Raw genomic sequence first — 231375 nt, 5'->3', positions numbered from 1 at the left:
TACAATTTGCACTCATTCAAATATTAGATTATTTTTTTGTGTCTAATACTTGCTCTTAGAATTAAAGTAAAATGGTTTGAAATATTCCCAGCCATAAATTACACATTTATAGTTATTGCTAAGTCCTTTGCAAGTTTCTAATGCTTCATAATTAATGCAGTACTAGTATAATTGATGCTATTGTACGGTATTGAGGTCAGTTATTATTATGCAAGTTGCAAGTGATTATGGTACCTTCCTCTAACATTGTTGTTCCCTTCTAACAAACTACTACTTTAGTGAGCCAAAATAAAACAACAGATTTATCCGCCGTCGCATTCCGTTTATTGTAAGAAAACATAAAACATCAAAAATTCATAAGATGACAATAAAATGCAAGTTTAATTGATTTAAAATACATAGGGTGTTATACAAAAATATTTGTGTCAATCATAGACACAATATGGAATTCATATTTTCATTACAATGAATGCGACCTATCCTCTAAGATGAAATGATAAAATAATGAAAGATGAAAAAGGGCGCCACCTGTTTCTCTGATGGTGTTATTTGTTTCCCTTCTAATGACAAATGGTTCTTTCTGCTCGATGAGTTTACATTTGCTTATATAAGATACAAGTAATATCTATATTATTATCTTAATATTAATTATCATCAAAACTATGCGAAACTCCCAAAACTTCTTTTTGAACTTTGTTCACAATGCGCGCTTCTCTGTCGCGCCATATTGACAGTAATCCGGTCTCTGGAGGTGGCGGCGGTGGTGGTTTATTTGATAAGGCCTTTAGCCTTGTAGAGGTCGCGCATTAACCCTTTAAGGTAACGAATTTCGCGCTGCAAGTCGGAACACTTGTCGCTGAGTTTCGAGTTCCGCTCACGCATCTGTTGCTCTTCGTTAAGAAGGTCTTCAATTTCAGCCTTCTTCTTCTGACGGTAACGCGTCGCCGCGTTTTTGTTTTGCTCCTTCTTGCGGGAGCGACGGTCGTCAGATGGGCGCGAATATGGTTTGGGTCGGGATGAAGACGACCACTCGTCGTCGGTGCACGAAGACCGCGGTGATGATGGCGGCGACGACTGAGGAGAAACGCTAGCGCTGCCGCCCGAGTGTTGCGGGGAAGCGAGCTGAGCGGCGCGGTGACGGACGAGCTCCTCGACGTCCTCGTACCCGCAGTCGTAGTGCGGCACGGAGTCCGGCACCTGCACGGGCGCGGGCATCACCGGCCACTGTTCTTGTGGTGGCACGAGGGGCAATGCGGGGGCAAACGTAGTGCATTGTGCTTGTTGGGCGTAACTTAGCAGCAGTTGAGTCGCAGGACCGGGGGGACTCTGAGGTGGAGTCAAATGAGTCAGCTCAACGGCTCCATATACCGTTTCAAACTCTCTAAGGAGGTCTTCCGTAGGCTGAGGCGCGGAGTAGGTCGGTGCAATGGGCAGCGACACGGGAATTGGTGGCTCTACGCGCTCCGGAACTTGCGAGATGTTTTCAAAAATGGGAAGCTCCGATTTCTCTTCTAGCCAATTGGAGAAGATGTTCTCTGTAAAGACAAAAAACAAGGTATAAGTTTGCGACTTCTATTAATTACCATATACATACAATATCAAGATAGCTTAGTTAGGAAAATTCCGTTAACGATAAATAAGAATAAATTATGCAGAATAATAAATTATTCTCGTCATAAGCTTTAGTATTGGGACTACAACGTAAGCAAAGATGTAAAGTAGGTATCTGCCCTGAACTAAATAAACACTATCTCATGTTGCACGCAGCGCCAGAACAAGTGACGGGCCATTGTTCAATCATTAATTACTCTATTTATACCTTATTAAATACCAATTATAAAACAAAGGTATTATCATCGACTAACTTTAGGCAGTTGACTACAAAAACTATCACAAAAAGATATCTATATTTAGAAACCTATTGCTCTATCAAAGACATCAATGGAAACATCGAATTTTGATTGTTTTTGCTTCTCGAAACTCGAATAAAATAATGATACCAGGCCAAATTGTTTTGGTCATTAAAATATAGAAGTAGTAGACAAGTATTTATAAAGAATTTAAGCGCAACGAACAAGAGATGGCCGTCCCGGCACCGCAATCAACAATCAATTGGACGTAATTGTACAGATTGGTGTCTCAGACCTTAAGAGGAGAAAAGAACATCAATTTAAAATGTAATTCAAAGTGTCGTATTGTGTTTACCAGACAATTATAGAAGCATTAAGTTAGCGACTAATATCTAGGCAGCAGCTCGGACGCCTGCAACACCCCGACCCCAGATAAACCTGCACAATCAGAGTTCGGTGACTCCTCGCCCTCGATAGCAAATCACTTGATAAGTTCGCTACTCCGATGTCAACATTTTATTTTAAACTTGTTTATGATCAAACCTGCTACCAGCTAAGGAAACGTTAGGAATGTTCCATGTTGAAAAAATCTAAACAACCGATTCGGCCTTGTTATAATAAACTCGTCTCATATCAAGCTCCTTGCCTATAACCGTAGATGTAGCAAACTAGTTTTTTACTCTACATTGTTTTAACGGTAGTTGTTTTTTTGTTTTTATTTACTTTTAGCTTTGGTTTCAGTTTCAATAATGTTCCCCGCGAATAAACAACAAGTAGGACGCATTCAATAAAAAGCAATGACAATTAATCGGACCAAGGCAATAAAAGTAAAAAGTAAACTATATTTTGTCACGTTTACAATACGTGCCAAGATAACTATTTATCCCACATTGGAAAGGTGTATTGGTAGGTCATATCTGTATCAATGTATAAGAATGGAAACAAGTGGTCAATATGTCGCTTTAATTATTGGGCGAGCGAGCAAGCGAGGCCGTCTTGTACGCAAACTGGTTTATCAGTTAAACGTGGCCCAAGTTATCAGTGAACAGCTATTTTTGGATGCAAACTCTTCATCAAGGATTCGCAGAATAAGACAAAGTACGGATTGGTTGCGCTAGGCGACCAAAAGCAAAATAAGCTCTAATAATATGAGCGGCTAAACTCTGGGACGTCATTTATTAGTCCAAACTACTCGGCAGCTGAAATCAGAGCCCGCTGTAACTTGTAATTTGTTCCACAAGCTAAGCTGTATATAGTACGGATAGTATTTATTACGTCGAGAAACATGAATTCCATCCATGGATACCGATATAAATAATAAATAAGTTGCTAAATATGCTGTCGTCTACTTTACAACTCTATATAAAATCAAGCAATCATATTTATGTTACGAATATACTATCAACGTACTATTTTAATTACATTGAATCAATACTATATTGACTTCCTTAGTAGACGTCATCAGCATATTTTTTATGTGTGTACGTCATAATATTTCCGGCAAAATGCTGCTTGAACTGTTTCCATGTTGTTATACAAACAAACAAGTTTGTTGCGCAGTTAACTTATCGGCCCAAATCGAATCGTTAATGTGTCCAGTTACTTAATTGGAATAAACATTAAAACTAAGTGTTGATTACACATACTTTGTAGCAACTTACCACACAAAAATCATTAACGTTTCAATGACAAAACACAAATACACAAAGAACAAAACAAAACTAGAACATTCAAACCTTGAGGTCGCCTTTCCGCCACAGTGACTCTCAATAACAACAAACAACCTCTTCATGCAAATAAAAAATCTGAAACCACCTACCAACATACATATCAGCCAGAGCCATCACGAAGTCCAATTATGATATAGTAACTGCTTTACTATTCCAAACAAGAATGTCCTTTAATGTCCTTACTGCTACAATACAGTTCTAACGATAACTTTAAAACTATTATATGGGCAGTGGTATCCTAAAAACTGGAATCCTCGTGGTATGCAGCAAAGGTCGTCGGAGGGGGTTCAATGGGCAAACCCTGATCTAACGTCTTTTAACAAGTTTTTGTGAATTGAAAACTATCTCTTTGTTCCAGATGCACCGATAATGGCACTTCATTCTAACGGCGTCCAATAATCGCATAGATTGCGGCAGACATATGTTATGATGCGAGCGCGAGCGCTCGAAATGTGCTTCTCCACTCGAATTTATTGTCACGGGTTATAAAACAAGCAACGGTCACCAGCAAACGCGGCGGGGCACAACTTGGTACTGAGCGCGCGCGCACACCCGCACGCCTGACCACCAAACCCGCGCCTTTCCCCACTACTCTCGGCTCACTAACATATAAATATTACATTAATGTGCAACGCTGCGTTCACAGTTTGACTTCACTGCCTAAATCAATATAAATGTACGAATCAAATACAACTGCAACCGGTTCTAGTTTTTGTAAATTTGGAAAAATACGACACCACATCTTAGCCATTGAAATACACTGACTGAATTGAATTACTTGATAGCTCACATTAAATATTTATATAAAAACAGGCTGATGCAACTTTAACAAAAAAATTCTAATCATCTTATCTGATTAAGGTGTTACAACAAATGTATGAATGAAACGCTATAACAGTACTGTCTCCATGCAAGCTCATGTTTAAACAGTGGTTGTTGAGGTGTTGTCTCATAATTTCGACAACATGATGTGTATAGTAGTCGATACTGTATTCTGTGTAATTGATCGAGGCCTCGGCTATGTGTCACAATCAGCAGTGCAACAACCTGCACCCGTCGAGCCTTTCTACGTAAATAACTTAAATATTTCCAGAGGGTCTGCCTAAGGCGTCCATTATTACAAACTATTCCCGTTTCAATATACGTAATACATTTTATATACTTACATATTCAAAAATAAAACAAGTTGTGCGGGAATATCAACCGTCCATTCGCATATTTTGCTAAATATATCTAAGTATATTATATTTGCTGAGCAAATCAAATCAATTACATAATACCGAAGGTTATTTTAACTTTGTAACGAATCAACTTAAATTCTTTAGCAACTCCTGTCAAGTTACTTTATTTCTAATTGTAAAACCACGTTTCGTCAAGTTATTGTTTATATTAATCCTAAGTTATTTATTAGGCATAAACCATATAGAAATTTCATATACCGGGAACGATGTGAATCTTCTTGCTACCGCTGGACAAAAATAACAAAACTATGAAAAAATAAATACTACTATTACGACCCGAGAGTCAAAAGACCCCTTTGTTTGGCATTATTTGGTTTAGAACCACTTGCTTGCTATATATCGTCGAAAATGAATGAGTTGAGATAAATATTATTCATAAAATACTACTAACCCAGGAAGCTTACGCTAACCAATCAAACTTCAAATATGTAGGATGGTATTTGACACGATTGGCTCAATAGACAGAAGGCGTACCTACTATCCAATCGCATATATTTGTGGAACATTATTATTGAACTCCAATTCGCAACAACCAATTAGGAAATGTTACGGTAAGCCATGATTTATCGGATTGGCTGCCACATTTGAACTCGTCATTGCATTATCTGCTTTAATTGCTCATTAGCAGTAGTTGATAAAGACTGAGAGAATCACGCAAACGTGTAGTGCTAGGTAGTGGTTAGAGGCGTGTCACTTCGTGATATCGTGCAAGGGTATCTATTCACAATTTACATAAAATATTTATTTTGATAGCACCCAAAATAATCATATGTACTGTTAAATATAATTAGCCTTGGGCAAAAATGATGCAATAAAAGAATGGTAAACATAGAAAACCTAGAGGTGTGTCCAACATAATCGTGGTGAGACAAACGTACTTACATAAATATACTGACGCCTTATCAAAGGCTGCAAAGGGAACTAACTGCACTTAACATATAGAGTACCTACTATAGACAATTTATATGTAAGGACTTGGTTTTCAATCCCTTTTTCAATGTAAGAGAGGAGTGCATATGCATTTGTATGTTTAGATGTCAAAAAGTAGAGAACTTTAGCAGTTCTCTACTTTTTGACTCCAAACTTTGCAAATATATTTTGGGAAACCTCTCAAAGTATACTACTCAGTGGTGATATTATATATCAATTTAAACACCGGTAGAGATACCTATTGCAGATATCTTACCTACTTTTACGCCTTTGGATTTTTATTTTGAGGTTAAACAAACAGTCATTGTCAACCCATAAATATTCCAAATTTTAACAGTAACTATTTATTATGTACCTACATTCGTCAAACAAGATATTGTATCAGACTATTTACCGCTGTCTAACACAGCTAAATATTGGAGAAACAACAGTACATACACATTAATACGTTTAGAATGATAACATATGTAATTATAGTCACAGTGACACACGTGAGATGATTACGCCAAACAGTGGAATGACTTTCAATTTGTAGACAGGTTATCTGCTAAATTCGATCATGATTATTCTGTTGGAAATCCCTAAAATTATCCTACAATGACTAATGCACGAATACTCAAACGCTACTCAATTTTAAGACGCTGTCTAATGTAGTTCTGTCACTATCAATTCTTTATAAAATCACAGAGATAGCACGATATTTAAGTACAACTTAAAATTGAATAGCGTTTGTGTATTCGGGCGTAAGACGGATACATAACATTTTAAATCTCACTTCGGAACCTCATAGATTAAGTGCATAGACCTTTTGTCGGTGCCCTGTAGGCTTCTCTTACTACGTCGTCCAATTCACGCCCTCGTTGCGACTGGTTTCATCTAATCAATGTTAAGCCATATTCCAACAACATCCCTAAACAATTGACATTTTAACCCACTTCATAGAACACAAATAATGCATTCGAAACACTAGCCAAAAAGATTTCAAAATGTGCCAATTATTGTGAAGAATAAAGCAAATTATACAAGACCATATCGTTATCATTTTAGACATTGGACTTATAAATGACCCTACAACACGAGATGACATTACAAAACTACACATGACCAGTTATAAAGATTTATATAAAAGATACATATACAAGAATAATAAGGAACTCCATATTGACCATACATACAGTGAGTTCCGAGAAGATAATGGGAAAATGGATCTTGGTGATGACTTAGTAGGAATGATCGCTACTGCGTCATCAACCGAAACCAGAGAGAATACTTCAAGTCCCTTAAAAAACAGAAACTACCAGAAATCACAACAAGACTTTGTAAAGTAAGGAATTAATAAACTTCAATGAGTCTTGAGGACAATTTATAAAAAGCTTATCTTTCATTCACGCTTATAATCACAATCATCAATGCTCTAAAATTTAGTGCTACTGACGTAAATAAAAACCGATAAATATTTGACTATATAATTGAACTGCTACAAAAGTCTGAAGATGCAATAAAAGAAGTAGTCAGTAGAGAAACAAAATGAAGACGCATGAATTACTCAAAGGTCTAAAAGTCTTGTAGCGAATATGTATCTAAATCGCATTTAGACGCTATCTCAATCAGAAATATTTGTGCATGTTCACTGTTATTCACATTCCATGGATGGAACAGAGAGAATAGAGAATAAGATTATAATAGGTATCTAGCAAAAAGAACACATCCCGTGCTTATTCCATAGTTTATGTAAACTTAATGAACTGTGAGGTCCAGTTCATCCGATCGACACTGATAATTGCTGGATATATCGGTAACTCAACATAAACATTTAGTGAAGACCTGAAGTAAACAGGATAGAAAAGGAATAATTTACAACAAATACTGTAAATGATGAATTACCTTGTTTGCAGTTGTCTAGCTGCTGCAGGAGATCGTTGGCAAGCTCAGCGGGACTGGGCTTGATCTCCGGCGGAGATGGAGGGTACAGGCTGGTGGACACGTCGTCCTGAAGGTGGTAGCTGTCATACTCGGTCTTGGGAGTAGCGCTTGGGAAGGTTTTAAGCAAATCTGTTGACAAAGAAACACCATGCTATAGTATATTCAACAAAAATATACTAATGAAAATTGGAATGTAACGACAAAATTTTTGAGCGTTAATTAATAAGTAATTATTTTTTTATTCTCAGCTTAAATACATTTTGCTTCGTTGTTAAACTGTTGCGCAATTAAATTAAAGTTGTTTACATTTAATAATCTTTAAATTTTGATATCATTTTATTCAAGAACATTTTTTGTGAATAAGACAGATTATATTACATCTAGTTTTAATTAAAATTATTCAATACACTAATTTTGATTTTATTCACTTTTAACAAAATAAAAATGTAAAAATGTATGGTGTGTATGAATGCAATTTCTTACTTTGCAGCAGCGACAACTGGAATTCCCTACACAGGTCACACATTCCGTTACTTTTATAACAACACATTTTTGCACAATTGATTGATTAAGATTAAACACTAAACAAAACTGATTTAATCCCGAATAATTAATTAAAATTATTGGAGCAATGCGACTGAACAAGTCGAAGAAGCTTCAAGGTAAGTAGCTTAGATAAGTAATGTACAAAATACAGCGTGAAGAGAGAAGACGTCAATATATATATGAATGGTATCTGTCGCACGATATTACGTCAAAGTAACGCCCAGATGTCGTGATGCTTTAAATCTCCAGTGATAATGTCATAACAATAATTTCTGTTATTATAAAAACATCTTTACATTGTTCATTTTATGCCTTATTTTTTTAAGATTGTGCCGATATAACATTAGGGTCAAGTTAGATCGTTCATTCATTAGGAATTTTATTCCATTCCATTATTTAAATTTGAATGATTTTCGTACGAAGATATTGACCAAGCACTTAAATCACCGATATTGCGTTTTAACAATTTAATCTTTAAACCCTTAACAATCCAACTAATATAAAGATTAGACTTTCAACTTTTAGTTTATGTTTTAGATTAAAGCTTTCGGTACTAAGCTTAATTCTGTTGATAAATTTTGAGATTAACAGGTAATACTAAACCTGTGGATATATTTCAAGAAACACGTGACCAAAATTCCATTCAGAAATGTATTTTAATTTTTTTACTATATGACCCTAACGCCAGTTATAAGAACTTGTTACGAGCTTGAGATTATTGTGACCAAAATTTGTAACAGAAAAGTATTATTATTAATAGGATTTTTTTATGTATGTGTCCAGTTATCGCTAGTGCTGGGAAACGGGGAATCCTAATTACAAAGTATAGTAATGCATAAGTGTTCATAAGAGAAGTGGAAAGAAGTTGAGCGTCTTGCTCATTGTAAAATGAGCTTGGCTTGAACTTTTAAGTATTTTTGATTAACGAGGTATATGTATAATTATTGCATTTGCTTAAAAGCAATAATTGCTTTTGCCATGAGCGAAAACAGAGAACAAAACATGTATGACATGTACGACACCTAAATGCTTTAAGTTTAAGTAAGTTCAGTTCATACTAAGCTTAAAGCTCCACTTATAGGCTTTGCATTTTGCGTTTACTTTCAAAAACACCATTCACCAGTGAATGATGTAATGAAATATGTATTGATCTCTTTTTAATAAGTATCTTATAATATTTTAAATTTTTCATAGCTTAATTCTCTCCATTAATAAATAAATTAACTTTATACTCTTGCTATGTATCAAGATAGATTTCATTATATAAAGTGAATACAGCCCATTATAGTAAACAATATAAGAAAATCTATTTACAGGAAAATAAAATAAATGATACTAAAATAGCCACGCCTTAAGTCCGTAATATTCCGTATGCAGTACAAGACAAACAACATGTTATAAAATTAAATGTCAAAACATATTTTCATTGGAAACAAGATAAATAATGGTAAGTAGCGAACAGGCGATATGCAATTGAAAACATGAGCAGAGGCCAGTAACTCAAGACAAATATGTTTTTAGAAGATTCTTGATGACGTTGTTCTTATCTCCCAAACTACAGTCACTAACCAAGCAAGTGATTATCAAGACACACCCACGTTCTTAACATAGTAACCAGTAAAGTTCCTTTCGTTGATGAGTTGGAACCATTTGGAAATCACGTTTTATCTATGTACAGTTATTATTTCGTCAAGGGTAACAAACAAGAGGACAACTTGTACATACATGTTAATTGTCTATTGTAAATATCTTAATTAAATTAAATAATAATCAAATACGTTTTTCATTTTAATAGATGTTTATAATTACTTTCTAGATTTTGGTAGCGTGATTACTGAACACGTATTTACCAAATTGTATTTGTCAGGAACACACACCCCTTTTAAGAGAGACAATATTTATTTATTTAATATCTATCATTACAAGTATGTTGTACTCATACAAACAAGCAAATTCATATCATTATGGTGAAATCTTCCATGGTAAAGAAGTCAAAATCGTACTAAATAAAACTGACTAGTTTCTGCCTTGCCAGTGAGCCAAGCTAAACTTTTCACACATAATTACATACCCATTGAACCAAGTACAGTGGATGCTGAAATAGTGCTCTATTTTTTACAAGTGAACTCTACCACCGTAGAGAACGTTCGCAAACGCAACGTGTTTGTGGACGTTTTTAAGATTATAAAAAAACGTGTCAACTATAAAGTTTTTTTACTTCATCAGTGATCATGGCGTTTGCAACAGTGCCTAAATATCGGGAACTCACAAAAACTAATAAACATGGTAAATATCCCGTTTTAAGTTACAATGATATTGTGTCAACTATTTTTAATCTACAAGGTTTATATTCCTGGAAAACTAAACTTTGTCGTTCTAAAGTATCTACTGATTGGTCGTTTTGTTCAAAATCCAAGTGTTATTGATAGTATGGTGTTGATAGTGATGATTAGTAATGTCATATGTAATCAACATTTAACATTACTGCTCTTCTTTTAAAGTTCTTTTAAAGATTATAAGCTGGATAAGCTACGAATTGAGTTTTCATTAATAAAGTTAGTCAGCACCTTTGCCATTGCTAGTAGATTATAATTTGTATGCATTTTTGTACATTTTAATCTTTATCGCATTAAAGTTTCCATTTTGCTGAAAGCGGGTCATTACAAAGGGTGTGAACAGAGTCGCGTGTAACAACTAGAACCTAATAAATGTATATTTACCGTGACTGGAATATTATATTAATCGTATTGACCTAACGCATTATCATTGTGCATGAGGTGAGTTCGTGGGGGTGCTGTCGCGTCAGGAATAAACCACATTAATTATACGAGTTGTGTCAAACGGTCACGCGAGATAATTATGGATACTGATAACAATGGCGCGAATTATGATAAGGCGTCTAAACTCCAGGATGTTACGTCTGCCGCCCAAGGGAGATTCAATTATATAACGCTAAGAAACGCCCACGTGGATCGAACCTTCTAGAAATGGTAAATTATAAAAATGTATAAAATCAACAATGATACAGTTAAAATACAAATTTCGTGATTGACGGAGCAGTAAACATGAAAGTTCATAAAAGACACTTTCTTTTTCTGAATCTATCTAGGCAATCTTTCAAATACCTGGGATAGTGGGATATTTCAGATTCTATAATAAATAACTATGTCATGTTTCATAACATTGAAGTAAAAGTCTGCAGACCAAAATTGCAAGCTGTGGTCTGCCGTGATTTAACGTACCAATGAAATTCTCCTGATAATTTTACCACGTTTTAAATCTCAAACACCCAAACGTGCCATGCCATTTCAGATAATCAGTAATGCTATTTCGCATTATCAATTTACGTAATGTTAATTAATTTAACCGAAATTAACCACAAGTGATAAAAAATAGACTTGAAAGACTCATCTAACACGAGTAGGTAATAATACTGATCTTATATTTTAAACCAAATATAACACATTTATTAAAACAAATCTTGATAAGAGCAATTATACTTATCGGACCGTACAAAAATTCCATTTAAGACAGTTAATGCTGACGTCTTCGGAGAACAAAATAGTTCAATAGATTACCGAGAGCATACATTATCAGAGAGTGCCAAATAAGGTCATCGATTAAACGCGTGTTCTGTACAACACGCTCGACTTGGTCACACCAATCTACTACGTGACGAGAGTTGTTTGTCATAAACCATCGGTTATGTTATTGCCTCGCCTTTCTTTCTATGTCTCCATATATAAAATAATAACATAATAATAATTCTTCTTAACCACTTGTGTTTCTATAGAAATGGGATAAAGGATAAACGAGCAAACCCTAAGAGACGGTTTAACTAATCAGCCAGGAATACCAAAGAGCAAATACAGAGTATATAGTTACACTCCTCTCGGTGTTGCGGACCCACGCACTAGTAACAATATCATAATGAGGAATGGCGTTAAAAACCATGCAACCAATTTAATCTTGGATTTAATGGCACGAGTCAAGAAACGATGAAAAGACTGTGTGAGAAGTACCTAATATAAAAGTAATTATGTATTTTTAAGGGGGAAAACCATCAAATGGCTCGTTCCATCCTGTGTGAGGTGAGAGGGAGTGTCAGACTCTTACTAACAAAAACCTCCTCGTTCGAACTCGTGCTTCGGTAACTTTTACATACATCCGCAACCCATTACCCATGTGATGACATCTAATAGGGGAAAATGGAAGAATAATATGCCGATTGATTAGTATGCCAACTTGGACTAAAAACAGCAAAAAGAATTGTAAACCAACTGACTGTCCAACATCAATTAAAATAATAGCGTGATGTAATAATAGAAAAGTTTATTTCTGGATTGGTGATTATTATCAGTTGCTGTCAGACGATATGTGGAACTTTTAATGTTTTATAAATAGTTTGGAATATTATTTACATTTGATACATTAAATAATTATTATATAACACTGTCACTATGCGAAAGATTTTATCATTTTATATCTTTTGTTTTTCTTATTTTTTATGTATATTATAAACTCAACGAACTTTATCAATAAAAGGCACTAAGATGACTTATTAAGAATATCTTAACAACTCTCCAATGTATCTCAAAGTCAAAGTCAAAGTCAAAATTATTTATTTCAATTAGACCAGGAAGGCACTTTTGAACGTCAAAGCAAATATAATAATATTAATAACGTCAGTCTGTCGGTCAGTCCTCTAGTGAAGCTATTTGCTCGTTCCAAAGTGTAGATTCCTATGGAGAAGAACGAGCAAGAAACTCCATAGGTTACTCTTTTCCAATCAGATTCACAATACAATTCATGGTTACATTGTTTCGATTGCTTCAACTATGTGAGAACAATGTAAAACTAATATTTAGTCAAAGTGATAGAAAAAGAAAATAACCCTGAGGACAACAATCTTAATGCAGTCTGGAGCTGACCAGTCCCAGTTGACAGCGCCCGTTCACGAACATGACACGTACACCAGCACCGCCCAACTCAACCATGTTGCAGGGAATCGAGCGATCCAATGCCCGTGCCACCGCCAATGAGACCTTTGAGTGAGCATGACAACTCCAAGCTGACACAAGTGCATTCTACTAGTCTAATACAGTTTTAGCTAATTACAGGGCTCTCACATTTACAATGATTGTATCTAATTTAACAGAACAAATTGAAATAACATGGTTTTATTATTACATTATTGGAATTACTTTATTTTTTCGTTACCCTGTGGAGCTGGACCAGCCTGCCTCCAAGCATTTTTATCCTCTATATAATCATTCAATTTGTAGTATGCTAATCTACACATCGTTTTTTTAATACATAATTTAAATTGTCTTTCATTTAGGTGTTTTATTTCCTCTGGAATTTTGTTATAACATTTAACACCGAATCCCATGAACGACTTACTTATTTTTGACAATCTAAAGAATGGCTGGCTCAATCTATCCTTATGTCTAGTTTCATAATTGTGTCTGTCAGACACTTTGTCAAACAAGTTTAGATTTTTCCTAACATACATAATGTTTTCATAGATAAATTGACATGGAACGGTCATAATATTGATCTCCCTAAACTTTTCCCTGAGAGATTCGCGACGACCAAGATTGTAGATAGCTCTGACGGCGCGCTTTTGTAAAATAAAAATAGACTCAATGTCAGCAGCCTGTCCCAACAGTAAAATGCCGTACGACATGATGCTATGGAAGTAACTGAAGTACACTAGTCTTGCCGTGTCTATGTCGGTTAACTGTCGGATTTTCCAGACAGCATAAGCTGCAGAGCTTAATCGTCCCGCTAGAGATGTAATGTGAGGACCCCATTGCAATTTGTCGTCTACGGTGATTCCCAGGAAAGTAGTCTCTTTTACAAATTCTAATTTTTCACGATTCAATAATATGTCACATTTATTACTTTTAACATTTGGCAAAACAAATCTAATACATTTTGTCTTTTTATCGTTTAAGACTAAGTTATTGACTGTAAACCAATTCTGAACCTTCATTAGAGCATCATTTACGTCGTCATAATTATTTGTTCGTCTGTTTATTTTAAAAACTAGTGATGTGTCATCAGCAAATAATACCATTTGAGGTTCATTTTTGAATAAATGGGGCAAGTCATTTATATATGCCAAAAATAGGAATGGACCTAGTATTGATCCCTGAGGTACACCCATAGATACGCTAGCCCCATGTGAGTTTACTTTGTTTATTTGAACTTTAAGTTGCCTATCCTGAAGGTATGACTTTAATAGATTTAGCGATACCCCTCGAATGCCGTAGTGTTCTAGCTTCAGCAACAAAGTCCCATGCTCAACACAGTCAAATGCCTTCGAAAGTATTATATTCCGATAGCGTCCTGAGCTTCTTCCCACGAGGCGAAAATCCGTTTAATCAGAGCTACCCCCGCGTCAGTAGTAGAGCGTCCTTTGGTAAACCCGTATTGTTGATCATGAAAGATAGAATTCATGTTAAAGTGACGCAGCATCTGAGTAAGTATCAGTTTTTCAAATACTTTACTGAGTACTGGTAAAATAGAGACCGGCCTATAGTTATTGGGTTCTGCACTATCACCGGATTTAAATAATGGAACTACTTTACTATGTTTCATTAAATTTGGAAAAACTCCTTGATCTACACTTTTGTTAAAAATTAAAGCTAGATGAGGCGCTATAGTCTCTATAAAAGACCTACATATCCTAACCGACATTCCTCAGAGATCTTCAGTCGACTTAACTTTAATATCTTTAAATGCTTTGATGACTGCTTGTGGGTTTGTGTATTGAAATCGGAAATCAGAAGTGCATTCTTTAACATTACTTTTAAGAAGCTCGATAGAAAGAGATGGAGACGATTTCAATGCTTCCGTAGTTTTTAGCGGAATATTTTTAAGGAAACTCTCGAATTCCTATGCATCTTTAGATTTGCACTGATGCGTCCGTTTTCAGTATTTAAATTAAATTCAACATTACGTGGTTTATTTCTACCTGTCTCGTTATTAATTATATACCAGGTAGTTTTTGTTTTCCGCGGTCTTAATTTTACTGCTAATATGAAGTGCTTTAGCATGCTTACAAACCGATTTAAATATTTTTGAGTACCTGGAGACATGACTGTGGAAAGCCTCACTACTATTTTCATGTTAAAAAAATACCTGTTTAAAATACTTATATAGAATAATAAATAAATACTTAAATAAATACTTATATAGAATTATATAGAATTAAATATAATAATTCTAATTAAATACTTATATAATAATTATAATAATTCTAAATAAATACTTATATAGAATTATATAGAATATATATTATATAGAATAAATAGTAGATAATAATAACTTTGTATAACAATGCGGCGCAACACCCACAGTCAAACCGCTAAACCGGTTTTGTGGGAAATTGTCATAAATATAATGCTGTATTTCTTTTATATAAATAAATAAATAAATAAATAATAAATGGTTTCATGCCGTAAAGTTCAAACAACTTTTCCCTACTTATACGAATACCTGGTGTAGCCCATTCACAAAAAACAAACTTACATTGAATGTGTTTACGTTTTAAAGGGAACAATTTATCATACTGTGTTTTAATAATGGATAATAAGTTGTCATAAATCTCACTTGGGTATTCACTAGCATGTATTTGGTTCTGTTAGGGACATAGGAAAAGCAAAATATGTTTTGCTATTCCTTTATCTATTCATATCTATTACTAGTATGCTAGTCATTTCTGTTTTATATTTTAAGAATTAGTAGACCAAACGTGGTCAGAAAAACCATGCTGTCCTCATGAAGTTAGAGTTAAATTTTAGACCAAGTGTCCTATTTTTTTCGTCAAACCAAAATTGTATATCGTTTTTAAAAATCAACATTGAATACGTGACATGTAACGTGATACTAAAGTTCAAGAATAACATAGCGTGATTGATAAAAAATATGTGATAAATCCCAAATCTCGTGTAGGTGGGGCCTGCAATAGGTAAATGGTAACAGCTCATTGGTTAATTTTTACCTAGTTATTTTTTATTACTAATCATTGAGAAGTATTTTGTAACTTCTAATGAATAACATTATTTGCGGATAACATAAGCTAAGAATGAAATGTTTCAAATAACCAATACACAAGCAAACACATTTTATAAACTCAAAACAAGATAGTCTGTTTTCTTCGTGATAAAAATGCTAACCTCATTTCTTTAATTTGTATAGTCCTTAATTCAAAGTTCAGTAGCGTGAAATTGGAGAAGCCCATGTGCAGCAGCGAGCAAAAAATTCATATTACGAACTATGTAACCTTACTACATGATTCAACACATACTTTAGTAGAAAACTGCTACCTAGGCAATATGGCGTTGTGTAAGGCAAGCAAATTATGTAATGAATGGCAAGCGAATCACGCATCTAGAAAGACCGTACAAGTTATTTCCAGAACGTAATAGTACCTAATTTTCTGCAATTGTTTTATAAATCGACATTATCTTGACAATAGCCTGAATTAGATCTGGTATAGTAACAGACCGTGACACACTGCTGCTGAGTGGGATTCAAACCTTCAATTATATGAACTTATATCTAAGAAGAAAGTTTTTACCGTGTCACTACAATTACTAGTATTTAATGCATTTTTATTTTTAAGAATGTAATTTAAATTACATGTTAATAATTTCTTGATGTACAAAATAATAATATATGTCTCTACCTACCTAGTTTCCGCGTCAAAACATGTATGATTACAAAGGTGATGTTATGAAAATATTATTCCACAGTAACTATCCAGATTTATAATAATCTATTCATAGAAATGATTTACTGTAGGTCAGGGAAGTCAGTGTATGTAGAACTATTACGTGATTCCGTTACTATAATATCCAATATCTATCGATAATACTCTGTTTATCACAATATTAAATTTAAGTATGGGAGAGCCATGCTTCGGCGAATGGTGAAATGTGATACAATGGACTCACAGAAAACCGACGTGAAACAATGCTTGCGTTGGAGGCTGGAGGCCCAAATATCCTAATACTTCCCCAATTTTCCTAATACCAGATTCCACCACAACAACCCTTAAATTCTTAACCCTCAGAAAGCCAATTGTAGCTCCTGGTGTTTCGGGTGTCCATGAGCGGCGTCGATTGCTTACCATCAGATATCCGTCTGCTCGTTTACCGGCTTATAACAAAAAAGCAATATCTATAGATAAACATGTATATTTTAATTTCAATTGCTATGCACAAGTGTATGTTTATAAGTTCTGTGAAAAACCGCATTGCCAATGTTTAAATACAAGTGTAGTTGCTCTTACTTCATTATCAGGCGCATCAATTTACATAAAGCAAAGTCCGTAGGGCGAACAATGGCTGAACTCCTAAACTAGTATAACGTCTAACTGACATATTATCATTAAAAAACTAAACCAATAGTCGTTAATTTTTCTTAAGCTTTTCCTTTTTTATATTAGGGGTTGTCTGCTAATAAAATTGACCAATGTTTAAAACAAATAGTATAACTGAAGACCTAGGTACTGAACAATTTAGTTAAAAAGATACAATAAAAAATAAGGCATTATTTCTTTCTTTTAATAAATTTTCGTATTTCCGATTTCGACATAGATAGTAGCAGCAAAATGTTACAAACTGTCCATATATTCTTACTACTGTACTTATTATTTGAATATTTTATCGAAAATTATATTATCTTCTGCGACTGCAGCAAAAAATGGGTAATAAACTAAAAACTAAAAAACTAAACTCCTGCTACATTCACAGGTCAATTAACAACTTTTTATGGTATAAGCCGCTAGACTAGCTGACGGATCACTTTTGATAGTAAGCAATCGCCGCCGCACATGGACACCCAAATCACCAGAGGAGTTACAAGTGCTTTAACGGCGTTTTTGGGGGTTAGGATTGTTAGGGAATTGGGGATCGGGAAGGGAGGTAATTGGGCCTCTTAACTTCCCTTTAATTTCGTAATGTGGTAGAAGTTTGACCAGTTTACGCTGCACGTAGTCACGAGGAGACTGAAACTAACTCTGTGAACAATCATTGTAGTATATTCATGTATGTTATGTAGCTATAATAAAAATTAAACAAAAGTCTGGCTTAAGTCTTGATCTGTGAACAGGAAAACGATACAAAGAACAACCAACTTAAAATACGTCAACAAGCAATCTCTTTAATTTTCCTCTTCGAAGAAATGACTGGTAAACAACAATAAATAGCGTTAAAAATGACGTCAAAAGTTTTAAAACACGTATTTATAATGTAATTAACTATATACTAGTCAACAATGCATCACTCAATAAATAGGGAAAATACTTAAGATGCATTAAAAACGGTTGTGTTGACCACAATTTCATGACTTAAGAGGAAAATTGCAATAATTGATTAATCTACATCGATTTTCTTAGTAAATTCATTTTGTACAAGTCGTGTATTACGAAATACAGTAACAATATATATGCATAACACTATGGTTAAGCTTTGTGACTACTATATGTTTATATTCAACTAGTTAAGGTTAGGGTATTTCTTTCAATCGAACTCGAAAATAGTTGAAGAAGCTTCGAAAATATTTCTAGAAATGGATGAAAACGAAAGGTTCACGTCGGTTTCGAAGCCGTAAAATGTGAATATTACTAAAATACACTATTCTTAGACCGATACCAAAAATAGAACGCAGATCGATACCAGTGGCTCTACCTGTACAGTAATGAGTTCGTTTATAAAGAAAATATTTTGCTAGTTTTTATTTTAGCTCACGTTTTCTCTTCATAGTTCTGCCAATTTCGTTGATAAAAATGTGAAGTGTGGCAAATTGCGCCTCAATTATACATAGTTGATATATGGCTTTATGACTTTACCACTACAGCACGTTATAGTCAAGAAGCAAATCATAAAAACGACTCTTAGTGAATATATATATTATAGTTTTTAGAATTCTTTTTCTTTTTTTAAACTTTGACAACACTATAATTGTCTTCTGTGTCGTAGGTGCGTTTACAAATATACAAGTTCACATACACATGACACCCAGACTCGAACCAACAATTTGTGGACGACAAAAGAGTTGCTTCGTGCGGCAATCAAACCCGCTACCGGTAAACTATGGCAACTTTACCGGGCCCTTGGCAACTTTACCATACTATAGGTATTCGGTATAAACTCATTTATCTAAAAATCTACCCACTAGAATTCTGTTTTGTAATAGAAGTATTTTTTAGACATTAAAAGGAAATATTTACTATATTTTGCGTAGACGTAAGACTGCTATTATGCCAGTAATGGCCGTCACAATGTATGCGTGAAAATGAGCTAAAAGTTAGTTGTTCCTAAATTGTGCTTACAGAGCCTTAACTATTTGTCACAGGTGAGTGAAATTTTGATCTTGTATGTATATTATAGTTGGGATTACTGTTGTAATATCAGCAATTGCTTTTTCTTTAATTTATTGATAAATAATCGCTTCGGTAATGTTGACACAGGTTAGGTAAAGTTGCCACGGCCTGCTTTGTGGCAACTTTACCTACAGTTAGGGTTGGCAATAAATGTTTTTTTCTTGTTTGTGTGTATGTAACCATTTTCGAATACCTAAATTTCACAGCATAATAGTGAATATCCTGGATGATAAGATATAATGTATTTAATAATACCTTTTGTTTTACAGCCAAAATGGCTCCCATGAAACAAAACCGCAGAAAACTCGGAGCTAGACACTATAAAAATTATACGGAAGTGATGTTATAATTAGCTATGGAGATAGTGAAGTCATAAAATTAAAAAGTCAAGGATTAAACATTATTTTGTAGCCTTTTTTACAATTTTAAACATAAATACTTAAAATTTTAGATCTTAATTTAGTTTAAAAGGGATTAATATTTATGTTAGAAATTTGTGCGTTTTTTTACTTTAGGTTTAAGGTTTATTAATTTTTTTTTAAATATACATGTCATAAAAAAGTTTCCCCTTTTTTGACAACCCCGAGCGTAACAAATTATTTGTATGTAAATTACGATGAAACCCGTGGCAACTTTCCCTAATGTCTGTGTAGCCGTTATCTTTATAGATTTCCTCATATTGTTTGCATTATAATACGAAGAGGTCCTAGATGAAGCCCTCTGTACCTCCACAACTCTTTAATATGCAATACACGATGAATACGGCGCGTAGGTAAAGTTGCCAAAAATTTGGTATCTTTACCCATGTTGTTTTTTCTTTACTACGGCTAAAATAAGTGTTTGTATTTAATGACGATTACGGTAAAGTGAGCCAGATAGACTATAATTCTAAATATATAGTTTTGGTTTCTATGCGTCTTATGGTTAAAAATATATTTCGTGTTTTGTTCTAAAATATGGTAAAGTTGCCATGTTTTACGGTACAAGTTGCGCGGCAGCCGTTTGCCCAGCACCAACCGTGCAGTCATTGAATTGAACATATTCTAAGGATACATTATCTTCTTATAATAAAAACTTTCTTGAAATTTCTTCTTCATTAATTTAATAATGCGATTATAAATTGACTCGTGTATCTCTAGCTAAACCATGAAAACAAGATAAAGAAACGTTATTCATTCTTCGTTGTTTTTTGTTATCAGCATGAGAAGACAACAAACTTTAACTTTCGAACTGGTTATTAGCTATCTAGTTTAAGCCAGTTTAAAAGATCATAAACATTTAGGTACCGTAAAACATGGCAACTTTACCATATTTTAGAACAAAACACGAAATATATTTTTAACCATAAGACGCATAGAAACCAGAACTATATATTTAGAATTTTAGTCTATCTGGCTCACTTTACTGTAATCGTCATTATATACAAACACTTATTTTAGCCGTAGTAAAGAAAAAACAACATGGGTAAAGATACCAAATTTTTGGCAACTTTACCTACGCGCCGTATTCATCGTGTATTGCATATTAAAGAGTTGTTGAGGTACAGAGGGCTTCATCTAGGACCTCTTCGTATTATAATGCAAACAATATGAGGAAATCTATAAAGATAACGGCTACACAGACATTAGGGAAAGTTGCCACGGGTTTCATCGTAATTTACATACAAATAATTTGTTACGCTCGGGGTTGTCAAAAAAGGAGGAACTTTTTTATGACATGTATATTTAAAAAAAAAATTAATAAACCTTAAACCTAAAGTAAAAAAACGCACAAATTTCTAACATAAATATTATTCCCTTTTAAACTAAATTAAGTTCTAAAATTTTAAGTATTTATGTTTAAAATTGTAAAAAAGGCTACAAAATAATGTTTAATCCTTGACTTTTTAATTTTATGACTTCACTATCTCCATAGCTAATTATAACATCACTTCCGTATAATTTTTATAGTGTCTAGCTCCGAGTTTTCTGCGGTTTTGTTTCATGGGAGCCATTTTGGCTGTAAAACAAGAGGTATTATTAAATACATTATATCTTATCATCCAGGATATTCACTATTATGCTGTGAAATTTAGGTATTCGAAAATGGTTACATACACACAAACAAGAAAAAAACATTTATTGCCAACCCTAACTGTAGGTAAAGTTGCCACAAAGCAGGCCGTGGCAACTTTACCTAACCTGTGTCAACATTACCGAAGCGATTATTTATCAATAAATTAAAGAAAAAGCAATTGCTGACATTACAACAGTAATCCCAACTATATTATACATACAAGATCAAAATTTCACTCACCTGTGACAAATAGTTAAGGCTCTGTGAGCACAATTTAGGAACTACTAACTTTTAGCTCATTTTCACGCATACATTGTGACGGCCATTACTGGCATAATAGCAGTCTTACGTCTACGCAAAATATAGTAAATATTTCCTTATAATGTCTAAAAAATACTACTATTACAAAACAGAATTCTAGTGGGTAGATTTTTAGATAAATGAGTTTATACCGAATACCTATAGTATGGTAAAGTTGCCAAGGGCCCGGTAAAGTTGCCATAGTTTACCGGTATATTTTTGAGTATTTTGTTGATTGCTTCAATAATGATATTACGTAATTAATTATTTTGATCAACAGTCAATAACTATGACCATTCTGATGTTCTTTTTTTTAGCATTGTTATGTACATACTATTTTACTAAGTGACTTTTAAGTCCAAGTAGGTGTAGTCTTCACTACTTTTCTTGTGCTAACTACATACTTGGCGCTATTGCAAGGTAAGGTCTTGTTCACCCAATCACTTTCATCTGGGCATCAGCTAATAGTCTATCTATTGGACTAGATTTTGTGTTATATTAGCGATCCTGGTGGTAAACTCAAACCCTCATAATAGAGGTATCTGGTTTATAATATACGTACCGTAGTCATTGTTGTTAAAAAGTTGTTCGATGTCAGCATCGAGCAGAATGAAGCACTCTTCAGTAGAGAGAAGGGCGCCGGCCGAAGCCGGCAACTGATCCCAGGAATTCGCACTCATTGTGGGAGCGTTGCAAACTCTGGAATTTTACACATTCATGTCTTAGTAAAACATCATACAAAAGGTATGTGATCAAAGAATTATTTTGTGGCACTTGCAACTGATTCTGGATAATTAGTGTGTAAATTAACCAAAATTATAAAAGTTTACTATGAAAGAATCGTTTATATTTGTGGGAAAACCCTAACTGGTAGATTAGACAAAAAATTCAATTTAATGTATGCCATAACTGGTTGTAACCTGAATCTTAATAATTTTGTTCTTGAAAAACGGTACTCACCACAGGTTTAAAACTGAGTGCAAGGAGATCAGTGTCCAAGGGTGATAATGGTGGTTGTTGTTGACGAAGGACAAAGCTGTCCGGTGAGGGCGCCATGGTGGCACTGAAAAATAAATACACATACAATTAATTTTAAGTTTTATTAGAAAAGTGTTCTGCTACATAGACTACTTTGAAAAATAAGACTTAAACAATTCTAAGAAAAAAATAATACAATAAATTATAAGACTGCGAAAGAAATTCTACTAGCAGGAGTGGGTAGATATCGTTATCGGTCAACGATATCATTCTTACCTTCCCAAAGTGTAAGTGTGTATTGAAAGTTGTGTTAGACTTTACCCCATTACAAGTCAAGTTATTTCAGGCAGGTCAGGCAACACAAAGCATTTATCAAGAAGTACCATCACACCATTGTACGTATTTGTAAAACAGATGTAAATATTTTGGTGTTTCTGATCTAATTTTAGCCATATTGTTTGTACAAAACGCAGTCTGCAATACAATGTTTGGCAACTTATATGCAAACCTTTGTTTGTATAATAGATAACATGTTAAGATTATATTCATTTTTCCTATATTGATAAAGGCAGCAGCGAAAAATATTTTCATATCTATTTTATATCACCTGCGTCGTCGCGTCACTGCTAATCGATAAATTTACTAAAATACTCATCTATCATTGTTTGTACTTTCGAATGTGCCATTTTGTTTGAAGAATAGAGAGTGATAAATGCATTGTTTGTATAATGATAATTCTGAGTTATTTTCAAAGAATTAATAACTGTGCCTGAAACTAAATTCAATGATGCATTTGATACTCTATCTCTCATATCAGTGAATGCCCCATGCCCCCCTCGAATGGAAAGCGTGACCCGAACCTTATCTGTACCGTTGTAGACTAACGTAATGATTCTGCTTATTCATTTATAGTACTAATTTTCCTCTATAATTACAGTTTCATACTGTAATGAGACACATGCGATAATAATGCCGATGACATCATGCAAAATGATTTTTGCGTTCAAGCAATTTTTACCTTAAAGCTGACTGCAAAAATGTTAAAAGGCTATATAGGTTGTGTTGTACCTTGGACGGCCTTGAAATTGTGCGTATAAAACACAATTCTAGAAGACCGTATTGTTTTTTATCAATCACTCGGCTCAAGAGTGATGAGTAACACCAGCTAAGTTTTTTGCTTGTATATCGTGTTTTCTAATGAATGCATGCATTGTATAAGGAAGTTGTGAGTCGGTCAATACTAAACCCGTTACATAGATACTTTTTGCTTAAACTTTAGGTACTACTCGAAGAATGTGTCTGATATAATATCATGGCTTGTATAATATTGATCATTTAAAACTAAATACATAATCGTAGAAACGAATACTGTGCTCATTCATATGAGTTTAACGTCATGAGATATGCATTATCGTTACGGTCGATGCTAAAAAAATAACCCGTTATCTTATCAAACATAAATCTAACTCGAGTCCATGTCGTCAAGGGATCATGACCGACCAAATGGAGTTTCAATATCCGGGTTGTACAAACTAAATATAAATATTTAAAAGTCGTGATTCGTAATTTGTTCACATCCAACAAAAATGCAGTTTCGAAGTATCGACAAAGTTTTGTCAATTCTGTCTATCGCCTTTGCGAGTAAAGCCGCAAAGTTATCAGATAATTTATGAATGAGATTTTTCTTATTACAGGCATTATTACAATGATAACGAAACAAAATATGTACAATGTGTAGTAAGAGTCCAAATACATAGTACTATACGAAATTACGTCGCAACGCAACAACCTATACATGTATAATAACTACGTAGAGCAATGGAAACCATTGACGTCATCCGCGAACACGAGGGTACTTCATGTTTTACATTGACTCTTATGGCCATGCAGTTAGATGTGAAAATTGATTGTACAATATCCAACATAGAACTAAAGCACGTACTACCACCCTACTATGTCCCAACAGTAGATTGCATTGACTTTCAACATGAACAAGACATGATTGCGCAAACTTATGAAATGCTAGCTCGTAGCTAGGTGACTGTCTGAACCAAAAATAAACTTTACGCCATAAACACAATAGGTACCGTATTAAACATATTATTGAATGTCTCATTTCGCCATTAATTATTTATGAGTTCTTTTTAAAACTGATAGCTGATTGAGTTTATTGCCACCAAGTGATTGATTATTTTTCTTATTTTTTAAGTGACCTCATCAATTAACGAATTCTGAAGTTATGCAGTTTTTGTCAATTCTTTAGAAAACCCATATAAATAATACTTCTTTTATATACACCATGAGCAACATAACACTAATTAAGTTATGATAAACCACCACTGTAATTTGTTTCGTAATTCCCACAACACCAGACAATGCCAATAATAATGGCAGTCCTCACTGTCTGATGAATTGTAAGAAAAATGTCTGAAGTAGCAGTCTAAACTGTTTATAAAAATATATATAAAATACATAAAAAAAAAATAATTTCCCATATCAAAAGCTATCACCAACAGAAAATTATATTAACAAACAGTGCCTTCAAAGGCTTTGTTTCTATTTATTCATAGCTAATACAATAATGCCAATGTACTCAAATAAATAACAGACATTTATTATGTCTGTAATGTATGAAAAGGAAAGATAACTGGGTTTTTTTTTTCATATAAAATATAAATTCGAAATAAACAATGATAGTCAGGTCAAATCAATGATAATTGAATTGTTATAAATATCTGGGATACTATACACCAAATATAAAGATAATAAACACAATAATTGGGGGAATAATACTTCCTATTCTTATGTAACTTTATTCATTATTGAATGATTTAGACAAATCTTTTTATCAGTATTATTTTGTCTGCAAGAATAAGTTTAAGCTTATCTCGAATGCTGATTATAAAAGTGATACATTCAAATAATTGAAATGTTGACATGTTATTCTGCTGTCACCAAATTTAAAAAGTAAATATTGTAACATCCAATTACTCCTGTAAGCTCACTACCGACAATCTGACTCATTTTAGCAGAGTATCAAAATTACAAGTCATTACAGTTCAGCATTATTATGATATACTGAAAATATCTTAATCAACAAGATACGCGCGAAAAACATAACCCTTCCTTGGCAGTCCGGTATAATTAAATATGATGTATGATAAGCTACATTGTTTACTGAACCAATTATTATATTTTTTACTTATTTATGTAGGTTTTCTTGCATATAATATAATAAAATTAAAACCAGTATGAAATCAATCAGTAGATAACAAGTAAAGAATCAACAATTTTGATGATACAACACATAAACAAATGAAGAATGTCTTACTAACTTTGAAAACTTTTCATAAATTATTTATGTCATTTTATATGAGCAAATAGTTATACTGTTTATTGTTTGAAGAAAGCAATTACTTTGTCTCAGTATTGTAACAATCTTTTTAATAAGCAGTAATGGTTTGAAATAAGGTAAATTCATTTATTCCAATTAAACCATAAATACTTAGGTACTTTTGAAACATCAACAAATAAAGAAATAAATAATAGTATGTCAGTCTGTCTGTCAGTGAAGCTAGGTGCTTGTTCTAAAGTGTAGCTTCGAATGGAGAAGAATGAGCAACAAATTCCATTTGTTTCTCTTTTAAAGTAATAAAGTAAAGAAATTAAAATTAATCATTAATCATAATAAAATAAATAAACAATACCTAACTAATTTAATCTTCGGGACTTTACCACATTACCACGGACAATAACAATGAGTAATGTATGCACCCATTTATGAAGATATTGGTTGTTCCTTTATGACTAAATTGATATAAATACCACAAGGAACATGCTACATCTCAAACTTAAGTACAGTCTATTCCATACAACTTTTACAAGTGTAAAAGTTAACTGTTGAATTCATTTGTTAAAAAATTGTTTGTCAACAAATCACTGTTAACCTAGCACTTGTCACATGGTGATTATAAACATCAATGATCACTGCCAAGTAAAAAGCACCACATTGTTCATTGCTTAGAGAACATGATTGCTTGAGCCTGATTTAAATATAGGTTTTTGATATGTATTTTCTCTTTCATTTTCATTGGCCTGATCAATAACAACATGAGACAGCAAAACTTCAGTTGTAACTAATTGAAATATCTTTTTACTAAATGAAAAAGTTATAAATACATATTACTAAGAAAACATTTTTCAACAGTTTGCGCAATACAGGTCTTTGCAATTTAAGAAAATGTAAGATAAGGATTGAAACAAATGATCACTGTGAAATTTATGTAGACTGTAATGTTGTGAACTTATTCTATTCATGCATATGCGACAATTTAAGCTGATTGTGAAGTCAGAGCGTCGCTTATTCTAAGGAATGTCGTAATAATAGATCTCCCGCGCAACTTAGTATCGGTGAAAGCTGACTCGATCACTCAACTAAACAAAGTGTGTCAATGAAAGAAGTTACAAACACTTGTTATAAACAAACAGGTTTATTTACTGTCAAATATTGAACTTTAGTACCTTAGTTGCACCTCTAGAATAATGTTAATTGAATGGAATGCAACAGTATGGCAAAATAGGAACCTCATTGTAATACTAAAATTAAGTATATTAAAAAACTTGTACTTACAACATTTTTATATTTCGTGTGAAGGCACACGCAGGTGTGCAAACTTTAGGCACTAGTAACCCATCTTGAACGCAATTATAGCAGAGGGAAAACAATTAAACACGTCTACTAGTCTTGAGCCATTGATGAGTAATAGAGAAAGAGGGGCAAAGAGGTTCAGCGGGAGGAGGCGAGTAAGCCTCAGAGTTGCCAATCAAAAAACTATTTTACTTTAGGCAGTGGCGCCCTCTCAGTACTTTCCTAAAATGACGCAATAGAAGCTTTTCATTGCACAATTTTCAGAGACCCCACGCTACAAAAACATTTTTGAAATGTGATTTCAAATACTTAATTCATGAACAAATAATTCCTAAAAAAAAATCCAACCTATTGAAGTATATTACTAGATGAATCTTATAGTACTTCAATTCTCAATTTATTTTTCGTATAGCTGGGAATTAGCATTATTAGAGATTCAGATTCTCACGCAAATTAAATCTTTTTGAAAAATTACAGTCAATAATTAATTAATTACACTATGGCGGGAGATTATTTGCCTTTAAAAACTTAAATTGATTTCAACCTAGTACCTAACAAATAACAGAAAAAAAAAATATTCAGAACCAAAATACAATTTATTCTCAATATAAATAAACAAATTATGAAAATTTCATGCTATAACATTCCAGATTTGCCAAGTTTATCAAGGCAACAGTCATTGAGTCACAAAAGTTTGGCACACAGACCAGCCTGGTGCGCTGGCCATTTTCCCCTGGAAAAAAAAAAATTAAGGGTCAATCCAATTGCTTGCAACTCTATATATTTTATTTTTTTAAGTTATATACTGTACCTTCATATAGATCAGTAGCAAATTCAGGACAATTGCCGCAGAAGTAAATAGCTGGACAGTTGTAAATAATAAAGGGATCTGTGTCCGTACAAGGTGTGCATGGTATTGTGTCTGGACATGTTGGTGCTATGTTCCTCCACAGCAAGGTCTTCTTCATTACTTCCAGAGTGTTGTCAAGCTTACTATATCTCATAATATCTTTTATTGGTTCACCTGATGTACCCAAACATGTGAAACCTAGAAAAAAATACATTTTAGTTTATGTTAAAAAATATAGTATTTACTTATCTATTATATAAAAATAAGTTGGGTTTTTCTTCCTGACGCTATAACTCCAGAACGCACGAACCGATTTCCACGGTTTTGCATTCGTTGTAAAGGGCTCGGGCTCCGTGAGGAAAAATTTAAGAGAAAAGCAGGAAAAATCATTGGTGGCGAAACGCATTTCGCCGGGTTTGCTAGTTGCTTATAAATCTTATAATGCTCACCTCCAATATCACATTCATAAGGATTAGTCACCCGATTGAAGGATTTGTACTCAATAGCTTTAGGGAATAAACCTGAAAAAATAGGTTTGTATATTATTTCTTTTCAATACATAGATTAAATAAAAAAAAATAAATAGAATGAACTAACAATAATGGAAAGGTTTTTGTGGCAACATTATTCCAGTTGGATCCTTGCTACTAGGCATAAGATCTAGAGGTGCAACTGCACTTAGAGTGGCTGCTAAAGAGTCCATTAATTCCACTGCAGCAATGAAATCCGATTCATTTTCAGTACCTTCATTTGTCTGGCTTGCTAGTACTCCACCTGGAACCATTTCAATATTAATCACATACAATTCTATTAAATTGAAGTATAGATAATTACACTTGTGAGTTTATTAAAAGTTATGAAACAGAATCATGACATTATATCATAAAAATTTAATACATTGGGCTAATATTTATAACATCACATCATACCTTGTATCCCTGAAGAGTTAGGCAGAGGTTTACAATACGGCATGTAATGCCACTATACAATGTAATTTCACCCATATTTTCACCAGTTGTGTTACAAGTCCCATGTAATAGGGGGTGAGTGTATTGCTATATACTGGGCTTGTATTTGCAGTAATTCTTACAATATGTAAAAGTATTTAACAAAGGACTCACCTGCAACAATAACTCTGACAATTTTTGAAACTTCTTCTTGGTATTCAGATGTACCAGATAATCCAGACAACCATTCCATCAGCAGATGCAAAGAGAACATGTGTTCAGCTGTCTTTGATGTGTTTAAACCGGATATTAAAACTACATATCTGTAAAGAGAATAAATTGGTATAGGAAGGGAGAAAAAGTAGTTGTAACTGAAGTAATTTAAATAAAACTGTTTATACTTGTCTGAACTCAATTTTGGTAATGGTTTTTGTATACCACATCCAGCCCAGCAAACATCTTGGACTGTGAATATTCCATCTTCATCCTCAGATCCTGAAACAATGATTTATATGCTCTGAAATGAAACTTTAGAAGAATACACTTTATCTGATATGAAGAAACTTAAAGAAAGAATATAATAAAATAGATGATAACTTTTAACCAAGACATGATGAAATTTACATTAAAACCATACCTAACAAAGCACAGACTACTCCAGTCACAACGCTATGGACATCAATGCACTCGCCAACCAGTTTTATTCTTTGCAGCTCATCTTCCAACACTAAACTATCACTATCATGTACAAAGTGCGTTCTGAAACAAAAAATAATTTATAAATCGTATTCTAATTTTAAATTTCAATGTAACTAGATATTTTTTCACAAAACTAACCTAGGAGCTTGAGGTATAATCTCCAACTGATCAGACAATTCCTTCAGAATGCTAGGCTTCAGTTCTTGAAACTTAAAAAGCGTCCCAATTATAACACATGTTGTACCCTTATCTCTAAGTTCGCATAACTTCAATATTTTATGGCGATCCGACCACTTCTTACGAACTATTGGAGTTAAGATATTTCTATAAGTATTCAGTCTAGCTGAATATATGTGGGCATACTGCTTCGAAAAGTCTCTAGCAACTTCCTGAAACCGTTTAGAACAATCCGTATAGTCTACTTCTTGCCTTTCCAGTTCACAAGCTTGAAAAGTATTCTCAGCTTTACTAGATTCCGCTTTAAATAACATGATAACAAATTATTTCTCAGACGACGTGTAGACTAGCACTTTAAATCACTTATTCTTAATTTTATTACTACAATTGTACACTTTTAATTGATTTATAATTACTAAAACATTTAAATTCAATCAATGTTTTCGTTTCGTTTTGGCGGTTTCTTTTCTTTCATATTATGACAATGACAATTCAAAGACTTTGACATTAGTCAGATGATCAATATTGCCATTATAATATCAAAGTACAGTTTATGTTAGAGATTTTAGAAAAATAATTATGATGTCCAAAGTATTTAATAATTTATCAAAAATAACATTTTAGTATCTGTAGTAAAGAAAAAAAAAATAATTGTTTTTAAATGTATATTTGATCACATAACGTGTTGATTTATAAAAAAAAGCAACGACACTCGGAAAAACTGAATTCGGAAAAATGGCGGGAGTTCAAAAAGTTAGATTAAATAATTTGAACATTAACTTAAAAAACGCGTTGATTATCGGTATTATTATTGCTAAGAATAGTCCGCGTACAGTGGGATCGAAAAAGAAAAATAATGAATCTAGAGGAGTTACATCTTTCACTGTACGAGATTCAGAGGTAGACACGATCAATGTCGATGTTTGGGGATCTGAATATTTTGTTTTAACTTTTTACGAAAGATTTTTAGTTGGTGACGTCGGTGAGTCAAAAAGTACATCCTAATAACATAGTAGGTAGCAGTTTAGCACTGTTTATTTAGCTAGGCTTACATTTAAATATTTATTTTACAGTTGAAATCACATCACCTAAAATATGCGTTAAAACTGGTGACAATGAAGCATACAGGCCACAGGTAAGTCCAATCTGTTTCATTTTTTATATTAATTGTATCTAAACATAATTATTCTATCTAAATAGCTACCAAACTTTTTATATAGGTGACTTCACCGTTCTACTTGAGCTTAAACGAAGGCATGTCAGATGTTAGCATCCACAGCGGAGACGCGTTTAGCATGTTCTTGCCGCTCCTCCATATACCAACTAAACAATGTTCTGGATACTACGGACTTGCTGAAGTGCTGAAACTGGCAGGTTAGTTTTTAACTTGTTAAACATGCATGTAGTATTGCGGGTTCGATGACCATGACCATGAACTCCTCTGCATTTGCTATCTATTCAGGAAAATTACTAGAAAATGCAAAGTGAATGACATCTAAGTAATAAGACGTAATAAGTTTTATTGATATGACTAAACAATAGAGATAGCTTAAGTACCTAGGTACATCCAAGATAATTATCACAATGTAAAATTAGTTAAATTAATTATTAATGAACTGGATGAATACAGTAAAATAAACACAACTGTCTTAATTTTTTTTAAACAAGCTGATCAGTTTTGTTTAAGGATAATGATACGTAAGCAACGGACCTACCTAATTAGGTACTTTGAAAACCGTTACAGATTCCTCCAACAATGTTTATGTGGATTTGCTGGTAGTTGTGAAAACCGTAAAACCTGCAAAATCTATAAAGACTAAAACTGGTAGGTAACCCAGTCTATTGACAATAATATTTTTTGTAAATTAATAATAATAATTACGATATTTCATTTTTGAAGGTGTAGACATGTCGGTGCGAGGGGTGGAGATAATAGACAACACGACGCCAGCTTCCATTACCTTGGATATTTTTGACATCGATACTATACAAAGGTCTATAAATTAATATCTACAATGCACACTTTATTAACATTTCAATAAAGATAGTAACCTACTTAATTAGGTTATATTCAAGAAAGTTATAACATTGTCATAATCTGCATAACACAAATAATGCTATCTTGAGTCTAATTACAAATTAAAAGTCGTTGAACCAACTATAAATAGATATTTACCTCCTTATGTAACGCAGTAATTCTTCTTCAAAGCTGGCAATTTTAAAAAAGAAAAACTTTCTTCCTTAGAGCTGATGAATGGCGTCCTCTAGAAAGCGTGCTGTTCATAGCGGATGCTCGAGTGTCTTGGCGGTCTAGGGCAGTCAGCGTGCAAGTCTGTGCCAAAACTGTGATCACCCATCAACCCCATACAGCAGACGCAGAAGCCCTTAGGCTGCACATACGAAACCAGTCTACGGCGCGTGAGTCACTACTCTAACTTTAGCGATTATCTGAGACTATTCTATTTTCGTTTTTTTGTTTTTATCTTTACGATAAGCCCCGCTTGTTTCAGTAAACAAAAATGATTACATGATACTGTAATATTTATTCAGAATTTCACATGTCTGTAACGGAAGATAAACATAATCTTGTAGGTAGGTAGGTTACCTACAATAATATTTACATGTGAGTGCCAGCCAAAATTAGTGTATACTTACGACTTGTTTTTTGTTTTCTTTCTCAAAGAGGTTTATCAAGGAGTCCGAGGACGTTTAGGTTATTGAGAGTTTCAATTGAAGATCAATTGGTATAAATTGATGCGCAATATTATTTCAGTCCATAGCAGTTTTATTGCTTTTAATAAGTGAACTGCCTCGTTAATAATAGCTGGTCGCCAACAAGTGGGTTCATTCTTCAGGTTGAACAATGAACCATGTTTCGAATGGAAGTAACTAGGTACCTACATACTTTCAACATTAAACAAATACAACGTCACACATAAGTACCGCATTTGCTTTATGACTTGCAATTTTTAAATTTTAAATCTGGAAGAGCCCCATGTAATATGGGGTTACCTACATAATAATATATGTAGGCTGTTAACGTAACTAGTAAACAGTAGAGTTAAATGGTTATTGACATTTAGTAGGTGTCCATCTATAGTAAGTACACCTACAATTCTACAAGTAACCGGTTATTATATCAGTTGGTAGATACTCGTACTAATCGTTACACACATGTACTGCAAAATTCCACTTGTGTTTAGCTAGTATCGGGATAACCGATACTAGCTAAACACATATACTGCACTGATATGATAATATCAGTTAGGTCTATATCACTGTACCTATGTGAATGTGCATTGTGCGTGATGTTACATCATCTGCCCAGACTAGGCACTAATCAATAACCGTAACATTCTTATCATCATATAATGTTCAGATATTATTAAACCGAAGTAAGTGGTAAGAATAGAAGTATATTTTATTTATCTATCTATACCAAACCATAACATAAATATCGCCTTTTTAAGACCTGTAACCGCTTGTACTTCTAATTAGTACCTATAAGTATTTTTTTATCGTCAATTTATAATTCAAACTAGTATCAACGTTTACTTGTCTAGGTGGTGGTGAAGCAGCGGCTTGGGCAGCGTGGAGTGGTGAACGATCATGCGCAGCGTCTGTGGCACAAATACGCGACCGCGTCGCAGGCGCAGCGCCCTTCTGTGCATCACTTCACGCACTACTCACACACCTGGATTTAGATGAACTTGACAACTTGTATGCTACAAATTATCATCATAATTTTGATTTGCATTTTAAGCGATGAAAATTTCATAACGTTGTTTTGTAGGGATAATAATCCTGAAGAAAGTATTCGGGTGCGTTTCGCTGATCATACTGGAGAGTTAACTGCCCGACTTCCTGTCAATGTTCTTGAGGACACTTTGGGATATACAGTAAGTAAAGAAGCTGTCTAGAGCAAGTTATACATGTAGCTGTAGTCTAATAAACATTTTTGCAGACGCCCTTTTTGGATTGGGAACAATGAGTGGGAGGACGACACTTTGAAAATGACGGTGCAATTATGAAATACTACCTACGTCCACAACGCACTCGAGATATCGCTGCTGTAAAATGTTTCGGAAAATCAGTCCAAAAAGTAGATAAATAAAAGTATCTACGTATTACAGATACAGCAGTTGAAGGCCATGTCATCAGAAAATAGATCAGCAGTACGTTGGGCGATTCTTCTGGAACAATGCACCGTGAAGCTTGGAGCTTCACCACCTCGCCTCATAGTCCTCTCACTAAGACGAGCTACACAAGCTGATCCAATACCACTTTATTAAACTATTTATTACAGGAAGACTTCTTTAATTATCGTTATTAAAATTAATTAAGAATAAACTAGCTTGTCCATTGTTTTAATTTTCCCCTTTTCGCGCTGAAGTACTTAAGAAGCTATAGACCGCCATTTGCAATTTAAAGCAAAACCCGCACATAAAAGCCGTCTAAGTCTATAACCCCTTATCTTTATTTATTTTACATATCGTACGATGTAATGCATAAGTATAAATAGTTTATTAAAAGATAGTAGAAAAGACCACACAGTTGTTTATCGCCGTAGTAACCTCGAGAGTTTATCGATTTAACGAAGACCACCAAGCCTGAGCTTTCAGCGTTGTTTAGTCTCTCTAAGCGTTATCATGGAAAAGCCGGAAAAAGTAGAACTGGTGTATGAATACAAAAAACGGAGAAAAGAATTTGGAAGACAAACGTTATTTGAGGATCATGGGCCTGAAATGATAGTCAGCATACCAAACAATCCGGCACAATACCCAGATTACATTCTTAGAAACCCGGTGCATTGTGCTATCCAAAATACAGGGACTATGTCTGAACATTGGGTCAATTCTGTAAGGTAAGTAAGCGTAAAATAGTAAGCTATAAAATATTAAATACGTAACGTTTCTTGACCCTATAGAATGCCATAAAATTACCCTTGTCGATCATAATTATAATCTGAGAAATCTTTGTCAACATAATTTAGAGCAGAATACACAAGTTCTGGTGTGAGCCACGTTGAGGGTGGGTGGCCTAAAGACATCAATATGAATGATCCTGAAGCAACACAAAGATATCGGAGGAAAATCGAGAAGGATGATGCTTATATTCATGCAGTCATGCACTTAGGTCATGTAAGTGTTAACGCAGAGAATCAAAATAAATGTAGGAATATCATATTATGCTGAAATAAATTTTGTTCCACAGAGTATGGAACACAATATTCTTCAAAATAATGCTGTAGACATGTACGAGACGTATAACACAGAGCTACCAGCTATACCACCAGTAGAGAACAGTGGTTGCCATACAGTCAATGTGTATCGTGAACCGGACGGCAGGCGTCCGATCCGGTCATTGTCATGGCAAGCAGACGGAGGTGCCAAACTAGCAGTAGCTCATGCAGATATCGAGCTCACGAGGAATTCAAGGAACCCACAATACTCTTACATTTGGGACATTGGTATTTATTTAAGGATTAAATAATATATAACATTACATATGTATGATTAAGCTAAGAGAGGGGAAAGAATTTCACATTCGTTTGTATTTGTAGAGAATGCCAATGCACCTGAGCTGGTAATAAAACCACCCCAACCATTGCTGGATCTAATATACAATCCCCGAGATCCGCATCTTATAATTGGAGGAATGATGAATGGACAGGTTGGTACAAAGCCTTAGTAGATGCATATAAGCAAGTGAAACGTTTGCATTTACACTTTTCGGTTTGTAGGTTGGGTGGTGGGATACAAGGAAAGGAGGAGATCCCGCTGGAGTTTGCCCACCTCACGTTGCCCATCGCGATATAGCTCGAAATGTTCTCTTTATAAATTCTAAAATTGGAGCAGAATTTTTCTCGTCATCACCAGATGGTGTTGTCAAATGGCAAGTATTAAGTAAATAAGTAGATACAAATCAAGCAATAGAACGAATAGATTACATCAATGATTCGGTTTTCAGGTGGGATACACGAAATATGAGTGAGCCTACAGATTCAATGATTATAGATATCGTAAAAGCAGTGACTGATACCCCGTCCATTGATAACGCCATTGGAATATCAGCACTTGAATATGAGCCAACGATACCAACGCGGTAAACATGGAAATACACGATGATATAATATTTATAAAAAAAAATTGTAACACGTAATAATGAAATAGTCTTATGTAATTTTTCTAGGTTCATGGTTGGGACAGAAACTGGTTTAGTTATTGGAGGTAACCGAAAAGGGAAAAATGCTGTAGAAAAGCTTCCTACTAAGGTCGGTTTCGGAGAGATTTGTTTTATAAATCTTTATGCGTTTTATTCTCATTTTGTTCTTTTTTGTTTAGTACGAAGCACACTTTGGTCCCGTATACGCCTTACAAAGGAACCCAACATTCGTGAAGAATTTCCTAACAGTTGGAGATTGGACTGCTCGCGTGTGGAGCGAAGATTGTCGTGAATCTGCTATCCTGTGGACATATTCACATCGCACTAAACTCACTGATGGTGCATGGAATCCTATCAGGTGCGAATATTACCTCATTAGTATCTACTTACTAGACAAAAAAATAAGTGTGTACCTTTTCATAACTCTCATTTTGCAGGTTTTCATTGATGCTGGTCACACAATGGGACGGATGCCTTTCTTGTTGGGATTTGTTAAGAAGGAGAAGTGCCCCGTTGGTAACAGCACAGCTTTGTGACGAACCTTTACTTCGTCTGCGACCACACGAAGGAGTACGTAATTTTATATACTAGAATAAAAAATGCACGCAGGTGCTTATAAATCTGACATTAATTTTTTTTTTTCCAGGGCTTACTAGTAGCTTGTGGAAGTAGTAAAGGAACCGTATACTTAGCTGAATTATCAGAAAATCTTGGTACAGCAGACAAAAACGATAAACAACTATTAACACACGTAAGAAATACCAAACAAGGGTTTCATAAATATATTTCATCGGATTAGCTATTGTTATTTAAAAGTTAATTTTCCTCAGGTTTTAGATCGTGAAAACAAAAGAGAACGAATATTAGAAGCTCGGATGCGTGAGCTGCGATTAAAAATGCGCCAAGGAGGTAACGCGAACGAACCGGCGGTGGAAACCGATCCTTCGATGAACGACAGAGACCTAGAGGAGGCCACCGCTGAGTATATGCAGACTATCAACGACTTACAAGCACAGCAGAAAACGGAGGGAACTTAAAAATCTGAATTATATAATATCACGCCCTTTTTTCTCTGAAAGGATTGACCGAGCATGCTGTAATTGAATAAAACACGACATACTGAAACACAGTTTTATTAAGTAACTTAGTTAAGACATTTAACCCCTACATACATACTTGTCAGTCACAAAATTAGCTTCATTCGACTTGTTGAATACTTTCAATTTTTGGAACATAGACTTAAAAAATCTAGTAAAGTTTTAATAAAAAATAATAATTTATCACACTAAATGCCTTTTTAATCAGGTCTTTGTAACTCCCTTGTATCCATTCAACTATTACGAAAAAATAAACTTAAAATCTACTAGTTTGATCTTTTGTTAAGTAGGTAATAAAGAGTTTGAGAAACAACACTCCTTACAAATGGGGTAAAGTTGTTCAAAAATACTTTTATGTACTGTAAATACAGATGTAATAAAATAATTACTATATGTAATCTAGACAGTTACCACCGGGTCGATTTATATAGAATCGACGCTTAAAGGATTCATAGTTTTCTTTGTTGAATTATAATAATAAATTGTTTGAGGAAGCAAACTCTCTTCTGTAATTATTCAGACACTTGCATTATGTTACAAAAAATAATCTTTCAGTAGCGAAACTTACACAATACAATTTAAGGTTACAAATTTGTTCTTGATTATTGCATTACATACCCAAATACATCTATAATTACAATCACTACACAAACTATAGATATTTGATATGCAAAGAACTTTTAAAATGCCTGTCATTTAAGTTTTCTTATCATTAGTTATTATTTTGTTGAATGCAATAAAGTACCATTTATTTTCTATGTTAGCGCCGACGCCGCTCGTAGTACGTTCGAAGACATCGGTGTGTTTTTGCAGTACATGATGTATTGTAGCTTGAGAGACCTGTGGGAAGAGGGCGCGGACATACGATACTACGTAGTCCAAGCTGGCCCCTTGTGGATGTACCTGGACAAATATTATTTGATATAATTCGATTGGATTTAAATCAAAATATTTCATCTCCATTGACCAAATAAAGTTGTTAAATTACTTGCGTTACTAAAACATCTTTAAATATCACATTATGATAATAACTAATAAGATAAACATTAAAATTGCTCACTTGTAAGAAAGCCGACATTACGCCAATTAGCTTGGCTTCTCCGCAGCCTGGTTCGACGGTTTCCTTGGAGTGCCCTGATGACGGTATATCCTCAGGCAATGGCGGGGGTGGCGGTGGAGGTGGTTTTACTATCGGCGATGGCAGTGGCGGCTACAAGTTGAGTAGATAGTATTTTTTTTACAATATGTAAAAATTACACGAATGTGTGATAAAGTAATTTGATAACTGATTCTTCATGGATAGAGAATCTAATAAATCGATAAAAAAATATTATTCTATCTATAACATTTAGTTTAGTAAATCAAGAACGAGCCAGAATGCTATCATTCTGGCTCTTAGTCCCTAGATAGGTTTTGTATCACAAAAATTGTTGCTTACATTTTTGTCCAGTGCAACTTGCAAAGCTTGTCGTGCAATAAACTGCGCCTTGAATTTCTCCATCTCCTTCATAGTGTCAGACTTTACGACGTCAATTTCATTTTTATATGCTTCCAATTGAAATTGTAGACTTTCATTTTCACGCTATAACAAAACGCATTACATTGGTATATTATTTTACAGAATTTAATATATTACATTAATCTATAACGCAATTTTATGACAGAAGAAATACTTACTTTTAATTGTTGCAATTCCTCACTTTCTGAGGCCCGACTTAAGCCATTGAAATCGCCATCGCGATCGTCGCCAAACTTTTCAAGAAATTCTTCTTTCAGTGTACTAAACTCCTGAAATATTTATATTTGTATAGCGAAAAATGTGTAAATAGACAGGTAATAACAACTAAACGTTGTATTTACACAAGTGAATGTTTAGAAACTATATAGCTACATCACAGAGGTTGCATGGCGGCATATTGTTATCCTGAAACACATTACATCTTCTTCTCTTTACCTGTTTCCGCTGTCTTCCTGGTCACCTAGAATTTTCGCCATTCATTACACTATTGAACCAGCGCCAGTTAGTTCTAATAAAATTTATACTTACTGCGTTTAAATTATAACATGTCTAAGGTTTACAATATTATAATGAACAGCAGGATTACCACGAACAATTGCGTTAAACATATTTACTAGACAGTCTCATTGTGTCCTAACATATCAACAATTGCTGGAGAAGTACCTGCGTCATTTTCTGCCACGTCTCAATGTTCTTTCTCTGCGGTTTTGTGAAGTGATCCCATACACGTTGATGAGACGCTGCGGCAAACACTTTCGCCACCTGTTCGACTGAGGTTCACAAAATTATGTTAAGAGATCCGCCTTTGGTCTCGCGACCAAAACATACCGTCGTAATTCTCGATCGATCAGTCGTCCCTTAGTCAGCGTACATATTCGTAGCAGCATTACGTCTACCTATCACATGCGAGAGTGACGAGACAGTTGACTATGTTGCACGCGCAGCACCTCGCGTTACAGAGATGTGTCTTGCTCTTGTGATATTTCATTACACAAGTACCCAATATGTTTTGACAATTAATTTTATCCTAATCTGAATACTATATTTAGAAAGTAACATCATTTTAAATGCAGGAACAAGATAAAATTAAATTGTCATAACATCATTCACTTACAAAAGCACCCATTTTTCTGTCTGATATGTTTTATACTTATGGCTGGAGGTCATCAGGCGTGGTCGTCTGGAGGCGATCCATTTGTTATTGACTACTCCGTACGAAGATATTAGAGAGTGACCATGTCAAAATATTTATAGAAATTATTTGAGATACCACACTCCAAAGTTGCTTTAATTCTTGAAAATCTAAAGCATCTTACAAGTGTAGATTTTATAAAAGTATATTTTATGTTTCAAAGGATGTTCAAAACATAAAATAAAAAAATATGCATTAAACTTCTACATCAATGTTTTCATCCCAGAAAACATTATGACCATCTTACCTTAAATATATTAATATCTTAAATAATGCTGAATTAGTCAGAAAAGAAAGACGACTTAAGACTGATTTCACACTTTCACCAGACTTGGTGATTGAGAAAACTTTGATATAGAGTACACTCCAACTTACGTTGTTCAATCACACTTGCTATATGGTTCTTGACACGATCCTTGCAATTCTGTAATTCTTCTTCAGCCTGCATTTTCTCATTAAATAATCTGCGTATATGTGTATTTGTTGCTTGAATCATTGTGTAAAATTGATTAGCATTTTTCTTGGAGCATTCTCCTCGCTCTAGCCAGGCAAGTAATGTCTGTGAATAATAATATTGAAGTTAGTAAGAGATTAAATTATTGAAAGTTAAGATGAAACAAAATTTACAGGAAATATGCAAATAGATTTTGGTTACTTACTGGTAAAGTCATAGCAAATTGTTCTTCATTTTTAAGTTTTTCTGCTAGCTGCACCATAGAAGCATTAGTATAAGGTTGTACCCTACTTGGTGGTGATGGCGATCTTCTCCTTAGATCCACAAATGGATTTATGTTACGAGTTACAATTTCTTGCTGAACATTCATCTGCTGCATCTGTACTTGCTGTGCTCGTAAAGCTTGTCTCTGTCGCCGCTCAAAATCATTCTGATCATCACGACTCTGCAATATACAGATAAATTGTAAAATAATATACTGGGACTCAGTAATACACAGTATTAATAGATATGGCTCCACATGTGTAAAAAAAAACCTGATGAATTATTTATCTATGTTAAGGTTACATCTGCAGAGCTTGAAACATAGAAAATAAATACATCTGGTTTAATGAGTTCTTTTTTTCGTTCTAAAATAAATATGTAAAATAATTTCAAAAGACTCACCAATGCATAGTCCACATGTAACCAACCAGATGTAGCATTTGAACTTTCATCATCATCATCATCTTCATTCATATCATCATTGTCATTTATATTTATCAGTTTAATATGATATCCGGATATCATCATTGCCTGATCTACACATTCCTCTCTATCAAAACGTATGTGACAAAAATTTTTCTTTGACAATCTCAAAGTATGGATCCTACCATAAGATTCAAAAATTTCTCTCACAATATTTTCTCTGATTTTATCTGGTAACCCACCAACAAATATAGTTCGGCAGCCAGGAGGTTTACCTCGACGGGGAGGTTGAGGAGTGCCTGAGTCAGGAGGAGTAAGCCTTGCATGTTTAAATATTAATTCTTTCTTTGACTGCATAGAAGGTACATCTCCACTCATATTAGAAAACATTCCCATCATGCTGGGATCCATCATCATTCCACCCATCATGCTCATTTCCATAGGTGGAGCAGGTGCAGGTGCCATAGGTGGACCTCCTATTCCTGACATGTCCATAGATGGTGGTGGCCCCATATCCATGCCAGGACCTTGCATAATTTCCATTCCTGAGCCAGGCATCATGCCTCCACCCATAAGTGGCCCGGGTAACATCATATTGGGGTACATTCCACTAGCCATCATCATGTTAGCTAGAACAATAAATATTATTTTTTAAAAAAGGTACAAATACTTCTTAATTATTAATTATCTTCTTATAACTAATTAATATGTTAAAACTGATATGCCAGCCATAAATACACTCAAAAAATAGTTTCAATTATCCAAAATAGAAAGAAAAAAATCAATTATATAAATTAAATTAAAATAATTTAATTGATATAATTGTTTGAATGAAGTAAAAATTAAGCTTCAGTCCTTTGATAAGTTGGCCTGTAATACCAATATTATGTGCTTATTAAAACACTGAAGTTTTATTGTAATGGAATCAGGGGCCTTAGTCTGCTATTACAATTGTGTCAGAATGGTTGATCATTGAGCAATTGTAATAGCAGACTAAGGCCCCAGATATATTGTTAGTGATATATAATTAGTACCTTGAGGAAACATATTGGTCATCATCATAGGATTCATGACATTGGGCATGTTATCCATTGATTTAGCAGAATCTTGAGTTTTGTTATCGCGTCGCCGACCGACATTGTCGGCCCTATGAGGCGACCTGGATCTATCTGTTCTGTTGTTAGCTGAATAGAAAAACAATTGTGAATGTTTGTGTAAGATAAAGAACTATCGGTTTTACACTAAGTATACCAGCAAAAGCACAATATAGGCACCACAGTATAAAATTAAAATAATATTGTAAACATAACAGGTAATTTATACTGAATTTAATATTTCTAATAAACATAAGTGTACAAACCTATCATCATGAAAAGCTTCCCCTCCTTAAAAATGAGATAATGCCTCTTGTCTCACAAAACCCCTACGTTTGACAATGTTGCGGTTCAGGAATTTATAGTTAAAACACTGCAGCCAAAATGCATACAATATATTGCGTCGTAGGCTTGTAGAAATCAGTAATTAATATAAAATATTTCTTAAAAAAACCGTAATCACAACACAGAATTGCTGACTGCTGTAGTTTAGCTGAAGTTTTTTGCTTGAATGAATGACCATGAATGACCATAGAGCAACGCGGGCCTCGTACCGAACGAGCAGTGTTGTCAACCCTAATTTTAGAAAATTAGTAGAATATGTGACGAAAATCGGTAGAAGTTGGTAGATTCAAAGATTAAAAATAGGTAGATTACACACCAGACACCTTAATTTAACAAGATTGTTTAGTTATTTAAAATACATACATACATATCGTCACGCCTTTAATACCCGAAGGGGTAGGCAGAAGGTGCACATTATGGCACGGAATGCCACTGTGTACACCCACATTTCACAATTTATGTTGTAAGTTCCATGTGATAGGTGGTGAGCCTATTGCCATATAACTCCGTGCTACCACTGAGAAAAGCCGAAAAAAACCCAGTAATAATTCGCCCGACCCGGGAATCGAACCCGAGACCCCTTGCCCGGCAGTCGCACTTGCAACCACTCGGCCAACGAGGTAGTCATAAAAAATACATAAATAATAATAATTTTATTTATTGTTTGTGCTTAAGCATATCCTTATTAAAGTTTTGAATGATTACTACACCAAATTCATTCGTTAATTTACCACTACTACTGGAGTCAAGATTTATTTTATTTGTTTATTGTAACGTTTTAAAAACTACCAGACGTAGACAGTGAAATCAATTCTCTGTCTACGCTACCAGATAATCACTCAGATAGTCGAGTCGAAGTCCATCACTTACTTTACTCTGTAGTCTATGCATCATCACACTGACAAGTGACAACCATGTGACAACAACAATCAACAGACGGCTTGTCATAGTTGTCATTTGATTATCCAGACCGCGAATGTTATTGTTTTTGAAATGAACTAGGATTTACTTGTTATCAAGAAATCACCATGTTTGTGTTAGCTGAAATGAAGGATGTGATCAGAATAACTCCAGAACATTTTCATCAAAGTTTAACGGAATCAATCACAACTTTACTCAATAGGAAGCTAGCTAATAAAGTAAGTATTCATTCCTAACCTCTTCTTTAGTTTGTGTTATTTTTACTATATTGCTAACAATACTAGAACTATGTAATCAAACATCGTTATTAGAATAACATATTGACTGTTTACTAAGGCCACCCTTCTATATTTAATTTGAGTTTTATAACCTTACATTATTTTGATTTTAAACTAAACTCATGTTATTTTTCAGGTAGTGTTAAATGTAGGATTATGCATAGCTTTGTACGATATCATAGATATTGGAAACTCGTACATATTTCCTGGGGATGGTTCATCCCATACAGAAGTAAAATTTAGATTCATTGTGTTCCGACCTGTGGTTGAAGAAATACTCATCGGGAAGATAAAAAATTGTAGCAGGGAAGGTGTACATGGTAAAGTTTAATTTTAATATTTAACTTTCTAAAGTTTGCTGTTATCAGAGTATTTGCTCTGGAGGTTAAATAAAAAGCTGTCCATAAATGTTGTCAATTTGCATTTCAGTCACTCTTGGATTTTTTGATGACATAGTAATACCTGTGAATGCTCTACAACACCCATCTAGATTTGATGAAACAGATCAAGCTTGGGTGTGGGAATACCCAAAAGAAGATGGAGAAAAACATGATTTATTTATGGACTCAGGTAATTATAATTATATTTATATAATTAATATAATTAACAGCCTTGTATTACAAGATGTTATTTGCAAAATGTTTACACATGTTTTATTGTTGTATAACTACTTGTATCATTCTATGTATATAAATATAATAGAGTATTAAACCTTGCTTACTTTGGTCCATAGGAAAACAAATAGTTTCTCTAAAGGACCACCCCACATGTTCTATTGATTGACATCTCAACATAACTGACCAGTGTATTTTATGCTACTTGTATTTATTTTATTTTTAAAACTTTGCCCCACGCTAGGATTTTCTCCTGTGTCGTGGGTGCGTATACAAACATAAAAGTTCACATACACATGACACCCAGACCCGAAACAACAATTTGTGGATTACACAAAGAGTTGCTCCGTGCGGGAATCGGACCCGCTACCCGTTGCGTGGCAGCCAGTTGCCCAGCCACCGCACCAACCGTGCAGTCAAGTATGAATTGAATGTGTACTAATGTAATATTATTTCTTCTACAGGAGAGTCAATAAGGTTTCGGGTTACGAGTGAAACCTTTGAAGAAAGTCTACCCACCGGACCTCCAGGCACTGAATGCACAATACAGACAGTGGCTCCTTACAGAATAGTAGGTGGTATAAATGAACCAGGGCTAGGTCTACTTACTTGGTGGGAAGCACCAGAACAAGATGACGGAGATGAAAATGAAGAAGAAAATGGTGAATAAATGTACATAATAATTACAAAACCATAATGTTTTCATTATTTAGTTATTTAAGTGAAATGTGATAATTATTTTAAAAAAAAACACTGTAATGTAATGCAACAAATATATTTTTTTTAACATTTTTTTATGCTCAATCAGAAAATACAACAATATAATAATATAAATACGATAATACATTTAATTATCCTTAAACATTAAGATTATAATTTACGATATTTCTCTTAACACTATAACAAGGGCAAACAATAACAGCCGAACATCACAAATATTTTTGCGCACATTTACTATTAGCATCTAAAGTAACCCAAAATAGGTACATATTATAAATAATAAAGATTACCTAATTCATACTATAACACTATTTGTTCATGGCGTCATCACAGACACAAAACAAACTGCTGGCTGCATAACAAATCAGGAGTTCATTTAATATCAAGAAAGCTTTAGTTTACACTTATGTTTTCATGTACATTGATATTAGTCCATGTAAACCTGAGCCAGCCGCCATAAACTGGACCCAACAAGACTCCGTGCGACCAATAAAGCAGTCTGTACACTTTATCATAAAATAAAATGTTTAAAATTCATTTGAAATGAGATATAGTTAAATTGATAAAAAGTCGTCCTGCACTTTATAAGGACAATAGATTCCTTGATAAAAGATCTTAATAGTTAAAGTTAAAATCTCCACACTACTATTTTGTAACACTATGTAATTATGAGGATCATAACAAGAAATCCATCTGTTGCTTGGATAAAATTAAATTATTTCATTTTTTATTATAAGTATTCCCTGTTGGAATGCAAAGGAGTTCAATAATAATATATTTTGATTGACTGGTGATCTTCAAATTACATATGTCCCGATTTCATAGTGTGGCCTAAACCCGTTTGCCGTTTCCTGATTTTTGGATAAAACGAGATATAAACTATGTCTAGATAACCGCAAATAAATAAAACTTCAGATATTCCTACAACAATCGCTGCATCATGCAGCCGTATGGTTGTTGTAAACCTAAGAATTTGGATGAAGCTTACATCTAAATTCAGTTTTTTACTTAATGAGATCATATAATAGAAACCATTAGCCAAAATGCATCTAAATATACATAAATGATAAACTAAACAACTACAAATCTAAATGGACAATAGTAGTGTCTTTACAAATAATAAAATTATTAACAACTTATTATTTGGTCATCTTCAGCACCAGAAAAATTCATACCAATATTTAAAAAGCACCTAATTATAGATAAAATAAATTATAATTTAATTTGAGACGTTTTTCTAGTAACTTATGAGTCTGTGACACTATCACAATAATTATACTTTGTTGAGATCTGAAATCTCAAAGTATAATTGGATATTTATTTATACTTGTATAAGTACATAATGGTAAAATGTAGGATTATAATATATCAGTTTTGGCATATCCATGGTCGTGTTTCAAGCAGTAGGAAAGCAAATGAAGTGTTGGAGACTCCTAATAAAAATAATACTCTACACTTCATGTGCTTTAGACACCTCGCACACTAGACGACCACGACTGGTCGTGGTTGTAGCCGCTATCTTAGTGAATTGGAGTCTTGAAACGACGGTCAAGTAAGCATACTTCACGTATGTTGGTCACTAGTTATTGCCCAGTGTGCAATCAGTTCATAATTACAACCAAACGCGCTATGTTCAAATGTTTATATGGTTTTAGTTATTTATCTTGTCGTTGAGGACGGTTTGTTGTCGGGGCCGTCTAATGCATGAGATGCCTTTAGATATTAATACTTAATAATCAGATGATTACTTGAACGTGTACAACAGAGGTGAATTAGAGAAATGATGGGCGTTATTCACGTGTGATATGAGTCGTCCGTCGAGTAAATGTCTGCCGTATTGCACTGCTTCGTGTTCATCTTTCGCTAATCCGCAGTTTATAAGCCAGCGCACCAGACATGAGCCTCTGAATACACCACGGTATGTGCGCATACGCCATCTGTGAAAATTACATCACGTCATTTATCCAAACTAATCCGAAGAAATTATTACAATTTGATGCTATAACAACAGAAAGCCTCAGTATATTTTTGCTCCATGTATAAGTCCTTGTAGTTTTCGGTAGTTATTGTAGTTTTTTTTTTAAGATAAAACACTTTTATATTATTTAATGTTCAATAATATTTACCTAGTATCTTTAGCAATAGCCTCTTTGCAGCGATCAAGGTGGTGTGTGATGAACTGATCACAAACATGTTTGGTTTCAAAGCTTAGGTCTTCTATGGATGGCAAAACCACTGTGTCTCCTCCATACCTGAATTAAAACAAAACATTCAATATACATCACTATCATTATCATGTATTAAAAAATTAAAATTCATTTGAAGTTAAATACAAGAATAAAGTCAACATTTTGTACAATTTTATAACTTATTTAAGTATATATGCAAATTTTGATCTTTGATTTCTATTTAAATAAGTTTCATATAAAATAGGAAGTTTATTTACCATTTAGTCTTCAAGAATCGAACAGTAGGTATCAGTATTTCTTCCGGATCGAGTCCAAACAGTATGAACATGACCAGTGCCTGTCCATAGTTGGCCACTATGTCCAGAAACTCTATCTCCACGAACACTCCACTCTCATCCTTCAACATCATGCGCCAAGTCGTGTAGGTAATGCCCTAGAGTAAAAGACGAATTAGGTTATTTTATTTCTTTTTAACATCTAAAGAGGATAGTTATTGTATTTAAATGGACTACTACATGAAAACAACTGTATAAAAGCTGTCAGCACAAATTAGACAACGAAACTTGGCGAGAAACTTAATCTTAATATATCGATGGCAGAATATTTTACTGAGCTATACAATCACAATTTTTTTAAACGTTGCTCCACACTAGGATTTTCTCCTGTCTCATGGGTACGTGTACAAACACATGACATCCAGACCCGAAACAACAATTTGTGGATTACACAAAGAGTCTCCGTGCGAGCGAACCTGCTAGCAGCCGGTTAGCCACCGCGCCAACCGTGCAGTCATAAAAAAGTATGGCAGAATATTTGGAAAGGCCTAGTAGAATAGCTGATGATAATGAGGATATACTCACAATAAACATGCTAAGACTGTACACAATAATGAGCACAGTGTGTTTGAGTAGTTGTCCGCCGCGGCCGCGTGTCTGCTCGGGCGGCAGTAGGCCCAGTGCGCCGGCCGCCCGTTCCAGCTCGTTCAGGTACTGACACGCTCCCGGCTCCGTGCAGCGGTGCTTCTGAGACGGTGGACACGCACAGTCCCTGGGAATAAAAACGAATGATACTTTCTGTGCGGTGATGATAGAGTAGAGCACAAGTGTGCTCAATACTCTTCCCGCACGCGTTGTAAGAGCCACGTCAACAGCGCTCTCTGATAAGTCTGAACCTTTTAAACTAATCTCCAACCCGTCTGTTTTGTTCTGTCAGGCGTGGAGAGACGCCACGAAACGCCTTTTATGTAGAATCACAAGAAATACAAAAACTTTTTAAAGCTAATTTAACCCAAGTTTCTTTCTTCCATTAACCTAACCCCAAAGGCCATATTATAACATAAAGCTACGATTAACTAAAAATAACGGTTTACTCATATAAATATACTGAGAAAAGCTCTACTAGTTTCGAATCACAGAGGGACTCTTTCTTATGAGCAGCGTGTATTGTACGTGTAGTGTGTCACGAGTTATTATTGGTCCTCTCTTTATCTGTCCACTTACTTGGCATCAGCAATATCTTCAATGTCGCGTGAAGCAGTCAATCCGTTCTCGCAGTTAGGGTCGTCGGAACAGCATCCCGACTTGCCTGGACTGTGCGGCGACGGAGACGATGTAATGGTTCCGTAGCAACCTGGAAATATTGTCTTCATTTTTATATGTCACAAAAATGTTTTCTATCTATGTATCTTTCTATGTAGATATAGAGAAGGTCTTTGTTTAGCAAAGGCTGTCCTGTGAACTTGACTGCACGGTCGGCAGTGCTTATATGCAATAGTAATTTACTACTAATACAAACCAGATCTGGTTTAATGGTGCAGAATATTTAGAACTGTATTGTAATGTAACAAATAAATATATTTGCCATTACAATACAATACAGTTTCGTGTCGTGGGTTTCATTCCCGTATGGAAAAAATATTTGTGTGAACAACAAATTATTGTTCAGGACCTTTAACAACACAGGAGAAAACTTAGCGTGTAATATATTAAAAAGATAAAGAAAATAGTTACCATTGCTATTGTTGGCAATAGATTGTGTTTGCGAACTTGGTTCTGCATTATCAATCAGACTGGTGGACTCCTCACGAGGACTGGAGTTGGTGGCTATGTCGGCGGAGAGCGACGCAAACTGTGCGCTGCGACGTCTGAATCTTATGTACAGGATTAGGCAGCCGATGGTCACTGTGATAAATAAATAATTATGTTTAGTTTTGAGCACGGTTTCGTATTAAACTACCAGACAAGAGTGTATAAGGTTTCAACACCATCGATATATTTTATAACGTCGTAACTTTTTTTTAAATAGAACCTAATCAGCCTTTTAAAGAATATCAATTAATTATTTATTGCTCGATAAAAGGATGCAGGCAACTACCGCAGACTTGATAATTTAGAAATTTTCTCCACAATACCTGGTAACCTTAACACGACCTTGGCACATAGCACTCCATTACAGTTTTAACAGAAATCTACTACGAAGTACGAACTTACAATACAGATATCGTGTTTGAAAATGAAGAGGATGTTAAGAAGCAGGGAACATTTTACTAAGTTGTGTATATTACCGTTAAAACATAAATAAATATGTATGTATGAGACGTGTTTGAATTTATACAAACTTTAACATACCTATACTACTAGGTAACAAGACGTACTGCAAACCTCTCTAACCTCTTTATGCTGTGCCCTACCGGGTCCATATTATTTCAAATATATTATTTTAACTTTATAATGTATTATACCACCTGTATCTAACATATGGGGTGCAAATAAAGAATTGAGTCTTGAGTCCTCTAGACGTGTTAACACATACCTGTAATACAGAACACAAGTAAACAGAGTCGTATCGCATCAGTGGCCTTGCAGTCCAAGTCGCCGGTACCCTTGGTCGCCAGTAGCACCACGACCATCACCACAGGCGCGCCCCATGCCACAAAACCTAACACCGGCCAAAGTGTCACCACGAAACATGGTCCACGGCTCTGAAACAATGACACATAATTAATTAATGATTTATTATTTACAGTTATTAATTGCAGTAACGATTACGACGGTTAATGTAAATATAACTTTTTCCTTCATAGGAGAGATATCAGATCAGATGTTTAAAGATGATATAATTAATCGATTGATTTGTATTACGCGCGTTATCTTTATGGGTTTGTACTTAAGACTTTTGTAGATCTTTTTAACGTTGCCCCACACTAGGATTTACACCTGTGTCGTGGGTGCGTTTACAAACATACAATTTTACATGCACCCAAAACTGAAACAACAATTTTAGATCACACAAAAAGTTGCTCCGTGCGGAAATCGAACCCGCTACACGGTCCACGGCAGCCAGTTGCACAGCCACTGCGTCAATCGTACAGTTAAAGTAGTCTTAGTTTAGACAAACTTACATACTTTAAGTTTAGCCCTATAAGAATAATATAAGTAGCCACAAGTCTAATTACATATACCTGTCTCCTAATATACTGTAAACTTTGGCCAAAAGTATTGAGCACCTTACAAATTTCGCTCGATCACGGTAAGTACAGAAAACTGATCTACTGTTGAAGTAATTGTTTGTCGGCTATCTACACATTTAAAAACAATGATTTATGCCGTAGCTAGGAATGCACCTAGGTGTAATAAAATGTGATTTTTACAATGTTTGTATTTACATCAGTTCGCTACCACCTCCGTTTTGACAACATCCCGTGATCCAGGTTTTTTGTATTTTATCTCAAAGTTATAAGTTTAGTTGTAATATGCCAAAACGAAACGAACTTTCTTCAGAAATTTGGAGGTACCTTATGCATGAATAAATCACAAGTAGAGATTTCCAAAACTGTGAAGTGTTCGCGCGATCCTTGCAATTTGTTATTCAGCGATTCTATGCTACCCGATATCAAAATATCCAAAAACAGGGCGCAAACGCATCACCACAGACCGTCAGGATTTCAGTTACAGAGAGTCGTTAAAAAATAAGAAAAAATGATCTTCAGAGCTCGCTGCTCCAGAACAAAATAGTATCAATTTCTGTCGAACTACTTGTAGAAGGCTTCAGGAAGCTGATCCGAAAGGTTGTGACGCTATAAGAAACCATTATCCCGACAAAAACAAAAAAAAACTCGGTATAAATACTTACAATCGAACTTTCACCATTGCAGAGTGGTCAATATGTGTGGTCAGACGAATCTAACTTTTAACTATATTTAATGCCCTAATAAAATAATATAAAATGGTTTAAAATCCAACCGCTTAGATGAAGTTCTTTTGTTTTCCGGAAGTCAATATTTTTCTCTTTATTGCAGATTTTTGGTACCCCTGTTGTGACCTCTGTACGTACGGATGGGCGAAGATTTTAAGCCAGAGTGTGTGGTACCAACCGTAAAACATGGTAGCGGTAGCATAATGGTCTGGGGTTGCATACCGATTCTGATTGGCGAATTGTAGTGAAAGGGCCGCAATATCTTCTAAGTAATAAATTTACTTATTGCGTATTCATTACGAAACTTTTCGGCAACAGGAACATGGATAATGTTTTCCAGCAGGATTTTGAATCTACTATGGCATGATTCCCGGAAAATAACGTAGAGCTTTTGACTGGCCTGCCTAGTCGCCAATAAAGTACCTATTTATGGGAGTAAAGCGCAGAGGTAGAATACACAATTAACAACAGAAGTTTGAAACTATGCCTAGAATAGAACGCGATTATCTAAAGACTGAAAAATCTTGTTAGCTCTATACCAAAAAAAATCTGCCGTAATGAGGCAAAGATGGACTTACAAAATATTCATTTTCAATTAATAAATAGTAAAATAAACATATAAAAAACATTTTGTTTTGTTTCATTTGATATTTCGCATAAAACTCAAAGATCAAGGGTGCTCAATACTTTTGGCCAAGGCTGTATAGAAGATGCCTATCTCCTATCTACTGCAATTTCCACTTTTCCTTACTTACAACTATCGTAGTACAACTGTACAAGGTCGAAGTAATAAGCTTATCCGATCAACACGTACTTATATCTAACAATAGATCGTAGCTTTTAATGATATTACATATCTAAATGGCTTATCCGTTACAGATAGGTTGGTACTACTAATATTGATCCGTATAGAAATCCGGCCAATCTGGAAGTCATCATAGGACTCTGTCCTATGTTATGTATGTACGTTATTATCAAAATTATAATAGGTAGGCCATGTAGAATTAATTTTGTTTTTAAGTTCAATGTAAATAAATGATAAAATATGATTATTACATTCAGTAACTTATATTTTGTGACTAATATATTCATGACGATGATAATAATTTTCTCTATTTCAGAAATTCAGATTCGTGTATTGTCTGACCATCTATCCTTTATATTAGTTGCCAAATCTAATAATATGTGTACCTCTGCCTGTTTACTTTTTTAAGTTGTATTTATGTAAGTAAATAAGCATTTAATAGTAAACGTACCTGTAACATTAGAAGCCCAACAGAGAGCATAGAGGTCCACAGTAGACAGGAGTACATGCTGAATATTCGCAGAGCTTGCTGCACGCTAGCATGCCACGACGGCGTGTAGTTCGTGAGGGGCCCGCCCCATACTACACTGATAGCCAAAAGTAGCTGCAACATAAATAAAAACGTAAGTATTTTACACATATATTATTTACATTGATATGATCGTAGAGAAAAATATCGAAACGATCTCGGAGGATAGGTACCGTAAATGTTTTTGTATTTTTTCTCAGATCAATTCTGACCTCATTAAAATTTGAATTTGAGATATTTAAAAGACCTATTTGTTTAATAAAGACTATTAAGTGACGGGAAGAGTGAGTAGAACAATACTAATAACATGATTAAAGTTTCCTATTCGAAGGCAGAAAATCAAAACGAAAATATTAAAATCACACAACAGGATACATTCCTTCCTACACGACAATTTAATATTTTGACAACAGGGCTCATTTTGGATGGGGAAACAACGATCATATTAGAGTTCACAAATATTCGATACAAGGAAAAGTCACAGGAAATTCCCCTAACCAGAGCATTTAAGTAACGACAAAAATAGAAAACAAATCGTACCTGCGACACGATCAAGCACAGGGTCAGTCGATGCGGCATTCGTTTATATTTCTTCGTCACGATGAACACAAACAGTATCCAAAGTGATGCGATTAATGATACTATGGAAAGGTCGAAGCCAAACTTCTTCAGTTGCTCTGCAAAGTCCTTGTTAATAGCTATCATTTGTGCGGACATGAACATCATGGGCGCTGACAGGAATGTGCATATCACCATTGAGGATGCCATCTGAAACAATTGCATGCTACCTCAGTAGAACATTCTAGAACCTAAGAAGTAGAGAAATGTAGAAAACGTAGGGAGCTATAAAGGGAAAGTATATTAACCCTGATTTAATTTCATTTATACTGTGTGCCCGCGACTTCGTCCGCGTGGAATAGTTATTTTAGGCATTATATTTATTTTTGCAAACAACTTTCTCAGCTTCATAAATTATAGCTGTTACCCACGGTTAATTTGTGCATTGAAAATTCGTGATAGCATTGGATTATGATTATAAGGAACAATCCACACTCATTTCTATACTATATGTGTTTCCACACCGGTAACCGCCACCCCGGTTTGTGTTTCAGATATAAAATTCCTAGGGTACTTTTTAGATGGGCTCGCTACATACGCGTTATAGCAGTGGTAAGTCCCCTCTTTAAAGAGTGGCTTGAGAGGCGTCACGGCGTCCTAACCTAATTGACGCAGGTACTTACCGAACACGGAAGTTTTTCGTTGGTACCTGTTTCGAATTACGGCGGGAGGAAACACCCGGGCGTTTCGTCTGGGTGTCGTCATTGAGGACCGCCCGGAAGATATGGTGGAGCATACAGTTTGCATTGCATTGCTGAGCATCGCCATGTCCTTAGGGATGTGAATGGCGACCTCTCACGTCCGGCTCTAGTTCAGGCCAAGGAGCGAGGGGGAAAGGGACGCCGTCTCCCCTTCTGCGAAGCAGTCATCCTAGCTAAGGAAAGGCGGAGTCGTGAACGATCCTCTTCACGCCCCAGCCGCCGCAGAACATTCCGGGCGTCGAGGATCGCGTGACGATCCCCGGCCACCGTAAGCGCGGGTCTGCGGACGGCGAGTAAGAGTAGCTCGTCGCCCGATCAAAACCAGACCCGTCGTACCGTGCGTCGCGTTCTGTGGTCAATGTTAAAAAATGATTTACTTCGTTAGTAAGACTATAATTTTTTTGAGTATAGTTACACCAGGCTCCGCGTCGTTCGCAAACAATGCCTCTCCTCCTGGCAGCGTATGTTTCGCACATCATGCGGCGCGGGTGAATTTTATATCGGAGTTATTTTAAAATTGTAATATCTTCTAAGATGTTTATTGAAGTTTAGTGATGTCAAAGACAATTTTGTTCACAATAAATACTCTTAATGAACAACACATTTATTTCGATAAAGATTAATATTTTTTCGTTAATACAACTCTTAACAAATAATGCATTAATTTCGAGCCAGTTTGATTACCATAAAAACGATTCTAGTAAGTTAATCCTAAAAGATAGACATATACTGCCGCGGACTTTTTTTAGATCATTTTAAGAGGAATAATTCTTTCATACATATAATTTTCGTATCTTGAACCATTTTCGCAGCGCACGCAACGGAAGCCCTCAAGAATTAATAATTTCCCCCGTTTTGTCCACATTTTCCTTTATTTCTTCGCTCCTTATGGTTATAGCGTGATGTTTTATAGCCTAAAACCTTCCTCGATAAATGGACTATCCAACACAAAAAGAATTATTCAAATCGGAAGTAGTTCCGGAGATTAGCGCGTTCAAACAAACAAACAAACAATCAAACAATCAAACAATCAAACAAACTCTTCAGCTTTATAATATTAGTCTATTCGATACTCCTGTCTATTCGATACACACACATATCTATGTGTGTGTGTATCGAATAGACAGGAAACTAATTTAAACCATCATCCATCCATCCTTTTTGTATAGAAAACAATCAAATAATTTTATTATTTCAATAGACATTTAAATAAATTAATAATAATGTATTCAATGAGTTATAAATAAATGGTGATAATTATGTATTCGTTATGTTATTACATATTTAAGAATTAATTAAGTTATAAAAGAAACAAATTATGCAGTTATTGAGATATTACGAGCGTCTGTGAATGAACTTAAAATTATTTTTATATCAACATGAACTTAAGTATTATTATGTAATGAAGTTCTACAAAACCTACTTATTATTCACAGCATAACGGTTGAACGGGTTTGTTTAGTGACACAGATAGGAAACCACGTGGAAACCTTGTCAAGATAACAATATCTTACAATTAGTCACGTCTAAGATAAATTCAATAAGCTTTCCCCAATCCGAAAATAATCATATCAAGTACTAACAGATCTAATCGAATGGTTAATCGATTAAGCTATACTCAAGCTGATACACGTACACGTGATTAGACAAGGCATTACGCACGCGATCGATTAAAAATGTACTACTATAATTGAAAAGTAAGGAAACTTACCAAGTCGATTTCTAGTTGGTATAGGTTCGAGAATACGAACACTGCGGGCGCGGTCGGTATTGTTCCATATAGGAACGCGTAAGTAGAGAGTGATAGAGTTTCAGATTCGTTGGCACCAGCGTTCAAGGCGCTTACACTTTCCCTCATAACCACTGGCAGGACGATTCTGTAACGAAATTGATAATTAAAGTCAAAGTCAACATTATTTATTTGAAATAGACCAGGAAGGCACTTTTGAACGTCAAAGCAAAAATAATAATATTAAAAATGTCTGTCTGTCGGTCAGTCTTCTAGTGAAGCTATTTAGTGTGTTCCGTTCTAAAGTGTAAATTCCTATGGTGAAAAACGAGCAAGAAATTCCATAAGGTTACTGTTTTTCAATATTATTCAAGTTTATTCACAATACAATTCTTGGTTACATTGTTTTATCATGTCTCTAATGATGGCAAAAGATGGGGAAAATTGGAGCCAAAACGTTCTGACATCATATCATCGTCATCTTGAAATCTATTTTAGGAATAAATATTTTAACCTGTGACTTACGTATTACGGAACTTTTATACATAACAATTAAATATTAATAATAGTTAAATAAGCTTCTTTATGTATTTAATATGGATTAGTGTAGAATTCCAAAAGATCATATTTCATAAATGATTCTGACATTTTCAAATTGCATTATAAATATTGTAATCAGTATGCTGGCGCCAGTATAGTTGCATACCTACAGTTATAAATAGGTATTATATATCTACACTTAAACTAATTTATAAAGAGGCAAGAATTGATAGTTTATTTGCTCTTTCCCTAAAAAAGCTCCGAAACTAACTACTGACCCTATTTGAAAATCTTTTATACTTTTAGACAACTTACTCTTCAGGAAGTTATCTAGTATAGGCTACATTTTAATCACATAATATATCCATAGCATCTACACATGAAAATTATATACTACACATCACCTACTCTAGACAAATTATATATAATTCCAGGCGAGCAAAGCCATAGAAGTAAAGCTAACTTAAATAATAAAATGTTGATAGGCGAGTATGATAATTAATTATTATTAGATATCACCTAAATCTATTAATAAGACATACAACTTTGAAACTACTTAAAAAATAATTGCCTACTTACGGCACCTAAAAAAATTATGTATGCATGATTTATGTACCTACATAATAGATATAAATTCATTGCAAAAATTATGACCTTGACCGAGAAACTTGTCCTTGGCAATCAATTGGTGCTAATATTATGAAGATGTAGAAATGGAAGTGAAGAAAGGATGGATAGGTTGTGTGAAAAATGATATAAAAGAGAAATAAGTTTGTAAAAACAGTCTGGTAGTGGAGAATGGAAAACGAAAAACACTAAGTAATTTGTGACATAAAGTAGTCTTCGAAACTAATTATCCACTTTAGACGATTTTTAACTAGAAACCTACGGTTGTACTTAATTATAAATTAATATCCACCTAAGAGATTCCTACAGTATAATAAATCAATTCTGACTGCACGGTTGGTGCGGTGGCTGGGCAACTGGCTGCCGCGCAACGGGTAGCGGGTTCGATTCCCGCACGGAGCAACTCTTTGTGTGATCCACAAATTGTTGTTTCGGGTCTGGGTGTCATGTGTATGTGAACTTGTATGTTTGTAAACGCACCCACGACACAGGAGAAAATCCTAGTGTGGGGCAACTTTTTAAAAAAAAAAAACGAAAACGAATTTATATCACAATTTAAGCTGTAAAGCGTTGGCTACTTATTTATGAAAATAACCACCCACATTAAATAATAATGCGACGTTACGCTTTTTATCCCCGAAGGGGTAGACACAGGAGCACATTACGGCACGAAATGCGGCCAACACCACCACTAACCACCCACTATGTTCACCCATTACCATAGCATATCGTTTTTATTAAATTCCGCTTATAACGCGCAGCTTAGATAAAATAATCTATCATTAGAGAGTGTAGATATTTCATTAATCTCTTATCTAAACGGCGGAAATGGCTACCTGATTATAGAACTATTTAACAGAAAAAAATAGTTATTCTATTTTATTTGAACCTAATCAAAATAATAATTAACGACGCCACACGAAATAGGGTCTAAGATTCATTTATTCATCTTTGAATGAGCCCAAATGTATCAAGTTAACTATTAGCTTTATTAGTCGAATATTTGAAGCAGTATCACAGGCAGACACATAATAAACACATTAAAATGATGAATCATTATTTAAGAGTTAGTTGCACTGGTTATAAAAGGTTTATCATCATACATTGTATTTATAAGTACCTATTCAGTTTAATTTTAATGTTATACCTCCTACATAATAATGAATTAATGTAACATTTAAACAAGATTGGTTTGTTTATCTTGTTTGTCTCGTCAACCAGTTTTAAAGAGGGGCTATAAAGACTTTTTTTTTGTTTGTTTATTTATTCAGCATATGGCTAATCATGCTGTGATGGCATGATCAATATACCAGTCAGTTTATCTAAAACTTTTCCATTATTGCCTAATTGCCAATTCACAGTTGAAACTACAGATTGTAGAATGTTTGACTTTTAGTGTGTAGGTTCACTAGTCCCCTAATGATTGTAGTGGAATCATACTGGAAGAATTTCCGAAAGGAATTTCGGGAATTTAGTTCCCATTTCCTATGGGATATATAATATCCTGTTCTTAGCTAAAAGGGATCATAATTTATACTTACAATTTAACCATAATCAGAACACATGGCAACAGGAGGGCAGGTCCTCTCAGTCTGTGAATCTGTCCCACCATGCGTAGCCCTAGCAAGAACAGAGCAGTTGCAGCAAATGATTGGCCAAATACCTGGAATAAATTGACATTGTCACTATACAACACAAGACTGAGCTGAAATACTGTGAAATTGTGATATAGATGGAAATTCATAAGTCTCATTTATAAAAGAAGGAAATAAAACAGAAAAGCTTATTTAAAGGATAACTACAATGTCAACTTACCTCCAAAAGTCCTTCAATGTAAATGGAGAGTTGGTGTTTAAATGCAGCATTACCAAAAATACCCAGCACTGTCATCACTACTACAGGATTGAAAGCTATGCCTTTAGCAATCTGCTTCAACAATTTCCTACTACAAATACACCATGTTGATTCACCTTCTATAATTATGGCTGGTGTCTGTTCTCTTTGCTTATTTATCTCCATTAACACAAAAGCAATGGGATTCAAAATTGCCAGTGAAATTGGCGCCATCAAGTACAAGTAGAGAGCATATTCCGGATGACTTTTTTGGTATAATGCATTTACTGAAAAGAAAAATTTTATGTGAAATACATCCAAAATCAATTATGTTATTTAGCTTCAATGGTCTAGGGGTCGCAAACGGCGATTTGCCGCGCGTACTGAAGCAATTATTTCGGGTTCCAAAACTCAGTAGGAAAACAGTTTTATAAGTTTTTGATTTTAGAATTTTTCCACATATAATATAAAATAGTCTAGACCCTATTACATAATATTATTATTTAAAAGTGCAAGTTGCTCTGCCTATCTTTTATTGAATAGACAAAAGATTAATATTATGAGAAAAGTGTTTGGTATAAGATATTAGTAACCAGTTAGTGGACAGTTTTACTACATAAAGTCTATTTATAATATTGTGCAATCTAAATATGTTAATGACTACTTGTTTTAATTAACCTTGACATTCAGAATTTATAGATATTGTTTAGACATATTAACATAACATTTACTAGAGCCTCTTTTATTGAATTAATTATTATATGTTTTCGGTTTACTCGTGTAACTGTTTGATGAGGAACCTTTTTTATTGGCTGAATATTTACCTTATGCCAATATAATTTTGAGATGATTGCTTTACAGCAAACACTGATAATTATGATATAAAAAATATGGATGCAAATAAAAATACTTACTGATAGGATATCCCAAAGCAAAATCATTGCTTTGTGTGCAAAATATAGCAAATATTCCTGCTCTTCCCAAATTCAAGGGTTTAGAGACCAGCATAGTAACAATCATTACAGCAAAGAATACTAAGCCCTTTGCAAGTAATATTGCACCAAGGAAGGTCCAATTAACTGTACTGAAGTCCAATTGGGCAAGGGACAGAAATATTAGAGATGGCAATGCAAATGTGCCCACAAATGTGGCAATGCCCTTTGATTCTGTTGCTGACACTACATTAAGACGTCCAGCTATGTACCTAAAATGTGAATAAATTTAAATAAATTGTCTGCAATAAAATATATATTAGGTGTCAATAATTGACAATGTTTATGCTGGTTGTTAAGGAAAAATAATATCTTAGTATGTATTCTAATAAGTTTAATTGCATCCATAATAATTTTAAGCAAACATATTATATCATATGTCAGAGCCTTTATCCAATTACATGCATGACTAAACTTAAATTACCTATAGTAAGCTCTTAGTTTAAGTGGTTTTAAAAATAATTGAAACATAAAACAATATAATGATTGATATTGATGTATAGAAAGTTGTAATAAATTATTTAACTAAATATATACCGGGAAAATATTGCGTAAAAATATTTAATTTCTTACAAGTAGAAGAAAAGTTTACATTAGTATTCTTATAGAAAAATAAAGGCATTTTCAATTACATTATTTTTTTATTGCTAATACAAATATAGTTATTGAAAATACAAACGTAAATATTTTACTACAGGATAAAAATGTTAAAAATCTTACCCGCATAAAATGATAGTAAAACACTGGAATAATGCTGGATACAAATTATCAGTAGCGTCCTCAAATTCAACAAGTACAACTTGATCCATAGTGGCGATTCTTCAGTATTACTTGCAATAATCAAATTAAATGTGTATATAGTGTTAACAAGTCACTATTTATTTTTTTCTTATTATCTTAAACATTTGGATAATTCTTGATAATGTACATCTCTTCTAACAATTCTCAATAAATCAAAATATTTAATATAATGTTGAATTTAATAGATATAAGGATATTTATAGAGACAGTAGCTTAAACGTTGAGAAAATTTTGCATTTTTGCGTATTACTGACTTTTGTACGTACACTTGGTCATCGCGGTTCAATAATCAACGAAATACGAAAATGACATTAGATTGATAGATTTTAGATTCTCTTAGATGACATTTATAATTTGACGGTTCACGAAACTGGACCATAGACTATACTTATTATACACTACAGATACACTTTTAGAAATACACTAGAGTTGCACTATATAGTATTGTAAGGGAACGTCGTCGGTTTGACGTTTGTCGAACTGTCAAATTCAATTGACAGGATAAGACGAGCGTCACTTCCGCCCACTTCCGCTCCAGACCGCACCGCGACCGGTGCATGATATCGCTTTTGAATCATATCTCTTTATTGTTATCCTTTGTAGCCAGAAATTGGTAATATCAAGCATTGTATTTGTGTTAGTAATATTAAAACTATTTAGTAAGTTGTAGAGGTGGTTTCATTCTCCTTACATCAGAAGTGGGATTCCTACCTATTGCATATCCACGTGCAGTCTTTAATTATCAATTTCTGGCTTCTTGATTCGTGGCGTAACTAGTGACGGATTACTGTGTAATTGCGTGTAACAATGGGCAAACGTGATCGTTCACGCAGTGGATCTCACATATCCCGTGGAGATCCGTGTTCGAGGAGTCGACACTCAAAACGGCGTCGGCATCGTAACCGTCTCGCGCGCAGCCCGCGAACTCTGAGTAATTCAGTGCTACGTAACTCCTTTCATACAATTCTTAATTCTTATGAGGCTAAACGCGTCAGAGGATAGATCTTCGTTAGGTACGTCGTCTAATATCGAAGTACCACCATCAAATTGTGATTCGACAGAAAAAGTCGTTGAGGCAATTCATTCTTTAAAATATGGCGGAACACGTGATTTTTACGTCTCAAATTCGACCCGAATATACACAACGTTGATGCCTGGTTTGATGAGGTAGACCGAGCTCAAATTCTTAATAAGTGGAATGATGCTGAATGTTTGTCACGTATCGGTCACTGTCTTAAAGGCGACACGAAATCTTGGTTAGACGAGTGGGTTACCTACTACGGATCGGTCCTGGAGTAACTTCAAACAAGATTTTAAATCATTGAATCATTGTGTGCGAGATTGACGTAGCGAACATGTTATACGAGGTCATGAGTACCAATTCTGATAGTTTTGTTACGTATGCTGAGTACGTAAGACGATCATTATTACGATTACAAATTGTTAAAGGTTTAAGTGACGAACTAATTAGCGCGATCGTTATACGTGGGGTCAATGACCCTAACTTAAAAGCTGCAGCTACAAATAAAAATCTGAAACCGTGTTAGTTAACTATTTTTCTACTTTTGTAAAACCAGTCGGGAGTAAAAATGGAGGTCGTGAAATCGAGACTGTTCACTCTAAAGAGGCTGTAAAATCACATTACTTATTACAGACCTGCTCAAAATCCTACACTTAAATGTTAGCCTAAAGATGAACCTATTATCTTTGAAACTGATTTAAATACGAAGGCACATACTGATGCTAGTAGTTATGGTTACGGTACTTAAAATCGTTCATAATTATAATTGTCACATCGGTGCATATAAAACTATTGGATTGATCCCAAATCACTTAAGGAACCATGTCTTAATGCCTTTGTGATAAAGTATATGGCATATTGTTTAGCTTGCATGGCTAGTAAGTGGATTCTTTAAGCACCATTACAACCCATTACTTCATGGCAAAAGCCAGAAGTTGCTTTCATACCTAAATTAAGTTGCTTCATACCGATGTCCTGGGTCCTCTACTGGAATATTAGCTATGAGCATGTTCTTGTTCTGGTTGATGCTTTTTGTAATTGCTGTCTTATTTACCTACTGTACAGACAGTATTCTTATGAGCTACAGAAAGCATTTATAAATGCTATCTCCTTGTATTGCACTCTGCATCTTATAGATGCTGATTGTGGTTGCATGTTAGAATCAGCAAACTTTGTAAAATGGGGTAATGATTTAGGATGCTCCATTCACTACATAACTCTTGAGATGTATCATGCCAATGGTCTAGTGGAGCGGTGTTTGTACTCTTTTCAATATGTTAAGGGTTGAGACCTATAACAGGAAGAATAAGTGGTCTGAAGAGCTGTGGCATTTGCAAAATGTCACCAATCAGGAAACTACAGCGTCTCCACTCAACTTTTTGATTGGCATTGGAGTGTGACACAGTATGCTGAGCACCTCATGTTTTCCAAAAGGAAGACCTTGCTATTGTCATAACCAGATCCTGGAATGCACGGACCTTATAGGGTCACAAGAATCTTGAAGAATGACCGAAATGAGTTGAAACTTGTTGCTGTGGCTTTTGGAAAGGTAACTTTGCTGTGTTGCAGTTCATAGTGCCCTGGAATGGCAAATGGACTCCTTTGGGTGTGCTGCTTTCTTTGCATGTGAGTACTTGCTGAATGGCTAACCATAGCTAGTTTTGTTGAATAACTAGGCCTTGTGTTATGTCTAGTCTTGCTTAAAACCTAGACCTTGTGTTGTGTCTGGTTTTGTTGAATTACTAGACTTTATGTGTTATGTCTAGTTGGATAACTAGACATTGTGTGCCATGTTTAACCTTGCTTGAAGTCTAGACCTTGTGTATTATGTCTAGTTGGATAACTAGACACATTGTGTGCCATGTTTAACCTTGCTTGAAGTCTAGACATTGTGTATTATGTCTCAAGTGCTCAAAAGAGCCCCTGAAAGTGGTTAATAACACTTGTGTTGGGGTTGTCTCGCTCCTCCCCAGTTTTGATACAGTATCGAGACATTAAAAAAAAAAAATAAAATCATAATTACTACAAATTACATGCATAACTATATAACATTACAATCAATAGTTATTATAATAATCAATTTAGAATAAAAAAAAAAACAAGATATACAAATTTAAAATCAACATTACAAATAATCAAATTAAAAATTCAAATTAAATAATAAAGAATTATACAATTGAAATAAATTAAATCAATAATAAAGAAAAAAATAAGCTCATAAGCAATCAAAGATATCATAAAAATAGGTCAGATGTCTAGTTGGATAACTAGCCCTTGTGTGTTTATGTCTAGTTGGATAACTAGCCCTTATGTATTATGTCTAGTTGGATAACTAACCTTTGTGTATTATGTCTAGTTGGATGTCTAGACCTTATGTGTTATGTCTTGTTGTATATCTCGCACTTGTGTATTATGTCTTGTTAAATAACTTGACTTTGTGTGTTATGTCTTGTTGAATAACTTGACCTTGTGTATTATGTCTTGTTAAATAACTTTGTGTGTTATGTCTTGTTGAATAACTTGACCTTGTGTATTATGTCTTGTTAAATAACTTGACTTTGTGTGTTATGCCTTGTTGAATAACTTGACCCTGTGTATTTTGCCTTGTTGAATAACTTGACCTTGTGTATTATGCCTTGCTAAATAATTTGACTTTGTGTATTATGCCTTGTTGAATAACTTGACCTTGTGTGTTGTCTTGTTGAATAATTTGACCTTGTGTGTTATGTCTAGCCTTGCTTGCGACCTAGACCTTATGTTGCTTTGTATATGACTAATTATTATTGCAATAGATCATTTATTATCTCAACAGGACTGGAAATCTTGATATTTCTTTTCAACAGGACTGGAAATCTTAATATTTCTTTTCAACAGGACTGGAAATCTTTATATTTCTTTTCAACAGGACTGGAAATCTTAATATTCCTTTTCAACAGGACTGGAAATCTTAATATTTCTTTTCAACAGGACTGGAAATCTTAATATTCCTTTTCAACAGGACTGGAAATCTTAATATTTCTTTTCAACAGGACTGGAAATCTTAATATTTCTTTTCAACAATAGCTTGGGATGTGTTTTTATTCGTGCAGATCCTTCCGATGACAGAGGTGCTGAGCACTCCAGTCTTCGACGGTGAAGAAGTTGGTGCAACAACGCCTGTCGAGGACGCCAGTGTGTCAGGAGAGGCCGTGTAAGGGAACGTCGTCGGTTTGACGTTTGTCGAACTGTCAAATTCAATTGACAGGATAAGACGAGCGTCACTTCCGCCCACTTCCGCTCCAGACCGCACCGCGACCGGTGCATGATATCGCTTTTGAATCGTATCTCTTTATTGTTATCCTTTGTAGCCAGAAATTGGTAATATCAAGCATTGTATTTGTGTTAGTAATATTAAAACTATTTAGTAAGTTGTAGAGGTGGTTTCATTCTCCTTACAGTATAGACATAGTAGAATGAGTAAATACCCATACTGTACTAAATTCTTTTACTTTAGTATTGTTCTGTTCTACTGTACACGTTCTGTATAGTTACAGCTGGGTTGGCTGGCCAGTGAAAGCTAACTCCAGATGGCGGCAGGATAGATATATGGTAAATGTATAAAATCATAAGGCAAATACAAATGAAATTAAAATATTTAATCGGTTGGCTTCTGGCGCACCACGACACATGGGTTGTGGTCGGCATTATTAATAGTCCATTGAAATGTTATATTGAGTTTTACATTTGTTAAAGGATATTTTTGAGATAGATAGTTATGTTTGGGGGTTCAATAGAAGCTTAACCTCAAGTTTGTGGGGTCGCTACCTATCTAATGACCAGCTTATTATGGTCTCATCTGTATAATATTTCCGTTAACAGTCAGTTTATACTGGTTTTGTTACTAATTAATGAAAGAGAATACAGATAAGGAATTACATTTACGAGATTTACAAGGACACCGCCCAAACCTGTAAAATTCTTTGTAGATGCGGTTTGTTGCTCTTTTAAACGGGAATATCTTTGGATCAATAACTTAGCATTAGTGTTCCAATTGGCGGAGGAGATCTAACAGACGAACTCAAAAATGTGATGATTCTTTATTTGGAAAGTTCATAATTTCTTTTTTGGTTAATATTTCGCTCATTCTACCTATTCGCTCTTCTATTCGTTAGACAATATAATAATATTATAATGTTATAGATCAAGTAGCCACATAGTTTCAGATTGGAATTATATGACAAAATCTTTAATTTTAGTCTCCTCAATGTCCTAACAATGATGTTTCAAAAATGTAATTACCACTTAAAGTGTTTGTGTTGATGTTCCACTCCTAGAAAAATATGATTTGATTATTTAAATATCAGAAAAAAGGAAGAAATTAAACTTGTACTTAATGATGACGAGAAGGATAGCTGTATGTAAACAGGTTTTTTTTAAGTTATATTCTAAGAAATTATTTCGACATAATCTCTAACTGTATGTAAATTAAATTTTCCCGACCACTTATATCTCTCAACCAAAACTGGCGAATTTTCTTATGGGATATGATAAACTACAAATTTATAGCAGTTTAGTACAACACAGCGCGTCATTCTATTTGTTCAAAATTCCATTCAAGTATTTCCATAATGTACATAGGTGTTAGAAAATACAATATTTAGTTACAATTATGGACCCTGTCGGGCACAGCAAAAATACAAATATTCGTAGGAGAGAAGAAGGGCGTTTAGTATTAATTTAATATCGTCTTATAGTTTACGCAACGAAAATATCCTATGTTATACGGCGATCAATGCTATCTAGCACCACTTTAAACTCATTAGTTACCTAGTAAAATCCTACCGGAAATCCTTCGAATTTGGTAGAATATACAATTTCCAACTGGTAATACTATTTTGGCCCAGGTTCCGTTTCCGGTCGGCGGCCATTATCGAGTTGTTCGTTCGCCGGGTCTGAGAAAGGTCGCTAGTGAATGAATAAAAAATAAAAATTTCAAATTCTCTCTAAACGAGAGGTCAGTATCTTGTGTAAATTATATTTAGGTTGCTAATTTCATATTTGTTGTATTTTACTTAAAATCTGTGAATATCATCACCTTGTTCCAGATACCCACTCAAGCGATCACCACCTCATAAGATCAGAGTTAGAATCCAAAAGCAGCATCATGCAGTACAACGGATTCCACAACCAGCACCCGATGTAAGTATTAGCCTTACTATTACAGCTAAACCCCTATTTAAAAAATTCGCACATTATTGATCGGCTGTACCCATACCTATCATGGGCGGCCATTTTGTGAAGTGCATTCATTCTGCTCAGCTGATAATGAACGCAACCCACATGAAAAATCAATAGTCTCGTTTTCCAGAAATATCGACTATTCTTCTAGATTTTACCTTATTTGAATGTTAAAATGTATTTTTAGCAAACGCTTTCATCTGATTGACAAACTTATGTATTCTCATTTCTCATACGTTGAGTACTTAGAGCTAGTCAATTTCGCGTTGTTCACGAGGCGTTGTGTCGAAATAAATTCTTATGACGTGATTGTGAACCTAATACATTTATTTCGTCAAAGACTGAAATATATTTGAATAAAATCTTAAAATCAACATTCTTATTGGTACCTTTATGACCGTGTATTGGATTGGAATATTATTTCAAGGCCGAACTATATAAGTAGGTATAATTTCACTCTACCTGTGTACGTAATGTTAGTCTACCTACTTATCAAAGAAATAATTAGATATCCAAATGGATCTGGTTGAGTTAGCAAACTACCATTATTCAACATTTTATCAATAAACAAATAAACAACACAATCTTATTGGAAATACAATGTTTGATGAACACAGGTACATTCTCATTGTATTGTTTGGACTTAGAAAATATAATTATGATGTGTACTTTCACTTAGCAGGTAGATAGGAGGGGGTGGGATGGATAGGTTTATAGTATTTTTACTAAAGCTATGTAGAACTATTATTTTGTTATTTTTGTTTGATTTTAAATTTAATAAATGTGGTACCGGGATCTTGCATATTTAGGCACTTCGTCGGTTAGACTACACATTATGGATCACAACACTACTATTTTATTTCTAATTTTATTAAACAAACAACAATAATAAATTACCATCACTTTATAGAATCCAGAGGTACTTTAGTACTACCCATTCCCTCTTATGTAACAGGCACTTGGAAGTGGGTGTGTCCTATTGTACACTGACACTGTTTCATTCTACATGCAAAATTTTATTCTTCTGTCCAACAATAAAATAAAGCTTCTTGCTACTAATATAATATCAAGGATATTATTCAATTCAATTCAATATCAAATATATTGTGAATGTTTGAATGTTTGAATTGTATGTTACCCAATGAATGTTCAAATACTGGCTGAACCTGAAATATTACTGTATGCAAATTTGATAATCCTGCTTGTAGGTAATATAATAATATAATATAGGTATAATAAATAAATAATTAAACCATTATAAAATCAGGATAACTTAGTAACACCAGACCCAAAAAAGTGTATCTTGAATTAATAGTTAAAAGGAAGGAGACAGCTCCTTCTTTTTGGATGCAAGTACCACTGGTCTAATACGTCATATCATAAATTAATATTGTGGTCAAATACAGAAATAGAGGGTGTGGTCAATAAGTTTTGACTTAATTTTTCAAATGTCAATGTGTAACATTTACTATTGGCTATTGAATTTAAGAACCTTGAGTAACCTTTGTGAAATATCTGAAACAATAATATATTGATCAGATTATTGTCACAAATATTGATCAACCAGTTGTTATACTTATAGCACAACTGCAACTTAAATCTTTGAACTGCTTAACAGGAGTGATTATAATTCAATTTTAAATAGATTCATTGGTATACATATACATGGTATATGTGTTAAGAACCATTTCTGGTGTTGATTTCACTAATTGAGATGGAAATTAACTTAGGTTCTTAAAACACATATTTAATAACTTTCAGTTTCAGGCCTCGACCAGACCGGAATGAACAATTCGGTAAAGTACCGTTTTTTAATGGAATGGATTTTGGAGGGCCTAAAAATTTTGGACCTAGGAACATGGGAAACAAACCCAATTTTCGGCCCAGAAATGACTTTAATGGAATGAGAAATGAATACCACAAAAATGAAAATGGTGGCAACCAAGGTGATTTTGGCGGTCCAAAAGACTTTAACAAGATGAAGAACAATTATAACAACCAACCTTTAAAGAAAAATGATTATGATGCCGATAAAGCTGCAGGTGGAAATATGCAGTTTTATGCCAATGGAAAAAATGATTTTGGAGGACCAAAACAAGGTTTTCCCAAAAATAACTTTGGCCCTAAAAATTTCAACAATCAAAATGGTCAGCAAAGCTTTGGACCTAAGAAGGTTTTCAATCCCAACAACATGAATCAACAAATGGGTGATTTCAACAAGCAAAGGGGCAAGAAAACTAAGCACCCTGGAGACAGCTTGGTGAAACCTATGTGGGATTTATCACAACTTGAGCCAATTCAGAAGGATTTCTATAAGCCTCATGCCAATGTAGAAGGTCGTTCAGATGATGATGTTCAAAAGTTCCGCGTTTCTAAGGAAATCACTGTTAGTGGTAACAACATTCCACGCCCTAATCAAATTTTTGATGAAGGTAACTTCCCCGATCATATATTGAACACAATCAAGGAACAAGGCTGGGCTGAACCCACTGGTATACAAGCTCAAGGTTGGCCAATTGCTTTGTCTGGCCGTGATATGGTCGGCATTGCTTCAACTGGATCTGGTAAAACACTTGCATACATGCTACCTGCTGCTGTTCATATTGTGCATCAACAACGTATTCAGCGCGGTGATGGCCCTATTGCTCTTATTCTTGCCCCTACCAGGGAATTAGCTCAGCAAATTCAATCTGTTGCTCAAAGTTACAGTGCACAGGGTTGCATTAGAAACACATGCTTATTTGGAGGATCGCCAAAGGGGCCCCAAGCTAGAGATTTGGAAAGAGGAGTTGAAATAGTAATTGCTACACCTGGCCGATTGATCGATTTCTTGGAACGTGGTACAACTAACTTGCGTCGATGCACTTATTTAGTTCTGGATGAAGCCGACAGAATGCTCGACATGGGTTTTGAACCGCAAATTCGTAAAATTATTGAGCAGATTCGTCCAGATCGTCAAGTCTTGATGTGGTCAGCTACATGGCCCAAAGAAATACAAGCTCTTGCTGAAGATTTCCTTAACGATTATGTCAAAGTAAACATTGGTTCATTGAATCTGTCTGCTAACAATAATATCAAGCAAATAATTGAAGTTTGTGAAGAGCATGAAAAAGAAATGAAATTGACCAACTTGCTAAAAGAGATTTCTCAAGAAAGAGAAAACAAAGTCATTGTTTTTGTTGAAACTAAGAAGAAGGTATAGTTTCTTTTTATTTTTCATATTACATATTTTATTAACATTCATGAGAAGACTTTTTGCTAAGTACATAATATCATTGCAGGTGGACGATATTGCCCGTGCTGTACGTCGCAAGGGACATAATGCTCTGGCAATACATGGGGATAAATCTCAAATAGAGCGTGATGCAGTATTGACCGAATTCAGAAATGGTGCAACTAGTATACTCATTGCCACAGATGTTGCAGCACGTGGTCTTGATGTTGAGGATGTTAAATTTGTCATCAACTTTGACTACCCGAATTCTTCAGAAGATTATATTCACAGGATTGGTAAGCCATTTCATTTCATCCCTCCACTAATTTATTCTGAGTCTAGTGATATTATTTTCATCGTAATTTTTTACTAACATTGAAATTCGATCATTACTCACCAAACAAAATTGTTCAATAAATTTCAGGTCGCACTGGGCGTTGCCAACAATCTGGTACAGCATACACTTACTTCACTCCTGGAGATGCCCGTCAAGCTCGCGGTTTACTTGCAGTATTGCGTGAAACTGGCCAGAACCCGCCACCTAAATTGAGCGAAATGGCTCGCAGTAACAATAATAACTCTGGTGAGTTAGCATACAAAAACTGATTATTGCATTAGAACAAATGGAAACATTTGAACATTTGTTTATTAAATCATTCATTTAATAAGGGTTAAAGATAATTTCTTTATTTTCGAATATTTATCATCAGGTCGCAATCGCTGGCAACAACGTAAAGAGAACAACAGTGGTGCGAGTTCGCCTCGCCAACAGCAGAATAACCAGTGGAGCAACAAGATGGCTAATACAAACCCAGAAGATAACCAGAATTCCTACCAAAACCGTGGTGGCAACCCACAAGCTCCTCGATTCTCAAACCAAAACCAAGGCAATCAAGGCTACAGACAGAATAACTACCAACAAAAACAAGTTCCCTTCCCAAGCCCTAATGTATTTGAATCTATGGGCAACTACCAAGGTGGTTACAATAATGGCTACCAGAATGGATACAATGGCCAAAACGGATATGGTCAACAACGCCCATATAACAGTGAGTATTAAATTAATATATTTATTTTCTATATTGTTGTATTAAAGATACTTTTCTTTTTATCAATCATTTCCAAGATTAATTGAATATGTTAATAAATTTTAAGCAGACATGCGCAATGGCGGACAACAGTACCGCAATAACAACGCTGGTAACAAGACCAATGGCACAGGCTCGTCGTATGGATCGCCGCCTCCCCACTTTGCTACACCACAGCACTACCCCCAGATGCATCCTCATCATCAGGAGATGCTAGGTATGCAATGATTCACTAACTGTTTAATTCGGATAATTTTAGTTTTTTTTTATAACTCTTATAAATTGTGAAGAAATTTAGCTTTATTTAATGTTAAGATTTTTATACAACAGGTGGCAAATTTTACGGTGGAGGCGTTGGAGGTGGCGGACCTTGCGGTTATCAAGCTGCAGTGGGTGTAAGCGGACCTTACGCGCACCTGCCTCCGGGCCCATTGCTCTATGCAGCTCCAGTGCAGCAGTAATTGATTTTTGACGACACACCGCCTCTTATAAGCTCTACCTAAAAACTACCGGATTTAAGTCGTACGCCAGTTTAAGGCGATAATAGCATTATCGACATAATAGTTACATTGATGTTCAATATAGATTTCCCATAAAGCTCTCTTGTTGTCCTAGTTCTGGTACTTGAGCTATATATGTGTCAATAATCTTAATATCTTAGCGGGGTGTTGATTCTTTGATGTCAATAATATTTTAATTTCATCTTTTTTAGATCTGAATGAAGGCTTACAAAATTATTTTAACTTCTATGTGTGGACAATATTATACATCCTTACCATATACAAGTTAATAATTGCATTGTCGACTAGATTACCTTAGAGCATATAAAATTTGTCTTAACAGCAACAAAAACTATTTGTGAATTCTCTTTCAGATCCATTTGAATTAAAGTTAATAAATGTGTGTTAGGTTTATAAGATTATTCTCTGTTGGTTGGATGAGCGACCTGATAAATAAACAACTGAAAACTTTCAGAAAATTATCAAAAACAGTAAATAGACAGTTGGGATGAATTAAACTTGTGACTTTTTAGAAGCACTTGTTACATTTTTGTGGAACATTACAGTACAGCAGTCGCTGATACACCAACAGAGAATTTATTTTTTCCAAAATATGATTGTGTAGTGGAACTTAATGAAAAAAAAAGGTGTTCCACATTAGATTTTAATCATTATAATATTTGTTAGAGTAGTTGGTGTGGGTACCCACTCGTGTAATCCCGGGTGCCTTTCGTTTTCTTTAAAGTGTCTGTATGATGTACGAAATGCACGAAACATATAGAAGATGTTTGAAAAATTAGGGGGAAGGTTTTTAAAATGCCAGAAAATTATCTGAAATATTTTGTATAAATTATTTTTACTATAAACGATTGAATCCAGTTGATATTGGGACAATTTAGTATTAGAAAATTAAATACTTAAAAACGCGTTATTAAATGCTTTTGATATACTTCATAGTAACAATCTGTATTGCCAGATAAAATTGTGAATATTTTTCTTATGTAAAGTGATGTCAATGACATTTCAGTCACTGATTTCAATGTTATTTTTTTATTAAAGATTAGATCTTTATAATCTTGAATATTATGCCTAGGGATACTAATTAGTCAGCGTCAATTTGATCTAAGACAAAGTTGGGCTTTGAATAAAAAACTCATTTTACCATTCACAAAAATGTAGAAGTGTGTAAATAACATGCATTTAACTTAGAAAGATAGTATTTTGTGCGTGATAAATAATCAACCACAATGTTTACTTTCATAGCCAAATAAGTGATTTGTTCTTATTTTTGATTATTTTTATCTCATCGTTTCAGATAAGTCGTCTAGTTACTTACTGGATTTCTTTGTACGTACACGGGTTCTAAAGACTATCAATAAGAAGGTCAATAGGTACAAATTATACTGAACGATTATCGTATGTATTGTTTAGACGCCCGTTACTGTCCAAAGATTTGGAAAAATCTGTGATATTTCATTACTATATAACCTGTCGTTGCGTTGGTCAATTGTAATGCATAAGAACACTTCCAAAAGTCTGGAATGTGTTTCCTAGACAAAAATATATATTTTTTGACTATTTGAACGAATTTCATGAGAATGTTTGTGACAACAAAGCTTGCAAGACGTTCACAAATATATAATAATTATAATAGGTGTAAGATTTAATAATTTATTGTTATTCAATTTAGTTTTCCGTTTACCTTTAGGTGACGAAAATGAACCAGTTCAATGGGACGTAAAAGTTATTATCTTTAGTAAGAACCCCCGTTTTTTAACGATACATCTCAGAGATACGATGTAATAGCAACGGGTCTAATAAACGGATATAAGGGGTGAACAACGTGTTTGTAAGATTCGCATTCGTGACGAGTTAAATGCGGACTTGCTTTGTTATTTGTGTACATTTTAAGAGGATGTATGTGCGTAATTTCGTCTCAAAGATGATAATTATCTTAATGCTAGCTGGCCTGGGAAGTCGTCGTTAGTTTATTATTATTTTTTTTTACTATTTATTAATCAGATTGTGTCTGAAGTAGGTCATTGGTGGCGGTAGGACGGCCATGCTAGTTATGCGTGCGTAAATTAGACTGGCCATCGTGTGTCGTGTCCGGAATGGTCGCGTATCGCAGGTAGCTCCTGTATTATGTACAAAGTACTACACCCACCTCTACTAAACAACTGTGATAATAACACTAAGTAGCGTAGCAGGCGATTTATATACTAGTTACGTCCAGAGAAGGGATGACATCATATCTGACATATTGTATTGTGATAATATTTATATCAAGGCGTGTGCTCACCGCGTTTTGACAAAATGTTTTCTCTAAACAAGACTGATTATTTCTTATTAATAAATATTTTATACATGTTCCACTTTGACTGAATGAATTAAGATGTCTGTATTTATATTGGTAGTATTTTCTTCTCTTGCTGTGTGTTTTCTCAAAAAATTGAGTATTCACTATGTTGGATATGTGTCACAATGCCTTTCTATGCGGTCACCGAATTGATATAAATTTGAATTGAAGTAAATTTGATGTTCATTTCGTTTTTGTTCATTGATTTCTAGTTTTCTTTATTGTGATGGAAAATGTTGTTGACAAATTATGTGGCAGCGGCAGTATAAGCACTAACTGTAGAGTATATTATTTGTTGTTAATTTGCAAAATTTTATTGATCCAACAGAGATATCTCGTAGGCAATCGTACTTTTATGCTTTACTATTTAAGGATTTAGTTTCGAAAATTGAGCGTTGGTGAAAAATATACATAGATTTTTAAGTATGTGGCAATGCAGATCTTCATAAATATTGATTATATTATCACGAGCGACATATTTATCCAATTTATAAAATATTATGGAGAGGTACTCCTTATATAAAACTGTCCCAAAGGGAAGTCTTCTGAATGTTTCTAAGAAGTGCATTTCTTCTATGTAATACAGTATTAAATTCAGAATAATAAATGTATGATTATTAAGTGTATTTTAATTTATTATTGCGACGAATGTTCCCTTTATAATTATGAACATATGTTCAAATTAAACATTTCTATCCCAAAATATGTATATAAAAACATGCTAAACAAACCAACATACTAGGTACTATAAATACTCCACCCACTTTTATAAACCGACTTTAAACGCAATGAAAAATATACCTGAAAAAAATGTTTTTTTTGATAGCCCGAAATATTGTGTTCCTCGCTTGTCTTTTTTACCAACCAGATATATTGGAGAAATAAAACATTTCTTGTATATTCTAAAAGTTTTGAGATTCGCTATATGACCGCATCCCCCGTGTTTGTAACTGAAGTATGAGTACAACCCAGATCAGCTCTAAAATTGCAGAATAATTACGAAAAAATAATGGTATAATAGGTACACATTTCAAGGTGGCCTAGCTTTCGAGATTCGTACCAATTGGGAGCTAGGGAGATCAGTGTCCCTAGCTCAAACTAGATTAGCCTGACTAACTCTGAAACTACTGAACTGGTCATCAAGCTTTAGCTTTAGGGCTTTAGGTTCTAAAGTTTAGCAACAGATCTACCGTAAAACAGGGTAAGTAGAAATATTCTTAATTGGAAAGGTGAATAGATGGTGACAATTTTTTTTTTATTCATCCCTCCAATTTTACTTTGTCATTACAATCCATGATGGTGGTGGTGTTAATATCAAGAATGCCGTCTTAAAAATCGCTTATTCCAAACTTAATCTCGGGTCCCGGACTAACAAGTATTTACTTCATAACTAAATCCCCATTAAATAATAGCTCGTACTATTTTATTAATAAGAGGATAACAGTTAGCGCTGCGGTACACATAGCGGCCTCTGTTGGGGAATAAGGACCTCTTCTCTGAAGTAAGTATTCTGAAATATATACTTATTCTCTTCTAGTTAATCCAAAATACCTAAGTATATTTGGATTCTCCCGGAGGGATATAGCGTGAGGTCAGTTGCGAAATATAATTCTCAACTGAATAAGTATTATTTATTTCACTTTTATCCTAAAAATGTGTTTTACATTTTTAGGATTTTTTTTACTAAATATCTAAGTACGTTATTTATTTTTTGATGATAAAAGTGGAGTGAATGTATTCAGGCTATTACTTTTCTTTGGGAATGTTGTTTGTTATCATTAGTAAAAATAATAACTACTGTCACGTACTAAGCTGTCTTTTTGTAATTAAATATCACCTATGGTATATTATGTCATACCCAAGTATCTATTTGGAACTGAGAAAAATACAATAGTAGAAATAAATGAAAAGTGTTTAGTAAAGTATTATTGTACAAGTACATACTAATGATACATTTTGGTACACCAATATTTATCATATACGTCAAAAATATCATCATTTAAATTAATAAGAAGACTAATAACAATAATATCCGTCCTTGTATGTACTGTGTAAGCGGAGTTAATATAAGCTCCATCTATCAATCATCACATAGAACGAAAAATATGCCATAATACCAATAATATTGCAGAGATTCAAACTTCAATTTGGAAGACAGCCGGAAATCATACATTTGATCTTCATATTGGTCACAAGATGGCGTAATGTCCAACTTCGTAATAGTCAGTCATGCTGGATTTTGGGTTGAATGGCTGATAGTAATAATTTTAAGTGGTTGTTTTTTTAGGAAATTTGTAACAAAACCTTTAAGAGTGTAATTGTGGTGTTCCGTGCATGTTTCTGACTTGACAGATTTAGTGAAAACAATTGATATCGCTGGACGTCGATTAATTTGGGTGATTGTGTTGAAAACTGTAACAAATATTATAATCGAGGTCAAAATTTTGCAATGGCTGAAATTGTAGTGGTAAGTTTAGTCATAGTGTTGCTATCTTTGCCCTGAAAGTTTGTATAAATGTACATTTAGAATGTTTTTACATTTGCATCAAATAGCTTTATTCAGCTTTTCTGGAAATTACTTCCAATGCTACATAACCCAACTTTTATCGTATGTAGATAGCTAGACTAGACGACCTTGAATCTAATCTTGTCAAGTCAATGTCGTTTGTTTATCAATAATTTCGTTCATTTTATTTGACGTTGGTATACTACCTCTGATTTAATTCAAAAATCTTCAAAACAAATTGTTATCCTGACACTGATATATTGGTAAGCACCTAAGACTAAAATTATTGTTTAATACATTCCTGTCTAAATATTATTTTTATTTTATTGCTTATTGAGGTGCCTATTTGTTTGATTATAATTATGTATATTTTTAATCAATTGACACCTTTGATAATGTGTAAGAAAACCTTACCTTAACCTCAAAACACAAACATGGCTAAAAATTAAAATCAGATAAGATTACAGGTTTATTTTAGGACACGTGACGTACCTACCTACGTGATATAAAGGCTATCTAGGTAATATGGTAGGCATAGACATGTAATATTAAAATTTTACTTGGACCTATATTACTTTTTTAATACACATTAGGTATGTATACTTCTTTATATCCTGGAAATAGATCACTTCCAATAGCTCCAACTGGCCGTATCTGATAGTCTTTGGTGGAGGTTTAAGTCCAGCAGTGGACGTTTTGGACTGATATGATGATACTGACCTGTACCAAATTACCAATTCTTGATATTTACCAAGACCTGTAAAAAAATCACGGCGCGCGGCATTCAGGGCATCAAGTAGGTACGTCTCTCAAATACCTCGGATCAAGAAATGACTAATAAGTTACCAATATTCTGATATGAAACCTTACTAGTTAGTGCATGTCGGCGTCTTTCACAGATCTACACTACTGCCACAACAATCGACCACCCTTAAGCTTTGTGGTGATATCTAATCAAAGTCAAAACATTAAATTAATTCTTAACTCTGAAGAAACCTACGGCTTTCAGTAAGATTTCGAATGCTTGATCAATTGCTGATTATGACAGTGATATAAGAGCTAAATTGATTGATAGTATTAACTTATATACTGTCGTCGTCGTTGTGCCCCCCTGCCGCCGAAGCTAGACGACCGCTACTCCATAATCGTCCCACCCTGATCCTTGCTCACGCCGCGCGCCGCCGCGCCGGCCCAAATTAATCGAGCATGTATTCCACCTACCTAACTATATGCCTTATAAAAAAGTAAGATCTAGGGTCTCCAGTCTTTTTAGTAGTAGTACAGGTATTCTCAGTCGTACTATTCTCCCTTCTACTGAAGGTCGTATCTAATCTGGTGTACCTACGTGACGTATGGACAGCCTCGTGGTAATTCCGATCTCCTTGAGAATAGAGACGTTAGGAACGACGAGCGGTTCAAGGAATACGTAGCATGCGTCTGCAGCACCACATTTCAAAGGCGAAATTTTGTTTTCTTAGTTTTTCTAAGGGTCCAGGATTCAGCGTCATAAAAGAAAATGGGAAATACGCCATAAGATCTAGTGTATCCAGTCTTTTATGTAGTAGTACAGGTACACCTGTTATTTATTGGTGTACTAAGTACTGCTGTGTCTACACATGATTTTAGTTGAGTACATTTCTGTTTCGGTTAAGCAGCGTGTGTTCTTATTGGACCACTTACGACAAAAATTATCATCACCATCTCCTCTTTTACATAAAAGGGTTAGTTGCTTGATGGTACCTAAATAGTCTTTTAGTCAACTCTTGCTTGTTCTTAAGACACCTGTGGGAAGAGAAGGGGTAGTGACAAATGTCTCCTTTTGTGCCGTCATCCGTCACACACTCACAAACGGCATAACTCAAATTAAGTACGAAAGATAAATTGGCCAGCTGTGTGTACAGTGTCTAGTAAAGTATCCGAAAACTTGCAACATGAAACGTTAAGTACTGTACTTAGTTTAAATAGGTTGTTTTTGTTCCTACTATTGTTAAATATGTATAAATATTAGTTAATATTGTTTCTTTTCTAACCAGGAACAATTACACGGGCAGATGGCGACCAAGGGCGCCAGCAACTAGGTTAAGGCGTCATACGAACGTCGCCAGGCCGTTATTGCGGAACGAGGTAAGTAAGAAACACAACCTTTTATGGTATCGTAACTTGCTTGTCTTATAAAGAATGCGCGGTAAACATTGATTCATGCTATTACGGAATGCAGGTGAAATTCTATGTGATGCGTCACTCTTGTTTTGGCTTCTTATTTATGAACGTTCCGCCTTTTGAATTCCAGTTGTTCTAGATAGTTGTTTTGACTGTCCATTATATTTAAAATAGCGATTGGATTTTGTTAAACTTAAGATCAGATTCAATAAACGTTGGCCTACATGTATCCCTGATAACTGTTTACTACCAAAATGCAAGATGATCTGTTGTTTATTCACGAACTAATACCTACGTTTGAAATAGCCAAAACAACGAAATTATAACGGACACTGGTGTAAAGTGAAACCACCTGGTACAAGTTGTTACAAGTAACCTTCACCAGTCAGTAGACATGTTTACAAACAACGCAACGTGACCGCGCCTGCGTGAATGTCACGTCTCGTCTCCGTCATATGCAATCATGGTTGAACCAGCAAACCATAAAATGTTACTATTTACATTATGCAGGAAGGTATTTTCTTCCAATAATTGAGAAAATTGATAATAAAGAAAAATGGAACGGATCTTTATAATTCCTTCCTAGATGTCCTAGTTTAAAATAGGCATGTGGGCTTCCTTACTGAATTGAGAAATACCTAGAAGGTTAAATTAGTGATGCTGCCAATCGTCTTGTGAACAAGTAAGGAAAACATTGCGATTCAGCCAGTATGTTAACATTGTTGTTGTTTGTGATCCTCACGTTCATACATAATGTCATTCATATAGGTCAACTGTTCAGTGTTAACCGCCCACGCAACTTTCATCGATCCGTTTCCAAGAAAAACAAATATAGAAATGGAATAGGTATCTTGTAAAAACATTGACAAATGTGTGTGTGTAACCTTTTTAGTTTTGGTTAATTCTTTTATCTTTGTCATAAAAACATTCATCAAAGAAATTCTCTCAATGTAATAGAAAACAGTTTTTGTTCTGTAGACACGATTTATAGATCATAGTTTGCCTTCTTTTATACAACGGTTGTTTGTTTTGCGAACTTTCTAAGTTATATAACGGTAATATTTTGCGTTTGTTTTGAAACAGAACTGTGTCGTAACGGTAACAGATCCTGTTTACAAACAACACTTACAATAACAAGCCCCAGTACCTCAGCACCTGGTATTCCACCACCATTTTCCGAAATGAAGCCACGTAAACTCACTTTAATAATTAACAAACCGAGACTTTCCCCCGGCAAGCCACAAATGTGAAACTTGAAAACAAAATTGCGAAAAACAGGTATTGGGCAATAAATCTTGTTTTGCAGATACAAGTGTAATTTTTACGTAATGTACCTAAATCAGTAGGGTTGGACTTGTGTAAATATTATAATACTTTCTTTTTGGGAAATTAGTGATAATTTTGCTCTACATATTAATGAAAGCATGCCGTAGCGGTTAAACTGAAGTGTAATTTGTCTTAAATCTAAAAGTTGATAAGAAAAGACATAAGTAAGCCAGCCACTATAAAGAACGTCGCGTGTAAACATGAGAAGAGCAAATAAACATTAAACAACCGCAACCGTCTGGATTGTGAGTGTGACATCCGCAACAGAAGTGGAATGCGAGCGCATTGCGCAACTTGTTTTGACGGCGTGGCAGCGGGCCACTGCGCGAGCGCAGCGAAACCTTCATTGCTTCATACAGATTACTTACAGATACCTATTACTTGCTTTCCAGTCAAGTGTCAAACGGGACAGGTTACGGGCTTATTTGTCGGCAGTCGCATGACGGGTGACCATTTACCGTTATGTTGGATTGTGTTTACAAATTAAAAGCTATTTCATTACGAGTCTCCGTTCTCTAGAAAGAAAATTCCCCAATTCGTTCATTCGTTATTTATAAAACTACTTATTGCAGTTTTCTAGTCTTGAATCATCATTTCTATTTTTGCTTATAAACTATTCGAACTTTAGTGAAGGATAACATCATAAATTATTTTCTACCGTTATGGTCATTGTGGTTCTCGTTAATTTATTAGTTGAACCTAACAATTTTCATTATGTAAACAACAATTAGTTTCATTAAAATATACTAAATATGTACAAGATGCGATGCAATAAATCTGACAGTCATTGTTTATTCAATATTTATCCTGTTGTTTTTGTAGCCACATTCGGTTTTACAAGTTCTATTCTAACGTCAATTAAATACGAGCAACATTGGACTTCCGTAGATAATAATTAACACAAAACGTCTACTTATACGATACCACGATATCTACCTGCATACCCACGTCCGAGAATTATCGCGCAAATATTTGTAATCAATATCAATATCATTCATCAATATCGAAAAAAATGCCATAATTGTTGATTTGTCATTAATAATATTGTAATCTTGGTTTAGTAAATTCCAATATAGTTATGATAATTCGCAAGTAAGTTCTATATTTGTAGTTATATATTTAGTTGTACGTAACCAGCTGGTCGGATCCGGCTGCGTGGAGTCTGCGCTCGCGCCGCTCGTGTCGACAGCCTTGCTAGAGGCGATGTTTTTGCAAACCTATTGCAACAACGAGGCTACGATTGACTCTCTCTTTCTTGTCCTCTTGCAAACCGCGTGGTATTTAAACACTATTGAAAGTAAGCTGTATCGTATCACTTAATCGCTTTGCAAACCATTTCTTAATGCCGACCTAGTCACATTTACTGTATTGTAGTTAATTGTAGTCCATTACCTACTAACATTAAGGTTCTAAGCATTTTTTAAATGCCTCCTTAGTCGATGATATTTCTTAAATCATTTATATTAATGATAATAAATAAAATCATCAGTAATATGCCAAAATAATTATCAAATAGATAAAAATAACGTATTGTAAATGAATTATAATTATTATTACAAGGCATGTAACGTAATTAGTCGACAAAATATACATACACGTTTTATCTTATGTAAAATCAAAGTAAACATCTGTACATACATTAGCGAATTTAATGAAAACGTTGACATCGAGTTCGCATGTCGGTTAATTACACTTGGCTGTCATACATATTTATTAACGTTTGTCAATAAAGTGTTATTCGAAATATATAATTAACATATAGTCCATTGAAATGTTACATGAGCTTTACATTTTTTAGAGGACGCAATTTTATTTTTTGATCATGTAGGGGGGGTCAATAGAAGCTTAACTTGAAGTTTGTGGGGTCGCCACCCTTGTCCCCCGGCCGCCATCTTGGAAAAAGGGATGGAAACACTTTTTTTGCTATATCTCGGAAACTATGCATCGTAATAAAATTTTTAAAATCATAATTTGTAGAAAATTATTTTGCCTACAAATATGTTTATATACCTTTTTGCCCTAAATTAACAATTAAAGAAGTTATAAGTAAAAAAGTGAATTTTTTTTAATAAAATTTTCTCTTTTGCTCTATAACTTTTTTAAACACTTTATAAATAAATGGCTTCAGACCAATCTTGTAGAATATTTTTCGAGAAAATTTTTTCCCTACAACTGTTTTCAATTTCATTCATTAGAAACTCAGTTACAGCGCTCCGAAGTTAACCGGGTTCGTCAAATTAGTCCAGTCAAACAAGCTTAAATTAGGTAAGAATCTCGGAATGCGAGATGACCAGCTGTAATTTTGTAAATACTTGTATATTGATCCCCTAAAACTTGTCTCCAAACCATGGTATATATGGTAGGGTGTAAGCAACTCTTAAAATTCAGGGTCAAAGGTCCCAAAAATCGTTTTTTTGCGGTTTTTTGGAAATATCTCATTTCCTATGGGTTTTTGGTATTTGTATTCATTATCAATATTGTAGAATACAAAATTCTCTACAACTTTTGTCTAAATTTTTTTTATATGGTGAACCGTTGTCGAGTTAGAGGGCGGAGAACGCACGGTCAATTTTCCACTTTGGAAGCGTCTATCTTTCAAACAATTGAATTTGACGAAAAATGGTTTGAGAAACTATAACGTCTTTTTTAATGTCCTATCCATAACCAACCATCACGGATAGGTTAGCTGAAAAAAAAATGTCTGATGTGATGCAGTGACCGCGCGTTCTCCGCCCTCTATCTCGAAAACGGTTCACCGTATAAAAAAAAACTTAGTCAAATTTGTAGAGAATTTTGTATTCTACAATATTAATAATGAATACAAATACCAAAAACCCATAGGAAATGAGATATTTCCAAAAAACCGCAAAAAAAACGATTTTTGGGACCTTTGACCCTGAATTTTAAGAGTTGCTTACACCCTACCATATATACCATGGTTTTGAGACAAGTTTTAGGGGGTCAATATACAAGTATATACAAACTTACAGCTAGGTCATCTCGCATTCCGAGATTCTTACCTAATTTAAGCTTGTTTGACTGGACTAATTTGACTTCTAATTTGAATGAAATTGAAAACAGTTGTAGCTCGAAAAATATTCTACAAGATTAAGGATTAAGAAGAAGGTCTGAAGCCATTTATTTATAAAGTGTTTAAAAAAGTTATAGAGCAAAAGAGAAAATTTTATTAAAAAAAAATCACTTTTTTACTTATAACTTCTTTAATTGTTAATTTAGGGCAAAAAGGTATATAAACATATTTGTAGGCAAAATAATTTTCTACAAATTATGATTTTAAAATTTTTATTACGATGCATGTTTCCGATCTTTTTCCAAGATGGCGGCCGGGGGACGTGGCGACTTCAAGTTAAGCTGAATGATCAAAAAATAAAATTGCGTCCTCTAAAAATGCATTATTCGGCCCTCAAATTGTAACATTTCAATGGACTAATAGTACTATGCGTACAGGATGTCTCTACTGTGAAAATTTCAACAATGAAAACTGCACAGTCATGTTTTCAGTGGCGCCTGACGCTATAGCGTAAATAAATGACGTTTCTTTTGAAGTGACTTGACGCAGTATACACGCTTCTAATTTATAATGTGTAGCCCATGTCACGCTCAACATTTAGATATTAATGGACTTTCCTAGTTGATGTCATCTTATCACGTCGCTTCTGAAGTCGACAAAGTTTGAGTCATCTGTCTACCAGGGAAGTGACTCTTAGGTTTTTTGTCTCGTATCCTTTGTGATGAATAATATGTGTTTTGGTAGCAGATGTTTTAGATTCTGTTAATTTTGGTCATTCCGTGTACAAAGGAAGTAATGTCGAGATACCGAGAAATTCCTGAATCCATTTCGATGAAAATTCGTAATAACACCGAAGCAGTATCTACACATGTATCTATTTCTCATCTTGTCTCTCCTAATCCAAGTTTGGATAATCAAACTTTTTATATTCATAACATCATTTTTTTGTTCTATCACGTGGTCTATACGGATTCATTAAAAAAGGATTTCGTTCAACCAAACCGGGAAAAGTAGGTACGCACTAACAAAAGGGAAGCTCCATTTTCCATTATTCGAGTTTTTTCAAAGAAAAGCTTTCCTTAGAATTTCATCCGTGATGTGTATACGAATATTTTTCATTGTTGTGACGCAAGTACTTTATTGAACCATGGCCGGTGTCTCTGTTGTGTACAAATGCTAGATGTATTTATGCAGCAGCTAACTAGACCATATTAGAGATATTTCTCAAAGTTGAGAACACAAAACAAACTTTGAAAAATCCTCACAAGATTATCTATGTCAGATATTTATTGTAAGTATATGTTTGTTGTTTTGTTCGACACATAATATCAGAGTACGGGTTTTTGTGAGCGGTTGCAGTGTTGTTAGAGTCACACGACCACGGCAAGGTCGCCACTCGCCACCTCCACACTGCCGCTGTTTCTCCTACAGTCCGTTGTAACATCACTTTACGTAACATTGAAATGTGCACAGCTGTTAAAAACAAAACGCTCACGTTTTTAACACTGTTTACTTACATTTTATTTTCTTATTTCTTAAGTAACAATAAGTTTCTCAAACTGAGTAATTTGTTTGCTAGTGCTCACAACCATTTGTTTATGTTCAACTTGCCCTTTAGACAAGGCCTTAGCAATAACTTACTGGTTGACAAGTCATTAACTGTTTCTAAATTACTACTCATTAGTATTTTGTAATCATGTTATAATAAGACATAATATGGACATAAATATACTACAAAACTTCCTTAGTTTTAAAGGTAAAATTAAATCTTCAGACAGAAATCTTGTTAGATCTGATATAAAACGCGTCTGAATCGCTCGGCAGTGGCCAACTGGTTACATATCTCAAATCCACCACAACTTGTGTCAATCAAGTCAACCTACACTGGGTTCTTTCGAAATTGTGTCACAGTTGGCTGGTGGGGCTTCACCGCTCCACGCAGCCGCCGAGTGCTCCACTACGTCGCCTCACACCGCCTCGCCGGCGCTCACAACTGGGCTAAGGTCGCGACTGTGCATTTTTCATGTTACCTGTATACGAGTACACGGCATTGTTACATTCTAAATCCATTCATATACCGACAGAACAAGTTTTGTACTTAAAAATCCAGTTTAGAGAGTTGTCACACATGATTACGTAATTCATAGAGTCGATTTCGAAATAGAACTTAAATCGTACATTCCATTCTAATACATAACACACATAATGTTTCTCTCATGTACTAATAAACATGATTTCACGAGCATTCAAGAGCCTTTAATGTCCGTAAACAAATGAACTAATCTAGGAAAATTGATTAAATGCCCATATTTTGATTAATTAATTGAAATAAACTTTGTTTTGATCGTTTGATGTTATGATTTAATTTTACAAAATGGTTGGGTAGTCAAACTCGAATCGTGAATCAAAACAGTAAACGGTAGCGTAATAACTTAAATAAATATTATGTGTTTGAAGGCGGATAAAGTAGATGATGACATTATGTCCATTGAGGAATGCGAATGATTTAGGACAGGGGTAAAAAACTAAATAAAGCTACATCTAAAAATGCTTTCATGTTAGAGCACGATGCGATGCGGCTGCGCTGTGCTGCGACTGCGTTACAAAACTGGGTCAGCGAGTAAAACAAGCCACGTTTGATACGGGCTTGTATTATGATGCCCATCCTACTGGCGCCACCGGCCGGTGCAACCTACCGGCCCCCACAGCATACTGGACTATTTTGAAAATAGGGCAGTAAACATGAAGCAATAAAATGCAAAGCTGTATTGGAAATTTTGAATTACTTTAAACATTTGTCATTCAAAATTCGCTATGCATTGAGATTGCAATATTTTGATAGGAAATATTCACCGGACGTTCAAATATAAGAATTAAGTAGAGGAGGCTCATAAATACAATGGATTAATCGGGTGTAATGGTCGGGACGGGCGCGCCGCACCTCCCGTATGAATCATGCCGTACCTTGCGCCCAGCCAGCAGACGCAGCCGGAATGTAGGTCACCTGCTCGCGATGGTTTGTTTGGGTCGGTGGGTCCCCCAAATTAGAATCTGTTAATAATACGACAACCTTTGCGTATAGCGTCTCGCACGTCACGTTATACATCACTCTATTTTTACCAGTCGTTTAAACATTATCAGCTTGCAGTGCCAGTGGCATCTCGACGACATTAAATACTTCTACTTGAGAGTTAATTCAAAATAGCTTCCTCCATAGTTCCTACTACATGATTTCTAATGACAATTACTGTTTGCAATTGCATTGCAAAAATATTTTGCTGCATTCTTCTCGGTATAATTCTTTATTTGCAAATGCATTATCCGCACATCGGATTTTCCTGTAAATCTTGGTACAAGGAAAACAAACATCAAAACCGTAACGACTTATGATTTCCAGTAAGATAATAAGGAAAGACCGTTCTAAAGTGAGCATAACACCGAGTTCTGTTTGTATAAGGTGTCAGTACTCACATCGACGTGTGTGCGAAGTGCGTATTCTGAGAACGATTTCTATTTCTTCAATATTGTCATGCTAGTGTGCCACTTCGGAGTAACTTGCAAAATTCTACTGTGACTATCGATTTTAGAGTCTTCGTTGTTGGCAGTTAGGCAAAATGCAAGTTCCGCGCCGTAATTTTGCTGCATCCGCTGGCCTGGTGGTAAATAGGTCAGTCGCCCACGCTGCCGCAGCGCCCGTTTGTTTGGGTCCCCTTTATTGATCAGGCTTCTTGGTACCCCAAGCTGTGCGCACGCAGACCACCCCAGCTTGAGCATAAACTTGCCAATATGCAGTCTTTGCTTCAGTGTCCAAGTTACGTAATACATTATCAGGTTTTGTATAAAACACATCCTTAATGTGTTACAGGCGTAAAAGATGGATACTTTAATTTTCAGCCAAAGCTTATTTCCAAAGAGAAAAAGCAATGGAATTCAATTGCATTCTACTATCGAATAAATAATACAGGGTATGTTGTGAGTTATTAAGGACGTATCGGGGCGGAACCGACACGGAAGGTCAGATGGGAGACAGACACACACACCCCCGACTATATTTTTTATGTTCGGTTGGCATGACAACGACACATCGAGAAGAGCCCCGCCAGACGGGGTCGGTCACGAGTTTTTAAGTCTACGAATTATGTAATGAATTATATTTTGCTTGTACTGGGAACGTTTTAACTAATTCAATAGGCTAAGTAGACGTTCAGCCAAATATAATAATCATGGTAGTTAATTCGCAAAGATGTATAGTTAAGTAAATTATGAATATAGCCAGGTTTCAGTAAATAAATATATTTTCTATATAAATATTGGTAGGAAGGGGAAATAATTATATAAAATGTGAATAAACTATAAAACCTGAATAGTTAAGTAAATATTTTGTTACGACTGCTGCCGTCACCGTCAGTAAAACCACGTGCGGGTTGCTACCCACAGCCACGCCACGCCATGGTTAAAACCACGTGGGGATTTTGTAGTTATTAAGTATATTTGCTAACAAGGAATGAGGATAGCACCTACTAATTAATCATGCTGTATATTTGTGTCACTAAGCTGTCAATTCTGCGACGCGTAGTGCTAAATGTATTTCGGTGGGTGAAGAAATTTATATTTGGTATAGTGTAACTAATGACAGACGTATAACATAAATGGACTATGAGATTTAATTGTTAGGAGTTTTGTAGTGTAAGAAATGTATAAGAACGAAATATTAAATATTTAAATTCTACCAAACAGATTATTGTTAATTTGATATTTGAAAGTTTGCGGAGGAAGTGGAGCGTTTCAAACAAACGTGGCGTCCCCACGTGGTTCGCTGTGACATGTAAATTGACATGGTTGTAAACGGAGCTGACCTGTCCCTTGGCAAGTAGGCCATGGCTGGAGCTACGTCGCTAACAAACGTGATTGCACTCATTAAAACAACCAATGTCGAAATTATAATGGTTAATGATTTCCCATAAACCTTTGTGATGTGATGGCATTCTAAAAATGTGTAGGTACTTATTATTTGTATAGTCAATGTCAAATACAATGAACAAAATTACAAAAACACTTCTTTTCAAGGTATTTAAAGGCTGTTTAAAGTTTATCGAACACTAGCTACTTCCGCGCGGTTTCACCCGCTCTGCTTGGCTCCTTTAGGTCATAGCGTGATGTTTTATAGCCTATAGCCTTCCTTGATAAATGCACTACCCAACACAAAAAGAATTATTCAAATCGGACCAGTAGTTCCGGAGATTAGCGCTTTCAAACAAACAAACTCTTCAGCTTTATATCGGGTGTCCCAACAAGAACGCAAGATTTAAATTTGGCGGCATTCGAAGTGTCATTGTTTGACATTTGAACAAGTGTTATTGTTTGTTAGTATAAGGTACGAGGTTACTAAAAATGGAGCGCTACACGATTGAAAATGAGGCAGGTCAAGCGCAAACAGTCAATGATGGTGTTCGGTATCGTAAAATGATAACCAGTTTTTTCGTACCTCGAATTGAAGAAATGGATTTGGAGGGCATGTGGTTTCAACAAGATGGCGCCACATGTCATACAGCCAGAGAAACAATTGAATTGCTGCATCAGTCATGTTTTCGAGACCAGAATTGGCCGCCTAGATCATGTGATTTATCAACATTACACTTTTTTCTTTTGGGTTTCTTAAAGTCGATGGTTTATGCGAATAAGCCGACGACGACTCAAGCCTTAAAAGGAAATTGGACGCTGTATTAATGAAATACCGCAGCATTTATGCAAAACAGTCAATGAAAATTTCGTCAAAAGATCGCGTATGTACCGCAAAGTAGCGGCGGCCATCTGCCCGATGTATTGTTCCATATATAACCTCATCCTCTCTACTTTACGATATTATAAAGTTTTCACGATTTTTTTAAAAATATCTGCGTTTTATTTAAAATTTAAATCTTGCGTTCTTGTTGGGACACCCTATAATATTAGTATAGATTTTATAAGTTGTTAGTTTCTGTTTTACAGTATAGACCAAAGTTGACGTTGAAAGATTTTTTTTACAGGACAAATGCATATTTAGCTTGTGTGTATAATCTTGCTAATATTATAAATGCGAATGTTGGTCGAGTTTGTGTGCTTCTGTGTATGTTTGTTACTCAATCACGTCAAAATGGCTGAAGGGATCGCGATGGAAATTTGGAACAGGGGTAGATTATGTTTTGGAATAACACATAGGACATTTTGTTATCCCATGGGTCCGCGAGTGAAGCCGCCGACAGAAGCTAGTTATGTATAAATTACAGAATATTTCCTTACAGTTATTTTCTTTCCTAATCTCCGAACATTCTAGCTTTTATTCAAACTACTAAACGAACAATGACAAACTTTTATGTTTTGACTCAAACGTCCCCGAAAACTACACAAAAGGTTAATTTATTAAAAAGAAATAAGAAGACAGTCGTGAGATTAAAGCGTGGAAATGCAAGGTTTCTTCGGGTAACAAGTACTTACCACGTGGCTCGCATCCACGTGGGTCGATTGATCGATGGGCCCGTAGTAGCCTTGTACCTTGCTCAAATAATGAGGTTACTTTATATATTCATTAATTTACTTATTTTTTTCTTTTCAGTATAAATCTGAGTCTAATACTAATTACTACTTACCTTCGGACCTAGCTACAAATAGGTAATGTGTGGGTCTCTGACATTTAAACTTAAGTACATGACCGGCTCCAACTTTTGTACAAAAACCGTATGACGTCTATGCCTTTTCAGAAGAAAAAGTTTCATGGCCGAATCTTTGTTTAATTAATTTAACAAAATAGCAGATCATATCGTCTAGCAAGTTTAACCCCGCGCCTGCGCCAGCGTAGCCCCGTTTCCGCGCCACCCCCATTCTAGAGTTCGATCGCGTTACGTAGACGGTACGTGAAACGTAATCGTAAGTAGGTCGCTGGCTGGCAGTGCGCGCGCAGGCTGCCGTGGCCCGCGCCCGCCCCCGCGCTGCCACTACGACGTCACTATTGATCGCGCACGTGGCGCCGTAAGTGACGTAGAGCCTGGCGCGTCCGATAGTACACCCTTCCCCTGTCTGCCCCCGTCGCCGTACCTTGCCGGGGCCGGGGTGGCTGGCATCCTCTGACGCTCGCGATACAGCCCACCCCACTTCCACTGCATACTGCAATTACTATGTCATGAACCGATTTACAGTCAACGATGACCACAAATACCGCAATTTTATTTGAACTTGCTGGTTTTTTATGACGGTTTTAGAAATGAGGAAAATTTGCGATTTCGGTATCCAAGTTGCCGCTTGTACCTACTACTACCTATTGCCTACTTAGTAATTTGTATTTTGTGGTTGCACTAAACAAAAACTTTACGACTTAAAAACATTTCCGTCTCAATTATATCGAATTTAATATTAACTACATCACTCGTCATTTTATGAGTTACAATATCGTAGCTTGTTTGTGTATAAATAATGTACCATGTATCAGATTGTATCGATCTGTTATTGTAAATGATTACTTTAGTTACCTGGAACTGATAAAGTAGCATCAGATCGAAGTGCGATTTCTAGTTACTTATAGTTAGCACAATCTCGTGACGTCACCGTACTTCTATTCTTGTTCCATAGAAGTGCTCTATGACCCAACATGATTTATTTTATTTGTTTTCCCTGTGTCACTCAACCGTATCAGCATAATATTTAGATAAAGCAAGATAAGGTAATTAAAGTTCCTGTTTGTTTACTTTCACGTGGCTCAATGTGCTGTTGTGGGGTTTCCACAATCAGTGGAAAACGTTGTACGAACATAATTATGCCGTTACGGCCATCTACAATGTTTGTCCACGTGCCACAAACCGTGTTATTTTTACACATTTTTGGTGTCATTTCAAAGGAGTGTTCATAAGCTTTACTTTATACTGTTTTTGCTGTACAAGATAGCGATTATTTTGTTTATTGTATTCAAGTAGAAGTCGGTGACGGTACCCACGATCAAAATAAAAGTAAGCATGTGCAGCTGATTGACATATTGATGTTTACAGAACACCATAAATGTTACCAATTCGTGGCGGAAACAATTTCATACACGTGTTTTACTGTTTGAAAACCGTTCAAAGCTTGAATGAAATCTAAACGGTGCCGAGAGTGTGCCGTATATCGATTTGAAACTGTGTCCTGTATATGTGAGGAACAATACAAACCGCATAGTGGGCTAATCTTATATTTAACGAGAGTAGTAGAGCTCGTAGCACAATGGAGCTAGCCTGTGTGTGTTCACAATTTGCATGTGCGTAAGAGCCGGCTTAGGTGCGCCCTACATAACGCCCTTCACTTTACAACAGAATGCATTTAGCATTGTTTACTTACGTAACACTGCACTTATAGAGCTGCAAGGAAATCGTTATAATCCTCTTACTAAGACACTTGGTTCTCTTATAGTATAGGTACTTATTGTATACAACTAGGCAGATTTCTACGCTCTTATGCCATGTTGTGTAATATTCGATGTAAGACGGGCACGTAAATACTTGAGTAGTTCCTAAATAGGAAACTCTGTAGCATTTATTGATATCTTATCAATCGCAAAGTCGTTCTAATCAAGGGGAGCATTCTATTTATACATGCATCTAATTATTAATTATATTATCTCATAATGATACTTACAATATACGATGTAGGTAATGTAGTAGGTTACATGATAAGAAATTAACTATAAACAATTCATTGGATCATATAGAGGTTGAAGTGAACTCAGTTTTGAAAGCAACCGCAGTCTGAAACTGGTTGGCGCCAATTGTAACTAAATACACTAGATCAACACAATACATTATGTGTGACGCAGACGTTTTTGTGCTAGAGAAAAAATAGATGAACACCGTAAGGTAATTTCGTCATTTTGTCTTTACCTCATTACAAACAACTCATAAAAACTTGGATGTTATTCTATTTTTGTCGAATGACGTACTGCAGTACGTCATACCTGAAACGTGGAGAGATAAAGCAACAAACAAGACAGCAATGAAGGAGATCTTGGAATCGAGGTTTAATGTGTTCGTTGGTCACAAAATAACAGGAAAGATAATTATAATTATACGTCTACATCAACAACTAACATTTTGGGACAAAAAGAACAAATATTATTTACGATGCGATACAAAGACTGTTATTTACTCAGACTAGTGTTATTCCGGTGTCGTGGGTTCGTGTGCAGACATAAGTTTCATAATAATTACAAATTGTGTACAGTTTCCTTATTTGTTGCATGTAGGTTGTGGCCAAAACATGTTTGTGAAGATTGTTTATAACGGCGACGACTCCACCTGCTTTTTCAAGACTAACTTACTTTATAAATATGCTTGCAAGTGTTGCTGAAATTATGGAAATAATGATGGACAAAAACGGTTGAGTTTAGTATCGTCATACACCTGTTTATCTGCCCAACATAATCTCTTGTTCCTATTTAAAATGTCCCAAAAGGTAGCAGTGATGATTTGATCTATTCTTAACCCAGGGCCACTCTCCTGAATCTGAAACAGAAAATTCTGGTAAAACAACCAAGTAAGAAAAACTGTTTTTTTTTTTTATAATTTGGTCTAAACATTTAGTTCAAAAGTTTCTTTGATTGATTACATTTTTACAATTATGAAAGTTACCTACATTAACTGAATTACAAGAAAGCGTAAGTATATGACCCTCTGTGAGCATACTTGTGCAATATTTGTACACTGATAAAAGTCGATTTAGATAAATATTTTGAAAGGGTAGTAATGACAAGGTTCAGTAAACTACAACGCGTCTAAATATTGACTTTTTGGTGTTATAGAATTCAACGACTACACATATTTGGTTAAGTGAATGTAGATTGTAGAAAATAGCGTCACAATCAATTACTACAAACGTACGGCAATAAACTTTAATCAATAAATGTAAAACGTGACGTTACGTACGTAAAAGAAATCTATATACACGTATATGTAAGAACGCGAATCCATTAAAATGTTCGGTGAGTGAAGGGTTGCGCAATGTTTTCATTAGAACCTGAAACTGAAAAGGTACAACCTGGCTGACGCTCGGCTCACGGTGCACGACGCGAGTCTCGCGTCACGCGGGAAATAACGCACTTTGAACGCTTGTATAACTTTTATGATTGCTTTTAAGGCTATATAAATGGTGACGTCAGCAATATGCTAAATTGTCCCATGGCAAAATGACCGTGTTTACTCAACAATAAAACCTGAACAATGAGAATAAAACACATTGAGCAACGTTGCTGTAATGATGTCCCTGGCGTTACCTGCCATGTTTCAGCAGAGACTATTTATAACTTTATTGATGTACGGTAACTGCGCAGTTTGTGTCTATTAGCCTTGCTTTTTATTGGTGAAATCATACAAGACCATTTATAGATAGGGTATACTGAGTAAAATGCACTTTCAGGAAATATTAAGCAGAAATAATGTTATCCCTGAGGGCGTAGGTTGAGTTGAACTTTAACACCCACTCTCGTTCTCCCACTACATCGTATTTCTGATGTTGTGAAACGTCAGTACAACACAATTTGTTTTAAAACCAAATAGAAGCCAATTTCAGGCCGTGTGTCACGCTTTCCCGATTTTCCGGAACGATCTTGTGTTTGAAACCTTTGACCTTTTCACTTATTCAGTTGTTACACAGTATTTTGATATAGTACGTAGAAATGTACATGGCGTTTGCTTTGGTCTGGCAAATAAAACTCACACTCATTACTTGACGAGGTCGGGTTTGGTAAATGTATTTGGACTTGGATTTCATAACATTGCATCAGTTCTATATGGGTCAGGCTACGCTGCAGCGGAAAGGCCGAAGGTCGTGGTGCACTGCAGCTGCGGGGCGTGGGTGTGTTCCGCAAGGGTTGGGAGGCAGGCAGGTAGGTAGGCGCCAAGAGTAGGCGACCTGGAGGGGGAGCGTACACGCCAACATTACATAACTCCACAGCTGTAGCTAGTTTACTTGCCGAGTTCCGTTAATACCGAAGGTTGCTGCGCATAAGGTCGTCCGTCTGGGTCACGACGCAAGCCGCGCCGCGCCGTATTTACGACTATATTTTCTAGGTAATAGCAACCTTCTACTTCCACCGCTGTTCTAATCAACTATTTTTAGATTTTATACTATTGAAAGACAAGTTGTAACCTTATTAAGTATTTTAAAGAAGGAAACTATTGCTTATATAACATTACACTTTGTAATTCCATAAAACTGATATTTCCTGTAAACATAACAAACCTTTAAATGCTGTGGACGTGCCGTAGTAATAGTATCCGCTATCTCTAGTTCGTATCTACGACGTATCTCACTATCTGTTATTTCAGAGTGCATTTTTATCGATTTATCGTAAACAATATTTATGTTACATTTCATTGGCATAAGTACTTGTTATTTCATTTACTGTTTTTAAGCATCATTCTAATATAGAGCCACATTAACCCCCAAAATGTAAAATACACGTCATAACAAAAAATAAAATTAATTCGTGGTTAACAGTGGAAAGAAAAACTGAAAAAGAAATCAAGTAAATATTAATTGTATCCAAGTCTTATATGAACCAATTAGTCCACCAATTACTCGTAATTTGTAACTTGAGGTTGTATGAAATAATAACATATGTAGAGAAAAACGCTGTACCTATTCATTAAATTTCAGTGTAGATAGGTCAGTTATTAATATTTATAACCGACCTTGTTTCTAGAAATACTAAAATAACAAGCCTTAAACTTAAACTGACCATACATACATAATTATGTCCCAGTTTCATCAAGTAAAATATTTTAATTCGTTGGAAAGAAACCAGTTTTCCTAATTTCCCAGAAGTTATCTAAACTTACATAGCTTCTAAAATATGTTATTATAATAACACATACAAGTTTTTTTATTGTAAGTAATCTGTAATTTTTGTCTGCTTTTGTTTCTTCATTTTATTGTAAAAACAGACTCACACACTATTGTGTATAGAAGACATAGCTATGGTCAAATTATCATTTTCAATATTGCTGTGGACAAATCGTGATAATAATTGACCGAATCGAATGACCAACGCCAAATTCCTTCGCGAGACATGAGTTAGATTCTCCATTTTCTAATCTGCAGATTATTGCACCTTTCTCCTCAATTGTAAATGCTTTGCGACGTTGAGATGACATTTTTCCACAATAACAAACGAAAAAACAATGCGTAACCTTCAACTGTCAATTACTCACTGAGATTCAAAACAAAAACTAGGCACGTGCCGAACGTCGTCGGGAATTAACGAACATTATTGAAGGTAAAGAATCGTGCCGGTCATTATAACCGGACATAATTTATTAAAAATGGGTCATATAAAGCGGCATGTCACTGTATCATTATATCCGACTTTTTTCAGAATCATAGAAAACCAAACTTCGTCATGCAATTATCGTAATATTGTTTAAAATACATGTACCTTCTTGCCTAGTATATTATCAATATACCTATCAATCTTATCGGCATATCGATAACATCTTGAACATATACGTACATAACAATATATTATACATTTTCGAATATATTTCTGAATTGTTGTGGTTGTAGGATTTCCCCGCTAAGCTGTGCGTCATCACTGTAGCGCACTGAACATAGAATAATGTAGGCACCAAGTGGCTATGTTTGTTATTTTTAGCTTCATCGTCTAGGTAAATTTATTTAAAAACCGTGTAAAAACCTAGTTAAATAGGTGCACTAGTGTTGTTAGTTATTGTTATCATTAGCTCTATACAATAAATAGGAAAAGCCGAAATTTTCTTAGCTTTGTTTGAGTTAGCTTCGAAAATGAAAGCAAATGTATGACGTGGTTGGCGCCGCCCGCCGTCTTCGTCGGCGCCGGCGCCGCGGCGCAGGCTCGGGCGCCACACTCTTGCGATAACCAATCAGATTGAAAAGCTATGACAGCAAAAACAAGGTAACTCATCTTACTGGGCTTACATATACCGGGATAAGTATAAATAAGTTATGCATGACAAATGATGGAAACATGAGGCAAGGCGTCTAGAATATAAACTTAACAGTTTTGTTCTTATTATTCATAATTCTGTGGTTTGTTTATTTCTTCTGTTCACATTACTTGTATAAAATATGGTTTACAATATTAACGTTAAAGTTCTGAACTTAAGATGCAGAATACTGGGGACATTTTACATCTCTTTACTGGCTCAATATTGTATTATCCCTATTATGTCAGTCAATAATGAAATAATTTTAATGAATTTTAGCAATTTTAATGGAAATACGTACATACAAAAGTAACCAAAACAAGTTAAAAAAAAACCACAAATGGTTTACCTGTTTTGATACAAACTGATGCCTGCGTCAGTCGACCACATATGAGTTTGTTTATGAATATAAACAAAATTCCCTTTTACTAAATACCCTTGAATTACAGCCCACGTGTACACACAACCCCTTTGTGAAATGTTTGTGCCTATTAATAGAGAAGCCACAAAAGGCAACCTTGTAATGCAGCACCAGTATTTACAAACAAAAGATTGATGTTCCTGTTATTTAAAAAATAAGAATATAATGTCTAAAGGTCTGAAACGTGGTACTTTTAATATGATACTTTATATTTAAAAGTGTTACTGGCGAATTGTTATGAAAACTTACTATTTACTTGTTTTCCTTTAGGTAAGACTAATTCAAACGTATACACTAGCAAGTGCTAGTGGTTACACAATTTGAAATACATGGGAAAAAGTTTCCTCTTTTTTATATCGCGATGTTTTTTTTCCTAAGAGCCTGTTTCACCACCTTCTTATAAGTGCCCGATAAACTTATGTGACAGATAGTGCATACAAATTACATTCTTAATTCAAAATGATCTGATACATAACGGCTATCCAGACATTGTGAAACAAGTCCTAAATTTTGGTGCTATTCTTCTTGACACGAATCCAATGAAATGACTTAAGCCAAACGATAGCGAAATAATATTTGTGTCGCTTATAAGTAGCCTCTTTAAATAACACGTAAGTTTGAACAGTTATCTATCGATATCATTCGTGTTGTAAGTTAATTGTTTAGTCATCAAGGCATTTTTTCGCAGAACTTGTTAAGGATGGTAAATAAATAAAGTTTTTCCTGTATTGACTCGATTATATAAGTGTTAGTTGTTAAAAATTTTAATGATTCTATAAATATAATGCAATGTCGTATTAAACTTGGGTATTTTGAGAGACTAAAAAAGCTACAGTTTCCTTAAAGCATGAGCTCAGTTTGGTTTTTTGCTTCACGTATGATTAAATTTGCGCAGTCTCTTATAATAAGAGCTCGTAATGATGTAGTTAACATGTTCACAAACAGATTATTCTCATAATATCAGTAATACATGGTATGTGTCATGTGTATATTCTAGTAACTAATGACAAATTAATATACAATTACGGTTATGTGGGGAAATATTAACATTTACAAAACATACTCGGTACGGATTCCACTAAAGTGTAGGGCGCGTGAATCGCACTCAAGCAAGAGTGACGCAAGTTGTTTTTCTAACTTCACTTAGTCACTACTTTATAAAGTATTTCGCAAGAAAAGGTGCCGTGTCCCCGTTTCAGTTTGTAAACAAACATCGTCGCGGTTCCGTAGGTTGTTCATGATGACTTAAAATTATTTCTGCATTTATTCAATAATATATTTAGCGAGTGTACGGACATCAATGAAGTTTATATTGATTTTTCAATATGTCTGTGAAACCTTTGTTAGTATTCAACATGTTCCAGAAGAATTCGGTAAGTTACGAAATCCCTTTTATGCCTATGTAATTTTTAAAATAAGTACATATTTGCTTAAATAAATTATACAGATACATATTAATAATTTTTGAAATTGCTAAGTTGGTGTTTATGTGTAACACATAATTTCTTCATAATCTCACTCTAACAGTACAAAATCTCACATTCTACTTAATAAATACATAAATGTCTATGGACCACTTATGTTACTTTAACTGCTGGTCATTTTATGTTCTATTTTTTTCTTTTCGGATGCTCTTAAATCGTTTGTGATTGCATGTTACTTTATCTGCTACTGGGAACGCTGAAAAGCATCGGAATAATTAATTAAAATAAGGAAAGTAACATTATTTATTAATCTGAAGTATAATTTCAAAATATAAACTTGTAAACATTACCTGTGTATGCAATTTAATTACGTAATACCTAAAATACCCTATATAGGTTATGTATTAAAGAAAAATAGTTTTTTTCCTGCAATACAATGACTTCATTGTTTTTCTTTTTAAAAATACTACAATGAGTATTTTTTGATACTCTTTCTGTTTCTTAATTGTAAAACAGGATGTTTTGTCGTCGCTAATCTCTATCGACAATCGTGTTCGGTTATCTGTCATAAACAATGGCGCTTTCGCATGCCTACACGTATGTACATTGTACGGCGTATGAGTATGCGTACTACAATACGGCATGCGAAGTACTATATTGTACTTCTTTTTGTACACAACACTTCATTTCAATGCAATTGAAGATTGTGTGATTATATTATGACTTTGCCCCATTCCACCTGTAGCCTGTTTCTTTTTAACACGAGGTAAGGTGCGTTTAGGGTGCAAACTTCCTTAAAGATAGAAGTAACAAAATTAAAGAAAACACTCGAATGGAGACAAAATATATCTCAAAATGATCTTGAAATCAGCCCTATTCGTTTACAAGCTCTATAATACTATGTACATGTGAATACTTTCACAAACAATAAATTTTACCTCAAGAATTTCGTTTCAAACAACAACCACTCTTAAATCAGTTTATTAATTCTCGTTCAGGACCTACGGTACCAGACAAACAGGCAGGTAAAATTATAAAATGTCATTTTTGTTGTCGGGTATTTGTAACTAGCAATTAACTCGTGTCCAAGAAATACAGCAAACCGTGGGCGTGTATTGTCAAACCTAGTGAATGTCATTTGGAATGTGTCTAAATGGTAGGTTATTCTGAGAAACTGACATTCAAACCGAATCCGGTTAAGACTCGGTGTAAACCTTGTTGGGGTAAATAAAGGTCAGGAGTAAAAGGATATATTTTACCAAGTGTTCTACGAGCTCATATTTGAGATATTGAGAGACACTTTGATAAAGTAAAATGAATTTAAAGATTTGATCCCTATATGCGAAGTCGTGACGTGACTTATTTATCAATAATGTCCATAATTATAAATGGAACCAGCTATTTTGTTTGTAATGTAATAGTAATGATTACCTACATACATTATTGCTAATAATATAACATCAATAGAGGAGAAAATGTTATTTTTAAATTGATAATTTTGTTTACATGTATATTTCTATGGGGTTTTTCACAGTCATTAGCTTTGTTTTTTCCTCTAATGACTATTTCATGGGTTCAATACATATAGCATTATCCTTTTCATACATTTTCATATGTATTTACCGCATACCTAAAATGGTGTTTGTTGTTTATCGAAATCAGTACAAAAAGTTAGGTACCTACTATGTCGGCAATGTTTTTAAAGAACTGGTTACAAATAATAACTATGTATTTAATTTCAAAAGTATAGTGGTATCTACCGGATTTTTCGATTACCAGATGGCGCTTATTTAGCAAGAGGCCAGTTTGTCCAGTCACTGTAGCTGTCAACAATTGAATGATCAATGGAGTGACACTGGCTAATTCTCTATAGGACGAAAATATGAGCGGTTCGCACTAGCTTCATCTGCTGAGCAAAGAAGCAGTAGCCCCTTTGTGTTAATAAAGATTCTATGTACACACGTATGTTAGGTACTTACAATAAGTTATCATTGTACCGGCATTGTTTATGGATTTATTTCGTATCACTAAAACGGAAATTCCCTTGCGTATATACCGACGATCTTATTATATACACCACTACATTATACACATACCAGATTTTCCTTGTATATAAAACATATAACTTGAATTAAGTTTAAGTAAAACTCTAGTTTCCTTATAAGTTTCGTCGAAGACACCTATTTATTGTTTATATTAGGTATTAGGAGTTTGTTGGCACTTGAATAAGGAAAAAAATTCAACAATGTCATATCATTTCTATAAAATTAAGCGGAAACTGTAAGCTTATTCTAGCGGTAACCGTTTAGAGTAAAGAGACTTAGTCGAAGTATACAAAATATGTAAGTAACAATGATTCTCACCGAAATTTCAAATTATACAGACGTCTAGACAAGACTTTTAGATTATACATCTATAGTATTGTCTAGACGGGCCATGACCCTTTTAATATGAAAGTACTTGAACGTAAAGGTAGACGAATTTCATGAGCGTACTATGAAATTTACTGGGCGGGGCTTGGCGACTGGTGCTGTGACCCCCGGGATTTACCCGGACCAGACGATAACTTTGAAGAAGGGTTCAATCAATTGGATTAAGTAAGTCCCCTGCAAACACTGTTTTCTTATATTGACTTAACACTGCGCTGGTATCACATTTCTGTAAATGTTTACAAGTGTGATTTAAACACACTTGGCATTCGATGTGTGGTGACTACATTTGACGAAGTGGTTTCTAATTTAACTCTTGTAGTTTCAACTTAATTATATGATCACTCTTAAACAAAACAGAATTGTCCGTCTGTCTGCAAAGCTTTGTCCCATATAAATACAATTTAGAACAATAAACAGCAATAACAATGGTTTTATTGCCAGTTTGTCATTGCTTTTCTAAACTCACAGGAAAATAACTAAAGTAATTAAAATATCTGCGCGCCAAAGGTTACGTCTAGAGGAGACAGACTTGTGTGTCTAATCTTTTAACTAATTGACTTCATATACAACTCGAAATTTACTGCTAGAAGAATAAAAACTATATATTCATAATTACTACGTTTGTCTGGTACACATCAAGGTGAAAATGTCTGTTCAAAGTTAAATGTCATGTGACGTTTTCAATCATCAATTACGTATACCTACTTGAGCAAATTAGCAACGAAAATTCGTATTTTCCTCATGACTATTGTTAAATTTGTTATTTATTGTCGTCATTGTAACAGTGCCTACTTAAATGCGGGTCTAACAAACAATTTTATGATTTGTTGATACGTGAACATGTTAGTGATTAAATTTTATTTTGTTTATCAAAACTAAATTGTATCTTATAAAGGTCAATATCAAAATTCAAAAAATATTAATGATAATTTTATTAAAATCTCGAAAGCCTTGTTGGTTGATTACCCGGTAGTACTTCGGGGTACTTTATTTTTCCTAAAAATATTCGCGGTATCACGAAGATTGGTAAAAATGGATGCTACATTAAATATTTTCAGCTCTGCCTAAACATTGCCATTGCCCATTGCTCAGTCCTAAATATAATAAGCTTTAAATTGAAGTTGTGGTGACCATACTACAGCCGAAATTCGTAGTGCGTAGTTTGCAGCGCATCGCTCGTAGCAAGTAGCTTGTAGGACGTTTGAGCTTTTTCGTCTTATAAACTTTTAGGCATACATACTATTAGGTATACTACGCGCTACAAACCTAGCGTTACGTATTACACGCTACGCACCACACGCTAGATACTACGCGCTACGATGTATCCGCTACGAAAGACCCACCACGAGAATGGCACTAGCACTACGCATTACGTACTACGAGCTACGCACTGCATGCTACGTGCTACGCGATAAGGTCTACGCGCTACGAACTTTTCACCGCAATTTAAGTGTAAAATTGGGTCTTGTAGATTTAAGGCTGTTTACCTATAGGATTAGGAACTTGGTACTGCATACCTTATAGTAGTGCAAACTATAGGCTCGTCTCGATAACATTTTATTTGTGGTATTTAAGTATTAATTTGTAATACAATATGTAAACCGGCTTCTATATTATAATTACTGGACTACGAAGCAGCATCATTAATCTTATATTATTTTTAACTGAACTCTACCCGACTGAACAACAACTTTTAATTATTGTACCTATTTAACGTAATAAATACATATACCTCTAATGATTATCTACTTAAACTTACGTACCATGATTGTTCTGTACTTGGTACTTAAACTATTGAGAAACAAAAGCAGTAATGACAATTCTCAACAATTATTTCGTATTTCTGTCTGAGAATAACATGTTGTTGTGCATTTAGCGTTATCTGCGTTCTGTTCGCGTAAACATCAGTTAAAGTGTAGGTAGAGCTCGTGTCATTAAGCAGTCACATTGCCATGGCTGGATCACGCGATGTTTTGACTCTCGTGAAGGACATGGGACGTGAGAACTCACTCTTTTGTGTGCCTTATTGCTGAAATAATGAATCGTTCTGACGACCCATCCGACCTTGTTTGTTTATACTTATATAAAGGAAAGTAAATAAGTCATTTTCCACGAAAATGTTTGGTGTGGACATTTGTTAATATTACTAAGACGTGAACATGATGAATTGATGTCGCCTATGCACTAGGACATGGCAAGGTGGCCTTTCAATCTGCAGTGAAAACGATTATTTATTTTCTCGAATATCTTCAAAACAGCACTGTATCTCTTTTTCACTATTTTTAATTTACACAAGACATTGATTAATGTTGAGTGTCGTGGTCGGTCTACTATTTATTTTGTACGTGCTACTCGGTATATTTTCGCGTAAATTCCAAAGTGCATGTATATATTTTTTTAATTACACCAAACTGTTTTTATGCTCTCGTCTATATCTTACTATAATTATATTCTTGTTTTCCAATGTTTAAGATTTGTTTTGAAGAACATAACAGAGAAACATTAAAATAACAACATTAGAAGAGATGCAAATTTTGAAATACCTACGTTGTTTATCGACATCGAGTTCACTAAAACACCTAATTAAATTCTAATGTTTATTAAAAAATTCAATTCACTGAACTGGTTTTGATTAACGATCACAGAACCACGCCGTGAACGTGACACTAACGATTTTGTCTCATATAATATATTTCAACAAAATTGTTTGTATATTGAAATAAAATCCATCGAATGAAAGTGTTGTGGTTATACATAATACAAGTCGCTTCCGGGGCTGTATGTGCGCGGGCGCATGGCGTTTGAACACAGAGCGAGTTGGGCGCGGGCGCTACATCATGCGTGGGAACCGCGTAGGCACCATAAAATTCCCACGTCCTATTGTCTCTGATCGGCTCACGGCCCAACCTTTGACACATCATATTCGACCTAAAAACCCGCAGACAGGTTCACTGGTTGAAGCAGTATTATTGTTCCAATGAACACATTACACGGAGCTATGATGATGAAAGTCTCTGTTTTAATTACATTTATTTCAACACGCGTAAATTATTGCTTATTGTAACATTCTAAATAATAATCACGATCACGTTCTGTTGTTTATGAAATGAATATCGTATTTGATATTTGATGATAAGATAAAAAATACAGAAAGGTACGCAAAAATACCACCTAAGCAGTTCGAGTACTTACAAAATGTATGTGTTATCGTGTGCTGTGTTATGTAATTATTGTTTTAATATGTGTAGCGAAGACAATACGGTTTGCGTCGGCGCCGTCAAGGTCGGGGTCGTTGAACCTATTTACGTCTTTCAGCAAGAGGCGCCGGCCGTCGCGCCGCGCGCCACCCCGCACGTGGAAATAAACTGTCATTATAACACCCTACGATAAATAGATTACTTACCGCGATAACTAGGCACCATGTTGACTTTATAAAACAATTCTAATTAAACGTTTTGTACAAGCACTTCGTACTTAAACATGCAGAGAAACCATAACTGGTTTAGGGACAGCAGAGGATTAGTAAAGAAAATTGCTTTGATATTATAACGAGTCCATTATTTTATTTTCCTTTAATACATCAAATGAACCGAACTGTTTATGACAGTGAAAGGTTTTATTTATCAATCTGATAAGCAATCTTTATGCAAATACGCATCGGCCACGCGACTAACAAATGTGCGATGAAATTGTTTTGTATCAAGTTGGCATACTAATTTATACGTATTATTTTGTCATGCTTGGGGTCTTATAATGAACGCGTATTTCTTATTGTTATAGTTGCAAAACTAACTACCAATACAAAAGCGCGGACTATCAATATTTGTTATATCTCTGACGTCTTTCACTCGGCGCGCCGCGCCGTGTTTGTTCGAGCGGGCCTCACTGTTCAGCTTGTGTGGCCTCTTTGCTCTCATTCTTTCATTGTTTACCGTCAATCAAAATATCATTTATTACTACGACCGACTTTATTCAACACTGTCACTGCTATTATATTTGCCAATGTTTGTAACGACCTCCGTCCGTTACCTAAGTAATTCGTATTAGAGAACTGTATAAGATAGCAATGAACTTAACTGTATTTTGTCTTTCATTTGACATTTCCCGTAATCATTTTAAATGTAAACACCGTGGGTATTGCGTACCCACGTTGAGACCTGAGCGCTACCTACACTGTTCATGCCCACTTGAACAAATGTCGCAACCTTTGTAGTTCTTAGTTGGCCCGCTACATTACATACAACGGATTTAGTTACTCTTGCGTGGGTTTTCTCACGACGTTTCCCTTCATAGTTTCATAGTGTCGATAAATTTAAACGTATACGTAATTATTTACTGTTACATAATACCGTACAAATTTATATCAATGAAAGTTATTGTGTCAATTGTTTGTGGACAATGTTATGTATGCTTAAGAGCCTAGAGAAGGAAACGAGCTTCATTCAGAAATGGAGCAACAAACGATGAAGAGAAGAGTTGTGGAATTTCCTATGAATCAAGTATCAAAAGTGTTGGATAGAGCAAAACGTAGACATTTGATATTCATCTTTTAATTATGCATCACCCAACAATTAACCAAAATACACAATATTTTTGCTTAAGTAATGCAGAAGAACGAGTAGCCACAGCTGTCGGTGTCGGCAGCGGCGCCGGCGCCCGCGCGCGGCGGCCGCATTGGCTGAAACGTCAAACGAACGTCTAATTTTCATTTCTAAATAAATCTATAGCTGTGCCAAATCATCAACAACAATGATTCCAATCTTCTTTCTCCTGGCCTATGCCCAACTAGGTTGGGGTCATTTTACTAGAAACTACTGCCATCTACCATTCACACCCTTAATGGAGTAATAGATACCGTAATGTCCCAGAGAGCCTAATTAGTGCTAGTTAATACTACCTACATTTTCTAACTACGCAAGCTACTTGCAAAACATGCGTAGGAAAATAGCCATTCCTCAGTAAAAATTTTCCTTCAAGAGATTGATCTCTATAATTTCATTTAATCATCTTCTATAGGTTTTATTCGCCGCTGCAATTGTTCACATACGTTGAGAAATATATATAGTTATTTGCAGATTTAAATACCAACTGATGACGGTTACAATAAGTTGGTTTGATCAGAACACGTTCTCAGTAGAACGTATACCTACGCGCATATTTGCGCAGACCTTGGACCAACTCACCATGCCATGCCGGTGACTGACCGTCGCCTCGCCGGTTACTGACACCCATCGCAAAAACTCCACGCCAAATATCATGGATATTATCATGCTTATGTGAAAACAACAGACTCGTGGCGATGTTTGGACCCTTGGACCTCGTGTTGCCTCATAAACGCTAATTGATTTGTTCATAAAGTATTGCTACAAAGCCACAGTAACTTCTACCTAATACACAACCTAATAGAAGTCCTTTAGTGTATACTGCCTATTTTTATTATTGGAGAAATTCATTATTTCGTGACAAAATCGAAAGTTATCCTTATTTTTTATTCTCACATAAGATAAGGATTTGTTATAATTTAGTAATATCCTAAGACATTTTTATTATTTTAGAAGCTCTTCAGTATATTTAAATATAGTTCTGTCCGTTTAATAAAACATCTCATTGCAAACGTTAGCCGTTTCAATTGCATCAATAGCAGGAAGTCGTACAAATAACAAAGACCACATCATCTTCCCGTTTGTTCTATTCCATGAGTTCTAATTCAAGATATCTCGTAACGTTTCCAGCTAGCAGAGATAAACGAAATCAATATAATTTATAGAATGTAAATGTTTTGTCCAAAATAATGTAATCGTATTGTGTTGATGTGTATTTATTTGTGTCTGTGGTGCAAGCGGCCGAGTATTTCCGGTGTAGTGTGTTGTGTGATGTGTTTGTGTCAGAGCGGAGTCCAGCGGAATATTCTCGGAGCTGTTTGCCGCGAGCGATGCCCCGTGTTTACTGTTTACAATCATTGTACCCTGCACACGCACATACCGTATATAACATAATATAGCCCCTATTTACTTTGTATATGACTGCAACTGTAAACAAGACAGTTTCATTGGATCCGGCTTTCATTATATTTCATTGTACTCTGCTCCATTGTAAAGATGTTTCATCTAAATGTTTTCTGATCTGTTATAATAACAGACACATTAAGTAGTTATTTCATAACAAGCATTCCCATATCACGTTGTCTGTTTTATAAAAATTGTTGACCTCTAGATATAAAACAGTGTGAGCGTGAGTAAAATCGTGGGCTATGTTTACAAACACGACCCTCAGATAAATAGGTTATCAGGCGTTCACGTTGAATTTCTGTTTTATTAACTGGATGAATGAATACTCGTATATCGGAAAAGGATCAAAATGTTGGATTCGCTTTTGCAAGAATGACGATATTGTTTACCATGGGCGGAATTCGAAGAATGAAACACTATATACACTGGCTTGTGCTATTAATAGTGGATGATGAGCTACGTGATGGATGGATGACGCGGCCTCGCCGACGACGCCGCCGCCGCGTCGGTGCAGCTTGGCGTGGCGCCCGCGCCGACCACGTCCCGCCCCAAGTAGCTTGTGACTTGTAGATCACGAGGAGGCGAGGGCGCCATATTCTACTACTTACGTATCGCTGGACACATCTGTATTTTATATGCTTACAACAATTACGTTACACATCAGCTTGCCTTATCACGAGTTGACGCTGACGTAGCTACGTTTCACGTACCAGTGATGTAATTTTGTACTGATCGTGTGATACATACCTACTGAATGAATGCCATATTTATACATTTTCGTACAACGATACAGGTAGTTTTGTTCGGCGTAGCTTGATAGAACCTGTATAGCAACCAAACAAATAGGTTCTATTTTTTCAATACCTTTAGCTTCTAAAAGCATTTTGATTAAGTAACAAATATTTTCAAATAATAAGAACGTAAAAAAACGTGTTGATAAAGTTTGTATATTACGAGTTGTCACGCTTTCAAGCCCTGATTGAATGCTGATCTATAAATTGTCACGACTAATGAGATATTACCAGTTTTTTAGGTTACTGGCGTCACGGATTTTTTTTGTCACTACTGACAAAACAATAAAAATATTATTTATAATAGGGTCGGGTTAAAAACAGCGTATGAGTGTCACAAGGCAACCGATTTGGTTGCGCGGTGCCTGCGCCTACGCATGTAGTGATTCATTCGTTTGGCCGCGCAACGGTAAACATTACCCTAATTACTGTACACTAGTGCAATGCGAACTAACCTAGCTGTAACTGAAGAATGTCAGCGTGATCAGCTGCGTAACGGTGACATACCTCGCAGCCGCCAAAATTGCCTAAAGCCCTGAAAAGTGTCGACAGAATCTAAACAACAACAACTAACTAGGCATTTTGTTTGCGACCATTACAACAGTATGATTAACTTTATGCATTATTATGCATATGAATCAACCAGCCAGCTAGATAGGCTAACATTCAAAATAATATATTCAATACGTAATTAGCAGGATATTAAAATGCGTAACTTCCAATGAATGACGTAGGTATAAAATTGATAAAATACTTATCATTAAATTGGGTTTTGTTTATTTCGGGGACCTACCTCGAATAAATAATAGTACTGACAACGAACTTCGAATACTTGGAAGTATTTTTCCTTTAGTTTATGTATGTAGGTATGTGTCTTTATATATCCATAAGGTTTTGCCTAATAGGTATTAGGTTATTTAATAATAGAAGCGTGGGTAAAACCTATTAAATAACAATCAAAACGGTGGTTTTTGTACGGGTAAATGTACTTGAAACACAAAAGAAACTTTCCATGTTTCTGCTACCGCATTCAACGTTCGTAATGTAAACAAGTACATATAGGAAAATATAAATAAAAATAACCTTGTATTACTAGACAAAAGTACCATACCATTTATGTTCAGTATTTTGCAACGCCAATGCGGATGCGTGCGATACGGCCTTGTGTACAATTTAGAATCGTGCAATGTCGTAGTAAATAAACAAAACAAATATGATAGTTTGTAGTTTAGCGGGTTGCCATGACTTTATTATTGTTTTAAGATTCATTGAAATGGTTAAGTTAAAGGCCATTTCACTATAAATTAAAAGTCCTCCTTTTATGTTTGTCAATGCGGGAACGACTATATTTTTTATTTACGGTGTAATTGAGATTGACCCATATTTGATGTTCATATATTTCTTTTAGCATTAAAATTAATCACCAATGTCGCAATGTCAATATATCATTGTTACATGTATACTGATATCTAGCAATAATTTATACTGTATTTACATACACATAAGTACATAGTACACCAGCATTAAGTAATCTATTACGTGTGCATAACCATCGGCATTGTCATTAATAAACTCGCACTAAGGATTACTCATACGCACGTCAATCTGAACAATTGATGTCGTAATCATAACTCTCCTTTTTAATTATACAATAAAAATAAAGGAATGTTATTATCAGCGAGCCAATCACTATAAATCGAACTAATAACAAAGACTGTTAAAATAAATAATACATAACAAGTTCGCGAAGTACGCAGGTATTTCACACAATGACGCGATCGGCCATCGTCAAGCCTTGTTTGAAACAATTCAACCGGTGATACAAACATGCAAGGGTCGCATACTATTTATGTACGGTTTGGGATGAGTTACCGGAAATGCCTAACAGCTTGTTCTGCAGAGATCAATTTTGGCAATATTCGTATAAATATTATCATGCGCATGAGTAGAGCGCATATTGCGTATCGTCCTTGTAGCGGCGGTCGGGATCGTATAGTATTAGCTGTTGCATCTGCAACTAGATAATGTTGTGTTTACTACATTGGTTTATATTGGCGTGGTCTTGGGTGTTGCTTGTTTGCGTTTATTTCTGCGTGCGCTTCGGTGTCGAGTCCGCTTTTAGCCGCAACATGAGCCGCGAGCGTGCAGACGCCGCCGCCGCCATGTCGATGCATCGCGCCAACAATAGGACGAACTTACTGTCTACTATATTTTTTTCAATTCCTGTTGATACACCACACAGAAGACTTCTTTGATACAGTTTATGTGTAGATAGATATAAAATTCTTCCAGGCACCTTGCCAGCGCGGTCATTGATCACGGATAACGACCTGATATTTGATACATTTATTTACTGTCAATAGAATTGCGTAGTTCAGTCAGAGCAGCACACAAAGGCAAGCTAAACGTCTTTCTTAGAGGTATTTTAAGCACTTTAGTTGCATTCACTATACTAATATGTATTATTTTAGTGGGAAGGCGGACTCAATGAAAATGTATAAATAAACCACACAGACGCTCGCTGCCCTGCTGAGCTCTTTTTCATTCTTCGATATGTGACGTCACACCAAATATTTATTGGTGTCAAAATTACAACTCAATACACGCAAACATAAAATATGTCATGAAATGTGAAATGAACATCCATACAGTTGTGGTCGGTGATTCAAGGAAAAATTCTAATTTGCACAGAATCTCGTACTTATCATCATATTTACATTTCTTTTATTTAGTCTTTATCTACAATATAAATGCTAATTTCCTAATGAATACCAGCAACAGATCCTTCAAACCAATTCATCCGTCTTGAGGGCGGAAGTTAAAATCTCCGAAGACGTGTCACCTGTCAACATTCGATCGAAGACTAGGAAACACCAAAGTCAAGTCAGTAACATTAACTGAAAATATAAAATTTATTAAAACTGAATGCGATTCTGAAAGTTCAACGAAAGAAACTTTCTGTAATCGAGTTATTATAATAAAGCATGCAGCAGAGTTGATTGAAAGTCTCCCTTCACTTCCACGTGCAATTGTTGCACTTCGTCATCGTGCTTGATTTCATTTTATATTGCGATAATGGAATATTTCATTCCTTTTCCGTGCTCACTATTATTTTTTCTTGTAACTGATAAGCGGTTAATGTACTAAGTTCAGTATAGCGTATAGTATAAACCACGTGTAAGCGCGTCGCACGCACCATTTTATATAGCTTTATTTATCTACATGTACAATAGCTAAGGAACATAGAGACGTTATGTAACAAAAGATTAGGTTTATAGCCTTAGTGGAGCTGTGAATAATCGATAAAGTATACTAGATGGTATGTACGTGCAAATATCTTGCACTCTTATCGGCATACACGTGCTTTCAGTTTACTATGCTACAATACTACTTGCACTATTGTGAAAAGCGACGTAGCTGTTAGTAATTTGCTTGACAGCCGATAACTTGTGAACACGTTTCATTTATGGATTCAGAGTTTTTCTCTACCTGACCACTGACTTTTTTGTGACTAGGTTGAAGTCATCGTGGAAGACGACTGTTTATGTCCATACTCGTGTTTGGCTAAATACGAAGCTAAATAAATTCGTCTTTATTCTCTTAAGAACAATAATAAGCGTTTAAAGTCATCTGAATTTTGTATTGATTTCACAGACTTGCGATATTCAGGTCTTTGATTCACTTCATTGACTGTTAAGGTATTCGTAACAACAACTACCGGAATGTCTTTGCTAGCTTTTCTAATTCGACGTAAATCAATACACAATACGAAATACACAGCTTTGAACTTGCTTCACGGGGTATTTTTATTTACATGATTTATACAATCGCAGCTTATTGGGATTATTGTTTAGGCAATTGCCCTAACAGTGCCCACTACCCGCATGCACTCTATTGTTTCGTTAGGAGCGTGAGAATAGAATAATGCGCCCTTATGTTTGTTTACAAATAGGGACTATCAAATACTATAAATATGAATCGATGTCGCCAGTATTCGGCGTACATGTTACGCTGTGTTGTAGAACGTACGTTACATGGAGTGAAAGTACTACGTTCGTTAGTAGAGAGAGAACGCCGCAAATTTATATTTAAATACATATAAATGTCTTAAGATACGGCCGGATATGTACTCTCGAGCCTGGGTTCACCCAAGGTGAGCAGACGGCGAGGCGGCGAGACGCTCGCCGACCTCTACGCTCGACTTACTGGTTTCTAAATTAAATCATGTCTTTGATTGTCACTATGGAAATTCAATACTGTCTGGCTAACACAATGGACATAAAGAACGGTATTACTAAGGATGTATTGTACCACAGCGCGTATCTTCATAAAACCAGTCGGAAATGAATACATTCAAATATAAAAAGGTTCCGCACCATTGCAGTGTTGTAAATGTACTTGATATAGCTTGCTTAGCTGCTAATAAAGATTTTATCTTGCAACGAATGGAATGTAAGAGTATTAATGAAAAATTAAAGTGTGTTTTGAGTAACAAAATTGTCTATGTAGCATATGCATTTGTTCTGCGAACCACTGTTGGTAATTGTACAGAGAAGAAATAATATGATCATTGTGACTAATGCTGGAGACAGTTATTGGTCTATTACTCAATAAGTTTATTGCTCTTCCTCTAACTTATATTACTCATACGAAGAACGTATTAAAAATTTATTGAGGACCTCGTCGAACACATAAATGGCGTATGAAACAAATAGCTAGTTAGTAGCCAGTATAGTTCAAAAACTTCAAATAATCACTTAAATTATTTTTTTTCCTACATTGCAAAATTTTATATTTAAATAATAGGTCAGTAAAAACTGTAGCATGTTACGCAAAATATTCATCAAGATTTCCATTGCCTGTTTCCTACATAACAGAATGAATATTAAAGGACCGATTTCACAATCATCAGATAACTTTTATTCATCGAATATTATTGACGTCTTGCAATTTTAGATGGAAAAATTGACAAAAACTCAAAATTATTCCTTCGATAAAGTTTCAAATAGAAAAAACAATAATCATTATCATAAGTCCATTTTCATCCAGCGAAGAGCATAACACACACACATTCAATATCACGCCAATTAGTCGATCTTGAACTATAAAACAATATAAAATTATTTACCGCAGGTTATTTTGCGGTTGTGAAATACCCATGATAACTATTAAATACTACTCAGTTTTAATAGTTTTAAATCAACGTCGATATATTTTACCAATTTAAATAAAAAGGTACAAAAAGAAAACTTAATTCCATATAAAATGATTAACCAAAAACGAGGTCTAGACAACACGTGTTGCGTACACTGAGTACTATGTACTACGTAGTCCCTTACAATATCAGCGGTCGTGCTCTCGTCTCGAACTCGCGTCTAGGACACGACGGCAGGGGAAGGACGAAATTAAAGTATTTAGTGAGCCCGCCGGAGGGTTGGCTGGGTAAGGGCGGCGCGACTATGACCGGGACAGGCTGGGTGAATGTACGCTTGAAACAAGCGCCATGCTACGCTCCCACTCCCCGCTAATACACGCACATTATACGTGTTTTATACTTAGTGCACGATTTAATAAACATTTCTCCGACACATATGTATTATTGCATACATCCACTAGTTTTTTATTAACTGTAAACATGTACAGAAATAGACGTATTCCCTATACGGTTTTTTATACATTAATATTTTCTAAGTAATTTCTTTTTTGTGTTTTTTTCAAGTAACAAGTTCACATAGTTCATGCCATTTTAACCTCTCTCCCTAAAATGTTCTAAGAAGCATTCGTTTTAGAAGTCACCAGTGAACAAAATAAGTACTATAGACAACAAAATGCTGCTTGAGATACCATTTTTAAGTATGAGAGTACCAGATGACAAAAGAACCAAGAACAACAAAGAGGGTCTACTAAAATGTAGGCAAGAGATTATTCTATTTTAAGCCGCCTGTATCGGACCGACCCGTTAGATGAGTGGTCCATAATAAAAACCCAGATTACTCATCTGTATACAATACATATGTACATGGCATCTGTGATACATAATCAGTACGTACCTGGTACCTACAATTACATTGAAATTCAATAGTTGCGCAGCTGTATTACATAGTACAATACAAATTGAATAGCTACGGATAAGACGTCGTGACAGCTTCCTAGTTTGGAGACCTATTCACATACCCTATCTTTGCTATCTATGTTAGGAATGAATGAGGCTTAATTTTTGATACCAACACACTGTCGTAACCACTATGTCCGCAGTGATTTCATTTGCAGTTGAAACATCAACATTGCCAATTTTGATGTTGAAGTGAAGTAGTTTTAATTTTGTATATTTTGTGTATAGAAACGGTAGACAGGTGTACTTCTTCGACTTTTTTATAGGTTTTCCACTAAGTCAAATGTTTTCTGAAATGACATACCTATACCAATATCACCATAAATATATAATTTTAGTAAGATGACGTTTTAAACAAGAATATTAGACATCTGCTGGGACTTCATGAAAACCCTGATTTCCTCATCATACTGCGACTGCGACATATACATAATTCAGGATACCATAGTTGCGACACTCCAGGGACAAGTTAAGTATTATTGTTAGGTCGTGAATGGGCGCAGACAATAGGATCCGCAAGCTTGCGCCGGCGCTGCCTCCGTGCGGGCAGTGACTCATGCCGAGACCACCCACGCCTTGCAATAGTGACATTCTAGGTATTTCTCATACTAAGTGTGCCATAACAAACATTAGTTAGTAAACAGTTAAATACAGTTTAAAATGTCTGTAACTTAAAAATCACAATTAAATTGCGTAGGAAACTCCCATACCTGGAAATCTGAATCATACCTTTTTTGTTGTCTATCACTCTGACTGATGACTACCTATTTAATGTGTACTACATACGGGTTAAAGAAAACAATGTTACTCATGTTCTACAATACGTTACAAGAAGCTATTTTGAGATGTAAACCACTTCTCCCAATAATCTCAAAACTATTAAGTCCAGATGAAAAGCTTTTAGCATTGCTTTTACCAGCGCATGTAAGTGGATTAAGAGTAGTGGTGAGAATGGTATGCGTGGAATGCAACTTCGTCTCGCACACAGTGCAACTGCGACGAACGACCATGGCTGAGGTGCGCCATGCGTGGCTTCGGTCGACCGTTTCCCGCCGGCTTCGCGACTTGCAACCGAATATTAAAATCACATTGACTTGTGTTTACATTATCTTTAGTTGATTATTCAGATCGGACCTATCTTAGGCAACGTTGAAATAGTAGTATTAATATTTGTAAATAAAAATATTTAATTGTAACGATTTATATACTCGTACATTTAAATTCAAAGCGATTGTTGGTGTTGGTAAAATATTTGTAAACTAGCTTTTGCCCGCGACTTCGTTCGCGTGGAATAGTGACTTCCGGCAAATTTTTGGTTTTAACCACATAGTCCCCGATCTCGCGGGATCTCTTCAAAAATGAGATGTGGAAGATATTCCAGGGAACTCTTCAAAAATCAACATAATGAGCTCTGCGTTTGAATTTAATAGATGTATACTCACTTAGGGCATTGAAAAAATAGTTTAAAAACGGACTTAAACTAACTTAAAACTAAAGAAAGCTACGAATTACGAATTTATAACAATTAAAAAAGAAACTATATTACAACCTATCCTCTATGCTATAATAACCAAGCTTAAACTAAATAATTTAAAAGAAACGACTTAAATCTAATCTAATTAATTTATAAATTAGACTTACAATTTTATTAAAAAAACTAACTACAGTAACTACTAATAATCGATATCAAACTAAACCTACGTTAAATAGTTGGAAAACCCAACAAATAAACTTATTAATTGACAAATACAACGAAACCAATTTAGAATATACGAAACAGCAGGACCACTACAGACAAATAATCATACGACTGATAATACACTTTTTCTACGATAGTACCGAAGCGCTCGGCCGATACCCAACCAAATGAATGTAACTAAACCATAGCGCGATCTATTTCGATCCCAACGCCATCTATCGAGGATAAAGACAACTTGGATTATTTATTTATACTCCGTTCGGGCATTTTCTTTGTACTAAAAGTTTAATTATATTAATATTATTTTTTTCATACCTTTTTACTATTTATTTACTTTTTTATGAATTAAAACAATAACATGAACCGAAGTCGTGTAACGATCGATATAGAATTATCTATACTCCGTTAGAGCATTTTCTTTGTACTAAATGTTTTATTATATTGATATTATTTTTTTCATACCTTTTTACTATTTATTTACTTTTTTTCGATAAATTAAAACAATAACATGAACCGAAGTCGTGTAACGATCGACATAGAATTATTTATAAATAATTTATTTCTTATTTTTATTTTTTGATTTTTGAAATAAAAATATATCTATGTCCTTTCTAAGGTTCTAAACTATATCTGTACCAAATTTCAACCAAATCCGTCAAATAGTTGCGGAGATTAATGGTATAAGCATAGAATGTTCGACGTGATTAAGTAATTTAACATAACTTTTTTATTTATGAACCGATTGACATAAAACAAACACTAAATGTAAATTTAAGCATCCCACAATATATTCGTGAAAACCGCATCCAACTCGGATCAGCCGTTTCTGAGATTAGCGCGCACAGACGAACAGACAAACAGACAAACAGACAAACAGACAAACAGACAAAAAAAGTTAATTACATTTTTGGGTTCGACATCGATTAACAATAACCCCTGCTATTTTTTTTATTTTTATTTTCAATGTACAGACAGCACTTTTCTACGATTTTATTATATGTATAGATTAGTCCATTAAGGAAAAATAATATTTTTATACATATGCAAGCATGAAAAATCTAGACTGAGGTTGATAGAATTTAGTAACTGCGAAATATATAAATACATTGTGTAACAACATCAATACGTAGAAAATTTGTTATACATGCTTTGAACCCAGTCGGGTCATGGACCTCCAAAAATAATGCGCAGTTGATAGAGTTTTTCTTTGTTTCAAGGCTGTACTAGTTTTTTCCAACTTCCTTAATGATATATTTGACAACATTTACGTGAGAACTAACTCATGCTATTTTCTCACAAGGTGGTGCGCCACCTTGTGGAAAAGCTATAACGGAATCTTCGTTATCGAAGATCTTCGCAGTGTATACGACATAGGTAATTTAATAATTTGGGAAAATTAGATATCTATCTAACTTGTCGATCTATTTAATCAATTCACAATCAATATTACGACAGCATTTTCCCGGAAATGAAAATCCGTTAAAAATCAAAACATCTTCATTTGATGTGTAGTATAACTTTTTGCCATTTACTTCTGGGTTCAACGGCCAGACAGTTCGGATCGTTGATTTTTTCGCTTGAGCGCTTGCCTGTATTCACCAATTTTGAGCTATTTTATTATTTACTTATTTTCGTTCACATTCAATATTTTTCCATTTTCGCCATATATTGAGGATACACGCAGTCACCTTGCAATTTGAAACGCAACGGTCATCGGCAGGCTAGTCGGCTGAGTAAAGTTGAATGTATCGGCAGGCATCTCATCCTTCGTGGAATTTGCACCCACACATTCTAACGCAGAACTGCATATTACGATGCCGCCCTCGCCTCGCCCGCCGCTTTTATTCTTGTTTTTTTCATATTGCTGTACTTTTCCAAGAAGGATCTGGGATCCTACAAAAATGTAGGTGCTTTGCACCAAATTTTATTTATTATTGGGATTGTTCGAATACAAACAAGCACGTTTGTCTAAATTATTTTACTTATTCGCTAGAAATTTCTATAAATTCCAAACTATGCTGACTGAAGTTATGAATAACAGAAGGATTTTTTGTTCGTAAAATCTAAAATTAATAAAAAGAACCTATGCATGTATTGTTACTCTACCTATACATATATGTCAAGCAATGCATAGCATCAGTAGTAATAGATCAACAAAATGTGGCTACACACCAAAATCAAATCGTAGTAACGTTAACGTAAGCGTGGCCTCTGTTTGTGTTTGTTGAGCACGTGGTGGCCGCCATCTTGGGGGACACGCTTTTGGCGCGAAAGTTTGTATACCTATTTATCTGGTAATAAACATGCTGTCTAATAAATATGAGTAACTCCTTATTTATTTATAAGTGTTATTGGCAGGTTCATGTTAGGTATATGAAAAACGGATAGAGCTTTCGAATGAGATAAGTAGATAAATGCGTTCTACGCATGTGGCTGCAAGTACTGTCCTGGTTTTATTCAAATTATTCCCTATTCAATTATTTATAGATTCTAACAAAGGTCATGAGGTAAATAAGTAGGTATTCATTCAAATAAGAATTCTGTTTATTTCCTTAAACGGATGTATTGGCGCCAAAATGTGGCGTGGTACTTCCACATTAATGGCTGCCGTTCATTGCGCTCGCTTGGGTGTATTGGCCGCTGCTCACCACGCGCATCCTGCCTACTACGTTTACTGCGTCCCTCTCGCACTTACTTCTTATATTTGTATACAAAAGAGACGCCCACTTCACGTGCAGCAATTTTTGTTCCACAGAAGGACGCGCTTTGAGATCAATGCACTTTCCGAGGACAGCGAGCCCGTTTTTATTAATCGTTAACGTTGGGCTACTTTCCGACGTAATAAGGATCTTAAGATGTGGCCCTAAGAGTTAGTTTGGCAGTTTCAAGAACTTGGAACTAGAGGTCGATGTCTAGACGCGCGGGAAGTGATTAAAGTATGTGGAATTGTGAGTGGAAGACATTCCGCTTGTATAGGGTTGTTCGTCGCTAATGTAAAATAAGTTATTATACAGTTTCTGTTTTTAAAGAGAAACTATGTTTGGAACATTTAGGTCTTTAAAACCTAGAGATATGTATCTGTGTAAAAAATATTTATCATACTCAGCGAAATGCTCAACCCTAGAAAATTATGCGTGTGCGGTGCTGCTGCTGCTAGCAAGGCTACTTTTAACACGCTTTTTGCTTTGCAATTATTTAGTCTTAGTAGTGTAGGTCCTAAATTATTTTTAGCTCAGATAGACTAAAATACCAGAGCTCGGGCTTCATTTATTTGTATATTTTTAGTTTATTTTATGCAAAGGACTTCGACGTTGTTATAATTCAAAACTACGATGTTTATTTATATACGTTCTAAGTCTGTATGGGTTGTCTGGCTATCTTTACCATAATATACTTATTCGGTTTTAGACAACAGATTTGGAAACGAGTTTTTATTTTGTTTATAATTATAGAATTTATGAATTGTCATAAATATATTATGTAGTCAGAGAAGAAGAGAAGACCTCCTTTTTAATAAAACTTAAAATAATTATCACAGTTTTATTGTAATACTGTGATAAATCTAATCCATCATTTAATGATGCTTGTTTAATACCTACATAGTGCAGATAAATACATATAATCTGTTATATTCTATATATATTTAAATAATTTATCCAAATTCAAACGTCCCAGTAGGACCGTATAGTCACCTAGCTATTCATTAACTTATTTTTAAAATTGAAATCGTTTACCGTGTTGAAGTGTTTACAAAAATACAAGGGCAATTTATTGTCGTGATTTGATAACCTTTTATTCGTAGAACAAGACGATGTTATGATCGTTTAACTGATGATATGAATGTTTGAATGATTTATTCTTTTAGGTGTAGAATATTTATTGTCAAAGCATTGATTACATGATTACATCATAAACTAAGATTGCAGATAAGAATTATTACACAATTTTATTTAACCATGTTAGTACTAATTACAGCATGAGCAAAACAATAAACAATATCAATTAAATAATACTAAACTACTAATCAACACAAACTAATTAAGCAGGAATAAACAACCAATAAAAGCTTTTAAGTAATTATTAAAATAATATATTACATAACAGTCAAGAAGTAGTGCAATAGCTACTACATATTTTTACAAAACACTTGGTTGGTTGCACAAAACATGTTCATGTGTTTTGGAAGTGCATGTGATAAACATAATGTTATCTTGACACAAATTCTTGTACTTTGACCCGCTCTACTATCTGTAACCGCAACTAAATTGTTTGTTGTGCGTTAATTGTTTTCCGATGAGACAACACATGCTCTGTCCATTTATGTTATCGATATTGTTCGCAGCTAGCGGGGACTGGGGACGCACTGCATACCATGCAGATGACGACGTCGTCATTAATGCATTATAAGGAATTCATTCATCGGCATGCCCTCAATTATCTTTATTGTAACGTAACTCATTGTGAATAACATAATGAACTAAATACTTTTCTGATACATACTTAATTAAGCTTTCAAATGAACCATGAACAGGAAAGAAGCCTTTTAATAGTAAAGGAAGCTTCATATAGATGTCGGGCATCAGATTACACAACTTTATCGGAGTGTTCCAAAAAAACAAACGAGCAGTGTAACAACAAAATTTAAATTTATCTATACACTTGTTTGTGACAAACGAATCTATTTGTTTACCTACTAAACCTACCTACTACTAATATATCAGGAATAGATTTGGAAATAAAATAAAAGTGTACCGAAAATAAACCAAACAATTAATTTTGTTTAAATAAATATTTACATACCTAGTTAATATTAGTAATAACGTTAAAATGGTTTATATACCGTGTTAGTCAGTGGTTAGGTAAAAATAAAGAGTATATTGCGAGCTCACCTTACCCGCGGGGCCACAATTTGAAGGTTATCAGGAAAATAAAAGCTACGGTTAAGGCCCTTGAATTAATTCGTCGGTCATCGAACTTATCACGCCCGTGTGTCGCGAAAATAATTAATAAGAGTACTTTGAAATAGGTATCTATTGTGAATTTGCAAATCTTCAATTGTGTTTGGTATACTTGCGTATTTATTATTTCAATTGAATTGGAATATTTTCTATTTAAATATCTACTTATCATTCTGTTTTGGGTATTATTGTTTAGAAAACAAATCTATTTACAACTTGGAAGAATTATTTTGTTTTAAAATTGTATTAAGATTATTTTAGAACGTATCCCGTGTTATGTTTACATAGTATATTAGACAGATATATATATTTGCCATAAGACCGTTGAAGATTTAAATATTTAATATGCGAGGGGCACTCGAGCAGGTGGTTCGAGAGCGGCGGATATTACTTCCAATGGAGGGTCAAAGGACCACTCAAGGCCGCAGCCACGACATTTCGGAACGTCGATAACCTTCGCTAGGCGCCTTTGTAATTTGTTTTGCCAGTACATACTTCCATTCCATACAAAATATCCTCAGTAGTCACCTACACCGTGTTTAGTACCTGTCGAGCCATGATTCAGACGCGGCTATGGGTCAGCCATATTTACGCGGAAGTCTTAAAGGATGTTGTTGTGCATTCATTATAATTTACAGTAATAGTTGCTCATAAATACGTACGTACTCGCACAATAGTACGTAAATCATTGTTACATGTGTAAGAAATCAGTATTTTATTAGAGTGCAATGACATGCACTTACACGTACGTGCTACAAATGCATACAATACATATAAATAACATATTGGAATAGCTAAATAACGTGCAACAGTGTCGTACGACCTTGTCGTATTTGCACGTGTTTCCAATAAAATGTGTAAGACTCCTATTGCCATGGAAGTAATTATATTTACATTTTGCATGGGGGTTTAATGTACAAATAAAATGAACTGAAGGAAGAAAAAAGACGATGGAAGATTTTAGTTTAATTTGTAGCTTTTACATGATCCTCATAAAATCCAATCTGTACTGATATACAAAATAAAGCTATTTTTTCTAGGGTTCATTTACCAATTGAAATAGAAAACAATACTTCCTTGAGCAGAACATGGGTTGTGAATCCACGTGGCAGTGGCAGTCATATCTTGTTTTTTACTTAGCCGTAGTATTCTGCATAAAATGCAGATTTCAATATTTTGAATCAAATGCTTTGTTTTGTAAATTATTTATTATTCGCTGATAAATCTTATCTGTGCATGATTTCGCGCATGGGTTATCAATTGTTATCGTTGTATTATCGATACACCTACACCAAAATTGTTTGAGGTATGAACCGAGTGAAACGTACTCGTCCCTCTTTTATCAAATAGTGTTCTACGTTTATCATGTTTGTTATTTACACCCTTGTTAAATATCTACAAACGGTAGATTATACTTTAATGAATATTGAACATCATCACGGTCGATTAAATGTGTATAGGTGTATAATAATAAGTAATTTATAATGTTTATTACTATGAGGCGCACCGTGGGGTTTACCGGTATCGTATAACACTACAGATATAGAAAGGTGTCTAAAATTAGCTTTAGCCACTTCAAATAATATTTCAAAAAGTATCTACGTATAGAGAAACCAATAGGTGCACAAACAATATGTTTTTTCTGCTCCATATGGATACCGTATCACATAAAAACAGTGCCAGGTGGTGGGTTCAATGGTCGATGCAGCTTTTATTTTGTTTTGAAACGTAGCTTCATCGGGGCCCCGTCAGGGGTTGCAACTGCGTATACGACAAACAGAAAAAAGAAAACAACTTCTATCCACCTGGCGTTTCTTATATGCATTAACTTGAATCGAAAAAAAATCTATGTTTGGAAGTCGAAAATTGTTCGTTTCTGTTGCCTCGACGAGACTATTATTCACAACACCTGCCGCCACATGTAATATTATTTACGTTGTTATTTCTACACATAAAAATATTACATTCTTACGTAGGTATGTTGATATTTATAAAACGTCAGCATTTCATACACGCGCTGCACACAGTGTCCCCCAAATACGTATGAATAGGTTAGCTAAGCGTAAACAAGAAAAGTTTATACCTGTTTAAGTGTTTACCGCTTATAATTGTTTTCTAACTTAGATTTTTTTTTGTATATTGTTAGCAACAGCGATTATTTACATTCATAGACGCGTTTTGGATATTTTTAGAACACGTGCATGACATGGCCTGGCATCATCTTTGTTTTTCTGAATAACACAGTATACACATTTTCTATCCAGGTTATTTACTATATCGTTAATTCCATGAAATATGGGTGACCTTTCTAAATGACGTTAGTACAACAGAAGAAAAAACAGATTAAACGATAAAACTGAACAATATTGTTGAACACTCTAAGTTTATACTTTATGAATGCAAGGGATGACAATCAAAATGCACATGTTTGTGTGCCCGCCAGTAAGCACGAGCTTCGTGCACGTGCCGGCAACATCTGCTGTGGCTCACTCAACCTATCAACGTAACATTAAATTAAAAAAACCTCCTTTAGCTGTCCTACTCTTTTGAAATTATATTTCAATGGCATACGTTTTTAAGGATCCATTATAAATAATGTGGACATGTATTTATTTGTAAAGTGATTTGAGACAAAATCTAGGTACTTAATCGAACATTTTATTACATGTTACCTAACTAATAGAAATAATGTTAAATCGTAAATGTGTAGGGTAATAGAACAATAGTTTAAATGATTGTTATTGCTGTTAAAATAAATTATTATCGTTCTAATCTCGTATCGTATCGTATCTTTGAAAAGACCGATCACAGAAACAAGGTGCAATAATCGTCAAATAAAATACAGGTAGACCTAATTAAATCTAAATGACTATGTCATAATATAGTTATGTTATTCTATTTTATATAAATTAAGGATCGCATTTCTATATATACAGATATATGAATGAAATTATATTTTAATGTTATTTTAGACAGTGGCTGGTAGATCTGATACCAAACAGTAACAGTTGAGAAGCGCAGATGCATAACAGTGCGTAGCGTCCTCTTTTTTGTGCATAGCAGTCACCATCACTATACAGCTGCATTCAACTTTATATTGATTTGTTCCTACTTCCCATTCACGTTGTTGTCCGCCCCTACATCTAAATGAGTTGATAATAGTACCTATTACAAAATTTATTGGATCAATTTCTAATATGTGTTTATTAGGTACTATTAAATTAATATATACTTATAAACCTACATATTTAGGCGATTATAATTAGGTCTTAAATTGTTAAATAAATAATCACACCGTTCGTTCTTTAAGACTTTGCTACATGTGGTTGATTTTTCAGTGTAGGAGGTATGAGTGTAGGGTGACATGCCACGCTTCGTCCTTCTCACATAGATTGAACTCGGAGGGTGGAGTGGGTTGCAAAAGGGAATGGGGTTTCACAACCGCGCGCTGCCGCCGCCGCCGTGCCGCACCTCCCCCCAAACGTATACATGCCAACCGATGCGATTATTCTGTCTAGCGGCGAGAGAGAGACATAGTCAATGCTCTGTTCGCGTCAGGTCGCTTCGTTGCATTCCAGTATAAGTTGTCAGTCCGCAACGCGCCGTTTGACCGAACGGACGTACGCGCGCGCTTACAATATCGGAAAATTATCGTTGTTTATTTATTTATCTTGAATTGCATATCTTAAATTTTTTTGTGCGTCAAAATTTAATTTAATTTATTAAAAGTGACCGAATATTTACGGAAGAACAATAATCAATCTTAATGAACTGTGATCGTGTTTTTGGCCGTTTCAAACAATAACAAAAACGGTAGAAAACAAAGTGTGAGGACAAGCGAAATGAGCGGATTGACCAACAGAGTTAAAAGAGGATCGAGAGGTAGTGCAACTCTTCTCGAAGCAGCTAACAGGATTTTGCGATTACTTGGCGTGAGCTCCACGAAGCGCGGGAAACAGCCCTCGCCCAAATCTAAGGTAAGGTCATTGACTGTCTGAAGCTCGTGTTTATGTGTACCCCCGTGTCGGTTTGTTTATACCCAGTAATGTTGAATAACGATTGAATCGTTAGGTTAAAGTCAAGTTTTAGATTGTGGTAAAGTGAAAGTATTAAGTATTTTTTGTGTACTGCGTATTTAGTTTTTATGATTTAGGTACATTAAAATATATAGTTTGGAGAGTTTTTTTAATTGAAACGGGTTGTTAAAAATATTTAAAAGTATTATACTTAAATGAATAAGTTTTGAAAATTTTTCTTAATTCGGATATAAATTTTATGCCGCGAATAGGCAAAAAAACGAAGACGTGGCAATGTCGTACAATCAATAGGCAGGTAATTGTTAGTAAACTTTCGCTGTGTAAAGCAGTGATTGCACACTTTCGCCCTGTTTTTTTGTATGTAAAAATGTCAATGGATGACTTCGTGCACCGTTCGCAAGGCGAGCGTGCGTCTCTTCTCGTGTGATACAAACAAACATAGTCGAGTGGCGGGCGCGGCCACAGCACCGCACTTGTTTGTTCACGCGTCGCCGGCGTGACCACCTTGTTTACCATTGCGAACTCCTCACGATCTCCGCATTCAACAGACCGTTACGGCTGCAATCATTCAACTATCGTAAACACAAACGTATCCTTCAGATACTGGGTACACGCAGATTGTTCAGTTAACGCTGCCGCGCAATATGCATGATTTGCACGACCTTTAACAATAACGCACTAGTGGTGCGCTCACGTGGGTAGGTGTTATAGCCAAAAATATTTGCATTAGATATCTTCAGCAGTTCATATAATTTTCCAGTTTGTCATGTAATAATTAATTTATTTATGATCAAATTTGATGTAAGTAAGATTATTTGGTACAGTAGATATTGTAGTACTTTGATAATTATTTCAAGATTTCCTCAACCAAATCAAAACAATATGTTATCGTTCTTACTGCTCAATAACATGACAAGACAGTTTTGCAAAATCAGGTAACTGTAAATTAATTTAAGATTTATTTTACTCATCGCCCTTTACCCAAATATTGTTATCTAGATAAAATTGACACGCCAACGCCATCGCCACAATGTTTGTCGTACGTCATCACTGATGTTGTGGCGTAATACTTTGCGGAGGAGGTTATGTACACCCACATTCTTTATCTTTTCTGATAATTTTGTAGGGCTTGTGCTGTGTGGAAAAATACAGGTTGCAATGGAAAGTAACCTACTTTTATCCCAAAACATCAGCAACAGAATATGATCCTTATTTAAGCTCCGAGACCGACTGCGTCGGCCCGTGGTGTTTGACTAGCTTATTATCCGAATCGGTGTTACTATTATCTACCTTAAATTAGTATAAAATCCAACACCCAAAGAATTAGTATAAAATCAACCTTTGTTTACGATTGTAAACAAAGGTAGGAATCGCATCATACATAAGTACTTAATAATAATTAGAGGTCGTTCTGAGTGCGACGAAGGATGTCGTCTGTTGTTATATGTTGTTCGACACAGGTTGTTTACACTACGTGATTAATGATCATGCAGTGAGAATTCCTTATTTATGTTTCGTTTTTCGTTATATTAATAAAATTAGCTCTTAATTACTAGCTAACTGAATTAAACAAACACGTGGATGCTGACTAAATGTTAGTTAACTCTAAAACGGATGTAGATTGTAGGAAGAGCAAACAAAAGTGCCAAGTTAAATGCACTGCATCCGTCTCTACCCGATTAAATTGTCGAATAATATGTGAGCCAGCCGTAGTTGGCATGTTTATTTTATTTCTACACAAAATAAATTAACTACAACTGCATTATTTGTTATGTTCGTACAAATCTCAATATTACGTAAAGTCATATGGGTTATGTCGCAAACGGCAATGCAATGGTGTAAAGGAACATTGAGTGGTGGGGATCTAGGTCGGGTATGAAGTCGGTGTTAGTAGACGGTGGAATCCGTTGGTGTGGGAATGCGAGTGTAAGTACCGTTGTGACGGTGGTCTACACCGCCGCCGCCGCACCGTCCCAACGCAGTGCCCCAGCTGCGGAATGCGAGACCCATTTGCGGCGCTTACAACAGAGCTTAATTGTTAGTGACTCATTTCCTAACCGAATTTTCAACCATAAGCAGAGTTGCTCACTGTATATTCATGTAACTTTGATTAAAATAAATAAAAAAACAAGATTTGCTACTTATTATATAGGTTGATAAGCTTTGTTTTCATTTGACTAAGGTTTTATTCAATGATAATAATTTTTCTCCCTATTTAACTTGTATTATAATATAGTATCTAATCTCGGAGACAGGTAAACTCTTAAGTAACGTACGTAATTAGCAGTGCTGTGACCTAGTGGCAATTATAGTTTGTAACTCGTCGCCTTTCCCCCCTAGTATTGGATTTTTCCACTAGTAAATTCACATCTCGGAAATAGAGGCTATCGCCCACAAAGACTTTCACTGAAAGCAATGTCGGCGAGACAATTTTGCAAATGCCAAAAGAATGTCTTAACCTAAAAAACAAAATGTACAGTGGAAATTGAAGAATGGACATTCCCGCAAAGTAACTGTTATATTATAGTTACTTTCATTTGCCGCTTTTCATTAAGTTTGCTTTTGGCTAATATACCGTTAAACACGAACTCGCGGTATTCTGCAGCGTTGCTAGAAAGAGACAAAATTGCGAATGCAGCAGCTATCTCTATCACCACTCACGTTGAATGGAAGCGTCATTTTTTGTTCGACGACGGCCCCGTAAAAAATGAACAAAAACTCGAGCTACGAACTCGAAAAATTGGATCATCGAACTGTAGGCGAGGCCAGTGAACGTGGCAGGCGGAACATTTTGACTATTTAAATCCTCGATGCTGAAATCTTACATTTTATATATTAAATATTTAGAATATTATTTAAAATAATTAAATTAAACTAAAAAAAGCTACTTTAAACTTAAAATAAATTATGGCTAAAAAAGGTCACCGTTTTAGGACCTCCATGCAAATAAAAACAAAAATATCATTTATGTTGACGTTCCATTGACAAACTGTTGTAAACACGTTATGATGAGTTTTAAGTAATATTTCCCAATTTTTATACCGCTTAGTTTTAAGCATTGTTTACGTATTTAGCGGTCACCTAAATTTAAAGAAACCGGCACTGCAGACGGCGCGTTGCCCCCTGGCCCCCACCGCGCATGACGTACCCACCACCGCCGCCGCCGTCGCCGCCGCTGCTGCCAGCCGATAAACAAGTGCACGCTTTCGAAGCGCGACGACGCGACGTCGCATTTCTCTCACGACGTTCCACTAGACAGAGTCTGTGATCAAGTCCCTACAGTTCCGTGAAATAAGTCTTAATGTTATTTTACTCAGTGCGTGTTTTCATTATTACAGATTAACGGCCGAGCGTCTAGTGAGTTACGGGCCCCAATTGCTGCGGCCGAAATCATAGTGGAGACGCCTATCAAGATGCAAGCAGCGCCTGCGCCTGCACCGACAACGCCGGCGGCGCCTGCATCTGCTGCGCCCTCGGCACCAGCATCTTCGCCAGCTGCCAGTCAGGCACAAAAGCCCACCAAACGAACCGCTAAAGATTACATTTTTGGAAAACTTATTGGCGAGGGTTGTTATAGTACAGTTTTTCTTGCAAAGGATATTCACAGTGGAAAAGAATATGCAAGTATGTATAAATATATTGTTAGATCATACATTGAATTGGGTATAGTAAAAGTTATAGGACAATAATAACTTTTTTATTTTTTTCACAGTTAAAGTATGCGAAAAGCTTCACATCATCCGAAAGAAGAAAAGGGAATACATTAGACGTGAGAAAGATGCTCTGAACATGCTGTTTAACGTACCTCATGGTTTTGTAAAACTGTACTGCACATTTCAAGATGAAGAAAGGCTATATTTTGTTTTGTCTTTTGCAAAAAATGGCGAATTGTTGTCGTACATAAATCAAGTTGGCTCTTTTGAGCTCAATGTAGCTAAATTTTATGCGGCTGAATTATTGATGGCTTTAGAGAAAATGCACGCCAAGGGTATAATTCACCGCGATTTAAAGCCAGAAAATATATTATTAGATGAAAATATGCACTTGCAAATTGCTGATTTTGGTACAGCCAAAATTCTCGAACCGGAAGAGATTCGTGCATCAGCGAATAATGCGGATGACACGCAAAATGAACGCTCTAGAAAAATTAGTTTCGTCGGAACACCGCAGTATGTTAGTCCAGAATTATTACACGACGGTGTTGACACACGTGCCTCAGATTTGTGGGCGTTGGGATGCATTATTTACCAGATGATTTCGGGTTTGCCTCCATTTCGAGCGGCTACAGAATTTCTTACGTTCCAAAAAATTCTTAAGATGGATTTCGAGTTCCCAGAGGGTTTTCCTGCAGATGCCAAAGATCTTGTAGAAAAGCTCTTAGTACTAGATCATTCTAAGAGACTTGGCGCTACTGACAAAGGTGAAACTTATGACAGTATTCGCAACCATCCATTTTTCGCTGGAATTGACTGGGATAATGTGTGGGATCAGACGCCACCAACTATTAGCCCATATTTACCCGGCGGTTCATTTGAAGAGGAATATAATGTGCCAGATCATCTTGAACCCGGCCTGGGCAATAAACAACTTGTAAGACTGTGGGAATTCGACTTATCTACCTCTAAAGGTAATTGTCTACATTTTACTATATTCTTAATAATCGTCTCTCATTAGCAACTGCATAATTTATTTTAGTAGAAGTTTAAAATAATAGATGTTAGTAGGTTGTCTATGTATCCGATGTGGACAATTACAAAGTCTCGGGCGAGTGCAGTGAAGCGACGAGTAAGAGGCAACTGGTGCGTCCATGACCTGAATTCTTGGCAAATTTATACGCTTCTCGTTTCATAACTAAACCGAGTCCAATAACGTTTTATTTTATGATTATTTCCAAATAAGCGAACTTTTTCATATGAATAAAATTGTTCATAAGCAGACTATTGTACAGATGATCGTAATATGATCCTTGCACTCATTGCACGAGTAACAAGTACGTCATCGCATTCACTGCTGTACACATTCAGAACGGACGTCCTCAGTCAGTATATGGTTTACGGTTTTATAGTTGGTATGACGTCAACTTTCCGGCACGTCGCCGTCGTCCCGGAGTGGCACATTCTCAACCGCTTATGCCATGACATGAATGACTCGCTCGTTACGCCCTACGTATTTTATTAACGTTGACCTTATAATCAGCTGTGTGTGTGCATGCAGCTGTTTTTATAAAATATCTCGATTTGATACAATTTTTCGCTGATAAAATTATTATTAAATCACACATTTTTATTTTCAGGAATCTTGAACATTAGTCCAGAAGAAAAACGCCGTCGTCTCGAAGTACAATCTCGGGAGAGCAAATGGCATCAGTTTGTCGATGGAGAGTTGATTTTGAAGCAAGGCTTGGTCGACAAGCGGAAGGGTCTATTTCCACGACGTCGCATGCTGCTGTTAACCACAGGGCCGCGGCTATTTTATGTAGATCCGGCCAATATGGTGCTTAAGGGTGAGATCCCTTGGTCACCTCAATTGCGGGTTGAAGCCAAAAACTTCAGAATATTTTTAGTTCACACGGTGAGTAATAACATTGCTTGCATAACAACTTATTAATATTATGACAGTTATCATATTTTGCGGAATTATTTATTTATAGAGAGCTATAACATAGTATTTTTTTATTTTCAGCCGAACCGTACATATTACTTGGAAGACCCCGATTCATATGCTTTGGAGTGGGCAAGCGTAATCGACGAAGTACGCATCGGTACATACGGACGGGATACGACTTAAGCGACGGCGCGGCCGCAGCTCCGAGTCGCGTCCGCGCCGCCGCCGCGGCCCCCCGGGCCTCGAGCCCGCTCCTCGTACCTCACACGGCGAGTTCACACTTCTAGGTTACTTCTAGCCTTGATTTAGAGCATGGCAAATTCCAAGCCGAAAGCTTTCGCGTCGATGATCGACCTCGTGCTGAGTCCTAAGTTATGCATAGGCCGGTGCGGGGCCTCGCCTCGTGACGCCCGCCGTCGCCGCTGTCACCGCCGCGGAGCGTGCCGTGAGCCACCGGCGGCGCTACATATGTTCAAAAAGCGCACGAAGCAATACAGCCGGGCGCTCCGCACGCCGGACGGTTACGAGACGACAACCGATCGACTACAGCTCGATCACTGTGGATACTGAATGACTGATTCCTATTAATAATAATATCCCGACTATCTTAAATTATTCTAATTTAAGTTCCTTATTTAATTGTGGAATACCGACGATGATGTGTAAATATGTCTTAAATTATTATTGCGATTGCTTAGTAATATTTAATTGTGGGGCAATGTAACAAATGTAAGTTTTATTGTATACAGGCCTCTTGTAAGATTGGACTTGTTATTCACCACCTGCGTGTTCACAAAGCCATTCCGGTTGGTAACTAGGCAATTTATAGCTAAATTTAATATTTATTTTATGTTTAATAATTTGCCAACGGAATGTGACTGCTGTACAGTTATAACCGTAGAAATGTATGATTATTATGTTTCTATATTCTACTTCAACTAAGTCTATCAGTGACAATTGGTATAGTAAGAATTAGCAAAGTTGTATATTTTAAATGGAAGTACCGATTGTCAGATGCTGGTTGCTGTAGAAATAGAAGCAGCTAGATGAATGAAGAGTAGCCTCTTCACTAATTAATAGAGAGTTTCGGCACAAACAATCACAACACTGTGATTGGTTGCCTTACTTTCAGAACTCTGTTTGAGTATAATACATTAAGCTCTGAAATGGCATACAAGACTTGGTTTCAATGCTTTTTATGTGCAAGTTACTTGTGCTCTTTAATTCTATCTAACATAGCAAAGGTATACGGAAAATGTCACCAAAGGTGACAATTATGCTATTTCATTGCTTGGTAATTAATTGTCTAAAATATATTAATTTTGTTAATTGCAGTCTAATTAGGATATTGGGATTGCTTAATGGATAGTGACTAGTGCAAATTTGTTTCTTAATGTTTTGTGTTGTTATAAACAGTGATTGTATTATGGCCATAGCTAATGTTCAATGTCATGGCACTTTGAGTTCTAAAGTTGTATTTAAATTGTAATGATTACTTATATCATTTAATCATTTTATAATAGCAGGTATTATAATTAAAATGCCTAAAACTTGCCTGTAATATTTAACATTAGGGCTTAATGGGATTTAATCCATAGTTCAATATGAGACCCTCATTAGCAAAATGTAGAGGATTAAGATTTCACTAAGTAGCATGAAGGACTGTTTTATTAATTTCATAGTGTATCATGGGAAATGATATACTGTATTATAAATTGGTCAGCATAAATTGGACTTCTCCATGACATTGTTATAATTAAAATTAAAACCTGCATTTAAAATTTAATAACTGTTAACTATTGTAATTATATTTTACAACATTTGTATTGCATAAATTCCATAAAGTAACAATATAAGAAATTGAAATAAATTGAAGTTGATTTTTAATAAAACAATTGTTTTTCTTTCAATACACTATTTGTGTGCCATTCAGAGACCTCCAAACTAAATACCAATTAGGTACCTATTTAGCAGCAACAGAATTTTCAATAATTCAATAGCAATGGGCAGCTTGACATCCATGTTTTTTCTTATTAATTCTCCACAGTCTCTTGACCTGTGCTTGTCATAAGTTATTTTAACATCCATGATTATAGGTACTTATATAATAGTAACAACGAAGTAGTGAGAATACTTATGGAAGACATTTTGTAGAGATTTTTAGCACCAAAGCAGCCAAAGCTAATATTTACAATTTCATAAAATATAGAAAAATACATAGAGGTAGTTACTGAGTTTACTGCCGAAGAGAATTATGGGCACCTCTATTATAAGAAAATTTAGTTCAATATGTTATTCAGATTAAAAATTTAATAAATAGGTACAAAATATAAAATCTAATTTAGTGCCAAGCTCGGTAGTGGAAACAGTAAGTGTAGGTAATTAACTAAATGTAAACTATTTTTGCACAACTTTACTAAAATGAGATTAAAAATAAAAACCGTGCATCTCTTCAGACTAAACCTAATCTGTTAGTTAATTAAAGTTGCTTTTAAAACAACTGTATTTTAATTAATGAATTAGATATCTGAGACCAGAACTGTAAAATCAGTATAGATAAATTACCTATGTACTTACTTTACTAATTTCAGAGGATGCTCCGGTTCAAAGAGTGGGAACGGGGTAATTTTTAGTCAGTAAGAGTGTGGCACTCTCTCGCCTCACTTAAGGCTGGAGAACTACTTGGATGATTTTCCCCCCTAAAAAAAGAAGTTGCCACTGAATCGCCCTTAATTTGTTTCTGGCTAGGGACTTATGTTGTTGTTACATGAATTCATCAAAATTTGTTTCAAATTTGAATGTCTTGGTAGGTAGTTGGTAGGTACCGTTGTTGTGTAGTGTAATATTCTTTATAGATTGTTGTTCGTAATAAAACTATAGTGATAGAACGTACCTAATTACTATAAGCAGGTATGTAAAAGTAACTTACCATTCTGTATCAATGCTCAAATAAGTATAGCCAATATAGGAGGTAGATAATATTGTTGTTTCGAAGTTCATTGTTTATAGTATGAAAACAATTATCATGTAGGTAATTTCATGAAGAAATCCAAGTAAAGAAAACAGTAGAGCCTCAGAGCACCGAGTGCGCTCTCGTTTCGATTATTTTAAACGTAAAGCAATACTAGGGTTACCGGTGTGAACTCTTAATTGAACGAAATAACATCAAAACAAATTAAGTAAAACAGCAAAACAACTGATTTTCATTCGAACATAGAACCACCACTATTATTACTTTTACAGCGAGTACATACAGCGCCATCTATGTTGTATCTAATGACATGTTTTTTGTAGTTCTTCAGTCATCTTTCATACTTCATAATAATCTCCAACAGAGGTCGCTATTTTTTTATTGGAGTCACCATTTTTCCCCCATCTCTATTTTCCGTTTGTGGTCAGAATTAGAAGCAAGGGCGTAGACTTGAAAAAAGGAAGAAGGAAGGTGGGATCATGGTTGTTAAAAAAATCTACATGCAAGGACGTTTTCTGTAAGATTATTTTTTCTATGGCAATACGTATAGCTTAAAGTCATGCCACATTGATTGTCATAGTTGTCATCCTCAATTGGCAGATTGAAAAATGTCATAATAATATAACCTAACCTACAAAATTATAAATCTGATACGATTCTTTTAATTTTTATTTTAATAAATAGATTACACATACTTTACTACTACACTACAAAATGGCCTCGACTGTTATAAAGTATGTTGGAAGAACAACTGATTTTAAAGGAAAAACCCTTTGGGAAATTGTTGGCAGTTTGAAAAACCAAGGTGTTGGGAGAATCATTGTGCGATCAGTTTTCGAAAGATATCCAGAACCTAGTTTTATGAAGATCGTTAAAGTTGAAACTTGTCCTGATGAGGTGAGTTATGAGTTATATTTTGTAATATTTTCATTTCATATAGCGAGTTATATTCATCGGGTAACAAATTGTTTCGTGTCTTACACATTATTCGTTGAACCTATTAGTCTCCGGCTCATGAGTATTAAATTTTCCAGGAACGACGTAGAGTAAGAATATGGGTCGAGAAAACATTTAGAGGTCGCAAAATGCCGAATTTGACAGAAATATATCGTACATCATACAAACCTGATTACAAACTTGTACCTAAGAATGAGGAGGCCCAATTGCTGGCTAGTGTTAAGGAAGTACACCACTTCCCCGAGGTGATTCTACCGAGAAATATTGAGATGCCGCCACTGATGAAGAAGTTTATTATCAAGGATCATGAAAAGAAAGGACTGGAGGTGTGTAAAACTAATTTTATTACTATATCTTAGTGTGTTAAAATCTGTGAGTAGATCGACAGACAGATTTTTTCACTGCCAACAAAAAAACTGTTAAACAACATATTGATTCCAATCAGAATATATTAATCAGAAAATGTCCTCATCACTAACCTCCTTATTAGAGTCATTATTCAAGTAGGTACATCTTGGGGACATGGCAGTGCCCCCACCAAGTCAAGCATAATATTGTCATGATACTTATTAAACTTTATTTATATAATAATTTGGGTCTTATTTGATTTTGAGTTTAGAATAATCACTTTTTGCTTATTGTACTTTAAAAATATTTTGCTATTACATTGTAGGTATAACATAATAATATATTTTGTAATAATTTTCAGGTGATGACAGACTTCACAATGCCAATTACCTACAACTACAGTCCGAACAGAGTCAAGAGGATAGCTAAACCTGATGAAAAGCCAACTGTACAGTTTTCTATGGGCCTTGGTACGCCTGCCAGCCCATCACTCTATGAGGGAGTGCCACTAAGTTAAAGAAAACGAGAAACTAATATTACATATGTATTTTAAGATAGATATTATAGAACAATAAAGTAGTTGATAACAAATGTGCACATTTGCAAACTATTTTATTTATTTTTCTTTGTTAAATTGAGTCTAACAACATTCATAAATTATGATCATTACATAGCTGGTGAAAAGTGGATGCTTCATTGTAATATGCACCTCTGCCTTCCCTTTTAGGGATTGAAAGCTTGATGGTATGGAATGCATTATAATATTATAATTAACTAAAAAATTGCTATAGAATCTAGGAAAGCAGGTCTAGGCTAAGGGTTGTAATTAATAATTAATTATCAACTCTTTGTGTGCAGGAACACGGATCCACATGAGACAATGTGTTTTCTATTTTTATCTCATATACAAGAGTTGGTTTTCGAAAAAGTTAATGATATACACAGTTCACAATAATTTGCTATTCATTTATTATTGGACCATTAAATGCAGAAAGATTTCCACTAGAAATGTGTTAAAAAGGAGGAACCTTTTATCTACTAGAAATCTTAAGTGGGATTTTAGCTTATCATTTTTTCATGTGAGCTGCTGAAGCAAATGCCTTGGCCAAGAAAGGATTGAACTCCATGTCGGGAATTTGACGTTCCACTTCGAGTTTCTGAAAAATAAAAAAAAAACCATTACTTATTTTACTCACATACATTAAATATCTTATGCATCTTATCTCAGCTTTTTAATATATGTAGCTGTTTTTTATAGTTGGTTGGGTAGAATGTAAAATTCGCAAATTGTCTAGCAGTAACTAGAATCGCATGGAAATCGAGAAGTGGATGACCATGACGTGAAATATTTTTATGCAGTGCCGGCGTAAGGGCCACTGATACCCTGGGCGAAAATATTGTGGCGCCTCCTTGAGGGAAGCAATATCAAGTGTTAGTTTTTTGCGGATCCCATCGGCGGCGGCATCGGCGCCCCCCAGAATTTGTCACCCTGGGCCATCGGCCCATCACGCCCCCCCCTAACGCCGGCACTGTTTTCATGGTCATCATGAACGGGTGGTGTTCATGATGACCATGACGTGAAAATATTTCCTGTGATGAAGACAATCATTTTAGTCTTTTTAGTTTCAATCCACTTATAAAATTATACACACATACGTACAATGTACAAATACCTATAGATATAAAATACTGAGGAACAAACCTTCCAAAATTCGCGCATTTCTTGCACTTCCTCTTGTCTTTGTATGAAGTATTGACGCACAGTTTTTTGTATGAGAGTAGCAGCATACTCCTCTGGCCATAACCAAGACTTCGGGTAATAAGGACGTGGACTGGAAGCATCACAGTGAGCTAGTTAAGTTAGTACGTTTTTAAGCTACAATAGGTATCCCAAATCCCTTATACAGTAGTAGGTACCAATTATTGCAAACAATGTATCTTTCAAATTACGAGTTTGAATCGTATCGCATTTGGACTGTTTTGTTTATATTTAGAAATAAAAATATAATCTTACTTCTCCTTAAGAGCCTTTCTAACCCACGGCATGTTGAATAAATGAAAATTGACGATCTTTCGTCCCGGGTAGCGGGGGTTATTGTTCCAGAGCACCTGTGTGTAATAAAATGATAGCATAAAATAGTAGGTCATATAACATCAAGTCTTTTATTCATAGACATGTAGATGGCAAGGTAAGATGCCTGATTTGGTGAGTGCTTCGTTACAAACGGCGTCAGATTTGGCATTAATTAATAATTTTTGAAGACTTCCGCGGCTGCTAATCCTCTCTGGGCATCACCAGTCGTGTACTATACTCACGTATGTCAAACCATGGGACGTTAAATCACAGTTAAACCATTCTACCTGGACGACGTGGTCTATTCCGTTGAAGAAACATTTGTCTCTAGTAAACGCCTGCCAGATCTTAGCTTTATTCAGAGTCTCCACTAAGGCAGGTATGAGTTGCACAAATACTTCATTTTTAATGTAATCAGTTTCAGTTCCTGAAAATATAACTGCATTCACACCTTGGATACAGGAGTACCTACCTAGCGTCCTCAAATACGATCTCTATAATTATCTTTACTTCTTTCTTATTCACGGATGCTCATCGATGGTACCTTCTTACCTACCTACCTAATAACTGGAATACCTAATACTAATACCAGGAAGTGCCAGACTTTTACAGACTAAAAACCATCCCGTTCCAACTCCTGCTTCGAGCCGAGGCTGATGTATGGGAACTTCACCTCTACCCCTGGCCGGGCACTGTCTGTAGTGGTGGTTTTGAGTACATTTCTCTACGTAAGTAGGTACTAAAAGCATGTAACATATCGGGACATATTGTCAGAAGTAGGTACTTATTTGCAAACTTACTAAGGAACGGTGATTTCGGCACAGGTACTAATTTACTTTGGTTAAATTCATCCAATTCATTGTGCCATTTGTTACTTTCGTCGATGATATCATTCCAGTTCGCTCTCGGCTTTCTCTTAATCAGTATTGGGAAATCAACTTCGGAACAAGGGAGGCTGTCTGGTAGTGTGAACGCTGCTGTATCATTGGATTCAGCGATACCCTTTAAGTCTTTTAATTTGGCCTTTCGGTCCGAACCTTTACCGGCCATTTTAATTTGAACCAAATGGATTATTAATACGTATTAAATTTATTTTATTACAACTTCGACTTTTGTCTCAGTGAATAATATTCATTCGATATAATATTTGACGTATATAGTTGACAATAATTGAGACAGATCGAATGCTCCCCTATACTTTTTACATACTTACTCTTTGATCGAATGCTAAAAAGTTTATTCGTACGTAATACTAACCTAACCAGACACAGCTAAATTCTGTGATTCGAGGTTTTCGATTCAGGTTGAATAAATAAAAGGTGTACAAGTTATAATTCATATCTATGTTTATTACACAACAGCAAATACAAATATCTGCATACGCAATTACTCGGATGCTCTGGATATTACCATCCAAAGCTTATAAGTAATAAATATTAAATAAGTACATCTAAACCCTAAAAATAAATATCAGATACTTTTATGTCCAATAAATTAATTGTAGATGTTTTTAAATTCAGACATTTATGATTAATAGGGAGAGAATTTCCCAGTGATCTGTGAGATCCAGTCTAAGTAGTGAGCAACTTTAACGTAGACACCAGGTACTCCAGGTTGGCCGCAGCCGATACCCCACGAGACGACACCTACGATCTGCCAGGTACCGCTGCGCTCACAGACCAGGGGGCCGCCACCGTCACCCTTGCACGCATCTTTTCCTTCCTCACCACCGGCGCATGTGAAGCCAGGGTTTAGTTCGTAATTGTAACCCAAACGCGTTTGCCTCAACTGTTGTTGGCATTGGCCGTGGGAAAGAATGGGCACATCAACTTCCTTCAGAATGTTCTGGTACTTTCCGTAATCTCCGAAAGCATCTTTACCCCAACCGGTAGTCCAGCACCTCTGTCCAGAATAGTCGGTGTACTTGTCAGGCAAGCAAGCGGGACTGATGTGAGGATATTTAGTCCATTCGACTGGATGGTCCATCTTTAAGATAGCGAGGTCGTTGTCCAAAGTGCCGGCGTAGTAAAGAGGATGTACGTGGACAGCCACGATGTCTCTTTCAATGTATGGATAGAATTCGACGTCACGATTCACGTCCCACTCTCCAAGACGCACTCTTAGCTCGAAACCTTTGTAACTGAAAAGGATATTTAATATTAAACATCTTTTAATTGAAAACATTACATGAAGTTGTATATTTTTCATTGGGTTTAAAATATGATTGTATCCGGTTAATGAAAAGTACTTACGATTTAACACAGTGAGCAGCCGTCAAAATATGAAGACCGTCAATAAGTGTTCCACCGCAGACATATACAGATTCCTTAGGGTCCTTCTTCAGGATGGCTGTTTGCCATGGGTATTCTCCGAATTCACTTTCACCATCGACGTAAGCGGGAGTTTTGATTCTGCCATTGATTCCTTGAGAGTGTCTGATACCGCACTGTCCTTTGTTAGCAGCCTGTGGTTGCAGAGGACGACGACAGCAAACCTGGTTTGGTCTGCACTGCTGCACTGAAGGACGACCGAAATATCCTTGACGCTACGATAAAAAAAGTTTGGTTAGAAATGTATTGTGGTACATCAACAATTTGTATTAATGAATTTCGTAGAGGTAGTTGTGCAAAGGGAATTTAAGAAAAGTGCATAAATTACCTCTTCTATAATTACGGACATATTTCCTACATCGATTTCTCTCTTCCTTCTCGTTTCAGGAAATCGGATTGTTTGGTATCCCCGATTTGCCCGAGGAGGCGTTGAAGGAAGGTCAAGGGAGCGGGAATAGGAGGATCTATTTATAGGAGTAGCCTGACCAGAATCTTTAGCATCTTTTACTAATCTATCATTATTGTGAAGGCTTCTGTAATCAGGGTAAACCTCACCGCCGTATGTATCACCATCATCTTCGTAATCGTGATAACCCTCTGAAGGGAACCTATTACTATGGTAATTATACGGTTTATAATCTGTATAATGTGGGGAATAGACGGGAGGACCATTGTGCACGTGTGGTGGAGGTCCATAATTGGGAGGAGGGTGTGGGTGATGAGAGAAATAATTATATTGTGGCGGATAGGCTGGTCCTGAGTTTATGGGGTATGCAGGGAATGGTTGATGTACATGATAATGGTGATGTTTATTCAGTAAGTATTGCTTTTTTTCATCAAATATTTGCGTCAATGCCCTTAGTTTACTGTGGCTAGGTGTCACGTGAAAATGTACTAGAGGTTTGTAAATTTTTTCACCTTCAGCGGTTTTGGTAACTTGAAGAGAGAATAGAGGATTGACTACGGCTAGTCCCAAATTAATACCGCCGGCCATTATGGCAGAACTGAAAGGATGAAGGTGCGGATTGTGAGGATGGAAGTTAGAACCATGGGGTCCCTGGGGCAAGGCAAAAGAGACACCAAACGTGGGCTCCACATGTTTTTGGTCATGACCGGTATGCTCGTTGTAGCCAGGATATCGGCGCTGTAGTAATATTTTTGTATATCAATAAATTATACTATTATGAAATGTTAGATTATACTATGTCAGTGCCCATGTTTAGTATATCTTTTGTTAACTGTTACAATTAAGTTTGTCATTAAATATCATATCTTAAACTAAATGTAACAGTGTTATCTCAGGTTCCAATATGATGAATGTAACCGGGAGAATGGTTTTTAGGAATATGAGTGCTAAGAAAAGGAAGAGGAAAGGTATAATCAAATGTTACGATGAATCTAGGACAAAGGTTCCCTTGGTATGAATGACCTCATAATATAAATGAAAACATTAAAATGATTTTGTGCTTACCGGTTCAGCCTCTTTCGTGGCTTCAGATGGAGTTTCTTCTTTGGTTTCTCGTTTGCTTAACTTCTTGGTTTCAGTAGCGTTGGCAGTGGATTCAGCTGTTGCAGCGGCGATAGCAGTTTTGTTCAGATTGTCTAATTGCTCCTCAGTTAATGCAGAAATGTCACTACCTTTGTTGCGAGGGTCAATCGGTAAGTACAGGTCATCCCTGCGGCCGATTACTTCCTGGCTTGGGCATTGGTCATAGTTTACACAAACACAGTCAAAGTTTTGTGCTTTGGCTTCGTGGTAGTTCTCGGCATAACCATTGCTTTGTCCGAAAGTTGATGGACCTTGATTATAAAGATTGTTTTGCGAACCCACATGCAACTCTTTTTTGTAAAATTCGTTGCTCTGAGAGGCGTAATTACCTAATCCGTTTCCATACTTTTGATCTTCGAATGCGTTGTTATTAAATTGATTCGGCAAGCCTTGGGTTAAAATGTTGCCATTATGACCAACTTTGTTAGATTGGTGGCCATATTGAGATCCGTAAATTGTGTCAGATTCATAAATTGGCTTGGTATCTAAATTGAATCCACCAGACATGGGTTTAAATCCACCAGATGTTATGCTGCTGTAGTCACCACCAGCTGATATAATATCAGAAGAATGTAATCCAAAAGATTGGGATCCAAGAGATTGGGATCCAAGAGATTGAGATCCAAAAGATTGGGATCCAAGAGATTGAGATCCAAGAGATTGTGCATTCAGTTGACCAACAGATCCTACAGGGACTGCCACTGGTTTAATAATCACTTTGGGTTCCTTATTGTCTTCGTGTACGTAGTGGTGATGGATGTGTTGCTGAACTACGGTGTCTGTCTTTGTGTCTGAATGAGACGGATGTTTGTTGTAAGCTGGTTTGGCATTTTCAAAAGCATATGGACCTTGGGCCGCATAGATGGGTGATTTGGTAACGAAGTTTGATTCGTGAGCGTTGTAACTGTTTTGTGAGAATTGGAAGTTGCCTCCTGCTACGCCATACTTTTCAGAGAAACCAGGTCGGACATTACCGCCATAGCCGATTCTCTTAGGTGGAATTTTCTGAGGTCGTGGACGGTAAGTCATAGGCTGAGGTGGACCATACGCTCTTGGTGGGCCTCGGACTGGAATCGATGCAATCGGTTTTCCAACGGGTTTAATATCGACGGGTTGAGCGTAAATAACTTCTTCCGGTGACAGGTATGTACGTTTTTCCTGGCTATCTTCGTCTTCACACTGAAACGATTAAAATATTATATAAGTAAAGGAAAAAATATTTATTGATACCAAAGCTTTTAGTTTGATAACATGATTTAGATACATACTTGTATGAGACCCAGGGTGCACAATCTGCCTTTGATTAGGTTTCTAGCTTCAGCGTCGTCTCCTGCGTCCAGTGCTTCCTTGATCGTGGGGTCACTGTAGACATCATCAAAGCCGCCCAGGCTCCTTCCTTGCTTTCTGCTCACCAATTCGTCAACAATGTCATCAAGTACTGTGCTGTTAGATTCAAGGTTTTTGTCTTGAGCTTCGGGTAACTGTTCTCCTTGTAACAAGGTCGAAGCATTCTGTTGGGGTTCGTCGGTGGGTTTGGAGTCTTCCTTTCCACCCCATGACCACTCTGCAGTGGTACTGGCGATTATTATTGGTAGTAATATGAAAGTAATCGTTGACCACCGCATGATCTGTAACAAAATTAAAGTAAATGCTGATGTCATTTGATCCTTATTTTGTAAAGCATGTCATTGTTTCGAAACTGCGAACGGAGAATCACTTTTACTTTCGCAGACAGTTTGTTATGTAAGGCTACATAACGTCAGCGCCGTGTTGTGGCTGCGCGGTCATTGGAAGGCGTGGGGCCGCGAAAGCACTCTCACACAAAGTATACGACTTTAAACATGTACATTACTCTCATGTTTGTTCACATCACCGTAGTAAATTGATTCAAATGCGATGTTTTCTTGAGAATTAATATGAAGATGTCAATTATTGTAAATGATTAAGTCAAATGTTAAGCACATAGGTATTCTGATACGTTATTGAGGTCAGCTTTTGTCTTTTGTTATGAAAGAAAGTCGATATTGGTGTCAGTGTCGTGGTGTCGTCCAAAACTGGCACAAGCAGTTCGTTGGCAAGCCGCGCGTGTCTCGACCGATGCGTCACAAATTCGGTAACCGTCGATAATAATTATGTAACTTCCGATTATTTCATCTTGTTTGTTTTATGCAATAACTTACTGCAATCATGAGAATATTCGCATTTTTTGTTTTTCGCACATTTTTAGTTTACGCGGTTAGTAGAGCGCATATTATGACAAATGTAAAAATAAATGCGTTTTGAAAGGCACGCGATCTTATGTAGACGTTTGAAAGTAATTGTTGCGTACAATTACTGCTGTCCTAAGTATGAGTTGTTGATGGGATTAAACTATTATGTAAGTAGAGTAAAATAATTTTTTTGAAATTGGCACCTTAAAAATTTTTTGAACACTTTTAAGCATTTTTTACCGTTGACAAATTATATTACTTCCTTACCGGATAAATATTAAATGATTAGCGGAATTGTGGTATATGGTAAGTGTGGCACGGTTCTGTTATTATGCAATGTTTTACATATTCCTGATGTTGTGGTTGAGACCGGCGCGGGCGCACAAGAGACCGGAAAGTGAAAGTTTACGCGAGGATCATTTACTTGGGAAACTGCCTACTTCCCATTGTATGCAAAGTTTTATAATTAGAACAATGCTATGTTTATTTACTCTTTTCTAGACGCGCCACTGATTTTATCACAATAGTCGGTGTTGACTTTTACGTGCATGAAACAATTAATTATCTTGAAGAAAAAAATAAACACACGTTCGTATTAAATCACGATTACACATCAAATGATAGTTATGATGATTAAAGTAATAGTATTATATTTACAATTTCTGCGCAATGAATGCGTATACACGATGCGGTAGTTGCTTTCCTCCGTCGGATATTGAAAGAGAAAATTCTACAACGAGTTTGTTATTGTGCCGCTAAACGTCAGTTTAGTTTCCTTCACCGCAAATCCTGTGACGTAACTGATAAACACGAACTCAAAACACTGGGAACTTACTTTTAAAGTGGTTCACTCCTTGTATCACTAAAACTTATTAATGTTTAAATATTCACTTGTTTACCGGCGCACTGTCTGCGTCCGAATGACTGCCACTTCTACTACGACGACGCTTTATACTTCGACCAACGCAAAGATGCACGCGGGCTGATTTTGTAAGACGATCGACGCAGCCTCCTACCACGGTACCCCGGAGAGCCGAGCGACCGACCAAACTTGGGTACATCTGATCGATAAACGGCTGTCGCAAAGATATCTGGGTAGAGGTCATGACGTCTGCTATAGCATTGATCGACCCTTAGTTCATTCATGTTCCGAGTAGATGTTTGGCAATATGGGGTTTTTGAGGCCGTCTTAGCGGATCTGTATTGTAAACGTTGGCGAACAGACATTAAGTTACTGATGTCATACATTTGATACATGCTGTGAATGTTTACGTGTGTGTGTGTCAATTATGACCCAATAAAAATTACTTCGTTCTATTGCCAACTGAAGTTAATAGGTTGAATTTAGTTTGACAAGGATTTATGATTGTTATTGTTCACTTACTATTTGATGTACAATAGTTAGGATGAGTCGCTCCTTTATCTTTGTTCTTAATATTCTGGACTTGGAGTTACGCCAACATTCAAATATACATACTTATTTGTAGATAATATCGCATAAGATTATAACATAAAACTTTAAACTAGATGTTTTTTATGGGATGGTTTCAAACATGAGATTTTTTGATGGAGGAAAGGTCACCTGATGGTAAGTAATCAACACTGCCTATATACACCCCAACCCTAGAGGAATAACAAATGCATTGCCGGTCTTTAAATTAGATAATCTTAAAATAATAACCTTATCTTTGTATTTATAGATACATATACAGCAAATGATAAAATACTCACACCACTCTTAATTTTAAGACTCTCTTTAAAATGTTTGTTACAAATACTTTGTTAAATGATAGAGATAGCGGATGTTACTTAACTTTAAATATGACTTAAAGTAGAGTAACAATTCAGTATTCAGACGTAATTCTCTTAATTAATACCGTATTTAAAGTCATGTGCTCAATAAAAGTAGAGTTTATAGACAGAAGAAAATGCACATCCTTTTTTTCTGTTAGCTATAGAGGAGAAATGCACATAAAACTAACTTCAATTTAAAACTCACACGAGCACATTGACTTGACAATTTGAATATTCGATATAAACAACATTTGATTGCCTCACAAGTATATGTATTGTGTCGTTATATAACTAGACATAAGCCACCCACACTGCATGGTTGGAGCTCACCCTTCCATAACAAGATAATGAGCCACTTTCTCAGGACCAAAGTTTTCTAATAAGGCTCGATGACCCAGTAACTGATTACTCCAAGTTTCATTACATTATTGCCCAAAAATACATTTAAATGTTAACTAGATTGCTAAAATGTCATTGTGTTTAGAGATTTTGACTAGCTCTTGCAGTTTTGTTCATTGTGGTATAAACATACACCACGGATGTTATATACTCATAGTAACAATTGTTGTAATGTAACAAGTACAAAATATGTTCATGTATATGAACATAGGTATTATATGTTTATATCGTATGTTTAACGGTTTTAATGAATTTTGTTCTATCAATCTAGCCCTTTCATTTTATATCCTTAGAGGATTTTTTGTGGATTGATTATTATTTTTTATAAAAAACGTTGGCCACTAGGATTTTCTCCTGTGTCATTGGTGCGTTTACAAACATACAAGTTTACATACACATGATAACCAGACCCGAAAAACAATTTGTGGATCACAGAAGGAGTTGCTTCATGCGGAAACCGAACCCGCAACACGCTGCGCGGCAGCCGACAGGCGTGCAGTCGAAGTTATTTACTTCCCAACTTCAATGAACCTTTGTATTCTTGTTTTGTTCCGTAGTTAAGAAAAGACCGTAAATATCCATCACGATTATAGTATAAAAAAGTATTAGTCACCGATTAATGTATTTACTTTATCTGTAACTAAATTTTTCATAAAGAAAATACCGCGCGCGTTAAATTTTGCAGCAGAAAATAACGTCAGTACAAAAGACATCAACGCGCTGCAGATTATATCACCAATATTTTTTAGCAATTATTCTGAATGTAAATTACTTATATTATCTTCTAATATTCCAGAGCTGCGGACTACCTAGCGGGTTTACCGAGGCTCCGGCTCGAAAAGCAGGAGTAGGAACGGGGTGGTTTTTAATCAGTAAGAGACTGAAACTCCCTCTCACCGATATAAAAAATCCGAAGAAAAATGTACATTGTGACGAGTCTCTTTAAAAGAAGATCCCGCTAAGATTATTATTGAAGAAAAATGTTAATTTGGACATACACATCACTTTGAGTATGTTTATGTCATTAAAATGCATCATTTGGTTACATAACATAACGACCGAGTTAATGTGACAATTGCCACCTATTGTACTTAAACTGTTATGTAATACATAGGAGTAAATACATTTATATTCATAACACGACGATTGAAGTACTAATCCGTAGTTTGAAATACTTACTATGTATGTAATAATTAACTTAATACAAATTAACTGTTTCTTCCGAGTAAAAGTAAATACTTAATTATATGTTGTGTATGTATGAAGCATGATATGTTGAAGAAATATTTGTTCCGTGTGTTTGTTCCATACAGTTATTATTAGAAATGCTCCACTTTATATAGAATTAAAATATCTCGTACAATTGTGATTAGCTACTGAGGGAAAGAGGGGAAGAGTTACCACCATCCTTTATCGGTAACTTAATTGCCATTTCCTTTTTTTGTTGTTGTATATTTTTTTTATTTCCCAAAGTTTATTATACCTACACTAGGTTAAGCCTCACTGTCGAATTGGGAAAATCCTATCATGGAAGTGTAGGAAGATTTTTATAATAAATAAATCTCCAAGCCGCTAAACGTGTCCTCTTAACAGAGGATCTTTATTCTGATGATCTCTGGGACGCGCCAGACTTCAGTGTTCCGATGTTTTCATGGTTGTATCTACTGTAGATCCTGGCTCACAGGAGTTGCAGCGGCATGGGAGGTTGTAGCGGGCTTGTCCCAAAAAAGAGGATCTTTATTCAATAGTACGTATTCTTGTTAACGTTGACACTGATGATTCATATCAATAGTATGACTGTAACTGCAACCAGTTTTACTAGTCTCAGTTTACAAATAAAACCAATAAAAAAACTAAACACTGAATGAAAGATTCTAGACATTTTTTATGACTCGTTACCTCGTGCTAATTATAAACAGGATTTGATTTTTTCAACATTGCGCATTTGTGCACCAATGGCTTGCACAAGACGGGCTTTCCAGCGCTGAACGAGCCGGACCTGCGCCGGCGCAATGCACGCTGACGCTACTAAACATTTGCGCAAGAGTTCGGTGAACCATTTCTATGACTCGAATGCTCTACTGAATGAACTTGCGTATGTTTTGTTGCCAAATAATATGTATTCGTTGGTACTTAAGCTGTTTGGGATGCTGAAGTGTATCGTGATATGTCATCTGCATTCGAAAGTAGACCGATGTGTTGACGGTACCAAGACTTGACATTTAATTTTGTTCCTTGTAATGTTACTTCATATTATTGTATTGCGTTTTGTCAATATGAGGTCTTTTATTGGTGTGTTATGTTTTGGAGTGAGATGTAATCGGAATTTTATCCGTAAAACACATTGTAAACAAAAACGAATTTCAAATTTTATTCTCAAAAAACGGTTACATAAATAAATTATAATATTTCTATGAAATGATAATATTATAATAATCATTTACATATTTCGCTTCAATGGAACATTTCAAGGTTAACTGTCGAGTTAAATATTTTTGTTACTTTTTTCCTTTTGGTCGATTGTTTGAATCAATCATAAATGATGTAAGAGCGTTTGTCCTTGACACGATACATATGAGGACAAGAAGAGCGATCGTCTGAAGGATTATGAAATGAGGTAGCTATGACTCAGTGGCGTTATGTAAGTGTCTATGTGTTTTTGTTTGTGTGTGAGAAATGAGCAGAAGCAATATGGTGTGGTTTGGCAGTTTGTGCCCACGAATTGGTTGACAAAACTTTAAAGTTAGTTTACGGGTAGTTTTAGACAATATCATTTTGACACAGATTATAATCATATAATATACCGTTATAAATAAAACACAATTTAAAGTAATACCCATGTTCACCATACCATGTTCAACTCACTAGTTGCAATATGAGTTCCAGTCCATGGACGTCTTTTTCTAATGATAACTCTAAGACCCGTGACGTTACTTTTTAGCACATACAAAAAATGAGCTAGCTTCCACTCCTATACTTTGATTCGTGACGACTTAATAAAATAATAGGTGTCTAATATTTTTTCATTACCTAACTAAGTTTTATACCAACAATTTAAGTATTTACTAAACACGTAACTAACTGACACAGTTAGACACCAATTAAATATGTTTTACGATTTAGTGCAACGAATTGATCAAAATTTGGAATAATATTACGTAAGACTTGTTTCTTGTTAAATGGTAAACATTAAATTTCAACTTTGTTTACGTGTCGATAAAGGTAAAATTGTTAAAAATGAATATATTTGTAACTAGCAATTACTGTTTGATTTGTTAGCTGGCATATCAGGTACATGTATTCGTATTGGACTGAGGTCAGTAGCTTCGAAATTGTTTGTCTAATTCTTAATATATTATGATGTTATATAAAAGAGGAAGCATCTCCGGTTTGTATGTGTTTTATCAATCACATGAATTACAAACATTTAATTTATAATCGTCAATGAATAAAAATATATTCCTATTAAAGCATCCTATACAGAGAATATAACATGTTTAAAAAATATATTCATGATGAAAAACCTTTGTATTTACGCTAGTATCTATATAATAATAATACCCATATAAAGGAGAGGGCTATATATGAATATAATTAATCACACAATGACTCATTCATTTCACGCAATCGCATTTAAATATGAATGAACGAAGAAAGAAATGCTGCTAGCTCTCGTAATGACGTATGTCGTATGTACTTGTACATACATAAAATAAAAAAGTATATCGAAAACGAGTATGTACTCGTACCAATCAATCACAGAGCTTGTAAACAAATCACTCAGTTGCCTAAGAGGACAATGACCTTACGACGTCATAATTTTACTTATACAAACTTATTAGTACAGCTGCAAGTGGCGCTGTTGTCGTTTTCAATCCGCTCCATTTCTTCGAATGTCTTATTAGTTCCTAATTTATCCACTTGCAAAGATAAGTTGGTTTACGATGCGGCATCACAGGAAAAGCTTTTCACTGAGAAAGTCACTCTTATTACTTTGAAAATAAGGATGTTTTTGAGGTGTTTGTTCATTAGTCAAGTTATGTTTACAACAGTCCTAAAGTACAAGATGTTTACATTTTTTGCCGCATCTCCGGAGTAATTGGCTTACTGTTACGTAAGAGAGATCAATGACTTTGTGTTTTGGTTGTTGCGTCTTCCTCTAGGTACTTGTTATTTGCGTCTCAGAATTCTTTTTTTTGATCTTATCTGTGTCTCGAGGCGGTATTTGCGAGAAAGACGATTATGATTGTAATTAAGAAACTTCACCAACATCTTTAAAATGTTTAGTGTCCATATTTTATGTAGTACGAATTTTCATGCTTCACAGGTAGTGCATTTATTTCTTTATACAAACTTTCTTGCATATTATGCTAGTAACACTTTTGCAACGTTTATAAGTTACACATAAAATTTATTGATAAAAAACTGGGTCGCCAGTATTACACTTGCAATGAAAACTTCCTTTATAGACTCTGATTACATATTAAAACGAAAACATCTAGTTATTACGAGGTTTACTTGAAAACTGCATTCTAATACATACATGGTTTTCCCGAGCTATTATTTTAAGTAGCCAATCAAGTTAGACAGTTTATTATCATGAAATATTCAAAGTTTTTCGTACATTACTGGGAACTCGATTTGTAAGACACGGGTTTTCCGAATTGCGCTTCGGTATTGCAACGTGCCTCGCACAAGGCCAAGACAGTTTTATTACGACGAACAGAGCGTCAATAGAGTCGCTATATTCAATTAATTTTTTGGATATAAACATTACCATTTAACGTGGCAATGCGGCCAGTCTTCTCGGAATTTGGGGAACGTTCCCCAGTGACAGTGATGCGGACGAGTACTTCGACGGCTAAAGGAGAGATTTTTCTTAAATTATTTTTTTATTTAGGCTGATCATGTTTTTGTCATAGTTCTTATTATTATTTAGTCTAAACTACGTATGTTATGTTATAATATTAAAATACCAGAATATCTTTGTATAAAAAACAAATTGAATCATATCTATCGTGTAATCGTAATTCGTTTTTAACTATGTAATGTACGTATAGGTTATCACATAATGTTGAACAATGCAGTTGTTATATAACACTTTATAATACCAACTGCATGCGCTGAATTGATTGTGTAATTTATTAAGCAATAGTTGTTCCTTAAGCTGCTATGTCACTCACGCTTTTGTTGTAACCCAAATGACATACAGCACGAACATTATTGTAACTAGAGGTCTAATAGGTATCAGTAGTCCGTTTGGGTCAAAGAGTGTACTAAAGTCTGTAACAATATTACACAACCTTGTATGTTTTTTTTTATGTACTATAAATGTATTTAATAAAGTACAGCGTCTTGTACTTTTTAATTATAACTCTTTAAAATTGTGTACATACTTATTTTATTTAAGACACTGTTGAAAAACTAAACAATTTAGTCCTATTTTTTAAATTGAATCTGAAATATTCATAATATGTTTTAAAATGTTTAAGTTTTTTTTTCATTGAACATAATTTCAATAGCTTGAAAAGAACAATAAAATAAAGTATAATTGTAACACGGCTCTAAGATATCTCTGTGCAAATTAAATCGATGACCCAGATTGCGATTGCGCCTGTGGCCACGTAATACTGGGCTTCCCTAAGGTTCCCTCAAGGACTCCCATTCAACTGCACGCACCTGGTCACCGGCGGGTTTTTTGAGGTTTGATTGAGGATACTAATTAATAATTGCATATTTGATAGACAATCGTTAAGCTTTGAATAAGTGTTTGTAATAAATTAAAATATTTATGGACTGTTTTGGCTGTTGCTCACATTTATACACGACTGTATTTAATATTTTTTGCATACGACTAACGTGTCTCTTTTTCTCAAATGGTCATGCATAACTGTAACAATCAGTGTTTGCACGTTAACCAGTTATATTATAAGTCCCAATATTATGAAAATAGACCACTCTTTTCTTTTTGGATACAGCTCCAGAAAGGAATCCCTAATCTACATTACTTAGTAAAAAAATATGTTAGCATATTAAATTAGAGCACACGGTTTCCAACAAAGTATTTGGTGTCAAAATAAATAGATTTTATGCTTCCTGCTATGAGGTTTGGATCTTTTATCTCATTATCGATATTTCAGTTAAAAGTAAGATTAAACTAGTACGACACAATTGTAACATTTATAATTATATAACGCTCATTAGAGAAAATGCCAATCTAATAGGTCGACTGGTTTATTTATTAGTATTGTTTTTATACCAATTACAACCCGCATTGACCAAGCGTGGTGATTAATGCTCAAACCTTCTTCATGGGAGAAGAGGTCTTTGGTCAGCAGTAGCCACTAATAAGCTGTTGTGTGTGATGTTATGTGTATACTAATTAGAATAACTTATACGAAATAAAGGAATTACAAAGCTAGAAGAAGAAAAGCACAAAAATTAGATCACAATAAAATAGGTATAACAAAAACAACTATACGCAATAACATAAAGTTGCAAGTGTAGTTAAATTAAACCAAATATAAGATGAAAATTAGTTGCAGTACCCTTAGTACGAATTAGCGTTCGGCGCTCTGATTGGCCGCCTCGAATAAACCAACCAATCAGAGTGCCAAACACACTCTTGTTTCGATTACTTTAAAAGTTACGCAAACTCATACTGAGGGTACTGATAACTGTTACATAAATATCTACGACAGTCGTTATTCAACCGCAAAACTAAATGAGAAAAGAATTATTTAAAAAGATGATATTAATAAAATTTATTTTGATCAATATTTTAATGTAAAAGCTATGTTATTCAATCCTCTTGCATACATAATGATGACGTCATGTTAAGCTTTTCAGAGAGAGAGTTTGTCATATCTTTACACAATGCCTTAAATATGGCGTCTGATGTGTTGATTAAAATATCTTTAGCATTCTCTGTGTTATTCCCACGATAATTCAGATTACATAGCGATAAATTACTATTATGGTAAAATGTACATGTTTTCTCAAAGAAAATGTGCGAAACAATTGAAGTTATAGCGCTATTAGAATATTTGTTTTAATTTTAGAAAACGCTTCTGTTATGGTGGTTGATTCCTGTCGATTCAAGCGTGACTGACGAGCAAGTCTCGGTTTTGATACCTGGGTTTGGCAAAGATATTTTTTTTTTCGGTTTTCCATAAACGTCCACTATAACAGGAGTTTGGCATTGTGTATATCAAATTGACATTGTGTAAATCTTATCCCACAATACATTGGCATTTTTGAAAAAGCATGCCATTATGTTTTTATTTTTGTGTAGCTTAAACACTTAAATACCGTACAGCGCCATCTATACTGAACATATAGAGTCGTGAAGCGAACAGTGCTACGGCCGAGCGAAGGTTGTACGTGCGGCAAGTTAAATGTAACTTGAATATCTATGAGACACATTCACTTTGGTCGAAGTCACGATCTGTTTAGTTCGTGCTGTTTACAGTAGATGTCACTGTTTAAAACATATTGTCTTAAAAATCATTTAAAATTAATATTTAGTAAAAACAGTACGGTAGTAAAGTAAATAAATCTGTTATAAACTGGGAGAAGGGATTCGTTTGCCTGCTATTAAAAGGGTTATTGAGGTGTTTACTGTTTATGAAATTCGCAGTAGGAGCATAGAATTTGGAATGGCGCCCGATGCTTGTCCTTTATTACACAAGACTCACATAACATATCACAGGTAAAAATTACATAGTGTGGATTAAAAAGGGAGAATACCGAAAACAAATTGAAGTCACCATATGATTAAAAATAACACACGTGATTTTTTATACAATAGAGAACAAGTAACTGGTAAACATTAAATATTTTATCGTAATACATAGTACGAGGAAACTTTGAACATAAAGTGCTTTGACTTACATGAAAAGATAAAGTCCACACTGTAATGTCCTTCATTGTTACATCGAATTGAACCTTTTCCGTGGTCAGTTCTTCGAAATAGGAATATAGGCGTATAAGGATTTTTTTTACCGTGTCGTTGACTGCCTTATTGGTCGAGTGACAGCAATTTATTTAGGCTACCAATCAAGAGGTGTTTGGTTCTATATTCAGGGTGAGCTAAGTATTATTGGAGTATTATTTAATTTTTGAAAATATCAATGGAGGCTGGAATCCCGTCCAATGTATGACTAATATAGGATCGTCCAATAATATAATGGGATTTAGGTTTGGTCAGATGGTGCTAGACTTGCCAGAGATTTGTGTTTTGCTCTCAAAAATATATATTTAACGGTATAATTTTGTGTGGGAGAGCCATGCTTCGACACGAATGGGCCGGCTCGACCAGAGTAATATCACGACCTCACAGAAAACCGACGTGAACAACAGCTGCGTTGTGTTTCGTTACGTGGGGTTACCGGAGGCTCAAATACCCCTCTTTCCAATCTTCCCAATCCCCGGTTCCCCAACAACCCTTAAATTCCTAAGCCGCCAAAGGCAACGCGTGTGCGGCGGTGATTGCTTACCATCAGGTGAAACGCGTGCTCGTTTACCGGCTTATTTAAAAAAAAACATTATTCATGTTTACTGCACATTTCAGGTTGTCAGGTGTATATTTAATGAATATTTCTAATAATGCAAAAACTGAAACTGCATTCGCTTCAGTATAACCAGACGAGGTCGTCTTCGGTTTCAGTTAAAATAAACTTTATTTTGTTAGAATTTTTTGTCCGTTTTAACTTTCATTATGTAAGGAGATATGGGGCAAATGTGAGCGCAATATTTCAAGGTTCTTCACACGCTTAGATTATATAGATGGGACTTATCTGTCAGTTTGTACGTTTTTACAATATTTTTTATAAACATCACAAATTGAATGCGTAAAATATTCATGAATTAGTTCCACTATTCCATTAGTCAATTACAACCATTTTAAATATGTGAACAGAAGTAGATTAATTTTTTATTGCTTACGGTCATAAATAAAGTAAATTCCTTATTTATTTTATTTGCATAAAGCCTAATTAATATTGAGAACTAGAACTACGTGTTTGTGTACCATTGTATCATTCAATCACTACGTCCAACTGCCAATAGCTCGCTAATTGCGGATACAAAGCGGATATTGGTTGCCCTTGAAGTAATAAATATTTCTAGATCAACAACGTGTTTGTAATGATGTTTTTGCGATTATCGAATATATCCTCATTAAATGTCAATATCGCACTCGAGCCTACACTAGGCGTAACTGTATCAATTGCGACCTTTTGAAGTAGCAACTGATTTAGGCGACAACCGACAAGGACAGTGAGTTTTATATTCCTAGACGCCCAAATAGCAAACTATGCTCATACGTAGATTATAATCATACGTATAAATAGCGGGACGATTTTTAGTTTGTCATCAGTCTACCGACATCGGTACGAAGTGATCGTCCTCATTCGGATCCCGACACAGACCTCGTTCACGATGAGATCGTTGGTGGTGTTGTTCGCTCTTGTAGCTGTTGCCGTGGCCGCTCCCAGCGCGGAGAAGAGATCAGTGGAGCACGTGGTGGCGTACTCCGTGCCCGCTGCGGTGTCGTACTCCGTGCCCGCTGCGGTGTCGCACCAGTCTCGGGTGGACGTGCGCACGTCCCCTGCCGTGGTGGCCCCAGTGGAGGTTGCTGCTGTCGCCGCTGAGCCCGTGGTTGCTGCACGCACTGTGGTCGCTCCTGCCGTGTACACTGGCGCCTCAGCTGTGTCCCACCAGTCCCGTGTTGACGTGCACCATTCACCAGCTGTCGTCACCAGCTACGCCGCGCCAGTGGTCGCTGAGCAAGTCGTCGCCCCCGCTGTTGTGGAAGCTCGCTCCGTGTACGCTCCCGTAGCTACCGTGTACTCTGGCGCGTCCGCTGTGTCCCACCAGTCCCGTGTGGACGTTAAGTCCTCCCCAGCTGTAGTGACCCAGCACGTAGTGCCCGCTGCCGCTGTAGTCGAAGCTCGCTCCGTCTACGCTCCTTCTGTGTACGCTTCTTACTGGTAAACGACAAGAGTGATAGGATCCAATGACATTGATAGGTAATAAGTTTTGTAAAGTCAATTGAAACGTATGTATTTTTGTGAATAAAATAATTTATATTTTTATACATTTACGTGTTTTTGTTACCTTATTGCACACGGATATTATTTGTTTGAAACTGATCTCAATAACACATGTGCGTGAAAACTTCGCCTACACTGTAACTACACATGCAAGTTCCTGTTTAGATACAAATTATATGCAAATTATTAAAACATACATAAATTATTCTGGTAATGGTTACCGTGTAATGCATATGGTATGTATGTTTCTTTATCTACCACAAAAACACTTTTATTTGAAATAAATCGGGAATTCTATCAACAACACAAAAGTATACTCCCTTTACATTGAACGGTAACTAAATTGGTGGATTTTATTTGTTACTGCTTTTGTTATACACAAATGGAATACAATACAATATTGAGTTTACTTCTGAAATCAATGTTTCGTGCGACAAAAATAATTTTATTTTGGTGATATTTCCGAGACACAGGTATCCATGTTGTTATAAGTATACAAAAAAATGTGGCAGTAACGAATTCAGAAAACTGTATTTTCTATTCTTCGCTGTATTTTCTATTCTTCAAGAAGGGAGAGATACTACATGTAATAGTTGTTTGATTTATTTATTTGTAAAAAAATATATAGAAATAGTAGTTAATCGTAAAACCCCTACAACACATAACATAGGAAAGAAAACCATAAAGTTTGTTTATTGTTTTTGTTTACTAATCATATCTTCAGGAAATGTTTGTATGAGGCCTTTACGCATGTATAAGTAGGTATTATATTATTATGTTATGTTACATTATGTATGTTTGTATGTGTACACTACATGTACTGCGGATGCTAGGAAGTTGATGTTTGTTTGTAGGCGGCCACTATATGTGGCTTATGGTATAATACAACAAACACATAAGTAAGAGAATGTTTGCTACTGAGATAACATATACGTCAGTTAGTTGGTGTCTTTGTATGTTTAATAGCTTGTAATCAATTTCAAGACTTTTGCTTTTGTAACTGAGTCGAAATATTCAATTTTACTTATCCTGATCCGGAAATCGAACTCTTACAACTGCTTAGCAGTCGCACTTACGACGACATAGGAAAAGTTTATAATGTGGGACATCTTTTTGAGATTTATAAAACCGTGTATCCAAATCCAGCATACATCGTTTAGGACTTAACGCAAGATTTTAAATATGGTATTTAATTATTTATTTAGTGTTACCAACATAAACACATAAATATTGCACATTGAAAATAACAGTTACATACAAAGTAGCTTAGGCGTATCTGTATTTACAAATATAGGTAACCACAACATGCATAATTATTATAATTTATTTTATATTTGCATTTCGTGGGTCTAGCTATATATGTAGATCTATCCCTAAAAAGCCAGATGGGGTCCAGTAGTGCTGATGCCTAATCCGGAGTTGCGGACTACCTAGCGGGCTTACCGGGTCTCTGACTTAAAAAAAAACTCACAAAGCATTTTAAAAGACCATTGACCTATCATTGATATGTGTTGTCACTAAATTCCAGTAATACTATGTGTCCTAAAAAACTTTACGATACAATTTTATATAATATAGTACCGTACTTATTTATACGGGTAGATAACCGTATCAAACAATATCTACGTTAGACAATATCATTGTGTCTGAACATTTTCAGTCCGCGGCTCATGAAGTCATGACCTCTTGGCATTTTAATGAAAATGTCACATGTATGTAAAATGAACTCTGTATCACTTGTGTAACTTTACATTCATAATTTTTCTCATCTTATATACACGTAATACCACAGTACAGTGTACAGCCACTTTTCACAATTTGTGTTATAATTCCCATGTAAATAGGAGGTGCGCCTATTGCTATACACTGGGTACAATTCCAGATTCAGTGTTATTACTGAACAAATTTCCAAAAAAAAAACGAAAAAAATACAAGTAATACTAAGCCCGGATCAGGAATCGAACCCGACACTTCTTGCCCGGCAGTCGCTCTTGTGATCACTCGACATAATTTTTCATATACTTAGAAGATAAACGTTTAAACGTTAACAAATTTTGAAAAACTTGAAAAGAGTATTTATTTTTCTCTGGTTCTATTAGTACCATCAATAGGGATAATGACTTGGTATGAAAAATAAAAATCTAATTAATCAAGTAGGTAATAATTTTTTATTTTTAATTTTTTCATATAAGATACTAAGAATAAACTAATCAAAGTTTAGAAGTGAGATCAAATTCGATATATCTTCGAAAGTATTTGTTTCCGTAAGAAAAAATACGTGTCTAATATTCAAATTATCTACAAAACGGACATTAAAATAAAAATTAGTCCATCTACCCGATTAATCAAAGGAGTGTGTGTAGCCTGCATCTTACGTTATTAAATCAGAGTTCAAAATTGTCAATTGAATGTTATGTTATTTAATCACAACAATATACATAACACAGACAAGCGCTGCTTCGGTATTTCCAAAGGTTAGCGTAAAGAAAATGTATGCATCAACCTTTGCTTTCTTTGTGTATATGTACCTGGAAACTGCTTTGCTCTTTTCAATGACATTATATGTATTTATTTTTTAATACAGCATCATAGAATCTTTAATTTATGTTGAAAGGTGAGGTAGAGGCACATAATATTTACTAATAATGATCAACAACAATTTAAGTAAGCAATTTTGTCTTTTATGAGTAACAAGTAATTAGTATATTAGTAACGAGTTTATTTACTCCGCGTAGAAGCAGAATTTCTAATTATAGGATGTCTAGTCGTAAATTAGATAAAAGTTATTACTATATGTATACCTAGACAATTTATTGAATATCAGTCTTTAAAGTATATGCATGTGTATGTATTACTCATATAATTTTATGTCTTATAGCTTTTGCCCGCGACTTCGTTCGCGTGGAATAGTGACTTCCGGCAAAGGTTTGGTTTCGTAACCAAATAGTTCCCGATCTCGCGGGATCTCTTCAAAAATGAATGTGGAAAATTCCAGGGAACATTCAAAAATCAACATAATGAGTCTCTATCGTTTAATTTAATAGAGTGTATACTCACTTAGGGCATTGAAAAAATACGTTATAAAAACACGACTTAAACTAACTTAAAACTAAAGAAAGCTACGAATTACGAATTTATAACAATTAAAAAAGAAACTACATTACAACCTATCCTCGCTATGCTATAATAACCAAGCTTAAACTAAATAATTTAAAAGAAACGACTTAAATCTAATCAATTAAAAAAAAATTAGACTTACAATTTTATTATAAAACTAACTACAGTAACTACTAATAATCGATATCAAACTAAACCTACGTTAAATAGTTTAACCATAAAAGACCAGGAAAACCCAACAAATAAACTTATTAATTGACATGTACAACGAAACCAATTTAGAATATACGAAACAGCAGGACCACTACAGACAAATAATCATACGATATAATAAATTTTTTACGATAGTACCGAAGCGCTGGCCGATACCCAACCAAATGAATGTAACTCCAGAATTGCACGATAGCGCGATCTATTTCGATCCCGGTCTATCGAGGATAAAGACAACTTGGATTATTTATTTATACTCCGTTCGGGCATTTTCTTTGTACTAAAAGTTTAATTATATTGATATTATTTTTTTCAGACCTTTTTACTATTTATTTATTTTTTCGAAAAAATTAAAACAATAACATGAACCGAAGTCGTGTAACGATCGACATTAGAATTATCGTAACGGGTGAGCTCCGTTAGAGCATTTTCTTTGTACTAAATGTCTTATTATATTGATAAGTTATTTTTTTCATACCTTTTTACTATTTAACTTTTTTCGATAAATTAAAACAATAACATGAACCGAAGTCGTGCAACGATCGACATAGAATTATTTATAAATAATTTATTTCTTATTTTTATTTTTTGATTTTTGAAATAAAAAATATATCTATGTCCTTTCTCAAGGTTCTAAACTATATCTGTACCAAATTTCAACCAAATCCGTCATTAGTTGCGGAATTAATGATATCTTGCATAGAATGTTCTACGTGATTCTTTAATTTAACATAACTTTTTTCCTGATTTATGAACCGAGACATGCAACAAACACTAAATGTAAATTTAAGCATCCCACAATATATTCGTGAAAACCGCATCCAACTCGGATCAGCCGTTTCTGAGATTAGCGCGCACAGACGAACAGACAAATTTGACAAACAGACAAACAGACAAAGCAGACAAACAGACAAACAGACAAACAGACGAAACGGAGTTAATTACATTTTGCTGGGTTCGACATCGACATAACAATAACCCCTGCTAAGTTTTTTATTTTGTATTTTCAATGTACAGACAGCACTTTTCTACGATTTTATTATATGTATAGATATATTACTAGCGGACCCGACAGACGTTGTCCTGTCAAAATTAAAAATTAATTAAAAAAACATTGTCCAGCGGACAAAATTGTGAATCTAAACCATTCTCAGATCCCCTTGAATACACACAAAAAATTTCATCAAAATCGGTCCAGTCGTTTAAGAGAAGTTCAGTGACATACACACTTACAGAAGAATTATATATATAAAGATAATTAGTTTTCTAAGTTGTTTTTATACAGCACTCCAGTTCTTAATAAGCATTTTATAGTTTGTAATTTATTGCATCGTACCGTGTGTGCGAAATTTGTATTAATTAGCTTCAGAATTGACGATAGCGAACAAATTGTATTCCGGTCGTGATCTGAATAAAATTGAAACAAGCATCGCGTGTGAATATTTCTAATTATACCCTCACACTTGTTTCGTAGTTTGTTTTTCATTTGCATAACCATATAACTAAGTTTGTGTTTTTATTTTTTAGTAAATAATTATGTCCAAACAAAATTAGACTTATGAAATATGAAATTAAGATCTAATTTAGCCCACTTTGAAGTTAAAGTTAACTCGTGAAATGCGATGAGCTAAGACTAAGGGGCTTTTGCCCAGCAGTGGACGTCTTCCGACTGTTGATAATGATGATGATGTGTAAGTTGCATGCTCTGGAGTTTAACTGGTCGATAAGCAAGTCGGCTCAAGTTTGATATAAGAGTCTCTAACTGTTCCTAAACGTTAGAAAAACATACTTAGACTTAAATATAAACAATAGTAGGTTAGTATTGCAGGGCGTGACATAGATCCACGATTTCGGATTAGGTACTGAGCTCAGTGAAAGACAATACAATATAATTATTATGTAACGCTGTTATCACACCGGTAGCTTGTTGTGAAATATGAACCCTTCCGATAATTATGTAAATACAATAACTAATATCTTGTATCCGTATGACGTCTACGATTTTTGTTTTATCCATAACCCAAGAGCACACAGGCGGCTGCCGTGTCGGAAGTGTAATTAAGTACTACGCAAAAGCTGCCTTATTGCAAGGCTGATTACTTTCATAATGACACTTGACATTGCTATCCATACCTAATGTACTTTAAGATCTGAGAAATTATGAACTGTGTATGTACCCAGCCTATAATTTGACCGCTCGGACTATAAAAGAGTCCAATAGTAAGTGAAAAGTATCAGTCAGCCGTTACACGGTTTGAAGTGATCTTGTGTATCGTCGAATCTCACAACACAGACCACGTTAAAATGAATACGCTGGTGGTGTTCTTTGCTCTATGTGCGGTAGCATGCGGCTCCGTGGTGCCTCTGGCACAGCCCGTGCACCACTCCGCGGTCGTGCTGGACCCGCACGGTCGCCCGCTCGACACCGCCGAGGTGATCAACGCCCGCGCCCTCCACCTGCAAGCTAAGGCCCTGGATGGACACTACGCTCCCCTCGCGCACGCTGCCGTCGTGCCCGTCGCCCACTCCGTGGTAGCCGCCCCCGCTGTGGTCGCCGCTCCCGCCGCCGTGTCCCACCAGTCCCGTGTGGATGTACACAGCAGCCCCGCCATCGTCAGCCACGCCATTGCTGCTCCAGTGTTGGCCCACAGCGTCTACTCCGCTCCCCTGCTGGCCCACTCCGCTCTCGGCTACGCCGGTCACGGACACTACCTGAAGAAGCGCTCCCTGGGACACCTCGCCTACGCCGCTCCCGTCGTCGCCCACGTAGCTCCCTCCGCGGTGTCGCACCAGTCCCGCGTGGACGTCGTCTCCAGCCCCGCTGTGGTGTCTCACGCCGTCGCTCCCGTAGTGTCCCACGCCTACGCCGCACCCGTGGTGGCTCACGCTGCCCCCGTTGTCGCCGTAGCCCCCGCTGCCGTGTCCCACCAGTCCCGTGTTGATGTGCGCACCAGCCCCGCTGTTGTGTCTCACGCTGTCGCTCCCCTCGTCGCCGCCGCTCCCGTCTACGCCTCTGCCTACGGCGCTCACGGATACGCTGCGTACGGCACTCACTCTGTGTACGGTGCCCATGCTGGACTCGCCCACCTTTTGAAGAAGCGATCTCTTGCTCACATCGTGGCTCCCGTCGTGCACGCCGTGCCATCTGCTGTGTCCCACCAGTCTCGCGTTGACGTGATCTCCAAGCCCGCTGTGGTATCTACCTACGTTCAAGCCGCCCCCGCTGTATACGCTGCTCCCGCTGCCGTGTACGCCGCACCTGCTGTGTCCCACTTCGCCCCGATCGCCCACTCTGCCATCTGGACTGCTCCCCATCATCTGAGCGCCGCACATTGGTAAAGCAAACTGAGACTCGACGAAAACGAATATAATTTTCGTTTTAATACTTATTTATTAAAATGAATAGACGAATAAAACAATAATAATAATATTTCTTGTCTTTTATTTTCTGCCAAAATTGATTAAAAGTAATTAGGTCATGACAACGAACAACTTTGAGAAATATTTTTCTAAAATTGATTCAAAGTATTTGTGATTCTTTATCACTATGAACATGATTCTTGAATCAATTTGTAATTTGTACGAAAATCTATTTTCATTGTTACCTCGAGGTACTATGAGTATGCGTCACATGAGGCTACCGAACCGCTCTGAATTCACCGCCATGGTAATTAGATTATGGAGGGTATGACGTTGTGGCTTGGTACTTAAGGTCATGTGGGCATGTACGTCATTAATGTATATTGATAATTATATTCAGTATGTTCCAAAGGTGTACTGGGCTATTGTCAAGTGCTTTGTAATTACTGTCTGTTAGATGTATTTAATACTCATATCCAGAGTTTAGGTATACCAATCTTTTAAAATGTACATGAGATAAAATGTCCAAAACGTCATGCGTGCATCTATAACTTTATTTTTGCGAATATTTTTTTTTTATTTCTATATTTCTTTGAAAAAACGTTGCCCCACACTTTTTGTACATAGTTTATGTACGAATACATTGGTACTTAAGGTCATTTTAATTATGGTTAATATTTATTATTTTTTCATTAATTATGCACTATGGCCATGGGTTAGGAAGTCTATTAAGCTTTTCTTTATTAAGGTTGTGAAATATGAGTGACTGAATATTCACATAAATCAATTGAGAAATCCAACAGCAGAGTAAGATCCCATAGATTAAATAGTCGATTTCCGAATGCCATTTGTTTGCTGGTATATTTAGCTTGCTACTGCATATTTTAATGTAAATTGTAGTATTTCGAGATCGTTCTTCCGTCGTCCTCTCAAATGTACCAAACGCAATATAAAATAATTATAGTGAGTTAGTAGCTATGTAGTTAAAGCGACAGTCACAAGGACATGGTAAGAACTTTAACTGTTTGTATCGCAAGGTTAGGATTGGCGAATATATATAATTCAGTACATAAAGTACTCCATTAGACGCATTCCGAGAACCACTATCGCTTAGCTATTGAAGCTTCATTGACAGGAGTTATGGAATGCACTTTTTGGTAACTACTGGAGTATTTAGAAAGGAACGAACTAAATAGGTATGCGATGCGGCATAGTTTTGACTGTTCTCAATTTATCGAACCTCTCTCTCTCTCTCTGGTCGTTCCCTCATGACTGAGAATCGTGATCATCCTGGTATCATTCTGGGTCGTACGAATTGTCTCCTCCTCTATCTACGTATTGTTATATGTAAAGAAACGTGTATATGTAAAGAGCGAGATTACGTTTTAAATATATTATGTATATATGTATGTATGTTTGGAGTGTTTTTAATGGGTAATGTGCGATTACCATAAAAATACCCTAGAAACAGTGCCATTACTAAAGTCAGGAGAAAGAATAAATATCCCGTTTCAAGTTCCAAGTCAGTGTTAGTGACTATGTCAGTTTAAAAACTTATAGAATAAATGTTGTTTGTTCATGTTCATAAACATAATTTTAATTTCGCTAATAGACAGAACATGTCTATCAGGCGAAATTATTTTTTTCGTAAGCAGGTTGCCCAATGAACTGTGTCAGAGTAAGGAATTAAACCGTGCGACAAAAAGCTTTGTTAAAATTACCTTCTCACAGTTATATGCTGCGTGTTAATCTTGTTCGGTGTAATGAAGCCTTCACTTGTTTTAAAATAATTGATCAATTACCTATTATAACCGTGGCGTAATAGAGATTGTTACTAGATGCATCAAACAAAACGGCATTCCTAGATTTCAAAAGATTTAAAAATTTGAAGGTACTTGAAAGCAATTATTATTGTTCAAAATATTATTACTCAATTGAGGGAACTCATTGTAACAATTAAAGACGCAGTTTTATACGAAATTCTTTCATATTTAAATTTGACATTAATATTAAAATTTGATAAAAATGTTTGGTTTTCAGTCCCATCTTGGAGTAAAGTGTGAAATAATAAGTAAACATGTATTGTTTATAATGTTTATTTTATAAATATTTTTTTTATTATTTTTACATCATCTTAGGTGATAATCTTAGGTGTTCGTCAGTTTCGCTGTTTACCAGGCGTGGCCGTGGACAAGGGGAGCAGAGTGGAGGAGTCCATGTGCGTTAGCACCGTACGCAGCGTATCCGTGAGCGCCGTAGGCGGAGGCGTAGACGGGAGCGGCGGCGACGAGGGGAGCGACAGCGTGAGACACAACAGCGGGGCTGGTGCGCACATCAACACGGGACTGGTGGGACACGGCAGCGGGGGCTACGGCGACAACGGGGGCAGCGTGAGCCACCACGGGGGCGGCGTAGGCGTGGGACACTACGGGAGCGACGGCGTGAGACACCACAGCGGGGCTGGAGACGACGTCCACGCGGGACTGGTGCGACACCGCGGAGGGAGCTACGTGGGCGACGACGGGAGCGGCGTAGGCGAGGTGTCCCAGGGAGCGCTTCTTCAGGTAGTGTCCGTGACCGGCGTAGCCGAGAGCGGAGTGGGCCAGCAGGGGAGCGGAGTAGACACCGTGGGCTACTACGGGAGCAGCGACGGCGTGGCTCACGATGGCGGGGCTGGTGCGCACATCCACACGGGACTGGTGGGACACGGCGGCGGGAGCGGCGACCACAGCGGGAGCGGCTACCACGGAGTGGGCAACAGGCACGACGGCAGCGTGCGCGAGGGGAGCGTAGTGTCCATCCAGGGCCTTAGCCTGCAGGTGGAGGGCGCGGGCGTTGATCACCTCGGCGGTGTCGAGCGGGCGGCCGTGCGGGTCCAGCACGACGGCGGGGTGATGAGGAGGCTGCGCCAGCGGCACCAGGGAGCCGCACGCCACGGCGCACACAGCGAATAACACCACCATCGATTTCATTGTGAACGTGGTCTGTGTTTTTTCTGACGAATAGATCACTTCAAACCGCAGACGGTCGACTGATAATTTTGACCAGCGCACTCGTGTATTTATACTGACCGGATATAAGTTAAAGGTAAAGCAATTTCAGACGTAACATATTCGTTGCTACATTGTTTAACTAGCTTTGCATTGACCTCGGAGAATGTGTGGCGGTCAAACGAAATACGTCGGAAGAAGTGTGCGTGTATCTAATCATAAAACAATCAATAAACATGTTAGATATAGCTACTAATGAAATATTATGTCAAGAAAACTAATTTTTCTATACTTAAATTAGGGATATTGTACACAGTGACTGTACAAGGATGACCTACATACAAGTATCAGATGCTTGTGTTATGTTTTAAATAATATAATAAATAGTATATTGAATAGGTGGTACGTTTCCAATGCTGAGTGTGTTGACAATAAATCCAGTCTAAGCCTAAACTTGATGATGTACTAAGGTATTTTTATGGACGCAAAAACTTCATACCATCGCTACCTGACATTGATAGCTACACACTTTAATATTCAAAAGTTATTGAGGCGATATAAATGATATAGTAATATTTTATAGTGTGGGAGATCCATGCCTCGGCATAAATGGGCCGGCTCAACCGGAGTGATACCATGACCTCACAGAAAACTGACGTGAAGCAATGCTTGCGTTGTGTTTCGTTGTGTGAGTGAGGTTACTGGAGGCCCAATTAACCCCCTTCCCAGTCCCCGATAACCCCCAAAATGCCGGTAACGCACTTGTACCGCCTTTGGTGTTTCGGGTGTTGATGGGCGATGCTTACCACCAGGTGATCCGTCGGCTCGTTTACCGGCTTAAACTATAAAAAAACACGAGACATTCCTGAAAACGACATCGAAAATTCAAATACATAACATGTATAACTTATGTCTGACATAGGAATCAAATATAGGACCTTGGTCTCAACTAATAAGGTAGTAGAAACAGTAACACTTCCCATTTCTTATGAATGCGGATACTTAGTAGGCTTTTTGCTTTTCTTGTTTGACTGGTCACCGTGATTTGACAATAACGTGAGGTACATATGAAAGAGGTTTTAGTGCACTTTCATGCTTAGTCTAGGAACTCGGTTAATAGAAACAAATTGCATATTGCACATTTTGATTAAGTAAATAAATTAAATTGGGCCACATTCTAAAACTTAAATTAAACGTTAATTGTGTCCATTTTCTGAAATATACAATAGTTTATACGAGTAATATAACTAGTAATAAACTTAATTGATTACCTAATCTAATTAAATTATAATTAATTAATCTAATTAATTATCTTATTATTGCACTAATATTAATAATTGGTTATAGACAGACTGCCTCGGTGGTCGCAAGTGCGACTGCCGGACACTGCCGGACAAGGGGTCTCGGGTTCGATTCCTAGATCGAGCAAAGTATTACTGGGGTTTTTTCGAAAAAAATCTCAGTAGTAGCACGGAGTCTGGAATTGTATCCAGTATATAGCAGTAGGCTCACCCCCTATTACATGGGACTTATAACACAAATGGTGAAAAGTGGGTGTACATTGTATAGCTGCATTACCTGTCGTAATGAGCACCCCTTCGGGAATAAAAGGCGTGATGTTGTTGATGGTTATAAATACAATATGTAGTGCGTAGCATAGACAGGCATCCTGCTAAGTGGACTGACGACATTGTCAGAGTTGGAAGCAGTTATTACATGCGGTCCCCAAGCTATCTGGCAAGGGTGGGTACTCGTATTATGACAAATACCCTCTTAAAAACTTTATGGCAAACACTCTCTTAATACTTGGACGTATTCCAGCTAATATTAATTCTGAAGACTAGATGCAAGTGCCGGGGCATACTCTTTCACAACTTTTACAAATGCAGTCTGAGTTTGAGTGAGCAGTGAAAATTGTTGTGATGGTAATAAGGATGATGATGCATTATCCGCTGTTGTTTCCTAAACTGAGATGGAAATTATTTTTTTTATTCATTTTTTTTTTGTTGGGGTTTTTATCCTTACTTGGATATGACAACCCCATTGTGTCCATCATTAGAATGAGATGGGAAATTGTAGGTACGTGTTATCATTCACATGCTTTTCACCAGTGCAATTATGAGTCTCATTGTGAAATTGTAGGGAATAAGTCTATTGTTAGATATTAGATACAAATTAGTTTCAGTTGGAATATATTGGAGGTTCACTTTGAATAAGCTTATCCTAGTTGAAAGACTCATTCATAGGAATACCTAAAAATTATTAATAACAATTTATCATGTTTAATAGTTGATTAAACTTTACTGGACCCTGGTATGAAACCTAAGAACTCTTACCCTGTAGTCGCCATAATACTAAAGTAAATAATATCCATATACAAATAACCTCTGGTATGAGCTAACTTGGGTGATAGGATACTTTTTATACCACCATGATCCCAGCGTATTCCCGTGCCCTGCCAGTGCAGGAACTATTTATTGGTAATTAGGGGTGAGCCACCTACTCTATAAAGGACCTGGTTTCAGAATGACTTATTATTTAGATATTTAGGGATTGTTCGATCCATCAATACTTGACCTGCGGATTAATCCTGATATCTCACGTTTAGCAGTTACGCTTGAGGCTACTGGACTAACGAATCAGTTAGCTTGTAATAAGCTCTATTAATAAATACCATTGCGGTTTTTGGCATAACTTTACATAATTATATACACGTGAAGTGTCACCTCTTCATCCTATCAGCGAAAACACGTTCATTGCTGAACATTGACCGCCTTAATGGCTTCCACCTCCTATTACACCTTATGTTATAAACAGAATGATATCATAAGACGAAAATGCATTTGGATATTAAATGTCCTATATCCTGAAACTCGTACCAATAAGAAAATAAAAGCATTTAAAACGGTTTAAGAAAAGTGCTTTTTACTGTCACTATTTAGGTAATTAAGTTTCGGGTAGAATCATTTACAAATAACACTTATGTATATAGTCTTCACTCATAAATAATTTAGTTCTTAAATCATTACAAGTTATTCAAATATGGTGTTGCTATTTTTAGATTCTCTATATTGCATGTTTAGATTATTCAAACATTTTCGGGGATCAAACAAGTACACATCGAATGTTATAATAACGCTTGAAACACAATGTAATGAAAGACTGAAATAGGTATGTTTACGTACATATTTATTTTATAAATATTTTTTTATTATTTTTACATCATCTTAGGTGATAATCTTAGGTGTTCGTCAGTTTCGCTGTTTACCAGGCGTGGCCGTGGACAAGGGGAGCAGAGTGGAGGAGTCCATGTGCGTTAGCACCGTACGCGGCGTATCCGTGAGCGCCGTAGGCAGAGGCGTAGACGGGAGCGGCGGCGACGAGGGGAGCGACAGCGTGAGACACAACAGCGGGGCTGGTGCGCACATCAACACGGGACTGGTGGGACACGGCAGCGGGGGCTACGGCGACAACGGGGGCAGCGTGAGCCACCACGGGGGCGGCGTAGGCGTGGGACACTACGGGAGCGACGGCGTGAGACACCACAGCGGGGCTGGAGACGACGTCCACGCGGGACTGGTGCGACACCGCGGAGGGAGCTACGTGGGCGACGACGGGAGCGGCGTAGGCGAGGTGTCCCAGGGAGCGCTTCTTCAGGTAGTGTCCGTGACCGGCGTAGCCGAGAGCGGAGTGGGCCAGCAGGGGAGCGGAGTAGACACCGTGGGCTACAACGGGGGCAGCGACGGCGTGGCTCACGATGGCGGGGCTGGTGCGCACATCCACACGGGACTGGTGGGACACGGCGGCGGGAGCGGCGACCACAGCGGGAGCGGCTACCACGGAGTGGGCAACAGGCACGACGGCAGCGTGCGCGAGGGGAGCGTAGTGTCCATCCAGGGCCTTAGCCTGCAGGTGGAGGGCGCGGGCGTTGATCACCTCGGCGGTGTCGAGCGGGCGGCCGTGTGGGTCCAGCACGACGGCGGGGTGATGAGGAGGCTGCGCCAGCGGCACCAGGGAGCCGCACGCCACGGCGCACACAGCGAATAACACCACCATCGATTTCATTGTGAACGTGGTCTGTGTTTTTTCTGACGAACTAGATCACTTCAAACCGCAGACGGTCGACTGATAAATTCGATTCGCATTCTACTATATTTATACCGTCCGGATATAATTAATGGGTAGGGTAATTTCAGGCGCAAGTATATTCGTTTGTAACATAGATAGAACAATGTCAGCTGTCAATAATGACCTCGGTGCGTGTGTGGCGGTCAAACATTACATAGCAAAAGAATTTCGTGGTCGGAGTATGTAGTGCGCAACGGTGTCAGCGAAATGTATGACGCTCTACATACATACATTCAAGAAAATTGCAAACGGATCTTCCTTTGTTTTAATTAATAATTAAACAGTTTATGAAAGCCACCCAACCTTCATTTGACTCTTTCTGATTGCAACATTAGGAAAGTGCCTTGACTTTAATTTAATACCTACTAATCTAGTATTACTTAGCCAATGTAGCTTTTGCTTGACCTAAAAGATTTAACTTAGTGGGTAAGTGCTATTATTACAAAAGCTGCATCTTGGTGTTATTTGAAAGGATTAAGTGCTAGATATTGGATATTGAGAAATCATTCTTAATATCATGAGCATTAGGTTGAAATTCTATTAACGATGTTACGAAGCTCAGTTAGTGCGCTTGCGCTTCGAGCTGCGGACAATGAAAGGTTCGCGCGCCCAGTCAAGCGTAGTAGTGTCCAAGAACACGAGGAATTACTCGATTACTAATACATATAGTTCCGTGTTGTGCTCGTACAGTACATACGACCAAAACAGTTGCAACTTTTGCTTTAAGAGTGACGAAAATATATTAATTCGTGATCATTCTACAAAAAGTAGTCATTATTTTTTTCAAAATTGTTATTCTTACGTAGGCATACATTTCATATGGCTACTTGCTCTGATCCGGAGCTATGAACAACGTAACAGGGAACCGAGGCTCTAGCTCAAAGCAGGAGAAGGAACCTGGTGGTTTTTAGTCAGTAAGAGTCTGACACTCCCTCTCGCCTCGCCCAAGGCGGAAGAAGTTATTGGTTGATTACCCCACTTCAAAACACAAAAATGTGGCCTCTTGGTAGATTGCAACAATGACACACATCACAGCTATTAAGTAGCTATTAAAGAAATTGTTCACGTTGAGCAGGTAAAATATTAAAAATATTAAAAAGATACTTTCATTTATTAAAATTTCAAAGACTGTCCATAACAGATTATCCTTGAAAAGGAGAATTTGTTACGTTAATCATAAGAAAAGCAAATACGGAATTTCTTCATTCAAGTTGCTTATAAGCGCACTATAATTCGTCGAAGTGACTTTAACTATAAAATGGAGCGTAAACGGACATACCCACTATATAGATACGTTCGATAAAGGATATTAAGGAATTCTAATTAATTATTCTAAAAAAATATTGCGTCAGTTATTTTTATGATTGTGTTCGTTGAAAAATTTGCGGAAACATTGTGTCTTACTGAGATAATAGTATAAGTCTCATATATTATTATGTACGCATTTTAGTGTACATTGTATACGACATACGTTTACACGTGTGGTTCAAATTATTCCTCATACATAACGTAATATTGAGTTTCGTCCTTCAGTTTCACTTAATCAAATAGTTTTCAAATAGTATCTCGTAAAAAATGTGGTTATAAAAGAATATTCTTATTATTGTGAAATCGGTTCATAAGAATTGTGAATGTAGCTAAGTGAGGTTTTTAAGTCTCGGTTAATGCTTCGCCTTAATAGAATTAGATCTAAAATATAAAATTTTAACTTGTCAGTGTTAGTGAACATCTTTGTATGCAACGTCACGCCTTTTATCCCCGAAGGGGTAGACAGCACATTACGCCACGTAATGTCGCTCAATGTATGTACAATGTACATTCACGTTTTACTATTTCGGTTTTAAGGTCCCAAGTAAGAGGGGGTGAATTTATTACTACATACTAGGCACTATTCCAGACTCCGTGCTACTACTGAGACATTTTCGGACCTTTTTAGACCGGGAATCCAACTCGAGACTCCTTGTCCGGCAGTCGCATTTGCGACCACTTGAACAACGAGGCATTTTTTCTAAGGTGGACTAAATTTGTATATACCATGGTTAATATAAATGAGTATTAGGGAAGGGATTCCCTAAATCCCTGCGGGTACGGTGAAGCAAAATTTATGCGATATTTTGAGCAAAAAATGAAAATAACTTTTTTCTTGTGTTTTAATGAAATTTTTAAATTCCTTAGATCGTAGGTACTTTTTCCTCTTTAAATATTTATTAGATGTATGTTGTACTGGGTTAATAAACGTATCGCGTTTTGGTGTTGGAAATTAAGACAATAGGAACTAATTAGTAACCTTGGAACAATCAATAGGTACGATTAGTTTAAATAACAATTATCAGTTATTCAGTAACACTTATTGATGGAGTGTTAACTAATGACTTGACATAACAAATTAATGGTGAATGGGCCTGTCAGTCTGTTAATTTAGGTAATGTAACATTTTATAAAACCTAATGCTGAAACTTTATGATTGAGTGCATTGAATCAAAACAAATGTAACGTCCCAAGACATGAGACAATGACGTTAATATTTAATAAGGAATACGAAGTAGTTTTAAACAGTTTTAAATATGTATCATCCAAAGGTCTCTTCTCTACATCTCCAAAAGGTTAGACTGACAGAAACTGCCTGCGGCATAAGTCCACCTATTATGCGTTGTGTGCATGACGCATTTTAAATAAATAGATTTTATAACCATAACCTGGATTTTAACTTCTGTGTCGAGCGAGTGTAGAGTAGAGTACAAATATACTATATGACATATATATGACACCCAGATCCGAAGCAACAATTTGTAGATCACACGAAGAGTTGCTCCGTGCGGGAATCGAACCCGCTACTCGTTGCACGACCGCGTCGACTATGCAGTCATAAATAAATAAGTCACTGTTAAGTGGTCACACATTTACTTAGGCCAATTTTTAAATGTGTATGATAAATAAGAAGCTGAAGATGACGTACGTATAAGCAGATCGCGTCTCCAATATAACTTGTTTGTTTACCTTTATTTATATTTGTACACGAAAACGGTTTATTTGTAACTTTGAACTCGGAAGTATATTTTGGTCACAAATCCCTTTGGATTTCTTTACTCATTTCAGAGGAAACCTGGTTCTGGATTTACGTGTGTACAACGATTTGTTGTTTTGTGTCACTTGTCGTTTTGATCCCACTAGAATACTTTTATAATAATAATAGATTTTTGTTTATACGAGTATTCTCCTTTAGATTATTTTTAGATATATGTCACAAATAGTGCAACTTGTGTTACAATATTTTATTTAGGTTACTTTAATGTAAAATGTTATCACTCGGCGCTGGCCAGCCAGATCCTTTGTTTGAACTTGGCTTGACACGCTGCCACGTTTCTAGATTTTGTCAAACGTGGTCTATTTGCAAGTTCAACCGATTGCCTCGTACATCTTAATATAATCTTAAGAATTTTGCACTTAGTGTCTCCTTTATTATCATCTTAATCTTTGTCCACATCCAGGATTCCCTACAGGGCATACAAGGTCATCAACCCAACAGGATACCGGTTTGATCCAGTTTAAAACGTTGTCAAACTGTCACAGCTAGCTAAGTAATTAAAGTGTCGACTTTAGCTTTTAAGTTAATATTTCGTTTCCGCCGGGTGTGTTGCTACCTTTTCTTCAGGTCAATGACATCAAAATGGGTCCTTTCCTTCCTATTTGAGCAAGATCGGATAAGCTGGAAGGTAAGTTATCTTAGCTGGGACTAAGACATAGCTCGTGTGATTTATTGATCAGTTAACGTAATTTATGCAGCGGAAGAGTTATTAAGGATTGACTCGTTGTTCTGTGAAGCATGGGATACTGAGTACGATATTGGTGATTTTTGACTGCTTTGTGGATGTTGTATGTTAACTGGAGCAGTAGCAGAAAGTGCTGTATGTATGTAGTAAAAATGAGCCTTCTTCAGAGACAAATAAGGATTTTTTTTGTAAATTTGACGCGTGTTTATGCAGGCCCAATTCAGAATAAGAGAACTTAAAGCGAGAGTTTGAAATGTTTTTAATAATCACAACAAGGGAATTTTCATAACTGTATTTAACTTATAATAGTTATATTGTTATGTAGACAGTTTCCCATGAATCATGTGAATTATTCATATATTTGTAAATAGGTATGTCAGATAAACTCGATTTATGGTAATAATATTTAGATTCGAGGTGGCCAACAGTGCTGTCCGACCCAAACAGTGTTCGTACTTAGCTGGTATTTACCGGCTCGTTTACCAACAATGCGGAAGTTTAAATAAGTACAAATACACCTACAAACTACTATGGAATATTTATAATGACTTTTTATTTCTTTCTAGTTCTTTAGCAAAGTTACAAGTAATATCTATCAAGTAGTATCTTTGCAATTCTTTTTAAACGTTTGCAAACTGCTTTATACATGGTATTGTTATTAAATAACCTTTTATCTTTAAAGAATAATGTAATTATTTTTGTAGCCTGCAGAAGATTCTATGCATTAAATGAATACAAACTTTTCGCCAAGCATGAGGGGAAGTATTGGACTCATTTTAACAAAAATTTGCTATTCCATTCCAAAATTGACATTCCAAGAAGCAACGTATTAATTTTATATTGTTTAGTAAACTCGCCCACTGTATCGGTGAAAAACTTAGGCAATAACTTGTTTTAGTATTGTTTCAAAATAACTGGAATCAATAAGGAAAGGCCAGAAATGGAATTGTATTGCAGCTGTTTTGTGTTTTCCTCTCAAACTTGAGTTTCTGCACGAAGTTACACGTGTCAGCAGTGACTATCGGAGGCTGGTGGCGGCTGGTGGATATATATATTTTTTAACTTGATTGTCAGCATTTGACCAATATCTCAATGTCATTCCAAATAATTATACTATGTATTTTATAAGTTAGTCTTTTTGCGTCTCAACGGTATTTTTCCGAAGTACAAAGAATTCCAAACGATATCTTTCTATCTCAAGTCGAGGAATTGATTAAAATGGAGTGTTTCAAGGAAAATCTTCGGGAAATCGCTAAAAGCGTGTTATTGTATAAATGTTTTTGTAGATAATTAAACTTTGTGGTAGAATAAAAATGAGGATTTCCTATGAAAGGGATCGTACAATGTTTGTGTTTTGTTTTCAAATTTACGCGTAAAAGTTACGTTGTTATTAAAATTGGAACATTAATAGTAAGTATTCAGAGGAATTTTCTGTGATTATATTGTTTTATTCAATAAAATTCTCAGAATATGGATAATGACGGGATATGAAAATTAAAAATCTATTTAGTCCGTCAGTTTGGTAATGAAAAAAATATAAGACATATATTTTTTTATTTTGTTATATATTATGATAACAATACTTAGATAAAACAAATCAAAGTTTAAGAGTGGGAGCAAATACGTCATTTCTACTTATAAAATGTACCTAGAAATGATGTCACGCGATATTTCAAATCAATATATCTTCGAAATTATTTCGTAAGAAAATAAAAAATACGTGTCTAATGTTTTAAAATTAGTCATCTATCCTAATCACATGTACATTATGACTATATTTTTTACAGGGGAGAGGACAAAATATGAGCATAGCATTAATTTTGACTAGTCGGACAAACATATTTTATACTTGCATAAACCAAAATTGCGTAACATATTTTACTGGTTCACCCACGAATTCCATTTTTAATATTTTTTAATGAAGTGGTAATCATGTCAGTGTGATAAAAATATATTTGATTGCACGTAAGTATTCATAAATCTTAGTTTCAATGTGCCGCCACATTATTGGCTCTCGTCTGGGATATGATTGTCTTATTACTATTTTTCGAGACTAATATTATATGTCTGAATGTATGTTTGTACATATATCTCCACTGTTTGAATGAATTTCGTTCTCTTAAAATACGCATATTTTTATATCATACTGTAAGTTTGTGTGCAAGTCACATCTGTTTTGAAATAAGTGGAGATGAAAAGTACAATATTGTACTGATATCAAAGAGTTTTTAAGACTTAGTTGACACAAAGGTGATATAGTACGAAGGGATTTAGTTTTTCGAAATTTTAATAGTAGGTACCTAGTTTGAAGCCTATATTTTAGGCTATGTAGATAAAATCAAAAGGCTCATGTCAAAGAACTTAGAATGTTAGTATCCCAATAATATTTGTTAAACTTCCGAAAATCCTAGAGGAAATAAAAAGAGGAGATATTACTTTTTATGCGGAAAACATTCACAATACACACTTTTTACTCGACCGTGGACCGACTTCTGATTCTTATTAAAATTGACTACCAAAAAGTAGATAATGGTAGTGCACTATATTTATATAAGTGCACTAAATTGCTATACCATTATGTGTTTGAATTTTATATAAGGCTAATCTCACTTGATATTCCAGTAGCGTAAATACGAGCGTCATTCTTAAAGTAAAAACTGTCGCAAAAAATATATTAAGCATCGGTATTTATAGATTAAGGATGTAAAGCAAAATGTTGATCGATTTAGTTTTTCTTAAAGGATGTAGGTAATGTTTTTATTAAACTTTTTAATTCTAGCTAGTTGTCAACAAGTGGGTGTCACGCGGTCAGTTCCGGATTTTAAAACATTGAGCTGTATCTTTATATTAGTGAGCAACTAATCACTATTGCAATATAATATTATAATTGCAATACACTAAAAATACTAATGGAAAACGGACATTCTATGTACAAGACTTTCGGACCCGGAGCTGTGGACTGCCTAGCGGGTTACGGGACTCCGGCTCGAAAAGCAGGAGTACAAACGGGGTGGTTTTTAGTTAGTAAGAGTCTGAAACTCCCTCTCGCCTCGTCTAAGGCGAGAGAAGTCATTGGATGATTTACCCCCTCAAAAAAGTTCAAGACTTTAAATAAATATAAATCACACTTATTTTTGTCTAATCTTCAGACTTTAAAGGTTTTACTAGAAATGCTAAGAGCTACATTGCCGCTAGCTTTTTATACGAAAAAGGTTCTATTTCACTTATTTGACCTTAGTCTGGCGGCAAATTAGAGCGTTATATGTATTAATCATCGCTGATATCTGATTCGGCCTTGATAAAATGGCTCTCAATACCTAGCACCAAAATGAGTTTTAAAATACTGACAATTGATTTAGAATGGGCCTGCTCTTTTCCCCAATGGACCAGCTCGACCAAAGTGATACCACGGCCTTACAGAAAACCGACGTGGAACAAAGCTTGCGTTGAGTTTCGTTCCCTTTAAAATCCTTGATTCTCCAATAATCCTTAAATTCCTAACCCCCAAAATGCCGGCAACGTACTTGTAACGCCTTTGGTATTTAGACAACCATACAAAATATAAAAAAAACAAAGTCTTTCGCCATTTTTGTTGATTTTTGTTTTATCGTACTTCATTTTAATTTCAAGGATCAATATTATAGTATATTTTATTACAGACAATTTCTTGGGTAGTAAAAATATCTACAGACTATTTTGTCATCTGCGAATGGTATACACAAACGTGATCTTAAATCTACTTATATGGGTGTCCTATTCTAAGTACAAACAGTTATCTCACACACAAAAGAATATTACCGTTGTAATAGACCGTACGTGAGTGATATTTTATTATTCTATGTACTTTACGTAACAATAGTGCACGAAGTCCCTTTCAAGATTACTAGAAGTTGGGTAAGAAACTAAGGATCGTTTATGGGGTGATATTAAATCTAGTAAAATTTGCTTTTAAACCGCAATAACGTCCGCGCAGGACATTAATTTTAGTTCGTTTTTTTGTTCCACTTTCCAAACCATGCCGTATGTGTTTAGTACTATAATTAGATATGTTTTGTAGGAATTTAATTAATACGTAGTTTAAAAAAAAAGGAAAACGTATGCATAAAGTTATATAAGTAGTGCAAGAAAGACACAAACGTACAGCCGAAATTAATAACCAATATTAGTAGAATTAAGAAATTAAAAAAGTTTTAAAATGCTTTTGGAAAAATTTAGTGTGGTCATTAATTTAACCTCATCTATTGTATGCAACGTCACGTCTTTTATCCCCGAAGGGGTAGGCAGAGGTGCACATTATGGCACATAATGCCACTATACAATGTACACCTACTTTTCACCATTTGTGTTATAAGTCCCATGTAATAGGTGGTGAGCCTATTGAACTACTCACTCTTGTACTACTTCGATTAATTCCGAAGCTTTCGTTAATAATGCAACTTAAAGAATTAAATTTCATAACCTCGTCTTATGCAATTTGGTAACCAACTGATTGAATAGATTGCTTATCAGCTACTTTAGTTTTAATTGCTTTTAGTCAATGTGTTAGAAATAATAATGCTGTTTAATTTGATTGCCAAATGCGGTAGTCTCGGAGGCTCTAAAGTTTAAATGGTGATAGATTTAATTATATGGGTAGGTACTGAGTGGACGGTTGGTAGGTAAGGAACTTAAAATTAGCATAGACAAGATTGTTAAATTGTTCGTAGTGTCGATAGTTACGTATGTATTTATATTTATTGTGACGAATTTGAAATTACACAACTTTTATATTAACTATAATCAGGGTTTACTCACGTAAATTAATGGAGAAAAGATTTACTACTACTACAGTAGGCTGCGTGATGTCGCTGCTTCTGCGTACGTGAGTAAACTGTGATTTTAGTTAATTTAGTATGTCTCACGATAGTTATTATAAAAACTTTTATATTAGTAGTAGATTTTAAGTTTTTATACACCTAGGAATATAATTCCAGACATCTTCCACAGTCGCACTTGTAACCAACGAGACATTTTATTAATCGTTTAGTATCTAATTAATAGGTTTTAACATGATGATTTTCATAAATATATGTGCCTTTATCTTATGTATATGTCCTCACTAAAGTTATTGACAACTTTCTTACATCTTAATAAACACCTTCGTTTATTATAAACAATTACATGGACTCATATATGTATGAGATTAATAAATGTCACTAAAAACAAAATAAGAATGAAAAGTGAAAGTAATTGGTTGAAATAAATAACATGGCCTACCATATTTGATGTGGAAGGTATTGGTATTACAATTATGAAGGAATGGTATTAATAAAGTTAAGAATATTTATTGAATGTCAGCGAGTGACGTGTTTCTGTAGGTACCAGCCACGGTGACTGCCCGGTGAAATATCAGATACAGAGTGGTTTGATTCTGTGCTACTTCATACAAAAAGTTTTTACGGAACAGAGAAGTAAAGTTCCGCATGTAAACTTAATATATGCGATGTAGGATTTATGACGTCATCCGTTGATTTGCGCGTCGATCGTCTATGTGGTACTTCTGTCATATGTCGCCACAAGTTCAGTAATGGTATGCATAAATTGACGTATTCAAAGTACTTGTTATTTAATTATTATTTTTTGTATGCTTAGATTGTGGTTTACCGACTAATATTTCTTATACTGGAAAATAGAGTAACCTATGGAGTTTCTTGCTTGCTCTTCTACATAGTAATCTTACCTTGGAACTAGCTTCACTAGAGAGTTCTCTAGTTGGTCAACTGACCGACAGACAGACACTTTATTTAAATATTGTAATATTTGCTTTGATGTTCCAAAGTGCCTTACCGGTTTATTTTAAATAAATAATTTTGACTTTGACTTTATTTTCTATTTTTATATTTCTGACAAATTAAAGTAGCTAACGAAATATTTGTATGAAGTCTCACCGATCCGTTTATTCTACAGCGACATTAATCATTGTCTACGGGCACATTTTAGAGGTAGTTGCGTATTATTATGTACTCAGTTTTTTAATGCAATGTTGAAAGTAGGACTATTATCTCTTATTACGGTCGCAATACTGGGCTCGAATCGCTTCTGTTTTACAAATTAGTGCATTGTGCAGTTTGGCACTGTTTTTCGAGCTTGATGCGTGACTTTAGTAAGGTATAAAAAGTACATAATAGTTAGGTATATCAAGTTTTTCTTAAGTATAGTAAACCTATAATTATACCCTGTGCGGTGATTGTTTTTATATAAGTATTGTATATCGAATGGATACGGCAAAGTAATTATTTATTAGTTTAAAAAAAAAAACACATTCCCGAACATTAGAAGTTTCTCCTGTGTCGTGGGTGCGTTTATAAACAAACAAGTTCACATACACATGGCACCCAGGTCTGAAACAACAATTTTTGGATTACACAAAGAGTTGCTCTGTGTCAGAATCGAACCACCACCGCACCAACCGAGCAATAATACGGATATTCGGAATATTTTTGGTGAAATTTCTTTACTGTTTATTTCTTAAGGAAATTACGTCATTAGATAATGTGATGTTTATGAAATACGTTTGATTGATACAATGACGCACAATTTCTCTATTATTATTCAATCAAATTGGTAATGATGTTTGTGTTGTGATAAACTATTTTCCAATGTCCATAACATATTAATATTGTATAAGGAGGCCAAAGTTGACTGTTTATTTCAGGTTGTGAGTTTTGTATAAAAATATGAAAGTAACATAATGTGTAACGATTTTTTGTTTTACAAATTATAATAGATATACAAGAATAGAATCAGGCGTTACTTTGCGGAAATCTATGCTACACTAACAATACAATATTTTTTTAGTTTTTATTCCGCTTGTAAATGTATTTTCAGCATGCAATACGCAATTAAATGCTCACGCAGCAGAGGTGCAACACAAAACCAAATTATAACGAAAAATTCACCGTTAATCAAGAGATTTTTCAAGAGATAAAGAGAAAGGGTTCGCTTACTGGGATTAGAAAAAAAAAACAGTATTAATTATTTCAAGGAATTAAATGCAACTTGTTGTGATGACTAGCATTCGTTTATGAAACGAATAATATCTAAAACATTCACTAAAAGTTGATTGGTATAACGATATACCTTCTATTAGTTAATATCTTAAAATAAATGCGGAACTAGTCATAAAATATATCTAGATCACGCCGCAATATAATTTATTATATCACTGTTTCTAATAAACAATAGAATTTGTAGGTATCGCGAATCTATTAACAATCTGGTTTAGTCATTTAGCTGATACTTACGGCAATAAGGTGAGCTAGATTTATGATTAGGAACTAATAACTGACCAGGTAAACTTAATTTAAAAATGATTTTGTAATTCTATTGTACGCTTGATGGAGATTTAATTAAGTATTATGCAGTCCCTTGCATGTCTTTAACTGACTTCCTAAAAAGAAGGTGGTTCCCAATTCGGCCGGTATATTTTTTTCTATGTATGTACACTGATTACGTCGAAGTTTCTATAATAAGTATTATTGACTTTAAAACTGTAACTAATCGTAGGACAAGGGCACGGGCTCGAGTTCGTGAAAAACAAAACTATTTTAATGTATATCTATATAAAAAAGATAATAAGTTTTGTGGTGTTCAGGTCATAATCTTTTTCTGGTTGTACGAGAGTGATTGTATCAGATCATGAGAAGATAATTACAACTTACACTCGTATTCTATTATATGTATTCCATCACGTACTTTGGCTTGCATCAAGATTTATACGTGGCCAAAATCACAGGGCCATCAGAAACAAAGAATCATGTCTTAATAGCGATAAACATGTAACATTAAGTTTTATTGTCCTACTCGAAGAGAATAGAAGCAGTGGACGCGACGTGGGCGCGTACTGCACAATAGTTAGGTATACCTTTGTGGTAAACTGGAGCGATCTGATAAGTCCACGTCGCCATTTTCATTCGAACAATACGTTATACCGCTCACGTTTGCATAAAGGCGTCCCGCTGTTACACCGAAGTGTAGCATAAAGCAATCCCCCGTATAAGGCAAACATTCAATGTTCGATGTTGATATCAAGCGCAATTTATCGCCATAGCGCGTCGGCGCCTGCAGATAAAGAAGCGATAACAGCTTCTTATAAATTCTCTTGTAATAAAGCTGTTTTATTAATATGTGAGCGGTAGACGCTTTGAGTAGCCCTCTTTTTGAAAAGTTCAAGGTTATTTTTATGGCTGATTTCGATCTTGCGTGGTAGTGGTGAAATATTTGTCTACTTTTTTATCTAATTGTGTTAGTTATGTAACCAAAACGTAAATTTTGAAGGTTTCTTAATAAAACTCGGTTACAAGTAAATTGCGAATAAGTAATTTTATAATGTCGACGTATCAGGTTATTTCTGGCATCACTAGATTTTTTAGTTTTTCAGGATGGTATAAAAGTATTAAATACAAAAGAACGAACTGTGCAAGTCCATTTGTTGACAAAATGTTACACTCCCGTGTCATAGGAGGCCGCTAGTGATATTTCCTAAAGGGAAACAGTTTATACAAAGGCCGGTGAGACGTGACGCGTATACACGTCATGACAACTTACTTATTACGGCCACATTAACTATATTTAACTTTTACTAAGACACGATTTTACACTTATACACTAAGACTAAATAAGTAGATTTTAGGTAACTTTGATAAGGATTTATAAGCTAAAATAAAAGCAGATGTTTATTATTCATAATTATAAAAGTAATTTTGTATGGTACGGTCTCATGTCTTAAATTACTAAAGAGCTAATGATGAGCGAACATTAAAAATACCTATGTAGGTACCTGGAAACTTCACTTATGCAGATAACGCAACGAAGCCTTTATTTCAGTTATGAACGAGTAAATAAAGTACTTATTGTTATTTATCAGCCCATTAAGTGTTTGAGTTAAACATTTCAATTGTTATAAACTATTTTTAACTTAATTGAAATATAATAAACAAAGGTATAAGTTTCCTGATTTAAATTTAATCATATTGCACATTAACCGCAAACTGTATTTCTTGACATTTTTATGTGCTACAGTTAGTCGCGTTGGCAACTTTACTAGATCAAGGCGATCAACGACAACACAGGTAGTAAAGGCAACAACACAATGGACAATTCATGCAACTGCGACCTGCAGCAACAGTACATATTACAATTGAAGTAAAATTACTTGACGTTTAGTCGACTTTATTTTCAATGTGGCTATTTTGACTGCACGGTTGTCACAGGCTGGGCAATCGGCTGCCGCGCAAGGCGTAGTGGGTTCGATTTCCGTACGAAGCAACTCTTTGTATGACCCTCAAATTGTTGTTTCGTCTAGGTGTGACATGTTGAGTATGATTGTAAACGCACCCACGACACAGGAGAAAATCTTAGTGTGTGGCAACGTTTAAAAAATAAATGTATTGAGACTAATTTTTCGCCGATTAATTTTTTCCCACTGTTGTATCGATATTTTTCGTTTTCGTGGCTCCATAGAGTTACAATGACTGTGTCTGTTAGTTTGAAGACGTTAACGTTCATAATCCATATAAAATTTTGACACTAATCGAATTTCAGACTATCCAGGACAATTGATAATATCAAAATCGAAATATCTCTCAATCCTATTATGTTATTGATGGAACCAAAAATTTCTATCTTAATAAGATTGTAATTAATGAAGCATTTTAGAGAACTACTAGACACCAAGATATTCCGAGCAAGCTATATAATTTTGGGACTAGCGAAAAAGTGGTTTAGGATATTAAAATTTTAAAAAGTTTATGTTTAAAATATTTAACATCTATCTAATACTAAAGCCTAGTTTTGCAAAGTAAAATAAACTATTCTATTCTAAATAGTAAATACGATGCAACTTTCGATTGAAAAAAGTCGCAAATATTTAAAATGAACAGTTTAAACAGGCCCTTACAGCATAAGCCAACATGAACTCGCCTACCCCCGCAAAACGAGTCCAGCTCTCGAACTTTACGATTCGATTGTTGTCACTACTAAATTATTTGTGATCGAGTGCTTTGGACATCGAATGTTTGACTAAGTAAATCATTTAAATGCTATTTAACTCGCAATCGTATTTGCTAAGTAGATGTGAGGTGATTGCATATTCTAGGGATCGAATTTTTATTATATTTTTAAGGTGTGAACTATTAGCTTGCCTCATATGTCGAAGGAAACTTCAGTGGCGTGCTATTGAAGTAGCGTATGTGCAGCTGTGGACAGAAACCGGCAGATTTTTTTTTTTTACTTATTGGTTAGCGTTTGGCCACTAACTCGCTTGATGATGATTGAAAGCAATATAATACATATTAATCAATTATCAGAGGTGCTTTTAGTTCCATAGGCTGTGGTCAATTGCCGCCTAACTGTGAGCTTCATAAATAATTCTAATACTAAGAAAGCACACTATAACCTTATGATAATTATATCGGAAAATAATTTAGTTCATACTAAATATGAGGTCAGCGTATAAGAAAATTGTCCTTCAGTCCTGTCTTGTCATTGAACTGGTAATGAGCCAGTACGAAGTTCACAGACAGTTACACTATGATGATAATCTGCTACCTATCATAATGATTAGATAATAGTAGCACAATAGTTCGTTATGTACAAACTGAGGGCAGGATCGAGTGTGTTCCCAGAAATCTTCGGATAATCAAAACACAGGTCGTTACATCACATATTATGGATCTTTGGTCAATACGAGCAATCGCGAAATGGTTGTTTATCTTCGGGATTCCGTGGAAATGCTTTGAGGGCGTTATTGTGCGATTATGCTATTATGTACATTATTATTGTCTTTAATGGAGGGGCAAAGGACTCATTTTCAAGTGTACTAAGGCTGGAACAGTTACCATTACTGTGAAATTAAAGCAATATTTTTTTTTAAGGTATCAATGTCACAGGGTTTTTCTGTGTTACTATTATTTGAGTGTGTGTGTGTCTATGTACGAGTAAATGAGCAGAATATTTATGTAAAATTGTATGTATTAATTCAACGTTGATTGGATTTGTAATTGATTTTAATACTGATCAATGTCCTGTAATTAAGATGAAGTAAGGTTGTGATTCAATCATTACTGTAATATCTGAATTTTTAATATTTTTTACTAACTCTTTGTTATACTTTCAGCCTTATGATTATCCATAAAGATAATAGTCAGTGTTTGATCTTCGAGGAAGCCTATTTGCTGATGACAAGAATCTCTGAGTTACTTCAAATTCAACCAACAGAATTCGACCTTAGAAGGTCGAGTTGCTTAATACTTATATTCGACTTGGATATAATGATATAAATCTGTAGATTATACACATATTGCTAACAGGTATACCTATGGTCGTACGTTACCAGATTTTATTTTAGACCACTTTTTGTTTCCTAGATGAGAGCGCGATCAATGCAGCGGACGATACAGTTCGTACAGGTGCAAAATTTAATCATCAGTCTGTATTCCAAATAGTTATTTATTTAAACAAACATGTCGCTTCTCAACTCAAAAGCGGCCGACATTGTAATTAATAAGTCACGAAATTATAGTGTTTGTTTGTACAACAAAGTGGGTTAAATCTATGCTAATTATGTAAGATAGTTGTTAGAAGAATGGCTCCCAGTCATGGCGACGTGGAATGCTATTCGTTTACCGAAGGCCTTGCTTCGGTTTATTCAATGTTGATTTTTTTTTAGCGTACACTGTAATTATAAACACTGATTGGATAATAACTACATGCGCAGTTAGGTACATGTTGGTCAATGATACAGCAGTTTTATATATATTCTCTGGGAATTTTTGATTGGGGTTAATAAAAATAAGAAAAGAAGAAGGAAAAGATAAAAATAATATCGACCAAAAAAAATGAACCAGAATTTTGAACATGTAGCAAGCATGACTAGTTATGTTTAGGAGTTCTATGTAATAGGCGACCCAAAATTACAATTCGCATATTTTACTGAAAATGGACTGGAAACCCGAATATCTTTACATTCATGAAGTTAGTATTCCAGTAAGAAAGATACACAAACTAATAAAACGTGTACCAAAAGGTCTGTTAAGCCTCTCTCGGGGGCAATCATCGATCCATAGAGTAGCATTTACACAGATAGTTCAGGGTTGAACGTCTCACAAACTGTGGATTTGTTTACTAATAAATAATAACTTGTAGAAGACGCCTCAGGCAGAAGACTGAGTTAACAATTGTTAACAAACATAACATAACTTTGGTGTTATGTAGTAATTAGATAATACCAACAATAAATAATTCCTAGATATTGTATAAACAAACAGTTTACTCGACATTGCTCCATATTATGTAGTTTCAAACTAAATACATGTTGTATTATGTAAATTTGATCTACGTTAGATCATATGACGCCATTCGCCTGATCGACACGGATCTTTCTTTGTCTTACGTTGGATCATGTAATATGCTATTCAGTTCTTTTAGTTTTAGTTGGGTTTCTGTTCTCTTCTCACCCCCTATTATATGGGATTTCTAACACAAATGGTGAAAAGTGAGTGTACATTGTATAGCGGCATTACGTGTTGTAATGAGCACCTCTGCCTACCCCTTCGGGAATAAAAGACGTAACGTTGCTTAGTTTTAGTTGGTATATAAAATATGGGTTTCTCATATTCGCTTATGTCACTACGACTACACTACGCTTCGATCAACAATACCAACTAGATATCGGGTCGGCGCAAAAATACGTCTCGATAAATAACAGCTCACTTGAGACGTGAGCTCTTATTTTGTTTAGTTCACTTGTAACACGGCCAATGTAAACACGTTTCACAATGCCGCAATGTGTATTCAAGAGTTGCAAAAATAATGCCCGCAAAAGCAATTCATCAGCCGGGGTGTCTTACTTTCGGTAAGAACATATAAATTAAGTTATATTATAATTTTTAAACTAACAAATAATATTTAATTATGAACAAAATTACCGATTTTAAATCACCGCTACAAACGTTTGGCCAAGATCGGCCAATACGTGGCCAAACGTTTGTGTAACAGAACAGTAGACGCATGGAGTAGATTTATGTTGTAGGTAATAATTTAAAATAATTTGTTACTAGAACCTTTAAATAGGTTAATGCTACTTTTGTGTCTGTTTTTTGAACTCTCATTAGATAGTTACTTATTTCTATTTTTTTTAGTTTTCCTAGCAATCCGTTTACGTGTGCAGAATGGGTCTCGATTGTCGCCAGAGAAAGAGAAGATAACTTTTATAAGCCAGCTAAGAATTCGGTCATATGTTCAGATCACTTTGATAAATCGGATATATCCGGAAATACTAACCGCCGTCGATTGGTTAAAACAGCAGTGCCTAACATAACAACATACATAATTTTAACTAAACTTTTACGTTCATATTATAAATTCTTTTAGTGTTGAACGCGACTCCATACCTCCTGTAGTAATATTCGACAAAGCAAACTGACACGAAACAAAACGCTGTAGCTCACAAGGCCGTGACCGGAAATCGTACTTTATTTGTTGCTCCTTAAAGTTGGTTTTACACTTAATGTTATTTGACTTATGTCTTTTCATTTCTAAGTGACTGAATAGGTTTATTGCTTTTGTTACGAAAGATAGTAAGTGTAAGATAATATTTTGAAAATTTGTGACTTTATTACTAGGTGCGATGGTTGAAATTAGGTTAGACTTAAAACTGTTTTAAAACTTTTCTCTTAGTACGTTAAAAACAAATGCAGCTATATAGGTATAAATTCACGCGGACACCATTTGGCTTTGATTTTGTACGTGACCCGTTATCTAGTTGGTATTGTTGATCGAAGACACTACGACACTATAGCCTTACTGTGAATGCTAATGCTAATGTGCTATTTACTTCGAACTTGCCTCAAGAAATCCTACGCTTACCGCAGCACAAGCCAAGCAAGATCTTGCTTTCCGCATAATTTGATAAATCAGTTCCGAGATAGTAGTTCCTATTAATATTCTCTTACAATTGCACAGAGGCTGGTTGCAGGATATACATATTTACCAGTACCTAGAGGTAGTGGTATTCATTTTCATTGGAGGTGAGGTCGTTGAACTTTGTTCTCTTTTGGCAGTTTTAATCGAGGCAATGGTCCCGAACGTTTGTCTGTTCCGGAGTATAACTAATTAAAATTTCGCAGTACGTTGGATTCTTAAAGCAGTGTTACGAGAGAAGCGGAGGCGAATGATAGCGGTCTTCAAGAGAGTTTTGTTTTCTATAGAGGCTATAGCTATAGTTAGGTTTTTATCATTTTTTTTTTATTGCTTTTATCTGACATAATTCTGTTATTTCCTGGACAGGAGTACTGAACTATTAGTATGAGTGTCATCATCATCATCATCAGCCGAGAGACGTCCACTGCTGAACAAAGGCCTCGCCCTTGGTCCTCCACGTAGAACGACAAGCCGCCACCTGCATCCACTGGCTCCCCGCCACTCTGACGATGTCGTCGGTCCACCTAGTGGGAGGTCTGCCCACGCTGCGTCTTCCGGTCCGCGGTCGCCACTCAGTCACCTTCCTGGCCCAGCGGCCATCAGTCCTCCGAGCGACGTGGCCTGCCCATTGCCACTTCAGCCTGCATATTTTGAGAGCTATGTCTGTAACTCTTGTTCTTTGGCGAATTTCCATATTTCGGATTTTGTCGCGCAAAGATACTCCGAGCATAGCTCTCTCCATCGCGCGCTGGGCGACTCTGAGCCTTTCTAAAAGGCCAGCAGTTAGGGACCATGTCTCGGTACCGTACGTCATCACTGGCAACACACACTGGTTGTACATCCTGGTCTTCAGACACTGCGGGATTTTTGACGAGAAGACTTCATGCAACTTCCCAAATGCTGCCCATCCGAGTTGGATTCTTCGAGCGACCTCTTTCTCGAAGTTGGACCTACCTAGCTGGATGATCTGACCCAGGTATGTGTAGTGGTCTACAACTTCGAGTATATCGTTCCCAACGACAACCGGTATAGGTGCAACATGGACATTTGACATGATTTTCGTCTTGTCCATGTTCATTTTAAGGCCCACCTGTTGGGAAACGGTATTGAGGTCGCTGAGCATGGTGTTCAGCTCTTCCAGCGACTCTGCCATTACGACTATGTCATCGGCGAAACGGAGATGAGTGATGTATTCGCCATTAATGTTGATGCCGCGTCCGCTCCAGTCCAAGAGCTTAAAAACGTCCTCCAGTGCGTTCGTGAACAGTTTCGGAGATATAACGTCTCCCTGTCTCACGCCCTTCCGCAACTGGATTGGCCTCGTAGTCTCTTCCTGGAGTCGGATGCGCATGGTGGCGTTGTTATACAAACACTTCAAAACCTCGATGTATCTATAGTCGATGTGGCACCGCTGGAGAGACTGCAGCACCGCCCAGGTTTCGATTGAATCGAAGGCTTTCTCATAGTCCACAAACGCCAAGCATAGTGGCAAGTTATATTCCTCGGTCTTCTGTATAACCTGCCGCAGCGTATGAATGTGGTCTATGGTACTGAAACCTTTTCGGAATCCGGCTTGTTCGGGAGGCTGGAAGTCATCAAGCCTGCGTTCGAGACGGTTCGTGATGACCCTCGAAAACAGCTTATACACATGGCTCAGAAGTGAGATAGGTCTGTAGTTCTTTAGCAGACAGTTGTCGCCTTTTTTAAAGAACAGAACCACCACACTCCGTTGCCATGCTGCCGGCGTGGTTCCCTCGAGTATGACGGAATTGAATAGCTTCTGGAGGACTAAAAGTATCGGTTTTCCACCCGCTCGCAGAAGTTCCGACGTGATTCCGTCATCGCCCGGCGCCTTGTTGTTTTTAAGCTGTTTGAGAGCCATCCTAATCTCGTACAGGCTGATGTCTGGGATATCCTCAGTGTAGTGCCGCGTCAGTTTAGCTCTTGGGTCCCGAGCTGTACCGACGATGGGTTGCCGTGTTGAGGTGTATAACTGTCCGTAAAACCTCTCGAGCTCTCCGAGGATCTCGGACTTCGACGAGATGACGCTGCCATCCTCGGTCTTCAGCCTCGTCATTTGGCTTTGCCCAACAGACGAATTCTTTGCGAAGACTTTTGAGCCCTTGTTTCGCTCAATTAAGTCTCTGACTCTTGCGGCGTTATAGGCCCGCAGGTCACGTCGCATGTATTTCGAGATTCGTCTATTGAGCTTGCCGTATTCAGACATATCGTCTGAAGACTGCAGCCTCATCTCGCTACGATCCTTAAGAAGTTTTAAGGTTCCGTCGGAGAGCTTTTGGGGCCTGTTTCGGCGGGGGTCTTGAAGAAGTCTGACCCCACTGCTCGGACAGTTTCCACCAACCCATTATTTATCTCGTCCACGTTTCCACAATCAGCTAGACACTGGAAGCGATTTTGCAGTTGGAGTTGGAACTGCTCGGGGTCTTGGATCTGGGCACGTCCAGGGCGGAGCGTGGACTTCACCAGGCGTGACCGCTCTAGTTTTACATTGATGTTCAGTGTGCCCCTGACAATACGGTGATCGCTACCGGTTTTCACCTTCGCTATCACAGAGACATCACTGAATATACGTCTTTCGGTCGCCATGATGAAGTCGATCTCATTTTTGGTAGAACCATCAGGGCTTATCCATGTCCACTTCTTGGCCGGTCGCTTCTGGAAGAAGGAGTTCATCAAATAGAGTCTCTCCCTCTCCATAAAGTCGACCAGCCGCTGGCCCCGATGGTTTCGCTGCCCATATCCCAATGGCCCTATTCTCAACTCATCGCTATTCCGTGTGCCCACCTTTGCATTGAAATCCCCCATCACAACGGTGAAGTGTGTTTCGGAGGAGTGTATGGCTTTTGAAATTTCCTCATACAGAGCCTCTACTTCGTCGTCACAATGTGTCGAGGTCGGCGCATATACCTGTATGACCTTCAGCGAATACCGGTTAGATATTCTGAGTATAAGGTACGCTACCCTGTTCGACACACTGTCGACCTCACACACGTTGTTGACGAGAGACTTGCGGACGAGAAATCCGACACCACCCTGGGATTTACTGTCTCCTTCCCGGAAGAAGAGCAAGTTGCCGGAATCTAGGATTATCGTATCCTGACCCTCTCTTCGGATTTCAGATAGTCCCAAGATGTCCCACCGCATTTTGCTCAATTCTTCCTCCAGCTCGACAATCTTCTCATCAGTCCGCAGTGTGCGGATGTTGTGCGTTGCCAGGGCCAAAGTTCGTCGGGGGTGGTAGCGCTTTCTCTGCCGGGGATTCTTAGCACCCCCTGCTCCGCCGTTACCTGATCCGCTACCTAGATCAGGAATAGCGGAGCTGCCGGGGACTGGGGGCCGTGTAATTTTGTTGTCGCTCATAGTGAAAGGGGGGGGGTTGCCATAATCCCCACGCTTGGCAGGCGGCTTGGGGATCGCAGTTAGGTCACCGATAAATTTTGAGAATGCTGCTGCCCATTCCTCGGTGGCTGGTCGCAGTTTTAGGACGTACCCGGGTCCAGTATGAGTGTAGTTTGTAGTAAATGTAAGCGTCAAACTGGACGATTGAAGTACAAGTAATTGAACCCATCCATCAAGTGGTTTCTTATGTAAAACATCTCACTTTTGGCTGATATTTTCAAGAGGAAAAATGTCAGTTAGGTTCACTATTATACGTTATTTTCGGTCGATACAATGACTTCTTTTTCCATCCGCCCCAATCAGACGTAAATAGAAATAGACACAAAATAACAACAAACTATGATAAGATCAAAGTTATTAATAAGGTACCTACCTATTAGTTAAGTAATAAACTGATGTAATATGACTTTCCATTACATCAGCTGCCCCACCCTTACTTCCCGCCTCGGCACTATCAAGGTACCAAGTTCTAAGTCTATGTTATGTATCTAACCTTAGTTAAACTTAACTTGAATAGTTTATATTTCAAGGAATTTAGTTTAACATGAAACCAGATAGGGATCATAAAAGTTTCGGTAATTTTCCCCCAATATTCTAATTTCAACACTAACATATAGTGAATTTCTAATTGTAAACTTTTAGTTTCTAATAAAGAGTTCGAAATCGCCATCCCGTATTAAGCAAGAGAGGTGATTAATGCTCAAACCTTCTCCATGTGAAAAGACGCCTTTGGTCAGCAGTGGCCACTTATAGATGTTGATAATGCCGCTACCTTGCCTTCGTTCAGACATCATACTGGTACCAAGAATTTTGGAATGCGCACATTCAAACAATACGCAAAGGAAACGCGAATTTAGACCCCATAGTCTAAAGAAAAAAAATGTTTACAAACCAAAAGGTACATAAACATCTTAATATTTACTTCAAATAATATCATATATTTACTTCAAGTAAGAATCTCAAAGAAGTAAGTTTATATTATAGGCCTTCTGCGATCCCATGATTGGTATTAACACATAAATATAATTATAAATAATCGCGCCCGCTTAATCAATGGAGATGCAGGCGTATAAGCGTCGGTAACGGTAAAACAAGTACTTTATATTAATTAAAACTACGGCCGAGTTGTCATCTGTCGAAACGGAATATAAGATCTTACCTTACCTTCCGAACTTTACGAAGTTTTATGAAGTTGTTATCAACTTTAATCATATAGAAATCCTATAGAAATGAAGACAGAAGATATAAGTATGATTATTGTAAACACAAACTGAATGATAGGAAAATATAAGAAGTTGAACTTTTTTCAGACGCCTTTTCGTTGAGAATTTTCACAACGAAAACTGACAAAATGTTAAAACTTTGATCCAGAGCTACATACGGTTTACCTAGCGGGTTATCGGGGCTCCAGCTTGACAAGCAGGAGTAGGAACAGAGTGGTTTTTAGGCATTAAGAGTCTGACACTCTCTTTCGCTTCGCCCAATACGGGAGAAGTCATTGAATTATATTCCAACCTAAAAAAGGGTCAAACTCTAATACTTATAACCCTAATGACAAACAGCTAGACTTAGATATAAAACAAAACAAATGTAGTATATTGTACATATACATTACACCTCAAACAAAAAAAGAAACACGTTTCATAATTTCTTTCATTGAAATCATCCTTGATTTCAATTTCGTTTGAAAACAAGGCCAAGATCCAAGGTCACGCTATAGGGGCAAAAACATGAACGAAACTCGTTACTCATGTGTGTATGTGTAACATAGTCCGTGTGTGTGTATGTGAGGTGTACGTAAGAGCTGCGCATGGGCATACAACCGGTTCGTACGTCACACTCTCGTGACTGCACGCGATGTCAAGTTCATGTGTTCATTGCTTGAAGATGAATATGCATTGTTTATAAATAACTGTTCTTTTGATATTCTTAGGAGATGTTTATATGAGTAGTGGGGTCATGGCCAGTGGATGCTAATCTTACAAATGTTTTTAGGATCCGATCTATGTATTAGATATTGTGTGCTGTACTACTAAATATAGAAATATTTTTTTATTTTATTTAAGCCGTGATCGTCCCACTGTAGGGCAAAGGCCTCCCTCCTACCACTGCTCTGTCTCTCAAATTCTTCTGCTTCTTGAAAATTGAAGAGGAATTATTAGAGAGAAAGTTGCATACTTAGAACTTTGTCTGCCCCAGTTGAGCTATGACAGGTTAGTTTTTGTAGGTTCACCTATAGGAAGGTTACTGCCAAATAATGAGACGAAATTAATTAATCTTCCGAAAGTGTATAGAAAATCCTTTCCATAAAATTAATAATCACAGCACTTAAATGCTTAGAAAACTACAATAGTTTAAGTGTATAAAAGAATCCTGACATTGATGTGCCCTGTATTTGTTTATTTATTAATTTTCTTTACAAATACTGTGTGCGATGAAAGGGCTGTAATTTGGGGCGAGTTGGGGAGCGTTGAACGATACAGTTTTAAAATTCACCTTTAAAAACATTTTTTGTGCTTAATTTGTTCTTTATAATCGTCCGCTGACTTGGTTTAGGGCTGTCTACTGCCAGTAACCTACATGTAGGCTACAGGTGTGTATAGACCGAGGGACAGCGGTCTCTGTTCTCTGGTGAACCTTAACCTTTTCTACTGCGATCCCTAATCCACTAAGATCGTGGAGATTATGAGAAACCCCCGCTAATGTAATGGGGACTCATAGACATATCCAGTAGTGGTCTGTCGTGGGTTGTTGATTTGATTATGAAGAAATTTATGAAGACGAAAGCTTAGCGTCATGTTGCGTAGTTTGCTTGTCGAAAAATGAAAATACATCTTATATGACAAAATGGTCTTATAAACCAATTACATTAGAAAATTTAACAGTTGTTGTTTCATAATAAAATGTCAAAGCCTAATAAAAGGTTTACATAAAATGAAATAAGTTCCATATTTTAGCAGCCCTTAAAACGCCAGATGCCGTTTTAATGATTTGGCAAACTCTAATGGGTGTTTCATTAGATGAAAAGGTGTCTGTTTTTATCAACATTTTCGGTCATTGACACTTTAGAACATTAACATTGTAAACTACTAAACAAAGAGTATCACAGTTAAAGTTTACTTATTTATTTATTTATTAGGACAACCAGTAGTTGTTACATTAGGACTTATATCTAAACACTTACATAATAATAAATTTAAATGCACAACATTTTAAGGTGTCACAACATGCACTGTAGGACAACATAATGGTGACACTGTTCTCAGTTAATAGGAAAAAAAAATTAAAAATAAAATACAATTTGAAAATAAAATAAAATAAAACACATTCAAACAAAACAATATTAACATACCCGCAAAATTATACATGGTTAAGATAACTAAGAATAAATAACACAAATGATACAAATGAACCAAAAACCAAATTCAACAAAAAATACAAGAAAAAATTATGAAAAAAAAAGGAATTAATTTAAGAATTTTAAATTATTCCTAAATAAAGATTTGCACACATATATAGAAATGAAATTTATAAATAAAATAATATAAAAATTAAAATTAAATTAAATAACAATTATATGTCAGCTGTAAGACCAGTATGATCAGTGCGATAAAAAACAATTATATATCAGCTGTATGACCAGTATGATCACCATGATCGCTCAATAATCCCACAACAGTCTTTCTAAAATTCGGTAGTGTGTCAGCATTCATTTGTTTGAAGAAAGGCGATTTTTTATAACAGGTACTCTGTGTCAGTTTAAACTTAACATACGTTAACCGTCACGTTGGTCACTGGTGACTAACGTTTAGCGGAGGATTTGCCTTCAACAGTTTTCTTTCGGTAGCTTTAATGAGAAATTAGATCTCAGTATTTTCCGTTCAATGGGTAATGGGTACCATTTAATGATAAACAAACACGGTAGTGTTTGAAAACAATAGTGGATTTAACAAACTATGTTTGTCTTTATTGTACCTAATTGTTATATTGACAATAATGTTCAATCTTTACGTACCATCTTCTCTTTTCATTAGAGGGACGCTTCATTGCGTTTCTTGTTTGTACCTAGTAGATTCCACTGAGCATCCATTGGACATTCATAATCGTGTTTTTGTATGTAGTCGATACAAATTATTTAATGGTAGGTAATTTACTTACGTGAGTACCGATACAATGTAAATTATATTCCATTTCCATTCCTCATAATAACTTCAGATTTTCCTCCGATTCGCAAAATTAGTTTCGTAGTCGTAAATCTCATAGTCAAAGTTGTTCGTTTATGAAGCAAATTATATTTTACACGAAATATTTTACATTTAAATTAAAATGAGCCTACAAATTAAAGTAAGAAGTCATTGACACATTGCCATCATAATTATTCGCTTTACTCACAGAACCAAAAATGTTATTTATGATGTTACGAAGACACGAGTTAATTGAGATCATCTATTACGTGCGCGTACATAATTATTATTACGCAGTACAAGGGGGGTAATTTAGAATTTTTGCACATCGACGCGGGTAATCACTTCAAGTGAACGGCCCTTTATCAATGTTCAAGGTGAACAGGGAAGTAATGTGACTCTGAAGTCATTTTCAAATGTATTCTGATTTGCTTAGAGTTGAAATTAGCATTATCTGTAAAACCGCATTGGACATTGCTTTTGGCGCCTGCACCGCCCCATGGTCCTTTTCTATCCACCGGCGACCTACAGCCAACGCCTAGCTGCATATTTGCTGACGTCACAAAGGTATCTGGAATAGGTACGCCTACGAAATTGATTGGTATATAAGCTAAAGTTAAGAGGGTAAGAATAACAGTTGCTCTCTGTTTAGAAAACAACACAGACCACAATGTACAAGCTGGTGGTGTTGTCCTGCGTGCTGGCCCTGGCGGCCGCCAAACCCAGTGGTCTCGGCCCGCTCGGTCTCGGATTCGGTCATCTCGGTTTGGGCCTGGGAGCTCCTTGGGGACTGGGCGCTCACTTGGCTGGCCCCGTGGTGGCGCCCGTTGCTGCGCCTGTGTTAGCTGCGCCTGTTGCTCACGCTCCCGCCGTCGGTGTCGCCGGTCCTGCAGTGGTTGCCGCGCCTCTTGGTGGTGCTGCCCACAACTACAGAGGACCCGTATCGCTAGCACCTGGCCAGCCCGCCAGCATTTTGGCTCAAGATGGCAGGCCTCTTGATACCCTGAGTGTGAACGCCGACCGCGCCGTACACTACACCGCCAGGGCTGTCGACCACGCTAATGCAGCGCACGGTCACCTATTAGGCAAGCGTTCAGCTCCGTTCCTTGGCGCGGCGTGGTCGCATGCGGCCCGCATCGACGTGCCCGCCCTAGCACCTGCGCACCTTGCCGTTCCCGCAGCTGCACACCTCGGCTGGCGTGCACCAGTCGCTCCTCTGGCTCTGGGTCATTTGGGCCATGCCGGAGCGTGGGGACATCATTGGTGAAATACTGTGTAAAAAGTTTAGTATATTCGACAATATATCTGCCTATAGTTTATAAAGAGAGTTACCCGGAAAAAGTTCTTTTTTTTCATCCGCTACACCTATACCTTACACATGCAATACGGTTTATAAAACAGTTACTGTTTATTCAGACTGATCTAATGATACAATATTATAAGTACTTAATATAGTGTGTATAATATTAGCATAAAAAATAAGTAATAAGTAATATAGGATTAGGTTGTAACCTATTCTTATACCACGGAAGATTTAACAGGTTGCCGGGGCTCCGGCTCGAAGAGCAGGAGTGGGATCGGGATGGTTTTTAGTCAGTAAGGGTCTGACCTCTACCTCACCCTGGGCGGAAGAAGTCATTGGATTTGAGAGATTGAAAAATAACCCATTGTTATAGCTACGTTCTACTTTTAGTGTGCAAAAGCACACCAAAGCAAAGATGCTAGCGTGATATTTTTGGCGTAATTTTTAGCACCTAAATGAAAATAGATACTTATTTCGTTCGTTTCGTTCGTACATACAATTATTTCAGGCGATTATTCTTTTGAAATATTTTACTTGTATTGGCGGAGTACTTTCTAAGTTAAAAGTTGTTCTAAGATGTGCAATAACCGAAGAAGCGAAAAGCTGTGGTACTATTGTGGAGCGCATCTCAGGCTGGCTGGATACCACTGTTGTGGTCGGAAATGAATTAAGGCGGTGATGATAATAATCTTCTCTCTCCTCGTGAGGACTGCGAGCTATTTTTTATAGCAATACCAATTTTTTTCTCTAATTTCTGTAATATAATAATCTTACTCTATCAACTTTTTCTGCTTTAGAATATGAAGATGAGTAAAGAATACTAGACTAGTCGTCGTGTTATGGTTTCTGGTAAAATACATACAACGAGTTTACATGTTGTCTTTTGAAACAAGGTTTAACTTTAGCCTATTTACTTGTTACATGTTACGTAGTGTACGTACAATACAGGAAGTTTAAGTTTTTATTAAGCATACGTTTCGGCGTTGATAAATGGCATACATTATCTTTGTGCAGTGCTTGACGTAATTAATCGTTACGACAAATGTCACACACTTCAAGATAGTTCGGCTTATTTACTTTGTTCGTCGGAGAAAAGTGGTCTTTTCATGGTCAACGATGCATTCCACTGACGCCTATCAAGTAATCTTATCACACTAGTATATAAAGCGTCTGTCACGCCACAAGTGCATCAGTGCATCTGAGCTCAGATACAACACAGACCTCTCCACATACAACATGCTGAAGCTGGTGGTGTTGTCTTGCTTGGTGGCGGCCGCAGCAGCCGGCGCGCTCTTGCCGTACGCGGCGCCCCTCGCCTACACGGCGCCCCTCGCCTACTCCGCACCCTTCGCCTACTCAGCGCCCATACTGGCCCCCTACGCCCCCAACTACCGCGGCCCTCTGTCCCTGGCGCCCGGCCAGCCCGCCAACATCCTCGGAGCCGACGGCAGGCCCCTCGACACCTTGGACGTGAACCTGGACCGCTCCGCGCACTACACCGCCAAGGCTTTGGACAACGCCGGCCTCCACATCTTGAAGAAGCGCTCCGCTCCCCTGATCGCGCCCATCAGCCGTGTGGCGGTCGCTGCTCCCCTGGTCCACAGCTACGCCGCTCCCTTGGCTTACTCCGCGCCCGTCTACAGCTCCCGCCTGGCTGTGGCTCCCATCAGCTACGCCGCCCCCTACGCTCAATACTGGAAATGAAGAACTTAGTCCACTGATCAATTATAAATAAACCGACTACCAATTAAATTATTTCGTTTTTATTGATTTCAAAAAGCTACAGGTAAGTTTATTATTTTACTGGCATACTCTGTGCCTATTATCATATCGCACTTGACTTAAGCAGCCGCCCATATCACTCAATCTACTCGATATTTTGATACATAATACTGTTTAATTATATGACAAACGATTTAGAACTGTTTGTGTGAAAACGATTTAATTGAGAACTAAATTACCTGACAGGAAGATTTGAATTAAGTGCTTGTGTGAAAACAATTTAATTGAGAACTAAATTACCTAAGAATCCCTTACTTAGGAAAATTTGAATCCTACGGAGACGGAGGGAGATTCTTGAATCCTAAGGCCTGTATAGACAGGCCAGGACTATTTGACTATGTTCAATGTCAAATATGTCCAAATACTCAAACGCTCCTCAATTTTAAGACGTTCTCCAGACTAGTTCTGTCGCTATCAATTCTTTATAAAATGACAGAGATAGCACGATATTTAAGTACAACCTAAAATTGAGTAGCTTTTCAGTATTCGAGCGATAGTTACTAAAATTGATAAATCAATTAATTGACTATAGACATCCTAATACCTGTACTACACTTCAATCATTGAAATTCAAATGGTTATTATTTATCAATTGCTACATTATGGCGTAGGCTGACTACTAATTACCTTCTACAATTGTAAATTTTCTTGCTTAAGCTAATTAGGGTTCAATGGATTGATAGATTTACTGATGATACATACGTAATACATAATACATACGTAATAACATAGATATTGGTTTTCACTTTAAAAAGAACTTCGTGGTTAATACTTATAAATACGCATTCATAACTTCAACATAATGTTACATACCATTATTACATAATATCCTCGAATCTTCAAAGGCACAAGCAAATATACACTTAAATGTAACACCCACTGTTCGGGACTCGGGAAAATACCCAATAGTGCTATGAGAGATCCAGGAATTTCAGCAGTCACGCTTGTGGTAACCAACGATGTAGCTGCGATAAGGGATCTAATTAAGGATTAAAATATATAAATCAGGAACGAATGACGAAAGATGAGTCATCGAGGTAAAATCGACCTAAGTGATCATGGAAAGATTAAAATAACATAGCCCCATGTTATATTTCAATAATGGCATTGTCACGTGCAAACTATCGTTTTCTTTTGTTCTTCTCTAATTATTTCTTCTGATTTATTTCGTTACGGGATCCAAGACAGTTATCCATGTCTCTAGTAGCGCCAGACTTCAGTGTTCCGGTGGTTTCATGGGTGTATCTTCAGTAGATCCTGGCTTACAGGACTTGCAACGGTTGGGGGATGTAGAGGGCTTGTCCCTCAAAAAAAGGCATTGTCTTACCAGGGTGCGTATGCCAATATTCAAACATGTATGCACATTATGGACATAAATTACAAATATTTTTATAATGTGTATTCATAAGAAATCATTGAATTTGATGACGTCTGATTTTTCAAACCCTGCCTAGTCAGTCGAGTGGTCGCAGTCGAGGCTGCCGAGGATTCCTTTCTAAGAGTGATGCCAAATAGTGCGGAATAAAAATTTTAAGTGCTTCTAGTTTAAAAGTAGTTCAAATTGATTCTTGATTCAAAGACTGAATGTTGAACAGTTTACTGAATTTCATTGTATTGTATTCCTTGATATAATAAACAAAAAAGCTCATACATAAAATATGGAAAATTTTCTTTAATCTGGCTTCCCTTCGAGGTCTCGTGTGATGTAAATGACAGTGTCTGGGCAGTATTACGTGTCGCGTGTCTGTGTCGTTAGGTGCGAACAAACAATATTTATTTCAATACGCAACATGTCTCTCGATTACGTGTAGCTGACATCTGATAGCTGAAGGTCTGCCGGTACCCTGTCAATTAAACAACTGAAGTAAATTATATTTACTTCTTATGACAATGTTTTTTGTATTTTTGTGTTGTCAAAGGATCTAGAATGTAATACAGTACGGTATATTGTAAGTTCAGTTTGATTAAGACAAAGGTTGACAAATATGTATTATGTCTCTACAATCACCAATTGAAGTCAAAATATTTCAGAAATTATTTTGTCTTAAATCCTAAGGACCCAAATAAGCTACTTGTAATAATATTAAAATCATTATCGGTTTTTGGAGTTCAATAAAAAGTACGTAAATAATTATTCGGTAGTCGGTTTATTTACAATTGATCAGTGGACTGTCGTAAGTTCTTCATTTCCAGTAGTGAGCAACGGGGGCAGCAGCGTAGCTGATGGGAGCCACAGCCAGGCGGGAGCTGTAGACGGGCGCGGAGTAAGCCAAGGGAGCGGTGTAGCTGTGGACCAGGGGAGCAGCGACCGCCACGCGGCTGATGGGCGCGATCAGGGGAGCGGAGCGCTTCTTCAAGATGTGGAGGCCGGCGTGGTCCAGAGCCTTGGCAGTGAAGTGCGCGGAGCGGTCCAGGTTCACGTCCAAGGTGTCTAGTGGCCTGCCATCAGCAGCGAGGATGTTGGCGGGCTGGCCAGGTGCCAGGGACAGGGGGCCACGGTAGTTGGAACCGTAGGGGGCCACCACTGGCGCCGCGTACGCGAAGGGCGCCGAGTAGGCGAGGGGCGCCGTGTAGGCGAGGGGCGCCGCGTACGGCAAGAGCGCGCCGGCTGCTGCGGCCGCCACCAAGCAAGACAACACCACCAGCTTCAGCATGTTGTATGTGGAGAGGTCTGTGTTGTATCTGAGCTCAGATGCACTGATGCACTTGTGGCCTGACAGACGCTTTATATACTAGTGTGATAAGATTACTTGATGGGCGATACCGAAGTGGCCATGAAAAGACTACTTTTCTTTTAAGAAAACAAAGTTCATACGGACCATTTGATATATTAAAAGTATCAGTTCCTGTCGTGTTTGTAGAGCATTAGTACCTATTAATAAAATACGTGTAGGTAGGAAAAACCGAACATATCAATAATTTAATGTGTTTCTGTGAGTAATTTATAGTTTAACTAGCGGACCCGATAGACGTTGTCCTGTCTACACGTCTTTAATTTGAAAATTTTAAATTTTATTAATAAGCTAAAACATTCTGGACCATTTTGATGAAAATTATTATTCAAATGTTATGACAATATCTAACGTCATTAATATTTGACACTGCGATGGTAGCGCCGTCTGTCGTATCCAATGTAAAACATTCCAAAATCAACAACTACTAATTAATTAAAAATGAATTAAAAAAACATTGTCCAGCGGACAAAATTGTGAATCTAAACCATTCTCAGATCCCCTTGAACACACACAAAAAAATTCATCAAAATCGGTCCAGTCGTTTAAGAGAAGTTCAGTGACATACACACGTACAGAAGAATTATATATATAAAGATATAGACATAATATACTTCAGATTTACTGGTTTTCCATTTTGAAGTGGGTGGTACTACTGGTTTTTTTCAGAATATATGATGCGATGTGCTCAATCTCTCGCATCTTTCATGAGTTTAGTTTAACTGCACTACCTATCTCATAAGTTGGTTCTACTGATAAGCTACTTGTTCTCATTTTTATTTACGCACAGGTATTTATTTATATTCTCATATATAAATTATTTATTTATTTTAAGTAGGTATAAATATCAGTAGGTACATCGCGTTCTACCCTTCTCCATGTTTTTCCTTACTGCCTATCCATCCAAGGGTAGTTCGTAAAAGATCGCTTTTTAGTCAATTATTATTTACTAGCTACTTTCGCGCGGTTTCACCCGCTCTGCTTGGCTGCCATTGGTCATAGCGTGATGTTATATAACCTATGGCCTTCTTCGATTTATGCACTATACAACAAAAGGAATTATTCAAATCGGACCAGTGGTTCCGGAGATTAGCGCGTTCAAACAAACAAACAAACAAACAAACTCTTCAGCTTTATAATATTAGTATAGATTCAGCCCATTTTTTTAAGGGTGGAAAGTCGTCCAAATACTTCTCTAAAAACCACCCGTTCCTACTCCTACTTTCCTGCTATGATATATATCCTGATGTCCGCAGCTCAGGATGTACTATCAATTTCTGAATGTTTGTTTTGGTGTATTTGACTCCTATTTGATATAGCGTGATATTATGTAGCCTTCGTCGATAAATAGACTATTCAATACAAAAGGACGACTGGTAGAGCAAGTGGTCCTATTTCTCTGTAATATCACACGAGTCTGCAATAGGGTAGTTTCTTTAATTAAAAATAAATTAATTCAGCCATTGAATACAATAAAATATTTAAAAAGAACGACACTTTCGTTGATTGGTTTGTCAATGTATTTATTTTCGTATCTTTTTCTCGCAAATTTTCTAGTAATAAGTACATATGCTATTTGACGCAAAAATATTATGACGAAGTCACAACTCATAACTGGCGATCCATAATTTTTTTTATTAGTTGGACACTAGCCTATTGCTGCCAGTAGCAGAAGGCTCGATTATCATCACAAGACTTATAACGTTACTGGTGAAAACAGGGATACTTACATAAACATGTCAGCCTACCCATTTGAGTATAAAATGTGCTTGGTATATATTAAAGGAAAATTGCTGACTCTTTCTGATATAACTTAATAATGTTCTAAATGGTTCAGGTATTTCTCCTTTTCTCCAGTTGTAATATGAGTCCCGTGTAATAGGGAATAACCCTATTGCAATATACGGAATACGATATTAAATTTCGTGTCATTACTTTAAGTTAAATTATCAAGAAAACTTTACCCAATCTAGGAATCGAACCCAGAACCATCTGCTAGGCAGTCGCACTTGCGACCACTCGACCAACATGGCAGTCTATTTGTCTATCTGTCGGAGAATTTAATATAAACTGTATAAAAGTCAATCCCTTTACTTGTTCATTAGGGAAGTGTGTCCTCTAGATACGTTATCATTAATATTTATTTGCCGCGAATGATAGACTGCCGTATAATTTGCAATGTCGACAAGTATGTTAATACTATACAATCATTATTCTGTCATGTAATTACTTATTGTTATGTTACAAATAATATAATTTGTCAATGTTTAAATTAATAATGTGATAAACCATCTTACAGTGCTTTTTGATAGCAAAAAATTATTGTAGCCTGTCATCTGCAGTACTAGATTTTTTGTATAATTTCGACACATTGAAGCTATATTATTCGTATTTTGAAGAACTCCTCTTTAAATACTAGTTAGTGTTAAGATTAGATAGGCCCTGAATTTCATCACGATTTTCGATTCTGAATTTTCATAACTTGTTTACGTTATAAATGCATTAATTAGAATAAAACTTAGTACATATTTACTTAAGTCGATTCAGCCTTACAAATTCAGACTCAGAAATAAAAATCACAATAATTATGGTCAATTTACGTCTCTGTTCATAGATCTCTATTTCGAAATGTAAACGGCACATTTGGTAATTATTAATTTCAAAAAGGAGGCAGGTCGAAAAGCAACACACATTTAAGGAATAAAATGAAATATTAAAACAAAATATTAAATTCGGTAGTCGGTTTATTTATAGTTTGTCAGTGCAAAGTTCTTCATTTCCAGTATTGAGCGTAGGGGGCGGCGTAGCTGATGGGAGCCACAGCCAGGCGGGAGCTGTAGATGGGCGCGGAGTAAGCCAAGGGAGCAGCGTAGCTGTGGACCAGGGGAGCAGCGACCGCCACGCGGCTGATGGGCGCGATCAGGGGAGCGGAGCGCTTCTTCAAGATGTGGAGGCCGGCGTTGTCCAAAGCCTTGGCGGTGTAGTGCGCGGAGCGGTCCAGGTTCACGTCCAAGGTGTCGAGCGGCCTGCCGTCGGCTCCGAGGATGTTGGCGGGCTGGCCGGGCGCCAGGGACAGAGGGCCGCGGTAGTTAGGGGCGTAGGGGGCCAGTATGGGCGCTGAGTAGGCGAAGGGCGCGGAGTAGGCGAGGGGCGCCGTGTAGGCGAGGGGCGCCGCGTACGGTAAGAGCGCGCCGGCTGCTGCGGCCGCCACCAAGCAAGACAACACCACCAGCTTCAGCATGTTGTATGTGGAGAGGTCTGTGTTGTATCTGAGCTCAGATGCACTGATGCATTCGTACAGTAGTGATCTCCTTATATATTAGTGTAATGAAACTAGTGACATTACAGGCGTTGCCGGAACACATCGTCGACCCTGAGCGAACCACTTTTATAAAGTTCAGTCGATCGTTCTTTGTATGTTTGTAAACAATGATTTAATTAAGTGGTCATGTGTGGATTTATTATTATTGTAGGCATGGCTGGAGTGGACGTCAGCGCCAGATATTGTAAACTTCATAATTATGCATATTGCAATTGCCTACATGGCTGAACACAGTCGCGGTACGACATCTCATTGTCATGCGTCTATTATTAAAGCACTCACATTTTTGATAAAATGTTTTGGCTGTGAATACCACGTGAGATTATTATTGCCTTTTCTATATTAAGTTTTATACTAAGTATTCTTATTAGCAGCACTCTATGGAGTTTAGTGTAACTAATTATAATTTTAAATACCAAAAAGTCCGAACATAGAAAAAATATTTACATACAACAATCAAGTATCTATTACCTAGTTTTAAATCACAATTTAGATCAAGACATGATACAAGGATTTCAACTAGATTGATCATTCAAGTCAGTGATCTATATTTAATTATAATCTACTTACCTATTTTAGATCTATCCATTACTAAAATAGGGGACAGTAATACAGTGACGACATATAAACAACGAATGTCGTGTGCCTAGCGACTAAATATTCGCTTGTACAAGGACTTACTATTGATTTTAGAATCAGTTTGTTAGTGTGAAATTCTCAGTATGGCTGGAATTTGATAACAGTTTTACATAGTAATATGAATAGATAAACATAACAATTGTCCTAGTTGGTCGAATCTTTTGAATGGGAGTATTTATAGTCGTATTTTGTCAAACGCTGTCGCATTGAAAAATGTTGATTTTGGTCAGCCAATACAAGGATCGAAGAGTCTGCATTTCTTAGGGGTTACCCAGGTTTTGGCTCGAAAAGCAGGAGTAGGATGGTTTAGTCAGTTAGATCTGACACTCTATCTCGCCTAGCCCAAGGCGAGAGTAGTCATTAGATGATTTTCCCACATAAAAATGTATATTAAGGATCGAGAAAAGTAAGTACATATTAAAAAATCTTTATGGTAAACTAAGCCGTGGACATTCACAACATCAGAGGAGTTGCAAGTGGATTGGCCCACAGATTTTCTATGTAATATGCACTATGATTTTCTATAGTTACTATTTAATACATAGTTAATACAGGAAAAAATGAAACCAAAATAGTTTAGACAGTGGAGCAATATGAAAAAGAAAGATTGAGGATAAGACGACATTGCAGGCGGAAAAGTAGAGAAACAATCAAGCATACGTTCTTACACTATACGTTAGAACGTATGTTTACAAACACATTCATACTTCTGCACGTAAACTCTGATTGCATCATAGCACACAATATAAAAAAGATATCCTATTCTATTTTAAAAATATACTTTAGTCTATTCTCTACTTTCACCTTCTATTTATAGAATTCAGAGTCACCCTTTAAATTACCCTCTCGAAGTCGTCAGGTATTTTCCTTACAGGAAAATGGACAGCCACGTGGTCGTAAGTGTGGCTACCTAGCACGAGGTACAACCACCATGTCGGGAGAAGAAATGACGTCATCGATTTTTAGTAAAAACTTCTTAGTTACAGTATGCTGTTTTAAAGATTAAAATGGTATAGTTGCGAACCTCTCTGCCTACAATTTAAACATAAGCCTTGTTATTGAAGTATAATATAAAATGTAAATTGACCCTAATGGAATAATATAAGAAACTGTCATGGTAACAGTGGAGCTATTATTTACACAAAATTCTCGGTAAAATGTTTTATTGTAGGGACACAATTGAAGGAAGACGGTTTTATCAAAATTATTGTATTAAACAAGTAGGGCAGTGTCTACTGATACGTCATACGTATGAGAATAACGTATTGTATGCTAATGAGCTTAAATACATTATTCAAATAATTTTCACGTAGATATAATCTTAGAGCGTCACGGGGGTAGTAACAGGGACCCGGCGACAGACGACCACCTAAATAAATGGCGTGGCAATGAAAGTTCCAAACAAAAGAATATTTTGAAACTTTCATCGTTTTCACATGAAATCTTTTTGTCACCACGTTTATTATGTACTCCATATTTCCAGAAAGGCAAAAGTACTAAGAACAAAATATGGATTTTAAAATTGCTGCTAGGAGTAGACTAAGAAGACATTATGTCGTGAAGCACAAGTAAGTACCTATGTAGTAGAAAAGTAATTGAAATTATCTGTATTGAATGAAATACTTGATTGAAGAGATACTTTATCGGCTAGTTTACATATGGCGCGGCTCGTATCGGGCTGGTATTTTGCGTACGGGAGCGTTGACTGAACTGTCTCAATTACTTTGTCGGCTCGTTGGCATATGTATTGCAACAAAAGCATTAAGACGATGATGAACTGGCCAGTCGGGACTGTAGACGACCTCGTGGTTTTTAAATATCAGCTTCCTGAACGGCCGACATGCACCGGTTTGCAAAACGAGATCGCCCTTAGCTTTAGTGTAGGATACTTTCTATAAATACGAAGCGACACATTGGCAAGGCATCAGTCGTTCATCCGAGCAACAATACAATACAGACCAAGATGTTCAAGTTGGTGGTATTGTGCGCTTTCTTCGCCGCCGCGGTCGCTGAGCCCGGTGCTCTAATTGCTGCGCCCATCACGCAGTACACAACGTACTTGGCTCCCGCTGCGACTACCATCGCGAAACAGGACAGCACTGTGATCCATCCCTCGCCGCTCTTCTACCAGGCTCCTCTGGCGTACACCCATTTCATCAAGAAACGATCTGCCCAGTTCCCTCTGACGTACGCCTCGCCTGCTGCATACTACCCTGCTAACTACTACGCTGCCACCACGTACAACGCGCCGCTCCTACACGGTGCCACAATCCTGCCAGCGCCCATCGCGTCAGTGCCTGCAGTGCCTGCCGTACATCTGATCAAGAAGAGGTCAGCACCTTTGTTCCCTACGACTTACTACACGCCCACCACCTACGCCGCTCACACTCCTCTTATTGCATCCACCTATACCGCGACTGCCCCAGTTCTCGCTCATGCTCCAGTGATCTCTCAGCCCCTTGCCTACGCCCATCTGATCAAGAAGCGGTCAGCTGGTCTGTTGAACACTTACATCGCCCCTGCTGCGTACTCCCATCAGTCCCGAGTTGACCTCCAAACATCTCACATCCCCTACTCTTCCTTTGCCTACTCCGCGCCCATTGCCTACTCTACTCCTCTTGCTGTATCCCACCTGTACAAGTAAGCCTTTGCTCAACGGAACAGCTGTAAAATCCTTCACTAAAGGAGACTTCAAATTCAAAATTGTCATTAATCTGAAATAGTTCCATGAATGTACATAATATTGATGACTGATTAATAAACTCTGGATTTTTTAAATACCCGTTTTATTTATAAACTAGTTACGCATCCTCCTCTGTATCTATATGGCATGTTTCAAGATTATGCACCACACACAAGCCAATAAATTCACCGTGAAGTGGAATGTAAAGCATTCAGGCCATTAAACTGTTTTACCATATAAGGAACATTGTTATGTGGTAAAGTAGTGGTGTCGTGTGTCACTTGTACTCGTACGTTTCTCGATGTTTAATGATTTAATGAGTAATAAATAAACTAATGAGCATTTAGATATGGTTGTATAAATTAGTAAATAAGTAACTAATTCATATTTCGACGAATGGAAGTTTCCAATGCCAATGTTTGGACAACTTACACCTCAGAATAATATTTAGGACCACACTATTACGTTTGTGGTAATAATACGGAGAAAAGCAAGTAAAAGCGATGTAATTTCCTGAAATGAAGAGAAGCCTACGTCACATTCGTTTAGAGTTTGAAGCTCACGTTTATACAACCCTTAGGAAGCAGAAGTAATGCACCCTTCCAAGTCACGTGTGTTACCGGCGTGTTCTATTGTATACATTTCCTTAACTATATAGGAACAAAGGCGTTTTTTGCCAAGCCATACAATAAACCTTTCCAATCGTATTGAAATACATCAAAGAACCAAACCTCGCTAGTATTTGTTTAATGGTTGTTATTCGTTGAGATTTGTTTATGAAATATTCGTCATATTTTTATGTTTTAATTCTCTTCAGTGTACACATTTTACTTTTTAATTCTTAATTTTTATTTTCACATATCACATTTCAAATTTATTTTTAATTTTTACTATATTGAAACACATTAAGTGGTACATAGAATAAAAAACCAAGTAACATGTGTAAATTTCAAATGAAACTGCATTATTTTATTGTTTAAAAAAATGGAGTATGAAAGTAAAGGGGTGAAAATTAGTACTTACACTAAAACATAACAACCCATAGGATAGCATCTTTATTACTTCACAATATAAATTAACTTATATCTAAGCATATTTGGAAATACATAAATCAAATATTACATTCATACAATGACAAATCTCTGTCACAAGTCTTACTTGCTATTTGTGTAGCCGTCCCGTAGTACAACGTATCAATTCTTAAAGGCATTTTACTTTCCACAAGTTATATATCCATAAAGTAAAACATTATCATCGCTAAATATTTTTTACATTAAATTTGCATAAAAATACCAGTCTTAGATCTCATTTGAATCTAATTAATTTAATACAGCTTCTTCTGTGACATCTTCTATTGGTGGATCATTGGTAGTGCTTACTACTTTACTGTTGTCATCGTAAGCTACTATGATGATCTTATCTGACGCGGGCTGCTTATCTCCTTGATTTAATTTTTCTTGTTCAGGAATTTCTGTTACTATCACATTGTTGTTTTCATCACTTGTTGCTACCGCATTCACAAATTCATAATTCTCTGCATTATTCTCTTGTGCTTTATCTATCGATATGGGATGTTCAAGCGCCCTTGCCAACGGAAGATTGTGAAAAAAGCTTAACGCCACTGGTGTTAATATTGTATCTGCTGTGAATACTGGCGTTATCACTGCCTCACGCACTTTGTTCTCAAGTTGTTGGTTAGCATATACAGTTGCTGCCGGACTATATATCAACGGTCCAGCCACGAAACCTGGACTGTGCTTGATGTCTATCCTGGATTGATGGGACACCGCACTCGGTGCCGCGTATATCAAAGGCACTAAATCTCCGTACACTTCACACAGTACACCCACAAATAACAGTAACCTAATCATTTTGTTACTTGAACTTAACCTGGAGTGTTTACTAGAGGCAGATGAGACGTTATTTTATAGCCACATAACGGTTGTTGTTACGTAGTGCGCAAGCGCAACGGGTTCAAGTTCTCGGCCACAGCTATTGGACGGGTCGTTGCGTCACTGACGCTGCGGCCCCGGGGCACTGGCCGGATTCAGATGCAATATACAAACGTCACTCATTAACATTTTTGATTGATGCGCTATATTACTTAAATTAATGCGTGAATCATAGTTGTTATTTATTCATAGTACTGCACGCATTTATTTCCGAAGTTAATTCAGGGTCTATTGTAAGAAATGCGATAACATTTATAAACACGTAGTTTGTCTATTGTGTTTATAAAAAGTAATTTGGTTTAGGTATTTGTATTCTTATAAACTGGCGAATTCCAAGTTTTTTGTGACAACAATCACAACATTGAATAGAATGACAAAAGGTATTAATAGTTTGAATCCTGTCACTCTGAATCAGCATTTGGGGTATAAGAAGGTAGATTTTCAGTTGGGAAATCAGTCAGCTCTTGCAGTTCAATCAGATTTGTGATCGAGAAATAAGTTGAAGATGTTCCGGGCTGTAGTGTTGTTAGCTTCATTGGCTTTGTGCCATGGCCATGCAGTGCCAGTAGTGGCTCACCACGCCGCAGTGGTGGCACCAGTAGTCGCAGCACCTGTGGTGGCTGGCTATGCTGGTCATGGTTATGGCGGACATGGATTTGGAGGATACGGCTACGGCGGACTGGGCTACGGAGGGCTTGGTCATGCTGGACTAGGTCACGCTGGCATTGGCCACGCTGGATTTGGTCATGCTGGACTTGGACATGCTGGAATTGGACACGCTGGACTTGGCTTGGGCGGTCTTGGTCATGGCGGTCTTGGTCATGGTGGTCTTGGTCATGGCGGTCTTGGACACGGTGGTGATCTTGGCCACGGAGGACTTGGTCATGGCGGTCTTGGTCACGGCGATCTTGGTCACGGAGGACTTGGCCATCACGTTCACAAGCGGTCTCCTCATGTCGTCGCTCCAGTAGCTCATGTGGCTCATGTGGCTCACGTTGCTCCCGTGGCCCACGTCGCCCACGTGGCACCCGTGGCGGTGTCTCATCAGTCTCGACTGGATGTGCACTCTTCACCAGCTGTTGTTACTACTGCAGTAGTGCAGCCCGTCGTAGCCAAAGTGGTAGCTGCTGCCCCACTGCACTTCGGTGGTGGATTTGGCGGTGGTCTAGGCGGTGGTCTAGGAGGTGGGCTCTATGGACATGGAGACGGCCATGGTTATGGCCATGGTTTCGGCCACGGCTACGGCGACGGTCACGGTCACGGTTTTGGCCACTACTAGTCACGATCTTGCTTGATGTTAATAAATTGTATCATAACTGAATGTATGGATAGTAGTGTATAGTAAATAATTTGCAAATAAAGATGTGATAATTATATTGTATTTTTATTGACATTTAATGACTTTCCTGAGAGTTTCCTTAATATCATGAAAGTTCTAGGTTAAAGACTATCTAAAACTTATTCAAAAGATTAACTGCCACACTCAGACACATTTAATGATTACTTAAATTATTCCTTAATAACGATTTTGTTTGGAAAACAATTGCTAAGGACTGGGTTAGTAACCATTAAATGACTCTGAGTGCGGCGGTAAGATTTTTTACTAATGCTGTGTTAAGGAAAATGCATTATTTACACATGTAGTCAACGATTGAAACTTTCTGGTAATAAGCTTGTACTGCATGTAACAAGTATAATTCCTTGGTCATAAATATTATATTAAACACACAAAAGCATAGTAGTTCACAACAAAAAGTGAATGTAGGAAATAATAAAATTAAATTAATAAAGAAATAATGTATTTAGGCTAGTATTACTCACTACCAGGAACTCAGTAACCCAGGTTGAATAATAATTTATAAATCTAATTCGCCTGAAGGACAGTTAAAATTTGTTTATGTCTTACACCAAAGCAATAGCCTTAAAACTTAATTGGGGTTATTTTTTACAGCTGTTATAAACACTAGAGATACTTGTATTAAACGCATAAATTATTATGTAAACGTGATCGTTGTCGATTTTCATACTTCCGTGCATATGTTTTTAACACAATTCATTAAAATAAGGCAGTTTTTATCAGTCGATACATTCTTATTTGCTATGAGTGCGAATAGAAACTTATCATATTGTTGGTATGATAATATTAAAAATGATTATGAATGTTCATATTTGCTTCTAATAGTATTTTTTGAGCGAATTTATTTTACAAAATTTGTATTTTATAAAGTACTTAGTGAAATTATTTGGGAACGGACTATAATCCGATGTTGTTATAATCCTTCGCACGAGCCGACCCTGTTCTCTTCAAGTAAATTGAGATTTGTTTAATATAATATTCGCAAGGAGTATGACGTCTAAGAAAATACAGTGTTCGTTGGAAGTATAACGTAGGTATAGTGTACAGGTATAAAATAAAAATGATATAGTGTATAATAATCAATCGTTTAATTCGGCAGTGATAAATTCATTACAAGTTGGTTTTGTACAATTTTAGACAGGTTTGATTTATTTAGTAGGGGTGGACGCTGAGGGCCTTGGGGTATACAGCGGAGTAGGACAGGGGGGCAGAGTATGCAGACACCACAGGGGAGTATCCGGAATAAGCGGAGACAACGGGAGTGGAGTAGGCGGAGACTACAGCGGGGCTGGAGTAAGCAGACACCACGGGGCTGGAGTAAGCCACGGGGGACACGACCGAGCTGTAGGCAACGGGAGCAACTGCGACGGACCGCTTCTTCAGGTGGTGGTAGCCAGACAGAGCCTTGGCTGTGTAGTGGGCGGCACGAGCGGCAACTACTTCAGGGGTGTCGAGGGGAACTCCGTTGACGGCATCCAGGACGACAGCGGGGGAGTGAGGAGCTTGAGCGAGGGCGACGGGGGCCACGGCGTGAGCACCATATACAGCGGGTACAGAGTAGACAGATGGGGCAGAGTAGACAGCGGGGGCGACGACACCGACGGCAGGGGAGCCGTGCACCACGCTGGAGCTGTACTGCGACACCGAGCTGGATGCCGGGACCACGGCGCTGTAGGCGACGGGCGCCACAAGGCCGGGTTTGGCGGCAGCCATGGCCGCGACGGAGAGCAACACCACCAGCTTGTACATGTTGAAGTGGTCTGTGTTGTTATCGAACTGAAGAAGTTGGATCAACTGATGTCTAACACGCTGTGACGGATCCTTTTATACGAAGCGTTGAGCAAGTACTCATTACCAAAACATGTGCTGCCCCAACAACCTTCAAAACTACTATCTATACTTTGATATTTAAGCCATCTAATAATTTTATTCTAGCTAGCGAAGATTTTTTGTCATGTGTGATTAGGTTCCGGAATCGATTTACGGACAGTGACAAACTGACAACTGTCGCATGACATCCAAGGTGTGCATTACATTAAAGACAATTGATTGTCGAGTTCCTTGTGTTTAACTATGTGGGTGATGTTATAGTCGTCGTTAGTCATTATATGTAACTTATCATTATTTGAATCTTTCATTATTTTTATTTTTAACTTATTAATCGATATAATATGTGTATGTGTATCTTATGGGTTTGAAATGCCTGGAATAAAGAATATTTAATTTAATTTAATAAACAGGCCAATTTTATTAGTAGTCGGTTCAAACCAAAATTATTTGCTGGTTGGTATAAGAAACAAATATTCATAACCAAGATATTATTGTACTACTCCTGAGCGTGAGTATTATGTAATTTCCAAGTCCCTTAAAAAGTATTATCAAATTACGTGTTTGAGTAATCACTCTTAAAATTATGCTACACTCATCTTTGTTTACATTTACACCGATCAATCTTGGTGATATTGTCATCACAGTTTCAACGTAAAGATCGCGAAAAATCCAGAAGAAAAAAGTTCGTTACTTATATAACAAGAATATGTACGCGAAAATAATAGATTCTATGTATATCATCTAATAATATTAGGTATAGTACTCCTGTCTAAACATTTCAAAACAAAAACAGCTTAGGTCTTAGATTTAATTCTTATATGGTCTGTTGAATGTGTCACGCTTTCTTATCTAAGTGGTACACTCGAAGCACGAGTGATAGCATCAACAAGTTGGCATTATGCACACAAATGTCAGTACCGCGGCACGCAATACTAATTTAATAACTAGTTAAACCGACAAACTTGACATTTAGTGTTGTCCTTAGATACATATATTTTGCATATTGTTTAGGTTTTGTATTAGGTTTGGATAGAGCCATTATTTTGAGCATGTAATTGAACTGTGAGTTAATATTTCAAGTTTCTTTTGATCTATACTATAGGATCCAATGGTTTAGTTAGGCGAGTAGTCAGGTAGATTTTTCAACGCGGTTTTTGGTTCACCTCCTGTTTCAAAGTATTATTAGAATTTTGATATCTGAAAAATGGAATTATAGAAATTGAGTCCCACAGCACAAACACTTACTTTGACTACAGGGTTGGTGCGGTGGCTGGGTAACCGAATGCAGCGCAACGTGTAGCGGGTTCGATTCTCGCACGGAGCAACTCTTTGTGTGATCCACAAATTGTTGTTTCGGGTCTGGGTGTCAGGTATATGTGAACTTGTGTGTTTATAAACGCAACCATGACGCAGGAGAAAATAAAAGTGAGGGGCCACGTTTTTTTAAATAAAAAAAAAAAACATCTCCTATTATTTCATTTTTCTATACTTGCGATTCCACAAGTACTGAAGTACTCCATTGATAGCTCCCTGAAGATATTGTCGTGATGTTATATTATTACCGTAACATAATATTTTGCTCAACTTATTGAGATGATTGATCCTCTTAACTTGAACGTCTTCATAGCAATCGATGTAATCTTATTAGCAATCTCTTGCACGCGCGTACAATACAAAGCTAAAATAAAGACAACGTATAGCAAGCAGCTACTGTGTTTTTTTTTATGGGGTGGAAAATCATCTAATGACTTCTCCCACCTTGGGTGAGGCGAGAGGGAGTGCCAGAATTTTACTGACTAAACACCACCCCGTTCCTACTTTTCAAGCCCCGGCAATCCCGCTAGGCAGTCCACAGCTCTGGAAGCATTAACTGACTAACAAAATATTATCTAAAAGTTTCAAAAAGTTGTATTTTTGGTTTCGTACAAACAATCAGGCATTGACTAAATCTATTTATTGACTGATTGATACACGTAAAAATCATGAATAGTATGTATTAAATAAAGAAAGATTGGATTAGATAAACCTCCTGGCGTCTGTATACATAGAGTGTATGGAGTTTATTGCTCGTTGTTCCTCATTCGGATGTACAATTTGAAACGACCACCTAGCTTCACTGTCGGACAGACCGATAGACTATTCATTCGTTGACGTTTCAAAAGTACCTGATAATGATTTAGTTGAAATAAATGCTTTGACTTTTGACTATAATTTTAGTGACCCCTTGGTTCTTCTAAATAAGATAACAATTTGTAGCTGCATGATTTCTCAAACAAACTGTCGATCAAATTAAAAGTTGTAAAATAATAGTCTGCAAGTAAAGTTATACACGTGTTTTAGTTTTGTAGAGGAAAATTGAAAATATTCTAGTAAAAAAGCAATTAAAATAAGATTGCTTTTTACTAAAGAAAGTTTCCACAGAACGATCAAAAGTCATCAAAGAGCACGTTTGAAAAATCTTGCGCAATTCCGATTCGCAAACGTGACGTAGGAGAGCAATGGAAAACAATTGGAAATGGTTCACGTGTCAATATTTAAAAAGTTTCTTTTAAACGCATAGACGTATTGGAAAGAGAACTAAACAATTCAATAAGTTTTTTTGAAATGTCGATAAATGTAATAAAATAATAATGAGATATCAAGAAGTGCTGTTGATAGAACCATTCCACATTACTTTGTTAAAATTGTTTTTGCGGAAGCTGCTGTTTAGTGAACGAGTAGTAATTAAAAACGTAATAGTAAATTGTAAGTACGTCACATTTCCTATTCATATAATTTCGCGTCAGGCCCAAAAAGAGATAGTGGGACGAATTCGACATCTATGACAAGGATTGGCCGCAAAAAGCTTTACACAGAGAGGAGTGGAAGGAGGGTAAGGAGACCTTTGTCTCGCAGTGGGACGATCATGGCTGAAAATAAAATAAAATAATAATTTCCAGGAACAAGAAGATTCGTAGAAAGAAATAAATTTCTGATGAATAAAGGAAACTTCGAAATGTGTATTGAATTTTGTTAGTAGACCGTACAAGTTCGTAGTAAACTTTGTTTAATTTTGTAGGCCTCCAAATATCCTTGATAAGTTCGCGAGGTTTCCCGATTATTGTTATTAAAGATACATATTTAGCCTTCTATTTAAGTAAGCTTGACGTAGCCAATCATTCAATCAATCGTTTGTGTTAAATACTATGTTGGCAGCTGAGACTGATTTCTTAATTCGATTTAAAACTAATAATAACTTAGTATACTAGGTTAGGTTAGTTAGGTTGATAGAGATAAAAGAAAATAATATGTATTTTTTTAGGTATTTTATTTACAAGTCATTATATCGTTCGTCATTCGCCAAATCTGAACCGAGGAATAAATTCCCCGTTATCGTGGTAGCGCTCACCAGGGGTGCACGCTGTAGGCCTTGGTGATCAAAGGAGTTGAGATAGCGATGGGCGCGGAGTACGCCAGGGGAGCGTGCACGACGGGGGCAGCAGCGTAGGTGGAGATCACGGGAGAAGCCAAGTGGGACAGCACGGGTGCGGCGATCAGAGGAGCAGAGCGCTTCTTGATGAGGTGGGCACCAGCCAGAGCCTTAGCTTCAAAGTGCTCAGCACGGGCAGCGATCACTTCAGGGGTGTCCAGGGGCACAGCAGGTGCAGCGATGGCAGCGGAGAATGCGGGAGCGAAAGTCTTCACGAAGGTAGGCGCTTTGTAGGCGAGGGCAAGAGGAGCGCTGTAGGCCACGGGCGCTGATACCACCGTGCTGGTGATTGCGGGCGACGTCTTGATGTCAATGCGAGACTGGCTGGAGACGGCAGCAGGTGCGATGGGAGCGGGGAGGATAGTTGGAGGAGAAATTACTGCAGGCTCGGAGATGACAGTGCGGGCAATTGGCTCGATCGATGTGGTCACCACTGCTGGGGAAGACTTGATGTCAAGGCGCGATTGGCTGGATACGGCTGCGGGTGCGGAGTACAGGGCCGGTGCTGAGTAGTAGGCAGGCGCTGCGTAGGCCAAAGGAGTGGAGATGATTGGTGACGTGATGAGTCCTGAGGGCTTGCCAGCGACGAGCGCCACCACAGATAAGAACACCACCAGCGAATTCATCGTGGTCTGTGTATATTCAGATGCGAACGACAAGGGAATAAGATGTGACTGATGCTTTCTTTTGGTTTGCGAATGTATTTATACTGCCTGCGATGTACTAAAAGCACTGAAATGAAAGTCAAGTTCGACAAGTTTCGTGACAGTACACGCAATAAGTTCACTTTATTACAATATTTTGTTATTTTTTTACATTGTAGGGCTAAAATGTTGAACAGAATTCTCGGACACGCAACGCAAACTCCTTTAACATCTAACATGTAAGTTTGTACTGTACATACATCTAACGTCGTAGGCGACGCTTATAGAATTAATGAGTGTATGAATAAATCTTCATATCAGGTTAAAATAATTTAGGAGATTTCGACAGTAGATAGAATCTGAAATAAGAAGTATATGTTATTGATTCATTAAATCTAAGTTTTAATAGTCCCCTTTTTCGGATGAAAAATTGAAAACATTGTAAATGCAAAATGCAAAACATTTGCTCGGTAGATGGAGATGGAGCACCTAGCTTTACTGATAGACAGACTGACGGAGATTTCAATTTGACGTTTTAAAAGTGCCTAATTTAGGATAATTGAAATAAATGCTTTGACTTTGCTGCATTAAAAAAACTATTAAAATGTTTGATAGCATACAAAAATATTAATATTCTATATCAACTTCGTGTGTAGTACGAGGCATCATTAACTTGTCGACTTCTCCTACTAATTACCTACCTCTGTATTTCTCTACCAGTACATCAGGTAGCATTTACTTATTATCATCCTTCGATAAAAGGAAATATCGCTTCATTGTGACTTATTGCGGATAAAATACAATGTTGAGACCGAATGAAAAGATTAAATTCAATTACAGCTTATCTGAGACGATTTATCTACTTTTGTGTGTTATAAACAATCTTGGTCATTATACGAGTACGTAAGTTACTAGTATTTGGTGCACTGTCAATCGTATTTATTGTATACTTATTTATAATGAATCTTAGTATGTGAAGGATCTATAAGCTAGATTGAATGGATTTTGGGTCTGATTCCCGGGTCATGTAAAGTATTACACACCCAAAACGTCACGTCTTCAATGCTGCTATACAATGTACACCCACTTTTCATCATTTGTGCCATAAGTCCCATGTAATAGGAGGTGAGCCTATTGCCATATACTGGCCACAATTCCGGACTCTGTGCTACTACTGAGTTTTTTGAAAAAAAGCGCAGTAGTACTTGTGCCCGACCCGGGAATCGAACCCGAGACCTCTTGTCCAGTAGTTGCACTTGCGACCACTCGACCAACGAGGCAGTCAAAAAAAGTATTGCAAAGTATTATTGAGCTGTTATTGGATTTTGGCAATTTCTTCATCCTCTATGTTATGGGATTCATAAAATAACTGATCAAAAGTAGACATTATAAATATGCAACTCTTCGGAGATGAACAATACATAAATTTCTAATCGGGAATTTTCATACATTAATTAAACCATTCAAATAAAGATCGTAAAGTTACTTGTCTTAAGTCTTAAATTAGGTATAAAGTAAAAAAGAGGAAATCGATACAAAATAATGCTATTTCGGTCTACAAAACATAAAAAAGTAGTGCAGTAAATGTGAACCTGCAGCGAGATATGGTAAGTACGAGTTTGTTGGTGTGAGTGACATAAAAACTTCGAGTTTATTTTTTGCAGTGGTGCGGCCGGTAAACAAAATGTTAAGGTTTGATCGACCTTGGACGCGCTTTCATGCTTATTCTGACCAACTGGGCGTTGTCTTGACTTGTATTCACATAGAGCTGTTAGTACGAATGACTTTGGCAGTTAGTAGTTACAACGTAAGTAGAAGATTCATGATCTTATAACTAAATCTTTGTACTTGTGTTCAAAAATTATAACCGTGAACGGTTAATTTACATAAACTTTTCGAAGCTCAAAGCATTTAAAAGTAATTAATGAAAAATAATCTAACTCTAATTGTCCATTTTTGTTTTCAGTAACTAGAAAACATTACTCTTCCTCGCACTTATTGAATTATTGTTTAAGTAGAATTGTTTTAAACCCTATATTCGTAATATGCCAATAAGATAGAAATGTTATCAAAAACGCGCGTCAACTCGACTCGTATCCAATACCTGATGCTTTTAATCGTTTGTTACCTAAATAACAAGTACCGTAGTATCACTGTTTTTAATTCATAATCACACTTAACAACAGCTCTATTGATATACGTTCCACAGTGTTAACTGGCTGACATTACGCATGAAGTGGCATGCGGAATCTGACGCGCCATATACGGCAACCGTATCTACTGCCCGAGCCCAAAGTACTCGCTCCATACAATTATAAGAAGGCATTCAGTTATCTCGACTGCCTCATTGGTCAAAAGTGTCACCTGCGTCAAGCTTGTGTGATAAAACTCTACGTTTTTATTTATTTTTCATATAAATTAAAGAATACTGGATTATTCATATGGCCACCAAAAGCCATTAAAGTTTAAACTTGTCTTGTATGATAATGCAGTTTTCTTAGTTCATATTTGATATCAAAGTTAAAAGAGAGGAATATCCCAGCAAGGGAAAACATTGTACCGTAATACTCATACATAAAATTAACTATTACATAAAAATAATCAACAGTTTCAACAGTTCTTCTCGTTCCTTTCGAGGTGTTCATGGCTTGATTAGACAAAAGCTTTAATTTTTTTTTATTCGTTACGACTATAATATTAGATTAGAATTTCTGGTTTTTTATCTACTACATTGACATTTATTACGTAGTTTAGTAATTGATAAAAAAACACATATTTGGTGAAACTAAAACTAGCACCTTATAGTGCACAAAAAATAAGTGACCTTTTCATTGACAAATAAGTACTGATTAAAATAGTCTGTACGCAAACATTGCCAGACTAAAGTTTTAATCGGACCGGTTATTCTCGATATCGGCTCCTTTGTATCGACTGCGCCAGCGTATGATTAGTGGTTGACAAGATTGGAACCAATTTAATAGAGACTGACTTAATCGATCGTTGTAAAAAATATTAATAGAATTAGTTGTTTATATAACAAGTACTAGAACTATTTTTGATTCTACTATTTTTATTTTTAGTCTGAATAAGTGCTTGAGCTTATCTGGCTTAATATATTTTGGTATATTAATGAACGTTAATAGAAATAGAAAAAGACAAAAATATAAAAATTTACTGCACTTTTAATAAAATTCCAAACATGGCACAACTTTCCAACTCGTGTCAGAGCTAGATTTTTGCTCCAATCAAACATGACGAATGATCTTATGTTCTATTTACTAATAAATATATAAGAGTAGATGTTGACTGTTGCACTATCCGGGAATAGGCCTGGATGGTCTGGCCTGGGTGTAGTTGGCCTTAACTGTGTGTTCACCAGCCGTGGGCATAGGCGGGAGCGGCCACGATCGGCGCGTGCGCAGCTACGATGGGAGCGTGGGCAGCTACTAATGCAGGGGACGCCACCTGGAAGTATATGGAAATTATAATTAAAGATCTGTAACACAACATCAACATTTTTCGATTTTTATACAAACCGTTGGTAGATACTTATTGTATCTGAAATTATTGTATGACGATATGTAGAGAATATTGCGCATATTAATAAATATGTACTTCTCAAATACGATGGCTTCAACTCAACGAACTGGTTTAATCTAGTCAATATCTCTTCATCGTAGACATAACGATAAAATAATTTATGCAGTTTAAAAGACATCAACGCGCTCAAATATATGCTGGATGAAAATAAATGTATAAAAGGTTAAGTTAGATTAGAATATTAAAGGAAATAAGATCTCTTTTCCTTAAAGTAACAACTAACACTACTAATACTAACTTGACAGTAACAGTTAGCAAATAACATAGTAAAATAAATTAGACTCGCGTAGTGATTAGCAGAGTATTGTGTAAGCGTATATACTTACCATTATATTTACTAATGCATATAGTTTGTTTTTATATACATATATTGCTTACCTTAACAGTGTTAGCGTAAGAAGTAGCTACAGGTACGGCGGCCTTAACTACGGGAGCGCTGTAGATGGGCGCGCTGACGATACCGTGGCCCCAGCCAGCGGCGATGGGAGCCGCAGCGATGGGCGCAGCGTAGCCTCCGTAGTAGCCGGGAGCGGCGGCGGCAACGGCCAGCAGAGCGGAGAAGACGACCTGGAAATTATAGTAATAGCTCAGTTAATAATGAGATGAGCGAAAAGTAAGTAATATATACTCTTTAAGGACTCCTGCTACTGCATCCGCACTCGTACTTGCTTGATAACGATTGCCTAGTCATTCGGAGAATAAACAACGTGACTTTGTGTTTGTATATTAAATACTAGCTTTTGCCCGCGACTTCGTTCGCGTGGAATAGTGACTTCCGGCAAATTTTTGGTTTTAACCACATAGTTCCCGATCTCGCGGGATCTCTTCAAAAATGAGATGTGGAAGATATTCCAGGGAACTCTTCAAAAATCAACATAATGAGCTCTGCGTTTGAATTTAATAGATGTATACTCACTTAGGGCATTGAAAAAATAGTTTAAAAACGGACTTAAACTAACTTAAAACTAAAGAAAGCTACGAATTACGAATTTATAACAATTAAAAAAGAAACTATATTACAACCTATCCTCTATGCTATAATAACCAAGCTTAAACTAAATAATTTAAAAGAAACGACTTAAATCTAATCTATCTAATTAATTAATAAATTTGACTTACAATTTTATTAAAAAAACTAACTACAGTAACTACTAATAATCGATATCAAACTAAACCTACGTTAAATAGTTTAACCAAAAAACCAGGAAAACCCAACAAATAAACTTATTAATTGACAAATACAACGAAACCAATTTAGAATATACGAAACAGCAGGACCACTACAGACAAATAATCATACGACTGATAATACACTTTTTCTACGATAGTACCGAAGCGCTCGGCCGATACCCAACCAAATGAATGTAACGAAACCATAGCGCGATCTATTTCGATCCCAACGCCATCTATCGAGGATAAAGACAACTTGGATTATTTATTTATACTCCGTTCGGGCATTTTCTTTGTACTAAAAGTTTAATTATATTGATATTATTTTTTTCATACCTTTTTACTATTTATTTACTTTTTTCGATGAATTAAAACAATAACATGAACCGAAGTCGTGTAACGATCGACATAGAATTATCTATACTCCGTTAGAGCATTTTCTTTGTACTAAATGTTTTATTATGCATACCTTTTTACTATTTATTTACTTTTTTTCGATAAATTAAAACAATAACATGAACCGAAGTCGTGTAACGATCGACATAGAATTATTTATAAATAATTTATTTCTTATTTTTATTTTTTGATTTTTGAAATAAAAATATATCTATGTCCTTTCTAAGGTTCTAAACTATATCTGTACCAAATTTCAACCAAATCCGTCAAATAGTTGCGGAGATTAATGGTATAAGCATAGAATGTTCGACGTGATTCTTTAATTTGACATAACTTTTTTATTTATGAACCGATTGACATGAAACAAACACTAAATGTAAATTTAAGCATCCCACAATATATTCGTGAAAACCGCATCCAACTCGGATCAGCCGTTTCTGAGATTAGCGCGCACAGACGAACAGACAAACAGACAAACAGACAAACAGACAAACAGACAAACAGACAAAAAAAAAGTTAATTACATTTTTGGGTTCGACATCGACATAACAATAACCCCTGCTATTTTTTTTATTTTTATTTTCAATGTACAGACAGCACTTTTCTACGATTTTATTATATGTATAGATAGTTAAAGAATGGCAGTTGCAAAACTATAATTGGACTAATGTCTAGCTAAATATTTCAATATGTCTCTACCTCGATATACGGCACATAACTCTGTACAAATTATATTAAATAATAATTTATTCTACAATTACACCGATACCTTATTGTAATCAAATTAGAAATAGCTATGCGTTCACAATAGATTACGTTGCGGCTACAATGAAACAATTCACATCGAGCAAAAATGTAGTAGAAACAGTTACAACAACGAAAGATAATTGTTTCCTTTGAGAACTTGGTAAAGGGAGCTGAAGCCAAACTGAATAGGCCCAATAGCCTGAATGGGCTGAACAAAGATCACGTGGTAACACGTAATGAGGGCCCATTGTCCAGTCTATTGTGGCCCTCTCACGCGCCTCGCATATGCTCAGCAGAAACAATTCCCCGATTATAATATTCTTATATAACCTCATTTATTATTGTTCTCCTTTATTATTAATTGTTTAATAGTTCCACTGCCTGTCGGGGAAAATGTTAATAAGAGAAAAAGAAAAGAAAAAAAACATCGTGAAATTGAAGCTACTCAAAAACAATTAAAGACTACTTTATATTCATAAACTAGTAAAAATCGAAAGGAAGCATTACAGTACAAAATTTTCAATAATACCGCCTACATAAATAACTTTTTCAAATTTGGCTGGCACAATATTCAACAACCTTGAAAACATAACACCATACAAAACCATTAAACTAATTCCAAGCACTAATATCGCTCTAAGTGTGCGAAGGGCATGAGTAGGAGGACACATTGATGGCATATCTAGATCACGAGCGATCTAGACCGGTCGTCATAATTACTACCATTGACTATTAGTTCTTGACATCGATATGAGTGATGTAATACAGCTGTATGCCATACAACGCCCAATGCTATTTTTAGGCTAGTCCTCGCAAGATAGTAGCTACAGGTACGGCATCTCCCACCCTGGGTTAAGTAAGAAGGAGTATCAGACTTTAATCGAATAATACCTACCCTGTTCTAAGTCCCGCTAACATGCCAATGCTGTTAATCTTATGGAAACGTTCTTTGATGACAGTGATATGGATAAATTCTTTGACACATAAACTATTTATTTTTTACATAGAAAGTTCTCCCAACGTGCATTACGTGCCGTAATGTGCACCTCTGCCTACCCCTTCGGGGATAAAAGGCGTGATGTTGCGTATTGTCCTACAATAGGACTTTCTTCTGTGTCGTGGGTGTGTTTACGAAGATACAAATACGTATAAACACATCACATAGAAACCTTGTGTGCCCTTATCCTTTTTTATTGTAATTTACTTTTAGTATGTAGATTTATTTATTGTAACTAGTAGAACTGAATTAATATCTTTTTGCATATTTTTAATGAATAAAGTACAGCTGGACAGGAAATAATTCTCTTTAATTGTTAGACCGTGATATAAAACATTTAGGAACAAATTTTGCTCAAGGAAATATAATAATTTGCAAATGTAGTTAACATATCGTGTGAACAATGCGTATTGAATTGGGCGAATCGAATTTTGTGGTTGTTATTTCTTTTGTTAATATATTTTTTCTGTCTTTGTATTAAAATTAGTTCCTAAATTTCAATTTATAATTTAAGACATATTTCCGCTTTAATTTGTAAGTATATTGTTTTTTTAATTTACATATAGTTGGAAACAAATTAGATTTCTAAGATCTAGGTACTTATTATTAATAAATAAAATTGCAAAGAGTAAAAACGCCACAGCCATCCAAAAATATGTTATCTAATTTTGTCAAAAATTACATGAAACTAATTAAAGCAATCTAAAGCAGAAACTAGAACAATAAAAGACAATCATAGCTAAATTGCATGCACATCATTATATTAAATCAAAACATGTAACAAATTAACAAGTTAATATTACAAACAAGCAATTATCACGCAGTTTCTCAGCGGATGGGACAAAAAATTAAATTAATTTAATTTATAAAATACATCAGCGTGATCCACAAACCTATTATTATGATCCTATCATTTTATACGAGTACCTACTCGATTAACGATATCAGAACGCATATTCAAAGAAGTATCCTAATAAATCGAGTCCACACAATAATTAAATAACGTCATACGTAAATCATATAAAGATAACATACACCCGCCCATTATAAACGACTTTAATTGGACAACCAGTTTAAAAAAGTACAAATAAATATAAGACTTAATACTACTCAATTTGAGTGTAATTTTCGATAGTATAAAGTTTTTGCGCACAGGTTCTTAGGTATAATTTAATCCATCAGTTTATGATAGGAATAAATTTTGTCATGGTCGTTTTTGGAAGGAACATTGACATAATATTGTATTGAGCTGAGCTATTTGCACTGATTAACGAATTTGTAAGTAAAAAGTGTGGCGGTGGAAGTACCGGGTGGCAACTGAACCGACCTCGCCCGGTCGTTGGCGTTGCAGAGAATGTCAGCCAACAAAAAAATGGCAAAAACTATAAAAGCTGGCTGATTCATGGACACTGGACGTGTTTGGAGGACAATTCAAGTACATAGGTATATCCTAGCGACAGGATACTTATGTATTTTCCGAGTTAATTAACGTTTTGTTTCTGGGCTTCTACTGAATCTATCTACTGACTGAATCATTTCAGATTAGACTTTAAAATGCGTTTTTAGATTGAATTGGTGCATCCTCACTATCGTTTTGTTTGATTTTACCGAATCGATGATAATTGTTAGCCCTATCTATGTAAACAGAAAATCTATGAAAAAATCTTTATATCAGGGATAAGATAAGGGGTGCAAAGGGTGTGTGAATTGATTTGATAAAAACTCAAGTCTTACCAGCTTGTACATTTTGAAGGGATGGGGGTTTTCCGTAGTAGTGAAGAAGGAGGATGTAGGAGCGAATGTGACTAAGGGCCCGTTAACTGTTGCTTATATACCTCATAGACACATGGCTCGGCCAAATCCGTCTAACCCTACCCATAGCCTGGGCCTAGGTCATTCGTAGCTTACAACATAAAGTACAGACCGCAGAAAAGGGATCTATTAATTTCATTTAAAAACCAAATTTAAAACAACACAAAAAACATTAGTATGTACATCAATTTTTCGCCATTAAAGTTACACCTTAATTGTTAAAAGTCTTAGTACTTACCTAAATATTTCAGTAGACCTAACTGGATTAGGTATTTCGTAACGACCCTTTCAAATTAGTACTGGACAGTTACTTCCAGTCTGGTTTCATTATTATAACTGAACTTATTAGTAACATTGTCTGAATATTACGTCATCACAAAATAAATCAGATGCGAAACAGAGAATTGGTAACTAAATACGAAAGATTAGGTACTTTTCAAAATGAAAAAAGGATATGTCTAGGTATGGTTTTCATTGTAAGCTAATAATATGTATTTAAAAGCGTGTTTAAATATTATGGTATAGTATTAATTTTCAAATTGTGTAAGAGTTATAAATTTCAATTAAGTATCATTTGGATCGGCTGCCAATTGGATTTATGATTGTATTTATTTGTCGAGTGTAACAGAATTGAAAAGTTTAATAGTGATTTACGACCACATTTTATGGTTTTAGGTTTTATTAACATGTTACACGTTTGATTTAAAATTGATTGAGTAGTTATTTGATTTAGTTTTGACTATTTCTAGAAAAACCTTCAGGAAAGTTCTTTGATATTGAAATTGAAGTCAGTCAAACTTATTTATAGCTCTTAAGTATAGATAAAAATACTTATCATTACTTATTCGAAAGGATAAAGCTTAGTTCTATGCCATAATCTAAAGGAACTCAATGAGACAATGGAACGCCAATTCCTACGATTTTTACACACCTCTTTCGCTTCATCGACATTGTATTATAAATGCAAGAGGCATGCCTTAAAACTTTTATAGATATGCTTTTTTGTTACAGATCTGGTATTCCGAGAATTTCCTGTAGGTACTTTATACTTAGTTTGAAATCAATATCAGTAATGACGACAGTTCGCCATCTTACCCATTGTGAGTTTCTATGAACGTGACTTTTTAAGGTTTCACACTTGAAAACTAAAGCTGAATTCTAGGAAATTTAAATATAGATCTATTTACAAACGGAAAATAGAAGTGTTACTAGTTACTAGGAAAGGTATATCTGTCGTAGTTCACAGTCAGTTCTAGATAGGACTTCTATAAATTGAGTTCTAGATTGCTTTTCCATGGAAGTCTAACACTATTTTTACCTAACATTGCTTAGTCTAACATTGCATCGAGGTAAACGAGTAGATGGATCGCCTGATGGTAAGCGATTAGCGCTACCCATGGATACCCATAACACTAAAGAAGTTACAAGATGCGTTGTTGGCCTTTTCCCGTCTGTTGGAAAAAAGGCCTTTAATTGGAAGTAGTCCTAATCGTTATCTTTATTGCATATAGTAACAAAACAAACTTATTTAACAACAAGATCTTAACTAAAAATCACGGTTTACTCACATACATTAATGGAGAAAAGCTCTACTAGTTTTGAGTCACAGAAGGAATCTTCTTCATTAGCAACGTACGTTCTTCGTCCGACGTCTTTTCTCCATTAATTTACGTGAGTAAACCGTGATTTTTAGTTAATTTCGTATGTCTCACGATAGTTATTATAAAATTATTCAGCGATCTGTGTAAAAACACCATTAAAAATGATCACTTTAGTTGGTTCAAGTTAAATAAAGTATAAGTTAAATGTTATGGTTAAAATCTATCGATCTAACGGTACTTCGAACACTTGGTAGTTCAGTTAGATGTATTTTTAATTTGAAACGTACGTTATGTTCATACACTAGCAACGGTATAAGTAGTTTTGATACTCATTCATACTCGTATTTTCTTTGTTATTTTGTTTCTTTTTTATAATTTCACAATTAATTGTGGTTGGTTTCTTGAAAGCAATTGGTGTGTATGAAGTTTCGATTGATATTATTATGATGACTAGCTTTTCCACGCGGCTTCCATTTAAGAGGTTGGGGGAAGGTTTACAAAAAACTACTACAAATAGTAGTTTTCGAGTAACGCTCGAAAATGATCGACTAATGCCCGAAAGAGATCATGTACGCTCGAACCCGATCGATATCGCTCAATTGTTTTGAGGATGTTCGATTGTTTTTGAGGACACTTGATCATTTTGAGTAACGCTCGAAAGTGACCGGGTACGCTTGATTGTTTTAGACGACGATCGATTTATTTTTCGAGTAATGCTCGAAAATAATTAAAGACGAAGGTTGTAAGTGACAATCAAAGTATCAAGTTGTGTAGAGCGTACTACAAACTTAGTTAATATAGGTTGACTAAAATTTATTTGTCCATACATGAAAATTGCCTACTCGCTTGTTGAGCAAAGGAGGGCAGGGCGTTTTCAATGACACTGTTATATGGTCGGTCAGCTGACTCGTTATCATTTCATATCACCATGACAACGCTTAATTATCTCTTACAAGTATAGATAGTGTCAATTACCGCTGCCTACATGAGTTTCAAGTTAGGTTTTCGTTTTACTTGGGTTTAGTTGCAGTAATGAATTGTAAATCATATTTATGAATAACTTATGGTGTTTAGGGTAACAATAAACTACGTTATTAATGTCAGGTAAATTTTAGTTGTATAAATTTTCATCTATCATTTAGACTACTACTTACTAGATCAAACTTAAATGGACTCATGAAATAATATTTTTCAAAGACAAACCTAAGAACGTCCGTTTTTGTATTGTTCCGGAGTTGCGGACTACCTAGCGGGTTACCGGGGTTCCGATTCGAAAAGCAGGAGTAGGATGGGAGTGCTTTTTAGTCAATAAGAGTCTGACACTACTCGCCTCGTACAAGGCGGAAGAGATATTGGATGGTTTTCACCTCTTCAATTGAATGTCATCTATTGAATTGTGTTCTAGTTAACAGAGACTAATTTACAAAACAGAATATTTAAATAATAGATACGCTTCACCAAATAAAGAGAATATGTCGTTCATCAAACAGTTTATCAATTTGAGAAGCCTTTAATTATAAGATAACACATTTAAATTATACTTATCCGTATCATACTAATTAATTATATACTTTAAGAAATATTACAAGAACGTGTTGTTTATGTTAAAAACTAATAAAATATGATAGGAAGCTATAAAGGCTTGCCTACTTAGTTAATAACAGTTTGATATAATTATATATGTTAATTTTATTGCCCTCATATACTTAGGTTAAATAAATAAAAATAAACAAGGAAATGATGGTTAATTATAATAGAGATGTTTTCATTCAGCAACCTGCATTGAGGAAGCGTGGTGATTAAGATTCAAATTGAATTGGCTGTTGATGACGATGAAGACGATTCAGCAAAAATAATTCGTAATACAAAATAATGCTGGTCTATTGAACATGTAATTCTTAGTTCGATACCCATTTGGGGAAAGTCAATATAGATTTAAGTTTTTTACTGTATAATCCTTATATGTTACAAATTAAAACTACTAATTTGATCTGCCAATTATGGAATTGAAAAGTGTAATGTCATATCCATGTATGTATTTTGTTTGTCGCATTAACATAATATTAACTAATAAACAAGATACCATGACGCATTTAGACTGGTTAAATTTAATGCAGATAATTTACAAGTCCATATGAATTGTTACTCGCCTAGCTAGATAAATTAAGAGCTGCCTAAAACGAAAACAGGATTAGCGGGTTTTGTGAAGCGGAACTTTGAGCTATGAAAGGCAATACTGCATTTCAGACCCATTGAATTGGGTAGGAGTATAAATTGACGTTGTTGGGAATAGACTCAATTTAGTTAACTGCACTGTTAATAGACTGCCTCCAACGTGTAGCGAGTTTGATTCCCGCACGCAGCAACTGTTTGTGTGATCTACAGATTGTTGTTTCGGGTCTGGATGTCACGTGTATGTGAACTTGTAGGTTTGTTAATGCATCCACGTCACAGTGGAAAATCTTAGAGCGGGGAAAAAAAACCAGCAAATAGTGGATATTCTTAATTGGTAAAAATTGTCACATTACGCATGTATGTTCCTTCTATCTACTCTTTTGGTTTTGGAGTTAAAAAGCGTGGTGTCTTAATCTAGAAGATAAATAGGGTACATCTGTTATTGTATCTTAATACTAATATAAAATACAAACAAACATATCAAATGTAGCAGCCAGATAATTTATAGCTAACCCTGAGTTTTTTATCTAATAAATAAACAACATTTCGTAAAAACCGTGTCACTAGAGCTTTAATATCTACGTGAAGTCGCGATAATTGAAGACCTTACATACCGACTGCACATTTCTGACACTAGATCTGTTAACATTCTATGTCTGAGTTTGAATGATATTTTAATCCTCTTCATACAGGATGTCGAATCTTTTGATGTGTGACAGACTTCGATTGTCGTAAGGGCAAATATACGGGATTACAAGTTAAGCTGACTTGGATAGTTTAAAGTGTGGGAGAGCTATGCTTAAGTGTGGGGGAACCATGCTTAGGCACGAATGGGCCGGCTTGACCGGAGTGATACCACGGCCTCACAGAAAACCGACATGAAACAACGCTTGCGTTATGTTTCGTTGTGTGAGTGTGGTTACCGGAGGCCCAATTACCCTCCTTCCCAATCCCCAATTCCCCAACAACCTTAAATTCCTAACCTCCAAAAGGTCGGCAACGAAACACCAGAGGCGTTATAAGTGGTAACGCCTCTGGTGTTTCGGGTGTCTATGGGCGGCGGCGATTGCTTACCATCAGGTGATTCGTCAGCTCGTTTACCGGCTTATACAATAAAATACTATGGATACCCTATTCAAAGCCTTACATAAAACTTAAAAACGGTAAAATAATCCATCCTCTTTAGGTGTACTACTTTACATAGTATTAATGATATCATTCATTTGCGAAGAGGTAAAACAAGTTAGTTACAATAATGAATAAACTGAAGGATCAAGGTGGATCATTATTCAATTTGAATTGAAATAAAGACTTCATGCTAGAACAGTGCCAAAAATAGACCTAGTATAATAAGATGACTTTGAAAAGTTTTTGAATAGGCACACATGTGTATTAAGTGCATTTTCGAGTGAAGCGAATTGATATACTAGTTTCGCCTTGCAAGTCGTTTAAGATTTCATTGTAAGAGTATCGCGATTGTAACGTTAATTTGTATCAAGAATTAAGTATAAACAAATGCTCTGCCTTATATAGAATACAAGCTGTTGCCCGCGACTTTGCCCGCGTAGAACTTCTGGCAGAATTTGTGATTTTTTTAGTTAAAATGTTTTTCCAAAAAAAGGAGCCTCACTTACTTCTTAGTACATCAACTATCTGACAGTAAAAAGTCCTAAAGTCCCGTCAAAATCGATCGAGCCAATTCAAAGATTACCTGGTACAAACAGACAGACAAAAAATAAAAAAATATGTGTTTTGGGTGTATATACGCATACGCATGCAGTAAACAACGGCTATTTCTATACTATAATAGACAGTCCAATTTTATTCATTAGTCTAGATTACCTTTTGTCTCCAAAACTGGTATTTTTAGACAAAACAACAACATCAACAGACAAAAGTATGTGGATAAACTGAAAGTAATTTAGGAAAAACAAATGTTAATTGTTTTTATATGAAACTAAATATGAGTATGTTATGTTACTTATTTATTTTCGTATCTAACTTTAAAAGCGAAATATGAACGGAATGAACCAACAACATTACTATACTCAAGCTTAGTCCACATATATTTTTACAACGAGTTATTAAAGAACTGCACTTATTTACTATGTGCCACAATTGGTGTCTCAGCCTTGTAACTGTTGTAATTGAATCATATGACACATACGAGTACAACTGACTGTTATACAACTATAACGATATGAATAACATACTTAGAAATCTGTTATTACATTTAATTGCATTTTTTTTGTTAAAGCCCATACTTGAATTTAAACCTGTTGACACGTGTGATTGTGTATGATTTGTAACTTAGATATAATATTAGATAGGTATCTAGGTATACTTGATAAATATATAGGTAGATAAAAATTATAGGTTAAAAATTGTAGCTAATGTAATTAAATATCCTCGCTGGGTGTGACAGCTAGGTTTCCGATTTTATTCCAGGTATACTAAAGTATCCGGAGCTGGGTTACCGGAGTTCCGGCTCCGAGCAGGAATAGGAGCGGGGCGGTTTTTAGTCAGTAAGAGACTTAAACTCTCTCGCTTTAGCCAAGGCGGGAAAAGCGATTGGATGATTTTTCCACTAAAAAAAAGATGGTAAAGGTAAAACAAAGTTTTTTTTTAAGTTTTACAATTTTTAGTAACAGAGCAGATTCTAGAAATGGGCTAAATATATGATAATAGGCTTCTATAAAAGAATTGAAGTAAATACTGTATTGTATATACGCGTTTCTGCTTACCTCTTTGGAAATTAAAAGGTGTAACATATATATGTTTTGTTTGAGAAACCCTAAACGTAGGGATTCATTACAGAACTCAACGTTAAACCGACATTAGACTAAACAAAACAAGAATACATTTCTTGTAATTCAACGAAAATACTTTTTTCTTATAATTAGTTCCTACGTGATAATTATTTCTGTTTCGCGTCTAATTATAGAATCGCTCACTATTTAGGATCGTTTCGTCACAACAAGTTTGTTTTGTTATTCTGTTCTTGGAAGTTAAGAACAAAAGTCTCACCTCCAATGTATAAATAGATAGTTTTTTTTTTCTACTATGGCCACATATTTATCCGTTGAAAATGATTTGTCACAAAGTATATTTTTATGCATATGCCTGATACTAATTAATCGATCATCAATAATTAGAAATTATAAGCCCATGTTTCCTCACGATGTTTTCCTTCACCATTTGTCAGTGATGTCTAAATAATCTTAGAACTCGGAAAAAATCGAAAATATTTATATTGGTACTTGCCGTTGGTAAGTTTCGAACCCGCATTCTCATGCGTCAGAAGCTTGCATCTATAACCTTCGGGCTACCACGACACTCTAATAGTAGGAATGGGACCTAATTAACCAATATTATTAATCAGAATAAGAATCAACTATGTGAAAAAGTATGAAATCACTTAAATATCTAACCTAAGAATTAGTCTAATTTAACAATTATGAACTAAAACCTACTAAAACACGCCTCCGGCTGTAAACCATATCATTTAGTTAATATTAAGACCATTTATTAACGTGGTAAGTGGGTTTCAAGTAAACTG

General features: G+C 36.0%; 23 protein-coding genes and 1 long non-coding RNA gene across 37 annotated transcripts; 12 read left to right on the top strand and 12 right to left on the bottom strand.

Annotated features, from left to right (window-relative positions):
* Positions 1-301: 301 nt before the first annotated feature.
* Positions 302-27771, bottom strand: LOC118273850 (activating transcription factor of chaperone). 2 transcript variants are annotated; one of them, XM_035591019.2, is made up of 5 exons: positions 27582-27771; positions 22934-23036; positions 22536-22672; positions 7636-7803; positions 302-1535 (listed from the first exon to the last, which is right to left on the bottom strand). In XM_035591019.2, the coding sequence occupies exons 3-5, from the start codon at positions 22651-22653 to the stop codon at positions 769-771; spliced, it is 1053 nt and encodes a 350-aa protein (XP_035446912.1). In that variant the 5' UTR covers positions 22654-22672; positions 22934-23036; positions 27582-27771; the 3' UTR covers positions 302-768. The 2 variants fall into 2 exon arrangements, with proteins under 2 accessions (XP_035446912.1, XP_035446913.1); XM_035591020.2 differs by lacking the exons at positions 22536-22672; positions 22934-23036; positions 27582-27771 and adding an exon at positions 8158-8307.
* Positions 27772-28176: 405 nt separating this feature from the next.
* LOC118272821 (DNA polymerase delta subunit 2) lies at positions 28177-30760 on the bottom strand. Its single transcript, XM_050693327.1, has 8 exons — positions 30234-30760; positions 30034-30155; positions 29798-29891; positions 29571-29719; positions 29047-29223; positions 28899-28970; positions 28411-28647; positions 28177-28332 (listed from the first exon to the last, which is right to left on the bottom strand). The coding sequence occupies exons 1-8, from the start codon at positions 30584-30586 to the stop codon at positions 28220-28222; spliced, it is 1317 nt and encodes a 438-aa protein (XP_050549284.1). The 5' UTR covers positions 30587-30760; the 3' UTR covers positions 28177-28219.
* Positions 30761-30977: 217 nt separating this feature from the next.
* On the top strand, positions 30978-34625 carry LOC118273849 (meiosis-specific with OB domain-containing protein). Its single transcript, XM_050693328.1, has 9 exons — positions 30978-31254; positions 31346-31407; positions 31493-31646; positions 32017-32097; positions 32173-32266; positions 32518-32690; positions 33836-33992; positions 34066-34171; positions 34406-34625. Exons 1-9 carry the CDS (start codon positions 31008-31010, stop codon positions 34562-34564), a joined length of 1233 nt encoding a protein of 410 aa, XP_050549285.1. The 5' UTR covers positions 30978-31007; the 3' UTR covers positions 34565-34625.
* Positions 34626-34706: 81 nt separating this feature from the next.
* On the top strand, positions 34707-37499 carry LOC118273845 (dynein axonemal intermediate chain 2). Its single transcript, XM_035591009.2, has 11 exons — positions 34707-35136; positions 35266-35413; positions 35487-35742; positions 35836-35945; positions 36016-36167; positions 36243-36377; positions 36465-36546; positions 36617-36795; positions 36875-37007; positions 37084-37188; positions 37268-37499. Exons 1-11 carry the CDS (start codon positions 34922-34924, stop codon positions 37472-37474), a joined length of 1722 nt encoding a protein of 573 aa, XP_035446902.2. The 5' UTR covers positions 34707-34921; the 3' UTR covers positions 37475-37499.
* Positions 37500-37554: 55 nt separating this feature from the next.
* LOC118273843 (ecto-NOX disulfide-thiol exchanger 2) lies at positions 37555-43008 on the bottom strand. The gene is made up of 10 exons (XM_035591007.2): positions 42747-43008; positions 42421-42570; positions 41366-42015; positions 40905-41144; positions 40621-40804; positions 39717-39823; positions 39212-39322; positions 38973-39116; positions 38595-38744; positions 37555-38437 (listed from the first exon to the last, which is right to left on the bottom strand). Exons 1-10 carry the CDS (start codon positions 42754-42756, stop codon positions 38231-38233), a joined length of 1953 nt encoding a protein of 650 aa, XP_035446900.2. The 5' UTR covers positions 42757-43008; the 3' UTR covers positions 37555-38230.
* Positions 43009-43752: 744 nt separating this feature from the next.
* Positions 43753-45430, top strand: LOC118272578 (DNA-directed RNA polymerase III subunit RPC8). The gene is made up of 4 exons (XM_035589170.2): positions 43753-43964; positions 44161-44344; positions 44454-44594; positions 45103-45430. The coding sequence occupies exons 1-4, from the start codon at positions 43854-43856 to the stop codon at positions 45306-45308; spliced, it is 642 nt and encodes a 213-aa protein (XP_035445063.1). The 5' UTR covers positions 43753-43853; the 3' UTR covers positions 45309-45430.
* On the bottom strand, positions 45398-61249 carry LOC118273841 (integral membrane protein GPR155). The gene is made up of 14 exons (XM_035591000.2): positions 60836-61249; positions 60038-60327; positions 59106-59410; positions 58832-58953; positions 56106-56271; positions 53616-53843; positions 52998-53150; positions 50359-50527; positions 49557-49727; positions 49047-49176; positions 48408-48594; positions 47805-47980; positions 47485-47610; positions 45398-47295 (listed from the first exon to the last, which is right to left on the bottom strand). The coding sequence occupies exons 1-14, from the start codon at positions 60922-60924 to the stop codon at positions 47103-47105; spliced, it is 2505 nt and encodes an 834-aa protein (XP_035446893.1). The 5' UTR covers positions 60925-61249; the 3' UTR covers positions 45398-47102.
* Positions 61250-61354: 105 nt separating this feature from the next.
* Positions 61355-65350, top strand: LOC118273871 (uncharacterized). The gene is made up of 2 exons (XR_004783439.2): positions 61355-63486; positions 65027-65350. It is a non-coding gene; the product is annotated as an uncharacterized LOC118273871 (long non-coding RNA).
* A 1424-nt stretch (positions 65351-66774) lies between these two features.
* On the top strand, positions 66775-74936 carry LOC118273842 (uncharacterized). 8 transcript variants are annotated; one of them, XM_035591002.2, is made up of 8 exons: positions 66775-66930; positions 67022-67115; positions 68916-70350; positions 70436-70664; positions 70793-70951; positions 71079-71417; positions 71527-71673; positions 71772-74936. In XM_035591002.2, the coding sequence occupies exons 2-8, from the start codon at positions 67081-67083 to the stop codon at positions 71915-71917; spliced, it is 2490 nt and encodes an 829-aa protein (XP_035446895.1). In that variant the 5' UTR covers positions 66775-66930; positions 67022-67080; the 3' UTR covers positions 71918-74936. The 8 variants fall into 8 exon arrangements, with proteins under 8 accessions (XP_035446895.1, XP_035446894.1, XP_050549364.1 ...); XM_035591001.2 differs by having other exon boundaries at positions 71524-71673; XM_050693407.1 differs by having other exon boundaries at positions 66776-66930; positions 68922-70350; positions 71787-74936.
* A 1606-nt stretch (positions 74937-76542) lies between these two features.
* LOC118272397 (3-phosphoinositide-dependent protein kinase 1) lies at positions 76543-131675 on the top strand. 5 transcript variants are annotated; one of them, XM_035588880.2, is made up of 6 exons: positions 76543-76782; positions 78855-78945; positions 127515-127800; positions 127889-128803; positions 129470-129747; positions 129859-131675. In XM_035588880.2, exons 3-6 carry the CDS (start codon positions 127590-127592, stop codon positions 129961-129963), a joined length of 1509 nt encoding a protein of 502 aa, XP_035444773.1. In that variant the 5' UTR covers positions 76543-76782; positions 78855-78945; positions 127515-127589; the 3' UTR covers positions 129964-131675. The 5 variants fall into 5 exon arrangements, with proteins under 5 accessions (XP_035444773.1, XP_035444775.1, XP_035444772.1 ...); XM_035588882.2 differs by lacking the exon at positions 76543-76782 and adding an exon at positions 77026-77084; XM_035588879.2 differs by lacking the exons at positions 76543-76782; positions 78855-78945 and adding an exon at positions 97894-98088.
* A 1663-nt stretch (positions 131676-133338) lies between these two features.
* LOC118272703 (uncharacterized) lies at positions 133339-134655 on the top strand. Its single transcript, XM_035589347.2, has 3 exons — positions 133339-133648; positions 133786-134034; positions 134418-134655. Exons 1-3 carry the CDS (start codon positions 133466-133468, stop codon positions 134571-134573), a joined length of 588 nt encoding a protein of 195 aa, XP_035445240.2. The 5' UTR covers positions 133339-133465; the 3' UTR covers positions 134574-134655.
* On the bottom strand, positions 134584-137302 carry LOC118273857 (IQ domain-containing protein K-like). Its single transcript, XM_035591027.2, has 5 exons — positions 136931-137302; positions 136418-136557; positions 136071-136165; positions 135759-135888; positions 134584-135213 (listed from the first exon to the last, which is right to left on the bottom strand). The coding sequence occupies exons 1-5, from the start codon at positions 137178-137180 to the stop codon at positions 135124-135126; spliced, it is 705 nt and encodes a 234-aa protein (XP_035446920.1). The 5' UTR covers positions 137181-137302; the 3' UTR covers positions 134584-135123.
* A 156-nt stretch (positions 137303-137458) lies between these two features.
* On the bottom strand, positions 137459-143193 carry LOC118273840 (uncharacterized). Of its 2 annotated transcripts, XM_050708021.1 has the most exons (6): positions 143055-143193; positions 141278-141637; positions 139932-141188; positions 138789-139604; positions 138383-138675; positions 137459-138270 (listed from the first exon to the last, which is right to left on the bottom strand). In XM_050708021.1, the coding sequence occupies exons 2-6, from the start codon at positions 141632-141634 to the stop codon at positions 137661-137663; spliced, it is 3333 nt and encodes a 1110-aa protein (XP_050563978.1). In that variant the 5' UTR covers positions 141635-141637; positions 143055-143193; the 3' UTR covers positions 137459-137660. The 2 variants fall into 2 exon arrangements, with proteins under 2 accessions (XP_050563978.1, XP_035446891.2); XM_035590998.2 differs by lacking the exon at positions 138789-139604.
* Positions 143194-153770: 10577 nt separating this feature from the next.
* LOC118273851 (calphotin-like) lies at positions 153771-161224 on the top strand. The gene is made up of 2 exons (XM_035591021.2): positions 153771-154405; positions 160006-161224. The coding sequence occupies exons 1-2, from the start codon at positions 153854-153856 to the stop codon at positions 161131-161133; spliced, it is 1680 nt and encodes a 559-aa protein (XP_035446914.2). The 5' UTR covers positions 153771-153853; the 3' UTR covers positions 161134-161224.
* Positions 161225-163234: 2010 nt separating this feature from the next.
* On the bottom strand, positions 163235-164255 carry LOC118273854 (cuticle protein 16.5-like). Its single transcript, XM_035591023.2, has one exon. It carries the CDS (start codon positions 164124-164126, stop codon positions 163326-163328), a length of 801 nt encoding a protein of 266 aa, XP_035446916.2. The 5' UTR covers positions 164127-164255; the 3' UTR covers positions 163235-163325.
* Positions 164256-167312: 3057 nt separating this feature from the next.
* On the bottom strand, positions 167313-168290 carry LOC118273855 (cuticle protein 16.5-like). Its single transcript, XM_035591024.2, has one exon. The coding sequence runs from the start codon at positions 168207-168209 to the stop codon at positions 167409-167411; it is 801 nt and encodes a 266-aa protein (XP_035446917.1). The 5' UTR covers positions 168210-168290; the 3' UTR covers positions 167313-167408.
* A 25939-nt stretch (positions 168291-194229) lies between these two features.
* Positions 194230-194946, top strand: LOC118272370 (cuticle protein 16.5). The gene has a single exon (XM_035588816.2). It carries the CDS (start codon positions 194276-194278, stop codon positions 194870-194872), a length of 597 nt encoding a protein of 198 aa, XP_035444709.1. The 5' UTR covers positions 194230-194275; the 3' UTR covers positions 194873-194946.
* A 1141-nt stretch (positions 194947-196087) lies between these two features.
* On the top strand, positions 196088-196660 carry LOC118272373 (cuticle protein 21-like). The gene has a single exon (XM_035588818.2). The coding sequence runs from the start codon at positions 196145-196147 to the stop codon at positions 196610-196612; it is 468 nt and encodes a 155-aa protein (XP_035444711.2). The 5' UTR covers positions 196088-196144; the 3' UTR covers positions 196613-196660.
* A 2158-nt stretch (positions 196661-198818) lies between these two features.
* Positions 198819-202731, bottom strand: LOC118273870 (uncharacterized). Its single transcript, XM_035591041.2, has 2 exons — positions 202334-202731; positions 198819-199242 (listed from the first exon to the last, which is right to left on the bottom strand). Exons 1-2 carry the CDS (start codon positions 202661-202663, stop codon positions 198874-198876), a joined length of 699 nt encoding a protein of 232 aa, XP_035446934.2. The 5' UTR covers positions 202664-202731; the 3' UTR covers positions 198819-198873.
* Positions 202732-205291: 2560 nt separating this feature from the next.
* On the top strand, positions 205292-206161 carry LOC118272368 (uncharacterized). The gene has a single exon (XM_035588814.2). The coding sequence runs from the start codon at positions 205347-205349 to the stop codon at positions 206025-206027; it is 681 nt and encodes a 226-aa protein (XP_035444707.1). The 5' UTR covers positions 205292-205346; the 3' UTR covers positions 206028-206161.
* Positions 206162-208418: 2257 nt separating this feature from the next.
* Positions 208419-209392, top strand: LOC118273856 (cuticle protein 65-like). Its single transcript, XM_035591026.2, has one exon. The coding sequence runs from the start codon at positions 208524-208526 to the stop codon at positions 209295-209297; it is 774 nt and encodes a 257-aa protein (XP_035446919.2). The 5' UTR covers positions 208419-208523; the 3' UTR covers positions 209298-209392.
* Positions 209393-210441: 1049 nt separating this feature from the next.
* LOC118274334 (cuticle protein LPCP-23) lies at positions 210442-211246 on the bottom strand. Its single transcript, XM_035591799.2, has one exon. It carries the CDS (start codon positions 211122-211124, stop codon positions 210528-210530), a length of 597 nt encoding a protein of 198 aa, XP_035447692.2. The 5' UTR covers positions 211125-211246; the 3' UTR covers positions 210442-210527.
* Positions 211247-214494: 3248 nt separating this feature from the next.
* On the bottom strand, positions 214495-215369 carry LOC118272927 (cuticle protein 16.5-like). The gene has a single exon (XM_035589654.2). It carries the CDS (start codon positions 215298-215300, stop codon positions 214590-214592), a length of 711 nt encoding a protein of 236 aa, XP_035445547.2. The 5' UTR covers positions 215301-215369; the 3' UTR covers positions 214495-214589.
* Positions 215370-218480: 3111 nt separating this feature from the next.
* Positions 218481-224083, bottom strand: LOC118272670 (cuticle protein 70, isoforms A and B-like). The gene is made up of 3 exons (XM_035589298.2): positions 223963-224083; positions 219297-219485; positions 218481-218783 (listed from the first exon to the last, which is right to left on the bottom strand). The coding sequence occupies exons 1-3, from the start codon at positions 223972-223974 to the stop codon at positions 218691-218693; spliced, it is 294 nt and encodes a 97-aa protein (XP_035445191.1). The 5' UTR covers positions 223975-224083; the 3' UTR covers positions 218481-218690.
* Positions 224084-231375: the final 7292 nt, after the last annotated feature.

Source organism: Spodoptera frugiperda, chromosome 4, assembly GCF_023101765.2.
Source record: "Spodoptera frugiperda isolate SF20-4 chromosome 4, AGI-APGP_CSIRO_Sfru_2.0, whole genome shotgun sequence".
NCBI lineage: Eukaryota > Metazoa > Arthropoda > Insecta > Lepidoptera > Noctuidae > Spodoptera > Spodoptera frugiperda.
Note: the sequence above shows the minus strand (reverse complement) of the source record. Positions and strands in the feature narration are given on the sequence as shown.

Coding starts and splice junctions, on each gene's coding strand:
- LOC118273850 (XM_035591019.2), bottom strand. CDS start 22,653: ATGAGTGCGAATTCCTGGGATCAGTTGCCGGCTTCGGCCGGCGCCCTT. Junction 7,804..22,535: donor TTTTAACAACAATGACTACG/GTACGTATATTA, acceptor CTTTGTCAACAG/ATTTGCTTAAAACCTTCCCA. Junction 1,536..7,635: donor GCTAGACAACTGCAAACAAG/GTAATTCATCAT, acceptor TTGTCTTTACAG/AGAACATCTTCTCCAATTGG.
- LOC118272821 (XM_050693327.1), bottom strand. CDS start 30,586: ATGTTATTTAAAGCGGAATCTAGTAAAGCTGAGAATACTTTTCAAGCT. Junction 30,156..30,233: donor ATTATACCTCAAGCTCCTAG/GTTAGTTTTGTG, acceptor TTTTTGTTTCAG/AACGCACTTTGTACATGATA. Junction 29,720..29,797: donor CCAAAATTGAGTTCAGACAA/GTATAAACAGTT, acceptor TTCTCTTTACAG/ATATGTAGTTTTAATATCCG.
- LOC118273849 (XM_050693328.1), top strand. CDS start 31,008: ATGGCGGGAGTTCAAAAAGTTAGATTAAATAATTTGAACATTAACTTA. Junction 31,255..31,345: donor ATTTTTAGTTGGTGACGTCG/GTGAGTCAAAAA, acceptor TTTATTTTACAG/TTGAAATCACATCACCTAAA. Junction 33,993..34,065: donor TTAGATGAACTTGACAACTT/GTATGCTACAAA, acceptor GTTGTTTTGTAG/GGATAATAATCCTGAAGAAA.
- LOC118273845 (XM_035591009.2), top strand. CDS start 34,922: ATGGAAAAGCCGGAAAAAGTAGAACTGGTGTATGAATACAAAAAACGG. Junction 36,547..36,616: donor TAGAAAAGCTTCCTACTAAG/GTCGGTTTCGGA, acceptor TTTTTTGTTTAG/TACGAAGCACACTTTGGTCC. Junction 36,796..36,874: donor GGTGCATGGAATCCTATCAG/GTGCGAATATTA, acceptor CTCATTTTGCAG/GTTTTCATTGATGCTGGTCA.
- LOC118273843 (XM_035591007.2), bottom strand. Junction 40,805..40,904: donor AATTTGCTATGACTTTACCA/GTAAGTAACCAA, acceptor TATTATTCACAG/ACATTACTTGCCTGGCTAGA. Junction 38,438..38,594: donor TAATGTCGGCTTTCTTACAA/GTGAGCAATTTT, acceptor ATATTTGTCCAG/GTACATCCACAAGGGGCCAG.
- LOC118272578 (XM_035589170.2), top strand. CDS start 43,854: ATGTTTGTGTTAGCTGAAATGAAGGATGTGATCAGAATAACTCCAGAA. Junction 44,345..44,453: donor TAGCAGGGAAGGTGTACATG/GTAAAGTTTAAT, acceptor TTTGCATTTCAG/TCACTCTTGGATTTTTTGAT. Junction 44,595..45,102: donor TGATTTATTTATGGACTCAG/GTAATTATAATT, acceptor TTTCTTCTACAG/GAGAGTCAATAAGGTTTCGG.
- LOC118273841 (XM_035591000.2), bottom strand. CDS start 60,924: ATGGATCAAGTTGTACTTGTTGAATTTGAGGACGCTACTGATAATTTG. Junction 60,328..60,835: donor TTTACTATCATTTTATGCGG/GTAAGATTTTTA, acceptor TTCACATTTTAG/GTACATAGCTGGACGTCTTA. Junction 58,954..59,105: donor ACATTGAAGGACTTTTGGAG/GTAAGTTGACAT, acceptor AATTTATTCCAG/GTATTTGGCCAATCATTTGC.
- LOC118273842 (XM_035591001.2), top strand. CDS start 67,081: ATGCAGTACAACGGATTCCACAACCAGCACCCGAT. Junction 70,952..71,078: donor CAGTAACAATAATAACTCTG/GTGAGTTAGCAT, acceptor ATTTATCATCAG/GTCGCAATCGCTGGCAACAA. Junction 71,418..71,523: donor TCAACAACGCCCATATAACA/GTGAGTATTAAA, acceptor ATAAATTTTAAG/CAGACATGCGCAATGGCGGA.
- LOC118272397 (XM_035588878.2), top strand. CDS start 123,982: ATGAGCGGATTGACCAACAGAGTTAAAAGAGGATCGAGAGGTAGTGCA. Junction 124,117..127,514: donor AGCCCTCGCCCAAATCTAAG/GTAAGGTCATTG, acceptor TCATTATTACAG/ATTAACGGCCGAGCGTCTAG. Junction 129,748..129,858: donor GAATATTTTTAGTTCACACG/GTGAGTAATAAC, acceptor TTTTATTTTCAG/CCGAACCGTACATATTACTT.
- LOC118272703 (XM_035589347.2), top strand. CDS start 133,466: ATGGCCTCGACTGTTATAAAGTATGTTGGAAGAACAACTGATTTTAAA. Junction 133,649..133,785: donor TTGAAACTTGTCCTGATGAG/GTGAGTTATGAG, acceptor TAAATTTTCCAG/GAACGACGTAGAGTAAGAAT. Junction 134,035..134,417: donor ATGAAAAGAAAGGACTGGAG/GTGTGTAAAACT, acceptor AATAATTTTCAG/GTGATGACAGACTTCACAAT.
- LOC118273857 (XM_035591027.2), bottom strand. CDS start 137,180: ATGGCCGGTAAAGGTTCGGACCGAAAGGCCAAATTAAAAGACTTAAAG. Junction 136,558..136,930: donor GCCGAAATCACCGTTCCTTA/GTAAGTTTGCAA, acceptor TTATATTTTCAG/GAACTGAAACTGATTACATT. Junction 135,214..135,758: donor AAATGCGCGAATTTTGGAAG/GTTTGTTCCTCA, acceptor TTTATTTTTCAG/AAACTCGAAGTGGAACGTCA.
- LOC118273840 (XM_050708021.1), bottom strand. CDS start 141,634: ATGCGGTGGTCAACGATTACTTTCATATTACTACCAATAATAATCGCC. Junction 138,676..138,788: donor TGTCCGTAATTATAGAAGAG/GTAATTTATGCA, acceptor TTTTTATCGTAG/CGTCAAGGATATTTCGGTCG. Junction 138,271..138,382: donor GCTGCTCACTGTGTTAAATC/GTAAGTACTTTT, acceptor TATCCTTTTCAG/TTACAAAGGTTTCGAGCTAA.
- LOC118273851 (XM_035591021.2), top strand. CDS start 153,854: ATGAGATCGTTGGTGGTGTTGTTCGCTCTTGTAGCTGTTGCCGTGGCC. Junction 154,406..160,005: donor CTGTGTACGCTTCTTACTGG/TAAACGACAAGA, acceptor GGACTATAAAAG/AGTCCAATAGTAAGTGAAAA.
- LOC118273854 (XM_035591023.2), bottom strand. CDS start 164,126: ATGAAATCGATGGTGGTGTTATTCGCTGTGTGCGCCGTGGCGTGCGGC.
- LOC118273855 (XM_035591024.2), bottom strand. CDS start 168,209: ATGAAATCGATGGTGGTGTTATTCGCTGTGTGCGCCGTGGCGTGCGGC.
- LOC118272370 (XM_035588816.2), top strand. CDS start 194,276: ATGTACAAGCTGGTGGTGTTGTCCTGCGTGCTGGCCCTGGCGGCCGCC.
- LOC118272373 (XM_035588818.2), top strand. CDS start 196,145: ATGCTGAAGCTGGTGGTGTTGTCTTGCTTGGTGGCGGCCGCAGCAGCC.
- LOC118273870 (XM_035591041.2), bottom strand. CDS start 202,663: ATGCTGAAGCTGGTGGTGTTGTCTTGCTTGGTGGCGGCCGCAGCAGCC. Junction 199,243..202,333: donor CCGCTCCCCTGATCGCGCCC/ATCAGCCGCGTG, acceptor CCCCTCGCCTAC/TCGGCGCCCTTCGCGTACGC.
- LOC118272368 (XM_035588814.2), top strand. CDS start 205,347: ATGTTCAAGTTGGTGGTATTGTGCGCTTTCTTCGCCGCCGCGGTCGCT.
- LOC118273856 (XM_035591026.2), top strand. CDS start 208,524: ATGTTCCGGGCTGTAGTGTTGTTAGCTTCATTGGCTTTGTGCCATGGC.
- LOC118274334 (XM_035591799.2), bottom strand. CDS start 211,124: ATGTACAAGCTGGTGGTGTTGCTCTCCGTCGCGGCCATGGCTGCCGCC.
- LOC118272927 (XM_035589654.2), bottom strand. CDS start 215,300: ATGAATTCGCTGGTGGTGTTCTTATCTGTGGTGGCGCTCGTCGCTGGC.
- LOC118272670 (XM_035589298.2), bottom strand. Junction 218,784..219,296: donor CTTACGCTAACACTGTTAAG/GTAAGCAATATA, acceptor ATATACTTCCAG/GTGGCGTCCCCTGCATTAGT.